Source organism: Crinia signifera, chromosome 1 (assembly GCF_055691185.1).
Source record: "Crinia signifera chromosome 1, ASM5569118v1, whole genome shotgun sequence".
NCBI lineage: Eukaryota > Metazoa > Chordata > Amphibia > Anura > Myobatrachidae > Crinia > Crinia signifera.
The window spans coordinates 128,342,646-128,588,049 of NC_139217.1; the positions used below are offsets into that span (position 1 = coordinate 128,342,646).

Consider the following 245,404-nt stretch of genomic DNA (forward strand, 5'->3'; position numbering starts at 1 on the left):
ATAGAGGTCTGATACCTGTTTGATACCCAATTTAGACCACGCTTTAAATTGGTTAGGTGCACATCCCGGTGGGAACTCTGGGTTGTCCCAGAGGGGGGTGATGTGGGAGGGGGAGGAAGAGAGGCTAAATTTGGGGAAGGAGTAGTTCCAGAGATTGATGCAGAATCTAAGGGAAGGGTGCAGGCACCTGATGGGCTGTCTTGAGGTTTTTGATAGGCCCCAGATGGAGGCAAGGGAGCGGATCCCCAATACTGAGGATTCAAGGTCTAACCATGCTAGTGTACCCGTTGGCGCGAATGAAGCAGCTATTTGGCTTAAGTGGCTTGCTAAGTAGTATGATTTGACATCCGGTAGCCCTCGCCCACCTGCTGCTCTGGGAAGTTTAAGAGTGTTGAAAGCCAATCTAGGGGGTTTATCGTTCCAAATAAATCTGGATAAGGATGCTTGAATTTCCCGTAATACTTTCTCTGGGACTTTTACTGGGAGTGTCTGAAATAGGTAGAGAAGTTGGGGGAGGATAGTCATTTTTGTAGTAATAATCCTACCTAGCCATGAGATAATATAGGTTCTCCAGAGTGCAAGATCCTTATAAAGTTTATTTAAGAGACGTGGATAGTTTTCAGCATATAGAAATTCGTAGCGTGAGGTTATAAAGACTCCCAGGTATTTAATTTTACGAGGTTGCCATTTAAATTGGAATGTAGAGGCAAGGGAGATTTTTAAACCTTGGGGGATATGTAGAGACAGAGCTTCGGATTGGATTGAGCATTTTTCAATACCGATTCCCGGGATTGAAAAAATGCCCTGGGATTGGCATCCCTAGCTGCAATGCGCGTGCATGGGAGTTGTGGAAAAACTCGCACCATCACATGTACAAGTTCACAATTTTCAGAAAATCAAACATTCGTCCCAGTGCAAGTCTTCTCGAAGGCTGGTAACACCAACCCCAGTGGTCCATTGTATTTTGTTAACCAGCTCCAGGCTCCAACAGTCAGTAGGGTAATGCCACAGCCGGAGGACACTTACTAGTCAAGTCTTATTAAAGGAGGTTAAGTGTGTGGTCTGACCACAATGACAAACACAGACCTAATCACCCATTGTGGTTTAGCGAAACAGCAAAATTCCCAGATACTTTACTATGGTGAAATCATCCCTATAGAAAAGAAGAGTGAGCTCTCCTTTGACTGACAGGTTAGAAGAGCTCAGCCAAACTGATCAGCTGCCAAGTCCTGCAAGTGACAGAAGTCACCCAGGGACCTGGAAGTCGGTCTCATGTGGATACAGGTGTTTCTTTCTGTTCATGTGGTTCAAGGTTTTTGCAGGGGTTTTTCTCCCTGATACCAACATGGACCGCAGAGGACAGATCTGCATTGGATTTTAGGTAAGTATTTTTTTTTTTTTACAGGTACCCTAAAGGATTTATTTGTGGATAGGGTGACCGATCTACATGGGAATATAGGTAAGTATATGTATGTTTACTGCATCTTGTATGGCTGCTAACCAACAGTTAGCCCAAAGGCTATTAGAAGCGCTGGTGATATGTATCTAAGATCCCTTGTTGCTATACACTTTTGCAGCCCCTTGTTAGAGGTTGTGTACCTCAAGCAGAACAAGGAAAGGTAAAGCTCACGTAGTTTGCACTAACATGGGCTTCCAAGAGGCGCAGTTGTGTTAGCACAATAATAGACAATGATTTCAATAAAAATAGATTTTTTATTTTAAAAAGGAAATAACAATATCCAAATGCGAAGTGCACTTCAATGATAAAACAAGACAATACAAGACATACAACATATAACAAACAGAGGCTAATTCAATTAATTAGAGATATCTGGTATGAGGCTTAAATTAATCAGGCATCCATCAATTGGTTTTGATAAACAGGCATCTGCAGCATATATATATATAGTTACCAGTCCCGCATATGTATTCGAAAAAACTGCTGTCTTGGGAACTCTGGGCTCCTGTGATGGACAGTCCAACCTCTAATTCAATGGAGGTGCTCCCCTGATGTATAGGGGGAGGGAGACGGTTCCTCTGATTTATCAATGGCCGTTTTCTGCTGGGTGGCTTTTTCCGGCAATCTTTACAGCAATCACTGGGTGCAGGTACTGTGGCACATCAAAGTCAGCGGCTTCCTCAGTTGTGCTGTCACCTTCAACAGACTGCCTTTTTATAATAGTCCCGTTCGCGGGGTTTCATTCCACCGCGCTTCCGGGTTTGCGCTTCAAGCCTCGTTTTGGATAGCTCTTATTTATACATTTCCGCGGCCATCTTTATTTTGCGTTTCAAGCCTCGTTTTCGACATTATGGGCTGATAATCTCTTGCGGCCATTTTTAAATGTGTTCCAAGCCTCGGTCTCATGGCTGGTATTTCACAGTCTTTCACAGCCATGAGCATTCCAAGCCTCCGTTTCCGTTTTACATATATTTATATCCATAAACCTCAGCCATGTTTTTTCCAAATGAGGCTTGGAGATTGGAAAAAACATGGCCGCTGAGGTCTATGGATATAACTGACTTTGATCCAGGCAGAGAAATGCGTTTTGTTGCTGTGCCCCAGTACCTGCACCCAGTGATTGCTGTAAAGATTGCCGGAAAAAGCCACCCAGCAGAAAACGGCCATTGATAAATCTGAGGAACCGTCTCCCTCCCCCTATACATCAGGGGAGCACCTCCATTGAATTAGAGGTTGGACTGTCCATCACAGGAGCCCAGAGTTCCCAAGACAGCAGTTTTTTCGAATACATATGCGGGACTGGTAACTATATATATGCTGCAGATGCCTGTATATCAAAACCAATTGATGGATGCCTGATTAATTTAAGCCTCATACCAGATATTTCAAATTAATTGAATTAGCCTCTGTTTGTTATATGTTGTATGTCTTGTATTGTCTTGTTTTATCATTGAAGTGCACTTCGTATTTGGATATTGTTATTTCCTTTTTAAAATAAAAAATCTATTTTTATTGAAATCATTGTCTATTATTGTGCTAACACAACTGCGCCCCTTGGAAGCCCATGTTAGTGCAAACTACGTGAGCTTTACCTTTCCTTGTATGGCTGGTGGTGCAGGAGGGTGGGATAGGAACATGGTGAGGAGCAGAAGGGATGGTGCAGGAGAGATGCAGGTGGGATAGCACTGTGGTGAGGAGCAGAAGGAATGGTGCCGGAGATATGCGGGTGGGATAGCACTGTGGTGAGGAGCAGAAGGGATGGTGCAGGAGAGGTACGGGTGGGATAGCACTGTGGTGAGGAGCAGGAGGGATGGCGCATGAGAGATGCGGGTGGGATACCGCTGTTGTGAGAAGCAGGAGGGATGGGGCAGGAGAGATGCGGGTGGGATAGCATAGGTGAGAAACAGGAGGTTTCACATTTAATTTGTATTGCATTTATTATACTACTGTATATGTCACATATACTGTAGAGCAGGGGTGTCCAAACTTTTTGCGATGAGGGCCAGATTTGGTGAAGTGTAAATGTGTGGGGGCCGACCATTCAGCCTGACATTCTTTGAATCATTAATCACATCAGAATGGTCCCCCACTCTGCCCCCATTCACTCTATGTCCCCCAGCCTGCCCCTTCACTGTATTTCCCCCAGCCTGCCCCCATTCACTGTATGTCCCCCGGCCTGCCCCTCCTTCACTGTATGTCCCCCATTCACTATATGTTCCCCACTCTGCACCCATTCACTCTGTCCCCCTTCTCTTATTTCCATCAGTGCCTCCATTCATTGTATGTCCTCAAGCCTGATCCTTCTTCACTGTATGACTCCCATTCACTGTGTGACCCCTATTCACTATGTACCCCACTCTGCTCCCATTCACTGTATGTCCCCCAGCCTGCCCCTGCTCCCCCTTCTCTGAATGGCCATCACTGCCTCCATTGACTGTATGTCCCCCAACCTGACCCTCCTTCACTGTATGTCCCCCACCCTGCCCCCTCCCTTGTATGTTTCCCAGCCCCTTGTGTGAGCCAGAGGAAGGAGAGACAAAGCAGGAACTGCAAGGACAGGATATGCTTGGGCTCCCGCTGCTGCCCTCCTCCACTCTGCATGTTACGGGAGCAAGCTTTCCCCTTGATGCCCCCCTCCCCAAACACTGCTGTCACTGTGATTGTGGAGTAGGGTGATATACAAGTGCAGCAGCAGGGGTAGGACCCCAAACACATCTGACTGTGGTGGCTGGCACCTCCTCACTGCAGCAGACAGCAAGGTAAAGGCGCGCTCGCCCACCTTTACTGTCCTGTGCTGTGCTTCCCACATCTGATGCTCTGCCCGCTTCCAGCTGGAGGCTGCGGGCCACTTGAAATGACAGGACGGGCCGCAATTGGCCCCCGGGCCTGACTTTGGGCATGCCTGCTGTAGAGTATACTGCATAAGAAATGGGCAATTATTACATAACAGAGCGATAATCAGCAGACTACGCAAGTACTGTGGTCGCAATGTGCAAGTGCAGAGGTCCTGCTGCGATCCTGCTCCCAAAGTACATTTCATGGAAGGTGATTGACAGGAAGTGACCATTTGGAGGTGTTAACTGGGCGATTGTGGAGGATGGTAGGAAAATGCAATGTCACAGATCTGGTCATACAGAGGATGGGCGGAGGAACCAGACTGCTATATCTACAAGGTTAAGTGTCAGTCAGTGACAGTGCTCAAGCCAATATGGTCATTTGATGGTAGGATTTGCCATCTAGCAGAAACCATATCACGTACAATCAGATTGTGATTACAACAGGCAATAGGTGTATATCCCCATACACAACTAAAGTAACGAGATTGTAGAAGCAATGGCCAGCTTATCATGCAGAAAGGTCCATTCAATCAGAAATATTTGTTTCATAGGTAAAACTGTAAAATCAGAGAAATGGATATATTTATCTAAAGGAACAATATGGACAGATAATAAGAATCATAATATTCCATATACAGAATACTCTGTATGATGTATAGTAAAATCATATGTGTGACTGTACAGGTGTCATACCACCACACATAGCTATATTGTAGGTCTTGAAAATGAATGCACATGCAGAAAGATGTTAGGTCTGGGAAAGCAAATCGAACCCTCTGAATTACCCAAGATTAGAAGGGTTATTAAAATGGAGATCTGGCTGCTGTAGTCATCTTATTATGGAACTTTTGACAGTAGTTCAGAAAACAAGGTGTTTTCCTTCAAGTTATCAGTATTTGCACATTTAAAAGAGTGATCTCTGTACTGGGTAGATTACTGATTAACAAATTGTTTTTTGGCCTATGTGCCCATCACACACCCCTGCACTGCATCCAGCAGAAAGACAGCGCACTTGTCTGGTGGCGCAGATCAGCAACTCATTGGAGAAAACACACCAGCCTCTGGTGTCATTGGCTGCAGAAGACGAGCCTCTGTTGACAGCAGCTGAGTCACAGAACAGTTGTCAGAACATTGGCCTGTGTGAACTATGTGTTAAGAGAGAACAGTGCAGGAAATGTTGGTTAGATAAGTACAGAAGTGTGCACTATATACACCATTAATAGCACTTTATACATCTAATGGCATTAGATAAAGACAATCACTGTAGATCCGGTGCAATAAATAGAGAGCTGTATGAAAACAGGTCAGAAAATAGGGACAAGTAATGCAGGAAGGGGGTACAAGTTACTGATACTCTGCTATCCACAATGGGTTCCCAAGTGGCAGTATGTCATTAAAAATCACAAGAGGTTTGCAATTGCATACGTGATAATAATCAGGGGTTCTGAAAAACAGACTTTTTTGGAATCCAAATCAGATCATAAAGATCTTAAAGGACTAACAGGCCCCATTAAGCCCTAACAAGAGATAAATGCGAGGGTGATAAACATCCAGCCAATCACCTGCTAACTGCCATGTTACAGGCTGTGTTTGAAAATAGTCAGTAAGGCGTTGGTTGGCTGGACATTTATCTCTCTATCACCCTTGCATTTATATCTTGTTAAGGCTTAATACATCTGCCCCTAAAGAACCTGCCACTTCTTGGACACAATAAGCAATGTATTACTTGAAATAGGACTGGTTTTAGAGGGGTCATACATAGTTCATAATCCAATAATGCCAGTGATAACACAGCACACAGACAACAGAAAACAACATATTAAAGAAGCCTAATCAGCACACAATCTTGCTATTGTTACCCTAGATCTATAAGGTCACAGGTGGTGAGTTGGTATGAAAAGATCTTTAATTGCCTGTTGTAATTTTGGAGGTAATTCAGACCTGATGGCATCCTGCTATAGTGAACTTCTGCGTATTCTTGTGCATGCTGTGCGCGTGGATGCGTACGCCTTTCAGAGACATCACAGACAAGTGAATATGTTCCAACCCCTTTGTTACAGGCTCACTATCAAATGATTTTTCCAGACCCTCCCACAAAATGCTTGTGCACGCCTGCGTTTTTCTTGGCACTCCCATGAAACGTCCGGTTACCACCCACAGATGCCTACTTCCTGTCAATCACCTTGCGAATGGCTTACTAATGGAAAAAGAAGAAGGATTTCACTGCAGGACGGCCTTGCGCTTGCGTACTACAGGAAGTGCGCATGCAAAGTCTATTGATAATCATACGCGGTGTGAACTCTCATCTGTAAGAACAAGTCTGAATCGGCCCGTTTCTCTGCCACGTAAGATTTGCTATACTGTGCATGCAAACACGTAACTAGGGAGCGAGCAATACTTCACAGTCCTCATAGCTGCCCAACGGTCCCTGCATTTTGCAAGCAAGATGCCTAGATTAGCATCCTGCACCTGCAGCCAGCATCTCTGCAGCAACACTGGGCAGAATGCCTTTTAGATGTTCCATAAAGGCATCCTACAGTGTATACAGTCCTCAGGATGCGGGCTATTCTAGACCCCCCAGCACCATTGGCCATGCCTACACAATATCATAGGGTCAGGTCAGGAGAGTGGCTTGCACAGGGTGCTGAGCAGCCCTGTTATGGCACTATGTGTGTACAACTAGTGGCAGTATTGTTTTGCGTGTTTGAACTCTAGCGGCCTTCTGCACTACAACAGATAGATATGGGGAATTTATGCAAAAGCGCAGGACAGAGGGGGGGATGTTCTATAATCCACACCCCAGCTTCGCCCCTCATCGCCTACATAATTATCGCATATGCACTAACATATGCAATAATTATGGCAAAGGACAGCTCTTGCGTTAAGAGCTGTCCTTTGCGGTGGGAGACAGGGGGTCCCACAGGGACCTGGCGGCTCCCCCCTCCCTCCCTTACCAGGCGCTGCTGCTGGGCTCTCCTCCCTGCCTCCGGAAGTGGATCATAGTACAGGGAGGAGGAGGTCACAGCTCTGGGTACTCTTTACCTAGCACGGCGCCCACGATGTCCATCGCGGTCATCGGGGGTAAAAAATCGCGGGCATCGCGGCCATCGCATGCACTAAAAAAACGGGTGCGACGCGATGCCCGCGAATTCCCATAGGGATCAATGTTAAAAGTGTGATTGGATGCGATTTTACTGTTCAATGCCTCAATGCCCGCGATTTTGCCATAGGAAACAATGTTAAATGGGCCACAGAGCCCTAATAGTCCCCCTGAAGTCTGAAATGGCCCCCACAATTGTTAACGCCACCCCACGATCAACGTGAACCCGAAGCGTGGCGAGCGCAGCGAGCCCGCGAGGGGCGGCGGTACGCGTCCTCCGACCTTTTCATACCCCCACTATCCATGTCCGCGTGGAGTTGAGAATAGAATAGTGTGGCGAGCGCAGCGAGCCCGAAGCGTGGCGAGCGCAGCGAGCCCCGCGAGGGGACGCGGATACCTGTGAAGCCCGCGAAGGGACGCGTTTACCTGTGAAGGTATCCGCGTCCCCTCGCGGGGCTCGCCACACTATTCTATTCTCAACTCCACGCCGACGTGGATAGTGGGGGTATGAAAAGGTCGGAGGACGCGTACCGCTGCGCTCGCCACGCTTCGGGTTCACGTTGATCGTGGGGTGGCGTTAACAATTGTGGGGGCCATTTCAGACTTCAGGGGGACTATTTGGACTCTGTGGCCCATTTAACATTGTTTCCTATGGGAAAATCGCGGACATTGAGGCATTGAACAGTAAAATCGCGTCCAATCACACTTTTAACATTGTTCCCTATGGGAAATCGCGGGCATCGCGTCGCACCCGTTTTTTAGTGCATTTGATGGCCGCGATGGGCGCCGTGCTAGGTAAAGAGTACCCAGCTCTGTGCTGCCCGGACACAGGTGAGGGGGGGTTGGTGCGGGGGTCGGGGCGGGGCGGCGGGGGATCGCGTTAGAAGCCCATAGGCTTCTATGGGGCATCACCAGATGTTTCTGGTGATGCCCCCTGCCGCGGTAACCAGGCGGTGGATGCTTAGAGCATCCCAAAATGTAGTAAAAACCCAGATAACAGGGTTTTTACCGCATTTTTAGTTTAGAGAATCTCCCCCAGTCTCCTACAGCCCAGACTACTGAATTTTTTAATGTTACTCAAGATAGTAAGACCTTTGCTTTCCAATGGTTCAGAAAGATATCTCTGAAAGTATTCCAAAATATGGAAATAAAATCCAATGATCAAAAATACCTCTGGTCCCAAGCATTTAGATATAGTGGAGGAGATTCTCTAAACTAAAAATGCGGTAAAGCATCCCCCGTCTGGTTAACGCGGCGGGGAGCATCGCCAGAAAAATCTGGCGATGCCCCATAGAAGCCTATGGGCTTCTAACGCGACCCACCGCCACCCCGCACCAACCCCCCCTCACCTGTGTCTGGGCAGCACAGAGCTGTGCTGCCTGGACCTGTGACCTCCTCCTCATTGTACTATGATCCTCTTCCGGGTGCAGGGAGGAGGAGAGCCCGGTGCAGCAGCAGGAGTGCCGGGAAAGGGAGGGAGGGGGGAGCCGCCGGGTCCCTGTGGGACCCGTTGTCTCCCACCGCAAAGGACAGCTCTTAATGCAAGAGCTGTCCTTTGCCATAATTATCGCATATGTTAGTGCATATGCGATAATTATGTAGGCGATGGGGGCGAAGGGGGGTGGGGCTGGGGTGCGGATGTTAGAACATCCCCCCAGTATGTAGAAAGAGAATGGAGCTGCAATGAAACACATTTCCACCCAGAGCTGTATACATTTTTAGCGTTATACTGTACATAAGGCAAAATTGTGTTTTGCACACAATGGATGCATGGTCTATACTTGATACAAAACCCTGCCATTATGTCTCTGTATTTACTGTAGAGCAATTTTAGATTCTGACCTCATTTATTGTGCTAATTGTAGCAAGAATAATGTGGTTATGGCATAGGAATAATACTGAATTAAAAACATCTCCATTTAGTGCAACTGCAGAAATATAGAATTATATCACAGAACTCACTCATATACTCCCCCTACTGATGGTCTATTATATTGCTGACTAGTCTTAAGCCCCATCCAACAGACGGCTGAAAGTTGATGCTTATGCAATTCTCAAAAAGTTTTGTAAAGTGAAAATGATTTTCATTTAATGGACCCTCAAAGGCCTTCAACCCCTTTGGTTGTATGAGCTGGCAGAGCTGTGCTGCGGGATTGGGCACTCCCAAGAAATTTTGATGCATTCCACTGTAAAGGCCTCAGTGATGCCTTCAGCGGTGAACCACTGGCACATCACCACCCCCCCCCCCCTGTCGCCCGCGCCCCCCCCCCCAGCAGCAAAAATATGACAAAGTGTAATACTTCAATGTTCACATAACAACAACCTTTTTTGATACCACTTTTACTGTAGTTTACAGTAGATCACATACAAAATTTATGCAACACTGAACTGTTAAAAAAAAAAAGTCAAGCTAATCAACTGCCTACTAGTTGTCACTTAAAGAATGAAATGTTGTAGATTCACGTTTGCTTTCCACTGTGCTGTGTTGTACATAATGTGCTATGCTGTACATAATACATAATCCTTTCTCAGAATATTGCTATGTTCTGGAGGGCGGGGCCAGGATAAGGGGCAGGTGCACTCTGCACCTCTCACAGGTAAAACCTCCTTCTGAGCATCTCACCTAGATATGACATCATCGCTGGGTAACTATATAAAACAAGTGCTTGTGAATGGATATCACAGAGAGATCTCCCAGCAACAGCAGACTTTCTTACCAAACTGTAAGTACAGTACCAAATCCCCCATAGCTTATTATATGCAAAATGCATTATCATTTAAACCATTACAAACTTGTCAAACTAACATATTTAATATTCAAGAGCTGCCAATGTGTGGTTTTGTTAATAAAGCAAGTTATATTACAATTATGTGGTGGTTTAATACACATGAATACACAATTGTCTCAATAAATACCTCTAGTTAAATAATTTGTAACATTTATGTAACATGGAATGCAAAGTGTTTTCTGTATTTATTAGCACTCTGTCATATGTGTTTGAACATGAGATTTAGAACACTGCTGAATATTGTATATTTGTATTTCTGTTTACAGAAAGGTTCAAATTAATAAAAAAAATGGTGGGACTGAGACCTTCCGACATCCCCCCTACACCAGCTGTCAAGTTTATTGGTGCTGGAACCGCTGCTTGCATTGCAGATCTCTGTACATTCCCCCTGGACACAGCAAAAGTCAGACTGCAGGTACGAGAATCACACATTTTGGGAATAGGATCATTGCTTGGGTTCTCAAAGAATCCTGGATCTAAGAGCACCCGTGGCAAGGATTATAACATTGATTCCATACTTCTTAGCTATCACATGTTCCAATGTACTGTGGGGGGTAAAGTTCTTAAGGTGACTGCCGGATGGCTGTGCCGATGTAACTTACTGATGGAACCATCAATTTATGTACAGATGGAGCAGCTCTCATTTGATTATATCGCCAATCACCACCACTCGTGCGCCCCGTTCTGTCGGAGGCTGTAGCAGCCCTCCACTCAGCTCTGCCCCCAGCTCCCCCCGATCCCCTGCCCGCCTCCCTGAAGCATAGACGGGCAGAGAAGCCGATCCCTGCTGACTTGCTCGCGTGTCCCCATGATGGAGCTGCTGTCTGCCAGCCTGCGCCAGCACAGCAGATCTGGCGATGGCTGCTCCATCTGTACATTGTGCTGTGACAGCTGGTTAGGCTAATGCCAAAGTCTCCTTCACATGCCACAACCATTAGATGATGATCTTACATGCTAGTTGTATAACCTTTGTTACATGCACATGGGCAGTATGACTGGCGAGTCACTGAGTGACCATAGAGGGGTATTTAGTAGCATTACAAGGGGAGCTACATGTGTGTTAGGCTAGAGCACCTAGAACATTTAATCAGACCTTGCATATACAGTAGGAGTGCCATAGAAAATATGTGCCCATAAAAACACTGGGCATTCCCCTGGAAACACGGGCGTGCCCGATGCCTGCAGGGAATGCTCGCCCCATCTTTGTCCTAGCGCTCGCTAATAAAAGTTCAGACTGACTTATTTGCGAAGGCAGAAGTAATTTGAATAATTTCTTCTGTTATCGGCTGGATGTGAGCAGGGGGGGGACGACGGACGACGGACACACAACTTGGGGTCGTTCGGCCAGCGTTAAGCTGCATGCTAAGCAGTGTGTACAATAAGGGAAGGGAAGTGGCCATATTTGTAGTTTCTATCTGAGAGAGAAACCCATCATTTTGAGTGTGTTCTTTTTACATTTCAGATTCAAGGAGAGTCAGCAGTGGTTGGGGCTGTGAATGGAATACGATATAAGGGTGTGTTTGGAACCATAAGCACTATTATAAAGACAGAGGGACCAAAGAGCCTGTATAATGGATTAGTGGCAGGACTGCAGAGACAAATGAGTTTTGCCTCCATTAGAATTGGGCTATACGATACAGTCAAACTCTTCTACACCAATGGAAACGAGAGTGAGTGTACCTACATGTGTAAATATTTCTGCATTATGAATCTTAAGAGATCTGAGATCATTGTAAATTGTATTGTTTTCAGAAGCCGGGATCGGTAGCAGAATACTTGCTGGATGTACAACGGGTGCGCTGGCAGTCACAGTGGCTCAGCCCACTGATGTGGTAAAAGTCAGATTTCAAGCACAGGTCAATCTTCGTGGGGTGAAGAAGAGATACAGTGGTACATTGGCTGCTTACAAGACCATTGCCAAGGAAGAAGGGATGAAAGGACTTTGGAAAGGTACATAGAAAGTACAGAAGCAGTAATACCCATTTGGGGTAGTAACCAGACATTTTCTGTGCACATCAGGGAAAACGCAGGTATACCCAGGCATTTGCAAGAAAGGCATGTGATGTCAGCTCCAGCCCCAATTAGCCTGTTTCTATTGCACGATTTTCAGTGATATGCAAATGGTTTTTGCATATCAGCGATATTCGCAGATCAGCGATATTTTCGGAAGCCATACACGGCCTTGCACAGGGCAGGATTTCACTCTGAAAGGGTTGTGGCTATCTCATCGCAAGGCTATGCAATTTCAAAGAATAGAGATCAGATCTGAATAACCCCCAAAGATCCATGTATACTAAGAAGTCTAGTTTATCAGATTCATTGTGTTCTTTTGATGCATTACTCTAGCGAGCACAGGTTATTGGTATTATTGTGTATTTGTATCACCATATTATACAGAAAATTATAGAGTAATCATTGAACATTCATCCCCATCAGGGGAAGGGGGGGAGCGGGAAGACTTACCTGGTGTGGCTGACCTTAATAGGGATGTATTGACTCATGGGAGGGGGTGTGACCTTATGGCCTGAACCCGTTTCCTGTACTCTGGTGGTCTGGGAGATGATGGTCTGCACCTAGGGAACAGTCATTTTGCAGTGCTGCATTGTGACACTTTCCGGGTGCTGCATATATAATGACAGTGCCACACCGGACTCCTGTCACTGAGCAGGACCCCACCCCCCATTGGGGCTTACAGTATATATTTCCATCTACACACACATATACTAGTGCCCATTAACTACATCAGCAGCAAATTAGCCTGCCAGTATGTAGGCATAATGTCTACCACCCAGATAAAACCCATGCAAACATGGGACACCTACAAAACCCATAGCGCCAGTGCTGTGCGCAGACTAAGCTTACCACAGTGCCAGTGTAACACAGTAATACATTAAAGGTACAGTATAGAATATCAGGAATAAAGAAACATTTGATGGGAACATTCAGCATGTAACACATGAATGCACTTTTTGGATTACAGGAACATTTCCAAATGTAACAAGAAATGCAATTGTCAACTGTACTGAACTGGTAACCTATGACCTAATAAAGGAAGCTCTACTGCAGTACAAACTGCTGACAGGTAACTACTGCAATAAAAAAAACATATACCAGGAATACAATATTGTACTGCATCGTCTTTAAATACAGAATAGCATTGTTGCATAATTATTGTGTAAGACAAACTGTACATGTCGTGTAGGCACAATAGAGGCTTGTGTGCTGAACCAGTATATAAGAGTGTGGTTCTCAAACTAACAGTATGTGCCGCAATTCAAAAAGGTTTGGGAACCACTGATATAGCCTATCAATTCATACAGACTTAAAGCATAAATGTTACACATTACTGCTATTCAGGGCTTAAAGTGCTCCCGGATAGGTGGTGGAACTCCGTTCCCCTAACACCGACCCCCCCCCCCCCCATTAGGCAGAGCCTAGACCAGTGCCAGGGAGTTTGTGCCCTACCACCCATAAAGGGATAATGGTCCCACAATACATATTAGCACAATTGTAGTGCCCTTAATTCATATTAAATCACACAGTGATGCCTCTTATACACATAATGTCCACAATTGTTTATCTTTACTTTACATTACATATGCCAAGTCAAAAGAAGAAACCGCTGGGACAGGCTTTCTGTTGGAATTACTGTTTAGGACTGCGGTAGAGGTGGAACTCAGTTCCCCCTACCATTAGAGGTGGTGGAACTCAGTTCCCCCCAGTTCCACCTCACTTTAACCCCTGCTGCTATTTGGGCAGATGTATTAAGCTTAAACAAGAGATAAATGCAAGTGTCATAAGGAGAGATAAATGTCCAATCACCTCCTAACTGCCATGTTACAGGCTGTGTTTGAAAAAAGTCAGTAAGGAGCTGATTGGTTGGACATTTATCTCTCCTTATCACACTTGAATTTCTCTCTTGTTAAGGCTTAATACATCTGCCCCATTAACACTTGGTTGGGGATGAATTGGGGACATGCATTTGTTAAAACCTTTAGGATAGCAAAGAGGGTGTAAATCGTATGCTAAGTGTTATATAATGTTGCATACCATTTATCCTACGTATTTCTACGTTTTCTTTACGTTGAACCAAAGTTTTAATTGATAGCCCCACCTTAGGGGTGGGTTGTATATGAATATGCATGTTTTTTTGTACTAAGCACTCCTTTATGGGAGTAAAGGAACAGTATCTTTATGGTATAAAAAGGCAACGAGCTGATAATAAAACATCTTCTTCTTCTTGAACTTCTGTCTGACGGTCAGCGTAACTGTGTCGTCTGATGTCCAAGTACTGAAACTCTCCAGGGGCTCAAATTACAAGCCATCATAAGGTGTACTCTAATACCTAGAATATCATAACCCAGGCCTGGCCAACCTGTGGCTCACCAGCTGCTGTGAAACTACAAGTCCCACCATGCCCTGCCACAATTTTGCTATTAGGGAATGCTAAAACTCAGGCAGAGCATGCTGGGATGTGTATTTTAATTTTTACAACACAAAGAACCACAGGTTGGCCAGGCTGGACATACACATAAAAAAGGCGGCATTTTTAGCAGATACCCTTCTTTGATAGCCTTTCTAGTGCTTAGATGGGAAACATTTATTATGTCACTTATGTAGTTATCGCTTTTTATTTCATTTCATCTGTGGCCTCCTCTGGTGAGGCTTATAGTTGAGATTGTAATTTGTCTCATTTAATTCAGGGCCCACCATATTACGTATGAATAATGAAAGCTTGTTAGATCAGTAATAATTTTAAACTTCTAGTTTTGTAATCCCTGTGTTTTTGGTATTTACACTTTTTGCAGCATTGCTTTATATTTTCATTACTAATCTCTTGCAGATAACCTTCCATGCCATTTTGTGTCTGCATTTGGGGCTGGCTTTTGCACCACTGTTATTGCTTCCCCTGTGGATGTGGTAAAAACCCGATACATGAACTCGCCTCCTGGCCAGTACAAGTCAGCTATTAACTGTGCATGGACTATGCTCACTAAGGAGGGACCAACAGCCTTTTACAAAGGGTAAGTTAAAAATGTATATTTAAAATCCATTCTTACTAGGACGATATGATACAAATGCAGTTTTAAGCAGAATTGAAATGGCTTATTCATTATTGGGACACAATGACCCCAACTCTCTATATGCTGCCGTGTTGAATACCAATGCATTAGGAGTAATTCAATATTGCCTGATGCACTCTACCAAATTTTGCTACAACCAGAAAAATTGGACAGATAATCTTATAATGTATAGGGACAAATTGACCATTTGCTCCCAAACACTAGAAAACAGACAAAAATAGTAATTCAGACAAATCCAATTAATTTAACAAAGTTATCCGATCAACCATTTTCTGTCTGCTTTTGGGAGCAAACAGTTGATTGTCATTTGCTCCCATACATTACCAGATTTCTATTCCAGCCAGAAAGATTGGACAATCTAAATCCCTGTACACACGGGGCAACTGGGCCCTGTGCTTAAGCACAGATCTCTCACCACACATCACTGGCACCTATGCCATGCACCATCTATGTGTGCTCAGCAATCTGTGGCGACCAGTGTTCCTTTTATGCAGTCAAAATCTAGTCAGATGATATCGACGTGCGGGACCGCGTATCGCCATCGCTGGGGGGTACACACAAAGCAATGTGTGCTTAATTTCTAAGCGATCTAGTCAGATATCTTCAAAAATCACCCCATGTGTACGGGCCTTTAGTGTATATCCAGTTTGAGTCCTGGGGAGCTGCTCTGAAATGCAGCTGCTCCGCAACTACTACCACTTTCACCACTAGTGTTTTACGCATGTATCATGTGCCCATTTCACGGAGATATTTCCTTATAGAAAATATTTACAATACATTAGACAGTCATGCTTCAATATTGGTCTGACACTATAGGAGGCTGATCCCCGAGATTCTAGACAAACTTATCAAAATGTTTATAAATGCAGAAGACCACTATCATCCTTATAGGCTGGCCTTACTGTCAAACTGCTATAGGCCTCGCTGCTATAACTGGCCATCAGGATCATACGTTACTGTGCCAGCTTTAGCCTGTCATTGGCAATGCTTTCAGAAGCTGGACCAATCAAGAGAAGAATGTCAGTATGAATTATTTCATGAATTAAACATTCTGAAAAAAAATATATATATATATTTTTTTATTAAAATGTACAATTCATTTATTTATTCACATTTCAATGAAATTTACACAATTCACAATAGTGTAAAAATTCATTTAGTCTCACTTATGATTTTTTTTTCCTACAGGTTTGTTCCTTCTTTCTTGCGGTTGGGATCATGGAACGTTGTAATGTTTGTGTCCTATGAACAACTGAAAAGGGCTATGATGATGTCCAGGCAAAGATCGGAGTATGCGTGATACCTCACAACTGAAATGTATTATTTACCATGAAAAACCCAGATCACTTTATGCACTGGGATGAGGGTTCACTCACAGATGTCCATTGTACTCACATATATGTATAATGGAGAAGCAGTTTCTAATCAGCAGATCAATTTGTTGTCCGAGGGGAAAAACATAAAAGCCTTGCACTAAAATGGTTAGGAACAACAGTACTCACCCATTGTGTAGATGCCATCACAAAGCACTCCATGGGGCTGGTGCAGTTACACACAAGCATGTTTTGTGGACGGAGCTGATGATTTTATGCACTGCGCAAGTTCTAGATCCAACCATCTACAGGCAATACAGAATCGTAAGCAGAGACCTGCCTGAATTCAGATGCACCTCCTGCACAAAGTATAGGGCTGGCGGAAGTGCGGTCATATAAGTGCGTACAACAATGCGCACAGGGAAATATCCGCATTATAATAAGTGTATGCGATCACAGACAACACTGAATAATCACTATTTTAGCCAGCTGGTTCTCTTTATTGCAAATATCTTGTGATGATAGAACACTGTATAAGAGGTCAGAACATTATTTATTCATTTATGTGTATCATTTATTTTATTTATGTTTAGCATATATAAATTTGCTAAATATTATGTATTTATTATTCCTTTACAGCATATTCAATTTTAGTTATCACACTAGTGCAGATAATATCCTATAGGCAAACTGCAGTCTGCAAAAGATACTCGGGTCACAAAACCCGGTACTTGTTTCCTAGCAGGGCGCCCAGTTTCACTACGTACGGTTATCGTAGTGAAATCGCATCGCCCCGCCACCATGCGATTGTATAGGGTGCGATGCCATTTACTTTACTATACAGTTGTATGAGATGCAATGAGATTGAGCCCCCCCAGTATAAACGCCACCCCGATGCGTGGCGAGCGCAGCGAGTGGCGGCGGAACGCGTCCTCCCAACCTTTTCATACCCCCACTATCCATGTCGGCGTGGAGTTGATTTTATATAGTGTGTCGAGCGCAGCGAGCCACCATGCCCGAAGCGTGGCGAGAGGACACGGAACACATGTAAAGTAATCAGCGTCTGCTCGCCACACTTCGGGGGGGGGGGGGGGGGTGATCGCACCGCCCGGGAGGAAAAAATAGCAGTGAATACATTACATAGGAAAATCGCATTGCACGCAAAAACGGCATGCGATGCAATTGTCTTACGCAGAATCGCCTGCTAAGCTATTTGCTTAGTGGGCGCCCTGCTAGGAAACAAGTACACAAAACCCTTTGACCCTTTTGCAGCTTTGGATATGGTTATATGAATGATTTTGCTAAATTTTTATGCCTACAAATTCCAGGTTTTCACTGCTTGAAATATAAATTCAACATGTTCAAATATAAATGATGAAATCTGGATTGGGGGAAAAATGTACAGAATAATAAAAAATATATATATAAATAAAATCATTGTTATGTAGCTTTTTCCAGCATCTCTCACGACTGTTGTGAACAAAAACAAATAACAACCCCCACAGGTAGTACCAAATGCATTGGGCTCCATAATGTCATACATACAATAAAAACATGTTAAAGTAAAACAAACACACAAATGAATACAGCAGTTTAACCAGAGTAGAGTTTACTGGATGTATAAATGTATTTTGGTAGTGAAGAAAAACAGTCTCATGCACTTATGTGAGCAAAAAGACCAATAAATAGTAGAAACTACAACAGAATAAAAGCTGTAACAAATCCAGAGTTAACAAAAACAACATTTCTTTACATAGAATTACATGTGTTCTTTGCACATACAGATTCATTTAGTGCACCTGATCGGAGGGACCAAGTAACCATGTACTACTGCCCCTAATGCAGCCATATACCAGGGCACACAGTGGGGCAGATGTATTAAGCCTGGAGAAGAGATAATCTGGAGATAAAGTGACAGGAGATAAAAGCACCAGCCAATGAACTGTGCTTGAAAATGACAGATGGGAGTTGATTGGCTGGTGCTTTATCTCTTCTCCAGGTCTAATACATCTGCCCCAGTACCAGGACATTTTCAGCGATAGTTTATAGTTTTATTTCCTTATTGGTTATACACAGAGGGTAGAAGGTCATTAGGTAGACACATATTACGTCGACATGCATTGGGTTGACCACTGAAGGTCAATGCGAGGGGATGCGTTTCACTTTGATGGTGTCCATGTCGACATTCGGGGCAAAAAAAAGAAAATAATGAAAAACCCACGTAGATCTTTTGGACTGTTGTCCTAATGCTTGTGTCGACCTTCCAAACCTGTCGACTTATTTCATGTGTTGACCTAAGCCGTGTCAACCTCCTGTGGTCGACCCTATGGCCCATACCCATACCACACATATACACATACCACACATATACACTGACACCTTCATCTCTATGACATCCAGATGTAATACATGGCGCAGTGTACATATGTGGTAGTAACTGGTTTTCATTTACTGTAGTACTGGTATACTGTATATTTCAGTATGTGCACATGTACATAATGTACAGTATGCTCATACAATAACGACTAAGGAGGATATATAAAATCTTACAGTTAAGGAAAGGTCTTTAAAGTCTAAATTAGGATCATAGTCCACAGTTTACATTGCCTCCTGGAAATCTAGTGCAGAAAAACATAGTATGTGTTATTGTATGATATAATGCTAAGTCACCCTAAACCCCTTGGTAATCACAGTCTGTAAAAGTCCAACTATCACTTAAATCGCCTGGTTCATGAGGAACTGGCAAATGCTGCATTATTATAAAGCTTAGTTTAGCCCAGAAAATAACTGTCACCATTGTATGCAGAAAGCAGCAGTAAAATGAACCATAGAAGAGAGAAAATGGGCCACAGAATGATGCAGTATGATGTATTCAAAATACTTATATATTTAAAAATAAAAAGTAAATAATGTTTTGCATAAAAGTGAAAACTATGAAATTATTAGTGGAAATGGTACTTATAGGTTAGTTGGGCGCCCCCTATAGTTACTACGCTCATGCCCCCACTATCCATGTCGGCATGGAGTTGAATTTATATAGTGTGCCTGAAGCGTGGCGAGCCACCGAGCCTGAAGCGTGGCGAGCGTAGTGAGCCCCGCGAGAGGACGCGTAAAACTAAGCAAATAGCTTAGTGGGCCCCCAACTAACATATAAGTACCGTGGAAACTATACAGGTGCTTGACATTTCGTGGTTACAAAAGGTCAGCAAGAATCCTCAATGGGATGTATTAAAGAAGGCCTCAAACCAATGACTACATCTTTCTACTGCAGATTGTAACAACTAAGGATGGGGTTAGTAAAAGTGGAGCAGCGGAATGTAATTATATAATATGATAGACCTTTATAATCGATTTCTCTTTGCTTGGTAATCATTTGCCAGAAACCCGTCTGTACAGTATTCCTACAATTAGCAGCAAATAAAAAACAGAGAACCTGTTCTGTTAACAAATCAACAAATTGAGAATAGGAGGCACAGTATTGATTTACCAGGAATCCTGGAAGTGACTGGCATGAATATATTCATGGAAAAGTCGCATAAATTTCTGAATTTGTTGCTAACGTTAAAAAAGCAGCAAACCTAACCAAAAACATAGATCAACCCTGGGATATCAGTTTCTGCGTTTCAGCTGAGGAAAAAGAGCAAATTGGTGAAATAGGAATAGCGTACATCATATTTGTCATCATAGTCTGCAGGAGACTCCCTGAAATAGCAGCAATCTCCCTCTCTCTCTAGTCTAGTAATCTCCCTCATTTCACTTAACTCACATTGGGGCAGATGTATTAAGCCTTAACAAGAGATAAATCCAAGGGTGATAAGGAGAGATAAACGTCCAACCAATCACCTGCTAACTGACATGTCACAGGCTGTGTTTGAAAAAAAGTCAGAAAGGAGCTGATTGGTTGGACATTTAGGTTTCTTTATCACCCTTGAATTTATCTCTTGTTAAAGCTTAATACATCTGCCCCATTATGTAGCTGCTACATTACAATTGTGCAGGAAAAAAAAAGGAATGAGATAGATACATTTACATTGAATCATCTGCTCCATTTCCCAGCTTTGGTGATAAAACACAATGGGGCAGATGTATTGAGCCTTAATAAAAGAGATAAATTCAAGAGTGATAAAGAGAGATAAACGTCCAGCCAATCAGCTCCTTACTGACTTTTTTCAAACACAGCCTGTAACATGGCAGTTAGCAGTATATTGGCTGGACGTTTATCTCTCTAACTGCCATGTCACAGGCTGTGTTTGAAAAAAAGTCAGTAAGGAGCTGATTGGTTGGACGTTTAGGTTTCTTTATCACCCTTGAATTTATCTCTTGTTAAGGCTTAATACATCTGCCCCAATGATCTCTATGTAGCCACATGCATGTCTTGTGGCCATTTATATGGAATCACACGTAAAACACAATAGATGAATAATCCCTGATGCGTATCAGTAACTTTTCTTTAGCACGTATAGTAGCTCTTACTAACTGCTTTGGGACTCATCTACATTTGGATACAGTGGCGTAAGTTCTTCCCATTTGCCCGGAGGCAAAATACATATTGGTGCCCCCTAAACACACACAGCACCTTATATAAATATATGAATGCATGTGTGTGTGTGTTTGCATGTATGTATATTATGTTTAAAATAAAGTGAGAGTGTAACGTCTATGGAGGGAGAGTCAGCCACAAAAGCGTCATCAACGACTTTCAATTAACTGATTTAAACTTGCAGGGGAGGAGAGGTGCCCCCTTGGGAGCAGTAGCCCGGTGGCAGGTGAGTCCATTGCCTCCCAAAGTTTTGCCATTGTTAGGATAAGCCATTTTAAAAGATTCCTCTCAGATGAAGCAGTACACACCTACGCTTCTAGGTGCCACGTTCACAATCTCTCCATATATGGAATTAGACACGCCCTTTGGGTGGAGCATAACACGCCCCCTGAAAGGGGCACTGTGCAAAATTCTACTACCAACTATAATCTCCTTGAATCTAGTTTTCAAAAGTCGGCAAGTATGACTTACCGTATTTTTCGACCATAAGACGCACTTTTTCTCCCCCCCAAAAAAGTGTGGGGAAAAGTGTGTGCGTCTTATGGAGCGAATACGAGAGTGAGCCCCTCCTACCTGGGCAAGGCAGGGAAGTGATCTGGCTGGGCAGCAGGGTCAGGTCAGCAGTGGGTCCCTGCTGTGCATGTGATATTAGTGGCGGGGTCCCATCATCAATGGGCAATAATGCGACTTCCACATAACTCCCAGGACAGCTGTGAGAGAGACCCCCCTGTGAATGTTAGCTATGAGACGAGAACCCTGTGCCCAGATAAGGGCTCCCAGCTGTCACTTACATGCACTGCCTTTGCATAATCTGATTGCAGGGCTGCTGGAGAAACCATCTGACAAAGCTTACACTTCCACAGGACGCACCACGATTTGGGGTGCAGGCATCCATTACCCCCCAGCACCACCTCCCTCCTAGTACATACTATTACTGCATTCCTAAAAAGCGGGAGAGTTGGGTGATCCTAAGACAGAAATACAGTTCCAAATACAAAAGGGGGGGGGGGGGGGTGGAGGGTTTATAGACAGGTTAAGTGCTGTGTTGTTACACAGGAACAGCCTCCCTGCTGGCTGGTAACAGTCCTGTGATTACTGTTACCACAGAGTGTAACTGTTCTCCCAGCACCCATGACAGAGGCTCTAGTGAGCGGAATGTGGGGGAATCACATGAATTGCTGGCTCTATGCCGTTTGGTTCAGAATATTTTTTTTCCTGTTTTCCTCCGCTAAAAACTAGGTGCGTCTTATGGAGTGAAAAATACGGTGCATGCAATCGGGACAACAGAATCCCTGCCATTTAAATATAAGCAATCATAAACCTCCAACTAAGAAACGGACAGCTCGGAAACATCATATTTAGTGTACAGGTTGTTGAAGTTTGTTTAAGTAAATACAACTCACGGCTTGCAATGAAATGCAACAGACAACAATAAACTACACAACCAGCACAAGAGGTTGGAAATATGCATAAACAGCGGAAGTTTCTGAATCCATTGCCAGCAGTGGATGTCACTCAAAAAAAATATATATATTAAATCCCACAGCAAAAAAACAGGACAATACATCTTTTAACTTAAACTAAAGACATAAACCAATGTCTTACAAACACATTAAAGACTTTTAATATATGATTAACATTTATAAGTGCTTACAAAAAAAATAAACGATGGTCTCTGCTTTAGCAGCTTCAGAACGATTGCAAGGAACTACATTTTAGTGCCCATGAAGTGATACATTGTGCACCATAATTTTCTCCAGCGCTTTGAAAATACTTTACAAAACTACTTTGTTCATTAAAATATTGCCAACTCCAAGAGTAGGCCTAGATTACACCAGCACATAGAGGACTGTGGCACACATGGATATTGCCATAGTACACAATAGGGGAAATTTACTAAGATGTGTATCCTACTTCACATGTGATGTTACGATGGGCACCCAATCAGATCCTGTCTACTATCTTCTAGAGCAGTGGTAGCCAACCCTAGACCTTGAGAGCTACCAACAGTGCACATTTTCCAGACAACCTAACTGCTGCACAGCTGCAATCTTTAATCACTGACACATTTTAAAAGATCCACAGATGGAGCTAATTAGCTCACTTGTGATTCTGTGAGGAGACCTGCAAAACATGCACTGTTGGTAGCTCTCGAGGACTAGGGTTGGCTACCCCAGTTCTATAGGGTGCTAAATAAATAAGAAGTAGATTCCGATTGGTTGCCCATAGCAATATCACATGTGAAGTAGAATACACATCTTAGTCAATTTCCCCCACTGTATGCAGTTTGCAGTACAGTGGTACACAGAGATAGAGCAGAGTTTATTGTAGTAAATTGTACACTGACTGTATACACTACACAATTATCTGGGAGACCATTTGATGCAATCTGGCTGGTTGGAGTGAAAAACTGGTTAAATATGGGAGGAAATGACAGTCATTGGAAAATGGACAAAAATGGGAATTCAGACAAACTGGTTAAATTATAGATTTAGCCAATTTGTCTGGGTGTCCATCTTTGGCTGTTTTCCATTAATTGGGAGCACATGTTACTGTTATTCCCTCCCACACATTACCAGTTTGCACCAATGGTCTGGCAGATAATTGTATAGTGTATGCCCAGCTCAAGGACTTCATGAAGAACCAATGCCATGTGATACATTGCCAATGATCAAAAGTATGAAAAGCCCGAGGTACTGTATAACATGTAACTGGAAAACATATAACTGGAAAACAAGTGTGCAGTTCGTTCAGTAAGCTCTACTCTATCTACAAAAAACATGTAAATATTATGCCACAGATGCAAAAGGTTATACTGGAATTTATGGAGAACATTCTCTTATATCATATGGGCTAAATGAGAGCTCACACATTGGTCAATATGGAAATGGTGAGCAAATTTATTCAGATGACTAACCTAGGCCTTTTTCTTCTGTACAAATCTACACAAAATTTGATTGTCCATTAGCTTTTGTAAAACAACAACATTTAACAAAACAATACATAAAAGATGTTGTGGGGTTAACAGGGCGTTTGTCTTATTAAAAAAAAAAAATGTACCCGTTGCGTAGTATGCATAACTTATGGACGGTTCAATATTGTTAAAGGGTGAGTACAACATCAGGATCACTGAGCAGATGCTTGATTTGATCGTGAAACTTTTCTCTATATTGGTTGAAATGCATTATACTCTCTGGTTCTTCTTTAAACCAAAACTTGTCAAATTCATAGAGAAGATAACCTGCAACAGAATTTGGCAGACAAATTAGACTTACTCTCTTAAAAAGACAATTAATAAGACAATTTTGTTCATCCGCAGTGTAAGCGTCACTCCCTGAAATACTTACAGAAAAACTGATGGAAGCTCTTAATTTCGGGTAACCGGGGAGCCATGTTATAGAAATTAGACTTCAGAGCACCGCTTTTGAGTAAACTGTAAGCCATTTCTGTCAAATTGATCCCAACTATAGCATATGAATACCTGGAAAATGGTTAAATGGATGAGACCATATTGTTCACTTCATTTTTTGACAGTTTAGAAGACATTTTGGAGGTAAATGTTACTACAGCAAAATTGCATTGGCACATTTATTTAAAAAGGTGATTTGATTACCCAATTTAGGGGGTCGATCCTATTAATTGCGGAGGGTGCAAGGTGCTGTTGCTGTGGTATTTAAGCGCCGGCAACAACACCCTTTGCAGGATTGTATCAGTCTGAATTCCAGCAGCAAGCAGTTTTCTGCGAATTCCAGCCACAATTTTGATGATTTGCACTAATAGGATCAAGCCCTTAATGTTAACATTAAATAACCCCAAAACTGTCACATGTCCAAGTACATAATTGTTAAATTAACAAAAAAAAAAGAGAATGGATTCCATTGGCGAGCCTTTACCTCAATAAGAATGTGTGCCCAATTATTGACCAAGTTTTCAGAGGTTTGAGAACCTCAAAAAAAGTGAGCAGCATGGCCCTTGTTCCGAGATAGCCGAAATAGGCTGCACAGTCTATTTCTACATTCCATTCCGATGCCACGGGGCCACGCATTGGGATCGAATGAGATGCTGCAAAACGTGATGCCCTATGTACTATGTGATTTTGACTATATTGTCAAAACCGATAGCGCAAATCGCACTGTGTGTGTGCACAGCATTAGTTGATTTGTACTCACTCAGTTACATAAAAAGCCATTACATTTGATCAGAATGATCACATAATACAGTGGCCTAGTTACAACATCAAAATATCACACTGCATGGACATGCTGAATGATCCAACATATCCAATCGATACTTTTGGATTGGTCACATGCATACACTGGACATTTATCTGGGTTATCTGCCGATATTGGGTGGAACGCTTATATGAAATTGTATATTGTATGTCCAGCATTAGTTAAGTACAAAACTAGAAATGCTAGAAGATGACAAAGGATAAAAGACAAGGAAATTATTATTTTAAAGAGAAATGTACTGAATAATAGCACATCATTAGTATGACTTTCAGGAGAAAAGTGGCAACTTTTTGACACTTTTTGTCACTGCGTATATAAAAGGTGCAATGCATGGCAGTGGCCCCGGGCAAACTGTTTCCTTATCTGCTATAAAGAGCGAAAACATACATTTCTGTGCTTCATTCATTTGAGCTTTACATTTTTTGGGGTATTTGTAGATAAACTGAGCAGTATATTAAGTTAAACATTAAAATCGGGAGACATCAAGCTGCTTGATCATACTGTACATCCCTTTTGTGCATTTCACTGGATTAAATGACACTGATTAAATATGCTCACTGCTGTGTAAACAGTACCGGGAAGTTGGAAAAGACCGCCACTGAAAGAAAAGGCCTGGACTCCACCATGTTATTATACAAAGGCAAAAATAAAAGTTACAGCACGTCATAATATTCAGGAGGCACGGGTCCTCCGTGAATGGATATTCATGAGAATTCAGCCCAGATAATAGCTTCAGCCAGTACAGTTGCACTTTAGGAAACAATTTCCTGTAACAAGTGGCACAGTCTTACCCAATTTTTGGATGATTGGAATGAGACAGAATTAAGCGAGATTCTTCTGTATAATGTCTACTAAAATACCTAAAAGAAAAGAAATATTAGTGCATTAGTAATGTTGAGAAAAACTACTACATTGGACTTCTATTAGAATAGAATAAAACACCAGTGTTACAGTGAACAAGAGGCAAGTACATACTAGGCTATAAATTGCCATTATGGATAGGGTTATGGCTACCAAAACTTCCTCACAGCGCTAAGGTCTTGAGTTTAATTCCCAATACAGCCCTAACAGTGCAGTGTTTGTATATACTCCCAGTGCATTGTGTATATGTGTATTATACGAATAACTTAATAAATGTAGGCATGTTCTTGCTACTCAGAAGCTGCATTTCCATCGACATAAGAGCAGTGACTTCCTACAGCCCAGCTAGTACATGGTAGTGTTCATTCTAACACCCGCTATTTTTGAAACCCATGCAGTTCCTCTTCCCTGCCTGGGGTGTCGCTGTCTGCTGTAGAGCTTTTAGCAAAGTGTGATCTGTATATAAATAGTAAGCAAATAATTAAAAGAGAACATAGGCGCATTGACCGATATCAATGGTAAAAGTTTTACGGAGGATAAGGGAAAGCAGAACTGTTAAACGTGTTCTTCACATCAGTGTTTATTAGGGGAGAGCAGACAGTGGAACGCACAGGTACCACAAATGGGACAGACAAGCCGGATCTCTATATTGCTTTCACGACTGATGAGATAATATTACGGATCTGCAAAATCAAAACAAACAAATCACCAGGGCCAGATGGGATTCATCCTAGGGTACTAATGTAATTAAGGGAGGAACTAGCGACCCCTTTATATTACATTTTTGATAATTCACTATCATTGGGTAAGGTACCAAAAAAACGGGAAAATAGCAGAGGTAGGGCCAATATTAAAAAAAGGTAAAAGGGACGACCCAGCTAATTACAGACCTGTGAGCTTAACATCAATAGTGGGTAAAATATTTGAAGGATTTTTAAGGGATGGTATCCAGGAATATTTAGACCTTCATAGTTTACTTAGTATGAACCAGCATGGGCTCGTAAAAAATCGTTCATGCCAAACAAATTTACTAGGCTTCTATGAGGATGTTAGCAAAAACCTTGATAATAGAAACGCTGTAGATGTGATCTTCCTAGATTTTGCTAAAGCTTTTGATACAGTGCCACACAAGAGGTTGATAAATAAAATGGAGGACCTGGGGTTAGGGGCAAGAATCTGTAGATGGGTAGGGATCTGGCTGTGTAATAGAGAACAAAGAGTGGTTGTGAACAGTGCCGTATCAAATATGATACCAGTACTAAGTGGAGTGCCTCAGGGTTAGGTACTAGGGCCTATTTTATTTAACATATTTATTAATGATATTGGGCTGGGAATGCTCAGAAATGTATCCATCTTTGCTGATGAAACTTAACTGAGTAGAGTTATTAAATCGACCGAGGATGTGTCCGCGCTTCAACATAATCTTAACATTCTAGATGAGTGGGCAAAAAAGTGGAAGATGAGGTTCAATGTGGATAAATGCAAGGTTATGCACCTTGGGAGACATAACCAGTGTGCTAGTTATAACCTTAGTGGGAGGCATTAGGCAATTCAGTACTTGAAAAGTAACATAAAAAAAGCCAACTGAATTCTAGCATGTATTAAAAGGGGCATGGAAACTATGGACTCAAAAGTAATTATGGGGCAGATGTATTAAGCCTGGAGAAGAGATAAACTGGAGTTAAAGTGGAGATAACATGGAAGAGATAACGCACCAGCCAATCAGCTGTGTTTGAAATATGACAGTTGGGATCTGATTGGCTGGTGCGTTATCTCCTTCCACTTTATCTCCAGTTTATCTCTTCACCAGGCTTAATACATCTGCCCCAATGCCACTGTACAAAGCATTAGTTAGACCTCACCTTGAATATGGAGTACAATTCTGGACCCCACACTATAAAAAAGAACATCATAGAACTAGAAAAAAACCAAAGAAGAGCAATAAAGCTAATTAGGGGAATGGAGAATTTAAGCTACGAAGGTAGATTAAGCAAACTGGGACTATATACACTAGAGAAGAGACATTTAAGGGGGACATGCTCAACATGTACAAATAGATCAAGGGCCAATATAAGGAACTGTCAAGCACCCCTAGATTAGAAGAAAGAAGATTTTGTTCCCTTAGAAGGAAAAATTTCTTTACGGTCAGAGCAGTCAAACTGTGGAACTCTCTTCCTGTTGGAGGTGGTGTCGGCAGACACATTAAACACGTTTAAAATAAGGTTGGACAAACATTTATTGGTTAAAAACATCCAAGGGCACAAATAATCTGTATTTAACAATACCAGAATATACTATATAACAAGGGATAAGCTATTTAAACCTAGGTTGAACCCGATGGATGCAAGTCTTTATTCCGCCTTATCTACTATGTAACTACTGTACAGTATGTAACTTATATGCAAACCAGACCTGTGCTAGAATCACCACAGCAGACAGCAACAACCTAGGCAGGGAACAGAAACTGCATGGGTTTTCAAAGATAGCGGGTGCTAGAATGAACACTACATGCATTACCTGTTGAGTTTGCTCTAAAGCTTAATTTACAAATGTCAAGTGTTTTTGAACCATGCTATGATCAACATACTCTGAGAGACTTAAACATACACTGTATGGGCAAGAGTATTTGGCCACACCTGTTAAATATTAAATGCAGGTGTTTCAATCAGACTGGTTGCCACAGGTGTATAAAAACAAGCACTTAAGGTGCCCATACACGTGCCGATATGTGTGCTGTGCGTTTTGCACTTCAACTGTGCGATTTTGGCACTTGTTAGGGATGTGATGCAATCTACAATACTGTGCGGGTGCGATGCGATTTTAGCCTCTTTATTTTTTTTTGTTTTTTTTAGTCTATAGTTACCTAATGGACATCGCATGTACTACAAAACTGATGCAATGTAGCACAAAAAGTACTGCCTGCAGATACTGTTTGTGCTATACAATATTGTACCCGCTGGGATGCGCATCGCAGGTACACGGTGCGATTTTAACCGATGCGATGCATTTTGAACTTTAAAAGTTCAAATCGCATGTTAAAATGGGCACCTTAAGTCATGCAGTCTGCATTTGCAAACATTTGTGGTAAAAAATGGGTCATTCTGGGATAGGATGCCACTTTTACAAAAAGATTGGAAGTGTTTATGAACAGCAACTCTGCCACGATCTAGAAGTAAAAATCACATTTTAACCAATGTTATGCTTTCAACTTGAAGCAACAATTAGGGGAAGGGGGCATTTTTCCATTCCAACATGACTGTGGCCCTGTGCACACAACAAGGACTATAAGGAGTTTGGTGTAAAAGAACTTGCCTGGCTCGCACAGAGCCCTGACATCAAACCCATCGAGCACCTTTGGGATGAACTACAATGGAGAGAATGCAAGCCAGGCCTTCTCATCTACTCCGTTGCTGAACTCATACAGATGTAGCCCCTCTCGTTCAGTGCCGGTGCCCGCCAGCACCTCCCCTCTGGGGAGCGCCGGCGGAGAGGGACTCCATTAAAACTGGGACGCGCACGTGTCCCAGTCTCTAACGGCGGCACAGTGCATTAGGGGTTGGGTGGGGGCGGCGGAGACCCGGGGGAAAGCTCCGTTGCCGCAGAGCGCACTAGCGTCTCATGTCACCAGCTCCTGCCAGGATGACAGGGGCTCCATCTGTACATTCTCTACAGAACGAATGGGCACAAATTCCCTCAGAAACACTCCTTTATCTTGAGGAAAGTCCTCCAAGAAGAGTGGAAGCAAAAGGAGGACCAACTCCATATTCAAGTATATGTATTTGAAAACAAGATCATTACAGTCTCTGTTGGTGTAATGGTCAGGCCTTTGAGTATTTTTTCCAGAAACAGTGTATAAAAGTGCATATTAAAAAAGCTGCATATTTGTAACATGTATGTTTACACTGTTTTGTATTATTGTGTCTGGTAATGTGCATACGAAACCAAGCACATTTATAGTCCTTTTTTTGGTTGCTAAGAACTACTAACTTTTCCTTTATCAATGTACTAGTGAACAGCCAGTCACATGACGGAACAGTAACGTCAGCACTAACAGCTGTGCCTGTGAACAGAGCAACACTTGAATGGCTCCATCGGACACCATCTAGTGGCTGTGGACATGCAAAATGTATAAATGTCCTCCATAATAATGGCCCAACTTTTTGAGTTTGTATATTCTCCCTGTGCTTGCGTGGGTTTACTCCGGTTGCTCCGGTTTCCTCCCACAATCCAAAAATATACAGGTAGGTTAATTGGCTTCCAACAAAATTAACCCTAGAATGTCTGTGTGTGCATGTACATGTGGTAGGGAATATAGATTTTAAGCTCCACTGGGGCCAGCACTGATGTGAACGGTCAAATATTCTCTGTAAAGCGCTGCAGAATATGTGTGCGCTATATAATTAATAATAATAATAATAATAATAATAATATAATAAGCCAAAATCAGATTTGTATGGCATTGCCCATAGCAGGGAAGGAAATAAAATTATTGAACATGGCGTCCTGCTGTGGAAATTCGTCCACCCTGGGGAAAATCCCAACAGCCGAAAAATGCTCAGCGTGTATGCACTAAGCATTTTTCAGCCCAGCAATTTTCCATCATTTCCCATAAAAGCTGGGCAAAACCAACCAGTCTGTATGGACCTTAATAAATACAGTTATCCTTTACGTAATTTGGGCAGATATGGTAAACTATGGTGAGCTATTATTTATAAATAGTTATATTGTAATTTGTATATTTGTTTCACTATTATAACTGCATTAATGCAGTAACAGAATTATTACACACCATTTATATTGACATACCCAGCAATTAGCATTATGATGAACTTACAGTAAATTTGCCAGTCCAAGAAAACCCATGCCACGGAAATCTGTTTTAGGATCATCACCTTGAAAGCCAATATCCCCCCACTGCTTAGTGACTCTACATTTCAGCTTCTCATGTGGCATAAGCAAGTCCCAAAGCTGAAAATAAGCAAACCATACAGATGAATAAGCTTTATAATAAAATGTTAGGAAATGTTACAAATTATTACTCTAGCTATTACATCTGGTCAAACTGCCATTACTTACAAGTCACCACAAATGTAAAATGTAGTTGCAACTACCCCCATCATCCGGAGTATCTGCATCAGCTCTAGAAGAGCTGCATTAAAATACATCATCTAATACTGGGCTAGCTAACTCCAGTCATCGAGAGCTATCAACAGTGCATGTTTTCCAGGTCTCCTCACAGAATCACAAGTGAAGTAATTAGCTCCACCTGTGGATCTTTTAAAATGTGTCAGTGAGTAATGAATGCACATTTTCAGCAACTAGGATGTCTGGAAAATGTTAACTGTTGGTAGCTCTCGAGGACTGGAGTTGGCTACCACTGATCTAACAGGTGTATATGCATATTTCTGCAGGTCTGCATGAGCCACATTTACAACAGCATGGCTTTCCTGTACTCAGCCTAGGTTAGAGCAACCCTTGCATTTCCATAATGCCTCTCTTGGCACAAAAGAGTCCAAGTAGCAGAAACTCACAAGCCTCTACATCAGACATGCCCAAAGTCCAGCCCGGGGGCCAATTGAGGCCTGTGCTGTCATTTCAAGCGGCCCGCATCCTCCAAACAGAAGCGGGTGGAGCATCAGAAGCGGGACACACAGCACTAGGTGGGCCCCGGCGAGCGTGCCTTTACCTCGCTGTCTGCAGCAGTGAGGAGGTGCCGGCTGCCATAGTGAGATGTGTTTGGCGTCTTTCGGGTGAGTATGCATCCAAGCCCTGCAGCTGCAATCGTATATCACCCTTCTCCGCAATAACAGTGACAGCAGTGTGTGGGGAGGGGGTGCAGCAAGGGGGAAGCTAGCTCCCGTAACATGCAGAGTGGAGGTGGGCGGCAGCGGGAGCCCAAGAATTTCCTGTCCTTGCAGTTCCTGCTTTGACTCTATGTCCTCTGGCTCACACAAGGGGCTGGGCAGGCAGGGGGACATACAGTCAATGGGGGAATAGTGGGGGACATACAGTGAAGGAGGGTCAGGCTGGGGGACATACAGTGAATGGAGGCAGTGATGGACATTCAGAGGAGGGTGGGGCATAGTGAATGGGAGTCATACAGTGAATGGGGGCAGATTGGGGGACATACAGAGAAGGAGGGTCAGGCTTTGGGACATACAGTGAATGGAGGCAGTGATGGACATTCAGAGAAGGGGGGGCAGGCTGTGGGACATAGTGAATGGGTGCAGAGTGGGGAACATACAGTGAAGGAGGAGCAGGCTGGGGGACATACAGAGAAAGATGGTCAGACAGGGCAATATACAGAGAAGGGGGGCAATCTAGGGAATATACAGTGAAGGGGCAGGCTGGGGGACATAAAGTGAATGGGGGCAGAGTGGGGGACCATTCTGATGAGATTAATGATTCAAAGAATGTCAGGCCCCCCACATTTTTACCTCACCAAAACTTGCCCTTGTCAAAAAAGTTTGGACACCCCTGCTCTACATAGTTGCATATGTGTATGTGCCACTCAGCATCAGCCTCTATATGATTATCTCATGTTCCAGAAAAGGCAGTTATTAGCATTATTTTTTATTCATATGGCACCACAAGGGATCCGCAGCGCTCAATTCCAGAGTAAATAAACAATTATGCAAATCAAGAAGATAGTGAATTACAATTCAAAGACAATCAAAGGACAAGTACAAGGTATATTAACATAGCTCCATCAGCAGACGACCCTAAAATAAGTATAGCAGAGGCAGAAAACTGCAGGTATTGGTGCTATCAAAAGGAGTATAGAGTAGAAGATGGTTTAACTAAGAGAAGGAAAAGCACAAGGGCCCTGCTCGTGAGAGCTTACATTCTGAAGGGGAGGGGCAGGCAAACAGGGGTGACACAGATGGGGGAGACGAGACAGTGTGAGTGAAACAAGGGGTTACAATCAGAGTTGGCTGGGTTTGGTGATGAAGTGGGTCTTGAGAGCCAATTTAAAGGTCTAGTAGAGAGATGGATAGTTTGATGTAAAGAGGTAGAGAAAAAAAAATTTGGAGGCAGGAGTGGGAGGAAATAATTAGTAGGCAGGATAAGTGGTATGCATGCACAGAACAGGTGGAGGTGTAAAGGCTTATAAAGGCCAGAGATGTAAATGGGTAAGGAGTGGGTGAGGGCTTTGTAAGAAAGAAGAACAGCCAGTAAAGTGCTTGTCAGAAAGGGGAGGTAGACTTAGCATATTTGGTGAGGAAGAGCTTCAGTATTAAGGATAGATTGGAGTGGAGAGGGTCATTTGCCAAAGAAGCCATAAAGGAGGAGATTACAGTAGTAATAGTAACCAGTGGATAAGGATTTTAGTAGCATCCTTGGTGAGAGAGTCTAATCCTGGAAATATATATATATATTACAGTATACTGTATCCTGGAATAATTTTTTTTTTTATGGAAAACAGCAGGTTTGTGAGATGAGCTGAATGTGTGGTTGGAAGAAAAGGGAGGAGTCAACAATTACCCCACTTGGCAGTTAAAGGAGATAGTAATGTCATCAATAGATAATTCAATTGTGGCAGGTAAGATTGCACACCTAATGTGTGTGTGTGTGTGTGTGTGTGTGTGTGTGTGAGGGGGGCTTTGAGTCACAAGAGGAGACAAATGAATGGTCAGTGAGGTAGGGTGACAGCTAGGGGAGTACAAGATCGCACAGAGCAAGGGAGTGAAGGATTTGCAGGAGAGGGTGGGTCCATGGTGTCAAATGTAGCAGAGAAGTCAAGCAAAATAAGCAGTGTAGTGGCCCTTGGATTTAGTAGCATGGAGGTCATTGCAGACGTACGTGAGGGCAGTTTCAGTGGCGTGTAGTCATCCTGGAATGGGTCAAGCAGTGACAGATCGGAAAGAAAGGCAGTAAGGTGATTGTAAACCTTGGCCCTTATTCTGCTTGGTGCGGCCGGAGCCGCATATGCGGCTCCGACCGTGCAGGCAAATCCCCGCCTTCCATACGGATCGCCACGACCGTCCGTACGCGGACATGTGGCGGTCCGCATGAAAATGGCGGGGGATACGCCTCCACCATCTTGGAGCAGCCCCCTGCATTCGATGGTCGCCGACCATCGAAGGCAGGGCCGCACGCTCCACCAGCTCCCGCAACCATAGACCTCACGGACACTTGTCCGTGTGAAAGCATGTATGGGGGCGGGCAGCTGACATCCGGCGATGTCAGATGCCCGCCCCCAACACATGCGTCACAGCCTCCTTACCATGCGTACGCCCCGCGTTTGCATGGGAACGCCCATGAAACGCGGGGCGTATGCATAGGGAAATGAGGCTAAGTAGCCCCTCACGCCCCTATCCACCCCCTTTGCGGCGGTAAAAAAAATTGTGCGGCGATTTCGCCTGCACATGCGCAGAGTGCCCTCTGCACATGCGCAGAGCGAAAACATCGGCGGAACGGCCGCAAGCGGCCGTTACCGCTTAGATCGGAATAAGGGCCAATATGTTCAAGGAGTTTGTAGGGGAGGAAAGAATTGGAGAGGGTTTAGCTTGCTGCTAATACTCCATTGTAGGTTTGGATAATAGATGATCGAAGTGTTAGTGCAGTGCTTAGTACAAAGAATGGTGAGAGCCCGGAATGATACTTGCTGAGCATAGCAGAGAGCTTGCAAAAGGCCAGCTAACAGGAGGAGTTAACACACTGGCTTGTGATCTATGACTGTGATTTCCACATGTGAAGCAGTCTGTAAAGCTGGGTACACACCTAAAGATTTATCTGTCCAATATGCTCATATACATTTTTCCAGATTTTTATTTTTACGAGACATAATACAATTTTTTGAAAAATCTAAATGTTGAAAAACAGACAAAAACAATTGCTTGGATAAATCTGTTAAATCAAATTGATTTAATAATTTTACCTGACCAACCATTGTCTGTTTTCCCAGTGTTGGGGGAGGTTTTTCAATTGTCATTTTGCTCCCATACATTTCCAGGTTGTTGTTCCCATCAGATAGATTGGACAGATAAATCATTTGTTGTGTTCCCAGCTTTAGAAGCAGGACTGGGGAACTCAAACATTGCAGACACGAGGTAAAGTGCAGGGCGTGCTATTAGAATAAACAGGTTCAGGACAATAGCTTTACCAAGGTTTGAAAAATGGGATATAGAATAAAATATAAAATAGTGTGCCCGAAGCATGGCGAGCAGCTGCGGTTGACTTCCAACTGTGCCCATGTCGACATTCGGGTAAAAAAAAACCATGTCGACCTCGCGATCTGTCGACCTAACGCATTTGTAGTTCTAAACCCATGTCGACCTAGACACCTGTCGACCTAGAACCCTAGAATGACTGGCGACCTAACTCGGGGCGACAATACGATCAACACCCTGAAAAATGTACCAACTCTAGATTCTTTGTTTAGGGAAGCCTCTACCCAGTTTAATAGAGGATGTGAGGAAGTCAGGGAAGCAAAACGGTTAGGGGGAATATAAAGGGAACACCAGGGGAATGGTGAAATTAAAAATACTATAATGTAATATATGTTTCACAAGGAAAAGAAGATGTACAGTAGCCTGGGTCTATCCTAAGCAATAATGCAATAAAAACAATTAACACAATGAAGGGGTTAAAGAATGCATCTGACACATACCCACAGCATAAACAGAATGTAATCAGCCCTCCCAGAAGTCACAGATACAGTGACAATGAGGCGAGATCTATTATTGGCATTCCTCTCTGCCCACATATCTTTGACAAAAGCAATTCTTTCCTGAATAATACACTTGTACTGTATGCGGACATTGGGGAGAGGAGTGCTTGCTTGTAAAGAAAGCTTTTCATTTAATATGGTTATTTTTCGGGTACCGGACAGTTTCCCGAGAGTCGGGATCCCAAGAGTCATTACCCCGACGTCGGGATCCCGACACTGAGTCCTGATGGCCACCGGCTATCCTCTCTCGTGGGGGTCCACAACGGCCATGAGGGAGAATAGAATAGACGGCGAGCGTAGCAAGCCACCGTGCCAGTCGGGATCCCGACGTCGGGCTAATGACTGTTGGGACCATATACCACACCCGAGTCTTTTACATTATAAAAAATAAACAGGTTTGTAAAAGTCTGTTATTAGGTGGTAAAAGTTGGTATTAGCGATTATAGCCCATAGCACAAAGAATTGTTCCTCACCTCTAGTAGCTGCTGCTCATGCTGAGGGTTGTCAGAGTCATACGGTTGTTTTCTTACATCCTCAACCTCCAAATACAGCCTTTTATAACCAGAGATCTGTAACAGGCATGTCCTCAGGTTTGTCTGAAAACTGAAAGAGTTCAGTATGTTTTATTATCTACCAAATCCTTTTTCCATAAACTGTATTTTCCAAAGAATTTAAATATATTATTTAGAGCATGGGTATTCAACCTGTGGCCCTCTAGATGTTGTGAAACTACGTGTTCCAACATGCATTGCCACATTTTTTCCTATAAGTGCATGCCAAAATGGTCAGGGCATGCTGGGACATGTAGTTCCACAACATCTGGGAGGGCCACAGGTTGAAGACCTGTGATTTAGAGTGAACAAAGTATAAGCGAAGCTTTGATGTATGTCAAATGAAATTACTAAAATAAGTAATTTAAATACAATATGGGCCAGCTGCATCCATCAAATGATTAAGCACATGTTTCATTGACTAAAGCTGCGTACACATTGGGGCACTGGCCTCTGTGCTGAGCAACTTGCTAAGCACAGATTGCTCAGCACATCTCATGGCACTAGAAATACACACCGCCGTGCTGTGTGCTGAGCGGAGTTTTGTGTATTTTCTATAGGCAAAGCTCTGCTATCTAGCAGGAAAGATAGTGCAAGCACTGTTTCCCTGCAGGCAATAGCGATGCGTGGGACTGTACATTGCTATAGGACATACATGGAGAGATTAATGCTCAATTTGTAAGTGATGTACTCAGATCCCTAAAGGCCCCCATACATTAGTCCGACTTGTCCTAAGGACAAGTCGGACCTGATTCCCCCCTGCAGCTCCCCGGGAGGGGGACACACGATTTGGCACTTGATGTGCCAAGTTTTGCAAATGATACATCGCATGCGATGTATCATTTGCAACTCCAGGGGAGCTGCAATGTGAAGGGGGCAGGGGGCAGGGGGACAGACGCTGCGGGGGACACAGCTGCGGCAATTACTTACAGCTGAGCCGGGCAGGGGGAGCCGGGAGCTGTCTGTACCGAAGGGAAAAAAAAGCCCATACAATGAATGGGCAGCCTGTGATTGGCTGCTGAGCGCTCTCTCAGCCAATTGCTGACTGGCTGAGAGAGCGCTCAGCCAATCACAGGCTGCCCATTCATTGTATGGGCTTTTTTTTTTTCCTTCCGTACTGACAGCTCCCGCCGGCTCCCCCTGCCCGGCTCTATGCCGCCTGTGTCCCCCGCAGCGTCCCCAGCCCCCCCTGCTCCCTTTACCGCCGCGCCACCCCACTAGGTCCCAAGTCGGGTGGTCGGACGTGCAGCAGGTCCGACCACCCGACGCAGATCCGATGCGCACGGGACCGCGCATCGGATCTGAGGGGACATCAAAACTAGCCGATTTTGGTCCGATTTCGGCCAGATCCGACTGATCTGGCTGAAGTCTGACCAAAATCGGCTAGTGTATGGGGGCCTTTAGAAAAGGTGCTGAAATCACCCAGTGTGTAAAACAAGATTTAGAAAGACATGCATCATAATAAGGGTTAAAATACACACACCAAAGGGTTAAATTAATGTGTGTATGTATATTATATACATATACACACACACACATATTTACACATACTAATGAGCCTGCTCGAAGCAAATGCTAGTTTATGAAGGTTCACTCGCTGTCAACAGATGGCAGTGATTCGGAGCTGCATGGACACTAGACACACACATATACATACATACATACAGATGATAGAGATATATCTATATATATCTATATATATATATATATATATATATATATATATACACACGCAGGGATGAGAGCGGCACTCGCAGCAAAATAACTTCAAAGGTACACAAGGTTTGTTTGAGCGACGTTTCAACGTCCTTTAATCGGACATTTTCTTCAGGCTAATGAATGCAACATCTTACCATACTTTTATACACCACCGTGCTCAGAACGTCTCCCGCCGTTACGCTGGTAGGCGCATCCGGAGTGACGTCATCAAAGTGCTACCATCACCAAGGTTACACATACAACAATAGATGCAATCCGTAACATACAGACAGGCACCTAAGACAAAACAGATAAATGAATACTGATTCAATAATGGGCAAAACAATAGCACAATAATCAATGTATACAAACACTGTAAGATATGCACGCTACGTCACATCGATCGGGGCAAATTTGCATCAACAGAGAATGGCATACACATTACCATCACGCCAATAAATGACGTGTATGCAAATAGCAGACATATATCAAATGGGCCATATTTCATGTATAAAACATTAAAATCACATGGTATCACTATTTCCTATTAAGGCAACTAATACCAGACAATTCATTGAGACCACGGGGTGACAAAGTGTCCAGACGATGTATCCACCGTGTCTCACATTTTAAAAGTTGTAACCCACGATTGCCACCCCTCAGATTAAGTGGAATGTGGTCGATCATGCGGTATCTTAAGGAAGGAAGTGTGTGTTGACGATTCACAAAGTGCTTCGGTACTGGAAGATCACACTTCCCACCTGCAAGCGCTGCTCGGATGGTGGAGCGGTGGGTAGTAATTCTCTCTTTAAAGCTTCGCTCGGTCTTGCCAATATATGACAAGCCGCACGGGCATATAAGTTGGTACACAACGAATTTACTTTGACAGGATAAAGTATGCCTGATGTTATATTTAGTCCCCCGATGTGGGTGATAGAAGGTGTTGCCCGGTATCATGTATGCGCATACGGTGCATGTGCACCTAATGCAACCCCGGGGGGGTGGTTTGTCAGGTAGAGTAAAGCCTGTGATATCTGTCTTCACTAAGACATCCCGTAAATTGGGGCCCCTCTGATAGCAAGCCATCAATCTACTGTCAGAGATGTTAATTTCTCGATCTGTTCTTACAATGGGCCAAAGTTTTTTTGATATTTTGTTAATTACAGGACTTTCTTTAGTGAATGTAGTAACCCAGGGTATAATGCTAGGTGGCTGTGAGTCACTCTTGGGAGCAAGCAGTTCCTCTCTGGATAATAATTGGACCCTGTTCTTTGCCATGATTAGATCTCGAGACTTGTACCCACGTACTAGAAATTTCTGGATTAAATCCTCAATCTGTCTGTCAGCCTCAATGGGATCTGAGATGATACGCTTGACGCGCACCATCTGAGAATACGGGAGGCCTTTAATGAGACTAGCAGGGTGACAGCTTGACCCATGAAGGAGGTTGTTCCTATCTGTCTCCTTTTGAAAAAGTGAGGTCGCAATATGCCCCTTATCCAGAGTGAGTAATACATCGAGAAAACTTATATGTTTGTGATGGTGAGTCATAGTTAATTGAACGGGACTACCACTAGCATTATGCGCATCGATATGAAGCTGTAGGTCCGCTATAGGACCAGACCATATGACCAAGAGGTCATCGATGAATCTCCGATAGAGGAGAATTCTACTTGCAATCGAAGGAACTTGAAAAAATAATAACTGCTCAATGTGGAACATATATATGTTGGCATACGCCGGAGCGGCGTTAGAACCCATTGAGCAGCCATTAAGTTGTAACCAAAACTTGCCGTCATGAATAAAATAATTTTTAGTTAACACAAACATTAATAATGATATTAAAAATTCAATGTCTGGTCCTGAATAATCACGCTGAAGTGCCAAGAACGTCCGAACAGCCTCCACACCAGCAACATGGGGTATGATGGTGTAGAGGCTCTTCACGTCCAATGTCACCAACCACACTTTACCCTCCAAGGTGGGTAACTCACCTAAAGCCAAAAGCAATGAGGTAGTATCAAGTAAATAATATGGCTGGCGGACAATATATGGTTGTAACACAGCATCAATAAACACAGATGTAAACTGCGATAACGATTGCCGGGCCGCAATGATTGGGCGCCCGGGAGGATTAATTAAAGATTTGTGTATCTTAGGGATACTGTATATTACCGGCACGACAGGATACTCAGGAACTAGCGCCGTCATCAAAGTCTGATCAATAATTTGGTGGTCGACAGCCCGTTTAAGTAACGACACCAGTTCTTTACGATAATCCAATGTGGGATCATAAGGTAATTTCCTGTATGTGGCTGTGTCAGAAAGTTGCTGATCCAATTCTGCTTTATAATTTTTATAATCCAAAATGACAAGGGCGCCACCCTTATCAGCAGGACGAAATATAAGTTCCTTGTTATTGGACAAATCTTTCAAGATTTTGCGATCCTTTGTCGACATATTAGAATGTTGGATTGGAGACCTAGTCAGTGATTCTTCGACTTGTGTGCCAAGAAGCCGCATGAATGTTTTTATTGAAGGGTTGTTAGATTGGGGATCAAAAGTTGACCTCGGCTGTAGTCGGGCCAACTGTGGGGGAATGACATCACTTGTAGACCGACTTGTATTAGGACTGGAGGCGAAATGTTCCTTGAGCTTTAGTGAGCGGCACAGGGAGTATTTCTCAGCCTGCCAATCAAGAGTGTCCATTTTCAGCGACGGTACAAATGATAAGCCCTTGGATAATATGGCATTCTCAGCTTCTGACAGGGGGTAGGAGGATAAGTTGACCACTATATTCTTGTTGGTATCGGGGTTTTTTTGCCAGATTGCTTTCCGCTGCCACTGGCGGCCCCTCCTTGTATATCGCCTGCGCCGTCGACATTTCTCTGGCGCGTCGTCACGGCTAAAGGGCCAGTTGGTTGGCGTCTACCTCTGCCCCTGCCTCTTCTAGGAGCTGATTCAGATTCACTGTTAGAAGACAAATTCTCAGATGAATGGTCAGTAGTGACATATCCTCTATAACGGTTCTGCCGGAAAAAGGGGCGGCGTTCATTACGGTTAGATGCCGTCCAGGTGTAGACAGTATTGCCTTCATAATCCTGGTCCACCTTTTCCCTTTTCTCTTTCTTAAACCGTGACAATTCGCGTTTATATGCAGTGATCTGTCCAGATAATTTGTCATACCATTTAGTGTCAGGATCTGCAATCAATGTCGGCTTGTGGATTGTTTCAAATTGGTCAATCTTATTTTTTAAAGCAGCAGCTTCCTTGGAAGTAAAGTCGATAATCAGCAACATAAGGTCAAACGAGCACTTGTTTAACGTCGCCACCCATTTGCGGCAGAAGAGTGGATCCTTTCTGCCCAATGTGGGGGCGTTTTTGATCCTTAGACCCCTCGGGATTTTTTTAGCCCGGTGATAATCACTAAGGGTCATAGCATGAAATAATAGATCAATTTCTTTCTTTTTGTGCTTAAGTAGATCATGATACAGGGTATCGATAGACGGGGGTTCAAACAAGTCGGCCATATCAGGGTCACGTAAGATAGATTCTGCATCCGCACGTCATTTATTGGCGTGATGGTAATGTGTATGCCATTCTCTGTTGATGCAAATTTGCCCCGATCGATGTGACGTAGCGTGCATATCTTACAGTGTTTGTATACATTGATTATTGTGCTATTGTTTTGCCCATTATTGAATCAGTATTCATTTATCTGTTTTGTCTTAGGTGCCTGTCTGTATGTTACGGATTGCATCTATTGTTGTATGTGTAACCTTGGTGATGGTAGCACTTTGATGACGTCACTCCGGATGCGCCTACCAGCGTAACGGCGGGAGACGTTCTGAGCACGGTGGTGTATAAAAGTATGGTAAGATGTTGCATTCATTAGCCTGAAGAAAATGTCCGATTAAAGGACGTTGAAACGTCGCTCAAACAAACCTTGTGTACCTTTGAAGTTATTTTGCTGCGAGTGCCGCTCTCATCCCTGCGTGTGTCTATTCTCCGGTGCAGGCACCCAGCCTCATTATTCAGCATTTTGCCGTGGATTGTGCCGGTCTATTGGACTGATATACAATTGGAGACTTGGACTGGTTACCCTCTTCTCTGACAAGGCACCCACAGATTTATCCTGATTTATGCCCCCCTGTGCTGCTACAGGTGAAGTGAGCATTACTCGTTTGTATTGTGGACAGCTATTGATTACTGATTTGGTGCATGCTTATAAATCTGACTGCACGCTATTAGCCATCTCGATATGGAGGGTGAACTGGCGTCCGGAGGCTACGTACATACCAATTACCCTTTGGGTGATATAAACAGCTATTCAGCTGCGGATGCAGAATCTATCTTACGTGACCCTGATATGGCCGACTTGTTTGAACCCCCGTCTATCGATACCCTGTATCATGATCTACTTAAGCACAAAAAGAAAGAAATTGATCTATTATTTCATGCTATGACCCTTAGTGATTATCACCGGGCTAAAAAAATCCCGAGGGGTCTAAGGATCAAAAACGCCCCCACATTGGGCAGAAAGGATCCATTCTTCTGCCGCAAATGGGTGGCGACGTTAAACAAGTGCTCGTTTGACCTTATGTTGCTGATTATCGACTTTACTTCCAAGGAAGCTGCTGCTTTAAAAAATAAGATTGACCAATTTGAAACAATCCACAAGCCGACATTGATTGCAGATCCTGACACTAAATGGTATGACAAATTATCTGGACAGATCACTGCATATAAACGCGAATTGTCACGGTTTAAGAAAGAGAAAAGGGAAAAGGTGGACCAGGATTATGAAGGCAATACTGTCTACACCTGGACGGCATCTAACCGTAATGAACGCCGCCCCTTTTTCCGGCAGAACCGTTATAGAGGATATGTCACTACTGACCATTCATCTGAGAATTTGTCTTCTAACAGTGAATCTGAATCAGCTCCTAGAAGAGGCAGAGGTAGACGCCAACCAACTGGCCCTTTAGCCGTGACGACGCACCAGAGAAATGTCGACGGTGCAGGCGATATACAAGGAGGGGCCGCCAGTGGCAGCGGAAAGCAATCTGGCAAAAAACCCCCGATACCAACAAGAATATAGTGGTCAACTTATCCTCCTACCCCCTGTCAGAAGCTGAGAATGCCATATTATCCAAGGGCTTATCATTTGTACCGTCGCTGAAAATGGACACTCTTGATTGGCAGGCTGAGAAATACTCCCTGTGCCGCTCACTAAAGCTCAAGGAACATTTCGCCTCCAGTCCTAATACAAGTCGGTCTACAAGTGATGTCATTCCCCCACAGTTGGCCCGACTACAGCCGAGGTCAACTTTTGATCCCCAATCTAACAACCCTTCAATAAAAACATTCATGCGGCTTCTTGGCACACAAGTCGAAGAATCACTGACTAGGTCTCCAATCCAACATTCTAATATGTCGACAAAGGATCGCAAAATCTTAAAAGATTTGTCCAATAACAAGGAACTTATATTTCGTCCTGCTGATAAGGGTGGCGCCCTTGTCATTTTGGATTATAAAAATTATAAAGCAGAATTGGATCAGCAACTTTCTGACACAGCCACATACAGGAAATTACCTTATGATCCCACATTGGATTATCGTAAAGAACTGGTGTCGTTACTTAAACGGGCTGTCGACCACCAAATTATTGATCAGACTTTGATGACGGCGCTAGTTCCTGAGTATCCTGTCGTGCCGGTAATATACAGTATCCCTAAGATACGCAAATCTTTAATTAATCCTCCCGGGCGCCCAATCATTGCGGCCCGGCAATCGTTATCGCAGTTTACATCTGTGTTTATTGATGCTGTGTTACAACCATATATTGTCCGCCAGCCATATTATTTACTTGATACTACCTCATTGCTTTTGGCTTTAGGTGAGTTACCCACCTTGGAGGGTGAAGTGTGGTTGGTGACATTGGACGTGAAGAGCCTCTACACCATCATACCCCATGTTGCTGGTGTGGAGGCTGTTCGGACGTTCTTGGCACTTCAGCGTGATTATTCAGGACCAGACATTGAATTTTTAATATCATTATTAATGTTTGTGTTAACTAAAAATTATTTTATTCATGACGGCAAGTTTTGGTTACAACTTAATGGCTGCTCAATGGGTTCTAACGCCGCTCCGGCGTATGCCAACATATATATGTTCCACATTGAGCAGTTATTATTTTTTCAAGTTCCTTCGATTGCAAGTAGAATTCTCCTCTATCGGAGATTCATCGATGACCTCTTGGTCATATGGTCTGGTCCTATAGCGGACCTACAGCTTCATATCGATGCGCATAATGCTAGTGGTAGTCCCGTTCAATTAACTATGACTCACCATCACAAACATATAAGTTTTCTCGATGTATTACTCACTCTGGATAAGGGGCATATTGCGACCTCACTTTTTCAAAAGGAGACAGATAGGAACAACCTCCTTCATGGGTCAAGCTGTCACCCTGCTAGTCTCATTAAAGGCCTCCCGTATTCTCAGATGGTGCGCGTCAAGCGTATCATCTCAGATCCCATTGAGGCTGACAGACAGATTGAGGATTTAATCCAGAAATTTCTAGTACGTGGGTACAAGTCTCGAGATCTAATCATGGCAAAGAACAGGGTCCAATTATTATCCAGAGAGGAACTGCTTGCTCCCAAGAGTGACTCACAGCCACCTAGCATTATACCCTGGGTTACTACATTCACTAAAGAAAGTCCTGTAATTAACAAAATATCAAAAAAACTTTGGCCCATTGTAAGAACAGATCGAGAAATTAACATCTCTGACAGTAGATTGATGGCTTGCTATCAGAGGGGCCCCAACTTACGGGATGTCTTAGTGAAGACAGATATCACAGGCTTTACTCTACCTGACAAACCACCCCCCCGGGGTTGCATTAGGTGCACATGCACCGTATGCGCATACATGATACCGAGCAACACCTTCTATCACCCACATCGGGGGACTAAATATAACATCAGGCATACTTTATCCTGTCAAAGTAAATTCGTTGTGTACCAACTTATATGCCCGTGCGGCTTGTCATATATTGGCAAGACCGAGCGAAGCTTTAAAGAGAGAATTACTACCCACCGCTCCACCATCCGAGCAGCGCTTGCAGGTGGGAAGTGTGATCTTCCAGTACCGAAGCACTTTGTGAATCGTCAACACACACTTCCTTCCTTAAGATACCGCATGATCGACCACATTCCACTTAATCTGAGGGGTGGCAATCGTGGGTTACAACTTTTAAAATGTGAGACACGGTGGATACATCGTCTGGACACTTTGTCACCCCGTGGTCTCAATGAATTGTCTGGTATTAGTTGCCTTAATAGGAAATAGTGATACCATGTGATTTTAATGTTTTATACATGAAATATGGCCCATTTGATATATGTCTGCTATTTGCATACACGTCATTTATTGGCGTGATGGTAATGTGTATGCCATTCTCTGTTGATGCAAATTTGCCCCGATCGATGTGACGTAGCGTGCATATCTTACAGTGTTTGTATACATTGATTATTGTGCTATTGTTTTGCCCATTATTGAATCAGTATTCATTTATCTGTTTTGTCTTAGGTGCCTGTCTGTATGTTACGGATTGCATCTATTGTTGTATGTGTAACCTTGGTGATGGTAGCACTTTGATGACGTCACTCCGGATGCGCCTACCAGCGTAACGGCGGGAGACGTTCTGAGCACGGTGGTGTATAAAAGTATGGTAAGATGTTGCATTCATTAGCCTGAAGAAAATGTCCGATTAAAGGACGTTGAAACGTCGCTCAAACAAACCTTGTGTACCTTTGAAGTTATTTTGCTGCGAGGAGTGCCGCTCTCATCCCTGCGTGTGTCTATTCTCCGGTGCAGGCACCCAGCCTCATTATTCAGCATTTTGCCGTGGATTGTGCCGGTCTATTGGACTGATATATATATATATATATATATATATATATATATATATATATTGTAGGTATTTATAGTTGTGTGGAATTAGAGGTACAGTGCAACCCCCCTTCACAAGCTAAAAACTTGCCTTGCCAAAACATACTGTACAACATTAAACACACAATATTTAAGCTTTATACAAACCTTTTATATTTTTCCACTTTTATATTCTTTTGTCGTATGATATCAGACACATATTTGTCAATTTCATCTTCAGAAATATTTATTGCAGATTGCAGGACCTGTTAAAATGTACACATCAACTTCCTAAATTAGTGCAGCATGAATTATAATTCTACAGTAACTCAGACTGTAGGAGACATTGGTGTACCTTTATTACGATGTTTTAATTCAGTCTGTGTTTCTTTTAAATAATGTTTTATTAAGACATTTCAAATGGGTACAATACAATTACAATATCAAATAAGGAGTGATGGTAAATAAAAGTAGAGGCAGAGTAGTAAATGTAAACAGTCATATAATGGAGCGCCATGTTTGATGTGTAATGGATGGGGAGGTGGGGGGTGCTACAAAAAAAAAAAAAAACAGAAAGAGGAGAGGGGGTGGAAAGGACAAGATAAAATGAGAAGTCACAAACTAACAAGAGTACATGTCTTTATCAAGGGCGGAAACATGATAAAATATCTACAATTAGACAAGGATGGTTCCAATAGTAAGACTTCAACCAGGTATATACGGAGACCATATAAGTTCGATGTAAGGGATGGCTACCATCGGTGTGCTTTCCATCAATGGCAATATGGCAATCTATGGTTACCAATTATGAAATGGATTTCCATTGATTGTTTCACTAACCAATGGTTATCCCTGTTTGTTAACCAACTGACTCATGGGCCAATCAATACATGGGGGTGTGGCTTCACAAGTGTTGGGGCAGGGCCATGCTCCCTGTCAGATATAATTGGTTATGATATGCAAACAATGGAAAGAAACCATCTGGTTCTTCCCTATCAATGGCAAAAGCATTCAACACAGAACGTCAATGATATTGAAACTGTTGCCTGCTTCTGGCTTGTCCCTCAGCACCCAGGTGTAGACCTCCAGCATGCAGAGATGGCACCCCTTGCACCCAAAACACACCCCTTTTCCAATGCCAAATCTATTGTGGAATCCTAAATTTGTCATGTACGCACTAGAACGTTAACTACGCGCTCTCCTGCAGGTCGTTACTAATGTCCTCTATCATCGGTGTACTGTATGTGGACAGTCAAAGATCCGTGGGAAGGTGCAGCAGAATGCGGCCACTGTGTACCCAGCTTAATATTATACTAGTACAAAGTAATTATTCCAAAAACATGTCTGAGTTCAGAATGTAGCAATAATTGTTAAAATAACACACAAACTTTACGTGTCCCACTGAACATTATTTAAATATAAATGCATTATTATGGATGACAATGTTTTCCACAAACAAGTAAACTAAATGGATATGTCCCTCACCTTAGATTTTGAGTGTTCCAAAGAGTATTCTAGAGTAATGAGAAGAACAAATAATAATTGGATGCATTCCCACATAATATTAGTGCATTTGTAAAAGTATTTTCTGTAAAATGGATTGTGACAAATACAGTTAAATGTAAAAAGTAAGTGTAGCAATGGCTTCACTGGCAGGTATTCAATGCTTCCTGCTCGCTATCACCACTCACCCTGACGGTATTCAATGCAGCCCCCTCATACGCCAATTCCCTCGCTCCATTTTTTGAGTGAGGGGGAATTGGCGTATGCGGCTCCTGAACCAGCGAGACTCGCGGCTAAATACAGCGAGTTTCCTGCATTAGCCGCGGCTCTCGCTGTTTTGGGGAATTCTCGCCGTCCTATGACGGCGAGGATTTCCCCAGAACATTGAATAGAGCGAGCGGCCGGCGCGGGGGTTAAACAGCAAGGATCGCTGGTTTTCTGCAATCCTCGCTGTTTAACCCCCTCGCTGGCCGCTCGCCGCGGCATTGAATACACCCCACTATGTTAAACAATTTAACAGATTATACCTATTTTACATGTCCTGCGAGCTCCATCCTTGGATCCATCGCAAATCCGCTGCAACTCACACTTGCCGTCTATCTGTCTTAGAAACCACTTCAACCAAAATCTAAAGTAGTTGCTGTAGAGATACTGCCAGATGTAACTAAGCATCCTACAACAGGAGAAGAAAATGTAATTCCTTAGAAGAGCTTGCAGGCACACATTTATAGAGGCCTAAACATTAAGTGCAAAAGGCCTAGTATAGGATACGCTCCAAGTTGTCCAACATTAATTCAATTCATTGCAGCCAATGATGAATATACAGTGACCAATTGTCTTCAAAAGACTAGCAGCAGGCTAGACACACATGCGCACACACAAAGGCATGTATTCATTGCGGCCAGCGAGGGTTTTTTTATGGCGAGGATGGCTTGTTTTCAGTAAAAAAAAATAAGCCATCTTTGTCATTTAACCCCCTCGTCCTATTCTATGTTCCAGGGGATTCCTCACCATCAGAGGACAGTGAGGATTTCCGAAACACCGTGGTTTGTGGCTAATGCAGTGAGCCCGCTGCATATAGCCGCCAGCCCCACATGCTGTTTCCCCCTCACTTTTTAGAAATAGTGAGGTGGCAAAGGCGAGTGCAGGGGGTCAGTTGAATACTGAGGGTGGGCTAGGACAGCGAGCAATAGGCACTGCTCACTGTCATAGCTCACCTGATTTGCATTGAATATACCCCAAAGACACACATGCAGAACCACAGCCATGTAACATACGTGTTACCTGTAGAAGTGAGAGTGTGTGTTCTAAAACAAAGATATAATAATGAATGGAATAAACTCAAAAATAACACCACCATCCCCTAATAAAAGCATTATTGGAATAATCTATTCGGCTATTGATATTTTAATTGCTGCTGAAAGAACATGCCGTTTCCAGGTCGTAACCATAGCGGAGTGTCTGGAAAAACACTGACACGTTGGAGGCGAGCTGCAGACCGGCATGTCTGCCAAGGAAACATCCAAATATGTGCCCATAAGGACATGTGCTATGTATTCACGTAGCCAACCTCTCACCTTATCGCGGGGCACAAGTTCCAACACGCGCCGTGTAACTTTCACTACAGTAATAGCACCACTAATACAATAAATACAACTAGATCGTACACACACGAAAGCTGTCAGATACGTCACTGGCCGTAAAGCGACGGTTCAGCATTGACATAACTGTACATGGAACAACTTCAGGATCCATATTGCCTGAGTCGCGTCCAGTGCGCTCATGTGCATCCTGGTCTCCGACAAAATGGCCACTGCATTAACTTTCCGACAGCTCATTGGAGACAGCAGCCTTATGGAAAGAGGGTGCTCTGGATCTGCTTGACGTCTGTTATAAGCGTCTCACTGGCATGTATCTGCTCTGCATTATTATGTATCGACGTGGAGACCTATTGCGTCATTACTAGTGTCTGTCAGCAGCAGGTAAAAGTAGAGATTTGGTATGGCCATTGTTGCGATCGACATCGATGGGTTTCATCATTGGTAGCACACTATATGGAAGGCTATCGATAGTCATCACTTTTCATCAGAACCTGGGGGCGGGATTTCATGGATGTCAGGGTGGAGCTATGCTCTGTACCCCAGCACCTTTGGATTATTGCATCGATGGAAAAGAACCATCGGGTTCTCCCCCATCGATGACAAAACTATTCTACCTCGGCCATAAACCATCGATGGTCGTCGCTAGTAGAGACGGCAAGGTCCCTGAGGGGAATCGGTACATCTGTCAGACCAGACTTAGGTCTACAGTCATTAGGTCGACCCCGGAAGGTCGACTGTCCCCAAGGTCGACAGGGTTAAAGGTTGACATGGGTCAAGGTCGACATTGGCCATGGTCGACATGGGTTTAGGTCGACAGTCATTAGGTCGACATGAGTTTTTCACTGTTTTTTTGGTACTGCTTTCCTAGCACGGCGCCCGTCTCACTGATTGTATGCCTTACTGAAGGCATACAATCAATACAATTGAAACGATTTTTTAATCGTATGGATCTCATCTTATGCATCTCATGGATCTTATGCATATATAAGATGCATGAGATCCATGAGATAAAAATTTGTGAGCCCCCAATAACCATTGTTAACGCCACCAGCACTATCAACGCCAACCCGAAGCATGGCGAGCGCAGCGAGCCCGCAAGGGGCGGCTGTACGCATCCTCCGACGTTTTCATACCCCCACTATCCACGTCGGCGTGGAGTTGATTTTATATAGTGTGGCGAGCGCAGCGAGGGGACGCGGACTACTTCACATGTATTACGCGGCCCCTCGCGGGGCTCGCTACGCTCGCCACGCTTCGGGCTCGGTGGCTCGCTGCGCTCGCCACACTATATAAAATCATCTCCACGCTGACATGGATAGTGGGGGTATGAAAAGGTCGGAGGACGCGTACCGCCGCCCCTCGCGGGCTCGCTGCGCTCGCCACGCTTTGGGTTGGCGTCAATACTGGGGTGGCGTTAACAATGGGGGGGCCATTTCACCCATGAGGGGGTTAGCAATTAAAATTGGGGTTTGGGGGGCTTTTTACATTGGAATAAATGTAACATTGGGTCTCAGGGACCATTTCACATTGATTCCAATCTAAAAATCTTGCGTCGATTGCATCATCTCATGCATCTTAGGCCGCACAAACACATAAGATGCATAAGATGCTTGCAATGTAAAAATCTTGTCTATCTCGTCCATCGCGTCGATTGTATCATCTCATGCATCTTATGCCGCACAAACACATAAGATGCATGAGATGCTTGAGATATCAGCCCCACACATACAATCTAGATCGTGGGCGCCGTGCTAGGAAAGCAGTACCGTTTTTTTTACCCGAATGTCGACATGGACACATTTGGAGTTGAACCGCAGCCCTAGTGGATGGTAGGGCATGAAATACCGCCTGTCGGCACATGTCGGCTCAAAAAACAGTGAAAAACTCATGTCGACCTAATGACTGTCGACCTAAACCCGTGTCGACCTTGGCCCATGTCGACCTTGACCCATGTCGACCTTGGGGCCAGTCGACCTTCCGGGGTCGACCTAATGACTGTCCACCTAAGTGTGGTCTGACAGATGACTGTTTCCCCCCTGGGGGTATTTATTCAGTCATAGGGGGAAATTTACTCAAGGAAATTTGTAAAAAATAGGTGTATTTGTATCCAGAAATACACTTATTTTTTACATTTACTATCCCGAAAATACTGCAATTCGTATTCGTATCGATGTGCTATCAATACGAATATGAATTGCCGTATTTTCGGGATAGTAAATGTCAAAAATAAGTGTATTTCTGGATACAAATACACCTATTTTTTTACAAATTTCCTTTAGTAAATTTCCCCCATAGTGTCTTTGTGCCTGTATCTCCCAATATAATGTACCCGATTTATTTATATAAATAAGGTCCTATGGCAAAGGTCCCATCAAATTTGGTCTCACAGTCCTAACAGTCCCGGTTTTAAGGATAACCAAACTTGGGCACAGGTGTCTTAAATAGTATCTCCATCAGGTTAAAGTTCAGAACTTGGGACCCCTTGGGTTAGCATAACTGAACTGCTTCAGAACATCATTTAATTTGTTTAGAACATTAACATGTGTACCCTTGCAGGCTCTTTTTGCTTGCCACAGGTTACTAGTCTTAACAGATGTCAGGTAGATATTGTTTTGAAGCAGTTTAGTTATGATATCCTAGGGGGTCCCTTGTCCTGAACTTGAGCCCCTCCATCATTTTGATTATTCCATTTGTTCTAGCCTTGGATATCCACTCCCATGGATGGAATTTAAGCAAGAAACATCAAGTGGGCAAATTATGCTGCAATACATTGATTATATTTGCATCAAGGGTAAATACTCTCTGCATGTACATGTAGCAAACATCTTCGGAGCCCAGCGATCAGGTACAATCGTCCCGCCACAGTTCCCACCCCTGTGCACAGCTGCGAATACGTTGGCAGCCATGTGCACGGGGGGGGGGGGGGGGGGGGGGGGAGAACCATTTTTCAATCATTCACCATCAAATAGTTTTCCCCCTGACTCTGCGATGGCCGTGGGGAGAAGGTTGTCAGCAACCCTCCCTCCCAATGGCCGGGTAACACCTGCATTTTTTTGGGCACAGACAGCTCGCACATGTGCAATGCGGACCGTACGCATGCGCAGTCATCTGATAATTGCCAGGGCTGCGAATTCACAGCCCTGTACGTAATATAATACAGAAACTGTAGTACCTAAGTCATTTTATGAAAAATAGACTTCATAATATGTCCCATACTAAAAAGGGAGCTGTGTTTTGGTAAATAAGACTTATTTGCTTTATCACAGTGTAGTGTCACTATTTATGTTCTGACAACCACAATGTAGTATAATGGCCTTATTTCATATATCACAACCATCCCAGTTTTAGGGCATTGTCCCACCCACATGCATATTGCATCTATTCACAGGAGAGGAGGACTGAGGGCATAACCAACACCTCCCGGAATGCTGGGCATGCCTTAGCACTTTATGCACATGGAATTAAAGAGAATTAGTTATGTTCTTATCTACATAAAATAATGTCCCTCTCTGGCCCCCGTGGCCCCGCGGCATTGGGATTGAAAGCAGGAATAGACTAAGCAGGCAAGTCTATTTCTGCTTGGAACGGAGGGCCTTGCAGCATGGACTCCGCTACCCCCCCCCCCCCCCCCCCCATACGCCATCCCTCCCTCCCTCCCTCACTGTTGGGTCCTGGCAGCCGCTGACACCATGTGCACACGCCTTAATTTTTTTTATTATTATTAGATTGGATCTAATTTTTTTTCTATTTTCTATTTTGCTACTGATTAGTCGGTTAAAACAATCTATGCAGCCTACTTTTAAATAAGTAGCAATAAAAGGTGGACTTTTTTTTTTTTGCAATTACAGATGTAATGACATACATAATGTATGAGTCCTGTATGACTGCAGTGCCGCACATCTTTTCTGTTAAGATGTATGGTATTCGCAAAATTATGGGTATAGGACATACTGCCAGCTTCTGCTGATTTAAAATGATAGGTGGCATGCCTATATTCTGTGTATGAGTGTGGCTATATCTGCAGCCAAAATGCTGGGTGTGGGGTATGGGGCTCTGACAGTCAGGAACCAAACAGTCATTAGCCCGACGTTGGGATCCCGACTGCCCGTACTCAGACAGCATGGCGGGCTCGCCACGCTGCGGGAACGGTGGCTCGCTGCGCTCGCCACCTATTCTATTCTCCCTCTGTGTGGGTCGTGGACCATCACGAGGGAAAATTGCAGGTGGCCGTCGGGCACCCGGCTGTTGGCGTTTTGACAGTCATGATTCCGACGTCGGGTAAATGACTGTCGGGAACGCGTCCGGCATCCCAAAATGCTACATTACAAACACTGTAACTTAGCATTTTGTATGCAGATAAAACCATGGTTGCACAAAGAAAATAACTAAATAGAAAATAATTCTTACTTAGGTGACAAAATTTGATTTAAAACCCACTATTTTTATTTTGGTAACCATTCTAATGATCCCGACGCCGGAATCCCGACAGCCGAAATGCCGACAAGGGGGGGACGTGGATCGCCCCCCCTTGCGGGCTCGCTGCGCTCGCCACGCAGCGGGCCCGGTGCCTCGCTACGCTCGGCACGCTATTTTATTCTCCCTCCAGGGGTGTCGTGGACACCCCAGGAGGGAGAAAGTGTCGGCATTTCGGCGGTCGGGATTCCGGCGTCGGGATTCTGAACGCCGGGATCCCGACCGCCGGGATCTTAACTGCATCCCGTTTTTTTGACCCGCAGTTTCTTAGTATGTTTTTACATTTGAGAATCATTTGTTTCTTTTTTGGCTTGAAGTCACCCAAATCCTTAAATGGTTCTATTAAATGATTAATGGAATCTAGTTCCTCATTTAGGGCCTTATTTTGGTTCATTCTTTCTGACAAAATCCTTCTTAGATGGACAAAACCATGTGCACTGCAGGGGGGGGGGGCAGATGTAACATGTGCAGAGAGAATTAGATTTGGGTAAGTAATTTTGTTTCTGTGCAGGGAAAATACTGGCTGCTTTATTTTTACACTGCAATATAGATCTCACTTTGAAGTAAAACCCCACCCAAATCTAATTCTCTCTGCACAAGTAACACCTGCCCCAGCTGCAGTGCACATGGTTTTGCCCATCTAAGAAGGATTTTGTCAGAAAGAATGAACCAAAATAAGGCCCTTAAATCCTTTTCCATTATAGCAGTGGTTTTCAAACTCGGTCCTCGGGAGCCCACACAATTCATGTTTTCCTGGTCACACGGCTGGTGCACAGGTGCACTCATTACTGACACATTTTAAAAGATTAGTAAGTAAGTATGTTGTATTTATATAGCGCACTTTCTCCAGGACTCAAGGCGCTTTACAGAAAAGATCCTCAGGTGGAGCTAATTCTTTCACTTGATTTTGTGAGACCTGCAAAACATGCACTGTGTGGGACCAACTTTGAGAACCTGTGCATTATAGGATCATTATTCCAGTTGTAAAGAACTTCTAGTGTTTGGTACCTTTATCAATTTAAGACCTTATAGTCACACTGGGAAGGACACCAGCACCATCTAGTGAAATGTGGAACAAATTGCACTATGTACAATTAAAAAAACAAACTTATCTCTGTCATTGAGAAAAACATAATTTACTAGAGAGTTCGCAGACCAGCAATCATTCATGGCTTAACTATATACTCAGGAAAAGCACAACAGTCCTTACAGTGGACACAGAAAGGCACATTTACTAAAGCTTCTAAAAGTAAAAAGTGGGGATATTGTTCACAGCAAGCAATCCGCAGTCATTTATTGCACTATATATAAGCTGTATAGTGTGAAAACTTTTACTTTGTAATACAGAGGACAGAATTTAAAAAAAAAAATGGAAAAATCATGTCTGCATTTTTTTAAGCCGAGAGACGTTGGATCTATATTAATGGAAATAGTGGCAACATTTCTTAGCATGTTTATTCTAAACATTGCTTGAGCCAAGGATATTTTGACAACAAATGTACTTCAGGTAATAAACTATTTGGGGGTTTGATATTATGGGGTGTATTCAACGCAGGGAGTGAGCCCCTGATGGCGAGCTATATGGCGAGCAGTCCCGATAGCTCGCCATCAGAGTATTCAACGGCCTCCCCTTCACTCGCCGTTTCCACCTCGCCTGATCCCTGAGGCGAGGTGAAAACAGCAAAAGTGACCATCAAAGCGGCAGGCTCGACAGAAAATGCAGCGGGCTCGGTGCATTTGTGGTGAGACTCGCCATTTAAGGGAGAATATTTGCAAAACTTTGAATACAGCCAGGGGGGTTGGATGGCAAGGAGGGCTTTTCCTCACAAAAAAAAAGCCATCCTTGCTGTACAAACCCCCCTCACTGCGTGCATTGAATACACCTCTGTAACTTTTACAATGATTTTCTGGTTATAACATTTGTAAAAAAAAAATTGTCTTTCAAAAAAAAAATCAGTCAATTCAGTTCCTTCACTTTGGTGTTTATTTTAACCAGATTCAGACAGAATAGCCACCTCTACTTTTAAATAATCCCAATGCCAATCATCAATGTGATGATCTGAAGAGTGGTGTTTATTACACAATAGAGGAAACAGGATTCAGTTGTATTACTGGCAGTTGGGATGCCGTCTGACAGATTGGAGAATAAAATACAAATGCATCACTAACCACAATTCCTCATTCTGCATTCGCAATTCCTGGAACATCGAAGAGTCTTTGCCATCTGTGCAAATTTATTTATTATTTTATTTATTTATTAACAGTTTCTTATATAGTGCAGCATATTCTGTTGCGCTTTACAAAGGAGACAGTGATACAACAAAACAGGGTATTTACAGACAGTCAAAATGTAGGAGGGCCCTGCTCGCAAGCTTACAATCTATAGGGAAAATGTGAATAAATCTGAGACTGCCACTAATCTGCAACTGAGACAGGCTGGATGTGGCCAGCACTGATGTCACAGACCCACCTTAAAAACACAAGAAAAGGGCAGGTTTCCACAACCAAATGTGAGTCAATATGCATTGAGATCAAAAAACATTGAGATCTGTCTACTTTTCAGTTGCCATAATCCCCTAATGCACGTGCAAAGAAAATGGTACACATGTCGTTCGAAATTCACTCAAATTACAAATTCTCTATTTAGCGATCCATCCTGAATAACCCCATTAGACCGGAACTTCACTGAGAGTCCATATATTATCTGAATGCCCTTCCGGTAAGTATGTAATGTCTCCAAGTATAACAATTTCATATGAGCAGCAATCCTAGGATTTTCAATTAATTATTCTTCAGATGGCATTTAGTGGATGGGATGCTGGTGGTCAGAATACTGACACTAACATGCCGATATAGGGAATTGCAGCAGGGGTTCTGTATGTACAGTATACTTGCCTTCACTCAGAGGAGGAACCCAGATATCTTGTAATCATACACTGTGAGACGTCTCACAGTATATGGCCATGATATCAGAGGCATGTGAGGTTGTTCGATAAAGTGTTTGTTGCTGTGACAGGCATTTTATCTAACCATGTATGTTGACCTTTAGAGTTTGGTTTGTTCGTCATTACTCGTCTACAACCAGTTTTTGATGTCCCAAATATCAGGAGTTAGACAAATATAGTACACGGTGTAAAGTTGGCAGAACCATAGTATGCAGGGACAAGGACAGGTGCATGTAGTTTAAAATCACAAGAAAATCTACTAAGTTGGGGTCACAAGCCACAACCATGGTTGCTAAGCAGTTTGGCATCAGTCAAAGATCCAACTCCAAATACACCTAGGATACAGCATAAGAAACTGTTGGTACAGTAAGTATGTCTGACTTTTTTGAGATTCAAAACGGAGCCACTGGGGCTGATGTAGAGTAAAATGTGAGTCCATTAACAGAACGTATCTTGCATGAATTCACACTGCACATTCTCACTCAGTGGGCCTTAAGCAACCCATACACGCTGCGATGCGGGCTGTGTGTTCTGTGCTTTGAGGTGCGCGCTCCCGCGGCACCTCATCGCACAGTACAAAAAGTATATGCTTGCACATACTTTTTGTACTTTGTTTTCATCGCATTGCATGCACAACGCATGCACAGGCAATGCAATGCAATGTGATCCGTGCTTGTTAAACACGGAACGCACGCCCGTATCGGGGCGTGTATGGGCAGCATCATTCAGATCTGAGCTCAGTACAAATTTGTTTGGAAAATGGGCAAAACCATGTGCACTGCAGGTGGGGCAGATGTAACATGTGCAAAGAGAGTTACATTTGTGTGAGTTATTTTGTTTCTGTGCAGGGTAAATACTGGCTGCATTATTTTTACACTGCAATTTAGGTTTCAGCACACCCCACCCAAATTGAACTCTCTCTGCACATGTTTCATCTGCCCCACCTGCAGTGCACATGGTTTTGCCCATTTTCCAAACAAATTTGTACTGAGCTCAGATTTGTAAGGCCCAGTGGGTGCACACAAGTACAGACAATTCAGTATTACAGGCTTCAATTGCATCTGCATTTATAACTGAAATGGTGGAACTGTGTTGTTATGGGGCAAAACTGTCCTGTGCACACCTGGACATACGTAGAAATATGCCAGTGTGTGCCTAGTGCATGTTGGTGAGTAGCAAACCATACCTATGATAGCTGTAGAGGCATATGGATAGACAGGTGTACACTAATTCCAATTTACCTCCAACTCTGCATTAGGCCCACTGCACTGTACAGCAATTATCCCTTCTTTCCCCATGTGCTCTGGTGGACAGCCTCATCTTTTTTGCATGTAGACCAGGCATGTCCAAACTATGACCCTCCAACTGTTGTGAAACTACAAGTCCCATCATGCCTTGCCCCAGTTTTGCTATTAGGGAATGCTAAAACTATGGCAAGGCATGCTGGGATGTGTAGTTTCACAACAGCTGGAGGGCCACAGTTTGGACATACCTGATGTAGACACAATAATGTTTTTTGAACTGTTAACATCATTATTAAAGGCTTCACATACCGTTACTCAACCTGTAAATATTGTGGAGGGGTTCTGTATAGATCATTCAATCCTAAATGCCTATTATACATTATGGAATTTTTACCCAATGGTACACCAAGGCATTTATGCCAACATAGAGGAAAACAGGGGCACACGTTTGAAGCCAAAACATGACGGCTTTGCTGAACTTGCCGTCAGTTGGGATTTGTCTTTTTCAATGGTCCAAAGAGATGGAAATCACTCTGTGGCAGGTTGTCAGTTGTGATGGACGTGCCTGACTGGCCAGATCGTTGCCCAGCTTGTTTGTCCTGAAGTTTTCAGATGCAGTTTGCCAAACCTGTTTCCTTGGCATGACGTTATATCAATGTACACCTAGATAAGCTGGTGATGAATTTCAGCTGCTGATGTGTCCTTTAGACACAGAAATGTGTGATTAATGTTTGATCATGTTACTGCCAGCTCCACCATCTTAACAGTATCACTGATATCAGGCCCAGTTTAATGGCTGTGAGGGGAAGCAGTGGTATTATTACCTTAATTTTTTAAACATTCTCTTATATTCATTTACCAGACAACTTTAACTAAGCCACAATGAAGGTCCACCTCAAATGTTGTAAAGTAATAAATGCAGGGTTGCCTACCCTCCCGGAAATGGCTGGGAGGCTCCTGAAAATCGAACTCACCTCCCAGCCCCCCAGAAAGGTGGGCAACCCTCTCGGATTCTGAGGGACCCCCGCTCCGCCCCCGATTGTGTCATTTAAATACTGCAACTCATGGGAGGGGGCAAGGCTAACATGTCATAATGTCATAATCATGTAATTTAGCCCTGCCCCCTCCATGAAGATCTGCAAATTGGGTTATTTGCCATCCTGGGGTCGGAGCTTGATGATCTCACGCTCCAGCCCCGCCCCCTAAGTGCTGCAAAAAGTCTACTCTCCAGTCTTCTCCCGGAGAGGACACTAGAAAAGTTGGCACCCCTGAATAATTGTCTTCTTCTACCATATTATGTTAGTGTTCACACGGAGTTGATCCCTATGCCTGCAAAAGATTCTGATGTAAGAGGTCTGATGTAAGATTTTTTAAATAGTGTATAAACAGGAAACCACACTTGTTATGACTACAGTAATCAGGTTATCTTACTGATGAGTTAACAGAGGCAAAGCATTTCCTGTGATGTACAAGTATACTATGTAATAAAAGGCTACAGGTCGACCTAATACCCTGTATAGATGGTGCATAGATGGAAGAAGGTGCAGCACTTGGAGTCTTACATACATACAGTACATCCTAGGATGATGGCTTGACACAAATATTTTATTTAATTAAATAGCATGTTGTAGGCCTGTGACAGACAATGCCAATGCTAGTGCAACTATTCAATGTTTTTTTTTTACTGTGCATGCATCACTAAAAAGTGACACAGCACATGCATCTTGCAGTGTGCACACACAGGGATACATTTACTAAAGCTACTCTACATGAAAACGGGTTGTTTCCTATAGCAGCCAATCAGATTCTGTCTATTCAGCCTAATGTAAACCATACTTGCCTACTTTTGAAAACTAGTTACAGGGAGATTATAGTTGGTAGTAGAATTTTGCACAGTGCCCCATTGATGGGACATGTCATTCTCCACCCAAAGGGCGTGTCTAGTTCCATACCTGGAGAGATTGTGAACGTGGCACCTAGAAGCATCGGTGTGTATTGCTACATCTGAGAGGAATCTTTTAAAATGACTTAGATCCAAATGTAGATGAGCCCCAAAGCAGTTAGTAAGAGCTACTATACTTGGTAAAGTGCTGGGAAATGGTGCTGATGATTTAATGAAACTGTATCTGTCGTTCATTCCTTTTTCCCCCCCAAAAATGTAACATTGTAATGTGGGATAGGTGAAATGAGGGAGATTGATAGACTAATGAGGGAGAGAGGGAGATTGCTGTTATTTCAGGGAGTCTCCTGTAGAATGCAGAGGGTAGGCAGCTATTATGTAAACAGATCATACTCGTTGATGTCGCATACTGGCAATGGTCTTCTGGCCGCAAGGTGACAGCACCAGTATTCTCACTGCCTGCATCTCGTCTGCCAGGATCATCATCGAATCCCAGGTCCCTGCATTGTATTGGAATGGTTCCTGCATTGTTTATTCGTTGCTACAATGCAGTGGCAAACGCAGGATTTTCAGAAGGGGGTTTCCAGAGGGGCGGAGCAAAGCACGGAGATGGACACTTAGGTGACCCAGTATATGCCGGGTCAGTTAAAGTATTATAGATAGACCAAATGTATATTAATAATAATAATAATAATATATATATATATATATATATATATATATATATATATATATATATATATATATATATATATATATATATATATACATACAACCCAATAGTGTTATTTAGGCGCCCTTCAGTGATTAGACAATATAATATGTTATGTCTTTCCAATCAATGTAAAAAAATTATTATTATCCAAGACTTCTCATTAAGTATAAAACATTTATTTATAAAACACATAAAATGCAAGTGCTCTTGGAAAAGGAGTATTCTCTTTGAATCAGGATCATACCAAGTACCCGACGCGTTTCGTCTCTTTATGAGACTTCATCAGGGGATTGATACTTATAGTATGAATCTATAAAAATAGAGCATGATTGTAAATACATAAAATAGGAAAGACATTAGTAATACTTTACAATCTTTTTTTGATTAAACAACAATGGAAAAGACAGAGATGGCGAACAGAAGGGAATCAGAACAAGAGGATGAGCGAAGAAGAAATGACTAGGAGTCTGTTGGCATTGACAATTATTAAATCATTGAGATTTTCAATAAGAACTTTGTCAGGAATGCAAATTATGAATAAATAAATACTTTGGCATACCTTAATTGAATTAAAGTTGTTTTTAGCTTGTAGAGTAGTAGGGATAATTTTTATTCACACTGTATTTTCAAAGTGTACTGAAAGTAGTTACTGCAAATAAAGTGCATTAATTACTATATCGCATATATATTGTTAATTTACAAGCTATTCTGTGATCAATTAATTATTTAGGGGATAAGAGTACCTGTTTTTTGATCCTTAATTAAAGAACTTTTTCTTATTTTCTTTCTTTTTAAAATAGAACTGGACCTAGAGATTATATATGTATACAGGTATATAAGTAAAGGTGGACAGTTTAGCTTTTTAAATGTGACCGTAAAGATTATACCATTAGTTATACATACCAATTATGAAAAAAGTGGTCCCATACACTACTGGATATTCATGGGGACATGATGCTCAAAGGCCAGTGAATGAAAATTAGGTAGACAAGGATGGCCAATAAAGGCAGAATCTTCAATTTAAACCTAAAGGTAGATACTTTAATCAATTTCCCACTTAATTGTCAGTCAATTAACCAAGATGTAAATTAGTCGATCAATTAAGATGTACGATGTTATGGTGGGTACATACCTTCAATGTGTGATCCCTTAGTTTACTCCCAGGTTTCAATTGGGGAAGTAAATAAGCTGGTATATGGTTTTAATTTTCGGCCTATAGTTAAACATGTATATTAATTATCAATTAGTGTCAATTGGAAAAAATAAATCAATTGGTATAATTATTTTTTATAAAAAAATAAATATATGGCAATGAGTACATACCTCCAAAAAGGTGATAAATAATCACTTCCTAATTTTGGGGTGGAGAAAGAATTCCCCTAATCAAAAAATAATAATAATAGTAAATTATATAATTAAGGCAAGTAAATTAAATTCCTATTAATGGGAGAGTGGATCCCAAAGTCCTCTTACCTTAGTGTAGCCTGAACCTGTGTACTCTCCAACATCCAAAGAGCAAGTGATGTATGTGAGCTCAAGTGTGGGTATATATAGGGAAATGTTCATGACATCACTTCCTGTGGTGTGTTTCTAATTTAGTTTATATAGATTTTATAATGTGTGAAAAGAATAACAGTGTGTAAAATTTTTTTTTTTTTTTTTTTTATTATTAATTAATACCTTTTTTATTTTTAAGGTTTTTTATTATTTTTTATTTGATATATTAATTTTATTTATTTATTTTATTTATTTATTTATTTTATTTATTTATTTTAAAAAAATTTTTTTTTTATATTATAATGTGAAGGAGGATTCTAGTAATCCATCAATTAGTGATGTAGTTAATTCTAGTGGATAAGAGCCTTTTAAGTGAACATTGGTGCAAAAAAACTTTTTAAATAGTTAAAATAAGAGCTAATTGCTTGGTTTGCATTCCACCTGTCCGCTGGTGGAACACACGGCCATTTTCCCGGAAGTTCCTATAGTTTTATATATATGGAAGTTCTAATTTATAAAGGTCCCTGTAAACGAAGTGTGAATTCAATAAATCGTAATGTGGTCAATATCCACAATAGACAATTACTTTTCAGGTCCAATGTGGCGGCTTAAGACTCCCAATGAGGGATTTTCTTAAGTGGTTATACGGCCTGCATTCTGCCTGTCAGTCGGTGGAACGCACGGCCATTTTTAGGGATGGTCTTAAATCAAAAAGCAGGCTTGCATTCCACCCGGCTGCTGGTGGAACGCACGGCCATCTTAGAGGCCGGATACGATGATCCCCGATAATCAAGTATAATACGGGATCCCCTCCCTCATAGGGAGAGAGTGGTGGGTAGTGTGCGGTCCTCCTGAATACCGGTTGGACCGCACGGCCATCTTTGCTGTAGATGGCTGATATATTACTAAAATCCCATGGACCGCACCGCCATATTGGGGGGTTAATACAATTAATTTTAATTAAATAAATAAAATTAATATATCAAATAAAAAATAATAAAAAACCTTAAAAATAAAAAAGGTATTAATTAATAATAAAAAAAAAAAAAAAACACACATTTTACACACTGTTATTCTTTTCACACATTATAAAATCTATATAAACTAAATTAGAAACACACCACAGGAAGTGATGTCATGAACATTTCCCTATATATACCCACACTTGAGCTCACATACATCACTTGCTCTTTGGATGTTGGAGAGTACACAGGTTCAGGCTACACTAAGGTAAGAGGACTTTGGGATCCACTCTCCCATTAATAGGAATTTAATTTACTTGCCTTAATTATATAATTTACTATTATTATTATTTTTTGATTAGGGGAATTCTTTCTCCACCCCAAAAATTAGGAAGTGATTATTTATCACCTTTTTGGAGGTATGTACTCATTGCCATATATTTTTTTTTTTATAAAAAATAATTATACCAATTGATTTATTTTTTCCAATTGACACTAATTGATAATTAATATACATGTTTAACTATAGGCCGAAAATTAAAACCATATACCAGCTTATTTACTTCCCCAATTGAAACCTGGGAGTAAACTAAGGGATCACACATTGAAGGTATGTACCCACCATAACATCGTACATCTTAATTGATCGACTAATTTACATCTTGGTTAATTGACTGACAATTAAGTGGGAAATTGATTAAAGTATCTACCTTTAGGTTTAAATTGAAGATTCTGCCTTTATTGGCCATCCTTGTCTACCTAATTTTCATTCACTGGCCTTTGAGCATCATGTCCCCATGAATATCCAGTAGTATATGGGACCACTTTTTTCATAATTGGTATGTATAACTAATGGTATAATCTTTACGGTCACATTTAAAAAGCTAAACTGTCCACCTTTACTTATATACCTGTATACATATATAATCTCTAGGTCCAGTTCTATTTTAAAAAGAAAGAAAATAAGAAAAAGTTCTTTAATTAAGGATCAAAAAACAGGTACTCTTATCCCCTAAATAATTAATTGATCACAGAATAGCTTATAAATTAACAATATATATGCGATATAGTAATTAATGCACTTTATTTGCAGTAACTACTTTCAGTACACTTTGAAAATACAGTGTGAATAAAAATTATCCCTACTACTCTACAAGCTAAAAACAACTTTAATTCAATTAAGGTATGCCAAAGTATTTATTTATTCATAATTTGCATTCCTGACAAAGTTCTTATTGAAAATCTCAATGATTTAATAATTGTCAATGCCAACAGACTCCTAGTCATTTCTTCTTCGCTCATCCTCTTGTTCTGATTCCCTTCTGTTCGCCATCTCTGTCTTTTCCACTGTTGTTTAATCAAAAAAAGATTGTAAAGTATTACTAATGTCTTTCCTATTTTATGTATTTACAATCATGCTCTATTTTTATAGATTCATACTATAAGTATCAATCCCCTGATGAAGTCTCACAAAGAGACGAAACGCGTCGGGTACTTGGTATGATCCTGATTCAAAGAGAATACTCCTTTTCCAAGAGCACTTGCATTTTATGTGTTTTATAAATAAATGTTTTATACTTAATGAGAAGTCTTGGATAATAATAATTTTTTTACATTGATTGGAAAGACATAACATATTATATTGTCTAATCACTGAAGGGCGCCTAAATAACACTATTGGGTTGTGTATTGGATTGTATAGGATCCCTCTAGTAGGGGGTCTAGTGTTATTGGCGACCGCCTGTAGTCTAGCGCAAATTGTTAGTGATATTGTTTGGATATATATATATATATATATATATATATATATATATAGCGTGGGAATGAGGGCGGCACTCGTCAGACTTGATTAGATGCAAGTAAAAAAGCCTTTATTATCCGACGGCGTTTCGGGCTGGCGCCCGTTTTCAAGGATATACAAAGATACACTAAAGCACAATTACATTTATAACAAAAGCAGAACCCGCCCCCACATTAATCAGCGCACAGCTGAACTTACCCGGTCCTCCGGCGTGCAGGCGCCATGTCCGGATTGCGGTGGTGTGTTCCTCCTTAATGCCTCCCCCCCGGCAACAGAGACCATTCAAAACAGTCCCGTCCACCCGGAAGTAGCACGTGTAGGCAGTAAAACGTCCCCGCATTGCCGGCATATGCACAGCCTTCACCCAAGTCCCGGGACTTACACTGTGTTGCATAGCAACCACCTCACATTTAAAAACACTGTAAAAAAGCAAGAAAAACATGTATTTAAACATCACATTTAAAAATTACTGCAAATCAAAACGAACATTGCGTAATATTAAAATTCTCTTAAAGCTATACAATATAGTGGAGAGCTAAAGTATTTATATTAATGCACAAATGCTTATTTTGTATATCCAATATACCATATTTTAACATTATCATGGCTTAAAGATGCCAAGGCTGATATTACTAGAGAAGTTATGCTGGTATCAAATTGACTACAAATATTAGCAGGTCAATTAGTGTTATTAACAAATTATTATTTATTCATAAGCTTTTTTTTACCGAAAGATTGGAGGAGCTAACAAGGAGGATTTACAAAAAACATTGTAGGCCCAGATTTTCGTTTAGGCCTTTGGGGGCGATGGTCTGCAAGAAGAAAATCCACCTACTTTCCTTTTGTAGCAACTTTTTGTTGCGGTTACCCCCTCTTAAAGATGGGGGCACTTGGTCAATTATCATGGACCTCATACTCGCCACACTGTGCCCAAATTTGATACAATGGCGGGCAACAGGCTGGTCACTGTGGCCACTGCTTAAACCCTGATGAATTCCTGACCTATGTAGGGCCATCCGCTCCTTAAAGGTGCGTTGGGTTTTCCCCACATAGGTCAGTCCACAGGGACACGTCAGAGTGTAGATGACGTAGGCAGAGTGACAGGATAGGGGGAATTTTATAAATATCTTTTTCCCAGATTGTGGATGACTGAAGGATGCCCCTACTGCCATGGATCGACAAGTAGTGCAACCCAGGCAGCGGTAGCAGCCATTTTTTCTTCCCAAAAAAGTAGGGGTAGGTTTGATTTTATCCCATCCCGAGATGTCATATTTCACTACTAGATCTTTTATGTTTTTACCTCTTGTGTAGCTGGGTAACAACTGGGTATTAAGGAGTAATGGCAGCTCTCTGTCTGTAGATACTGCAGGCCAAAATTGTTTGGCTCTAGTTGTATTAGTTTTACTCGAAGTGTTAAATCTATTAACCCAGGGGATTTTATGTTTTGTTTTATCCTCTTGCTCTCTCCCACTATTCAGCAAAGTTGACCGTGGCATTTTTGATACTTTATCCTTAAGCATATTAACCCCTTCCCGACATTTGACGTACATTTACGTCATGGCCGGGATGTACTTCCCGACACATGGCATAAATGTACGTCATGGCTTTAAACTGTCCCCGCGTCTATAGACGCGGTGACAGTTTAAACATGTCTGCTGTCCCTGACAGCAGACATGTCCCTGCATGCCCAGGGGGGGCTGCGATGCCGCCCCCCCGTCGGCGATCGCTGTGATTGGCTGTTCAGTGTGAACAGCCATTCACAGCGTTTTCCTGTGTACCGGCGAATAACGTTCGCCGGTGACACAGGGATCGGTGGTGATTGGTGCTGTAAAGTACAGCACCAATCACCACGGGGTGTAAGGGTGACACTGGTGTCACCCCACCTCACCCCACCCGCCCCCAAAGGCCGTGATTGGTTCGTCGGACCGACGAACCAATCACAGCCATGGAGGGTGATTTAAACTAACGGTGACTGCACTGCAGACGCCATTCCGGTCTGGAATTGCGTGCAGTGCGGTCACCGTGCCTATCTGCCGCGATATACTGACCTGATCCTTGCAAATACTTACCTGATCACTGCTTGTAGCGTTCCTGGATCTTGTTACTTCTTGTGACTTCCTGTGTTGTGCTGTGCTGTGTTGTGCTGCTGCAGTGTGATAGATTTATAGATAGAGAGATAGAGAGAGAGAGAGATAGAGAGAGATAGAGAGAGCTAGTGACAGAGAGTGCTATATTTTGTGCTGCTGCAGTGTGATAGAGTTATAGATAGAGAGATAGAGAGAGATAGAGAGATAGTGACAGATTGTGCTATATATTTTTTATATATATACAGCTGTCCTGCGTGTGCAACTGACTGCTGCCCCCCCCTTTTGTGCTGATCAGTATAAATTAACTGATCAGCAACTTTTTGGGGGCGCAGGGTTTTTTTTTATATATATACCTGTCAGTGCTGCTGCTGCAGTGTCATAGAGTGATAGATAGTGAGAGATAGAGAGATAGTAATAGAAAGTGCTATATTTTGTGTCTGCTGCCCCCCTTTTGTGCACCCCCAGCAACTTTTTGGGGGTGCAGGGGTTATTTTTTATATATATAACTGTCAGTGCTGCTGCTGCAGTGTCATAGAGTGATAGATAGAGAGAGATAGAGAGAGATAGAGAGAGATAGTGACAGAGAGTGATAGAGAGTGCTATATTTTGTGTCGGCTGCCCCCCTTTTGTGCACCCCCAGCAACTTTTTGGGGGTGCAGGGGTTATTTTTTATATATATAACTGTCAGTGCTGCTGCTGCAGTGTCATAGAGTGATAGATAGTGAGAGATAGAGAGAGATAGAAAGAGATAGTGATAGAGAGTGCTATATTTTGTGTCTGCTGCCCCCCCCTTTTGTGCTGATCACTATATCTGAGGTGATCAGCAACTTTTTGGGGGTGCAGAGGTTTTTTTTTTTTATATATACCTGTCAGTTGCTGCCAGTTGCACTGTCAGTTGCACCAAAGGTTGTGCACCTGCTGCCCCTCACTGGTAATCAGTGTCGCATCACTGATCACCTTTTTTTTTTTTTTTTGAGGGGGCTGTGGGGTCTTTTTTTAATTTTTTTTTTTTGATCAAATTCCTGTTGCCTTTGAGCGCTGTTCAGTGACGGACGTTACTGACCAACATCTGTGCTCAATTTTTGGCGCAGGACCTTTTTTTTTTTTTCTGCACTACATACACACTACACACTACATACTACATTGAAATAAAGTTTGTACCCCCCCTACACTATACACGTGTTGAAACATTTCACTACCAGAAACACAAAAATAAAAATGGCATCCCAAATGTCATCCCAGTCATCCAGAAGAATGTATTCAGCGGAGGAGGCATATGCCATGCTTGCCTCTGACTCTGACACCGCCAGTGAGGCAAGCGGGGAATTTGAAGGATTCATCTTAAGCTCCTCTTCCTCCTCTAGTGACCCCCTCAAAGACGCCCCCGTAGAGCAGCTGAGACCCCCCCCCCAATAATTGATCTCGTATGGACCCCACCACCAGACAATTTTGAGCCCCAGGTTCCTGAGTTTTTGGCCATCCCAGGAATCCAATTTGATTCCACAGGTCTCAGAGAAATTGACTTTTTCAAATTATTTTTCTCTGATGATTTTATAAATTTAATGGTGGACCAAACTAATTTATATGCCCAGCAGTTTATTGCTCAAAACCCCACGTCATCATTTGCTAGGTGGACCCCTGTAGATGCAGTAGAGATGATGACGTTCTGGTGTTTCATATGGGCATAGTAAAAAAGCCAGAAATTAGGCATTATTGGAGTACAGATGTTCTGTACAGCACCCCACTTTACCGTATGGCCATGACCCGGACTCGTTTTGAGTTAATCCTTAAATTTTTGCATTACAACGATAATGCACAGTGCCCACCCAGAGATGATCCCACCTTTGACCGGCTATTCAAAGTCAGGCCGGTCATTGATCATTTCAGTGCCAAATTTGAAGAGATGTACATCCCAGATAAATTCATTTGCATAGACGAGTCCCTTATACATTTTAAAGGAAGGGTTAAATTCCGCCAGTACCTTCCCAGTAAGAGGGCAAGGTATGGCATAAAAATGTATAAGCTGTGTGAAAGCACCTCAGGGTACACTCACAGGTTTAGGGTATATGAAGGGAAGGATTCAAGAATTGCCCCCCCTCCCTCGTAGGTGTTAGTGGAAAAATTGTCTGGGATTTAGTGCACCCCTTCCTGGATAAAGGTTATCACCTCTATGTGGATAACTTTTACACTAGCATCCCCCTGTTTAAGGCCCTTGGTTCAAGAGGTACAGCAGCTTGCGGTACTGTGCGCAAGAACCAAAGAGGCCTCCCAAAAACGCACATTGCCCAAGTAATGAGAAGGGGTGAAAGCAGGGGAATATGCACCAAAAATATGTTGTTGGTCAAATATAAGGACAAGAGGGATGTCCTTATACTGACAACAATTCACGGAGACAGTACCACCTCCGTCCCTGTACGAGGTACCAGTACCCACACCTCAAAACCTAATTGTATCCTGGATTACAATAGGTACATGGGCGGAGTGGATCTTTCAGATCAGGTACTGAAGCCGTACAGTGCCCTGCGGAAAACAAAAATCTGGTACAAGAAGCTGGCCGTGTATATCATCCAGATGGCACTGTATAACGCTTACGTGCTATTCCGTTCTACCAGCCAGAGGGGGACATTTATGCACTTTCAAGAGCAAGTCATAAAGGGCCTAATATTTGGGAACCAGCAGGCAGAGGGCCCCAGTACTTCTAGTACTGGCCCCCGTATTGTACCAGGGCAGCATTTTCCTGATGAAATCCCCTCCACTGGAAAAAAGGGCAGGACACAAAAAAGGTGCAAAGTTTGCTATAAAAAGGGAATAAGAAAGCAAACTATTTTCCAGTGTGACACTTGCCCCGACAAACCCGGCCTATGTATAAAGGAGTGTTTTAAAATATACCACACATCTATGGATTATTAGGTTCATAATTTCACCGTGCTTCGGGGGTCTTGCTAATGCCACATAGCACCCACCATTCATTCCACCAGAATCTGAGCCGCAAAATCCAAAAATCACTCCTTCCCTTCTGAGTCCTGCCATGCACCCAACTGGTATTTTTTGGTCACATGTGAGGCATTGCCGTACTCGGGAGAAATTGGGGCACAGATTTTGGGGTGCTTTTTCTCCTTCATACCTTCTGAAAATGAAAAATTTTGAGCCAGAACTGCATTTTTGTGTAAAAAAATGTAATTTTTCATTTTCACTGCCCAGTTGTATCAAAATTGGTGAAACCCCTGGGGGTTTGAAATGTACACTATACCCCTAGATGAATTCCCTGAGGGGTGTAGTTTGCACAATGGGGTCACTTGTGGGGGGGTTCCACTGTATTGGTGCTTTGGGGGTCTTGCTAATGCGACATAGCACCCACCAACATTCCACCAGAATCTGTGCTGCAAAATCCAAATATCACTCCTTCCCTTCTGAGTCCTGCCACTTTTTGGTCACACATGAGGCATTGCCGTACTCGGGAGAAATTGGGGCACAGATTTTGGGGTGCTTTTTCTCCTTCATACCTTCTAAAAATGAAAAATTTTGAGCCAGAACTGCATTTTTGTGTAAAAAATGTAATTTTTCATTTGCACAGCCCAGTTGTACCACAATTGGTGAAACCCCTGGGGGTTTGAAATGTACACTATACCCCTAGATGAATTCCCTGAGGGGTGTAGTTTGCAAAATGGGGTCACTTGTGGGGGGGTTCCACTGTATTGGTGCTTGGGGGGTCTTGCTAATGCGACATAGCACCCACCAACATTCCACCAGAATCTGAGCTGCAAAATCCAAAAATCACTCCTTCCCTTCTGAGTCCTGCCATGCACCCAAATGGTATTTTTTGGTCACATGTGAGGCATTGCCGTACTCGGGAGAAATTGGGGCACAGATTTTGGGGTGCTTTGTCTCCTTCATTCCTTGTGAAAATGAAAAATCTTGAGCCAGAACTGCATTTTTGTGTAAAAAATTTAATTTTTCATTTTCACTGCCCAGTTGTACCACAATTGGTGAAACCCCTGGGGGTTTGAAATGTACACTATACCCCTAGATGAATTCCCTGAGGGGTGTAGTTTGCAAAATGGGGTCACTTGTGGGGGGGTTCCTAAATTTTAGCATCTTATGGGGCCTAGAAACTTACATGGTGCCTAAAAAATAATCTCATAAAAAGGAGGCTCCAAAATCAAGTAGGTGCTCCTTCTATTATGAAGCCTGTGGTTTGGTCAACGTGCACACTAGGGCCACATATAGGATATTTATGAAAACAAAAGAATTGGGGGAATCAATTTTTAGTCACATTTCTCTAGTAAAATCTACTGTGTTCCTTAGAAAAATGTATTAAAATTGCAAATCTGCAAAAAAAATGAAATTTTGAAATTTCACCTACACTTTGTTTTAATTCCTGTGAAACACCTAAAGGGTTAACAAACTTCCAAAATGCTGTTTTGAATACTGTGAGGGGTGCAGTTTTTGAAATGGCATCATTTATGGGGGTGTCTCACATACAAGTCCCTCAAAGTCACATCAGAACTGAACTGGTCCCTAAAAAAATCAGTGTTTGAAATTTTCTTGAAAATTTGAAAATTTGCTATTCATATTGTAAGCCTCCTAGTGTCCAAAAAAATTAAAAGGAAGTTGAAATAATGATGGAAACATAAAGTAGACATATGGTCTATGTTAGTTATTAACTATTTTGAGTGGTATGATTATTTGTCTCACAAGCAGAAAATTTAACATTTAGCAAATTGCTAAATTTTCCATTTTTTTACGACATTTTGGTATTTTTCACAAAAAAACACAGACTGTATCGACGAAAATTTACCACTAACTTGAAGTACAATGTGTCACGAGAAAACAATCTCAAAATCACTGGGATAAGTAAAAGCAAAAAAAAGTTATCCCCACTTAAGTGATACCTGTCAGATTTGAAAAAAAGGGCTCTGTCAGGAAGGCAAAAACTGGCTGCGGCGGGAAGGGGTTAAGTTCCCTCTGTGGGTACCCTCTTTCAGTAAATTTTTGTACCATACTCATTAGAGCTGGTTCCACCTGTTCTTCTTTTGATGTTATTCTCCTCACTCTCAGCATTTGCGAGTATGGGAGTCCCTTGCGTGTAGCAACAGGATGGAAGCTCTCGTTCCTCAGGACGGTATTTCGGTCTGTGGCTTTAACAAAAAGTGAAGTAGAAATCCCTTTATGGTCTAATTCAATTTTTACATCCAAGAAATGGACTGTGGTCTTGTCAAGACAGTATGTGAATTTTACCACACTATCAGAGCTATTATGCTCATTAAGTAGATCATGCAGCCAACTGACTTCACCTTTCCAAAAAATCAGTAAGTCGTCAATATAGCGACGATAAAAGAAAACCTCAGGTGACAATACTCTATTAATGAAAAATAATTTTTGCTCAATATGGTGCATGAAAATATTAGCGTATGCCGGGGCCACAGGGGACCCCATTGCACAGCCAGCTTCCTGCAAAAAGAATTTACTATCAAAAATAAAATAATTGCGGGTCAGGATCAATGTCAGTAGCTGCATAATCAAAGTCACAGGGGGACCCCTATAATCCTCATTAGATAAAATAAATTGATGTACAGCCTCCACACCTGCACCATGTGGGATGCAGGTGTAGAGGCTGGTAACATCAGCAGTACACACACAGTTCACATCAGGCAGAGCAATATGAGTACGCAATTTTTCAAACTCAATTAACAATGATGTGGTATCCTTTAGGTACCCATCCATTTTCTGTACCAGTGGATTGAGTATGCTATCCAAATAAATGGAAATAGGGTGAAAAAGGGAGCCCCGGGCCGAGATTATAGGGCGGCCCGGTGGGTGTTTACTATCTTTGTGTACCTTTGGTAGTACATAAAACAAAGGTACAATTGGGCAATCCACTTTTAATGCACTACACAATTCACTGGTAATAACACCATCACACATTGCAGCATTCAATACTTGATCCAACTCCCTTTTGTAATCCCCTGTTGGATCTCTAGGGAGTCGGCTATAGGTGTCAATGTTATTAAGCTGACGATAACATTCATTTTTATAATCACCTAAATCTTGCACGACCACCGCGCCGCCTTTATCCGCATTACGGATTATAATATCATGTCTCTGCGAAAGTTCTTTCAAGGCGGTTTTTTGTGTGGTCGTGAGGTTCTTATGTTGTAATCCAGCTTTATGGCTCTCAGTCCCCATCTGCTGTAACACTCTAGTAAAAGTTTTGATTGAAGAATTCATGGAGACTGGATCGAATTTAGAAGCCGGCATGATGCTTTTCAATTGTGGTGGTAAATCCTTGGTCTTGTCCGCTGTGTTTAGATTCTGTGTGGTTTTTTGTTTGCCGAAATGTTCTTTAAGCCTTAGGGAACGGTTAAATTTAAATGTGTCAACTCTCCACTGGAAAGGATCCATTTTATTAGTAGGGATGAAAGAGAGTCCTTTGGAGAGAACCTCATTCTCTGCTTCAGTCAGAGGTGATTTAGATAAATTAAAGATTAATGCTTTACCTTGCGGGGCGGACAGTATCTTGTTTTGTCTCTTATTCTGTCCCGACCTCCTCGTCCTCTTCCTGTTGGTAAATTTGGGGGGACTCGGTCGATTACCCCTAAAGGGCCACTTGCTTGCCCTGAGGTTGAAGGTAAAGATTCATTTTCACTCTGTGAGGTGCTGGAATCCTGCATGAAGGCTGGACCTCGGCGATTACGTCGGTAAGAATTGGGTTTGCCTTTATATTGTTGTCCGGCAATCAACCAATTGTATACTTGTTTTTGATCGTAATCTGCTTGTACTTTTCGCATTTTTTCCCTTTTAAATGCGATTAAGTCCCTCCTATATTTATCCATTTGTGTTTGGATTTTCTCCATCCAGTTGCTGCCAGTGTCTTTCAACAGGGTGTCTTTATGTGTTTGTTCAAATTCAGCAATCTTCTGTTCGTATTCTTTATGTTCTCTAGTTGCCTCCTCAATTACTAGGAGGAGCAAATCCATCGAACATTTATTTAAGATGGCTATCCACCGGCGACAAAATGTGACATTATTTCTACCGATTGTAGGTGTGTTCTTCACCCGGAAGCCACGAGGAATTTGCTTCAAGCGATAATAATCGGATAAGGATACACTGTGGTATATGAAGTCACATTCACGTTGTTTCAACTTAATCAATTGTCTGGACAGATTTTCAGGAGTGACCCAAGATACATCATCTTCCAACCGTCTTTTGGACAAGATTGAGTCAGCTTCCACCTCGCTGAAGGTCAGAGTCTCCATCACATCAGCCTGCATTAATTCCAGTGCATCATTCAGAGCCTGGCTAGCTGCCATATTATAAGTCTCTCCCACCGATATAATATAGACCACAGATGTTAGGATGTAGTGGTTTTTAACTGGTATCCCACCAGACTTACCACACAGGTTGTGTGGGGTATTCCTGTAGCAATAGTGTGGTGCCTTGACAGGGCTCTATCCAGGCAAAAAAAGCCACAAGAGACCCAAATATGCGAGTTGTGTGGTCCGGCACTCACTGTGAATCAGAAGATTGTGCTGCGTTGCCTTCCCCAGGATTGATGATCCAAATATGTAGCGTGGGAATGAGGGCGGCACTCGTCAGACTTGATTAGATGCAAGTAAAAAAGCCTTTATTATCCGACGGCGTTTCGGGCTGGCGCCCGTTTTCAAGGATATACAAAGATACACTAAAGCACAATTACATTTATAACAAAAGCAGAACCCGCCCCCACATTAATCAGCGCACAGCTGAACTTACCCGGTCCTCCGGCGTGCAGGCGCCATGTCCGGATTGCGGTGGTGTGTTCCTCCTTAATGCCTCCCCCCCGGCAACAGAGACCATTCAAAACAGTCCCGTCCACCCGGAAGTAGCACGTGTAGGCAGTAAAACGTCCCCGCATTGCCGGCATATGCACAGCCTTCACCCAAGTCCCGGGACTTACACTGTGTTGCATAGCAACCACCTCACATTTAAAAACACTGTAAAAAAGCAAGAAAAACATGTATTTAAACATCACACCCTATTTCCATTTATTTGGATAGCATACTCAATCCACTGGTACAGAAAATGGATGGGTACCTAAAGGATACCACATCATTGTTAATTGAGTTTGAAAAATTGCGTACTCATATTGCTCTGCCTGATGTGAACTGTGTGTGTACTGCTGATGTTACCAGCCTCTACACCTGCATCCCACATGGTGCAGGTGTGGAGGCTGTACATCAATTTATTTTATCTAATGAGGATTATAGGGGTCCCCCTGTGACTTTGATTATGCAGCTACTGACATTGATCCTGACCCGCAATTATTTTATTTTTGATAGTAAATTCTTTTTGCAGGAAGCTGGCTGTGCAATGGGGTCCCCTGTGGCCCCGGCATACGCTAATATTTTCATGCACCATATTGAGCAAAAATTATTTTTCATTAATAGAGTATTGTCACCTGAGGTTTTCTTTTATCGTCGCTATATTGACGACTTACTAATTTTTTGGAAAGGTGAAGTCAGTTGGCTGCATGATCTACTTAATGAGCATAATAGCTCTGATAGTGTGGTAAAATTCACATACTGTCTTGACAAGACCACAGTCCATTTCTTGGATGTAAAAATTGAATTAGACCATAAAGGGATTTCTACTTCACTTTTTGTTAAAGCCACAGACCGAAATACCGTCCTGAGGAACGAGAGCTTATATCCTGTTGCTACACGCAAGGGACTCCCATACTCGCAAATGCTGAGAGTGAGGAGAATAACATCAAAAGAAGAACAGGTGGAACCAGCTCTAATGAGTATGGTACAAAAATTTACTGAAAGAGGGTACCCACAGAGGGAACTTAATATGCTTAAGGATAAAGTATCAAAAATGCCACGGTCAACTTTGCTGAATAGTGGGAGAGAGCAAGAGGATAAAACAAAACATAAAATCCCCTGGGTTAATAGATTTAACACTTCGAGTAAAACTAATACAACTAGAGCCAAACAATTTTGGCCTGCAGTATCTACAGACAGAGAGCTGCCATTACTCCTTAATACCCAGTTGTTACCCAGCTACACAAGAGGTAAAAACATAAAAGATCTAGTAGTGAAATATGACATCTCGGGATGGGATAAAATCAAACCTACCCCTACTTTTTTGGGAAGAAAAAATGGCTGCTACCGCTGCCTGGGTTGCACTACTTGTCGATCCATGGCAGTAGGGGCATCCTTCAGTCATCCACAATCTGGGAAAAAGATATTTATAAAATTCCCCCTATCCTGTCACTCTGCCTACGTCATCTAAACTCTGACGTGTCCCTGTGGACTGACCTATGTGGGGAAAACCCAACGCACCTTTAAGGAGCGGATGGCCCTACATAGGTCAGGAATTCATCAGGGTTTAAGCAGTGGCCACAGTGACCAGCCTGTTGCCCGCCATTGTATCAAATTTGGGCACAGTGTGGCGAGTATGAGGTCCATGATAATTGACCAAGTGCCCCCATCTTTAAGAGGGGGTAACCGCAACAAAAAGTTGCTACAAAAGGAAAGTAGGTGGATTTTCTTCTTGCAGACCATCGCCCCCAAAGGCCTAAACGAAAATCTGGGCCTACAATGTTTTTTGTAAATCCTCCTTGTTAGCTCCTCCAATCTTTCGGTAAAAAAAAGCTTATGAATAAATAATAATTTGTTAATAACACTAATTGACCTGCTAATATTTGTAGTCAATTTGATACCAGCATAACTTCTCTAGTAATATCAGCCTTGGCATCTTTAAGCCATGATAATGTTAAAATATGGTATATTGGATATACAAAATAAGCATTTGTGCATTAATATAAATACTTTAGCTCTCCACTATATTGTATAGCTTTAAGAGAATTTTAATATTACGCAATGTTCGTTTTGATTTGCAGTAATTTTTAAATGTGATGTTTAAATACATGTTTTTCTTGCTTTTTTACAGTGTTTTTAAATGTGAGGTGGTTGCTATGCAACACAGTGTAAGTCCCGGGACTTGGGTGAAGGCTGTGCATATGCCGGCAATGCGGGGACGTTTTACTGCCTACACGTGCTACTTCCGGGTGGACGGGACTGTTTTGAATGGTCTCTGTTGCCGGGGGGGAGGCATTAAGGAGGAACACACCACCGCAATCCGGACATGGCGCCTGCACGCCGGAGGACCGGGTAAGTTCAGCTGTGCGCTGATTAATGTGGGGGCGGGTTCTGCTTTTGTTATAAATGTAATTGTGCTTTAGTGTATCTTTGTATATCCTTGAAAACGGGCGCCAGCCCGAAACGCCGTCGGATAATAAAGGCTTTTTTACTTGCATCTAATCAAGTCTGACGAGTGCCGCCCTCATTCCCACGCTACATATTTGGATCATCAATCCTGGGGAAGGCAACGCAGCACAATCTTCTGATTCACAGTGAGTGCCGGACCACACAACTCGCATATTTGGGTCTCTTGTGGCTTTTTTTGCCTGGATAGAGCCCTGTCAAGGCACCACACTATTGCTACAGGAATACCCCACACAACCTGTGTGGTAAGTCTGGTGGGATACCAGTTAAAAACCACTACATCCTAACATCTGTGGTCTATATTATATCGGTGGGAGAGACTTATAATATGGCAGCTAGCCAGGCTCTGAATGATGCACTGGAATTAATGCAGGCTGATGTGATGGAGACTCTGACCTTCAGCGAGGTGGAAGCTGACTCAATCTTGTCCAAAAGACGGTTGGAAGATGATGTATCTTGGGTCACTCCTGAAAATCTGTCCAGACAATTGATTAAGTTGAAACAACGTGAATGTGACTTCATATACCACAGTGTATCCTTATCCGATTATTATCGCTTGAAGCAAATTCCTCGTGGCTTCCGGGTGAAGAACACACCTACAATCGGTAGAAATAATGTCACATTTTGTCGCCGGTGGATAGCCATCTTAAATAAATGTTCGATGGATTTGCTCCTCCTAGTAATTGAGGAGGCAACTAGAGAACATAAAGAATACGAACAGAAGATTGCTGAATTTGAACAAACACATAAAGACACCCTGTTGAAAGACACTGGCGGCAACTGGATGGAGAAAATCCAAACACAAATGGATAAATATAGGAGGGACTTAATCGCATTTAAAAGGGAAAAAATGCGAAAAGTACAAGCAGATTACGATCAAAAACAAGTATACAATTGGTTGATTGCCGGACAACAATATAAAGGCAAACCCAATTCTTACCGACGTAATCGCCGAGGTCCAGCCTTCATGCAGGATTCCAGCACCTCACAGAGTGAAAATGAATCTTTACCTTCAACCTCAGGGCAAGCAAGTGGCCCTTTAGGGGTAATCGACCGAGTCCCCCCAAATTTACCAACAGGAAGAGGACGAGGAGGTCGGGACAGAATAAGAGACAAAACAAGATACTGTCCGCCCCGCAAGGTAAAGCATTAATCTTTAATTTATCTAAATCACCTCTGACTGAAGCAGAGAATGAGGTTCTCTCCAAAGGACTCTCTTTCATCCCTACTAATAAAATGGATCCTTTCCAGTGGAGAGTTGACACATTTAAATTTAACCGTTCCCTAAGGCTTAAAGAACATTTCGGCAAACAAAAAACCACACAGAATCTAAACACAGCGGACAAGACCAAGGATTTACCACCACAATTGAAAAGCATCATGCCGGCTTCTAAATTCGATCCAGTCTCCATGAATTCTTCAATCAAAACTTTTACTAGAGTGTTACAGCAGATGGGGACTGAGAGCCATAAAGCTGGATTACAACATCAGAACCTCACGACCACACAAAAAACCGCCTTGAAAGAACTTTCGCAGAGACATGATATTATAATCCGTAATGCGGATAAAGGCGGCGCGGTGGTCGTGCAAGATTTAGGTGATTATAAAAATGAATGTTATCGTCAGCTTAATAACATTGACACCTATAGCCGACTCCCTAGAGATCCAACAGGGGATTACAAAAGGGAGTTGGATCAAGTATTGAATGCTGCAATGTGTGATGGTGTTATTACCAGTGAATTGTGTAGTGCATTAAAAGTGGATTGCCCAATTGTACCTTTGTTTTATGTACTACCAAAGGTACACAAAGATAGTAAACACCCACCGGGCCGCCCTATAATCTCGGCCCGGGGCTCCCTTTTTCACCCTATTTCCATTTATTTGGATAGCATACTCAATCCACTGGTACAGAAAATGGATGGGTACCTAAAGGATACCACATCATTGTTAATTGAGTTTGAAAAATTGCGTACTCATATTGCTCTGCCTGATGTGAACTGTGTGTGTACTGCTGATGTTACCAGCCTCTACACCTGCATCCCACATGGTGCAGGTGTGGAGGCTGTACATCAATTTATTTTATCTAATGAGGATTATAGGGGTCCCCCTGTGACTTTGATTATGCAGCTACTGACATTGATCCTGACCCGCAATTATTTTATTTTTGATAGTAAATTCTTTTTGCAGGAAGCTGGCTGTGCAATGGGGTCCCCTGTGGCCCCGGCATACGCTAATATTTTCATGCACCATATTGAGCAAAAATTATTTTTCATTAATAGAGTATTGTCACCTGAGGTTTTCTTTTATCGTCGCTATATTGACGACTTACTGATTTTTTGGAAAGGTGAAGTCAGTTGGCTGCATGATCTACTTAATGAGCATAATAGCTCTGATAGTGTGGTAAAATTCACATACTGTCTTGACAAGACCACAGTCCATTTCTTGGATGTAAAAATTGAATTAGACCATAAAGGGATTTCTACTTCACTTTTTGTTAAAGCCACAGACCGAAATACCGTCCTGAGGAACGAGAGCTTCCATCCTGTTGCTACACGCAAGGGACTCCCATACTCGCAAATGCTGAGAGTGAGGAGAATAACATCAAAAGAAGAACAGGTGGAACCAGCTCTAATGAGTATGGTACAAAAATTTACTGAAAGAGGGTACCCACAGAGGGAACTTAATATGCTTAAGGATAAAGTATCAAAAATGCCACGGTCAACTTTGCTGAATAGTGGGAGAGAGCAAGAGGATAAAACAAAACATAAAATCCCCTGGGTTAATAGATTTAACACTTCGAGTAAAACTAATACAACTAGAGCCAAACAATTTTGGCCTGCAGTATCTACAGACAGAGAGCTGCCATTACTCCTTAATACCCAGTTGTTACCCAGCTACACAAGAGGTAAAAACATAAAAGATCTAGTAGTGAAATATGACATCTCGGGATGGGATAAAATCAAACCTACCCCTACTTTTTTGGGAAGAAAAAATGGCTGCTACCGCTGCCTGGGTTGCACTACTTGTCGATCCATGGCAGTAGGGGCATCCTTCAGTCATCCACAATCTGGGAAAAAGATATTTATAAAATTCCCCCTATCCTGTCACTCTGCCTACGTCATCTACACTCTGACGTGTCCCTGTGGACTGACCTATGTGGGGAAAACCCAACGCACCTTTAAGGAGCGGATGGCCCTACATAGGACAGGAATTCATCAGGGTTTAAGCAGTGGCCACAGTGACCAGCCTGTTGCCCGCCATTGTATCAAATTTGGGCACAGTGTGGCGAGTATGAGGTCCATGATAATTGACCAAGTGCCCCCATCTTTAAGAGGGGGTAACCGCAACAAAAAGTTGCTACAAAAGGAAAGTAGGTGGATTTTCTTCTTGCAGACCATCGCCCCCAAAGGCCTAAACGAAAATCTGGGCCTACAATGTTTTTTGTAAATCCTCCTTGTTAGCTCCTCCAATCTTTCGGTAAAAAAAAGCTTATGAATAAATAATAATTTGTTAATAACACTAATTGACCTGCTAATATTTGTAGTCAATTTGATACCAGCATAACTTCTCTAGTAATATCAGCCTTGGCATCTTTAAGCCATGATAATGTTAAAATATGGTATATTGGATATACAAAATAAGCATTTGTGCATTAATATAAATACTTTAGCTCTCAACTATATTGTATAGCTTTAAGAGAATTTTAATATTACGCAATGTTCGTTTTGATTTGCAGTAATTTTTAAATGTGATGTTTAAATACATGTTTTTCTTGCTTTTTTACAGTGTTTTTAAATGTGAGGTGGTTGCTATGCAACACAGTGTAAGTCCCGGGACTTGGGTGAAGGCTGTGCATATGCCGGCAATGCGGGGACGTTTTACTGCCTACACGTGCTACTTCCGGGTGGACGGGACTGTTTTGAATGGTCTCTGTTGCCGGGGGGGAGGCATTAAGGAGGAACACACCACCGCAATCCGGACATGGCGCCTGCACGCCGGAGGACCGGGTAAGTTCAGCTGTGCGCTGATTAATGTGGGGGCGGGTTCTGCTTTTGTTATAAATGTAATTGTGCTTTAGTGTATCTTTGTATATCCTTGAAAACGGGCGCCAGCCCGAAACGCCGTCGGATAATAAAGGCTTTTTTACTTGCATCTAATCAAGTCTGACGAGTGCCGCCCTCATTCCCACGCTACATATTTGGATCATCAATCCTGGGGAAGGCAACGCAGCACAATCTTCTGATTCACAGTGAGTGCCGGACCACACAACTCGCATATATATATATATATATATATATATATATATATACACATACATATATATATATATATATATATATATATACACACACACATATATACATACAGGGGCGTCAACAGCAGTGTAGACCCCTGGGCATAGCAATGTATTGGGGCACCTACCGATCCTCCAGCGGTAGGGGTGGGGGAAGCTTTGATGTCCGCCCGGGTGGTAGGGGTATTATATCAACCACTCAGCATGTAGGGCCTGGATCAGTAATTTCCACTAATTACACCTTTACTGCACAGATGGTGGGAGATGGTGTGGAAGAAGGGGGCATTGGGCTGAATAAAGGGGCCCTGATACATTTCTTCCAGGGTGGTAGAGGATGTTTAATATGCAGAGGAGGGGTGTATAGTGCAGTGGGCTTATTATTCATAATTTTCTGGTGGGAGGACAGCTTGCTTGACTGCAGATATCTCCAGTTCCCAGAAATAGATTTTTTAGATTTTAGTGGAACTAAAAACTAGAGAATCCCACCTACCAAATGGTATTGGGGACTAGGGGATCAGAGTTCAGGAGGCAGAGCAATCTGCCAACGAGGATATAAAACTACATACCAGGTGTGTGGAGCTGGAGCAGTAACCAGCTGCTGGAAGGCTGATATCTCTAGTTCTGGGAACAGTAGAGACAAGCTACTAGTGTCCATCAAAGGGGGAGAGTCCCAGCTTTTGGAATATACCCTCAGAAAAACTCTAAGTCAGACAGAACCTGAAATATCCGGTGCACACTCCCATTGCGGGCAATATGGTCGCTTAGCGACCATATTGCCCGCGATATTACACAAAATCGCCCAAGTGTGTACGCAGCATAAGTCAGACAGAACCTGAAATATCTGATTGGGAAGAGCAATTAACAGGCTTGGATGGGGACCACTGCTTTGAAGTCAGATATCTCCGGTTCCCAAGGGCCGATTTTTAAAATTCTCGTACCCATGGAAAGAGGGGACCCTCAACCTTAGACTCCTGGGGGGTTTCTGGTTACTCAGAAACCCCACCCTGCGTGCGCTACTGGAGTCACCTTGGATAGTCCCTTTTGCATGATCATAGTGCATGAGAACTTTGGTCCTAATTCATAAATTATCACACACACTCCTGCATTTGTATTGCTAGGGATCGCATATCCTAAGCTGCTGCAATCAGTTTATCATATGCAAGCCTTCCTACTTCCCAAATTATTTGTGCCTTGAAAAGCCTTATCTCTCTAAAGAAATCTGTTAATATATGGGTGTAAATGACAATTGTCATTTGCTCCCAAACAATGGACAATAGTCGTTTAGAAAAATTGGTTAAATCAGCGGTTACCGAACTGGGTGCCTCAGGACACTTGCAGGGGGGCCTCGGGTGGGTGGTCCAGGACCAATTCAAATAATTTATGGTCAATGTAACAGGCAAAACCAGTTCTGGTGGCTGCCAATCATAAAATATGTGTATAAACAGAAGCAAGTTTTGGCCATCACCATATAACTGACCCTAAGGATAACATTTAAACACAATTTACTTTATTTAATATTTGTTTCAGAATTTCTCATACTGTATAGAAATGTTTGGCCTAGTGGTGCCTTGACCAAATGTTCATACTCTAGGGTGCCATGATTAAAAAAGTTTGTGTTAAGTTTGGGTTCAACCCATTTGATTTAACAATTTCACCCAAACAATCAACTTTTTCCATTTTCCAGTGTTGGGAGCAAATGTTTGATTTTCTCCCATACATTAGCAGATTTTATTCTACCAAACAAATTGAACAAATACATAAAAATACAGATTTTTTTTATGTAATCTTTGCTGCAATTAGATATAAACATACCTCCCAACATTAGGGATTTGCAGGCCAGGAAGCACAAAAAGGGCAAGGCCTATGTTTAGAGGGGGCATGGCTTCACGGCAGGGGCGGGCTGGGCCGGGGGGCAGGGTGCCATGTGCCCCCCCGGGCCACTTCATTTATTAGTGCTACGGGCCGACTGTCAGCGGATGCTGGCCGCAGCTAGGCAATGGTGTTGTGCGCTGTCCATACCCCCTTCAGCGGTTAACCCTAAGCGGCAGATGAGGGCCGGCTGTAGGAGGAGTCCAGCAGCGCGGGAGAATGGCGCGGCCGACCTGGCATGGCACATGTGACCAGCGCAGAGTGGGGTGTGAGACTGGCGCAGCTGGAAGCAGGGGGATGGTGCTGTCGGGCACAGGAGATCGGTGCTGGCCGGAGCGGATGACTGGTGCGCAGGGGACCAGCAGCACTTGCCGGAGACTAGGACGGCGATGTCAGGAGCAGATCTACGGCGCAGGGGACCAGCACAGGGGGAGCAATAGACTGGCACCACCAGGAGCTGGGGAGCGGCGCTGGCAGGAGCAGGGGACAACTGCAGCAGGTACATTATAACAGTGTGGCAGCAGGTGTGATCGGGAGTTAGGAGGGGTACAAACTAACATTATGAACAGCAATCGATTGGGCAATTTCCAGATATGAAGATGCAATCTTTAGATGGAAAAATCTGCCGATCACTGAAATAAATCTATAATGTGTGGGCAAAGTCAGATAGATTGTAAAATCCTTTTATCTGGCCAAAAAATCCCTGTATCTGGAAATCCATAAATTGTAATTGCTGATGTATGGGGCCCATTAGTGATGCCTGTCAGCCTTTCAAACTCCTGCTCTCCATCAACTCCTCTTATCTCTCTCACCCCCCCCCCTCCCCCCAATCTTGGCCTCTATTTTGCTCTCTATCCATCACCTCTCTATGTCCTTCCTTTCTCACAGTTTCTACTTCTTTCTCTCTACCTAGCACTGTCTCTCCCTCCCCTGACACCCCTCTCCCTCTCTTTCCTTGACACCCCCTTGTTAGGTCTAAATTGAAGTGGGCTAAGGGACCTCCTGACCTCATAGGGTAGGAGAGGGGATGGAGAGAGGAAGAGCAAGCTCGGAACAAGGGTCCCAAACGGACCCTCGCGGGCTTGCTTTGCTCACCGCGCTTCTTGCTCACCGCGCTTCTTGCTCATCCCCCTCTTCTAAAGTTCTAGTTATGCCCCTGCTGATTGGTGCTTCTACCAGAGGGGTGCACGGTTGGTGAGTGAGTGGGAGCTTTTATACAGTCCTTTGTTAGTGCAATACTTAGGTAATATTAAGCCTGTGGTTTCCAGTTATTACACGGGAGCAGCAGCCCGTGGTGTCCTGTTTTTATACAGGGGAGCAGCCTTTGGTGTCCTGTTATTATACAGGAGGAGGAGCCTGTGGTGTCCTGTTATTATACAGGAGCAGCTGCCTGTGGTGTCCTGTAATTATACAGGAGGAGCAGCCTGTGGTGTCATGTTATACAGGATGGTCCCCATTACAGCTATTCCGGAGTGCATCTCTGGTAAATTCTTGGTGAGACTGACCTGAGGTTAACATACCACACAAACCAGCGCACAATCCATGGAACCAAGTGTACAGGACTGGTAACTATATGAAATACCTCACTGCCTCTAGCTGAATTTGCACAAAGCCTCATATATTGCTACAATTTAAGTGACTGAACTGAACGGCAATCCCAGCTAATTTAGCTTTTAGTATATGTTTAATGTTGTCTGTCTTGTCTGTATGTTATATTGTGCACATAATTCATGAACTGTTATTGGGGGGAAGCTCTTTCCATTTAAATATGTTGTTTTAATAAAATGCTTTATATCTTATACTAAACCTTACGGACATTCAATTACTGAGCAGGATCGCGTTTCTTAAAGTGACAGACACTTTTTAGTGTCTGACACTAATCTTCTATGTTATACAAGAGGAGCAGCCTGTGGTGTCCTGTTATACCTTTAAACGATGCGCTGTTACTTATGGGCCAGTGCTCTGGACTTGCCCCCCAGGCTATAAGTTGCCAGCCAGCCCCTGCTTCACTGGCATGCACGATCACTAACCATGCCTCCTGTTTCCTCATTGTGGCGGCAAGCCAAGCTCCCTGTGAGCTGCTGGCATGCCCCCAGTCTCTTTGGGCACAGAAAACATTCATTACAGCTCTGCTGGGCAGGGCAGAGGGTCTGACCCAGGTTGGAATCATGTCCCGAAAACTTGGTCGGGTTTAGGTTTTTGGTGGAAAAGTGGTATAAGAGTGTCCACAGTGGAGCAGAATAGCTGATTCTTGAGTGCATCACAAATCACCTGCACACTGGTTGAATGGCTGTGGTGGCTATTGAGGGCCAATACCCTGGATGGTCTCAGCTTATTGTATGTGCAGTCTATAGCACCCAGAAATTGTGGCATGGCTGTGATATTATAAAAAGTCATCTTGATAACATGCCACCATGACTCGGCTAAACAAATGCAGCGAGTATTTGAAGTTGCATATAGAAAAGTTCTACCACATGAAAATACCTAATTTCTCTCTCTGCTACCAGCAATTGAGAGACTCCTCCAAATGTAAGTCTTAGGGCGGTATTTAATGTCGAATACTATTTCCAACAGCGGAAATAGCGGCTGCCGCCTATTCAATGCTGCCGTTTCCGATAGCATTGAAGGCGGATTTAGAAAAAACAGATTCGACATTAAAACAAGTTGGATCTGTTTTGTCGGAAACGGCCGTGGATTGTCGAACTCACAGTCATTTGTTGACAATCCACGACTGTTTTCGCTCTTATGCCCACTTTTCGACAGGTCGAACCTTGAATTCTGCCAGTCGAGATGCAGGTGAGCTGACCAAAAATAGCCCGGGATTCTGACTGTTGGGACGTTCCAACAGTCGGAATCCTACATTCAGGGCCGGCGCTACCCACTCAGCAGCTCCTGCAGAGCAGGGAGGCGCCATGGTGAAAAGGCGCTGTCTCCCTCCCTGCTCTGCTAAAGCTGCCTCAGCCCTCAATGTCATTGCCTCCTGCACGCCGCCCGCAGTGCCTGTCTGACATTGGGTGGCAGTAAGGAGAAGCTGAGCAGCTCCCTGCATCGCACACACACTGTCCTCCTCATGCGACCTGCCCCCTCTTCCTACTTGCTACCTACCTCTTCCTACTTGCGCTGAGGCATGTAGCACTGTCTGTGAATGCCTGGATGACATGTCATGTCCGGATCCACCCCCTAACCATTGCTCCCTGCGCCTGTCAGCTGTCAATCAAATCAGCAGCACCACCTCCCCTTCCTTCCCTCTTCTCAGTGGGCTGTGCCAGTGCCACTGCCAATCCTCAACACTCCGCCCCCTCTATCTCCTCCCCTCTTCCATCTCCTCCTTCTCTCCCCTCCTTTCCCCCTCACTCACGAGTGCTGCACATACTTTTTGTACTGCTTTCGGATCGCATCGCACGCACATTGCATGCATGATGTGTGATGCGATGCGATCTAGCCCATAACGTATACGATTCTCGCAGCATGTATGGGCACCTTTAGTGCCTGCAACATTTTGCGGACACAGCACTGAGATGGTGTATGCATAAATGTACATGCACCCGAGATCCTCCATAGCAGTCGTGGCCAACCTGTGGCTCTTGAGCCTCATGCGGCTCTCCCCCTTGTAAAGTGCGGCTCCTGCTCCCACTGCTGCCCGCCGCCCACCGTCTGTCCCAGTCCCCCCTGCTGCCGGTTCCCTGAATCCCTTCTCCTTCTGAGGGGAGGAGACCGCGCATCGCGCATCTCTCCTACCCCTTACTGTGCATCCTTGTGACTGGGCCATCCGCCAATCAGAGCTTGTGGGCCAGCAGCCAATCAGGAGCCGGCCAGTGAGCTTTGATTGGTGGGCAGCCCAGTCACAGGGAAGTGAGGGGGAAGGAGACGCGTGGTGTGATGTGCTCTCCTCCCATCGGTGACATGACAGGAGGACTGCAGGGGGACACCAGACTGCCCTCTCCCCGCCTGGCAGCAGCAGCAACAACGGTGAGTGCTGCTGCTGGGAAATTTGCACTGTGGGTGCATAGCAGTTTGTGGCACTGTGGGGGCATAGCAGTTTGTGGCACTGTGGGGGCATACCAGCTTTTTGGCACTGTGGGGACATACCCGGCACCGTGTGGTGCATACCTGGCACCGTGGGGGGCATATGTGTATCTGGCACTATTGGAGGCATATGTATATATGGCACTGCACTATTGGAGGCATATTTGTATCACACCCACCCAAGGGGTCAAAATAGACTACGCCCCTTTTTTTGGAGCATGCGCCTTCGGCGCGCGCATGATGTCGGCTCTTTAGCTTGACTACCGATATTTTTCGGCTCTTTACCTTGACCGGTTGGCCACCCCTTCTCCATAGGATCGCATGTTGCATACACTCCCACAATCGGTCTGCAGCTAGTTGCAATGGCAATGTGAAAGGGCGCAAAATGTATGGTTTGCAGGAGGGCGCCGGACACCCTAGCACCGGCCCTGCCTACATTGAATACCCCCCTTAATTTGGCTCTAAAGAACACTTTATTATAAAAAAGATGATGATACAATAATGCCGCTTTCCCACTGCAGCTCTTAAATGGTAAATTGCCGTTTTTTCCCATTTACCGTTTAAGGCTGCAGTGGGAAAGCGCCAGAGTTGATTTACCGGTTAAAGTTAACCGGTATTTCAACCCGTTTAAAAAGCAGAGTCCTACACATTTAAATAAATTTTTTTAGGCAGTGGGAATGCCTCTTAAACGGTATTTAAAATCCCACACTACTTCCCCCTCCCCTGGTACCTGCCCTGTGCTCACCATCCCCTGATACTTACCTGCGTGGGGGATCCGGGCAGCGGGGTTCACGCACATTGGGTCCCTCTGCATGCTGAGCAGTGGGGACGCAGCGGGGTCCATCCCGCATGGGCACTGTTCTGTGGGTGCTGGTGGTGCAGCAGGGTCCATTTGGGGTCCATTCAGCGTCGGGGCAGTCCCTGCAGCTGATGGGAGCTAATAGTTCCCACTATGCACATGTCTACTGAGCGCTGTGCATATCAATGAGCCGCTCATTACATATGTGCATATGTAATGAGCAGCTCATTGATATGCACGGCGCTCAGTAGACATGCGCATAGTGGGAACTATTAGTTCCCATCAGCTGCAGGGACTGCCCCGACGCTGAATGGACCCCAAATGGACCATGCTGCACCACCAGCACCGTGCCCATGTGGGATGGACCCCGCAGCATCCCCACTGCCCAGCATCCAGAGGGACCCGAAGTACTGTGCCCATGCCGGACCCGATGCCTCCCCAGCAGTGCGTGAACCCCGCTGCCCGGATCCCCCACGCAGGTAAGTATCAGGGGAGGGTGGGCACAGGGCAGGTACCAGGGGATGGGGGTATATTACTGGTTAATTACCATTTGAAGCTTTCACAAGGGGTTCAATGTGAAAGGTACAAAAACGGTAATTAACCAGTAATATACCGTTTACTACATGCAGTGGGAAAGGGGTTAAACCTGCTTTGACCCGTTTAAGGAACCGTTTAAAAAAAAACGGGTCAAAGCAGGTTTGGCAGTGGGAAAGCAGCATAAATGTGTCAAAATGGATTTATGGTTTGTTTATAGACAGCTACTTATGTTCAATAAAATAATTTTGGTAATGGAATAAACTAATCTGCAATTGATATTGTTGTCGAACTTTAAAAATCGAAAACAAATCTCTAAAAGGTGCCCATACACAGTGTGATTGCACCATGCGATGCAATGCGTGCTCCCACGGGCATCTCATCGCACAGTACAAAATGTATTTGCTGCACATATTTTTTGTACTGCATTCAGATCGCATTGCGCGTAAATTGCATGCGATCCAATGCAATATACTTCACCGTGTATGGACACCTTAAGAAAGAGATGACTTTAGCAGATTTTATTCTAGATTAAATTCCTAATGAGTTTACAAGGTTTTATGATCAAGGTCTACCTTATATTGGCCAGTGGGAAATCTGATTTGAAGGAGAAAACTTTATCTGGATACACAATACTGATGTTACATGGCCTCAAATGTAACCATCACCAACAAAAACAAATACATCATGTTATATAATTTGTGTATTCTGATACAAATTATGAATGTTAGTTGTATCCCTGGATGTTTTTAACCAATAGATGTTTATGTAACTTGATATTTTTTTTAATTCAATCATTTTTATTGAATTTTTTATATAACAAACAATTTATTTTAAGTGCATTTATTGTGTCTACCGACACCACCTCTCCGGGAAGAGAGTTCCACAATTTAACTGCCCTGACTGTAAAAATGTTTTTCCTTCAAAGGGTTTGAAATGTTCTATCCTCTAGTCTAAATGCATGCGCTCATGCTCTAGAGTCCTTCCAGCATGTCTTCCCTTAAATGTCTCTTTCTTGCTTGACTGCAGATATCTCCAGTTCCCGGAAATAGATTTCTAAGGTTTTAATGGATTTAAAAACGAGAGAATCCCACCTACCAAATGGTTTTAGGGACTAGGGGATCAGAGTTCAGGAGGCAGAGCAATCTGCCATCGAGTATATAAAACTACATACCAGGTGTGTGGAGCTGGAGCAGTAACCAGCTGCTGGAAGGCTGATATCTCTGGTTCTGGGCACAGTAGAGCTACTAGTGTCCATCAAAGAGGGACAGTCCCAGCTTTTGTAATATACAGTACCTTCAGAAAAACTCTAAAGCCCCGTACACGGGGGAGATATATTGCTCAGCCATATATTGCTGAGCAATATATTGCTCAGTGTCTCCTTTTCATCAGCGACCAGAGATGGTCGCTGATGAAAAAGAAACTGCCGGGGGGAGCCCGGCAGTCGTAATCAGCTGGTCGCAGGAGCATGTTCCTGCGACCAGCGATCACTACAGGGGTAAAAACGGGAGCGCGCACCCGGCGATATATCGTCGGTGCACACTCCCATCGCGGGCAATATGGTCGCTTAGCGACCATATTGCCCGCGATATTACACAAAATCGCCCCAATGTGTACGCAGCATAAGTCAGACAGAACCTGAAATATCTGATTGGGAAGAGCAATTAACAGGCTTGGATGGGGACCACTGTTTTGAAGTCAGATATCCCCGATTTCCAAGGGCCGAATATTAAAATTATTGTACCCATGGAAAGAGGGGACCCTCAGCTTCCAGGATAGTACCCTTAGACTCCTGGGGGGGGGAGGGGGGGGGGTTCTGGGTACTCAGAAACCTCCCCCCTGCGTGCACCACTGCTCCTCTGGTTATGTGATGTCCTTTATGTAGCGCAGGGCCCAGAATTTTACTTCTTGTTCTAGATGTGCCATGTAAAGTGACATGATTACATTTGAGTCCCTAGCCCAGAAGCCCCTTTTTATACAGGCTAGTAGCCTACAGTAAAAGCCTTATTTGCTGCTACCCGACACTGAGCACTACACCTCAGTTTGTTGTCAATTTGGACTCCTACAGTAGGAGCAAGTTTCATCTTTGCTCCTTTGGCCATGGCTAGCCATGGCTAGCCATCGCTATTCTATTGTTCTCAGCTGCAATACGTATTGTATTGCAGTTGAGAACAATAGATTAGCCATGGCTAGCCATGGCTAGCCCCGCCCAAAGGAGCAAAGATGAAACTTGCTCCTACTGTAGATCCTTTTCCAATTCTGATTTACCCAAATGTTTGGCAGTACTGTAATAAATGTGGATAAACTGTTTAAAGAAGTAGTGCTTGCTAAAGGCCCATACACACTAGGTCGATTTTGAGCTCAAAGTAGCTCACTTTTCCTGTTTTGAGCTACTAGTTGCCTAGTGTGTATGGGCTGGCGTTGAACAGTGAGCACTGGCTCCCGCATCATCACTTGCCGATGCCATCCATCGGTTGGTATTACAACCACTTTCCACAGTCTCGTACGATGGAAAGTGGTTAAACCCACCCCTTCCCAACTCTTCTGTAAATTGCTGGGCTGGGTGAAAATTGCTCAGTGTGTATGCACTGCGTGATTTATTGGCCAGCAATTTTCATAACAACTCCCAGCATCTATTCACTAGTGACAGGGGGACTCCTAACTCCCCCCCTGCCCACAAGTGGGATGACGGACAGTCAAACAAAAATGATCAAGACCCATGTCCCATGTAAATCAGGACAGTTCTGAGGTATGGCATAAGCCCCATGGTCCTCAAATATATCATATTTATGGTTACAGATGTGGGGATCTGGTCAATTCCTTAACAGCAATTAGGTAGACAGTCAATAGGTCGACACATAGAAAAGTTCAGCATTAACAAAAGGCTGACAAGCAAAAAGTCGACATGAAAATGGTCGACACCGGAAACATTCAACATGAGTTTTCATTTTTTTATTTTTTTTACTGACTTGTTCTCACTTCACGATCCAAGAGGGCATAGAGTTAGATTATAATAGTAAGTAAGCGCAGCAAGGCAATGTGCCCATAGCATGGCGAGCACAGAGTGCCATGTGAGGGGACGCGGTACACTTATGTCGACAGTTTTCGACATACTGTATGCACCAAAAAAGCTGAAAAATGTATGTCAAACTTTTTCTGTGTCAATCATTTTCACGTCGCTAGAAAAAGTTTTAGGATAAATCCTATAACCGGTACTTGTGCTAGTGTTGGAGCTGCCCAGGGTCTTAAAATTCATAGTACTGTAGGATAAGTTAAAAGAGGCAAAAATAGACCAGGCACTTGTGAAGAAAGCAGGTCAGGAGGGGGTTAAGTATAGAGTAAAAAATCAGAGTGAGCAAGAAAAAGTAAAAATAGATAAATAAAATAAGTTAATAAAATAAAATTAAAAATAAATTAAAGACAAACACTGTGTAACTTAATTTTAACTGTTTAAGACCTTGGCTACATTCCAACATAAAATAATTCCTCGGGTCTGATCCCACACCCCGGGTCCAAACTCCCCCTCTACCCTCTCATCCCCGCCCCATTCACTTTCTTTAAACTTTCATTCATGTTATTCCTACTTTTCTATTTCTATTCCTTCTCTATTCTCTTCAGCTTTACTTATCTTTTAAACTCAATTTAAATCTAGGGATTTATGTACTACATTCTTTCATTTTTTACACTTTAAAGTTCAAATTATTCTTGTTCCGACTCAAAAAAAATAAAAAAAATAAAAACGGGCCAACAAGATCCACTAATTACATATACAAGTCAAACAACTCAATTGCACATTCCCACTCCACAAAATATGTAAACCTACATTGTTCTCATGTAAACTCTGATATAACGATTAATTGTGTTACCTTAACTTAACATGCAGTATCTACATCACTTGATTGTATGTTCTTTTTTTTACTTAACCCCTTCACGACATTTGACGTATATATACGTCATGGCCGGGAAGTACTTCCCGACCGTTGACGTATATATACGTCATGGCTTAAAACTGTCACTGCGTCTAGAGACGCAGTGACAGAGGGACGATGTCTGCTGTCCCTGACAGCAGACATGTCCGTGCATGCCCAGGGGGGGCGGCGATGCCGCCCCCCCGTCGGCGATCGCTGTGATTGGCTGTTCATTGTGAACAGCCATTCACAGCGTTTTCTGTGTCACCGGCGAATAACGTTCGCCGGTGACACGGGATCGGAGGTGATTGGTGCTGTAAAGTACAGCACCAATCACCGCGGGGTGTAAGGGTGACACTGGTGTCACCCCACCTCACCCCTCCCGCCCCCAAAGGCCGTGATTGGTTCGTTGGACCGACGGACCAATCACAGCCATGGAGGGGGGTTTAAACTAACGGTGACTGCACTGCAGACGCCATTCCGGTCTGGAATAGCGTGCAGTGCGGTCACCGTGCCCAGCTGCCGCCTATACTGACCAGAACCCATCCAAAATACTTACCTGATCATTGATATTGCTTATGCTTGTGACATCTTGTGACATCTTGTGCTGCTGCGATTTATTAGATAGAGAGAGAGTTAGAGAGAGAGAGATAGAGAGAGATAGAGAGAGATAGAGAGGCCTAGTGCTATATTTTGTGCTGCTGCAGTGTGATAGAGCTATAGATAGAGAGATAGAGAGAGATAGAGAGAGATAGAGAGAGAGAGATAGAGAGAGAGATAGTGACAGATTGTGCTATATATTTTTTATATAACTGAAAGAGATAGAGAGAGATAGAGAGGCCTAGTGCTATATTTTGTGCTGCTGCAGTGTGATAGAGCTATAGATAGATAGAGAGAGATAGAGAGAGATAGAGAGAGAGAGATAGAGAGATAGTGACAGATTGTGCTATATATTTTTTATATAACTGACTGCTGCCCCCCCTTTTGTGCTGATCAGTATAAATTAACTGATCAGCAACTTTTTGGGGGCGCAGGTTTTTTTTTATATATAGATATACCTGTCAGTGCTGCTGCTGCAGTGTCATAGAGTGATAGATAGTGAGAGATAGAGAGATAGAGAGAGATAGTGACAGAGAGTGATAGAGAGTGCTAAATTTTGTGTCTGCTGCCCCCGCCTTTTGTGCTGATCACTATATCTGAGGTGATCAGCAACTTTTTGGGGGTACAGAGGTTTTTTTTTTTATATATACCTGTCAGTACCACCAAAGGTTGTGCACCTGCTGCCCCTCACTGGTAATCAGTGTCGCATCACTGATCACCTTTTTTTATTTTTTGTGAGTGCTGTGGGGTCTTTTTTACATTTTTTTTTTTACACACACTGTGATTTTGTGTGTGTCCTGTGGCCACTGTGCGCTGATCAGTGACGTACATCACTGATCAGCTTTTTCGGCACAGGGTTGATCTATTTTTTTTTTTTTTTTGGATCAAATTCCTGTTGCCTTTGAGCGCTGTTCAGTGACGGACGTTACTGACCAACATCTGTGCTCAATTTTTGGCGCAGGACCTTTTTTTTTTTTAACCCCTTCCATTTTTTTTTTTTTTAACCCCTTCCATTTTTTTTTTAACCCCTTCCATTTTTTTTTTAACCCCTTCCATTTTTTTTTTTTTGAACCCTTCAATTTTTTTTTTTTTTGTATTTTTTTTTTTCTGCACTACATACACACTACACACTACATACCCCCCGGGTTGAAATAAAGTTTGTACCCCCCCCTACACTATACACGTGTTGAAACATTTCACTACCAGTAACACAAAAATATAAATGGCATCCCAAATGGCATCCCAAATGTCGTCCCAGTCATCCAGGAGAATGTATTCGGTGGAGGAGGCATATGCCATGCTTGCCTCTGACTCTGACACAGCCAGTGAGGCAAGCGGGGAATTTGAAGGATTTGTCTTAAGCTCCTCTTCCTCCTCTGATGATGAGGGACCCCCTCAAAGACGCCCCCGTAGAGCAGCTGAGACCCCCCCCCCAATAATTGATCTCGTATGGACCCCACCACCAGACAATTTTGAGCCCCAGGTTCCTGAGTTTTTGGCCATCCCAGGAATCCAATTTGATTCAACAGGTCTCAGAGAAATTGACTTTTTCAAATTATTTTTCTCTGATGATTTTATAAATTTAATGGTGGACCAAACTAATTTATATGCCCAGCAGTTTATTGCTCAAAACCCCACGTCATCATTTGCTAGGTGGACCCCTGTAGATGCAGTAGAGATGATGACGTTTTGGGGTCTGGTGTTACATATGGGCATAGTAAAAAAGCCACAAATTAGGCAATATTGGAGTACAGATGTTCTGTACAGCACCCCATTTCACCGTATGGCCATACCCCGGGCTCGTTTTGAGGCAATCCATAAATTTATACATTACACCGATAATGCACAGTGCCCACCCAGAGATGATCCCACCTTTGACAGGCTATTCAAAGTCAGGCCGGTCATTGATCATTTCAGTGCCAAATTTGCAGAGCTATACATCCCTGATAAATGTATTAGTATCGACGAGTCCCTTATACATTTTAAAGGAAGGGTTAAATTCCGCCAGTACCTTCCCAGTAAGAGGGCAAGGTATGGCATAAAAATGTATAAGCTGTGTGAAAGCACCACAGGGTACACCCACAAGTTTAGGGTATATGAAGGGAAGGATTAAAGAATTGAACCACCAGAATGCCCCCCCTCCCTCGTAGGTGTTAGTGGAAAAATTGTCTGGGATTTAATGCACCCCTTCCTGGATAAGGGTTATCACCTCTATGTGGATAACTTTTACACCAGCATCCCCCTGTTTAAGGCCCTTGGTTCAAGAGGTACAGCAGCTTGCGGTACTGTGCGCAAGAACCAAAGAGGCCTCCCCAAAACGCACATTGCCCAAGTAATGAGAAGGGGTGAAAGCAGGGGAATATGCACCGAAAATATGTTGTTGGTCAAATATAAGGACAAGAGGGATGTCCTTATACTGACAACAATTCATGGAGACAGTACCACCTCCATCCCTGTACGAGGTACCAGTACCCACACCTCAAAACCAAATTGTATCCTAGATTACAATAAGTACATGGGCGGAGTGGATCTTTCAGATCAGGTACTGAAGCCGTACAGTGCCCTGCGGAAAACAAATATCTGGTACAAGAAGCTGGCCGTGTATATCATCCAGATGGCACTGTATAACGCTTACGTGCTATTCCGTTCTACCGGCCAGAGGGGGACATTTATGCACTTTCAAGAGGAAGTCATAAAGAGCCTAACATTTGGGAATCAGCAGGCAGAGGGCCCCAGTACTTCTAGTACTGGCCCCCGTATTGTACCAGGGCAGCATTTTCCCAACGAAATCCCCTCCACTGCAAGAAAGGGCAGGACACAAAAAAGGTGCAAAGTTTGCTATAAAAAGGGAATAAGAAAGGAAACTATTTTCCACTGTGAAACTTGCCCCGACAAACCCGGCCTATGTATAAAGGAGTGTTTCAAAATATACCACACATCTATGGATTATTAGGTTCATCATTTCACCGTGCTTCGGGGGTCTTGCTAATGCCACATAGCACCCACCATTCATTCCACCAGAATCTGAGCTGCAAAAACCAAAAATCACTCCTTCCCTTCTGAGTCCTGCCATGCACCCAACTGGTATTTTTTGGTCACATGTGAGGCATTGCCGTACTCTGGAGAAATTGGGGCACAGATTTTGGGGTGCTTTGTCTCCTTCATTCCTTGTGAAAATGAAAAATTTTGAGCCAGAAGTACATTTTTGTGTAAAAAAATGTATTTTTTTCATTTTCACTGCCCAGTTGTACCAAAATTGATGAAACCCCTGGGGGTTTGAAATGTACACTATACCCCTAGATGAATTCCCTGAGGGGTGTAGTTTGCAAAATGGGGTCACTTGTGGGGGGGTTCCACTGTATTGGTAATGCAACATAGCACCCACCATTCATTCCACCAAAATCTGTGCTGCAAAATCCAAAAATCACTCCTTCCCTTCTGAGTCCTGCCATGCACCCAACTGGTATTTTTTGGTCACATGTGAGGCATTGCCGTACTCTGAAGAAATGGGGGCACAGATTTTGGGGTGCTTTGTCTCCTTCATTCCTTGTGAAAATGAAAAATTTTGAGCCAGAAGTACATTTTTGTGTAAAAAAATGTATTTTTTTCATTTTCACTGCCCAGTTGTACCAAAATTGATGAAACCCCTGGGGGTTTGAAATGTACACTATACCCCTAGATGAATTCCCTGAGGGGTGTAGTTTGCAAAATGGGGTCACTTGTGGGGGGGTTCCACTGTATTGGTAATGCAACATAGCACCCACCATTCATTCCACCAAAATCTGTGCTGCAAAATCCAAAAATCACTCCTTCCCTTCTGAGTCCTGCCATGCACCCAACTGGTATTTTTTGGTCACATGTGAGGCATTGCCGTACTCTGGAGAAATGGGGGCACAGATTTTGGGGTGCTTTGTCTCCTTCATTCCTTGTGAAAATGAAAAATTTTGAGCCAGAAGTACATTTTTGTGTAAAAAAATGTATTTTTTTCATTTTCACATCCCAGTTATACCAAAATTGGTGAAACCCCTGGGGGTTTGAAATGTACACTATACCCCTAGATGAATTCCCTGAGGGGTGTAGTTTGCAAAATGGGGTCACTTGTGGGGGGGTTCCACTGTATTGGTAATGCAACATAGCACCCACCATTCATTCCACCAAAATCTGTGCTGCAAAATCCAAAAATCACTCCTTCCCTTCTGAGTCCTGCCATGCACCCAACTGGTATTTTTTGGTCACATGTGAGGCATTGCCGTACTCTGGAGAAATGGGGGCACAGATTTTGGGGTGCTTTGTCTCCTTCATTCCTTGTGAAAATGAAAAATTTTGAGCCAGAAGTACATTTTTGTGTAAAAAAATGTATTTTTTTCATTTTCACATCCCAGTTATACCAAAATTGGTGAAACCCCTGGGGGTTTGAAATGTACACTATACCCCTAGATGAATTCCCTGAGGGGTGTAGTTTGCAAAATGGGGTCACTTGTGGGGGGGTTCCACTGTATTGGTGCTTGGGGGGTCTTGCTAATGCGACATAGCACCCACCAAAATTCCACCAGAATCTGAGCTGCAAAATCCAAAAATCACTCCTTCCCTTCTAAGTCCTGCCATGCACCCAACTGGTATTTTTTGGTCACATGTGAGGCATTGCCGTACTCGGGAGAAATTGGGGCACAGATTTTGGGGTGCTTTGTCTCCTTCATTCCTTGTGAAAATGAAAAATTTTGAGCCAGAACTGCATGTTTGTGTAAAAAAATGTAATTTTCCATTTTCACATCCCAGTTGTACCAAAATTGGTGAAACCCCTGGGGGTTTGAAATGTACACTATACCCCTAGATGAATTTCCTGAGGGGTGTACTTTGCAAAATGGGGTGACTTGTGGGGGGGTTCCACTGTATTGGTGCTTTGGGAGTCTTGCTAATGCAACATGGCACCCACCATTCATTCCACCAAAATCTTTGCTGCAAAATCCAAAAATCACTCCTTCCCTTCTGAGTCCTGCCATGCACCCAACTGGTATTTTTTGGTCACATGTGAGGCATTGCCGTACTCGGGAGAAATTGGGGCACAGATTTTGGGGTGCTTTGTCTCCTTCATTCCTTGTGAAAATGAAAAATTTTGAGCCAGAACTGCATGTTTGTGTAAAAAAATGTAATTTTCCATTTTCACATCCCAGTTGTACCAAAATTGGTGAAACCCCTGGGGGTTTGAAATGTACACTATACCCCTAGATGAATTCCCTGAGGGGTGTACTTTGCAAAATGGGGTGACTTGTGGGGGGGTTCCACTGTATTGGTGCTTTGGGAGTCTTGCTAATGCAACATAGCACCCACCATTCATTCCACCAAAATCTTTGCTGCAAAATCCAAAAATCACTCCTTCCCTTCTGAGTCCTGCCATGCACCCAACTGGTATTTTTTGGTCACATGTGAGGCATTGCCGTACTCGGGAGAAATTGGGGCACAGATTTTGGGGTGCTTTGTCTCCTTCATTCCTTGTGAAAATGAAAAATTTTGAGCCAGAACTGCATGTTTGTGTAAAAAAATGTAATTTTCCATTTTCACATCCCAGTTGTACCAAAATTGGTGAAACCCCTGGGGGTTTGAAATGTACACTATACCCCTAGATGAATTCCCTGAGGGGTGTAGATTGCAAAATGGGGTGACTTGTGGGGGAGGTTCCTAACTTTTAGCACTTATGGTGCCTAGAAACCTACATGGTGCCTAAAAAAAAAATCTCATAAAAAGGAGGCTCCAAAATCAAGTAGGTGCTCCTTCTATTATGAAGCCTGTGGTTTGGTCAACGTGCACACTAGGGCCACATATAGGATATTTTTGAAAACAAAAGAATTGGGGGAATCAATTTTTAGTCACATTTCTCTAGTAAAATCTACTGTATTCGTTAGAAAAATGTATTAAAATTGAAACTCTGCAAAAAAAAAGAAATTTTGAAATTTCACCTACACTTTGTTTTAATTCCTGTGAAACACCTAAAGGGTTAACAAACTTCCAAAATGCTGTTTTGAATACTGTGAGGGGTGCAGTTTTTGAAATGGCATCATTTATGGGGGTGTCTCACATACAAGTCCCTCAAAGTCACATCAGAACTGAACTGGTCCCTAAAAAAATCAGTGTTTGAAATTTTCATGAAAATTTGAGAATTTGCTATTCATATTGTAAGCCTCCTAGTGTCCAAAAAAATTTAAAGGAAGTTGAAATAATGATGGAAACATAAAGTAGACATATGGTCTATGTTAGTTATTAACTATTTTGAGTGGTATGATTATTTGTCTCACAAGCAGAAAATTTAACATTTTGCAAATTGCTAAATTTTCCATTTTTTCACGATATTTTGGTATTTTTCACAAAAAAACACAGACTGTATCGACGAAAATTTACCACTAACTTGAAGTACAATGTGTCACGAGAAAACAATCTCAAAATCACTGGGATAAGTAAAAGCAAAAAAAAGTTATCCCCACTTAAGTGAGACATGTCAGATTTGAAAAAAAGGGCTCTGTCATGAAGGCACAAACTGGCTCTGTCATGAAGGGGTTAAATGCTGTCAATTTGTATAATTAACGTAATCTACAACGTTACTAACGTTAACTTCATTATGTCAAATTTATGTAAAAAAACAAAAAAGAAAGACAAACACTGGTGATAAATGTTTACAGTCCCTTTAGAGTTAATTGGGGAGTAACAGTCCCAGGGAGAAGAAACCTAAATGCTGACTTGCCCTATCTAATCATACCTGGGGTGAAATGTAATAGGATGAGAGATTCAGAAAGTGAGAGATTTGGTAAGAAATCTCCAGGTGTTTTTTAAAGCGGCAATCATTTACTCTGCACAGCCAGTTTGATTTTGAAGTGTAAATGATTACACTTCAAAATCAAACTGGCTGTGCAGAGTAAATGATTGCCGCTTTAAAAAAACCTGGAGATTTCTTACCAAATCTCTCACTTTCTGAATCTCTCATCCTATTACATTTCACCCCTGGGGCGAAATGTAATGGGGTGCGATTTTTGGACGAGTTCCAAACTCGCCAGAAATCGCACCTTTAAAAATCGCATTTTTAGACGCTAATTCGCATATGTAATGAGATGCGAATTAGCGGCAAAAAATGCGATTTGCCGCGATTTAGGTCGATTTTTAGTCATGAAAATGTGCGCATTTTCAGTCCTGAAAATGTGCGCATTTTCATATATGCGATTTTGGTTGTAAAAAAAAAAAAGAAAAAAAACGGCGTGCGGTCCCCCCCCTAAGCATAACCAGCCCCGGGCTCAAAAAGCCGGTGCTGGTATCATAAAATCAAAGGAACAATCAAGTTGGGGTTCCCTGGATTTTATAAAACCAGCACCAGGCTCAAGGTCCGGCGCTGGTTCCCAAATACGGGGGACAAAATGACTAGGGATCCCCCGTATTTTAAGAACCAGCACCGGACACAACCAGCCAGCAGGGTAATGCCACAGCCGGGGGGAGACTTTTTATACAAGTCCCCCCGGCCAAAGCATTAACCCCCTGGCTGGTCAGCATGGGCAGGGGTCCTGGGGAAGTGGGGACCCCCCCAATGAAGGGGTCCCCCCCCTCCAGGACTTACCAGCCCATGCTGATAGTCCGGGGCTGTCCCCGATGCCCCTGGGCGGTGGGCATCGGGCTGATGACTTGTGTAAAAAAAAGGATAAAAACTATTGTTCTTTACTGGCGAACTATGAGTCCCAGCAAGCCTACCCCGCATGCTGGGACTTGGGGAACCACAAGTCCCAGCATGCGGGGCATTAAAGGGCCCGCTGGCACTTGTAGTTCTGCAGTGAAAAAAATAGTGCACAAAATCACACTGACACCCTGTAAAATAAAACTTTAATACACACAAAACACACACACACTGATACTTACCTACCTTGAGCCCGTAGGTCGGTCCCTGGATCCTGGGTCCGGGCTCCGGGGCTCCAGGGCAGAAGAGTCCGGTTCCGGGGCCTTGGTCCTGGTTCCGGGGCTGGTCCTGGGGTTCCGGGGCTCCTGGCGTGAAGAATCCGGGGTCCGGGATCCGTGGTAGTCCAGAGGGGTACCTAAGGAGGCAAATCCTACTCACCTGCTCCCCGGCGGCGACCTCCGGTGACAGCGCTGCTCCCGACTGGTACCCGGCTTCAAGGACTTTGCCCGGCGCTGAGATGTTTCCTCTTCGCCGTCTGTGAACAGAATGATTTCTCGGCCAATCAGGAGCCGAGAAACTCGGCTCCTGATTGGCCAGAAATCATTCTGAATACAGACGCCGACGGAGTAACATCTCAGCGCATCCAGAGCAGAGATGTTACTCCGTCGGCGTCTATATTCAGAATGATTTCTGGCCAATCAGGAGCCGAGTTTCTCGGCTCCTGATTGGCCGAGAAATCATTCTGTTCACAGACGGCGAAGAGGAAACATCTCAGCGCCGGGCAAAGTCCTTGAAGCCGGGTACCAGTCGGGAGCAGCGCTGTCACCGGAGGTCGCCGCCGGGGAGTAGGTGAGTAGGATTTGCCTCCTTAGGTACCCCTCTGGACTACCACGGATCCCGGACCCCGGATTCTTCACGCCAGGAGCCCCGGAACCCCAGGACCAGCCCCGGAACCAGGACCAAGGCCCCGGAACCGGACTCTTCTGCCCTGGAGCCCCGGAGCCCGGACCCAGGATCCAGGGACCGACCTACGGGCTCAAGGTAGGTAAGTATCAGTGTGTGTGTGTTTTGTGTGTATTAAAGTTTTATTTTACAGGGTGTCAGTGTGATTTTGTGCACTATTTTTTTCACTGCAGAACTACAAGTGCCAGCGGGCCCTTTAATGCCCCGCATGCTGGGACTTGTGGTTCCCCAAGTCCCAGCATGCGGGGTAGGCTTGCTGGGACTCATAGTTCGCCAGTAAAGAACAATAGTTTTTATCCTTTTTTTTACACAAGTCATCAGCCCGATGCCCACCGCCCAGGGGCATCGGGGACAGCCCCGGACTATCAGCATGGGCTGGTAAGTCCTGGAGGGGGGGGACCCCTTCATTGGGGGGGTCCCCACTTCCCCAGGACCCCTGCCCATGCTGACCAGCCAGGGGGTTAATGCTTTGGCCGGGGGGACTTATATAAAAAGTCTCCCCCCGGCTGTGGCATTACCCTGCTGGCTGGTTGTGTCCGGTGCTGGTTCTTAAAATACGGGGGACCCCTAGTCATTTTGTCCCCCGTATTTTGGGAACCAGCGCCGGACCTTGAGCCTGGTGCTGGTTTTATAAAATCCAGGGAACCCCAACTTGATTGTTCCTTTGATTTTATGATACCAGCACCGGCTTTTTGAGCCCGGGGCTGGTTATGCTTAGGGGGGGGACCCCACGCCGTTTTTTTTCTTTTTTTTTGTTTTAACTAATTTTTTACAACAGAACCATGCACAGATCTCAATGACCTGTGCATGTTTCTGATAAAAGCGCCAGGCAGAACCTGGTCTATTTTTTTTGCGATTTTTAGTAAGCTTTACTAAAAATCGCAACCCATTAAATATGCGACTTCTATCCTTTTTAATGGGAAAACATCTGGATGCGATTTTTAGTCTAACTAAAAATCGCACCTTTAAAAAATGCGATTTTTCCCGCAAATCGCACCCTATAAAATATGCGATTTTCGGAAAATGGCCGAAAACGGCATATTTTGTGGGAAAAATCGCAAAAAAAAAAAAAAACGCACCCTATTACATTTCGCCCCTGGAGTCCGTTCTGTGGGCACTCCAAACGGTAGTTAGGCGGCAATTGCTTCAGCGCGAACATGTTGGCGGAAGTCTATTGGATGACGTCACCGCTGGTTCGGCTGTACGGGGCAGCAGTCAGCAGGCTCTGGCTTCACTTCTGGGGTCTTTCTTTAATCTACCCAACACGTTTCACATCGCTGGGATGCTTTTTCATGTAGCCCTTTTGCTTGTGTTGAGATTTTGGCAATGTTAACCTAAAGCTGTCAACTTTTTTGTGTGTCGACCTACTGCCCTTCAACCAATAGTGGTGGACCTATAGAGTGTCGACTTAATTACTGTAAACCTAATGGTCCACATCCCAGATGTGACAGATCCCCATTGATGATAATGAAAACTGTGACGTGTTGCATTCAGCTGTTAAGTGGAAACTGCAGTTTTTTTATAAAAATACCTCAGTAAATGTTCCCCACGGTACTATTTACCTAGCTTTAATTCATACTGTACCTACTCTTTTAAATCTCAATTGGTCGCATGCTTCTGCCTTACCCAGCACTGTAATTAATAAGGGTGTGAAAGTGGAGCTGTAGCACAGGGTTTGTATTGTGCCTAGCATGGTCAGTAAAGCTGTCCAGAGCAGTGAACTATACTAAAGTTCTAGATTGACATTGTTTTTGACCTTGTAATACAATGCATGATGTTACTATTTGTCAAATTCTCTCATTGTAATGCCCAGAAGCATGGGAAAGAGAAGAAGGTAACTTTGAATACATACAAATTATTCTGTAGAATACTGTTAGCCTTACATTAAAGAAAAAGGTATACAGCGCTTGGGTTAGTCTGAATGATGACCAAAACACAAATGTGATAATAAAGTACAAATACATGTATTTCATTATACAATAAAAAAAATTCTCTATATGAAAAACATAAATAAAAAATTGCGCAATGGATAAAAAAAAGAACGGGGGAAAAGATTAAAAAACAGTCAATGCATGCACACGGCTCCAGGGGGAAAGAAAAGGCAGTTGGCAGTTCATTGGGCCAATTGGTTTGATATAATTACCACCAATGATGGTCAGACGTCAGGGCCTCATATGGTGACCAAAGGGTAATTCCGGTTTAATTCCCAGCATGTGGATCCAAATCGCCTCAGATGGAATTGAGCAGGAATGGTTAGTGGAGTGATGGATATACCACCGCCAAGAGTCACTGCAATGGAGGTATGGACCTGTGAAGGCACAAGTAGGTGGAGGCTGGTCCGGAATGAAGTTCACCGTGAAGGAGCCTAGGTGCAAGATGGTATATTGGCTCTTGATTGGGGCCAGGTAAATGGTGGGACTCAAAGCATTTCGACGTGCTAACATGTCTTCATCAGGAGCAGCAACGTCTTCATTAGGACCGTTACTGCTCCTGATGAAGATGTGTTAGTACCTCAAAACGAGTGGAGCCCCACCATTTACCTGGCCCCAATCAAGAGCCAATATACCATCTTGCACCTAGGCTCCTTCACGGTGAACTCGATTCTGGACCTGCCTCCACCTACTTGTGCCTTCACAGGTCCATACCTCCATTGCAGTGACTCTTGGCGGTGGTATATCCATCACTGCACCAACCATTCCTGCTCAATTCCATCTGAGGCGATTTGGATCCACATGCTGGGAATTAAACCGAGAATTACCCTTTGGTCACCATTTCAGGCCCTGACGTCTGACCATCATTGGTGGTAATTATATCAAACCAATTGGCCCAATGAACTGCCTTTTCTTTCCCCCTGGAGCCGCGTGCATGCATTGACTGTTTTTTCATCTTTTCCCCCGTTCTTTTTTTATCCATTGCGCAATTTTTTATTTATGTTTTTCATATAGAGAATTCTCTTACCGGTAATTGTTGTGTAATGAAATAAATGTATTTGTACTTTATTATAACATTTGTGTTTTGGTCATCGTTCAGACTAACCCAAGCGCTGTATACCTTTTTCTTTTGCCTATCCATTTAACAGGGAGCTTTACACACTCCCACATACAGCAGCTTTCGAGGTTCACCTTTTTCTTACATTAAAGATGAATTCAGATAAACTGTCAACACCTTTTAATCATTGCACATTTACATTTGTCTTGGTTGAATAAAATATATTGCTCTAGGATTTTTGGCATTATCCTTATTTTGGAATGTTGTTTAGAATGGCTTTTCTTATTTTTGGTACAGAGCCATTCAGTTTTATCATACATATTGATTATTCCTTCTGAAATTACTGCATATTGTGTATTTTTATTTTCCAGATTACTGCTTTCTCCCATAGCTTGAAATACAAGTTGCCCTACATCTATCTACATTGATCAGCCTAAAATATTAAAACCTCTTAGCTGGTATTGTGTAGACCCCCCCTCATTCTGACAAAGCAGCTCTGATTCCTTAAAGCAAGGACTTCACAAGATGTTGGGCGCTATTCAATGCCTCTGGCGAGGATGGTTTGTTTCTCGGCGAGTATCGCTGAAAATAAACCATCCTCGACGTTTTCAACATTCCGGAGGACTCCTAACCGTCAAAGGATAACAAGGATTTCCCCAGAACTGTGAGGTCCGCCTATAATGCAGCGCGCCCGTTGCATTTAGCTGGGAGCCTTGCTGTTTTGACGGCCGCACTTGCCGCTTCCACCTCGCTGGACCCAGAGGGGTGGAAATGGCAAGTGAAGGGGGGTCAGTTGAATACTGCCCCGCGAACTGTGACGGTGAGCTATCGACAAAGCTCGCCAAAGACAATTGAATATACCCCTTTTGTCTACCAACTGACTGCATACCTCTGACAGGGTATGCAGTCAGTGGATAGACAATGTCTAGGTCGACAGTCATTAGGCCGCCCACTAATGGTCTACAGTGACTAGGTGAACACCTAAAAAGGGTCGACATACCTTAGGGTCGACATAGGCAAGGTGGATAGTCAAAAGGTCAACATGACTTTTTAGTGAGTTTTTTCCCAAAAAGATGGTTTTTCATACTTTACTATCCATGTTGGCATATAGTGGGAATATAATAGTGCCATACATATATATGATGTCCATGTCGAATACAGAGACCAAAAAAGTAATGAAAAATGTCAACCTTTTGAATGTTGACCTTGCCGATGATGACCATAATCTGGTGTCAACCTTTTTGGCAGTGTCAACCTAAGGTGTGTTGACCCTTTTTTAGGTGTCGACCTAGATATTGTTTATCATCTATACCGTAACCCTCTGACAGTGTCTTGTGGGGTTTCCTTGCCGCTGCTCCTGCCGCCATTCAAAGCAGTGACCAGGGTGGCTTAACTCCCGAACAACCCCAAACTTTCCTGAGCAGGGCCTATCGCCTGCTCACTGCTGCGAATGGTGGCGGGGGCATCGGCAGAGGAACTGGGGTGGGAAGTCAGGACTGGCTGGCGGCGGCGAGCAACAGGGGGGGGGGAGCGACAGGCGGGGTGTCAGGACTGGCTGGAGCTGAGCACCTGGGGGGTGCCTATGGAGGCACCGCTATTAATCAGTGGCATGCCCGCAAGTTTCTTGGGCAAGCCGGCGTCTTCAGTGCAGCTCAGCCTAAAAAAAAAGGCTCTTAGCGCTGGACTACCTGCTCTACTAAAATCTAATGTTATATATTGTCATCAGGCATAACTCTGCTGCTACCTCTGTTCAATCACTGCTTATTGAATAATATAAAGCAGTGGTTGCCAACGCATCGCTCGCGAGTTACCGGTAGCTCATCTGAGCAAAACGGGTGGCTCGCCCACTGTTGCCCACCTGCGCCTCTCATCTGGCCGCCCGTGTGTCTGGCAACCGATCGTCTGTAGCTTCCCCTGGTGGGTGGCATGCAGCGGCATATGGCAGCGCAGGGGGCAGCCAGTGATACCCGACCCTGAGTTGCTATACCTCGCTGCATGCCATCCACCAGAGGGCAGGGGGTCCCTGCAGTGGATGGGAACTACTAGTTCCCATCTGCTGCAAGGACCCTGCCGCTGACTTCACATATGCCGCAGGAAACTCCTGCCCGCCAGGGCTACCGACCTGCCCATACTGACCGGTTCCCTTCCCTGCGCTGCCCAGGAAGGGGGGGTCCCTGCGGTGCCCGCAGACCTTAATCAGGCCCAGCGGAGGGGTGTGGGGGAAGATGCAGGCAGTGACCCCTTGGCAAGAGCCCATGGCAATGGACATTAACCCATTGGCAACAGACATTAACCCAACTTGGCAACAAGCAATAACCCCTGGGAATGCATATTAACCCCTTGGCAACGAGCAAGAGCCCCTGGCAACGGACATTAACCCTTCAGGAAAAAAAGATGTAAGGGGTCTGTGCGCACTATTTTCCTGATCCTAGTATAGCAGCCTCCTGGTGGCCAAAAAAGAGTACACACCCACTCTTTAAATACGTGCAAGAAGAAAAAATGGTGGTCACCCTGAGTGGCGCTTATACTGGATCAGTGGATAAACATTTTTTCTGGATCCAAATCAGGGAATTTTTTTGGTACTTATGTAATATCTGTGCTCCCGTTTTTCTTATGAGACTGTGTCCCCTCGCGACGGTGGCTCGCTGCGCTCGCCACACTATATAAAATCAACTCCATGTGTAGTTGGATAGTAGGGGTATGAAAAAATGGGGTGCATTTAACATGGGAGCCCAGATAATACATAAGTACCATTTTTTTTAGTAAACCAGAAAATAATTTATTTAACACTTAAAACATATAGACATAAAAAATTTTACACATAAAGACAAAAGCTTTTCAATAAAGTGCAAATGCAATAGGTTGTTACAATAATGTAATGTCATACAACCATAAAATGACGGGGGCAATCAAGGCTCAATCTCACCATTCCAAGGTGGTGCGGTGGGCTGTGGTGCTATAGATGGTAAGTCCCGGGATATGGCATGAAGGTGTGCACCACCGCACAGGCTTAGATGGAAACCGAGATCTGATCAAATGTTCTCCCGTCAGCGTGTTGGCATCCTAATAACATGTTTCGGAACAATGGTCCTTCTTCAGATGTGAATAATAATCCCTGGCAATGCATATTAGCCCCTTGGCAACAAGCAAGAAACCCTGGCAATGGACATTAACCCCCCATTGGCAACAAGCAATAATCCCTGGCAATGAGCAAGAGCCCCTGGAAATGGACATTAACCACCTTTGGCAACGAGCAATAACCCCTGGCAATGCATATTAACCCCTTGGCAACAAGCAAGAACCCCTGGCAACGGACATTAAACCCCCTTGGCAATGGACATTAACCCCTTGGCAAGGAGTATTGACCCCTGGCAATAAGCAGGTAGTTTACAATTTATTAGAAGCCTTACTGTGGGGGGGCAATGTAGTGTGGCATAGTGTGTCGGGCTTTGCGGTGTGGCATAATGCATTCCTCCCAACTGTATCGATTTTTGCGTGACATCCCATTTTTTGGGGGACGGTCCTGCAGGGATTAGACACTGTGCATACATGTAACCAGGCAGGCAGGCAGAGGGGCTGGGGGCATTGCCAGCAGTTCACACAGTACTGGCCATGCCCTCACATCGACAAAACTGTGCCCAAAAAATTGCCTGCAGCACGAGCATATATTGCTTTATCCACTGCCAAAGTTGGGAGGTATGCATTAGGTGTGAGGGGCATTGCAATGTGTGGCATAATGTGTCAGGGGCATTACAGTGTGCAGCATAGTAAAATAAGCATTTCGGTGTGCGGCATTATGTGTCAGAGAAATTGAAGTGTGTGGCATAATGTGTCGGGCATTATAGCGTGCAGCATATTGCGCAGGGGCATTACGGTGTGCGGCATAGTATCAGGGGCATTGGTCAAATTTTAGTAGCTCTCCAGGAGGTTTTTTTGTCGCGAGTAGCTCTCAGGGAGTTTTTTTTTGTAGCAAGTAGCTCTCGCTCAATTAAGGTTGGAGAACACTGATATAAAGAGTTCAAGAAAAAGGCCAAAAAGGCAGCGCAGAGATCTGTCTGCTGGATGAGTGTTTTTATTTTGAAATTTACAGTCAGTTTATGACCATAAATTCAAAAATAAAAACATTTATATGCTGTAAAAACATAAACATGTCCTTTTTATTGTATAATTAATAAGGAACACTCATCCAGCAGACAGATCTCTGCGCTGCCCTTTTGTCCAGCACATCCTACAGATGCTGAATCAGACTAAAACCCCGTACACACTAGGTGATATCTAATGAAAACAGGTAATGTGTATGGGGCTTGCAATCTAAATTTCAACAAATTTATATATAACACCTTCAACAAATGTTTCTCAAACCATACATGAGCAGTTTCTACAGTGTGTCACGGCACATAATTCTGTTGAAAGGGGCTACTACTATCGGGGAATACCAGTGCCATAAAGGAGTGCACTTGGCCTGAAACAGTGTTTAGGTAACATTGACATCAATGCCATGACATATAAGAACATTTCCCGGAGCATCACTCCACCTCCACCATCCTGATGTTATCTCTTCCCCAGGTATAAGGTGCACATGTACACAGCCATAATGTAAAAGAAAATGTGATTCATTAGACCAGGTCACCTTCTTACATGGGGCCTGATGCAGACCCGCTTGGTGTGATTATCAAATGAACACGCATGTACATGGTACGCAGTGCGCATGTGTGAGCCATCCGACCAAAGGCAGTGAGCTAAGGATAGCCTTCACTCGCTGCTCGCAAGGTGATTGACACCCTGGGTGTGTTTGGAGGTGTGCCACCAGTGTTTTCTAGGCGTCCCCTAGCCATTGGGAAGGAGGGCCGCTGACGTCATCAACGGCCTCCTTCTCCCCGCTGCCTTCACAGCACCGAGTGAGGCTAGACTTACTAGGTGCTGCTAGCAAGGGAAAAATCATTCGATGGTGAACACATTCGCAGCCGTTCACAGGGGTGAGGGGCATGCATTGGGCAGGGTGGCATTTACCTGCCGCCCTGCCCAATGCAAGGTGAACAGGTGTCAGCATGGACACTATCACCAGTCTGCAGATACACAGCCCTATGTATTCTGACACCTATCATATACAGATTTAACCTTTTTAAGAATACTTGTAGCTCTCTTATACGATAGATCCTGAAGGACTAGCTTGTGCTCCCCACATGCATCTTGGGTGCGCATGACCTTGTAACCGGTTTTCCATCCTTTATAGGCAAACGCAGGGGGGCTTTCTGGTTGCCCGGAAACCTTCCCTTCTCATTACAAGTGCCTTAAATTAGGGAAAACAATAGCACTGGTATCTAATATGATCAATAGAGCTGCCATTACACCATGCAGTGTAAGGGACAGAAAAGGGCTAGTGCACATACCTAGTGTACCAGCTTCTTCTACCACATTTACTTTTTGTTTGGATCTCAACCCTCAAACATTGCATTGGACCAGAGAGTAGCTGCCAAGAGGAAGAGACAGGAGCCTTATCATGAAGTGGGAGATTGTGAGCTTAGAAAGTGCAGTAATGGTTCTATTAAGTTTGTGGATTTATTTATTATATGTTTAAACATTTCCTGACCACTTTAATTGTTTGAAAAAGCCTATACTATAGACCATCTGTACTGTTAAATATTATTACTGTACACCGTACTGTATCCAGTGTATAAATTTGGTCTTTTACCATTCCCCCAGGCTCCCGTACTTACTCCAATGTGCTGTAGAGTGGGAGATTGAGGATTACATTTGTAAACCCCCCTCTAAAAATCCTGCGTTTGCCACTGTCCTTGGTCCAATTTTGGTAAATCATAACCACTGCATACTGGGAACACAAGACCTGCCATTTTGAAGAAACTGTGACCCTGTTGTCTAGCCATCAAAATGCTGCACTTGTCAGAGTCACTTAGATCACTATGCTTGCCATTATTTCTGCTTCCAACACATCAACATAAAGAATTAAGTGTTCACTTGCAGCCTAATATATTCCACCACGTCACCGATGCCATTGTAACAAGATGATATTCACTTCACCTAGGTAGGATAAAAAAAAAATGATGGCAGCAAATACACAGACTTTGCTCAGAGGTAAAACAAGAAAAAAAAAATTGAAAACTGTTTTTTTTTTCTTTGAGGAAGGAGGTCACACAGTAATTGCAACCAATTTATTAAAATTAAATAAAAAAATACATTAAAAACACATTTAGAATGAATGAATGCAACACATGATGCACCTTAATTGTGCTTAGGTTGGCCTATAAATGGTGCAAGCCTTGAAATTCTCCCCTTAGATTGAGTGGGGATATTGAGGGAAAGCACCCCAATGGTCCTTTAAATGCAGATCCTGTACCTATTGGACTCCAAGGGCCTTATTCTAGTTCACTCTTGGGGCAGTATTCAATGTGAAAGTTCTCCGTGCATGGAGAGCGTTTCATTTCGCTCTCCATGCACTCTACGTGTTTTAGCGGAGATTCTCCATGTTCCGGAGCCTCCTGCTCCCACTATTCAATGTGGCTGATGCTCGCCGCCACTCGCGGCGAGTCTTAACCCCTGCAGCGGACGAGCGTCCGCGGCAGGGAGCCGGGGGATGGAAGCAGCCAGAGAGATTAAAGTCTCCCTGGCTGCTCCAGAGGAATGTGGAGGGGAGGTGGACTCCCCTGGACCCAGGCAGCACAGGCTGCCCTCCTCCCTATAGCCAGCGGGGGACCCAGTATTCACTGCACCCGATCGTGCATATTAACGATCGGGTGCAGTGAATATATGAATATCTAATGTGCGGCTCGAGCGCTCCGGCCCCCTGCTGGCTGCACTGTGTAAAAAAAAAAAAAAAAAATTAAAAAAATTTTTTTTTTTTAAATTAAATATATATTCATGCGCTATAAGCACATAAATAAAAATAACAACATGCCCCTTCACAGAAAAAAAACCTGATTTTTTGACACCAAAATAAAAAAAAAAAACCTTTTAGTTTAAAAGTTCACATTCCAGATCTCCATCAAAAGATGGAGAATTGCTACACGGAGAGAGACGGAAAAAATCACTTAGAAAGACGGAGAATATTTCACATTGAATAGGGTTGCTCGCTTTTGGAGAGCAAAATGCTCCGTCCAAGGCGAACAAAGCACAAATTCTCCATAAAACACGGAGAACTTTTCTCATTGAATACTGCCCTTAGAGGTAAATTCCTTCTTAGATGGACACAACCATGTGCACTTCAGGGCGGCAGATGTTACTAGTGCAGAGAGAATTAGATTTGGGTGGGGTTTTACATCAAAGTGAGATCTATATTGCAGTGTAAAAATAAAGCAGACAGTATTTACCCTGCACAGAAACAAAATAACTCACCCAAATCTAATTCTCTCTGCACATTTTACATCTGCCCCCCTGCAGTGCACATGGTTTTGTCCATCTAAGAAGGATTTTGTCAGAAAGAGTAAACTAGAATAAGGCCCCAAATGGGCAAAGATTATTTAGGGAGGGACAGATGATGAACTCACATATCCGGGATGACTGCCACTGCTCCGTGCTGTATTTGAAAGTGGTCCCCGTGAGAAAAAAATGCACTGTCCTTGCTTGTATTGTTTGTGAATCCTAAACAGGTAACAAAGTCCACTTTTTGGGTCCTGGTTCAGGTATCCATGTGGAAGAATCGACTTTATTACACGTCCACACTAGGAAGGAGAAGGTAGGGTTTCTGTAGGCTAACGCGTTTCGCTGGGTATTCCCCAGCTTTTTAAAAGGGCTCAGCGGTAAATTAGTTAGTTTATGATTAGTGGTGTTATTTGCCTAAATTTAACTCTGGGACTTACATATCCTTTAAGTTGTGAAACTTCTGAACCTTTTGGCTTAAAACCGTTCCACATGCCAGGAGCTGCTGACTGTTCTTATGTACAGTGTCAGCCCTAGGCATAGGCATACTGTATCAGGCAATTGCCTAGGGTGGCAGCCTATGCCTAGGGGCGCAGTGGTGGGCTGGGCCAGGTGCCATGTGCCCCCGGGCCACTTTATCGATTTGTGTGCAGTGGACCGGGCCACCTTAAATACCTGGTGGTCCAGTGACTATTGTGTCTCTGACTCAGTGGCGGAACTCCCGGAGGAAATGGAGTAATCTGCCGCCGGGCGTCAGCCTTAAAGGTGGCACTGGATCCATTGCCTCCTGATATTCCATTTAGTCCACACCTGCATTACAATAGAATGCATTAGAATAGCTGCCTGGCAGTACCCTCTCCCCCTCCTCTCTGTCACATGGCTGGCTACGCCTGCCGCTGTACTCAGTACTCGGAGCCAGCAGAGAGTGATGAGGAGTCGGGCGGGAGAAGTAGCAACCAGTGCGGGTGAGAGGGAGCAGTGAGCACGTCCCCTGCCGGCCCATCACCGTCTCCCAAAAGGCAGCTGCGGCAGGCAAAGTGCACAAAAAGCGGGGTCCGGTCTCCGTCCCTCCATCCCCCAGCCCCCTCCCGGCAGACAGCAGTCACAGCGTCTGGATGACAGCGCGTGTCCTCGTGGTGTCAGCTGGCTGCCTGCACTGCACAGCCACAGTCACACAGTGACAGCACTGCAGCACAGGCAGGGGACAGCTAGCACGTGAGCTGCTGTCTGGCCTGCATATGGAGAAGTCCCTGGACCCCATCCTCCAGCAGCAGTGAAACAGCGGGGCGAGCCGTGCGGTGCCCCTGCCTGTAAGTGACCACCTTCTTAAAATTCCAATATAGGGGTGATGGGTTGGTTGACTTTCATGTGGCTCTAAATATATATATATATATATATATATATATATATATATATATACACCAACATGTAACTTGCCTCCGAGCAACTGGTATGAACTTACGCCACTGCTCTGACTGCCGGGCTATAAAAACTTGGCCGCCGGCCTCCTGCACTGAGGACATGTCTAGTGCAAGAAGCCACGGCGGAGTTTGTGGGCCGGATGTAGGAGCCGGGTAGCGTAATGTGTCCCATTCTGAATGCATGGCAAGCAGCCACTGGACCTCGCATTACACCCACATCCAAACATGAGATTACGTCAGGTTTGCCTACCTTACCCTCTCCTTCAGGGAGAAAATGCTCTGTTCCTGGACTTCCCTGGTTACCTGTGAAGTTATGCGCGTCCACTCGCTACGCTTCTGGTTCGGTGGCTCGCTGCGCTCGCCACACTTTATAAAATCAACTCCACTCCGACGTGGATAGTGGGGGTATGAAAAGGTCGGAGGAAACGTACCGCTGTGCTCGCCATGATTCGGGTTGGCGTTCATCGTGGGGTGGCGTTAACAATGGGGGGCCATTTCACCCATGAGGGTGCAATTAAAATTGGGGTTTCAGGGGCTTTTTACATTGGGCCCAATGTCAAATTGGGTCTCAGGGACCATTTTACATTGATTCCAATGTAAAAATCGCGTTGATCGCAATTTTTTACGTCCCGATGCTTGAGATAAAAATCGTTGGCGTCGTGCTAGGAAACAAGTACCATATGACTTAGCGTTAGTATCTGAAAAGGAGAAACACTGGGTGATTTTGGCTAACCTTCTAGGATATTTTGACTTGAGAGCTACATCGGTATCTTTATGGGCAGTATTCAATGAGAAATCTCGCCGTGTGCAGCGAATCCTGTTTAGGATTGCCTGAACAATCCTCTGCCACTCGCTCTCTCTGTATTCAATGTTGGAGGGGCGAGTAGCCCCTTTGCGCGAATCTTAACCCCTGCAGCGGACAAGCGTCCGCGGCAGGGAGCCGTGGGATGGTGGCAGGCAGGGAGATTGAAGTCTCCCTGCCTGCCCCAGAACGTATGTGGGGGGGAGGTGGGCTCCCCGGGACCCAGGCAGCACAAGCTGCCCCCCCCCCAGAGCTAGCAGGGGACCGGGTATATTCACTGCACCCGATCATGCATATGTAATGATCGGGTGCAGTGAATATATGAATATCTAATGAGCGGCTCGGCTCCCGGCCCCTTGCTGGCAGCTCTGTGTAAAAAAAAAAATATATATATATATATTTTTAAAATTAAAATATATATTCATATGCTATAAGCACATGAATAAAAAAAGCATGCCCCTTCACAGAATAAAATTCCTGATTTTTTTTTTACACCAAAATTAAAACAAAAAACCTTTAATTTAAAAAGTTCACATTCCACTTCTCCATGAAAAGATGGAGAATTGCTACACGGAGAGATATGGCGAAAATCACTCAGAAAGACGGCGAGAAGTGCACGTTGAATAGGGTTGCTCGCTTTTTGAGAGCAAAAGTCTCCATCCAACGCGAGAAAAGCACAAACTCGCCATAAAACATGGCAATTTTTTCTCATTGCTCGGGCCAGATGTATCAAGCTTCAAAAAGTGCTAAAATGGAGAGTGATAAACAGCTAGCCAATCAGCTCCTACCTGCCATGTTACATACTGGGTTTGAAAAATGACAGGTAGGAGCTGATTGGCTGGCTGTTTATCACTCTCCACTTTATCACTTTTTGAAGCTTGATACATCTGGCCCTACTGCCCTATGAATAGACCCCTAGGTGAGGGGTGTATTGTGCTTCTTGACTCCAGAATACCCTGCCATACAAACTGCTCTGAGCATTCATTTCAGCTCAATACTTAACTTACATTTATGTTTTAAATCATAAAGATAGCTAGAAGCGGAGTTGCGGCTTGGTGTAGCGCCTGGCTATGCGGGCTGGCGGCTGTGCACGGTGCGGCGTGCGGGCTCACCTGCTGCTGGGTAGGTGAGAGAGAGGCGCAACCTGCAGGCGTAATTACCTCCTCAGCTCTGTCAAGTGAGAGCCAGACAGAGAGGAAGTCAGGGAGGGGCCGGCAGCCACTTTCTATGGGCGATGAGTAAACCACCTAAGTGAGCACAGACACCTCGGTTGTGCAGGACGGGCGGCGGGTGAGAGAGCGCCCGGGCTACACGCTGCTCATCCCGCTTATTGCGGGTACGGAGAGAGCGAGAACCAGCTGCGGGGGGCGCGACAAGACAAACTCGCTGCCTGCATGAATCGTTTGGGAAAATAGCTGTGCGGCGGCTCACATACTGTACATACACAGCACACACAGACTATCCTTGGGCAGGAGCCCGCCCGGCACCTCTCCAATCACTGCCGGCCGGGGCCTGTACACACGGGAGCTGTGAGGGGCGCAGGCTGCTATGTGAGATGAGGTGCAGGAATGGCAGTGTGGTGACAATATTCTGCCTGACTTCCTTCTTCTCCCTGTCCTGGTATACAGCATGGTACAGAGATAAAGGTAAGCACACCTGCGGCAGCACTGTAGTGTATTACAGTATCTATGTGTGTGTAGAACATGTCACATTTTCCACACTGCAAGGCAGGTGCACTGTGTGGAAATGTTTGGGCTCGTGAGGATTGGGACCAGGTGTGAGAAGTTGGGGACTATGTAAAAACCGGACCCGGACTATACCCCGGACCGGAAATCAATCTCTGCAGTCCGGAGCTTGTAGAGTCCGGTTCGGGGGTTTATCCTGGTCCGGGTTTTACCCATACCCGAGAAGTTATACCACTGTGCTGGGGGGATACGCAGGGTTTTGGTGAGGGATGTTCCCGTATACAGTAAATGGGAGATCTTCATTATTTGTAAGTGCTGCTTTATTACTTGCTATACTGTCACTTACATTGGCATTGCTTTAATTTAATATGTCTTAAGCTTCAGAGTCTTATCCTGCACTGCAAAATTCCATTCATAAAGAGAAAAATATATAATAACATTTAAGAGTCACAATACAGTTGTTGGCTGCAGCAAGGGATCTTCATTAATACATACAGAAAAAGAACAAGGGGACACTTGGATAGCTATATGGAATTCTATCCTAATGTTGTTCGGATCCAGATGATAGATATGCACTAACTATATGGTTGACATGGTAAAATGGTAGACACATGAGAAGGTCAAAATGTGTATAAATAAGGTATTTATATTATAAAAAATATATATATTTTTAAAATTCCTTATTTTTTTAAAAATTTTTTACTTTTCCATACATTGCCAACCAAGTACTTGTGTAGTTTCACGGCGCAAGTACCAAAATAACTCATGTAAACCTCATGTTTCAGCCATTTTCACATCAACTCTTTTATTGTGACCTTTTGATTATGTCATACCGGTTGACCTAGTAACTGGCAACCCTATGATCAATAACTATTTAAAGATGTCCTCAGATTTGTTAAATAGAAATCAGAAATATTCCTGTATCGTCAAACAGTGTCGGTCATAATGCAGGGATGGTATAAGTCCAACAAATGTTCCTTCAACCATATGGATTTTGGACTGATTTTAAGATCAGTAGACTCTTTGGTAGAGGTAGTTTCTTATACAGATTTCATATAAGGATGTGTTTTAACTTCACTGACGATAGTATGTATTCCAGTTATTATCCCACTTTGACACAACAGCTGCGAGCTCTTGATGGTGATTATCCACCACACTGGAAAAACCTGATTACTGGTGCCTTCAATGCTTTTTATCTTAAGGTGCGTACACTTGGGGCGATTTTGTATAATATCGCGGGAAATATGGTCGCTAAGCGACCATATTGCCCACGATGGGAGTGTGCATCGGCGATATATCGCCGGGTGCGCGCTCCCGTTTTGACCCCTGTAGTGATCGCTGGTCGCAGGAACATGCTCCTGCGACCAGCTGATTACCACTGCCGGGCTCCCCCCGGCAGTTTCTTTTTCATCTCCGGTCGCTGATGAAAAGGAGAAAACTGAGCTCAGCAATATATGCTCAGATATATTGCTGAGCAATATATCTCCCCCGTGTGTACGGGGCTTTACTGAGGCCTCTTCAGGGATGGATCGGTGAGAGGGTGAGGTGTGTTAATTGTGGAGAGAGAAAAAGTACCAGCTATTATGCTCCTAACTGCCAAGAAATTGCCATGGGATGGATTCGCCTGACAGGGGACATTTTGATGTACTCAAAATCTACCTTGGGTGGTACCTGAACCAGCAGTTGTACCTTGGGTGGTAAATTGCCTCTGTAGTGTAGAGTTTTATATAAATATGCATGTGTGACTGTGCTAACCGGTGAACTTTATCATTTTGTTGTAAGTCGCACTTTATCTGACTGATCTATCTGGTGGGAACAAAAACCTGGAAATGTATGGGAGCATATGACAATCAAATTTCCACCCAAATGCAGGAAAACTGAAAAAATATATGCTTTGATAAATTTGTTATATCAGAATGATTTAACCCCTTCCCGACATATGACGTACATTTACGTCATATGTCGGTTGCGGGGGAATCAAGCCAGCTCACGGAGTGAGCTGGCTTGAAAGAGAGCAGGTAATGGCTGTATATTACAGCCAGGCACCTGCTCTCACGGTCACGAGCGGCGAGTTCGCCGATCGTGGCCGTTTAACCCTTTAAGCACCGCGGGCAAAGCGCCCGCAGTGCTTAAATAGCTGATCGGAGGGGGGGCGCCCCCCTCCGGCGCCGATCGCGGCCCCCCGCGGCGAGATCGGAGGGTGCCGATCGGTTGCCATGGTAGCCAGGGGTCTAATGTAGACCCCTGTGCTGCCCGTGTCAGCATTCCTATTACATCCTGCCTGAGGCAGGATGTAATAGAAAGTGCTGAAAATCACTATGTTCAGCCATAGAGCTCTATGGCTGAACCTAGTACAGGCGATCGCGCCCCCTAGTGGTCAAGTACACTAGGGGGCCTTGTAGTAAAAGTAAAAAAAAAAAAAAAAATAAAGTTTAAAAAAAAAAAAAAAAAAATATTAAAAGTTCAAATCACCCCCCTTTCCCCATTTCACAAATAAAAAAAATAAAAAAAATAAAATAAACATATTTGGTATCGCCGCGTTCCTAAAAGTCCGATCTATTAAAATATAACATTAGTTATCCCGCACGGTTAAAGGCGTAAACGGAAAATAATTCCCAACGCCAAAACTACGTTTTTTGGTCGCATCGCCTACCCAAAAAAAAATAACTAAAAGAGATCAGAAAGTCGCCCATATCCCATAATGGTATTAATTAAAAAGTACACTTCAGCCCGCAAAAAATGAGCCCTCACCCAGGTCCGTAGGTGGAAAAATAAAAAAGTTATAAGCCGCAGAACATGGCGACGCGACGCAAATTAGAAAAACCGTAAAAGTTGCTATTTTTTTTTTAGTGGTAAAACATAACGAAAACTATATAAGTTTGGTATCACCAGAATCGTAACGACCCATAGAATAAAGATAACCCATCATTTTAAACGAACTATGAACTCCAAAAAAAGCGTAACCAGCGCAAAATTGTGGAATGGCGTTTTTTTTTTTTTTTCCCCACATTGAATTATTTCCTGATTCCCCAGAATATTATACGGTATAGTAAATGGTACCATTACAAAGTACAACTTGTCCCGCAAAAAAAAAGCCCTCATGTGTCTATATAGCCGGAAAATTAAAAAAGTTACGCTTATTTGAACGCAAGGAGGAAAAAAAAAAAAAATTAACAAAAAAGGCAATGTCGGGAAGGGGTTAAACAATTTGACTGATCACTGTCTGTTTTCAAGCGTTTGGGAACAATTTTTGATTTTTGTCATTTGCTCCCATACATTTCCAGGTTTTTGTTCCCACCAGATAGATCAGACCGAAAAATCTGTACGTGGGTACGCACCTTTAGTGCTATGTCAAAATGAATTGCAACATGCTTAACTGATCTGATTAATGGTCATCTGCATCTGGCAAAGTATTGGCTGCCAAGCCATTTCCCCTGTCTGTAGAAGCAGTTGGCATCATTTGTGACCCAGCAAAATAGATAGCAATATCGTGTTGTCTGTGGCTTCGTCTCATTGGATGTGCAGAACATCTAATGGAACCTCGCAACACCTAATTCATCAAATGATGAATTGGGTGGATTTGAGGGAACACCCCATACAATACCTATACTTATATGTGCCTCCCGCTAGAGAAGTGATGTCAAACTCATGGCCCTCCAGCTGTTGTGGAACTACACATCCCAGCATGCCCTGCCACAGATGTTATATAATTATTTCTAAAACGGTGGCAGGGCATGCAGGGATGTGTAGTTCCACAACAGCTGGAGGGCCATGAGTTTGACGCCAATGCACTAGAGCATAACTTTTATCTTTGGCACCAAATCCTGTGGTGTACTGTCATTTATCAATACATAAAAGGCTTTGTTGTTTATTGTTGGCTGATGTGTAGTGTTAATTATATGTGGCAAAGGGAACCAAGAGAGACTTCACTTGACCTCTCCTAGTAAATTACTGTTCACATGCACAAATGATAGCAATGGTTATGCTCATCAGTATAACCCATCCCTTATGGGGTTAGGCTTCCAGTGTAGATGCATCATAATGTTTGATCATGCAAATTAAATTGAAATTACATTTCACCAGGACTTGACTCAAGATTTTTTGGGCAGCTTGTAAAAAAAAAAAAAAAAAAAAATCATTTTGTGGCAACATGCAGTATATTGATGTTTACACAAAGTTAAGTCTATTAATTATTTATGACTCAAAGCATAATGAATATTAATATGTAGGCATTATAAATCTTGAATAAGATTTTATTACACAACTGCTTCTTGATTGTGTAATCAGCAGGTGCACGTGTCACTTCAGTACATGGTTTTTATAATACTTTTCTATGTTCTTATTATACATCTCTCTCAGGCAGATCTGAACGAATCAGGTGCCAGGAAGACAGTTTTACAGAATTACTGGTGCCTTAGTTTTTAAAAGAATTTCTGTCTCAAAGGCATCTTGGCACCTTAACAAATCACCTGCCATCCTAATATATTTTGTTATTTTGTCCAGCCTTGCACTAAAGACCCCCCATACACTATGCGATTTTGTCACGCTTTCACCCGATGCCAAGAAATTGGGTGAAATCGGCCCAAATCGCATATGTATATGACACGTGTGCATTGGTTCAGATCCGGACCTGCTGCCCGTCCGACCTCTGACTCTGCCCCCCTACCAGCGGTGGGGATCTATTGCATGTGAAAGGACCGCTTGCAATTCTGCTTCCCGGGCGGCTCAAGATGAATCGGATGGCCATGTACCGTCAGACATAGGAGAAATGTATGGCCGCCTTAAGCTAGTTATTTTCTATAATAAAAGCCTAACGCTGCTCCTCACCTCTGTGGTGTACTGGCGGCAGATAGAGCTCCATTTGGGCGTGCCCACACCCCTACACCTACACCTCTGAGCATGACAGAGCCCTGGGTTCTAGCAACACCTTAATTTTGATGGCTAGTGTGTATGTAAATCAGATCCTTGGATTAGTTTAATTATTACATTTTAAAGCAATCGTCAAATGTTGTGTGGGTATCAGTATATTAGATCCAATCAGATGTTAATTTCTAAATTAATTGTTAATAGGATCAGGAACCTCAGAACTTTATATTATTCTTTAAACTAAATGGGGTAAATTTACTAAAACTTCTAAAAGAGGCAATCTAATTGGTTGCTGTGGGCAACATCACATTTTTGAAGCTTTATTAAATTTCACCCCTGTTTATTGTTATCATGGGTGTGGTATAACACACACAAAGACAGTCGGGATTCTGACAGTCATTATCCCAACGTTGGAATCCCGACTGCAGGGACTCAAACAGCGGGGGGAGCGCAACGAAGCCCCTTGCGGGCTTGCTGCACTCGCCACGCTGCGGGCACAGTGGCTCGACACCTATTTTATTCTCTCTCTATGGGGGTCTGACAGACTTTTAGCAGTCGGGGGGTCATCCGGCACCCGTCATCGTCCTATATATTTACAACTCTTTCTCACACATGCACAGAAGGTAGCAGACTAGCTTTCGAAGCTTTTGCTTCGAGCAGGCTTACTAGTGTTCTAATATTTGAAGCAGTTCCTCAGTGGGCATACATGTGGGGTGATTTTCGGTTGTTTTCTGTCTAGATCGCTTTGAAATTAAGCACAAATCACTCCGTGTGTATTACGGCAAAGCACGGTTCCACGTATCACAACCGCTGGTTCACTTTTCAACTTTAGCACAAGTAGTAGTCAAGATCTAGATACAGTAGATCTGCTGCATAGAAAGCACTGGCTCAGCACACATCGCTGTGTATACGGGTGGTCTAGCCAGCCATGTGTGCTGGGCGATCTGTGCTAGATCACTCAGAAGCACAGGTTGCCCTGTCTGTACGGTGCTTTATTCTGATCTATTTTCTTAAATGAGAAAATCACATGTAGGTTGCACCTTCCTATTCTTGTATAAAGCTCTTTGTTCTCTCTCTCTCTTTTTTTTTTTTTGGGGGGGGGGGGGGGGGGGGGGGGGGGGGGTCTATGATGGGCCTATGGCAGTGTTTCCCAAACTTTTTTGAATCACGGCACCCTAGAGCATCAAAATATTTTCAAGGCCAAATGCTTCTTATCGAGAAATTTAGAAAAATATATTAAATTAAGTGCATTGTGTTTATATGTCACAGTTATGTGGTGAGGGACAGGATTTCCTTCTGTTTGTCCACATATATTATGATTGGCAGCCACAAGCTCTGGTTTTGCCTGGTAAATTGGCCATAAATAATATGAATTGATCTTGGTCTACCAACCCAAGGCACCCCTGCAAGTGACCTGAGGCACCCCAGGGTGCCTAGGCACACAGTTTGGGAACCACTGGCCTATGGTGTCAAACAATAATAGGATGTTATAGTAACAAAGCAATATGACATGTTGTGCCAGTGTGTTGTTTGATCCTGTGTTTCCCCATCTGGAAATGACCTCTGAAGAAACACTTTCACGGAAACATGGAGTTCCTGTCTATTACTTAAAATCTAGATCTGACTGAGGGTATTTCTCCTTACCGACAATGCTGTGAACTTGATGCAAGTTCCAATTCATTCTTGTAAAAGCCTTGCGTACAGTATATGTATTTTAGAGATCTGCAGTGTTTCTGGATCTTAGCCATGCGCAGTCACTAATGTATAAATACAGCCCCATATACTGTACATGGTCAGGAGTGCATAACCTTGTTTTTTAATCTGACAGCCACATTGGGGAAGATTACTCTGTTATAACAGCTGCACTAAAAGTTAACCAATTTGTTATTTAAAAAAAATATGTATAATTTTATTATTTTATTTACAGTTTCTTATATAGCGCAGCATATTCCGTTGCACTTTACAATTTATTGTAGTTTTGCACTGATGCCATACCTCTCAATGGACAAATTCAATTGTCTTTATCGCTGCCACCAATAGAGAGTGCACAGCGGCAGCAATTCTATTTGGGTGCAACATCATACCCTCCAACTATACCGATTTAGCCAGTACAGTACCATTTTTTAACTGTCCTGGCAAAATCAAAGTGTACCGAATGCATCGTTTTTTAGATAACCGGCTCCTCCAACTCTGGCTTCCTGCAAACTGCATATGACATATGCATATGTAGTTTCTTTCACAGCCGGCTCTCTTCGGGGAGGGTGAGGGTGAGTGGCGGGCTTAGGGTGCCAGTGGCATATCTGATGTACTCTAATATTATCTTATCTTTCCTATATGGATCTTTTTAAGAAAAAATCTTTCTCTATTACTATTTAAAAACAACAACATTTTTTAACATTGTATTTATGTATTTTAGCAAGTACTAATTGATTTTATGCATATATTTGTATGCTGCTAATATAAGGACATTCTTATTCTATGATGTCATATATATTTGTGCACAATCCTCTATTCTTGGTAAATTGATATTCCAATAGAGGAATGGAGATGATGTATATAATGTGGGAGACTCGGTGGGAGGTGGGCACTGTGACCATTAAACACCAACCAGAGTAGAGCCTACATGATACAGCGTCTGCAATGTACTTGTACAGCTTTTTTGAATATCTTAAGAGGGTTAGTACCAGGGTGCAACTATTTTATATATTCATCCTAATTAACCAACATTGGATACACTAATACAGGAAGTATGCGTTCCAAATGCGGTCCAAGCACGTAAGCAGAAATACCGTAAGTGTTAGCATAGTATATGTGCGGTCCAGTGCGTTTCAAGCACTCTGAGTTAATCCCGCCCAGGGAGATGATCTAGACGGGGGAGTGATTACTTTACCGCTACACTGCGTGCACACAGGAAACGGGCGCTAGATGCGGTCCAAAGCCCAGAAGTAGATATTACTCCACTATATGTATACCGGAAACGGATGCTGGGTGCGTTCCAAACCCCGGAAATGGCATCTAATTGATTGGCATTATTGCTATAATTTAGATGGGTATATATACAGCCCCATGTCAGCTATTTTTTTTACCTCTTGAAGAAGTCCAGAAGGGCAGCAGAGGATGAAACGCGTTGAGGATATCACACTAATGCCAGGATGTTGGGCATTTTTCAGATGAGCTTGAAATGCTTTCAAACATTGTACGGGAACACAGTGTAATTTGTGTCATAATAAATTGTTTGCACAGTATCGCACTATGTTGTCTTCCTCTTCTTTCATACATGCTACATGGAGCCCTTTATGAAAAAGCTTTGATCTCATCGTGGACACCGTTGACATCCCTTGTGGAAATTCTTATGCTGGGATATCTCCAAATTATTTTGGGTCAAATCCATAAGCGCATAAAGAGTGGTCGGAGAACCACCTCTCACGGTACTTTCACACCCATTACGGTGTTAGTTCACTGGTGTCGGGTTGAAACCTCATTATAAGGGTAATGCACTAGGAGGCGCCTTTACTTATGCTTTATTACAGATTAATTTTCTGAGGGACTTTGAGACATCACCTCATTTGAAGAGAAGGCAGCTACCCCAGATAGGAAGAGGGAGTGCATAAACCGGGACACTGTTGTCACTAAATACTCTTTAGCCTTTATAGGGAATAGCGCTATTACCACTACTTCTTTTACCAGTAACTCCCCCCGGTTACTGTTAACAGTTCATATGGAGTGTTTATTTGCAGTGATAGGTCTCTTCATAAAAATGACAGTGTCCGGTTGCAGGTGTATTAGCATGCAAAATGGAATTTTGGCTTTCCCAATCTCTATAACACAATTTGCCCTCTCGCTTATTCAAAACCTTAACCCACATCCTTCTCTAACATATTTCAGCTGTTGCACTCAGCACCAGCTCACTGGGGAGGGTTTGAAAGATCCCTCCTTTAGCTGGCCTGTTTCAATACGTCAGAGTGTACTGAAGCATCATCAGACATCACTACCTGTCCCTTTTCAAGCTCAAAAAACTTTTGCTGTTCGTATATATTGATTAATCACACTGCTCCAATATACCCATGCATTGCATTGTGTTGTATTGTTCAGGTATCTCTGCAGATATCTCCTGCATCAGGCACGTTCGTTAAACAAATGGCAGTTTTTTTTTGTTTTTTTTTTTTACCCCCATGGCACAGTATCAGTCCTAATTATTGGCTAAGCATGGTCATCCCCTTAAGTATGGCACAACTCATATCTTAGTAAATTTACTCCTCAGAGTTTTATTGCTCTACAACAGTGATGGCTAACCTTGACACTCCAGCTGTTGTTGAACTACACATCCCAGCATGCCCTGCTACAGTTTTACTATTTGGCCATGCTAAAACTGCTGCAGGGCATGCTGGGATGTGTTGTTCAACAACAGCTGGAGTGTCAAGGTTAGCCATCACTGCTCTACAATCATGTTCCTGCATATCCAGGTGTTTGTGACACCTTCCAAAACTCGGGCATGTCTCCAGATAAACCTCCTTCATCCTTGTACTCAAGAGACAATTATTTATCTAAGAAAAAAAGACAGCCTGGAGCACATCTGGTGCTATTGGTGGAGGTGGCTGTGTATTGCTATATTTAAACTGCTCCAATATGCCCCAAAGATGAGCCAGGTGACAGTAGTACTTTGTATATATACAGTGTGTCGGTAATGAGGTATGGTCCCCTGTATACAGTAAATAATGCATAATGTGTGTGGGTATTGTGTCATCACAGTAATAAGCAATGTGTCTATATATACAGTAAATAAAATAATATGTACCATGTGTTGAGTTAGTTTGTGTCTTTGCAGTAACGACATGTTGTATGTATACATTAAATAATATCGTTTGTAGGGATAAATCTGTCAGTAATGAGGTATGGTCTTCTATAAATAATGCATACTGTGTCAGAGTAATCTCTGTCCAATTAGTTATGGTGTGTGTGTATACAGTAAATTTAGTGTTCATTCTAGCACCCGCCATCTTTGAAAACCCATGCAGTTCCTCTTCCCTGCCTGGGGTGTCATTGTCTGCTATAGTGCTTCTAGCACAGTGTGGTCTGTATATCAGCACTGATATGCAAACCAGACCTGTGCTAGAAACACCACAGCTCACAGCGACACTTCAGGCAGGGAAGAGGAACTGCATGGGTTTTCAAAGATGGCGGGTGCTAGAATGAACACTACATTTTCCCCCCTAAAAACCTGGATTTTGGTGTGAGTACCCAGGGTTTAGCTTCAGGGGCGTTATAAGAGAGGGGGAAGCCCATGTGCAGCCTCCTATGTCTGACTCCCTCCTCTGCCATGATTGTAGGGTCTAGAGTGCTCAGACCTTACTGCGCAGGAGCAGATTTTTTTGTTTTTAGTGAATGCACACTTGTTCTAGATAAAGGAGGCAAAACACAGAAACGTTGGTCACAGTACAGGGGAAGGGTGCCCCGAAACATTCCCTTGCTTTGGGCACCATGGAACCTAGCTAAATCTCTAGTGGTGTGTAGGAAGTTTTAAAGTACATGGTACAGTTTTCTTGTGACAGATGGGAAGGTCAGGGAGGACAGAAACCTCCGGTGGAGTTGAAGGGCACAAATGGGTGTGTGACTGTCTTGGAGCAATTGGGAAGACTTTGGGTTATGGATGGAATGTTTAAGCAGTTGAGGAATATTGTGGAAGCATTTATATAAGTTCTATGATAAGGAAAGTCCTCCTGGAGCTGATTTTTCTTTATGAAAATTGAGGATAATGAGGGTTAGAGGCATTCATATGCATACTCGTATTGAAAAATCTAGTGTATCATTATACAGCTACTATTTGATCACATGTATCTGTGTGTCTTGGAGTAGAACCAAACATGCCCATGAAACATATGACGTTGCCAGGACATTTGCCTATGTTATGCCTAGAAGGCATTTCTGTTGTACAGCTTGCCATGATAACATGGAAAGGGATTTTGTGTAATGGAAACTCTATTGTGTTCTGTCACAAAGGAGTTATTTGTGAACGAGAATTAGAAAAGATCTTATGGAACTATATTCCGATACGGAAACTATTGCTGTAATCCGCACCTGATTCTGCAGCTTTGTTTGGAACATGATTGCACATTATTTTTTGTATCCTATGCACTTCAATGCTGTTTCTAAATCCGTTATTCTGAATCCAAGTCTCATGCATGCTGTGCTCGGGTTGCCTGTGGCTCTCCTGCTGTTGTGAAATTACAAGTCCAGGCCTTACCACAGTTTTGCTATTAGGCAGTGCTAAAATTGTGGCATTGCATGCTGGTACTTGTAGTTTCACAACAGTTTTACACCTTTCCTATCGCACTGGCATAAATTACTGACCAGCACACACAGTAGAACTGATTGTTTCCCTTGTAGTTCTATGAGGAAAGATGGAAAGTTATGAAACATAGTTTGACGGCAGATAATAACCATTTTGGCCCACCTTTTTAAACATGTTACCTCAAACCATATTTGATCCTTATAGCTTTGTAAGGATATCAATATGCCTATCCCAAGCATGTTTAAATTGTTCTACCGTGTTTGCCTCTACCACCTCTGATGGTAGGCTATTCCACTTATCCACTACCCTTTCTGTGACGTAATTTTTCCTCACATTTCCCCTGAATCTTCCTCCCTCTAGTGTCAGTGCAGGTCCTCGTGTTCTGTTGCTCCTCTTCCTGTGAAGAATGTCTCCCACCTGTACCTTGTTAAAGTCCTGATATATTTGAAAGTTTATATCATGTCCCCCCTTTCCCTTCTCTGCTCTAAACTATACATATTAAGATTTTTTAGTCTTTCCTGGTACGTTTTGTGATGTAGGCCATGCACCATTTTAGTTGCCCTTCTTTGTACAGTCTCTAATGTATTTATATCCTTCTGAAGATCTGACCTCCAGTCCAGACTTGAACAACTGCCATTATTTTTAATAAAATGTAAATCATTTTTTGTATCACTGCTATACTGTATACCTAATGCAGGAATGCATTTCAGTGAAATCTCTTGCAAACAGCTACAGTAGCTATCGCTGCAGAGTGCAGTCCCCATTATTATCAATCGGTACTCTAATCTGACCCCCTAATGCATAAAACTCCTCCGATGATGTATACTGCTGTATGCTTCTGGAGTCATTCTCACAGGAGGGGAATCTTATGATCCCTCTCCCATAGCTTCTGTAATTAACTTGTGTGCTTTCAAGGATGTGAAAGCCTTCTGAGATGTAGGCAGGGATGTAATGCACAGGGACAGCGGTTATCGCTGCTGATGAGTTGGACAGGGCAGCCATCAGGGGGGCTGCAGGGACTCCAGGCTCAGACAGAAAGGGGGCACAGGACTAGATTTTATAAAGTATAATTATCATAAACATAGTTCACATTTCCCTTGAAGCAATGTAGAGTTTGAGTAGCGCGGCCAGTGCTTCGGACACAGGTCTCCCCAGGCATTCCAGGCTTTCAAGAAAGAGAGGGGGTCCTGCATATATTGTCAGTTCTGAGCCTCACAATTTCTGATGGCAGCCCTGAGCCTAGAAGTTGTTGTTTTTTTATACAAAATTATCATTCTCACTGCGATGTACAGTAAAAAATACTGATATGTCTGAAGACTCGTATTTTGGGAGAGCTTTTGAAACAGTAGGCCACCTCCCAGATTCTGTTTCCCTCTTGTAAAGTGGGTGTATTGCTGAAGATCCAGTTTTTGAAATGAGATGCTGAGCGATGATGTCATTCTCATCATTGCTTCAATTTTTATAAGGTGATGCGTTATCATGACTCTGGCACTTGTCATTTTGACCTCCAAATGTAGCACCTATATAATGACAATTTCAGTAGTGGCTCCAGAGGTGGCACTGCAGCACAGTCCAAAATTCAAATCGTGAAGCCTGACCAACTGTCAGTGAGAGCCGTCAGTGATGATTGGCTGTGTTTGGAATGGCAGTAGGTGTGACTATGATATTAGAATTTTGAGCTGTGCTGCAGCCCCACCTCTGAAGCTGCAGCTGGACAATTGTATTGACGTGTCAAGTTTAAAAGTGAATTCTGGGATTAAAATAAGACAAGGGAATAAAACGGCCCAGAACAACAAGTTGCTACAGATAAGTTATTTTTTTGTTTATTTTTTTTAATTACAAAGTTTTACTGATAAGATACCTATTTTATACACTGATTTTGATTTCATGATTTTCAGTTTTCATTTTTTAAACCCCCATATGTTTAGACCAGTGGTTCTCAATCTCTGTCTGCAAGGCACACTAAAGGTACACAATGGGCATTTTTGCCCAGCATGTATGGACAGCGATGTAGTGAAAATCGCTGGCTGAAAAATCGATCAGAGCATATACACTAAGTGGTTTTCACAGGGGATGGACAGCTTTCCATAGCAGGATGATATGGAAAGCCGTCCACTCGACTGAGAAAACCAGCCGATGGCAGACGATGATGCGGGACATATACACTGGGCTGTTTTGAATTGAGAGCAGCTCAAAACGCCAAAATTAGCTGCTTTCGGTTCTAAATCACTAAAAGCCCATTCACACGACGACTTTAAAGTAAAAGCCATTCCGTTTTCTCATCTGAGCGGCTTTCAGCATGAAAGCTGACCAGTGTGTACAGGGCAGCAATGAGCGCTGCTGCGCTCTCCTGCATCATCGTTGCTGGCCGCGGCTCATATGCAGGTATTTGCCCTATGGAAAGCCATCTGCCCCCCCCCCCCCCCCTAGCGATGATAGCGATCATCGCTGTCCATACACGCTAGGCAAAATCGCCCAGTGTGTATGGACCTTTAGTGTCTATGGCCCTTAACAGTCCAGGTTTTGCATGGCTCAGTACAGATGGTTAAAGCAAATTGATTGATGTACTGATTAAGTTACTTGTAGCCAAGCATGTATATACTTACACCTGTGCTATTTGAGGATCAAGTTCAGGAATCTCTGGTCTCCCCCAAAAACCGCTGTTTTTTTGGACCGGTGATTTTTTTGAGCACCAGGGCAATTAACCAAAGCGTTACCGCAGCAAAAATCTTGTGAAATTAGCCCTATGGTGGTTTGCATTAAACTGATTTTAGGTTACCATATATGTTATAACAATATCAATAATGATTTTCGTGCATATCGCCTAATGTGTACGTGCTCAGTGTTGGTTGATTTGGTTGTCATTTTTTTTTTTTTTGGCCTAGGGGTGCTATTAAAAACTTCTGATACTCTATGGCGCTGTAAAAAGTTTGGAAACCACTGCTTTATGCACATAGGTTGACTGTAAGCTCTCCATTATCTTTGGCTAGTAGTTTGTACCAAACTTCTCTTTCTCTACTGTAGTTCTTTTTTGAGTGTCACTGTTTTTTATGGTTCTGATTTTGAGCATTTGTAATCTTATAAAGATTGTGTCCTGCAGCGCTCATTGTATTTTTATAGATTGCATATTGTATGTTATTACCATGGTTATAACATGATGACAAATCCTCACTCAACCCTCCTGGATCCAAGCAGTGGCAACTGTAAGCAGGATTTGTAGGTGAATTTATCCTGATGTAAACCCTGAAGTGATTGTAACAACTCCTTAGCAACCACTGGGTTAGAGGAAATAATAAAAAAGCACTTATAATAGCACTGATTACAGTTCTACAGACTGGTTCTTTATTAAATAAATGAAGGGGTGGGTTGGGTGGGTGTTAAGCTTGATTTGAAAAACACTGGAATACATTGTAGTACTTTTGGTTTCAGCTTCTATGTCCAAGTTGTCTTTTTATTACGTTTTTTTTTTGTGTGTGTGTGTTTGTTTTTTGGAAGATTGAGACTCATTTTTGGAAACCAAACCTTTTTTGTTGCATAAAGCAATTTTTGTCCTCGTCTGTTGCTCTATCTGCCCAGGATGGAGTAGATTGCAGTGGGAGATAGAGATTTGTCACAGGAGAGTACAGACTTCAGAGAATTCAGCTGTAGACCCTTATCTGCGGAATCTTTTCCTTTATTTCGAATGGAAGCTCATGTAACCTAAGGCAGCCTTCTACAATGCAAATCCTCCTTATATGTTACTGTATCCCCATAGGAACCTTTTATCTGACTCAGATTGTTCTCTTTTAAGAATGAATAATTAAAATGTTTGTCATTTGAAAACAGGTTTATTTTCCCTTTAGTGACTATTTCTTAGGTGACCTCGCAAAGTGTGCACAGTTTGTACAAAAGCAATGTGCAACGCTTTCTTTGCTAGATGTTTAGGAACATTCACTCACAACAGTGCTGCTTTGGAAGGTAGATGACTTCTGATCTCCTTCTCATGAAGATAGACTTGTTTCCACAGAAAGTCGAATAGGTTTAATTTTTGGGACAAGTTCAGCTTTTAATTCATACCTCACTTGAACTGAATGATTTAGTCAAGCTTTACGTGTTGACAAAGCAGAATACATTAGTTTGAATACGTCATGTACTGTATATAAATCAAATCCTCTTCTAACAGACAAAGCATTCATAACATTGATAACTTTTATATACACTGCTCAAAAAAATAAAGGGAACACTAACCGAACACACCCTAGATCTGAATGAATGAAATATTCTTATTAAATACTTTGTTCTTTACATAGTTGAATGTGCTGACAACAAAATCACACAAAAATGATCAATAGGAATCAAATGTATTAACCCATGGAGGTCTGCATTTGGAGTCACACTCAAAATTAAAGTGGAAAAACACACTACAGGCTGATCCAACTTTTGATGTAATGTCCTTAAAACAGACTACACAGCAGACTGGTTGGGTCGTTAGGTTGACAGTTAAAATGTCTACCACTATTTGTCGACAGTCAAAAGGTCAACACATAAAAAGGTTGACGGGAGTTTTTCAAGGTTTTTTTTTTTGTTGTCTAGGTCGACATGGACACTGCATTCTCCATTCTTTTTTTTTTCCATCAATAAATTTTTATTGGTACAGAAATTTTATATGGGGTACAAAAAGAAAGAAGGGACACTTAGGGATGGGGAGGGGGGGGGGAAACATGGACATCAAATATAATCAAGGTTCAAAATAACATAAATAATCAAGGTACAGATTGGCATATAACCAGTCGCTACATAGAGCGAGCAACACAAAGGGCTTTGGAGGGGCATAGTGAAGCATGATAAAAATACAACAGTTCTCAAACCCAACCAACGGGAAGAAGCTACCATTTAAAGAGGTAGGTAGCGGAAACATTAGGTTACGGTCCTAAGGCGAGGAGGCATCTGGGGGTTCATTGAGGCTGAACTGCGACAGCTGGGTGGAGGCCGCGGGGTGGAAGAATTTGGCCCCTTCTCCTTCTGTGACATATATGCGCCAGGGTAACCAACGGTAGTGGGAGGAGGAGGGCTTGGATGAGATGGGGAGGAAATTGGTTTCCATGAGGTAATGGTGGTTTGTTTTCAGCACAACCTGGAGAAAGGATGGGGGGGAGGGTTGTTTCCATTGCTGGGCCAGATTTGCTCGTGCAGCAATGAGTATGTGTCCAAGGACGTACGTTTTCTCTAGTGGGACCACCTGGGGGTACACATGGAATAAGGCGATAACTGGGGTGGGTGTGAGGGCAATCTGGAGGGTCGTGGAGATTAGCTTGAAGACCTCCGCCCAGTACTCCCGGAGTTTGGGGAAGGACCAGAAAATATGGTATATGTTACCTACACAGCCACACTGCCTCCAACACTGATTAGAGCAGGTCGGCCAAAAGGTATGGAGGCGGTCAGGGGTTAGATATAGTCTATTGATGAGCTTGATGTGCATCTCAGTGTGGTTTAGGCAGCGGGACATTGCGTAAGAGGATAGAAAGATCTGTCGCCACTGAGAGGGCGTGAAAGTTTCGCCTAGGTCTGTCTCCCATTTCCTGTGAGCAGAGGTCTTTGAGAACTCAGAGAGGGTTATCAAGGTTTTGGGTGTGGTATGGGACTCCGACAGTCGGGATCTCGACAGTCATTATCCCGACGTTGGGATCCCGACTGCCCGGAGTCAGACAGCATGGCGAGTGCAAAAAAGCCCCTTGCGGGCTCGCTGCACTCGCCACGCTGCGGGCACGGTGGCTCGCTACGCGAGCCACCTATTCTATTCTCCCTCTATGGGGGTCGTGGACCCCCACGAGGGAAAATAGCGGGTGGCCGTCGGGCACCCGGCTGTCGGCGTTTTGACAGTCGGGATCCCGACGTCGGGTAAATGATTGTCGGGATCCCGACTGTCGGGAACCCGTCCGGCACCCCAAGGTTTTATACCAGAAGGAAATATCCCCTTTGGAGTAAATCAGGGAGGGTCTGGAGAGAACTGTCTGGGAAAGAGCATCTGGGGGGGAGTAGTTTTGGAAATGGGCTTTCCACCAGTGAGCAAGCTGTAAATAGTGAAAGTTTTCCGATGTGGGAAGTGAGAACTGGCGTTGAAGGGAGGCGAAGGGGAGCATAAACTGGACGTCCAAAACGTCGCTAAGGGAGCCAATCCCACAGCCTTTCCAGACGGTTAGCCAAAGGTTGGGTATTAGTTTCGCTACGCTAGAGATGGGTAAAGTGACAATGAGGGCGGACGGGGCCGGAAGAGTGGCAGTCAATTGGTCCCATGTATACAGAGTAGCTTTGGTGGATGGGAGTAGATTCGGGAGGGCTGGTCTGACGTGTTTTGGGATTTTAAATAGGTCAAGTAGTGGGATGTGGGAGGAATGGGATTGTTCGATGCTTACCCAAGCTCTGGGGGATGCAAGGTCAGTGTAGTGTTTGATCGGGGCTAGGAGGCATGCTGACTGATAGCAAAATAGGTCTGGGAGATCGAGTCCTCCATAGGCTCTGGGGATCGACATCTTAGAGCGGGCCATTGCGGGGGGTTTAGTTGACCAAACATATTTCGTAAAGGATGGAGGTGGCAAGTTGTACTGATTTCTTGGGAAAAACGTAGGGGATGGTGCGGAATAGGTACATTAGTTTAGGGAGTAATGACATCTTGAATGCCGCCATGCGTCCCATCCAGGAAACTTCAAATGAGGACCAGAACTTGGACAAGGCAGCAAGGGAGATAAGGAGCGGTGAGAGGTTGGCATCGAAAACCGATGCCATGTGGGGAGGAATGTGTACGCCTAAGTATTTTATTGAATCAGCCTGCCAATTTTATTTGTAGGAGGACTTCAAAAGGGGTAGAGAGTTAGCAAGGCTTATTGGTAGAGCATCGGTTTTAGTTGTATTAAGCTTGTAGTAGGAGGCTGCGCTATAGGAATCAAGTGTTGCGTGGAGAGATGGTAGAGTCCTAACGGGGTCGGTTACAAACAGGAGTACGTCGTCTGCGAAGAGACTTAGTTTGTGGTTGAAAGGTCCAGTGGGTATACCAGGGAAGTTGGGGTCACTACGAATGGATATGGCCAGAGGTTCTATGGAGAGGACAAAAATCAGAGGGGAGAGAGGACAGCCCTGTCTGGTGCCATTAGAGATCTTAAAGGAGTCCGATAGGAAGCTGTTACTGAACACCCGGGCCGACGGGGAGCCATACAACGTCAGGATCGATGTAAGTATCCGAACTCTGAAGCCGAAACGGGACAGCACCTCCCTCATATATTGCCAGTTCAATCTATCAAATGCTTTTTCAGCATCTAAGGATAGAAGGAGGAGGCCCTGCTCTGCAGATAGGGAATCAATCACGTTGAATACTCTTCTAGTGTTATCGGAGGCCAGCCGCCCCGGCACGAACGCCGTCTGGTCCGGGTGCACCAGCAAGGGCAGGAATTGATTGATACGCAGCGCCATCAACTTGGCAAACAGTTTGATGTCACTATTCAATAGTGCAATGGGGCGATAGTTTTGGCAAAAGGCTGGGTTTTTACCTGGTTTTGGTATGGTCACTATGCGGGCTTCTAGCAGTTCTGGAGGGGAGTAGCCTGAGGAGGATAGGTCATTAAAGAGGGCTGTTAGGTACGGGGACAGAAGGTCACTAAAAGTGGTATAAAAGTCAGTGATAAATCCATCAGGCCCCGGGGCTTATTTCGGGGGAGGGTCTTGATGGCCAATTGAATCTCTACCTGCGTCCATGGGGCGTTTAAGGAATCTAATTGTTCCGGGGTAAGAGAAGGGAGCCTGTAAGCTGTCTAAGAAGGCAGAGATGGTGTCGGAAGTGGGTGCATTCTCCATTCTCCGGGCACGGTGCTTCATTGCCCTTAGCACACTATTTTATTCTCCATCTATGCCCACTGGGATGAAAAAATCATGAAAAACTCGTTGACCTTTTGCATGTGTCGGCCTCTTGACCATGTTGTCATAATGCATGTCAACCTTTTTACTGTGGACCAACAGTGGTCGATATTTTGACTGACCAAATGACCACATCCACTCATCTGGAGGCTGGGAACAAAATGTAAAGCATTCTTCCTGGTTTTTTGCCTGTATCATAACTACTGTATTTCTGGCATTATTAGCAAGGGAATTCATAAGTGAAAAATTCTTGACATAACAATAGTAATAATGATGATAGTGTAATCTGCAAAGATTTATAATAATGTTTAGAATGTGAATCATATGCTAACAAATCCTTGGCAAGGTGTAATTGACGGCATTTGTTACATGCAGTGTTTTATGAAGCATAATCTAGTTTAAATCTTGCAGTGCTACAGTACATTTCACTGCAAAATATTCCTGTACCACATAGATCGGTGATAGACGAGTTTTAAAAGGGGCCTCTCCTGGATGAGGTTTACTTTTATTTTATAACTTATATTATCATAGCTACATAGACTTATAGAACGTGCAAAGTCTGGCAGGTGGTGTCCTGGAAATAAGTGCCTGGGAAATAGCCACAGTCCTTGTACCATACTTTGGTAGGGCAGTTCAGATTTGAAGTGACTGACCTTTTATTTTTCTTTCTTTTCTTTTCCTTCTTTCTTTTATTTTTCTTTTTTTTCTTTTTCTTCTTTTCTTTCTTTTTTTTTCTTTTCTTTCCTTTCTTTCTCTTTCTCTCTGTCTCTGTCCCTCTCTCTCTGTCTCTGTCTCTGGGCGGTATTCAATGAGGCTGATTCGCCATGTTTTTATGGCGATTTTGTGCTGTAAGGCGAATTTCTGACTAAAACGGTGAATCCCCCTATTCAATGACCAGATGGCGAATACATTTCAAGGTTTTTTCGCCATGATTCACCGAGTAGCAATCGCTATCTATTTATGGTGAATTGAAATGTGAACTTTTAAACTAAAGTGTTTTGGTTTTTACATTTGGTGTCAAAAAATCAGGAATTTTATTCTGAGGAGGGGCATGCTATTTTTATTCATGTGCTGTAAGCACATGAATATATATTTAACTTAAAAATATATTTTTTTTTCTTTTTTTTTACACAGACCAGCCAGCAGGGGGCCGGAGCTGAGCCGCTCATTACGTATTCATATATTCACTTCACCCGATCATTACATATGCATGATCGGGTGTAGTGAATATACCCGGTCCCCTGCTGGCACCCCCGGGGGGCTGCCTGGCACCCGGGGAGCCCACCTCCCCCCCACAAACGTTCTGGGGCAGGCAGGGAGACTTCCATCTCCCTGCCTGCCGCCGTCCTCAGGCTCCCTGCGGCGTCCGCCGCAGGAGGTCAAATTCGCCGGTCAGGGGCAGCGAGCCCCTGACTAGTTGAATACGAACATTTTAAGCAGTCATAGGAATAAATACGGTCCTCTTCCCACCTCTGTTTTGGTGCTAACAGGCACCTTAGTCATGTGCTGCTAACCAAGTGTGAGGGCTGCTGTATTTATACAAGTAGGTAACCAGTTATTGCCTCCAAACTGGGCGCACATGTGAAAAGCGCGGCAAATCCTGTATCGGGAGTGCCCTAACGCACATCTACCTGGAAGTCCTCCTGCGCTCACTTTTGCCAGACATGCAGCTCTCCATAGGCGGAAGTGCAGCCACGGTGACGATATACAACCAGCCAATTTGTCTATAAACATTACCAGTGTATTACCAAAGCGGCCATTTTTGAAAATGTATTATACTAATATCCATGGTAACTCATAACAATGTGGCGATATCCGCTGTAAATACCAAAGTGGGAATTTTGGAAAGTGTACGATACTGATAGCCATGGTAACACATAAGCTTAGCAAATTACAATGTTAAACCCTGACACAGATGGTCCTCTGTTACCAGGGCAAAGATGTATAAATATTGCAAGAGGGGCCTGTATCACTGGAGTTCTACATGTATAACACAGCAGAGGAATGTGTACAATAAAGAGCACTAAAGGACAAAAAAATAAAAAAAAATAAGTGGAAAAATAGCAATAAAGTATTACAGTCATGGCTTCAGTATATATGGTTGGAACCTAATTTTGAACCAAATGCAGAGTATATGTAATAGGGGTACCACCATTAGAATCACCTAGATGAAACCATTGAGTGATTGGTCCTCATTTAAGTCAAAAGGAGAAATTGTATGTAGTCTGTGTTTCCAAGTACACTCTCTTTGGTAATAACTCACACAAATGTAACGCCCTCTGCACATGTTACATCTGCCCCACCTGCAGTGCACATGGTTTTGCACATTTTGGGAACAAATTTGTACTGCGATCAGATCTGAATAAGGACCACAGTGTACATATATGAGCCACATTTGAAGAATGTTTATGGCAGGGGCTTGTAGAAGCTTTGGGTTCTATGAATACTCATTTGTGTTATTTATTCACTTTTTTTTTTATTCAAAATTTTTTGCATATTTTCTGTACAGTGAAATGGAAGTTTGCACTGAAGGTGCATCTCTGTTCATGGTCATATTTAAGCGCTGTACTTAGGGGCAGATTTAACAGGGAGTGATATTCTAGGTATAAGTTTTAAATGGTGCTCCAACCAATCAGCTCCTATCATGTGAAAAACTACAGGATCTGATTTGTTGGGATTCAGTATTGAATCCCGGCGGTCGGGATCCCGGCGTTCAGAATCCCGACGCCGGAATCCCGACAGCCGAAATGCCGACAAGGGGGGGACGTGGATCGCCCCCCCTTGCGGGCTCGCTGCGCTTGCCACGCAGCGGGCCCGGTGCCTCGCTACGCTCGGCACGCTATTTTATTCTCCCTCCAGGGGTGTCGTGGACACCCCAGGAGGGAGAAAGTGTCGGCATTTCGGCGGTCGGGATTCCGGCGTCGGGATTCTGAACGCCGGGATCCCGACCGCCGGGATCTTAACTGCATCCCGATTTGTTGGAGCACCATTTAAGATTAGTAACCGGTAATATCAAAAATATATCTGTATATGCCATCCGTGGCAAAAATAGACACTCTTATCCCAAATTGTCTTATTTTTAACCCTGTGTAAAGGGTTTTTGTATAGAGCATGTATACTAAGGTTCTGCAATGTGGCCTAAACACAAATGTTGAAGAAGTCAACATGAAATCCCCACTGTAGTCAAATGCCTTTTTGGTTTTTAGATCTTTTTCACACAAGCAAATGCCAGAGGTCCGTTAGTATAAATCATGCTTTCTGAGTAATTGTTTCTGTTTTTAAACTTTTATAAACAAAAAAAGAAAAGCCTTTATAATGTGCATAATCTGACCTATAATCATAACTTGCAAGTGATTTTTGGATTGGGTACAATGTCTACAGTTATAACATCTTCTTTCCTCAGTTCATCATGGTCATAATGTCATTTTTGATATGTTGATATTCATCATATACAGCAGTGTTTTTTAACCACTGGGCCATGGCACACTAGTGTTCCTTGAGCTGTTCTCAAGTGTGCCCTCAAATCTAGAGATGCCCAAAACCAGTTTACAGCCACCACCAGTTCAACTGTTATTTACTGGTCTCTTCTTTTCATGTAAAGGGCCAATGTATTTTATTTTTGTTACCTGTGGGGACCAGTGTGATTGATTGTTTTTTATATGGGGGCCAAGAGGTTTGTTTTTGTTTTACTGTGGGGGATAATTTGTTTTGCCCTGCGGGGATCTCCTGGTGTGCCTTGGCACTTTTTAAAATCTTATTTAGTGTGTCTCAAGGAAACAAGGTTGAAAATCACCAACCCCCACCCCCGTGGCTTCACGGCTTGCACTACCCTCATCCTCTGAGGGTAACACCAAAATGCGACTTCTCCATAACAGGAGCCGGCTGCAGCACTGTGACATTGGGGTGTGGTATAGGGTTCCGACAGTCGGGATCCCGACAGTCATTAGCTTGATGTCTGGATCCCGACTGGCCGGACTCAGACAGCTGTGCTCGCCACCTATTCCACTCTTCCTCTATGGGGGTCGTGGACCCCCACGAGGGAGTATAGCCGCTGGCCGCCGGCAATCCGTCTGTCAGTGTTTTAACAGTCGGGATCCCGACGTCGGGTAAATGACTGTCGGGATCCTGACAGTGGGGACCCCGTCCGACACCCGTGACATTGCAGGCAGCACTTACCCCCTGTCACAGTGTAGAATCTAGCATTGCAGCCAGGCAAGTCTCCAGGGCAGCCCAGCATCTCCTAGAATGCTACGTACAACCCTAGAGTGATGAAAATGGGATTGTGTTGTGAAGCCATGACCTCTTCCCATGATACTACACCTTTTTTGGTCATTGGGGGTTTCTTGGAACTTTGGGTGTTATTGACCCTCAGTGACACCTCTGCACCATAATGTTCACAGTTCAGCTGTAGACATCATAACTGTCCATATTGTGATGTCAATCTTATGAATGTTGACTTTGTTATTATTTATGTCTACATCCCTTAATTTCTGGTATAAAATATTATTGTCATGCTGATATTCCCATGGTGAACAGCATGTTAACATGCTACAATACTGTGAACAATCTTTTTGTTTTTTTCCTTGCACTAATACCAGAACTAGAAGAATGATGTTTGCAGCACTTTTCAATAGTCCCTGGAGTTTTGTGTACATTTATCTGAAAAGCATTAGTTGGTCATTAGTAATCTTCTGTGTCACTGAGGAATACACTGAAACAATCTTGTTTGTGGATTGCGTAATAGGAAGCTTAAAAGCACTTAAGCTTCCATCGTTTTTATTTCATTTGCAGTTGCTGGGCTCCCTTAAAATATGCCCAAAATAACATATCTCCTGCTGTTAACATATCTCCTGCTGTTAGAACCCATCTTGAAATGTTTATAAATGGGAGGAAACTGGGTCGAGAGCTTATAAAACCATACCACTTATAAATGCAAATTGTCTATTAAAAAATAAAATTGTGACGAAATTTGTATTTAAAAAGCATATACTATATAAGAACCTGGGATATTTTGTATAATGGCTTTGTCACAAATACCCCTTTCACATTGCACCTCTGACCCGGGTTGGGGATGTATGGATCCGAGTCGAGGTGTGGTGTGAAAGCACCACAACTTATAACCTGGGTCGACCAACCTGGCATTTCCACCCAGGTTATACAGCCCCCTTTTATAATTGTAGGATCCAGGTTTAATGTGAAAGCGCCAGACCCAGGATCGCGATGTGAAAGGGTTAAGAGGGTGTTCTTTTTCACATTACATTCATTTTCAGTGGTCCTACTGTCAGTTTCTCTGCCATAGAGTCATTTATACTATCTGCAACAGTTGTGGTTACTTTCAGCCCCAGCTCCTTCCTGTCTTGTCCTATTTGTGTGTTTTAAAAGGTTTGGCGTCGAGGTGTTACAGTAGGTGTCTTTTTATTTCTTATATTTATTAATATAACTTCTCAAATTGCCTATTACCAAGGTAGAATGTTGCAGTGAGAATTTAACGCAATAAGGATGTTAGTTTATTGCAAATTCACTGTAACCGTTAATGCTTGTATTTGCACTGTCAGACTTGAAAATGCCCAGCTGTTCCTCGAGTCTAATGCCTCCACCTGTCCTGCACTTCCACTGTCTTGGATGATCCAGCGCTTTTTTAGACTTAAAATGTCTAGGACTGAACTTATCATCTTCCCACCCTCCCGCATAAAATCCAATTATCTTTCATCCTAACAGTCTATTTATGCTCACTGCTACCCCTTCTTTGTCACTCCTGTCTGTCTTACCCTTCCCTCTAGAATGTAAGCTCTCACGAGCAGGACCCTCTCCACTCTTCCCTCCTGTTCTCACAGCACTCTTCTTGTATTTCAACTACAGCTCTCTTATACCCCTTTTACACCAAAAACCCTGGTCTTTGAACGCTGGAGTTTCCAGGGTCTGACCCTGCTTTATACCCCATTTACACAGAACTTCGACCGGGGTCAGACCTGGGTCTGCACCATTTATACTGAACCTGGGTCAGCCCTGCCTTTCCTTGTGGATGTCATAAAAAATGCTTGCTCATTGCCAAGGGGGCACACACACACACACACACACACACACACACACACACACACAAAAATTCTGAAGGGGTTGAGGGGGGAAGCTGTCCCCGGGTGCTGGGAGAAGGGGGGTTTCTGCAGCTGCTGAGGGGAGGTGGGGGTACCTGGCTGTCAGCCTGAGGTCAGAGCCGTAGAGGATGATGTGCGTGGCTGCTGCTGAATCAGGCCCAATAGCATACAACTGCGGGCTGCGTGGGATGATGGTCGGAGCCTGAGGTCGGAGCCAGAGGGGATGATGTGCGCCGCTGCTGCTGTACCTCCCCCCGCAGCCGCGAAGTTCCTGCGGCGAATGGACAGTCAGTGGCGGGGGTCCCTCCGGTGCATAGGAACTAGTACTAGTTCCAATGCACCGGAGGGACCCCCGATGCTGACTGTCCATTCGCCACAGGAACTTCGCGGACCATCATCCCCCGCAGCCCGCAGTTGTATGCTATTGGGCCTGATTCACCAGCAGCAGCGGTGGCGGCGCACATCATCCCCTCCGGCTCCGACCTCAGGCTGACAGGTACCCCCACCTCCCCTCAGCTTCTCCCAGCACCTGGGGACAGCTTCCACAGTGCTGCACGCTGTGGACCTGCACCGGGACCATTTACACCGGCCTTTACACGGGTCCTATCCGGGTTCTACCCAGGTCAGGACCTGGGTAGAGGACCCGTGTAAATGGACACGGATATACCCCATTTACACCGCCGATGATCCGGGTCTGACCCGCTGCTGACCCGGATTTTTCGGCGGTGTAAAAGGGGTATAACTCACCTACAATCTATACCTGCATCTATTCTGATTCACTTCCTTATATCTCATCTGTATTGTGTAACTAAGAATTGTGCTTTCTCTTTCAATGGTCCTGGTGACACAGCTTCACATTGGGATGTAGGAGGGTCCGCAGGAGCCAGGCACCTATCCTAAAGCTTTTGGAGGGTAGGCTCCTCCCCTACTGCATCCCAGATTCCTCAGTTCGTGTTAGGTGCCCACTGGAGTGGGTGCTATTCTAAAGGGCTGCTGGAGCAGCCGAAGGAGTAGAGTTAGTTAGGGTTTTTATTATTTTATTAACTTCTACACTAGCTAGGTAGGCACAGTGTGAGGATTCTCATTAGTGAATCCTCACACTGCTAGCGCAGCAGGAGCTGACAGAAACGAGTCCTGTCAGCTAACTGTGCACGAGGGAGACGCTGTCTGGCCTCCCTGTGCAGCGCTTACAGCTTCTTTTAAGAAGCTGCCTGGGCTCCGGAGCGCTCTGAAACCGGCTTCACGCTAGGTGGGGATCATGGGGGACAGGCGCTCCGTGATGGCGGCGGCCATTTTCTGCGGAGCTTACACACTGAGCTCCTGATATGAGAGGACAGCAGTGTTGTTACAGGCATGTTCCGAGTGGTCCCCAGCTGAGGGGGAGATACTGGAACGAGGAGATCCTACAATGGGAGCGGCTGTCTGGGGGTAGTTGGCGCCAAAAGTCACAGACCCCGCAGCAGCAGGGACTTGGTCCCTTCCCTCACTCTGTTTTGGCGCCATTCAGAACGCTTGCAGCGGAGCTGAGCTGGCTTACAGATCCTGACAGAGTGATTGGATTTCCTGGGCTTCGCTTTCCCCATTCTGAAGACTACAGAAAGCTAAGTGACTGAGTACACTGTATATAATGTATGTACATTTAATGCTGTGACTGTGTTATTGAGAACATCATGTCTGAGCAACAGTCTGTGGTTTTAGGGGAGGGAGCCTTTAATGCATTGAGCGCTTGCAGTGGTTGTACACTGAAATTTGTCCCTAAGGGGGGCTTATGTATTTGTTGCGCTGCTGTGAAACCCATGGGGAGTGAACCCCAGAGGGTAGTGCATCGGACCTTGCGAGGGCTAAGTCCCTGAGACAGGTCGGAAAATGCTTTGTTGCATTACTGGACAGGCAAGAGTGATGGCTGGTAATTTCCCTAGACCATGGCCATTCTCTCAGCAGTCCGTCCAGCTCTTTGCCTCGGACCCAGACAGATCCTGACTTCTACAAGTCATGCAGGATACTGCTATGGGAATCAGCAGGTTTAAATTACTTGTTTGACAAGCTTTATGGTTATTCTGGGGGGACCCCTAAAAGGTCTTATTCAGTGCCATTATTAGCTGCTGATGAGGAGGGAGAGTACACAGACATACCCTGGGTTCAGGGTGATGTTTCTGAAGAGTCCTCACCCTCAGGGGTGGAGGATTTGATTACTGCTGTAAACAGGCATTGAATTTGTCTGTGAAGAAAAAACTCCTGCTAAGGTTGTTTTTAAGAGACAGCGTGAGGGAAATGATATCTCTCTGCAGACAAGGGTTTACAAGATTTATTGGAAAACCCCTGACAAAAGGCTTTAGATGCCTAATAGATGGTTAAGCCTGTATCCTATGCCTGAGGATCATGCAGACCTCTGGGAAAATGTTCCAGTGGTAGAGGCTTCTGTGGTATACTTGTCAAAAGCCACTGTGCTACCAGTGCAAGCCTTCAAGCAAGCAAGTCTTCTGATTGGCTTCAGTCTGGGTCTCTAAGGCCAGGATTGGTGGGTCAGTGACCTGTGCTCTAGTTGACATACTGTTTTTTGTGTGTTGTTACTATGCAGAGAAGTCTAATGCTGCTGCAGAAATGTGATTCAGGCTGAGCAGGAAGCTCTCAAAATGGCTGCCAGAGTTTCCTCAGTGTCTGGAGTGCCAGGAGAGTGCTCTGGCTTATAGCTTGGAAGGCAGATAACAAGTCTAAAAAGGCTTAGAGGCATTAGCTTTTAAAGGAAAGCTGTTATTGGTTTACAACTGAAAGAGATCAATAAGCAGGCCACAGGTGGAAAAAAAGCACTTTCCTGCCTACCCCTGCAGCCAAGCAGACATCAGGCCATCCTTTCGGCCCTCCCCTAGAGGAGGTGCGTCCTTTTGAGAACAGTCTTTTAAGGGATAGTCTCAGTCCTCCAGGGGCAAGGCCCCATAGTCAAAAATTGGGTTCTTTTTATAAGAAACCAAAGGAGAGGAAAAATCCTCCGCATACTGCCAGGGGTTTTGCCTGGCGGTGTTTAAGGAGGGGGGACGTCTGTCACTGTTCAAAGACGCAGGGGCACTGTTAGACCGGAACGCTTGGGTTTGAAATATAACCCAGGGTTAAAAGATTCCCTTCAAAGTTCTTCCACCGAGAAGGTTCATTCCTACACCACTACCAAAGGAGGCTCGACTCCGTACAGCTCTCTTGGGAGCGGCTCATTCTCTTTTAGAGAAGGGTGTGGTAGTCCCGGTCCCCAGAGCGGAGGGAAAAAAGGCTTTTATTTCACTCTGTTTTTGGTGCCCAAACCAGACGGGTCTTTCAGCTGATCCTAAACTTAAAGGCATTAATAGCCATTTGTGGGTAGACCATTTCAAAATAGAGTCTCTACGGTCTGTGCTGCTAAGCCGGGACCAGGGAGAATTTTTAGCGTCCATGAAGGTCCAGGACGCATACTTGCAGGTTCCTATTCACTCGGAACATCAGGCACTATTGGAGTGTGCAATTGGAGACCTTCTCCTGTAATAACAGGCGTTGCCTTTCGGTCTGGCCACAGCGTCAAGGGTATTCACCAAATAATGTCAGAAATGGCGGATGTGCTTCGACTTAGGGAAACCATGGTTATTCCATTTTTGGAATCAGCAGACAAGTGAAGAGTCACTTGGCAGAAACCATCAGGTTTTGCAGATTCACGGCTGGCTTTTAAATTTACAAAAATCTCAATCGGTGCCGTCACAGAGACTCCAATTCTTGGGGATTGGTCTGGATACCCAGTTGCATTGGGTGTTTCTACCAGAGGCATAGGCCAGGGATCTGGCTGCCTTGGTACAGGAGATCCTAGGGTCTCAGAGCACAGCAGTATGGAGGTGCCTCAAACTGCTGGGGAAGATGATGGCGTTTTTCGAGACGTTACAGTTCGCCAGGTTCCACTCTAGAGTGTCCCAGTGGACAGGGAACACTCAGACCATGAGGTCAGAACAAATGGTGTTGTTTTCAGAAACTCGATCCTTCCTAAAATGGTGGATGGAGGTGGATTCCCTTCGGGGGAGTCGGTCCCTGCAGTCCTGGAGCTGGTTGGTAGTCACTACCGACGCCAGTCTCAGAGGCTGAGGGGCAGTAGTCGTGGACCTGCGTCTGCAGGGCTTGTGGACTTTAGAGCAGAAAGACTGATACTTTACAGTCTGCCTTACTGATCAACATCTTGGAACTGAGGGCTGTGTGGAAGAGGTTTTCTCTGGCGGGAGAAAAGATTACAAGAGCTCCCTTTTAGGCATTCAGACCGACAACGTCACAGCTGTGGCGTATCTGAATCACCAGGGAGGCACACACAGCAATCTGGCCATGTGGGAGGTGTCCCGAATATTCTTGTGGGCGGAACAGAATGTTCTAGCATTATCAGCAATCTTCATACCAGGAGTGGAGAATATAGAGGCCGACTTCCTGAGCAGGGAGAAACTGATGGAAGGAAAATGGAGGCTGAATCCACAAGTATTCCACTAGATTACAATAAGGGGGAAACCCCGGATAGGGACCTGAAGGCATACAGGTTCATCCATCAGGTACCCAGGTTGTATGACAGGATGTGGGATCCACTGGCAGAAGCAGTGGATGCCATGACTATCCCCTGGGAGGGGAATCTTCTTTATGATTTTCCGCCAGTTCCAATGCTGGCAAGAGAGTTGAAAACAATACAGGCCCAGACAATTCCAGTAATTTTAGTGGCCCCAGATTGGCCAGGGAGATCCTGGTACTCGAGGCTTCAGAGATTCTCTGTGGACTCGTGGCGTCTACCTCTGAGGTCAGACCTTCTAAAACAAGGACCGTTCAACCAGCTGGATTCAGCTCGATTAATTTTGACGGTCTGGCTGTTGAAAACGCCATTTTGAGGAATATAGGATTCTCAGAGGCGGTGGTTAACGCAATGAGGAAAGCCAGAAAGTCAGTGTCTTCTGTAAATTATTTTGGGGCCTGGAAGACCTATATTTGGTGGTGTGTAAGACAGAGGTCACGCACATCGAGATTTAAAATGGCTAAATTGTTGGAGTTTTTTACAGGAGGGCCTTTCCTCTGGGTTAGGCCTTCAGTCACTCAGAGTACATATCTCGACCGTGTCAATTTTTCTTTCCAAAGAAGGATTGCGTTAGAACCAGAAGTACAGACCTTCCTGCAGGGGGTTTATCTATTGAAACCTCCCTACAACCAACCAGTAGCACCAGGGGAATTATCTCTGGCTCTGGAGTACCTTAAAGAGGCGCCTTTTGAGCCGTTAAGGTCGGTTGACCTTAGTTTCTTTTCAGGGAAGCTGGTATTTTTGTTGGCGGTGGCGTCAGAAGAAAAAAAAAAAAAAAAAAAAATATCGGAGTTGATTGCTTTGTTCTACAAGTCTTCCTCCCTTATATGTCATGATGATAGGGCTGCCTTTCGGACAGTACCCCTAGATTTTTACCAAAAGTAGTCTCTGCTTTTCTTCTAAATCAGGAGATTGTTCTGCCTGTGTTTCAACCCCCAGAGGGTTGTTAGGAAAAGGGACAAATTGAGGAATTTGGATGTTGTGCGCGTCTTGCGCGTTTATGTGGACAGAGTTAAGAGTGTCAGAAAGACTGATACTTTACTGGTTTTGTATGACATACACAAACTTAGTTGGCCTGCTTCTAAGCAGACCATTGCTAGGTGGTTGCGCTCTGTTATTGCGTTTGCATATACTAAAGTTGGTAGGCCTTTACCGGCCAGGATTAATGCGCATACCACCAGGTCGGTTGCCACCTCTTGGGCGGTTCGACATGGGGCAACAGCTGAGCAGGTTTGCAGCGCTGCCACTTGATCATCTGTTCATAATTTTGCCAAATTCGATAGGTTCCATGAGTTCGCGTCGGTGGACGCATCATTCGGGCGAGCAGTGATGAATACTGCAGACCTGAGCGTACCCACCCAAAAGGACCGGCTCTGGAACGTCCCAATGTGAAGCTGTGTCACCAGGACCATTGAAAGAGAAAAAGGGATTTTTGTAAGAACTTACCGTTCGAATCCCTTTCTCTGATATGGTCCTGGTGACACAGCGATCCCTCCCTTACGCTCAGTAAGTATGCCAGTGTTCATGATGTTTCATGTTATAATTGGTTGAAAAGTTAAATTTAAAATTGTGCATATAATATGTGCAGTTGTTTGTACTGAGTTAATGTATTCCAGTGGCTTTGAAAGATTGAACTGAGGAATCTGGGATGCAGTAGGGGAGGAGCCTACCCTCCAAAAGCTTTAGGATAGGTGCCTGGCTCCTGCGGACCCTCCTACATCCCAATGTGAAGCTGTGTCACCAGGACCATATCAGAGAAAGGGATTCGAACGGTAAGTTCTTACAAAAATCCCTTTTTAATTGTGTTATGTCTAGTTCTGTGTACTTTGTACTGTTCTAATGTGTTCTACATGTACGGTGCTGGCTGGTGCAATCACCATGTGGCGTTGCTGAATGGCTGCCTGGGTACTGCACAGCTCAGTAAATATGTTCCCCATGTCCGTGTCCCTTATTAGAATGCGTCTTATGCATATCTGTACGTGTGATTTATATGTGTGATTTATATCTGTACTGCCATTGTTGCCTGTTCCTTGTACTGATAACCCTTTGTATTACAGTATGTGCATTGTTATTTTTAATGTCTGTAAAGCGCCTTGTGTCCTGTTGGAGAAAGTGCGCTATATAAATAAAACTTACTTACAAATGACACCTCTTACTTTGCAGACTATGGAATGGACACATATGAAAGGCAGTTTTTAGAACTACAACAAAGACTGTTCCATGCAGAGAAAGAGAATCAGAAGAGGTCCCGAGATCTAAGCACTGTTCTAGATGAAATTAAAAGGGCAGTTGCCGAGAAGAGAAACGCGTTTGAGAATCATACAGGTATTACTTGTTTCTTGTATGACATTAGACATCTTTCACCATAAAAAAAGTGCTTTTTGCGATTGTGCTTTTTGATATTTCTCTATATCAAAAAGAAAAATAGACTGTGTAGACATGGAAATATCAAATTAAATCCAGTAAATTAAATGTGTACACTGTGCCTTGAATGAACATCGAAATCGATATCGAATACAAAAGTGCATATCAAATGTAAACGCGAATGGAAAGCAAAGGCCAAATTGAAAGGGGGTGGAATGGGGGAAATCTAAAGCAAATCAAATTGAAAGTAAATAGATGCGTGTGTACACACCATAAGAGAGGGGTACACACTGTGAGATTTCCACTTTTTTTTTTTTCTATTCGATTTTGCTTATAGATGCAAAATCAAATTGAAATCTAATAGTCTTGCCAGGCATAACTACTGTATATCATAGAAATCGAATGCGAGATCGAATCGAATGGCATATTTAATCTAAATTGATTTGAATTCCTCATCTAACCGTGTGTACGCACTATAATTGCCTACACTGCACATTTTTTTTTCTTTTTTTAATGGCCAATAACTTTTTTTTTCCTGAACATGGGTAAAATAAAAAAATTATTATAAAACACTTTACACTTGTACCAGTCAATATGTACATTATTAGATAGGATTCCCATGTAGTTTGCTTTATATAGGCAAAACTGTACAACAATATAGGCAACTGGGTGTTGTAGAGTGTTTGGGGTTCGCGGTTTGGGGTGCCTGGATTCCAGGGGGCTGGGGTGTTGACCCGATTTGTTGGACCCTCCGGACTCAGAATTAATTCAGCCAAGTTGCATTGATGGTGTCTATTGAGTGAATACTATTTTTAATAAAGTGCAGTACCTCAACATCCAATTTTTCTCAGCTATAACTAGCAGTGGTGGGTGAGAGTGCCTCACCTCATAGCTAGTTGCCATAAAAATGTCATCTTGTTTAGGAAGAAACAGTTGTATCAAACCTTAAATGATTGTATTCGTATTTTGTTGCTGCACCATGGCTATAAATATTGATTTCTTATATTTCTACAGTTGAGGAGATAAAATGGAAGGTTCTGAATATGACCAGCAAACTTCCTATGCAGTTTTCCAACATGTACATGTTCCTGCCTCATCTGTTGGGACATGAAGATAGTCTACAACCAAATGTGCTTTATGGCCATGGAAGAACAGGAGGTGAGCAAATACGAATATTGGTTTTTGGTTTTATCTATTCAGTTCTGTATCAACAGGGTCATTTATTTATTTTGTGATTGTACAGTTTATTAATCGTGCATTTACAGGAACACCGTAAATGCAGATTATAGGAGTAAAGTAGAGTTTATACTTTTACATGCCAATAACTAGACAACCAGAACAAGAAAAACAAAACAATGCAACAGATCTGGTTTTGTTTTTTTGTAGTTCTATTCTCAACTGTGTAGCTATGTACCGAAGCAGAATGTCATCCTTGTATTGACTGTGAGGAATGAGCAAAGAGACTTGGGCATGAGAGAGCACATTCAAAACCTCTCCTGATGCAGGGGAATGGTGTCCTGGCCATACTGATGTGTCCTCCTACATCTTTGCTGCAGTCTCACCAAACAGCCTTTAGACCAGGGCTGGGCAACACCGGCCCTCCAGATGTTGATGAACTACACATCCCAGCATGCCTTGCATCAGTTTCAGCATGGCCACATAGCAAAACTAATACAAAGCGTCTTGGGATGTGTAGTTCATTAACATCTGGAGGGCCGGTGTTGCCCAGCCCTGCTTTAGACTCTACTAGAGCTGAGTGTATTTTTTTACATTGTATTTGAAATTGCATAGTCGCATTCTATTTGGTTTTTCTTAAAAATGGACCATTTTTAGCCACATTCGATGCTGATTCGAACCCGATGAGCGCTCCTGTTTACTCTATATTGAATAGAAAATAGACTGCAGGCAGTATTCATTGGCAGGGCGTCATCAAACCTCCTTCGCTGTTTTCATAGTTCAGTTCAATGTTTTAAGGAAATCCGTGAGAGGCCGGCGAGGTTTGCCTTAAACGGCGAGATTTGCCGCAAATTCCGCGAGTCTGTCGCATTTTGTGGTGAGCCTTGCGGCCGAAATCGATGTTTCCACCTCATCTCAGGGAACAGGCAAGGGTGGAAACTGGCAAGTGAACCTCGCTGCAGGGGAGAGTTGAATACCCTGACGGCGAGTTATTGGCACTGCTCACCGTCCTAACACGCCGTCAGGGCTTTGAATACTGCCCTATATAGTACAGATCTGTACTATATAGATCTAGTACACAAGGGTATTTATCCTCCCCCATGCCCACTGGGATGGTAAAGTATGAACAAGTCAGTTTAAAAAAAAAAAAAAAAAACACGAAAACCCGTGTCGATCCTTTTTCACGACTTTTGACTTGTCGCCCTTTTGACCATGTCTACCTAATGCATGCCGATCCTATTCATGTGTCAATCTTTTGACTGACAACCTAATGATCGCATCCCCATGAATATACCCACAATATCAAGCCATTACATCAGATCAATCGAAAATTGTATTATTGGCCAAGTTAACACATGTGCTAAACCTATTAGTGTGTGAGCCCTTACTTACAGTATGTTTGGTGTCCCTCATTTACTTGGGTGTTTCCACACTAGTTACTACCTGCAACTGTATTAGCTACAGTGATTTTTCTTACAGCCCATGTTTGGTCGTTCATTATCTGTGCATATTTGAGTAGCTAAGAAAAGTGCAGCAAGGGATCAGAGTGCAGGCAATCTACTGACTGTGTGATGACATAATCCCTGTTATGTGGTTCTGTCTCTATACACAAATGGCATAGATCTAGTTATCTCCTGGAAGCATGCAGTAAATATTTCTTATCCTGTGGTTCACAAGGGTCGGTTATTGTAAAGATAGCTTGGGGATAGTGATGATCTAGGTCATCAAATTTTTCCTTCTTGGTTTTTAATGGCATTAACAAATCAGCGCAAAATAAATAAACATATGTTATAGAAACAAAATTAAATTTGCAGTGAAAAAATCTTCTAAAGTTTTGTGGCATTACCTTGGTAAAAGTAAATATATTTATGGAAGTCAACGGCATTGCCCTGCAAATCAGCAGGGCACGACAGCGCTGTGTGTGTGTATTAATAAAGCTTTTATTTTTCTTCAAATAACATTTATGTGCTATTGATACCAGCAGTCACCTAATTTGAAATAATCTGAAAAACATTTTATTTAAACAAATTTAACATGCGAAGCGTAATATGTACCCACATGTGAAAAATAGTGCTAAACCCATAATTGCCTACTTTTGAAAACTAGTTTCAGGGAGATTTTAGCTGCTAAAAGAATGCGCGTGCCCCGCTGAGAGGGTGTCGAGCTCTGTCCAGAGGGCGTGTCTAACTTCACCTATGGGCGTGCCTATTGCCATTAAGGGGTGTGTCCTGCAGTGGCAGAAGAAAACTCTGATATGGAATGAGCCGAAATTAACATTCTGACACAGGGAATGAGTTTAAATTCACATTCTGACACGGAATGAGCTCGAAATTCATATTGTGACACAGGGAATGTGCCCAAAATTCACATTCTGGGACAGGGAATTCTGTTATGTGGGGGTGTCTTCACAAGTGTAAGTTCATCCCAGATACTGCCTGCGATGGAGATTTGTGTACCCTTAAAAAAAAAAAAAATATATATATATATATATATATATAGAGTATACACACCCACACCCTTTTAGGGGGAAGAAAACATGGCAGCAACTTACAATTGTGAAGAGACCCCCTCCCCCCTCCAACCACATAAAAGTATATACAAAAATCCCCTGTGGACTGTATAGCCCCCAGGGTCCTCAGTTGCAGGCGATGTCATGACGTGACCCACGCACTGCATCACTGGGAACGCTGAGGCTTTAGCAGATATTTACATTGGAGATAATGGCACTTGATTGTGATCTACCAGCAGGAGCTATACGATCGACCGGTAGATTGTGATCAACCTTTTGGCGAGTTGTGCAGTATACACAAGACTATGATACATTACACACAGCCCCCCCACCACCACATTACACACATTGCCCCATATTACATTCAGTACTCACACCATTTTATATTAAATTATACTCATCCCATATTATATACAGCCCCCCACCCCCCCATCCCCGCACTAGATACACCCCCCAGTATACACAGCAAACAGCACTCACCTGGCTGTGTTGCTCCATCCTGGGAGGTGCTGGGACCCAGCATTGTGGTGTATGTGCCTGTGTTACTTCTGGAGAGAACTGTAGTATATGCACCTGGGTTACTTCTGGAGAGAGCAGTAGTATATGCGCCTGGATTACTTCTGGAGTGAACAGTAGTGTGTACACCTGGATCACTGCAGGATAGAACAGTGGCATAGGTGCCTAATACCCCATTCATACTGCAAATGCCAGGATCGCACCCGGAATTAGGACACTGATCCATTCCGGGAGGCATTCCGGCTTTTGTGGCATGACATAGCGTATTGCCAAGTGTGAGACAACGTATTGCCAAGTCGGTGACGTCATATGCGTTACCCATTCACACCACACCATACCCCAGGAAGATCCTGGGAGCAACCCTGGTAGCTAGCAGGGTTGTTATGCCTGGGCATTGCTCCCGGGATTTTGGCCTGGGACCCATTCACACCAGCACTACACCTGGGTTGTTCCCGGGGCCAATCCTGGGAAAAAGGCTGGTGTAAATGGGGTATTAGTTATTCCTAGAAAGATGAGGGGGCAAACAGAGTCCCTGCATTAGACTATTTCCACAAATAGAATTAAAGAAAATAGTTGAAAACAATCAGCTACCACTAATGGTGTTGAAAAGAGATAGTGTTCTCTTGTCTCATATCTCAGGAATTGCTGGAGCTCCTCAGAGTCCAGGGCCGGGAGGGGGACCCATTTTTCGGGCAGCTCCCAGACATTTCGTGAGGGCAGGTAACCCTGGGTTAGGTTTGCTCAGGCATGTTAAACTATAACTTGTATTGGTAAAATTTGCATTAAAATGGCAGTTCTATGTGTCAATAAATCACAAGATTGTAGCATCAATACATTTCTTAGGTTTTATAGCATTCCAAAATATCATACTGCATACAAAGTGTTCCTATTCAGGCAAGTAGATAGTATTGTCTTAATTTACAGCCATGGGCAAAAGTTTTGGGAATTTCCCAAGTATAGGGGTTTTTGCTGCTTCAGGGTGTGTCTCCATTAAATGAACATGTCACAGTCCCATGCATGACATTCTTTTACATTTTTTTTTTTTCATGGTGCATGTTGACCATATGGTGTCATCCTGTTGACTGTCTACCTAAACACTGTCTGTAGTGCAGATACCATCTGGAAATGCCTTGCTGCCAGTCCTATGGATTTATGTATTGGTTGGCTCAGAACGGAAGCCGTTATTTGATCTGTTTTCCGTTTTGTCCACAGTGTCTATAGTTATCGGTATTCCAACTGTGAAGAGAGACAAACAGAGCTACTTGCTAGATACTTTGAGGTCCCTCTTCTCAGAGATGTCTGCAAAGGAAAAAGAAGATTGTGTTGTTATTGTTTTCATAGCTGAGGTAAGGAATGACTGGATATTGCATGCTATGCAGATGGGCATTGCTGTTATGGTGATAAAAAAATGTTGTGTAAAAAAGATTATATCCTATATGAGGTAAACATTACAGGTCATTATGATGAATAAAAATGTTTGCTTGGCAATGGGGATGAGATGAATGATTTCTGGGAGCAGTCCGGAAAATGCAGGCATGTCCGGCAAGTTTCTGGGAGGGCCACGGCAGCTGCGTGACATTACGCGCAGATGCTGCAATCCAAAACATGGCCGGCCTGCACATGGCTTCACAGCTTGCCTTGCCCTGTGCTTGGTGCCCCCACCCCCAGACTACCATCGGAGGTTGCAGTGTTGCGAAATTTCGCAAATCAGCAATTAGCTCTAAATCATATCACCAGTCACTTGCAGGTATAGAGGTTTACATGATTTTGCAATACACTGCTGGGCTTCTGTTGCAGTCCCAAACACTCTATCGGCATGTATTCCTTAGCCCTGTCACTTGGTTCCACCTCAGCATCATTGCTTACCCTTCTTAGCTGCGGTACCTATCTCTGGCACTACCATAAAGTAGTTCAGGGTTGGCCAAACGGGTCCATGAGAACCTACCAACAGTTCATGGTTTCCAGGCCAGATGTGGATCTGTAGAATGTGCCAGTTAAGAATAAATGCAGCACATGTTTGAAAATATTGCCGTTGGTAATAACTACACCTGTGCATCAGCTAGGTCAGGCATGTCCAAACTATGGCCCTCCAGCTGTTGTGAAACTACACATCCCAGCATGCCTTGCAATAGTTTTATCATTCCCTAATAGCAAAACTGTAACAAGGCATGATGGGAATTATAGTTTCACAACAGCTGGAGGGCCATAGTTTGGACATGCCTGAGCTAGGTTGTCTGGTGAACATGGGCCGTTGGTAAATCTTGATGACCGGTTTGCTGCATCGGCTGTCCACATTTCCATGCTTTGCATGCCACTCCGTATCAGGCATTAGACCTCTATAGTGGCTAAAGCACATATATGAAAGGATCATACATATCATATGTGGTTATTTTTGAAATTGTTCAAGTAAACGGTCTTGTTGGAAAACAGTGAAACGTACTAATGAGGAATTGATTGAATGTTTTAAGGGTATAGCCTATCCAAACAACACAACACTCTCCAAGCAACTGTTCCAAAGAGTTGACTTGATTCAAATCTATTGTGTCCTATAGTAGATGGATATACTGTGATAGAATTATGCATTATATTAAACCATTTCTTAAGAGATTGAATAACGAACAATACTACTTATGTGGAGGGATTTGTACATATACACTTATTTCTTTATTATTTTAATTCTTAATAAAAAATTTGCAGAACCACGATAACGGATGATATTTTCCGAATCTGATTTGTTTTAATAACATTTTAAGGTAATGCTTCTTGTACTGCTTAGACTAAGTGTTTTGTGTGTGTATAGGTAATTATGTGAAACCTATTACAAACAAGTCATTCAGTCACTGACATTCTTTTCTTTTCTTTTTCAGCTGAGTGCCCAGTATGTGAAGGATCTAGCTAACGTAATAAAAGAAAGGTCAGTGGTCTTTTACTTTTTGGATGACTTTAGCCAAGAGAAGAATTATTACCATAAAGCGAACGGTCCCTATTATTATCTATTAGTTTGTTTGTGTGTGTGTATTGGCAGGGTTGGTCTGGCCCTCAACAGTAATATTTTGTTGTCCCCTCTGCCCGAGGGCTCCACCTAATGTCAGACTGGGGCACAAAGGGGCCACCGGGGGAATGCAATGGTTGGGGCTCATTCTCCATTGGTGTTGTGGCCAGCCACCACTTTGGTTTGGCTTTATTGCCTGTGTTCCTTAATAAATATATAGTTAATAACGGTCACATCTCCTTCCTATGGATTACTTCCTCACACTCCTTTTTTATTTGCATGTGATGCTCCTTTTCTCTGGAATTCTATACCGAATCAGACTCATGTATATTGTTCATCAAACCCAGCCACCTCTCATCCTAACCCTCTGTTCCGTGCTTACAGTATCCCCCCATCTGTGTCACCCCTGCCTGTCTGCCCCACCCCTTTTAAAATGTAAGATCATGTGTTTTTCCTACTAGTTTTTTTTTAACTATCTTCTACTCCAGACTACTTTTAAATAGCATCAAATGTCTCCGTTTTCTGCCACCCTGATACTACTTTCAGTGTTTGCTGATGCAGCTCAATTTATATACCATTTGTCTTGAGCTGTAAGTCTCTGTATTCTTGTTATGCATATTTATATACTCTGTAATTGGGTGCTGTGGATAATAGTAATAACCATAGGGCATGCATTATAGTGTGCCAGATTAGTAATCGCAATACACTGTACAAGATACACCATAGTCCTATGGAGGACTAAGGTAACCTATGTATAAAATATAATTTGCACAGTCTGGAAGTTGAACCCTAGAGGAGGAGATGGTCCTCCAGGCAGTGGGGCCCACTGGGGGTTTTCTCTGTGGACCAGTCATACCCTGGCTTTACCCCATTCTCTAGGGATCAGGTTTCAGACTGTGCAGTCCATTTCTGTGTTTGCTTGCCACATGCCCTTGGGAACATTTTTCCAGAGGGCCCTCCTTGCCCAGTCCAGCACTGTATATTGTTTATACTGCACTTAACTGTACTGTAACCTCTTCTGTTCTAGATAGGGTCCTAGAGTACCAGGGGGTAGTATCTAGTATCTAGCACTCTAAGCTACCTCCTACTGAACACAATGTAATGGATCCAAGTGTAGGCACTAATTAGAGTGTAAATCATGTATTTCTGGCTCCTCCACATGTTACGATTTAGGCCACAGCGTGATGCTGAAATGATTATTTATTGCTATATTGCAATTATAAAGATTATCTACTGTGCATATTTTGTGCTATAGAATAGTGGAACGCTGCCCTTGGTTGTAAACAAAGGCTAGTAGATATGGGTTGTGATTGTACATTCTATATTCTGCAAGAATTTTTTTACATTACTGCATCTTTTAGTGGGGGATCATGACCAGCTTCTCGGGGAGGCAGCTATATCGGACCATTTTGCTAAATGTGTTTATTATAGCAATTTTACAGCTACACTGGTGTTAACATACTGTACATGTGTTCTGTTGATTCTTTGCTTACACATTAAACTGGACTGGAAACACTAGCAAAGGAACACGTCTACCTAGGAATGTGCTAATGTTCTAACAAATCCCTGTGAAATATTAGTCATGAGGTGCTTTTGTCATCCTGGTAATATATATTTTTATGTCCTCCTAACAGTTTTCCTCATGAAATACAGTCTGGGGTCCTTGAGATAATATCTCCATCACCATTATATTATCCAGATTTCTCCAATATTAAAGAGACCTTTGGTGATTCCAAAGAGCGAGTAAGGTACAGCACTATAATTAGCCGAATGTTTAAAAAACACATTCATTTTAAGTGTATAGATATTGTGTGTCGGTAAAAGTTAGCACTGATATATAGTAGCTGCGGCTGGTTTCCCTGTTCTCGTTATTTACACTCAGGCTAATGTACAGTGAAGCAGATTCAGACATGATTGCAACTTTTTGCAGTCCTGCGATTGGTTAGCCCCCTTCCCACTTTACAGGAAGGCCGCCCCTGTTCCCAGTTGGTTTGCAGCCACGCAAAAAAGGGGAAAATCCACTCACCATCGTTTTGGATTTCCCCAGAATCCCACCCCATGTGCAGCACCGTTTAAGTCAATATTTACTCTATGCTGCAATGGCCTTGGGGAGATTGGGGCTGCTGGTTACGTCTGCCGCCCTCTCTACCAACGGCAGGGTCCATCTGCATTTTTGTGCGGCCCTCAGAGAAAACGCTGGGGGTGCCATCCACAAACAACAGGCGGCTGTCATTCAGCCAGTGTACGGCCTGCAATTACAGGCCATTGATTAGAGCTTAATTGAGCCCAGCATACGTGTTGTACATTAGCCTAGTGAGGCTACACAATCTATATTTAGTATACAATAACATAAGAACTGTCTGTCACCCTGTAAAAGACTTGATACAGTAGTTCTCAGATATTTTTAGTAATTTTGTGGTTTAAACATATTTTGTGTACATTAAACCATCAGAAAAAAAGATGTCACGATCTCAGTTAAGCTGAAAAAGCTTTTAGAATTTTGGGTATGTGAGCCTGAACCTGTAATAAAGTTTTACAAAGAGTTTATTCACGTCTTAGGGCAGAATGAGAGAAGGCACTTGCCATACTTGTATACTTGCACACAGAGAAGCTTAACCTAATTGTTTTTTTTAAAGGAATATTTTATGGTACTGTGATGATCCGGTATTGCAATGAAACACTAAAGGAGGAAACCCATCTCCTCCTAAATTTCCTGCTGTTTCATTAATGTGTAAATAAAACTACAGAGCCAGCTACTCAAGCTGGAAGTGGAAACTTGTTGACCTAATATTTCTCTTCCTTAGGTGGAGGACAAAGCAAAACTTAGACTACAGCTTCCTTATGCTTTATGCACAGCCAAAGGGAACATATTACTTACAGGTATATTGGATTTTGTTTTTTATTTATATAGAAGTTGAATGAAACTAAAATGAAAATATATAAAAGCTCCTATTATATATTTGTGTACCTCCTATTTGTGTACCTATTGAATGATATTGCTCAGTGGTTCCAAAATTGGTCCTCAAGTACCCATAACAGTGCACGTTTTCCAGGTCACCAGGTGTACTTATTACTCCCTGACACGCACATTGAAAGATCCACAGCTGGAGCTAATTATTTCATTTGGGATTCTGGGATGAGACCTGGAAAATTAGGAGTTATGGTAGACCTACCTTCAGTTAACTCCTTTTCCTCTAGGTTCCTGGGACCACAGGGATGACATTGGGGTTGTCTGTATATCCAGAGGTTTAGGCACCAATATCTAAAGCTTTGGAAGTTCCCAGCATGCCTAACTGCTCCCCCTTATAACGCTGCCTCCATGTACAGGACATCAGTTTAGTAACAAGTCCAGCAGGAAGCAGAGATGGAAAGAAGAGAGAGATTATGGACACTGTATCACACTCACTCATACAGACAGGAAAAGGGACCAGTGACCTAGTCTCAGACGTTTCCACCATCACCCCAGGCATATCAGGGTGGGCGCCCTGTGGTCCCAGCAACTTCGAGAAAATGGAGTTAACCGAAGGTAGGTGTACCATAACTCATAATTTCCTCTTCAGGGTTCCTGGTCCCACAGGGATGACAGCGATGTCTAAAAGCAGTATTATTTAGGGTGGGATGATGCCTTTGAGATCAGAAGTACCTGGCGACCAAAAGCAGCATCCTGGGAAGCAAATGTGTCAAAGGCCTAGAACTTCAGAAACGTGTGGACCACGTTGCTGCCTTGCACAACTGCTCAGCAGAAACACCACAATGTGCAGCCCTCGAGTGTCCCACTGACCTAGTGGAATATGCTTAAAGAGAATTAGGATCTGGTCAACTCGCTTTTTCGTAAGCATGGTTAATGACCAGTTTGATCCAGCAAACTAACGTCTGTTTGTGCGCAGGCAATCCTCTTTTATGAAAACCATATGAGACGAACAGAGAATCTGAGCGTCTGATAGATTCGGTGCGGGCAACATAGGTTTGAAGAGCTCGCAATACATTAAGAGATTTTTCTTTCAAAGATAAAGATGAAGCATTTAAAGCAGGAACCGCAATTTCTTGGTTAATGTGGAGTTTGGACACTACCTTTGGTAGATGGGAAGGTCTTGTTAGTAGAACTGCTCTTTCATGGTGGAAAACCAAGAATGGAGAACAACAAGATAATGCTTGTAAATCTGAAATTCTCCTGGCAGAGGCAATTGCCAGGAGAAAGACCACTTTACCTGTGAGACATTTCAAGTCCACTGATGCTAAAGGCTCAAAGGGAGGCTCAGAAAGAGCCTTAAGCTACCAAGGAGCAATTGGAGGCAAATATGGTGGCTGAATTCTAAGTACCCCTTGAAAGAAGGTACGCACATCTGGCAAAGATGAGTTTGTCTCTGAAACTATATTGATAATGCATAGATCTGAACTCTAAGGGATGCCAAAAGCAATCCCAAATCCAGACCATGTTGTAGGAAAGCCAAAAGTCTAGCTGTATTAAAGACTTTAGTGTTGTAACATCTGGAGTTACACCAGGAAAAGTAAGTGTGCCAAACCCAATAGTAAATCCTAGCTGATGCTACTTTATGAGCCTGTAGCATAGTTTTGGCCACCTTGACGGAAAAAAAACTTTATCTCTTAGGATGGTTGTCACAAGAGCCAGGCCATCAAAAACAGCCGACCCAGATCCGGATGCAGAAAAGGGCCCTGGCTGATTAAATCTTGGAGTAGTGGCAGAAGAAACTGAGCCTCCATCGACAGTCGCAGAAGATCTGCAAACCAATGTCTCCTGGGGCAATTAGGACAAGGTTTCCTCCTTCCTGCTTTAGTTTTCTGAAAACCCAATGAAGAAGAGCAACCAGAGGAAGATGGAAGTTCCACGGTATGGACAGAGCGTCTGTGAATGCCGCTTAAGAGTCCCGGAACCTGGCCCCGAACAATGGTAACTTGTGGTTTTGGTGGGATGCCATGAGGTCTACATCTGGTTTGCCCTAGTTCTGGACAATTAGGTAAAACACCTAGGGATGAAGAGACCACTCTGGGTGTATATCCTGTTGACTTAAGAAATCCGCTTCCCAATTTAATACTCCCTTGAGAAACACTGCCGAGATGGCTGGTACATGGCTTTCGGCCCACAGAAGGATCTTGGATACTTCGTTTAATGCGCTTACACTTTTTTGGTACCGCCCTGGCGATTGATATACGCCACTGTTGTTGCATTGTCTGAGTGGACTTGGACAGGTCTGCCTTGTAGTAGACACTGAGCCATCTGTGGAGGATTGTAAACTGCTCTCAGCTCCAGGACATTGATGGATAGGCTGGACTTTGCATGAGTCCATATTCTCTGAAAGGACTAGGATTCGACTATGGTGCCCAATCCCCGCAGACTGGCTCTATGGTCAGAAGTACCCACTGTGGGATCCAAAAGGGACGTCCCACAGTGAGATGAGTCTCATCCAACCACCATGCTAGAGAAGCTCTTACCACTGGGGTAAGAGACAGAGTCTGAGATCGGAGATGTGGAGGGTGACCGTTGGATCCCTGTAAGATTAATTTTTGCAAAGGACGAGCGTGGTGACACCATGAGCCCTAGAATCTGCATGGCATGATGAATATTGACCCTGTGTGGTTGCAGAAACTGACTAATATTTTCCTGCAGAATTCAACTCCTGAAGTAGGAAAAGACACTGGGCCTCCGAGTCTAGGAGAGCCCCCAGGTGTATCATCTGGATGGAACCAGAGCATATTTCTTCAGATTGATCAGCCACCTGTGTCTCTGAAGAATAAGCATAGTGATTTTAAGCATAGTGATCTGAAGATGGCTAAGAAGGACATCTTTGGAACTGGCTAGTAATAAGAGGTTGTCCTAGTAGGGTATCACCCTTATGTCCTGATGATGCCATCATAGCCACCATTATCTTTGAAGATTCTGGGAGTTGTGGCTAACCCAAAAGGTAGGGCCTGGAATTTATAGTGGCGTTCCATAATCACGAAGCGGAGAAACTGCTGATGTCCTGCCGCAAAGGGAACATGCAGATAAGCATCTTGAATGTCTAGTGACACCATGTATCCCCCAGCTCCATTAACACAATGGTACGCAATGTGTCCATGTGAAATTTGGGTATCTTCACAAACTTGTTGAGGGACTTGAGGTTTAGAATGGGTCTGTATGTTCCATTTGGTTTGGGTATCAAAAAGAGGATTGAGTAATAACTCTGTCCCTTTTGATGTGGTGGTACTGTAACAATATCTCGCAATAGGAGTAGGGATTCCACTACCTGCTTTAGGCAAGCTGCCTTGTGTGAATGTTTTGGAAGGCACGTAGGAAAAACCAGTTGCGGTGGCAGTTTTTTGAAGGACACCACATATCCATGAGTCACCACCTCTCTTACCCAAGATCGGAAGTGATCCTGAGTAATCCGTGGGCAAAAAAGGGAAAACGACCCCCCAAGGGAGGCCTGTCTAAGGCATGGTTGGATTCCATATCCATCTTCCAGGATCTTAGCCAAAGAATGCACCGGGCTAGGAATGAGGTTGCTGAAGCTTTAGCAGCTAAGAGACCTGCACCCGTAACGACTTCACCTATCTAGGCTGCAGCTTGTTTATTGTTATGAACACAATTTCTGCAGTCCTCCGAAGCTTCCTGAGGTAATTCATCCTCAGGAACCTTAACTCAGGCCTCAATTGCCCTTGATGCCCAGGAGGCAGCAATGGTAATCCGGTTAACTGTGCCAGTGAGACTAAAAATGGATTTTAGAGTCTGTTCTAGACATCTACAGTATCAGTTACATCCTTAAGACAGGCACTGGATGTTACTGGTGAAACAGTGTTCATTTCAGCGCATGTGCAAACCCCAACAGCGAATGGCTGCGGTGAGTTACACACGAGTTGCAAGGGAAATGGGGGCGGGTAATCGGGAGAGCGGCCTCTCTGGCGTTAAGGTGCGTTCTTCGCAGATTACCGAGTCAACCAGAATGAGGCTCTCCATTCCACATGTTACATGACAAATGATTTATCGTTATTTACTCAATGCCATCATAGTATTTATTTATAGAGATGAAGCAATATCAGTACAGTATGATGTACTTTCAATGAGCTTCTTTCAGTAAATCTGCTACACTAGTGTTTCTGTTCAGCCCAGTGCTCTATTATTGTATGAGATTACAGCAGCCTTTTCTGTTACTTTCCTGTCCATAATTTTAGATTTTTAATAAGTTTACAAAAGTCAGTAGCATCACTTTCCCCTGTCTGCCTCGCTTGGCTTCATCAGTACAAGTATAAAAGGATTTAGAGACCGCTGTGTTGGGTTGGAAGCTTTTGGCTCACACAATCCACCAGGTCCCCAGGAGGTTTTGGGCGTCTCTCAGGACTCCAGCCAAACAGATGAATAATGCCAGAGCTGAAAGATGAGCATAAAAGCAAGCCATTTGATCCTCCCTGGGCAGCAGCGAGATGTACATTTAGGCTTAATCTGTCATGGAGATAAGGAAAGGCGGCGTATTGATGCTGCCATGGAATTGAGAGAAGCAGCTTTACACAAGCTAAAGACAAACCATGCAACAGTAGTTGTTGAAGTCTTATCCTGGTATCTCTGCCATGTGTAGAAGACTTTTTAACCCTTTTGGAACTCAAATTTGATTTATATACATATATACCCTCCCCGCCGCCATATTATAAAAACACATCCCCTCGCATGTGCCTGCAGCAGGAGAAATCATTTGATGCTCAGCAACCCATCGAATGACTTCTCCAGGGCTTGCATATATAAGTCAGTGGAGACCGACTTATATTTGCGTGCGTCGGGGAGAGAGAAAGGGCGGGCGGCTGACGTCATCATCAGTCTGGCCCCGACCGCATTTGCATGGGAACGCCCAGCATTATCATTCAGACGCCCATGAAACGTTGAGCATGCCTATGAAACGCTGGGAATTCCCATGTCCCATCGCCGCTTCCCTCCCTCCCCACTGGGAACGGCACGGCGACCGTGTAAATCGCCAAGGCCGTTCGTTGTCAGGGTTTACACATGTGCGCAAATGCACATGCGCAAACCCGGACCATCAATTAATTGTGAATGAACCCAAATCTGCCCCTAAATGCAGAAATAGGCATACGTATAATACTGTTGATATTCTTGAGGTGTCTCGTTCATCCCTCAGGATATTTCTGCCCTGAAATGGTCTTCGGCGTTTACTCTTTAACATTGGCCTTCAGCATACTGCAAGTTCCATTAGGCCAGAACTTCATTATCTCCTCACCAGGCAGTACTTGCAGGAGACTCCTGTCACATGCTGCCTTATGTAAACATTTGCACGTCTTTCAAATCCAGTCACCTGCTGTATGTATAGGGCAGTAACTGATAAGTGGTTAATCATCTGTTTGTACATGCACACTAAACTCTCATTTTATATGCTATATAATAATAGACTTCAGGACACAACTATGACAGTAGATTATATTGAAACTGAGATAAACATTGCAATTGGAATTATGTAGTCACAGTATTGGAAATCTCAATCAAATGAATACCGCGTTCATAAAATGTACACCTTCTTTCTGCACACTTATACGGAGTTAGCTTTTGCTAGGTTACTTCTGGTTAAAAACAAAATCATTCACAATTCTTGTATTTAAATTATTTCTTGTGAGACTGCAGGTAATGACCAGTGCAAGAAAAATTAGTACAGTACAGACATCCGCATGTGCATATGATTATTTGTATCCAGAGCTAGTTCTAGATCAAGGGGCATATATACTAATCAGTCATCTCCAAACTGTTATTTTTCAAACACGCAGATTTATTAAACTTGGTGAAGTGATAAAGTGTCAGGTTTTTATCACCGGCCAATCAGCTCCTACCTGTCATTTTTCAAACCAAGCCTGTAACTTCAGAGTTAGGAGCTGATTGGCTGGTGATAAAAAACAATCAGCGCCTAACTTTGAAGTTACAGGCTTGGTTTGAAAAATGACAGGTAGGAGCTGATTGGCCGGTGATAAAAAGCAGACACTTTATCTAGTCATTTTGGTGCGCTGTGCCAGGAAGTGAATACCTTCCCCAGCCCCCTCTAACCCTCTCTTCCTACAGCCTTAACCTAACCTTCCCTTCCCCCGCAGTCTAATCCTAACCCTCCCTATTAGTGCCTAACCCTAACCTACCAAAGCTGGTATACATACCTTCCCCAGCCCATACTAACCCTCTCTTCCTACAGCCGTAACCTAACCTCCCTTCCCCCCTACTCCCACATTCTAACCCTAACCCTCCCTACTAGTCCCTAGCCTATCTAAAGTTTTGGCCCACATCCTAACCCTACCCCCCCCCCCCCCCCTTTTAAATGCCCAAGCTTTCTCCCTGCAGCCTAACCTTCCACACCACACACCCTAACCATAAATGCCACCATACACTTGTCCGACTTTTCCCAAGACACAATTTCCCCTGAGCTCCACATGCAACTCCCTGGTAGGGCTCACACCCGAAATGTTGCAGAAACATTATTCAGGTTAAATTAGTAACTAATTGGCCACCAGTTATGTCTGTACTGTTTAGTCATTTTTACTTTGGTTATTGCATTTGCTTGGGACAATGGGACAGAATGGCTACTTTTTTTTTCTTTTGCAATCTTACGCCAGTCCTAGCAGTGGTACATCGCCACTGGTCTCAGACACTTCTGAAAACTAAAAGTGCATCAAGATTTGAGGGAAAGTGGTAAAAATGTAACCAGTTTATTTTGCAAAGGTCAAATGTTACATCGGGTCCAATCTTCCATTACTTAAATGCACCACTTTTATAAAAATATGCTTTTTTTTCCTGTTTTCTACCTATATAACGGCATCCTCATTTATTGCTGCCATTTATCATAAATGTTAGGAGATAACTGGAATTCCTTTCCCAAGCATATTTAAATACCCTACTGCAGTGGTTCCCAAAGTTTGCCATTGCATTCCAGATTATAAGGATATCCATGCTTTAGAACAAGTGACTTAATTAGTACATTAATCCCAAGCATGAGTAGCCTTAAATATTTGTATTGTCATTTCAGATTTTGGGAAACTCTCGTACTGTACTGATTCCACTGCTTTTGCTGGGTTGATAATTCCACCTATTTGTTAACCTTTATGTGCAGTTATTATTTCTTACACATACAGGCCAGCTATAGATAATAGGGGGCTGTGCAGCATTCTCCTTGACATTAGGGGGTTATTCAGAGTTGATCGCTGTTGTGTGAATTCGCAAGCCTATCAATTATTGAATGACTGTGCATGTGTAAGGATTGTAGAGCGCATGTGTGAGGCCAAACAGCAACAAAAATCTGCATTTCCTTAATGGCAATCCTCCCGCAGTTTGACTCACAGGAAGCTGCCGTTTGTGGGGTGGTAAGCGGACAGTGTCAGAAAAAAAGCAGGCATGCCCAAGCGGTTTCAGGGAGGGGGTGTGACATCCATTCCGGCCTTGATTAGCCTATATCTGTCGCAGTCTTGTGGAAGGGTCAAAGTTACGTACACTTGCCCAGACTGGGAAAATTATTCGATGGTGAGTGAGTTGCGGATTGGTTTTGCAGATGGTGTGCGATGCATGGGGCGGGATTTCACTGTCTGGGCAACAGCTATCTGATCGTAGTAATTTGCAAAGTAGCGATCAGGCCTGAAGTTGGTCCATTGTGTGAAGATCTACTGCAGTACAAATTACAGCTGACATGTGGCAGCGCACCATCAATAAGGCGTTCTCTTTTTTGCTTACAGCAATATGTTTGTACTGCTTACAGCTGAGGTGGCTTATAGGTGACTATACTGATCCTTGGCCTACCAACAGTTCATATTTTCCAGACCACCTGTGGACAATGTGTAGGTTAGGAATGATTGCACCACGTGTTTGAAAATGTTAGCATGGGGCTACAGCGGTGGACCAGCTAGGTTGTCTAGAAACCGGTAACTGTTGGTACTGTAAATCTTTAAGACCGGTTTGGCCAGCCCTGGCATTATAAAAATAGGTACAGAGCAAATCACACCCCTAAATACCATGATTTGCAAGAACTTTCAAATTAATCTGATCAGAGATGTTAAAAATAAATTATTTTGTTGTATGAGCAAATAAAACTAAGGTGAAATATGAAATAAATAACATTGCTGAAGAAAGAGGCTACATTCACATTTGGATCAATTATTGTTGCAGAGTGATCAGAACCTCAAAGCCCTAGAAGTTTTCTCACCTTAGGGACCTATTTGAGACATCAGGAGGGCATCATAGACGCTCCAGGATAATCAATTATTGGGTAGACCTTGTAACCACTCTGTGGTAAACTTACTGAAATGGGAGTTCTATTGAAGATGGATCGTTACCCGTAGCAACCAGATTCTACGTATTTATTTAGCACTTTCTAGAAGATAATAGATATAATCTAATTGGCTGCTATGAGCAACATCCCATCTTCAGTAGAACTCCGATTTTATTAAATGTACCCCTTTCTATCTATGACAAGTTACACTAGCACAGCACGTAGTCTAAGTCCAGCATCGTCAACACTGCTAGCTCTTTCCATAATGATCTGTCACCATGTCCTCAGAGTTGCTGGGCAGGTTCCATGTTTAGTCTGTAATATATTCTCTCTGATCTCTAGTCTCTAATCAAATTTTGAGAATGGCATATGTCCTTTTGGGACATGGTAAGATGTGGACAAATATTCAGACCAATAACATACAGAACCAGTGACAAGAAAAAAGTTGAATTTTCGCTTATTTTCTCCCTCACCCTACTTTGACTGATGCAACATTATTTTAAGGCACTTGCAGTAGTGAGTACTGTAGTCACTACTGCTTTTTGAGAGTGCGTGAGTTAAACAAAATTGCCATTAAGCTGTTGTACTTAATGGATGTCCTTTGGCTACTAGCTTTGTGTAGCATCTATAAAAAATGTATTTGTAGAATGCTATTGTGAAAAGGAGATGAAGAGACACAGAGGGCTCATTTTTAAGGTCAGCCCTTGCTGTACAGAAAGAGGCAAAGAAGTTTGTGCTTTACTACAAGTCTCAAAAAAATAAATCAAACAAATGGCTCACTTCAACAACAAAAAATAAAAATCAGAAGGTAAATACAACTAAATTGAGTCCCCATGAGTGTGTCTGCCGAGTGTGTCTGCCTCCTACCTACTCATGTGTACATATTATCCACTCTCCCTCCATATTTACTACTGCCTCACTAAGCATGCCACTCCCTCTGTCCTGGCCCATGCCTCTGTACCACCTTCCCCATAAGTGCTTCTGCCTCCTACCTCCCCATTTGTGTCTATAATTTTGCCTCTCCATATACTGTATGCCTCTAATCTCCACCAAACATAGCTCTGACCTCCCTCTCCATATACTCCTCTGCCCCCCTCTCCCTGTGTGTTCCTGTGACTTCCTCTCCCTATCTGTAACTCTGCCTGGACCACCATCCATGCTGATCCTTTAAACCCCACCTCCCTCCAAGGCTGGTGGCTACTGATAAGAAATAGAGTTGGAGCCACCTTCGTTCATCCCGTCATTCACCGAGAATGGGACGTGTGTGTGATTGAGATGCTTGTGCACCCCATTTGCGGCAATGGGACGTACGAGTGTCACTGGAAGCCTTATGCCCACACATTGTCCCTGTGGGTTGGCATATGTGGACATGACGACAAGAAAATTTAGAGAGAGGATGGCTAACCATCGCTTCGCATTGTGAACAGCCATTGAAACTAAGAAGGCCGAACAGCCAGTACCACGGCACTTTCTGCAAGCAGGACACCAGACGTCAACACTTAGGTGTCTATTAATAGATTGGATCCCCCCACCGGTCCGAGGTGGATATCGGGCTCTTCAGCTGATGAAATGCGAGAGCAGATGGATATATCGACTCGACACCTTGGTTTCCCGAGGGATAAATGACTAACAACAACATGCTTCTAATAGACCAACCTGGACTTTGCTAGATCACGTGATCCCCATAAACATTCTATGACTTTTTCTAAGGATGTCTCATCTCGTTATCTACATTTGTTTTTTTGTAACTTTTTCCAATTTTTCCCATTTTTTCTGATTTTTTTTTTTCCAGATTCCCAATATTTTTATATTATATAGTAAATAAAAAATTTTTTGTCCAACACAGCAGTTTCTGGGGCTTAAAGTACAGAATAAAAGCGGAGAGGACAGGCATAGAGACAAGAATAATAAAAAGTCCAGTAGCAGATATGATTGGGGATTCTGGGTAATGGTGTGCGGGCAAATTTGCCCAAAAAAGACATGGTGCGTCCAGTGTGCTAATAACTGTGGTCCAGTTAGCTCTACCAGTTTCAAGAAATGCAATTTACTTTGAAGAAATAAATCAACTGTATGCATGTCATGGAGGAACAGCCTGAAATAGAATAGATATTATACAGCGCTGGGTTTGTACTGAATAGAGGGTCTAACACAATTTAACCATATATAAACATTTATTAAACATGATTTAAAACATGAAATAGACATTTTTAGAGAATTCTCTATATCACCAACCCCCATTGGTGATATAGAGAATTCTCTAAAAATGTCTATTTTTTAATGTTTTAAATCATGTTTAATAAATGTTTATATATGGTTAAATTGTGTTAGACCCTCTATTCGGTACAAACCCAGCGCTGTATAATCTCTATTCTTTTTTATCCATTACAGGGAGCTTTACACACTCCCATATACAGCTGCTTTAACTACACTTGCGGTCCATATTTCTTTATATTTATAACAGCCTGAAATATTCTGGGATCTCTATATTTGTCTAGGTGTGTCAAATGTGTGAGTCAAACCAGTTTAGACAACACCATATATAATTAGACCATGACCGGATTTAGCTGATTTGGGTGAATGATTGTCAATACCTGGTTGTTTCTTGTCATGTGGTTAAGCTTTCAGCAAAACATGTAGGATAGTAATATGTCAAGAGGACAGCCAGTATACTAGGAAGAAAGGGTTGCCAGATTTAAGTCACTGTTTCTTTACGGTTAGATTTACAGTATGAAAGAAAATAACTGTAGTAGAACGCAAATAACCAGGCAGACCATTGGCCATTACATTTCTTTAAGCTACCTTTTGACTTGAGTGGTGTGTGTATATGTGTATATATATATATATATATATATATATATATATATATATATATATATATATATATATATATATATATATATATATATATATATATATATATATATATATATATTTATTTTTTTCAATTCATATTAAAAATAAATTCATGGTGGGGAAAAAAAGATGTATATTGTTTTACAGTATCGTAAACCAAGTCCATTCCTGACAGAATTATTGTTTCTTTCAATACAATAATATCTTACTAGTCCAAATAGTAGATGTGTTTGCTGCATGGTAAATTGCTTCCTGTTACATAATGTCGCTACAGTAACCTGCTGATTTCTCACACTTGCAGCTGGAAGATGATGTTGTTGCCAAGCCACAATTTTTTCAACCATTGAAGGACTTTGCTACACAGCAGGTCAATGATGAATGGCTGATACTGGAGTTCTCACAGCTAGGATTTATTGGTAAGCTTTTGCTGTTTGTACTAAGAAGACCTTTATTTGGCACCCACACATCAAAGGATAATAAGACTGTAGCACACAATAAATGTACATTTTCCACAGTCTTTAGCTTAACGTGTTCTTTGAATGTTTGCAGTTTTTAATGATTGATTATGAGCATTGGACAAATATTTGATGGTTTGACAAAACAGATTGTTGTACTCCAGTTTGATTTTCCTAAATATGTATGTGTACTTTTGCTTTATGGCACAACAGAAGGCAAATACAAGTTCATGAATCATAATGTATGACACAAGGAAACATTTAGCATTATTTTTGGTTGCGAAGTAGAACACAGGAAAAAGGTCAAGGACCAATTAAACATCTAGTCGGAAAGCAGATAAGGGAATGGTTTGGTGGGAAAGCAGACTAGAAGACTATGGTATCGTCAAAAACAGACTAGAGAGCAATGGTATGTTCACCTAGCAGAGTAGGAGGCAATGGTGTCCTGAGAAAGCAGACTGGAGAGCTATGGTACAGTAAGAAAGCAGGCTGGAGAGTAATGGTACTGGGGTTCCAAAGTATAAATAGATGGTGTGTAAGTAGACAGTAGGTTTACACCCAAATTACCTATATGCGTTAGGTCAACATGTAAAAGGTAAGGCTTAAGGTTGATAGGTTGAAAACACACATTGCTGAAACACTGGAGGGTTTTCCAACTTTTGAATAATTTACTGTCCACTTGGACTGTGCTTGCGATTAGTAACTGAAGCATGGATATTGTACACGTTACATTGGTAGTCCCATATGATGAAACATACAAAATGACAACCCCAATTTTTTTTTTTTGTCGACATTTTGTATATGTAGACCTTTTCCACTGTCTACCTTTTACATGTTGACCTTTTGACCCTCTTGAATATATGGGGTTGACATAATGACTGTCTTTCTAATAACCGTAGCTTCTCTATACCACATTCTGGTACGTTGAAAAGCAGATTAGGAGGCCATTGTGCGGCCATAAAGCAGACAAGAAGGCAATGATACAGTTAGAAATCAGATGAGGCAATGGTAAGGCCAGAAAGCAGATTCAGAGGCAATGGTACATTCGTATTGCAGACTGGGAGGCAGTGGTCCGGCAGGAAGTGCAGACTGGGAGGCAGTGGTCCGGCAGGAAGTGCAGACTGGGAGGCAGTGGTCCGGCAGGAAGTGCAGACTGGGAGGCAGTGGTCCGGCAGGAAGTGCAGACTGGGAGGCAGTGGTCCGGCAGGAAGTGCAGACTGGGAGGCAGTGGTCCGGCAGGAAGTGCAGACTGGGAGGCAGTGGTCCGGCAGTAAGTGCAGACTGGGGGGCAGTGGTCCGGCAGGAAGTGCAGACTGGGGGGCAGTGGTCCGTCAGGAAGTGCAGACTGGGGGGCAGTGGTCCGGCAGGAAGTGCAGACTGGGGGGCAGTGGTCCGGCAGGAAGTGCAGACTGGGGGGCAGTGGTCCGGCAGGAAGTGCAGACTGGGGGGCAGTGGTCCGGCAGGAAGTGCAGACTGGGGGGCAGTGGTCCGGCAGGAAGTGCAGACTGGGGGGCAGTGGTCCGGCAGGAAGTGCAGACTGGGGGGCAGTGGTCCGGCAGGAAGTGCAGACTGGGGGGCAGTGGTCCGGCAGGAAGTGCAGACTGGGAGGCAGTGGTCCGGCAGGAAGTGCAGACTGGGAGGCAGTGGTCCGGCAGGAAGTGCAGACTGGGAGGCAGTGGTCCGGCAGGAAGTGCAGACTGGGAGGCAGTGGTCCGGCAGGAAGTGCAGACTGGGAGGCAGTGGTCCGGCAGGAAGTGCAGACTGGGAGGCAGTGGTCCGGCAGGAAGTGCAGACTGGGAGGCAGTGGTCCGGCAGGAAGTGCAGACTGGGAGGCAGTGGTCCGGCAGGAAGTGCAGACTGGGAGGCAGACCCGCGGGACCGCGCATTGGATCGGTATCGGTCCACACCAGGTCAGAAAAGGGCCCAATCAGCACACAATCTACATCCAATTGATCGGAATTGGATCTAGATTGTGGGGATCGGGCCCTAGTCGTCCTGGTGTGTACCCAGCATAAAACTTGTTTAGCATACTGATAGAAGGTACACTGGAGAGAATAATTCCATGAACATAGGAAGTAAGAAATAAATGTTTCCTTGTGTATTAAGTTTGAACTCTAATTTTAGTAAATGCTTAAATAATCAGACAATATTTGCCTAATGGTTTTGATGTAATTAGATTATTATGGTTTTATAGGGATATTTAACATGTTTTTTAAATCTAAAAATAATCCGTTATGATTCTCTCTAGATCAGGCATGTCCAAACTATGGCCCTCCAGCTGTTGTGAAACTACACATCCCAACATGCCTTGCAATAGTTTCAGCATTAACTAATAGCAATACTGTGGCAAGGCATGATGGGACTTGTAGTTTCACAACAGCTGGAGGGCCATAGTTTGGACATGCCTGCTCTAGATGGTCAAAAAGAATAAAGGTTGGTAACCACAAATGTAGCTATTCTGCCAAGTGCAGTGCGGCTGTCCTTTTTACCAGTATAAGCATAACATTTAGCTACATGCTCTGTGATAGCTTGCAAAGATCAAAACGGAATACAGGTTGAGAATCCCTTATCCAAATATCCGTTCTTCAAATTATTCAGAAAACCATACATTCCAGAAAGTGTAAACTTTTTTTTTTTTTTTTTGCTATAAGCACTACTGAGGACATGATATGTAACTGGCACTAAATATGCGCAATAAAATGATTGCTTGGCATTTAAATTCAGTACCTGAGATAGTACACAAACTTTGTTTCTTGTTTGGAAACCTTGATTTATGCAAAAATAAAATATATTTGTGTGTATTTCATGTGTTTGATGTGTTTATACAACATAAATGCAAGATACATCATTGAAATATAAAAATATTCTGAAATATGGAATAAGCCATTATCCATATTCTTCTGGTTCCGAGTTTTTAGGATAGGGGATACTCAACCTGTACTACAACATTTAAAAAAGATCAGAAACCGAGTCTTCTAGAAATTGAATTCCTTTTTGTGCCAGTTTTGCCATTTTAACATGTCTCTAAAAGTTAATACATCCTAGTCATCAGCAGGCAAAAGCAAAGCCGTACCCTCCCAAGGTTGAGCACATCGGTTACACTGCACTGTTTACGGGATCTGGCTCCTCTTATTTCAGACTAGCTAGCTTTATCGACAACAGGACATAAACAACAAGACCACGTCTCATTAATGACACCACACTAGTCGAAATATTGCTTGACCTTGAAGTGCTTCTGAAAACAACTTTTATAAAACCTGCCAAACTGCATCATCGAAGCCATCCGAATGTAATCATTTTATTTATTGATCAAGGAAGGCTCAACATTAAAGTTTTAAATCCATCTACTTGATGCATCCATTTGTGGTTTGCTGTAATGTAACTCTTTATGTTGGCAATCAGGACATGATTCACTGTCTGTATTTGGTCATTATGTTTTTTCAATGGATAAAGAAACTGAAGCTCTGGCCAAACCGCATGTGTCAAATTAGTCAACAGAAGCAAATTAGCCAGCATTGTGAATGTCAGTGACTTTATGGAAAATCCCACACAAACGTCAAGCACAAATCTGCAACATTCCCTTTGTTTTTGGTGCAGAATTACCCTCCTCCATTTCACCGTCTGGCCACCACTACCATCCTAACTTATATTATCATAGCAAGCATTAACCAATGTTATGCTCTAGGCCTGGGGTAGCCAACCCTAGTCCTCGAGAGCTACCAACAGTGCATGTTTTGCAGGTCTCCTCACAGAATCACAAGTGAGCTAATTAGCTCCATCTGTGTATCTTTTAAAATGTGTCAGTGATTAATGAGTGCAGCTGTGCAGCAGCTAGGTTGTCTGGAAAATGTGAACTGTTGGTAGCTCTTGAGGGATAGGGTTGGCTCCCCCTGCTCTAGGCAAGATTTTGGCTGGTGCCTTCTAGCACAGCTGATAGTTCTGTGTTTGACCCAGCACCCTTCACCCAGCAGCAGGGCGTCACACAGATCACCCCTTGCCCATAGCAATCCTCATCCACAGAGCCGTAACAAGACCCTTCCAGTCTTGCTGGAAAGGGGAGTGGGACTCACAGTAGTAGTAACCCCATATCAAATTACACCACACAGTAGTTATGTCACACAGTAGTGTTCCTACTGGGATGAAAGCAGGTTTGCAATGTGAAAGCAGCAATAGTTTATCAGATGCTTATCCTGGATATACTCAAACCACTAATTGAGCATACTTTGCTACCGTTAATGGCTTACAGCTCCATTGACATTGTTGGTAACAATCGATGGCACTGGCAACCATAGCCATTTGTATTGCGTAGTAACACGCATCCAAGCAGCAGCACAATGTTGTCTTCTTCCATTGGACACCTTTACCTTCTCCTCCGCACTGCAGCTGGGGCAGCGCGAGATACAGAATCACCTCTAACACACTGAATGGAACATTTTGACATTTCGTCTTTAGGATGCCGTGGCACAAAGCCCGATTCCGATATGTTGCAAAGAAATCCAGGACCCTAACTATTCCGGGGATATGTAGTCTTTACAGCTCCTGCACTTGCCTCCGGCCACCTGTATATAGGGACTTATTTCTTTTTCGTCCACTAGGGGGCACAGGAGTTCACGCTGGGTATGAGAGGTGAGGTAGCAGAGCGTGCACCAAAGGGTTACAAAAATGTACCCAGTATGCTCCCTGCCTCCCTTCTCCCTCATAACCCGCCCCCTGACCCTGGGTCACCAGTTTTTTCTTTGGTGCCAAGGAGAGAGCAGCACCATTATCGCGGCTGTTAGAACAGCCATGGGTTAGAGCTGCTGCGGCGGGTGCTCTTTTAGTGAATCACCGGCAGCGCAGCTCCATCACTCGGCGGCGGCGACGGCAGCGCTGGCGACTGGGCTGGGGACTTCCGTCGCGGGACCCTCTCTCGGAGGCTCCCGCATGCTGCATTCCGTCCCCGGGCAGGTAAGCGGCGGTTCCCTGCTTGCAGGGAGCCGCGTCTAGCAGCGATCCCCCCCGTTTGTATGGGAGTCAGCGGGGGGGCAGGCAGTGGGGGTCTGGACTGCTCCACCTTTCCACTAGATCACCAGGGACAATTAGTCAGGCTATGTCCCGGGGGTTGATGCCTGAGGGGGAGGTTAGACAGCCCGGGAACCTACAGCCATACACATTGGAAATGTTGTATATTGGGCCTGGTTAGTACTTGAGTGGGAGACCACATAGGAACACCAGGTGCTGTAGGTTAGTCCCTCCCCCACCCCTGGGGAAGTGCTGAGGCTTGCTCTCTGATTGCCCCAGGTGTCCCAGCTCCTCGTTAAGGTCCTAATCAGCAGCCATTCTGGCACTTGCTGGGTTTAGAGACGGAGGCTGCTGGGATTCTCCCCCACACCCTGCTCCTGGAAGCCTGGTGTGTGTGTAGTATTTCTCTTCTCCTGCTGCTGGCTGGATTGTTGAGCTCTGCTGATGTCTTCTTTCCAATATCATTGGAAGCTTGAAGACAGCCTGGGATCTACAGCTAATGCTGTATATTGGGCCTGGTTAGTACTTGAGTGGGTGACCACATAGGAACACCAGGTGATGTAGGATTGCCCCAGGTGTCCCAGCTCCTCATTAAGGTCCTAATCAGCAGCCATTCTGGCACTTGCTGGGTTTAGAGACGGAGGCTGCTGGGATTCTCCCCCACACCCTGCTCCTGGAGCCTGGTGTGTGTGTGTGGTATTTCTCCTCTCCTGCTGCTGGCTGGATTGTTGAGCTCTGCTGATGTCTTCTTTCCAATATCATTGGAAGCTTGAAGACAGCCTGGGATCTACAGCTAATGCTGTGTATTGGGCCTGGTTAGTACTTGAGTGGGTGACCACATAGGAACACCAGGTGCTGTAGGAGTACGGAGGGTGTAATGGTTAGCATTACTGCCTCACAGCACTGAGGTCCTGGGTTTGATTCCCACCATGGCCCTAACTGTGCGGAGTTTGTATATTCTCCCCGTACTTGAGTGGGTTTCCTCCGGGTACTCCAAAAAAATAAATAAAAAAAAATATATATATATTTTGGCCCCAGGTGTCCCAGCTCCTCATTAAGGTCCTAATCAGCAGCCATTCTGGCACTTGCTGGGTTTAGAGATGGAGGCTGCTGGGATTCTCCCCCACACCCTGCTTCTGGAGCCTGGTGTTTGTGGTATTTATCCTCTCCTGCGGCTGGCTGGATTGTTGGGCTCTGCTGCTGTCTTCCTTCCAATATCATTGGAAGAGATGAAAGTTTGAAACACTGTCACCATTCATAGTATTGGCTTTGCATATACGGTGTCTCCTTTTCAGCTTGCTGAATTGTTGAGTTTATCTGCCCATACCAAATGGCTTTGCTAAAGCTTTGTGGGTAAGGCTGCAAGTGTGTTGCTTGGGTGTCAGTGTTGTAACTGCTGGTGTTTTTTGTCTTGTATCATGGACAGTATGCCTAAGGCGAAACCTGCCAAGGAGACTCCATCTCCGATGCAGCGTACCTGTAGGGTATGTGTGGACATACTCTCTCGGCAGGAGGAGGATATCTGTTCCAGGTGTTTGGCCCTTGAAGCAGATCTTCTGCCGCCTTCACTGCAGGAACCGGCCTGGGCTTCGACCTTGACTCAGGTATTGACATATTGACCGCTTGTCAACTCCTTACCTCCTGCGCCCCTGCCCCCTGTGCCCATGCCCCCTGTGGCAGTGGCCAGCACCAGTGTTGTGGCAGCTCCTGCTTATGTAGAGCCCCCTTGGTGGCAATCCTTTGCACAATCTGTGCAGGGGTTGACGGCTACTCGGGCGGGCAGGGATTCCAGGAGGCAGTGTAGGCAGCAGAGTCCCGATGCGGGTTCTCCACGTTCCGATTCGGATTCCAGCTCAGAGGGGAGTTCTTACTCTTCAGTGGCGGAATCCGCAGGGGCCGATGACACTTTGTCCTCAGCGGAGGTAGAGTCTCTGATGCAGGAGGTTAAGGCAGTCCTCCAGAGGGAGGATGAGGCTCCTGCCCCTAAAAGTAAAGACCTGCTTTTTAAGCGTCTTAAGAAAGTATCGGCCCAGCTCCCGCCTTCGGCCCTCATGGAGGATTTAATGGAGACTGCGTGGTCTCAACCGTTTAGAAGGTTCCAGCTTTCCAAGTGACTTAATACTTTTTAACCTGTTCCTCCCACAGAGAGGGCTAAGTGGGAAAATCCTCCCCTGGCGGATGATCATGTTGCGCGATTAGCTCGCGCTTCAGTACTGCCCATTTCAGATTCTTCATCTTTGAAGGACCCCTCTGAGAATTTCCTCAGGACTGCTTTTTCACAGGCAGGGGCCATTAGGTGTACCACGCTTGCCGCGTCATGGGTGGCCAAGGCAGTGTCTGAGTGGGCGGGCAAGGTGGAGAGAGATTTGTCCGACGGCACTAGTCCTTCCTCTAGATTTTCCTCATCCACTAAGGGAGCCAAGCCCTGGGCTACCAGACGTCCAGTGGCTAAACAGGTCAGGGAGGTGGTATCCAGGGGCTATGCCTTGACATTCCGGTTCCCCCCTCCTCAGTGTTATTTTTGCACGGGTCTTCCAAAGGACCCAGCGAAACGACAAGTGCTACAGCTTTCCATCTGCTCTCTTTTGGACTCGAACGTCATTGTTCCAGTTCCTCAGGAGCAGAGGGGTCAGGGGTTCTTCTCCACCCTATTCTTGATTCACAAACTGGATGGTTCTCATCATCCTATCCTGAATCTGAAGTCGCTCAATATTTTTCTGCGAGTGCTGAAGTTTCGCATGGAGTCCCTGCGTTCGATCATTCTCTCACTGGAGCCAGGGGACTTCATGGCCTCGCTAGATATACTTCACATCCCCATCCGACAGGAACATCAGCACTTTGAGGTTCGCCCTTCGGGTCGAACACTTCCAGTTCAGGGCGCTACCTTTTGGTCTATCTACGGCTCCCAGGGTGTTCACCAAGGTGATGGCGGTCAGGGCTGCACACCTGCACCGGCTGGGGGTTCAGATGATTCCATACCTGGACGGCCCACTGATTTTGGAAAGTCCCCAGACCTACTACGGAGTCATTTGCAGGTCGTGATTTCACTTCTGTTATCTCACGGTTGGAGGATAACCTGGAAGAAATCTTTTCTTACTCCTTCCCAAAGGACACTTCACTTGGGAGCTTGGCTGGGCACTCGGTTGTAGAGAGTATATCTTCCAGAGGATAAGATCCACTCCCTTCAGAGGAAGATTCATTCCCTTTATAGGTCACAGAAGGGTCTCAGTACAGTGTATGGTGGTGTCTTCGACATGGTAGAGTATACACACAGTTTCACTCGCGCCCACTTCGGCTTTACACTCTCAGCCAGTGGACAGGAGATCATACTCGTCTAAGGAGTCAATTGATCACACTGCCCCCGAAGGTTCGCCTGTCTCTCACATGGTGGTTAAAGACAGACAACTTGTCTCAGGGCCGCCCGTTTTGGATTCCAACCTGAGTCTTGCTTACCACGGATGCCAGCCTACGGGGCTGGGGAGCGGTTTGCAATTCTCAATCTTTTCAGGGTCGCTGGACGGCTCAGGAGAGTCGCCTTCCAATCAATCTCCTGGAATTGAGAGCAATCCTTCTGGCTCTTCAGAGGTTGGGGTCCCTCATCCAAGGGGGTGCCCTGCAAAGATCCGGTCCGACAGCACCACGCCTGTGGCCTTTATCAACAGGCAGGGCGGGACATGCAGCAAAGGAGCGATAAAAGAAGTCTCCAAGATATTCAGGTGGGCGGAGAAGCAGATTTCTGCAATCTCTGCAGTCTTCATCCCAGGGGTTCTCAATTTTGAGGCAGACTTTTTAAGTCGGCAAGATAGTGTACGCATTCCCCCTGTTTCAACTCCTACTTCGCCTTCTGTGGAAGTTCAGGAAGGAGGGAGGAATGATGATCCTAGTGGCCCAGATTGGCCCCGTCGAGGTTGGTACGCGGATCTATGGAACCTGTTGGTAGCCTCTCCTCTGAGTCTACCTCTGCGTCCAGACCTAATTTCACAGGGGCCATTCCGACACCCGGACTTGAGTCGCCTGGCTTTGACGGACTGGCTGTTGAGGTGTCCCTCTTTAGAGGTTTTCCGGGCACTTCAATCGTCTCCTTTCGAGCCTCTGGAGGAGGTGGATCTGAAATGGCTATCCTGGAAGGTGGCTTCTTGTTGGCTATTTCCTCAGCACGAAGGGGGTCTGACATGAGTGCATTATCATGGAAACCGTCTTTTCTGGTATTTCACCCGGACAGGGCGGTTCTCTGTACCAAACTGGATTTTCTTCCAAAGGTGGTGTCTGAGTTTCACCTTAACCAGGAAATAGGGGTGCCTTCTTTTCCAGGTTCTTCTGAAGCTGAAGCTTCTCTTGATGTAGTCCGTGCGTTGCAGATTTATCTTCGCAGGACTAAGTCAACTTGTAAGTCGGGTTCACTGTTTGTGCTTTATGGGGCCAATAAGAGGGGCTGGCCCGCTTCCAAACAGTCCTTGGCGAGATGGCTCAGATCAGTGGTTCGCCAAGCGTATCTTTCCGCCCTGATTACTCCCCCAGAGGGGATTACTGCACATTCTACCAGGTCTGTGGGTACATCCTGGGCCGCTAATCGAGGCGCCTCGGCTGAACAGCTCTGTAAGGCGGCTACTTGGTCCTCTTCCCAGACCTTTATCAAGTTTTATGCATTTGATACCTTTGCATCGGCTAATGCACAGTTTGGTAGACATGTGCTTTCCGCAGTCCAGGAGCGTCCCCCACCCGTGAGGGGACAGCTTTAGGACGTCCCAGCGTGAACTCCTGTGCCCCCTAGTGGACGAAAAAGAAAATAGGATTTATGGTCTTACCTTGATAAATCCCTTTCTTTGAGTCCATAGGGGGCACAGGACGCCCTCCCAGACGCACCTGGTAGCGGGGCTTCCTATGTAGGAAAGTTCCATGGCTTTAGGGCCTGTATGCTATGTGGGTGTGCGTTTGCTCTTCCTTCTTCTCTGGCTCTGCTCCTACCTTGGGCTTGCTATCGAAACTGGTGACCCAGGGTCAGGGGGCGGGTTATGAGGGAGAAGGGAGGCAGGGAGCATGCTGGGTACATTTTTGTAACCCTTTGGTGCACGCTCTGCTACCTCACCTCTCATACCCAGCGTGAACTCCTGTGCCCCCTATGGACTCAAAGAAAGGGATTTATCAAGGTAAGACCATAAATCCTATTCTTTCATCTCGCCTTCTTTTTACAAGTATGCAAAGAGAGATATTTATCTGCTGTTATATGTACTTTCTTACGTACTGGTTTTTATTGCCTCTTTATATGTAACCATTCATATTTTTTATAGCAAAATCCCATCATGTTCTATTGTGTTAGAAGCTTAGCTACTGAGCTAAGTGAGGAAACAGTGTAGAAATGATACAATAGAATAAACACTTTCCCAAATATAGGTATTGTATAACTGCTACCGTTTTTTGTGTTGGATCTGAAGTGTGCATCTTTAAAAAAAAAAATAAAAAAAAGTTAAAACTTGGTGAGTTGCATAAACCAGGGTTGTGTGGTACACTATATGGACAATTATCCTTTCAGCATGGTCCAAATGGTGACACTGCTGAAATTTTATCATGGTAAAATGTCAGCAGACTGTCCCTGGTGGCCAGGCATGGTCATTATGGCTGTGTTGTGGTCAGTACAGTCTCCCTAACCCCAATCCCTTCCTCTACCTCAAACTCCTGTCCTGTCTTTTTTCCATTTCATCAAAAATGTTTTTCTGGGGGCTGTAATTATCCTTTAAGAAAACCTGTTTATGATTGTTATTTACTGTAAAACTTTCCTCCATATATAAGAGGATAAGATTCTTACTTTTCTGATAGCTATGTTATATTGACCTATATATTCAAATTAGCAATACAATTCTAAAACTCAAATAGCATTAACTGTACAGTCAGTGCCTATTACTTAATTGTGCAATTCCATTCAGTTATTGCAGTGTTGTGATTCTGTGTCAGACATTGATTGTGGCATTATGCGATACTGACATCCATGCCTTTCAGACTGGTTTGTTTGGTAATAGTACACCTTATGTATAAATGTATGCTGTATCTGTTTATGCTATGTTCCACAGTGGCATTCTGTGGAGCAGAGAAGGGAAAGGGGGGACATGATAGAAACTTTCAAATATATCAAGGGTTTTAACAAGGTACAGGTGGGAGACATTCTTCAAAGGAAGAGGAGCAACAGAACACGAGGACATGCACTGAAACTAGAGGGAGGAAGATTCAGGGGAAATGTAAGGAAGAATTACTTCACAGAAAGAGTAGTAGATAAGTGGAATAGCTTACCATCAGAGGTGGTAGCCGCAAATACAGTACAGGTTGAGTATCCCGTATCCAAAATGCTCGGGACCAGGAGAATTTTGGATAACGGATTATTCCGTATTTCGGAATATTTTAATATTTCAATGATGTATTTTGAAGTATCTTGCATTTATGCTGCATAAACACATAATATACACACAAATATATTTTATTACCACATAAAATACACACAAACATATTTTAATTGTTCAAAAAACAAGGTTTCAAAACGTGAAACAAAATGTTTGTACTATCTCAGCACTGAATTTGAATGCCAAGCAATCATTGTCTTGCACATATATAGTGCCAGTTACATATCATGTCCCCAGTAGTGATGTTACAAATGTCCCCAGTGAGTTTTTGGCAAAAAAAATAATTTTTTTCATTTTCTGGAATGTCCGTATTTCGGAATAATTCGGATAACGGATATTCGGATACGGGATACTCGACCTGTAGTACAATTTAAACATGCTTGGGATAAGCATATTTATATCCTTACAAAAAAATAAGGATCAAATATGGTTTGAGGTAACATGTTTAAAAAAAGGGGCAGACTAGATGGGCCAAGTGGTTCTTATCTGCCGTCAAATTCTATGTTTCTATGTTTCTGTTCATATGTAATGTGGGCCATACATCAGAACGATATCATTAAAACCAGCCAACTAATCTGACAATGGGTAGGAGCAAACAATAATTGTTTATTTGTTCCCAAATGCTAAAAAATGGTTGGTCTAGCTACTGATGTTGGGAAAAAGCAAACCGGTTCAAACTGAATTTTGAGGTAATATCTTATGTTTTAATAATAATAAAAAAAAAATTTCAATAACCGAATCAACTTTATTGTTGTACACTTTAATTGATCATGTCATTGAGAGACAGATATTTATGGTTGATAAATTGCCTTATTTCCATTATATTAATCCTGATATTGAGATGATATGTGATATCTAATCAAAGACCTATTTTCCGTGCTTATATGCAAAACCCAGCCAATGATATTTAATTCAGTGAACACTGATAGTTTTAAAGAGAGATCAAACTCAAATTTATTTTTACGCCCTTTGGCCACATACCAGTGTTTGGTTTAAGTTTTAGACTCTCTGTCCATAAAATACTAGTTTTATTAATGGTCATACAGGTCAAATATGTGAATACATTGCCATCCAGTTATGTTATACAGGATGTTTGAATTTACCGTACTAATGCTATGTAGAGAAACTTCTTAAAGTCAGAATTATATTAAGGTGTCCTATAATGGGGTACCGAAGACGGAAGTTCCTTACGGTCTAATATTAAGAGTTGGTTTGGTTTCATTTGAAAACTGATAACAATTGCCAACATTTTGGACTGTAAAAATAAAGCATTTACCAATAATTGGCTTTGGTCGTCATCAGTAATCTACCACTGATGTCATTCCAGTTTTTAAAGTACTGCACAGATCAATATGAACACTTTAAAATGAAAGAAATTTTTTATTTAATATATCATATTGATTTTATTTTGAATGCATATTTACTATGTTCAAAACATATTACATACAATTTAAATTGTCTGTATAGGCTGATCACCTAGAATGAGTTGGTATTCAAGCCATTTTCTGCAGCTTCCAACACTAAATTGACAGTTCGATTGAAATGTCTGTATGACCGCGGATCGGTGAAAATGCCCGTGGATTGTCAGGAAACTGCCGCAGATTCATCAATCCACGGCCGTTTCTGACCAAATAGATTAGCCTTTTAACAAAAGTCAAAACTTGCAGCTTTATATCGAAATATCGGCACAGATTGAATACCCCCCATAATTTGGCCAAACCACTTGCTAATATTTTCAAGTTACAACATCCGCTTTATCAGCGCTTAATGCAGGCATGGGGCCCTGCAACTGTTATACTACACATCCCAGCATGCCCTGCTACAAAGGTTCCCCATACTTTAAAGCATCGATAATGTAATTATTAAAAAAATGTTTAACTGGAAGTAGGTCCTCTATACTTCTGTCTAGGGTATGACTCATATGCCGGCGTTCACTATAAACACCCCGGCATCCCAACTACCACCGTAAGACCTTTGCTGGAATACCAACATCAATTAAGATGCTTTTTTTGGAGTGCTGGGAGGCCAAATGTAAGTATGCCAGGGTTGTTAGGTTTAAGCACTAGGGCGGACTTTTGGCTTTAGACTGCGGGGACCAGAAGATTAGCATTGGGCTGCAGTGAGGGTTAGGGTGTGGGGCAGTGGGGTTAGGTTTAGCGGCACACTATAGTAAGACACTAGCAGTGAGGGTTAGGATGGACGGAGGGGAAGGTAAGTATACTTACATGACCCATGTCGGAATTCCCTCCTCTGGCATCGGTATTCTGGCTGCTGGAAACCTGACCGACGGTCATCCGTATGTATCCCCTGTCTAGAATAGCTGCCTCTCTGAATGAGGATGCTGGTTAATTTTGCTTCTGGATCCCTGGCCCTAGCCTCCTGGCGATTGATTACTGAAATCATTGGGAGACTGTGGGATTGCTGCAGTCCTGCATCCACTATGTAAAATCATCCACTGGTCTAGATACACCATTTCTTTGTGGGTCAGATCACAAGTGTACAAAAATCTATGCTACCAAATATATACTGTTAGAATTCTGCCAGTCAGTATCCTGGTGGTCATTAAATTTCATTGAGCTTTGGGAATGTTAAACTTTTATTTGGGGTGATCTATGAGATTAGAAACAGTACTTTATGTAGTACATTGCTTTCAGGTCATGCTTAGCTGCAATCACATGGTATAGTGATGTCATTTTTAGAATTCCTGTCTCTCCGTTGATGATTTTAATTCAACCATGGACACCTCCTTGTATTTTCTCACATAGACTCACTGTCTTGCCTTTCTTGCGTTAACATGGTACAGGCAACTCAGTGAGGTAAAGAAGTGTGCCAAAGTGCACCTGGCCCACCAGTCCTCAAATCATGGATGATAGCCTTGACTGGCGCACCACGGTCTTTGAGGCTTAGCTGTGTGATATATATATTTTTTTACAATTTGCACCTAAATCTTATACTTTATGCCAATTATTTTGCAAAGTACCTAGTACAAGTATGCTATCCTAGATACTGTAATAAAAGACTAATGCTGCTCTGTACCTCCTATGGGGGGGGGGGGTTGGGGGGGGATTCCAGTTTCATGTGCACAAGTATTACTCCATTTGGGCACACAGGGCTGCTAGCACTGACCTAACTTTTATGTTTCCTCATTTTGACAGACAGAAAATTAGTTATAGAATAAAGATGCAAAATTCAGGAAAAAGTCATGAAAATAGTTAAAAATAAAAGGAAAGACAGTGATCTTATGCAAGTGTCTTGTGCCACACTATATTACACTTAATCTGCTACTTTATACCAATTAATTTACTGTAAAACTTCTAAGGGACAGATGTATCAAGCTTCCAAAAGTGTGAGAGAGTGATAAACATCCAGCTTACTGTCATTTTTCAAATGCAGCCTGTGATTTGGAAGTTGGGAGATGATTGGCTGGTTATTTATCACACTCCATTTTATCACTTTTTGAACCTTGATACATCTCGCCCAAAGTGTTTAATACACTATTAGCGGATTAAGAAGCACGGAATCACTAGCTGACAAACGTTATCCTTTGTTCCTTCATTGGATTTATATTTTATGGAATTTAGGTGGTAGATTACAACTTTCCAATAGACATGCCAACTCATTGTTTTTTTACAACTTGATGGCCATTAAGAGTATGATGCATCCATAATCATATCTATCTGTATCTTATCTTTTTATCTATCTACTGTATCTCTTCAAGCCAGTGCAACATGCCCAGCAAGGGTATGCAGTGCAGGCTAAAAAGATCACCACCCCCTGCTACCCTTCTGTTGCTGCCACTCTACCTATCACAACGTATGACAAGCAGTGGTGCAAGCAGCAGGAAACACAACTCTGTCAGCCCGCTCTCTGGCTGCCGCCTCCTCCTCCTCTTTCCTCCGTGCTGCATCGGTCAAGCTCTATGACTGGTACCGGCACTGGCAGCTTAAAGCAGATTTTTGTGTGAGTACTGCATACTCTCACCTCTCTCCCCTTCTGTGGACATGTGTAAGGGCCACTACTTTTATGGACATTGTGTGGCACTACTATGGGCATTATATATAAGGGGCACTACTACTGTAAGCGTTATATGCAAGAGGCACTACTGTGTAGCATAACATGTATAGGAGGCACTACTCTGTAGCTTAACATGACTAAGGGGAACTATTGTGTGATATAATGTAAATGAGGGGCACTACTGTGTATAGTAATGTGAATGAGTTACACTACTATGCATTTTCAGTTACGTTTAATGTGAATAAGATGGGTTTTACTGTGTGGGGTAATTTGAATTGCGGGTAATATGGTGTGACCACACCCTTTTTGTTGCTCACTCTCTCCCTTTATTCCATATGGGAGTGAGGGCATACATTTATAGTTTGAAGGGGGGCTCCAAACTTATCTGCTCTATCTCTCTATCGCTGCTCAATCTCCCTCCAATGAAAGAGAGCTTTGTTTCAAAACTGAGGGCCTTATTCTAATCCACTCTTTCTGACAAATTCCTTCTTAGGTGGGCAAAACCATGTGCACTGCAGGTGGGGCAGATGTTACTTTTGCAGAGATAATTAGATTTGGGTGGGGTTTTACTTCAAAGTGAGATCTATATTGCAGTGTAAAAATAAAGCAGTCAGTATTTACCAGGCACAGAAACAAAAGAACTCACCCAAATCTAATTCTCTCTGCACATGTTACATCTGCCCCCCCTGCAGTGCACATGGTTTTGTCCGTCTAAGAAGGATTTTGTCAGAAAGAGTGGATTAGAATAACCCCCTATATCTCCACTTACTCCCATGTCCTTTTTACCTCTTCTATAGCATCGTTTGTGAACTGCTGTACTCAAGTACTACCAATTGGTCGTGTTTTTATAGATTTCTGCAATCTTGTGCAATTGTATTATTCTACATTGCTGGGTCAGTAATTATCTCACACACAAATCCTCAAAATATGACCTGTTGGGCAAACTTAAGAGGTTAATGTTGAGAACCAATGTTCTAGTATCTATATTAAAAACCTTGATTAAGCTAAGAGGAGTACCATCCAACAACCAACTCTAAACTTTTTAAAACTGCTCTGAACGTAGTTGCTGGTGCTAGGCTAGCTGACAATTGGCTGTTTTCTAATATGCTACAGGTTGAGTATCCCCTATCCGAAATGCTCGGGACCACGAGCATTCCGGATAGGGGAATATTGCGGTTTTCAGAATATTTTTTGGTACTTGTTTCCTATCTGGGCGCCCACTAAGTTAATTGAGCACCATGCTATTCTCCGTAGTGAAATCTGATCGCATCGCATCGTACACATACACGATATTGAACGATGCGATGCGATGCGATGCGATCCGATTCGATTTCCCATAGGAAACAATGTTAAATGGCTCAATTTAGCCAAATTATCATAGGAACAATAGTAAATGGGCCAAAAACACCCCTGAACATTGAAATGTCCCCCCAAAAGTAGTTGACGCCACCCCGCCATCAACGTGAACCCGAAGCGTGGCGAGCGCAGCGAGCCCGCGAGGGGCGGCGGTACGCGTCCTCCGACCTTTTCATGCCCTACTATCCACTAGGGCGTGGAGTGAGAATAGAATAGTGTGGCGAGCGCAGCGAGCCACCGAGCCCGAAGCGTGGCGAGCGCAGCGAGCCCCGCGAGGGGACGCGGATACCTTCACAGGTAAACGCGTCCCTTTGCGGGCTTCCCAGGTGTCCGCGTCGCCATGGACACCTGGGAAGCCCGCGAGGGGACGCGTATAACTGTGAAGGTATCCGCGTCCCCTCGCGGGGCTCGCTGCGCTCGCCACGCTTCGGGCTCGGTGGCTCGCTGCGCTCGCCACACTATTCTATTCTCACTCCACGCCCTAGTGGATAGTAGGGCATGAAAAGGTCGGAGGACGCGTACCGCCGCCCCTCGCGGGCTCGCTGCGCTCGCCACGCTTCGGGTTCACGTTGATGGCGGGGTGGCGTCAACTACTTTTGGGGGGACATTTCAATGTTCAGGGGTGTTTTTGGCCCATTTACTATTGTTCCTATGATAATTTGGCTAAATTGAGCCATTTAACATTGTTTCCTATGGGAAATCGCATCGCATCGCATCGCATCGCATCGTTCAATATCGTGTATGTGTACGATGCGATGCGATCCGATTTCAGTACGGTGCCGTACGTAGAAAACCTGGGCGCCCAGATAGGAAACAAGTACCTATTTTTTTTTTAAAGCATACTTACCTGTCCCCTGATGGTGTCCGGTGGTCCCTCGGCGTCCACGCAGTCCCTGGGCGTCCACAGCAGGCCTTCGGCATCTTCTCCAGGGTCTCCAGCGGTCCCAGGAATGCATTGCGCGAGTGTGCGCGTGCACCGGTGACGTCACCGGCGCGCGCGCACACTCGCGCAATGCATTCCTGGGACCGCTGGAGACCCTGGAGAAGATGCCGGAGGCCTGCTGTGGACGCCCGGGGACTTGGTAAGTATGAAAAGAGGGTTGGGGGGGTTAAAAAAAAAAAATTCGAATGATTCCAAAAAACACGGTTTTTGGAATAATTCGGATAAGGGATGTCCGGATAGCGGATACTCAACCTGTATTTCATATTTTAGACTACAAATCAGCTTTACATATTTGAAATCAATAGTTCCTTAATAGACTTCCTTATAGACCATATACGAAAACAAAAAGTTGAAGATAATTTTGAGCTCAAAGTATTGAAAGCTCATCAAATAATGTAAGCATCATTTCATTATCACCTTCTTGAGAAGATAACCAGTCCATATATGAGACTTTGTATTACACACCCATGGAAACACACATTTGCTTTTATGTAAAGATAAATACACTCACATAGAAACTCAAAAACTGGTCACAGTACAAAAGTTTTTCTAGGCAATAGAATGCACTGACTTCAAGCTGTCATTTGATCCTTACAGCAGTGTTTGAAATTACCAGTATTCACTTTGTGACTTCCAGAAGTTGATTATTAACCAATATATTGACCTTTTTTTTTTTTTTTTTATTAATTACATGACATGTTGTTTGTGTGGAGCCTTATATCAGTGCAGTGGTCTAATAAAACATATCTGTTTATGTGGGAATAGAAATGCTCAAACTGAACAAAAATTGATTATTCAACTAGTCTGATTAATTGTTTAACTTTGTGGAAATATAAAAAAAAAATTGGTTGATTATAAAATAAGTGTTGATTTAAAATAAAAGATTTAAAATAAAGTGCTCACTGCCACTATGGGGCAGCGAGAACCCTGCTGCCGTAAAGTGTTGCGGTGTGAGGTAGATTGCCTTAACCCTCCTAGCACCTATCTAAATCCCCCACCCCTCCATGTACACAGCAGGCACCATTTTGCAGTTCTTAGGTCCTGTTAGAGACAAAAGTTCTTGGTTTCAGTCTTGCATTATATACAATGAACTGGTCATTGCTGTCTGCTATTAACCCTTATTAACCCCTTCCCGACATTGCCTTTTATGCTAATTTTTTTTTTTTTTTCCTCCTTGCGTTCAAATAAGCGTAACTTTTTTAATTTTCCGGCTATATAGACACGAGGGCTTTTTTTTTGCGGGACAAGTTGTACTTTGTAATGGTACCATTTACTATACCGTATAATATTCTGGGGAATCAGGAAATAATTCAATGTGGGGTAAAAAAAAAAAAAAACGCCATTCCACAATTTTGCGCTGGTTACGGTTTTTTTGGAGTTCATAGTTCGTTTAAAATGATGGGTTATCTTTATTCTATGGGTCGTTACGATTCCGGTGATACCAAACTTATATAGTTTTCGTTATGTTTTACCACTAAAAAAAAAAATCGCAACTTTTACGGTTTTTCTAATTTGCGTTGCGTCGCCATGTTCTGCGGCTTATAACTTTTTTATTTTTCCACCTACGGACCTGGGTGAGGGCTCATTTTTTGCGGGCTGAAGTGTACTTTTTAATTAATTTAATTATGGGATATGGGCGACTTTCTGATCTCTTTTAGTTATTTTTTTTTGGGTACGCGATGCGACCAAAAAACGTAGTTTTGGCGTTTGGAATTATTTTCCGTTTACGCCTTTAACCGTGAGGGATAACTAATGTTATATTTTAATAGATCGGACTTTTAGGAACGCGGCGATACCAAATATGTTTTTTTTTTTTATTTTTTATTTATTTTTATTTGTGAAATGGGGAAAGGGGGGTGATTTGAACTTTTAATATTTTTTTATTTTTTTTTTTATTTTTAAACTTTATTTTTTTTTTTTTTTTACTTTTACTACAAGGCCCCCTAGTGTACTTGACCACTAGGGGGCGCGATCGCCTGTACTAGGTTCAGCCATAGAGCTCTATGGCTGAACGTAGTGATTTTATGCACTTCCTATTACATCCTGCCTGAGGCAGGATGTAATAGGTATGCATACACGGCCAGCACAGGGGTCTACATTAGACCCCTGGCTACCATGGCAACCGATCGGCACCCTCCGATCTCGCTGCGGGGGGCCCCGATCGGCGCCGGAGGGGGGCGCCCCCCCTCCGATCAGCTATTTAAGCACTGCGGTCGCTTTGCCCGCGGTGCTTAAAGGGTTAAACGGCCACGATCGGCGAACTCGCCGCTCGTGGCCGTGAGAGCAGGGACCTGGCTGTAATATACAGCCATTACCTGCTCTCTGTCAAGCCAGCTCACTCCGTGAGCTGGCTTGATTCCCCCGCACCCGACATATGACGTAAATGTACGTCATATGTCGGGAAGGGGTTAATATATGCCAGTCACTGGCTAGTACGTAATAACAACATATGTCCAATACACAAAGGGGTAAGTTTACTAAGATGGGAATCTACTGATGATGGAATGTTGTCCATAGCAACCAATCAGCTTCTACATCTTATTTATTACTACCTTCTAGATATAGGGCCTGATTCTGGTTTATTCGCAAAGCTCATTTGGTTACTTTTACATGTATTCCGCATCCCCTTGGGGGGCTCGCTGCACTCGCCACGCTTCGGGCTCGCTGCGCTCGCCACATTATCTAAAATCATCTCCACGCCGACGTGGATAGTGGGGGTATGAACAGGTTGGAGGAGGCGTTCCACCGCCGCTCCCCACGCTTCAGGGTGGCGTGGATACTGGAGTTGATGTTAAACAATGATGCAGGTGCTTACAATTGTAAGCACCCATCACATCACATACTATGCACACATCACATAACATCACATTTCACATTAGGTCCTTTAAATCACCTTCTCTCTTTATCATTTTACCTATTGATTTTAGGGGGTTTTATATGCTTCAGGGTATATTCACCACTTGCTCTCTCTCACCTCAACCTTTTCAGAAGGATGAGTTTGGATCTCTGTTCTCTCATAGATCTCTATATAAGGCCAGTTTTTACCTGCTTTACTTTTGTATCTTACGTACTCCATTTTAAAGCAATAATTTACCTTGCGAATAACCATCTGAATACTTGGGATAGTCTCCTACCTCCATAATTGGGCCAGGCAGGTTTTAGCAGCCATTAATATATGTAAGATTATACATTTCTGTGGAGATCTAGCTGAAATAGGTTAAGCAGAGTCAACTGTGGAGTAAGCTTAACTCTGATCCACACACCTGATATATCAGGGCTTCCACTTCATCCCAAAAGGGGTGCAATTTTTTGACAAGACCAAAACATGTGGGTCATGTCTCCCACCTCTTCCCTACATCTCCAACACGTATCAATTGAGTTTGGCCAGGCTCTGTGCATCTTAGCTGGGGTCCAATACATATGTTGGTAAATTTTAGTGGGTCTTTCTATGTATGTGGAGGATCTGAAGGTTTTATCTGTCAAATCAAACATCTGTGCCCATCCTTCCCTGTCCATTGAGAAATCCAGGTCCATTTCCCTTTTTATTTTGCCATTTGGTCTTTTCTGAGCTTTTTATGTTTCTATTTTCTTTTATATAGTAATGAGATACCTCATTTTTTCCCCCAATGCATTAAGGTGATTGAAGATTTTCTCTGGTAGAGTCCTTAATGCCAGGGGTCTTTGGGGAAGGACTCTATCCAGTGACGGATTTTGAGGAATTTATAGAAATCAAACTTCGAGATCTAAAATTTCTCGCACAATTGGGAGATGGATATGAATTCCTGATCAACATATAGATCTTTTAAGGATTTAATATCACTTTTTTTTTATTTATTTTTGTTTCTGCCCAGGGTAAATACTGTCTGCTTTATATTTACACTGCAATATAGATATCAGTTTGTTAGATTTGGGTGGGGTGTGTACTTCACTCTGTGCACATGTTCCATCTGCCCCACCTGCAGGTCACATGATTTTGTCCATAATTTTAGCAAACCAAATGTGGGGCACTAGGAATGAACCTGAATCACCCCCATAATCTTCAATAGAACTCCCATCTTTGTAAATTTACCCCAAAATATCTCATGCTATGTCATCCGTTTCTAGACCCCTTTGTCTAGAATTAACCCATAAAAACCCATTAACCCATGCAAGGCTTACATTGGTCAGCCTTCAATATGACTGTACTTTCTCACATCATATAAGGCCTATTATTATTCCTTAGATGCTCACTATTGCAAATTACAAGTTCTAGTTTGTCTTCTCAATTTATGTTGTCTGACCTTAAAGGATACAGCCGTTCTCAGTATGATTACAATCTTCTTAGGCCACCATGCAACCCAAACTGGTATCAAAATGCACATGCTACTGTATGTTGAAAAAAGGAATTCACACCAATTGTTGAAAAAATAAAATAAAATATGCATCCACACACAAAGGACAAAAATTAGAATAAAACAAGACTGCGTTGAAAGCACCTCAAATGGACAAATGCACAGAACGAGAAACATAACAAAATATTAAAATAAAACTCCACACAATTAGTTTATAGCTTTCTCCTTCTACCTTTTCTTGCAACTTCCTTCATTCCCACTTAAACATTTAACAATCTCACAAAGTAAAATTAACCTGCTGTCTGTTTCTATGATTTCAGAAGAACGATGTGTCTGCGAAAGTACTATTAAGTGACTATGAATAGCATAGCTTCCAATGTGCAGTGGTCTCTTCCTACAGTAATATGTCAATTGAATGGGGCTTTCGCTAACAATTATTGTAGTGCAAGTAAATGAATTTGAATCTAACAGCTTCTATGCCAGAGTGGTCTATTTCTGTGATGTCAACGGAATGTTGTTTTTTATAAAAGCTTTCTGAAATTAATATGAATAGCTTACTGTAGCTTCTAGTCTGAAGTGCTACCAATGCTAAATAGAACACACCACATGTGATTGTTATTTAGAATCCACAGGGGAACAACTGCTGTTTCAGTTTAGACATCACACCTGGTGCTTAATAAATACTCCCAATAGGTGTTTCCAAAGTAACCCCAAATCACTATAACTTGCTCTTACAATTGATGACTGGGACTACTTCTGTTTAGATATTATTAATATTCAATATAAAAATGATTTTTGTCTTTGTACCTATTACTGTAACTCTAACAAAAGTACCTTCTATGTATCGCTTTCAAGTTACACATTTTCTTTTAAAATGATTTTGTTTGCATAGATTGAGTATTACTTAACCAAATTGCTCGGGACTAGAAGAATTTTTCTGAAATGTATATCAAACTTTTTTCCATACAGGAAAGCTTTTCAAGTGTAAAGACCTATCCTATCTTGCAGAATTTTTCTTGATGTTCTACAAGGATAAACCTATAGACTGGCTCCTTGATCATTATCTGTGGGTGAAAGTATGTAATCCTGAAAAAGATGCAGTAAGTGACCTTGATAAATAACAAAACATCTACTGGTTTCTGATAATGATAGTTAACTGCCATGTTTTCTTTGCATGCTACTAAAGCATAAGCCTAGCTATTCCCACTAAACTAAATTCTTATGATATGATGATTTATGCCCCTTGGCCGCATTTAGGGTTCCAGCCACCCTAGGCTAATAAAGAAGTGGCCGCCTACATTTTTTTTAACCAGTTCGGGCCTCAGCTCAATTCATATTGCCGCTTATCGCCTTAACATTGCTGGCAACAGTGGCAGTGGCATCAATCACAGCCTTGGCAGCAGAGTTAGCCACAGCTTTCACAGGATCTCCTCTTCCCGGCGTCCCTGCCTTGGTGACACCAGCAATCCAGCAGACACCGGTACTCCCTCAGTTCCTGGGGGAGATCTCCGGAGAGACCTTGCTTTGACCAAATCTCCATCGGCACCAGGAAGGGCCCCAAACTATTCTGCTAGAGCTGTGCCCCCCCAGGATCCAGCACCCCAGGCTGTAGCCTAATCAGCCAATTGGTTAATCAGGCCCTGACTAGGAGTGCTTTAAGAAAGGAGGGGGCCCATGTGCAGACTTTAATTGATCCCTCTCCTCTCCAGGCAGTGCAGTAGACTCTGGCATTGTGCCATATATGTTGACCATTGTATTATTGACTTTTAGCATGTTGACTCTTTGCACCTTTTGACCTAATTCATTTAATCCATATTTGATCCGTAACACAGTCTCTACTCACTGCTAATGTACCAGCCAGTATTGCCAGGAAGATTCACTTCACTTTTTTGTTAATTGGACTGGAAAAAGTTCTTCTATTGCCATGGGTGACAGCATCACATCATTGAAGTGGTTCCCAACCTGGGGTACATGTACCCCTGGGGCAAGCTGCAGACCGGTTGGGGGGACTTTAAAATAATATTGGTAATGGCAGTAGAAGAAGAGGAAGTCTTACGTTGCTGTGGAGATGAATCACGTTGCATCACTTCAATCGTCAGCATCTCCTGCCCTGTGCTGGTGTGGGTGGAGGAAGCAGCGCCTTTAATCTTACAGGCTTTAGCATGAACCCCCAGAAACAGTACACAGCCATGTGCAAGACACAGTGGGACCTGATTCCTGACATCACACTACTTCTCCACTACTCCTTAATATAAAGAACATGCATAAGGATATGCATACTGCTCACTTTCACTCCACTTGTAATTACTGTGGATATTTCAAATTGAGAAGTGAGGGTACACATAAATTAAAAGCTTATTCAAAAGCTTTTAAAAAAAAAAAAGTTTAAAACAAATGCTCTAGCCCCTAAGGATATAAGATTTGTTTGTTATAATGTCCTGTTCCTCTGTAGCATACCAAAAAGGTATGTAGTTATAACAGGTGCACGCTAACTCTCTAAAACATATGTGTTCTATTACATACAAAATGTGCATTACAATTATTAAAACGGATTTCAGTAGATGAAAAAGAATAATTAGTTATTATATTATTTACATTTAATCTTTTTTTTCACCTATTGCTTCCTTTTATATAATATATGTTTTAGAGAGAGTGCACAACTGTTGGGATAGTCATTATGTCGACATGCATTGGTCGACCACTGAAGGATCGACATGGCTTGGGTCGACATAAGGAATATGTCGACATGGCTAAGTTCCACAGGTTTGGAAGGTCAACACAAGCATTAGGTAAAAAAATTATTTGAGCCGGCATGCAGTATTTCATGCCCTACCATCCACTAGGGCTTGGCGGCAGAATAGAATAGTATGCCGAGCGCATTGAGGCGCCATGCCCGAAGCATGGTGAATGCAACGGTACACTTTTACGGTGTCATGTCATCATTCAGGACACAAAAAGGTAAAAACATTTTGGCCTTTTGACTGTTAACCTAATGCTTGTGTCGGCCTTAGCCACGTTAACCTAAGCAATGTCGACCCAATGCATGTTGAACTAATATGGGTTGACCCAATTACCCAGACCCCATCTGTTACACCTAATTTCCTTTTCATGTTGCTAGAATTACCACCAGTTTACTATTTTTTTTTTTCTGATTATCTTTGTCTCTCACTCCATTCTTTTTCTAATATTGTGTTACTCTGTCTGCTACTGCTTGTAATTTTAGCATGAAAAGCAACCCTTGATCGGCTGTGCCAAATACGCAAGACTTAAACTTGTTACTCTTTCTAGAAACACTGTGATCGACAAAAGTCCAACTTGCGAATTCGGTATCGTCCCTCCCTCTTCCAGCACATTGGGACACACTCCTCACTTGTTGGGAAGATACAGAATTTAAAGGTGAGATATACTGTTTGAGTACTTTAAAGTTTTACCTAAAACACATAGGAAAATGTCAATCAGCATCGGCAGAACGGGCCTGACAGCTTCTAAAGTCGGGCCCGTTCTGCCGTGATCCCGCTTCAATGCTGTCGCTAAAGACAGCATTGAATAGGGAGCCGCCGCTATTTTCCCCGTCGGAAATAGCGGCGACACATTGAATACCCCCCCTTGGTGAGTCCAAGGGCCGCTGGAGGATAGACGTCCAAATAAAGGCCGAAGGCAAGGCACAAATAAGTCCTCTCTTTTACACGGGTAGGATTTTCAGATGACATACAATGGTACTCCTTATGTAGATGGTCTGGTCAAGAGAATTAAGCAGGTACAAATTCAAGTTGATATAGGAGGTCCCAGAGTCAGGGGGACAAGCTAATGGGAAAAAAGATGCTTGCCACTTGTTGTGTGCAGGTTTCTCATGCCAAAAGTGATATATATATATATATCTCATGGAAGACTGCACTCAAGTTTTAGTGAAATGCATTTGTGTTTGGCATTCCAAATTCAGTGTTGGTGCACAGTCCCGTAATGATAAGATATTCACACTCATCCTCCTAGTGGAGAAATTTGAAGAACCGGCACTCGCTTTAGAAGTCCAACAAAATTTTATTCAGAGCATTGAAAAAATTGTACAAACCCTGCCCGACAGCCATTTCAACTGCACTACACAGTGTTCACACACACACACACACACACACACATATATATATATATATATATATATATATATATATATATATATATATATATATATATATATATATATATATATATATGTGTGAAAGAAGGTTAGGACCCGGCGACCATAGTAATATACTAGAATCAATATGTTATGAAATATAAACAATTTATTTTTACATAAGTACAGATGGAAATAGGATAAAATAAAAAAATATATATATATATATATATACACGCATGTAAATGGGAATAATAATACACACTTTGAGCAACTACTAAGTATAAAAAATATATATAAAAGATATAAAAAATGTATTAAGATGCTAAAAATATGCACGTGGAATAAAGTGCAATTTACAGCAGATATGAGTACAGTGTATGATAAGGGTAAAAAGTGAAAATGATGGAATAGCTTAACTTGGTGCAGAGAATAGGATTTCAGAAGCTGCCTGACATGTTTCGTCACAAATGACTTCCTCAGTCATTTGTGACAAAACATAGATTATAGATTCGCTGGTAATGTTATTTGTACCTTTCAGTGTTGCTGTAGGTTAAGTAGCAACAGAACTGGGATCTAAAGATATTGGTACTTGTGAGTTATCCGGGCTGCCGATTTTGTCCTTAAGTTTGGTTAACTTAAGGACACCCGACCGACGCGATGCCCGCGATTTAGCCCCAAATCGGGGGCATCGCGTCGGTCGTGGCCGATATAAGGGGCCGCGACGCGATGCCCACGATTTCCCATAGACAGTAATGTTAAAAGACACGATGGACCCGATTTCCCATAGACAGTAATGTTAAAAGACGCGATGGACCCGATTTCCCATAGACAGCAATGTTAAAATAAAATGACCATGTGAAATTGGCCAATATGTTTTTAAAAAAAATGTTTCATGGCCCCCCACCACCGTTAACGCCACTCCGCTATTGACGCCAACCCGAAGCGTGGCGAGCGCAGCGGTACGCGTCCTCCGACCTTTTCATGCCCTACTATCCACTAGGGCGTGGAGTGAGAATAGAATAGTGTGGCGAGCGCAGCGAGCCCCGCGAGGGGACGCGGACACCTGTGAAGCCCGCAAGGGCACGCGGATACCTGTGAAGGTGTCCGCGTCCCCTCGCGGGGCTCGCTACGCTCGCCACGCTTCGGGCTCGGTGGCTCGCTGCGCTCGCCACACTATTCTATTCTCACTCCACGCCCTAGTGGATAGTAGGGCATGAAAAGGTCGGAGGACGCGTACCGCCGCCCCTCGCGGGCTCGCTGCGCTCGCCACGCTTCGGGTTGGCGTCAATAGCGGGGTGGCGTTAACGGTGGTGGGGGGCCATGAAACCTTTTTTTTTAAAACATATCCAATGTGAAATGGCCATATTGGCCAATTTCACATGGTCATTTTATTTTAACATTGCTGTCTATGGGAAATCGGGTCCATCGCGTCTTTTAACATTACTGTCTATGGGAAATCGTGTCGGAAATCGGGTCCATCGTGTCTTTTATCATTACTGTCTATGGGAAATCATGGGCATCGCGTCGCGGCTCCTTATAACGGCCACGACCGACGCGATGCCCACGATTTCGGGCGCGATGAAAAAATCGGCAGCCCGGATAACTCACAAGTACCAAGATATTTGTTTAACTTCAGCTGGCTACATACCTACAAATTTGTACAGTATGTCCAATCTCTGGTGGGAAAAAAAATGGTATAGGAGTATATGACAATCAACCATTCGCTCCCAAATGCAAAAAAGCAATTGTTCAGATAAATTGGATAAAGCAAATAGATTTAACAATTTTTCAGAATAACCATTGAGTGTTACCAGATTTAGGGATCAAATGTTCAATTCTGATATGCTCCCATACATTACCAGGTATTTGTTTCCACCAGACAGGTTGGACAGATAAATATTTAGGTCTGTATGCAGCTTTAGTGACTACTTTGCAAAGGAATTCGCTGAGGCAGAAATTGTAATGGGAACTGGCGCAGGTGTGAGTGTTTATGCCATGTATATTCCTTATTACAAACTATTTTCCATATCAATTCAAGCACCTGCAGTTTCCTGCAAGGTTCTGCTTCGCTATGACAATCAACAGGTCACAGGTTCAAACGTTCAGGGGTGCAGTTGTAGGTCTCAAGACCACCTGCTTCTCCCATGGGCAGCTTTACATGGCATGGGCATGTGCTAGTAGCCCCCAGCATCTTTTTTTTTTTTTTGTTAGTACCCGAAGGAAGAACTGTAATATTGTTTACAAAGACATTGTGATAAATGTCTACAATCTAAAATATACATCATAATATTAGATGCCACTACTGTCTTTAAAAATCCACGTGTGCGAAGCCGCGGGCAAACAATAGTACAGCGATAAAACCAGACATTTTGGTGCCACATGCCAGCAAGGGAATTAATACTTCCCCAATACTGAAAATAGGGACACTTCGCACCACTAATTTAGGGGTTTTGCTTCATGGGGAAGTAGCGGGCCACAATAGTACCAATGCACATTACACCACAAAGTAGTGCCACTTGCACACATTGCGACAGCTAGAGCCCCTAGTCGGACAGGTCTGACCGATATTCCCTTGAGCTCCCCGGAAGGCCCACTTGTGATTTATTGCATATAATAACCCCAGGGAGTTAGATTTGGGTGAGTTATCATGTTTCTGTGCAGGGTAAATACTTGCTGCTATATTTTTACACTGCAATATTGATATTAGTTGAAGGTACACATCCCACCCAAATCTAATGTTGGCCACACATCAGACCAACTTTCCTCCGACCATCCAATTAGTTGGTTGGATGGAATAAAAACCTGGTATTGGATATGAGCAAATGTAATTTGTAATTAAGTCATCTGTTTCCCAAATCTGAAAATGGACAATAACCGTCACTGAGACAATGTACTGTAGTTGGACCTATTGGATTTAAACAATTTCACTGAATGTTTTTGTCCATTCTCCTGAGTGTGTGAGCAAATTTATACCCAGCATGTTTGCAATAGAAATTGTAGGGTAGATCTAAAAGTGTATGTTGACATTCGAAACCTGTGGACTTTTTTTGCTGTTGACATTTTGTCTGTCACCATTGTGTACCTATTAACCTTATGGTGTCCTTTGTAATGACTGTTGGCAAAACATACTGTACTTAAAGCTCTCTGGTGCCATTGGTGCAATGTTGTTGTATACTTATCAATCTAGCCAAAAATAGTTACATGCATAAATAAAATGTAGTAGAAGTCCTGATTGCACACAGCTTTATTATTAAACAAAGACTCCACTTCAAATAAATTTTTCCCGCAAAAATACTTTGTTACACATCGTTCGCTCTGATCTTGAAGCCATTGTTTGGATATGAATCATTGTACAAAGCTTGCATAATTGGCCAGTAAAGAGTGTATTCCTGTATAGTGCACATTAGCCAACGGTTATTGCTTAGACCTAAAGCTAATATTTTTTTGCTCCTTAGGATAAAGACTTTGATAAGAAAGTTTTATACAAACCTCATAATAACCCTGCAGCAAAGCTGAGCACCAGTCTCAAGGTGTATCAGCAATACAACTTGCAGAAGGCCTACCTGGGTGAAGAGTGCTTTTGGTCCTTCTCTCCTGTGGCTGGAGACTACATACTCTTTGACTTCGACAATGCTTTACAGCTGAATGGGTAAGTTTATCGTGTGTGTGTGTGTGTGTCTCCCTTGTCTGGCTGGATTAAAATACCTGCTTGCTAAATCATTGTTGTATTCTCCCATCTCTCTGTTACTTTGTTATGGAATACAGTACATTAAGTTATATCTGGTGAGAAATGGATTACAAAAGGAAGCAAGAGCCAGGGCTGTGAAGGGGAGCCAGTTTTGGGTTGAGTAGGTGTCTGTACAAATATTCAGCATCAAAACAGTTTTGAATAGGATATACTGTACATATTAGTATTCGCACAAGTACAGACATGTTGGTAGTTGTACATGGAATAGGCTCTAGTGATGGCCCTGAAAGTCTGTACAATTTTATATATTCTTTCGTTTTAAGGAATATCTTAAGGTATATAACCTGACAAAAATGCCACTTTAAAGGGCACTGAAACATTGCCCATCCCATGCCATTGTAAGGGTTGTTTATTCAGTCGCCTGGAGTGCTGCATCCATTTTGCTTGTTTGTTGTATCCCTTTTACGCAGGCACCTGGTGCAGTTTGCAGATCCAATAGGGAGAGCCAGACACTTCTGGGTGGTATATGTACAGCTTGGGAGCAGGACCACTACTTGAGTTTATTTAGTGCACGAAATAGCAATATTTCGGGTCTTCTCAGGATCTTTTATTAAGCTACACAATCAGTGTGTATGCATATATGTGTGTGTATGTGTATCATAGATGTATAATATCTATCTATATAGATATATATATATATATATATATATATATATATATATATATATATATATATATATATATATATATATATATATATATAGAGAGAGAGAGAGATACAATAAGTGGCACTCCACAGACAAAATTTCAAAGGTAAAACTTGGTCATTTATTTGCCCAACGACGTTTTGGGGCTGAGTCCCCGTCTTCAGGGACATGTCTATTGTCGGTACTTATGTATTATCTGGGCTCCCATGTTAAATGCACCCCATTTTTTCATACCCCTACTATCCAACTACGCATGGAGTTGATTGTATATAGTGTGGCGAGCGCAGCGAGCCACCGTGCCCGAAGCGTGGTGAGCGCAGCGAGCCCCGCGAGGGGACGCGGTTTCATAAGAAAAACGGGAGCCCAGATATTACATAAGTACCCTATTGTCTGTGTCACCAAAACACTGCCATCTGTTGGCAGTAAGTGAAACCACATCTTTCTCTCTGAGACAATCACATACAATTAGCTGCCTTACTACCTTTCAAAGCATTTGTATGTATGTATATACATACCGAAGTTTTTTTGCCTTAACCTTGGGGCTCCACAGGGGTATTCAATATATGTATGTAGTGTGGGCCCCCTGGGACTCAAGGCTTGTGTGCACCGCACAAACTGTGCCCATTATAAATACGCCACTGGTGGAGGAACCTGGTGTGGCCAGACAGGCATGTGGAGGAACCTGGTGTGGCCAGACCTCCCACAGCCTAGTTACCCCCCAGCAGCCTAATGTGTCCACATTAAAAGAGGTGTTGGATAATCAGTAATACTAATCATAATACTGAAGAAAATTGCAATGTTTAACTAATGATCCAGGTACAGTAAATGACCATTTTTTTGTGCAAAGCAACTTTTAAAAAAAAATTATTATTTTTTTTATCTCATGCAATGGATGCATTTATGATGATACTAATAAGCTGGGACCTTCAATTTAATTGTATTTTTACCTTGTCATTAGAAATAATACTTTAATGGCAATAATGCTTTGCCTATACTATATCGCAGATAGTAGAAGTCCCCTTAGATTTCTGGGAGCAGCATAAAGCAATGAGCATAGGAGATGTTAAAGGGCAGCACATCTGCATAACAAATTTATTGATTATCCCCTAACTTACTGATGGATGGTAATCATGTCTAGCCTCCATGGCTATTACATGGCTGTTACATCTGGGCCCCTTATGGGAATTAGGGGCACAATGTCCTGTTTTGCTTCATTATTCATTAATGCCTGCTTCTCTGCATCCATATTATATAATGTATCCTTATGGAGCAGTTAACATATTGTATGTCTATGCTAAATGTTTTGCTCAAGCTATTGTAAATCACAAAGGGAATTTTCTGCAGCGCTACAAAATAAACTGTTAATAAATAAAATAAATAAATATATACTGCAGCCAAGTGATACCATTTAGGCTTTTTAGGGACCCCATAGCATCGAAGAGACCCTTGTTCCAAAGCTTTTTGGGTCACATCTCCTCTGCAGCAGTTATTAATTTTATGACCCATAATACTGACCTACTTTATTTTCTGAACAGTAGAAGTGCCCTTGTTGATTTTTTGGGAGCGCTCCCTACTGGGCGAGTTTTTTATGGGGAGCGCTCCCTTAAAAAAACCCACCACTGCCTCCCTGGGTCCAGTCAGCGCCGCTGCACTGTCAATCAGCGGCTGCCCAGACCTGCGCCCCCCGCACCGCGTCCCTGTCCCGACCAGAAGGCTTGTCATAAGCCGGGGACTTCATACAAAACCCGGAGGGGAGGGGGGAGGGGGGAGGAGGAGGGAGCCGAAGCTGCCTGAGTTCAGTGATTGAACTCAGCAGTGCTGCCCGGCTGTAAACAGTGGCAATCCCGAGAATTTTCCGGGCTTGCCAGACTGGGCACTGAGGCACAGCCTTGAAAATTCTCGGGATTGCCACTGAAGGGGTTAATATTATGCCCCATAGTAGTGCCCTAGTTTATTTTATAAGCCATCATAGTTCCCTAGTTTAAATAATATCAGTATACATTGTGCCACACAGTATTCCCCCAATTCACATTGTGACATAGTGTCCCCAGGCCATATTATTTAACATACAGTGCCACTTTTTCATACTGTGCCACATTAAAGTGCTCCCCAGTTCATAGGGTGCCACATTATAGTGGTATCCAGTTAATATTTTGTATTGTACTGGCTTCTAGTTCATATTATGTAACATTAGCTCGCCCTTCACATTACAATGAGCAGATCAGATTATGATATTACAGTGGCCTTCAGATCCTATTGTGCGATATTACAGTGTTCTCCAGTTCAAATTACAGCACGTTACAGTGCTCCCTTACCATTAGAACATCCACTAAACCACCATCATAGTGATCAATGCAATTTTTAATGACACGTTATATATTCTTTATTTATATAGCACCACAAGGGATCCACAGTGCCGAATTATACCTTAACAAATAAGCAAAACAGTGACTAACAGTTGAATGCAATAGAGAACAAGTACAGGTTACATAACCATAGCTGCATTAGCAGACAAAAAAAATAAAAACATAAATAAGTATCAGGTTGGCAGAAAACCACATTAGCCATTGTAAACTTTTTAATGTACATAATTAAAGTCTGTTAAACACACTGATGCAGGTCAAAAGTTAAGCAGATGGAGCAACACACGCACACACAAGAATATATTGTTTGTTTGAATTAATGGAGTGTATGGATAATATTGTACATGGGATAAAATATATACCAGTGATGTAAATCCCAACAATGAAGATGCCTCCACCAAAATACAAAACGTGTTACTATACCTATGTTTAAAATATAGTTACCTGCACAGTATACGTATAAAATCCTTTATTCTACTTCAAGAAAATCAATCAAATAGGACAGACAGACATACTCACCGCAAACATGAAGGATTCAAATCGTATAATCCAATCCTTGCTGTTCCACCATGAAATAGCTTATTAATTATAGATAAAATACATTGTTCAAGTGTAAATTCTGAATAAATATTTAAAAAGTGCATATATATTGGTTTATCGCGCATTCCAGTTGCACAAGTTGTACATATGGTAAATAGTATTCTAGACCCTATTTCCTAGTAAAACATTTTTCTGGTCCTGAGCATTTTGGATAAGGGGTATTCAACCTTTAACGGCTTCTGCTGTCAGCTTAAGGGCCAGATGCTCTAAGCTTCAAAAGTGATAAAATGGAGAGTGATAAACAGCCAGCCAATCAGCTCCTACCTGCCATGTCACAGACTGTGTTTGAAAAATGTCAGACAAGAGATGATTGGTTGTTTTATCACTTTTGAAGCTTAGTGCATCTGTCCCTAAAGGGACATACACATGGAGCGATTTTGTGCTATTTTCTAAGCAATCTGACTAGATTGCTTAGAAAGTAAGCACAGATCTCTTTGTGTGTATGCGCCGAGTGATTATGATGTGCGGTTGAGCATGTCGCTATCGCCTGCTAACGAAGTCAGTGCATGCAGTCAAAATCTAGTCAAATTCTGTAGCATGTGACTGCAAATCTCTGTGTGTGCAGAATGAGAGATAGTGATCGAGATCTCACACTACCCAGCCTTTTTTTATGCTTAAGCATTATTGCTTAGCAAAAATATCTGCATGTGTATGTGCTCCCCATGGGAGATCTGGACACCAGGAAATCTCCTACCCTAAATAACTGAGCAAAATTGCTTAGCACACATCTCTACGTGTGTATGCCCCTTACGTATGTAGCATGGGTCCTACTGTGCCGATGAGAGAGCTGGAATGGATAGATAAGAAGGAAAACTTACTAGGCAAACCCAGTAGTGCAGGGGTGGCCAAACCTATACTCAAGATCTACCAACGGTGCATGTTTTCCAGGCAACCTGTTTATCTATAGTAGGAATGAATGCAGCAAGTTTGAAAATGTGACCGTTAGTATTGACTACAGCTGTGCACCAGCTAGGTGGTCTGGAAAACATGGACCGTTGGTAGATCTCGAGGACCGGTTTTGCCACCCCTGCAGTAGTGGGTCAGTGTGGCATGGCAAAATCCGAGGGACCCCTTGTGCGCACCAACGGGGACCGCAAATGTTCCGACTACCGTTTTGCATAGTTGGGCTTGTTCACCTGAGTGCCTTGAAGTAGCCTAAGCAAGTAGAGTACTTCTTAGCCTAGCCTAAGAAGTAGACATATTTTTGCAAAACTATGTTTTTATGTTCTCTGAGGGCCAAATGTATTAAACTTCAAAAAGTGATAAAGTGAAGAGTGATAACTAACCAGTCAGCTCCTCCTACCTGTCATTTTTTCAAACCCAGCCTGTAACATGGCAGTTATGAGATGATTGGCTGGCTGTTTATCATTCTCTATATTATCACTTTTGAATCTTGATACATCTGGTCCTTAATTACCTACTACCATTTGGTTTTTCAATTCAGATTACTAAATTAATAATTTCTGACATATGTACAAGGCTCAGTGTGAATAACAAAATTAAATAATTGTACGGTTTGTTAGGTATTAGGGTCTAAAATACCATGGGGCAGATCTATTAAGCCTTAAAAAGATCAACGCAAGTGTGATAGAGTGATAAACATCCAGGCAATCAGCTCCCAACTGTCACATTATAGACTGTTTTGAAAAATGCCAGGCGCTGATTTACTGCACATTTATCACCCTCGCCTTTGTCTCTTTTTAAGGCTTAATAAGTCTGCCCCTATGTACCATACATAAAACTTCTGCATATTGGAATGTATGATAACCCAATGTCCAAAAAAAGGCACTTTGCTATGAATATTTTTTTGCTGGCAGAATTTACACTTAAATAGTACATGTTCTATACAATTAATAAGCTATTTCATGGTGGAACAGCAAGGATTTGATTATATCATTTGAATCCTTCACATTACATGTTAACTGTGTGTATATTTATTTATTGTTTAACTTTATTGAAATAGACTAAATTATTTTATACTTATTATACTATGTGAAGTAGTGTCCCAGACAAAAGAGTTTCTTTCCTGTCTAGCTTTTCATTGATGCATAATCTAATGGGCGATGTGTGCAGGGCTACCTAGCTATGCTAGGTCGGGCTGTGCTGCGCCGCTATCGCATAGCACACAGAGCTGACAGCCCACACATAGAGCGAGCTGTCAGCTCTGTGTGCTAAGCGAGCAGACAGCGCCAGTGTTCTCCGGTGGGAGAACCCTGCCGATGCCGAGATTGATGGACACTGTCCATCAATCTCGGCCAGCGATAAAGACGCGCGGGGACGCGCACTGCTGCCGATGTAGCCCCCACACATACACCGATGTGAGGGCATTTGCTAAGCGACTTTGCCAAACTAAGCAAAATCGCTTAGAAAATGCCTTAATATCGGCATGTGTGTAGACCGTATAACTCTATTGGGAGCATCGCCAGCCAGTGATGTACAAATATATATTTCTTTGTATATGACCAATTGGGATGACTCCCATCACCACTGTCTACTGGACTAAATATCCTGGGGTCTTCTGTTTTTGTCTGGCTTGTGCATAGAATCTGAACTTTTTCTCTCTGTGCTAAGGTTAGTATACCTGCAATTTATTATCCAGACAATCAATATACTGTACCGATAGGGTTATCATGTTGACATGTATGAAATCTAAAACAATAGGAGACTGACCTATTTTGATGACACAATCAAAACCTAGACTAATTGCAATAACGATGGTTTAATTACCGACAGAATACCACCTTCAGTATTACCTACACAATCAGAATCAGAACACCCAATATACAGCCATATAAAAATAATGTTACCAATACCGATATTTTATCTTGACAGGTTCCACAGACAGTCATTATAGCGGCACATTAACATCCCAACAGTTAATATACAGACAACAATACACACTACCTTTAAGACAGACAGGGGGGGAGGGGGGGGGGGGGGGGGGGGGGAGAGACTGAGCATGACTGACCTGTAGTCGATGCTTTTTACTATGTCTCATTGGATGCTGCTGCTAAGTATCTGGACTATAGACTTTGTGCCTGTACTATGAATTTCCACCCAATAGAAGTAGCCTACCCTGCACAGTGGTTCCTTTACTGTAAAGCCCTGTACACACGGGGCGATTTCAGCTGTTATCGCCGTGGTCACTGAGAGACCATATCTCTTTGTGTACGGGGCGACTGTTGGCCGGAGCACGCTCCCACGATCGGCCCATGCTCCTGCGACCAGTGGCTTCCCCCAGCAGCGAGTCTCCTTTTATACCAGCAACCATCTCTGGTCGTTGATGAAAACAAGACCCTGAGCAATATATGGCTCAGCGATCATATTGCTTCATGTGTATGGAGCTTTAGAGTTTTAGTATATGTCAGTTGTAAGTATTCTGTGAGAGACTGTTGTGTAGCTTCCTCAGCCCTGATACCCTGAGTCCATTATTTGTATTCTATGCTATATTTCTGTAATATCCACCCTGCATTGGTTGATGTTTGTATGTGTATCTATAGATATTTATCTCCTCACTGTCATTTTCTGGATTAGTAAGCACTGACTGTTTCGTTATGCTATACTGGATTGGTTTGTGCTGCGCTCATTCCCTATGTGTCTGGTCTGTGTACCCAGACCTAGTTATCTGTATACCTATGTATTGCTATACTGACATGTTGTAGGTTGAAAGATTTTACTCAATGATAATAATAAATGTATTACTGCATACACTGATGTACAGTACAAAACTGTATCTGCTGTGATGAACAGTCCTGGTCCTACATATCATATACACCGTGTCCCAAACCACTACTCCCAGCCACTACTACTAGAAGACGAGATTCTAGCTGACCACCTCCCACAAATACCTAAATTAGTATTTAAGAAAGCACCTGACTTGAAACTGAAACTTACAAAAAATCACATTCCGCCAAAGCTTAAAACACAGGCAAAAATAGATCTCCGCTCTCCAAGCAAAGGCTTCTTTTACTGTGGACAGTGTTTAGAATGCAATAATCAGAAACAAAGATCAACGAAACAGACTATGACACTTGAAATCCTCCACTAGCAGTGAAGTGTATAAAATAGGACAAGATATTACATGCAATAGCAAGGGGGGAATATACCTACTAGAATGTGAATGCAAAAAACAATATGTAGGCCGTACTACAAGAAATCTAAAACACTGCATATATGAACAAATATGGAATATAAAGCGAGGATATGAGGATCATAACCTCTCAAGGCATTTTAAACTCAAACATAAGTGACCCACAATCATTGAAATTTGTGGGCATAGAATTAATACACCCGAACTGGTGGTGGTGAGACTATACCCATAAGATCAGTAGAGCTGATCTGAAATGAAATGTATTATTTATTTATTTACAGTTTCGTATATAGTGCAGCAGACTCCGTTGCGCTTTACAATTGTAAACGGCGATAAAACAAACTGGGTAACGACAGACTTGGAGGTAAGAGGGCCCTGCTGCAAGCTTACAATCTATAGGGATATAGGAGGGAAACACAAGGAAAGGCACCAGTAATAGCATAGCTTGTAGGTCCAGCAGAGAAGCTATATAATACATAAGTGCCTCAGAGGGTTATGCATATGGAACTTAAATATGATAGGCTTGCCTGAAGAGGTGAGTTTTCAGTGATCGCTTGAAAGTTTGGAGGCTAGTGGAGAGTCTTATTGTGCGTGGAAGGGCATTCCATAGGGTGGGGACAGCCCGATGAAAGTCCTGTAATAGTGAATGGGAGCTGGTGAACAGTGCAGAAGAGAGGCGCAGATCTTGTGCAGAGGGGAGTGATCAAGATGGGAGATATTTCAAGATAAGTAAAGAGATATAAGCTGGTGCAGTATGGTTAATAGCTTTATACTAGCAGAAGGGGTTTATATTGAATATGGGAAAACACAGGTAACCAATGGAGGGACTGGCAGAGCAGATCAGCAGACGATGAGCGTCTTGCAAGGAAAATCAGCCTAGTAGCAGCATTTACAGTGGATTGCAATGGTGAGAGTCTGTTCTTGGGAAGACAAGTTAGGAGACTATTGCAGTAATCACTGCGGGATATAATAAGTGCATGGATAAGATATTTAGTAGTGTCTTGTGTGAGATAGGGTTGTATTTTGGATACGTTTTTTAGATACATGTAAGATGATTTGGTGACTGAACTGTCCTTTGTTGCCCACATTCAATCTGAGTTGAGGATGACCCCTAGGCAACGAGCTTGTGGAGTAGGGTAGATTGTCTAGTTGTCAGCAGTGATGGAGATATCAGGATGGTAACTGTTCTTAGTTGGTGGAAATATAAGTAATTCCGTTTTGGAAATATTGAGTTTGAGGTGGCATGAAGACATCCAAGATGACATGGCAGAGAGTCTGCCCAAAACCACTCGTGACAACTCTGGGGTTGATAGATTTGAGTATCATCCGCATATAAATGATGCTGAAATCCGAACGAGCTGATGAATTTGCCAAGAGATAAGGTATAGATTGAGAAAAGCAGAGGACCCATGACTGAGCCTTGCGCAACTCTGACTGACAGAGGTAGTGAAGAGGAGGTAGAGTCAGAGAAGCAAACACTGAAAGAGCGATCAGATAGGTAAGATGTGAACCAGGAAAGGGCTCTATTATTAAGACCTAGGGAGTGCAGTGTTTGTATGAGAAGAGTATGATCAACAGTGTCAAACCCAGCAGAATGATCTGGAACAGGACAGGCCAACCTGTGGCTCTCCAGATGTTGTGAAACTACAAATCCTAGCATGCCTTGCCACAGTTTTAACACTCCCTTATAGCAAAACTGTGGCATGGCGTGATGGGATTTGTAGTTTGACAACATCTGGAGAGCCACAGGTTGGCCAGGCCTGATCTAGAAGAATAAGTAGAGAGTAATGGCCTTTAGACTTGGCAGTTACCAGATCATTCACCACTTTAGTCAGTGCTGTCTTAGTTGAGTGTTGGGAAAGAAAACCTGACTGAAGCGGGTCTAATAGGACGTGAGAGTTAAGAAAGTGTGTGAGGTGAGAGTAGACAAGTCTCTTGAGTAGCTTGGAGAGGCATGGGAGCTGAGAGATGAGACAATAATTAAGGCCCCCATACATTAGGCCGACTTGTCCGAAGGACAAGTCGGACCTAATCTACTGACAACTCCCCTGGGGGGGGGGGGGGGGGTCACATACGATTTGGCACTTGATGTGCCAGGTTTTGCATGTGATAAATTGCATGCGATTTATCACATGCAGTCCCCCCGGGAGCTGCTGTCAGCGGGAGCAGGGAGCTGAGCAGGGCATGGGGGCTGCAAGCAGGCAGCGGATGCAGCCTGTAGTACCTGCGGGGGGAGGGAGCCAGATGCCGAGCGGGGGACTGCAAGCAGGGAGCCAGGCAGGGGAGGCAGTGGGCGCACTGGTCCAGGCGGTGAACTCCGCGAGGGGACCAGAGAGCAGAGACCGGGTAGCGTAGGGGAAGCCGGGCAGCAGCGGGCGGACATAGAAATGAATTAACAGTCAGTGATTGCCTGAGAGCTCTCTGTCAGAGAGCTCTCAGCCAATTACTGGCTGTCAATTCATTTCTATGTGCCCGGCTTCCCCTACGCTACCCGGTCTCTGTCTCTGATCCCCTCGCGGAGTTCACCGCCTGGAAGTATCTATTTGCGGCATTCCCCCCCCCCCCCCCCCGCACCGGATAGTGCGCCCACTGCCTCTCTAGCCCGGCTCCCTGCTTACAGTCCCCCGCTCGGCTCCCTCCACCGCACGTACTATACGCTGCGTCCCATGCCCGCCTTGGGCTGCACATAAGATTTAACAAATCTTATGTGCAGCCCGTCTGACCTCCCGAATCCGACCCGATGCGCACGGGACCGCGCATCGGGTCGGATGGGATGTCTGCACATGCGATTTGGCCCGATTTCACGGCCCGATTCCTCCAAATTGGGTCAAATCGGGCCCAAATCGCATAGTGTATGGCGGCCTTTAGAGAGCGCGTTAAGGGCAGAATTGTGTTTTTTTTTTTCACAATGGGAGTAATCACTGCAATGTTTGAGCAAAGAAGGAAAAGTACCAGTAACAAGAGAGAGATTGCAGATTTTAGTTAAGGTTGGGACAAGCACAGGAGACAGAGTTTTAATGACTTGTGAAGGTATAGGATCAACGGGAGAGGTAGAAGAGTAGGAGGATAAGAAGAGTGTGGAAACTTCCTTTTAATTTGTGAGCTCAAATGAAGAGAAAGTGACAGAGGGTTCAGGTGGGGAAGAAAGAGGGTTAGAGGTTGTGGAAGAGCATACCATTTCATCTTGGATGTTATCAATCTTGTCCTTAAAGTAGAAGGCAACTTCTTGTGCACTGATGGTAGCCAGAGGGGGAGGAGAGGGTGGGTATAGAAGAGACTTAAATGTGTTAAAAAGTCGCTTAGGGTTGGTGGCATGAGAAGAGATGAGAGATTGGAAGTACGTTTGTTTGGCAGTGTCCAAAGCATTGCAGTAGGTGTGGTAGACAGACTTATATGTGAGGAAATCAGTCAGATTACACGATTTACGCCATCAGCGTTCTACTTTACGTGACTGAGTTCGTAGTTGTCTTGTAATTTTGGTGTGCCATGGCTGGCATCTAAGCCTGCGGAGGTGTAATGGGTAGCTGGAGCCACTTCATCAAGGGCTGTTTCAAGAGTCTGGTAGAGGTGGGAAACCGCAGAGTCAGGAAAGGTAAGTGTAGGAATTCGAGAGAGCTGTTGTTGCAGAGAGGTGGAAAGTTGTAGAAAATGAATAGCATTAGTATTTCTATGGGTTAGAGTGGGCATGCATGATATCTGTGTCAGTGAGCTTGGGGTAATGGAGGAGAGCGAGAGGGTAATGAGAGCACAGCCTGGTGAAAACAAGGTCAAGGCAGTGGCCTTCCTCATAAGTAGAGGAGTCGGACCACTGGGAGAGGCTGAGAGGAGTTTGGAAGCCTGCAGTGATTGTGGACTGTCAATAGCAATATTGAAGTCACCCATTATGATGTCAGAGGATAAGAAGTTTGGGAGCCAGGCAGAGAAATCTTCCAGAATTGAGATTTGAGAAACCCAGGTGGGTGATAGATAGCAGCAACACTCAGCGAGAAAGGTGAAAAAATCCTAATAGAGTGAACTTCAAATGCTGTGAATGTGAGTGAAGGAAGAGTAATTGAAGGATTGTGACAGTAATGTACTTACCCCACCTCCTTTGCAGTTACCAGGTCTGGAGGTGTGAGTGAAGTGGAAACTACCATGTGACAGTGCTGCAGGCGAGGCAGTGTCTGATTGTGTGAGCCAGGTTTCTGTAATGGCCAAGAGGGTGAAGTTGTGAGAGATGAAGAGGTTGTGGATGGATGTTAAAAGAGATGGATGTTAAAACAGAGCGCGCAGTCAATAGGGCACATTTAAGTTGCTTGGTGTGTGGTGGGAGGCATGTGATATTTATGAGGTTAACTGAGTTTCTAAAAGGCTTGGAACCTGTTAAATCTGAGTGGGACAGGTGGTTGGTGCCTGGGTTTGGTGATATGTCAGAGATGCGGTCATTTGGTCTACAGCATGATGGTCAACAGTCATTAGGTCGACATGGGTCTAGGTCGACATGGGAAAAGGTCGATATGGTGTTAGTTTGACAATGTCTAGGTTTTTCACTGTTTTTTGAGCAGACATGAGGCGGTATTTCATGCTCTACCATCCACTAGGGCATGGTGGGAGAATAAAATAGAAGAGAGGCAGGAGGTATCCCAGGCAGTTTGGGGGACACGGCGCACACGCCAACAGTGTTGGCCGGTGTGATGTGCTTCAACTTCTGTGAGTTGCAGCCGCCAGAGGTGAGCCGGGGTCGCAGTGCGCTGTTTCTCCACACACTTGCGGCACCCAGAGGACAGCAGACACTGGCATACCTAAACTGCACCGTCCACCCCCTCCTCCAAAAACCCACATGTCACCACCGGCATGTGGGTATCTGAAGACCAGCATATGTATATCTGACTAGCGGGATGCCGCATTCAGATACAGTTAGACTGTGCAAAGGACATATTCCCATTTGGGAAGCTATTGGACATATTTAACAGATCAGAGACCAGTGTGCCCTAATTTGCAACACAGGCTGGGACCCTGGTGCACAATTTGGGACACGGTGTATATGATCTCCAGGGCTGTTCATCACTGCAGATACCGTTTTGTACTGTACAATAGTGTATGCAGTAATACTTTTATTATTATCATAGTATCATTATCAACATGTTAGTATAGCAATACATAGGTATACAGATAACTAGGTCTGGGTACACAGACCAGACACATAGGGAATGAGCGCAGCACAAACCAATCCAGTATATGTTACCTATCTAAACAGTACTAGTCAGAACGTGTCAGTGTTTGCAGCTAGTCCAAATCAATTTCACGCAGTGCGCAGGTACACAACTCTGTCTTGTTATGCTGTTAAGAAGCTGGGTGCACATTTAAAATGTATAAATAAACACAATTTAAAAAAATAAATAAAACATTACATTTTACAATATAAAGCAAACGATTCTAAGCATAATAACTACAGAACATAATCAACAAGTAAAAAATATCTGTAATCTGTTCCCATATCATATATCAAATATATCAAAGAGAGGGAAAGATAAAGACTAATCGGAACAGAGCTATGCACATACTTGAGAGGCGTGACACACAGGACGAATGCCAAAGTTGGGTGGAATATAAGCAGCTACCTAGAATGAAGCTCAAGGTTGTTATATTTACAGTTGAACAGTACTGTTGCATAATATTAGATGGGATATAGTACAGGGTTTATCAGTACAGAATGCCTAAGATCATAACATTAAGCTCTGCAATTATCCTTATCCAGTCTGCCCAGGTATCGTGTGTGTAAGCCAGCTGGCATCGCCGCCTGCCCTCTGAGGCCTAACATAATGATTTTGATTGTATGTTGCCTATGTCCCCAGGATATACTGTATTTATATGGTAACTTAACTCTTTACTGATTTACTTCTAAAGAAGCACTGTATCCATTTCTTTCTGAAACAAATACTGTATATGTTTATTGTAGGAAGGCACCACCAATTATTTTCCCACTGTATGTGCCACATTTTATGTATATGTACTACATCCTAACAAACCTTATTGGTACTTATGTAATATCTGGGCTCCCGTTTTTCTTATGAGACCGCTTCCCCTCGCGGGGCTCTCCACACTTCGGGCACGGTGGCTCGCTGCGCTCGCCATACTATATAAAATCAACTCCATGCGTAGTTGGATAGTAGGGGTATGAAAAAATGGGGTGCATTTAACATGGGAGCCCAGATAATACATAAGTACCACCTTATTTAATAGTTATTTTTATCTCTAAATATAAATCCCCTATGTATTTTCCAGATGGCTACATTTATTAAATCTACTGTCTGTAACCACTGGTATAGAATAATTGGTAGCGTCTCACCTGTTACCTGCAAGTACAAGCCTCTATTGTAATTATTTCTATATTATTTATCCCTTCTCTGACCTATTTGGTCTAAGGAAGCTTTTTGTATTGAGTTGAATTGCTACATTGATGGTTAGTAAAAAAAAAAAAAAAGTTGTGCTATGCATTAATGGGCTTATTATTATTGTCAGTTACCTATTCAGAAGCGGGAACATTGAGCATCCTGGTGACAAGCTGTTTAACGCTACAGTACAAATTTTACCACTAGAGGTTAGTAGTGTTTTTTTTTCAAGCAGAACAATGTCCAATTATATACTGATGCATGAACTAAATTACTGTATACATCAATATGTGTTTACTGTTTGTTCTTTTTTTGTTTTTTATTTTATTCCTTCCAGAAGGATATCATTGTGCCACAGGAAAGCCAAAAAGACCAAGATGGATTCATACAAATAGGTAGTGTTTTTAATATGCTACCCTTTTTTATTATAGAATGATTTTCATCTGCATTCTTTGCCTCTCATCTTTTCCTCATAATATCATCTTACTGTGTAAGCCTATATTTACATTTATGCTGCATTATGTCCAAATATAAGGACTGAACAGCTCCGTAATACTGCTGGGTGGATGTTCTTCTAGCAACCCAAGAAGCATTTATAAAACAAAATACAGGATGCAGGGAATGGTTGAAAAAAGTCAGCATTCATAATGCTGACATCGATGGGGTATCACACAGTTATTTTGTATAGACTAATCTTTACTAGTGCCCAACCCTAAAATCTGAAGAAACCTGTCATTATGAGTGCAACACTGTCCATGTTGACGTTCTGCATTTTAACATTTAGACCACAGCGAGCTTCTGACTATTGAGATGATGCATGCAGGGACGGATTAAGGTCTGTGGGGGCCCTGGACAACAAACTTGTCCGGGCCCCTAGTGCCATTAACAAGCAGTGCACAAGGGACACACTGGGTATTAGGCAGCACAGGATGAATGGCATGTGCCAGCTGGGCATAGGGCAGTGTGACCTGCTGGTTACCTGATGATGGCTGTAGTTGTTTGTCTGCTGGAGGAAGGCTGCAGCCTGATGATGGTGCTGAGGGTTCAGCTGGGGACTGACCGGGGACCTGCAGCTCTGCTGGGTGATTCTGATCTGATTCTGGGTGATTCTGATCTGAGCTGATAAAGGGCTGCTGAATCCGGGCAAGTTCAAGCCATGGCCAGGGCATGCGTTGGCAGAGACCGGGGAGAAGCTGGGTTGATGGAGGAGAGGATGCCGGGGTAGTACTAGTAGCGGTCATGCTCCGGCCTGTGCACGGCGTTGAGGTTATGGCCGGCAGCGTGGGGCGCTGCGGAGGGGATGAGGTCTGCACAGACCAGGGGGTGCCAAATCCCGACAGTGAGGGAGAGGAGCCGGGCGCCCCTGGGCTCTGGCTGCTGCCAGGCAGCTCTGGGGATCCGGTGAAGGGGCTCTGCCTCTCATTGAAATGGCACAGAACGCACAGCCTACGGCATCCTAGGCTGGCTCCTGGGATATCTTGTGAGAGCCAGGGCAGGCGCAGGGCTGCGCGCCGCGGTGTGTGCTGCGTACCTTCAGCTTTCACTGCGTCGGTGTCCCACTGTCGGAGACACAGCGCAGGTCTATCATGCTTGCTGTGCTCTGATTTAATAGGTAGCGCCGCGCATTGCAGCAGTGAGCAGCAGCTGTGTACTGCAATGTGGGGGCCCCTGATGTGTGGGGGCCCCAAAGCGACCACCCCTATCGCCCCGTGCTGAATCCACCACTGGATGCATGTGTATCCAGAAGGTTGCCTGTGGAGATGCTTTTCACATGACTTCCAGCTCCAGTAGTCATACACCTCCAATACTGAATGTCTGTGTTGGAGCTTAAAGGCCTAATTACAGTACAGTAGTTCTAGAAGAGCATGATTCTAATACAGGCAGGAAACCTGGCTCCTCTCACTGCATTTAATGAATATAAATCTGTTTGGACTGGCAAATGATAAATATTACTGAACTGTATTTCAAGCAATATTCAAATTTTTACAGAAAATTGTCTGCAGAAGATACCTTTTATAAACAGATCAAACTTGTTTTAAACTCCCCCCACCCCACCCCACCCTACACACACACATAGCTTACATTCACTTATTACAAATAAGTCCCTTAGAAATGTCACTGCTTCCTATTTACCTAACAGTGCGCCTTATGACTAATATTTTTTCAGTCCACATACAGTAATAGGTGCAGTCTCTGTGTATATGAAACATACAGTGCAAAACGTGCCAATATGCAGGGAAATTATGCTGCCTACATCTGTGAATCTTATAAAATATTGATTAGAAGAAAACTTAACAGTAGTATATTAGTTTGGGCAACATAATCTGTTTTAATTGAATTTCAAACATTTTCATTTTACATCTTGAATGTACAGTAATTACAAAATAATTGTTCTTTACCATTCAGACAGATTAAATCTAACATGTGATGCCAGAAAGTGAGAGATTTTGGGAGAGTTTTCCCCTTTTTTTTTTTAAAGCCGCAATCAATTACACTGCAAAACCAGGTTGATCTTGCCATGTAATTGATTGCTGCTTTAAAAAACATGGGAAAACTCTCCCAAAATCTCTCACTTTCTGAAACTCTCTCCCTATTACATTTGGCCCCAAATATGTTTTAAAATAGGCATGCAAACTCACACCCTCAATAGCAGGAAGTAATAAAACTAACAGATTGTGTTTGATTGGACAGATGCCATAGCCAGCCAATCAGGCGACTGTGGCAACCTGACACAGTTCTGTCACCTTTACAAATTGTGCAGGCACCAGTTCAAAGGGAACGCAACATTCTGAGGATTGCGGAAAGGGACACCTGTTTGTTAAAATGCATCAGTTAATATAAAATATCTATCGATCACCAATATCGTAATTTTTTTGGTTAAGCTATATTTTTGATCTGTTCTTTAAAATTATAGTCAAGTAAATTGAATTTATGTAAGTGCATTACAAGCATGAAGCCTTCATCTAGGAAAGCATATTGGGAGTTGCGGTGCAATATCATTCATACATATTGTGTATGTTACTCCTGGTATAGTCGTGAAGTGGAAGGCTGTATGGAGACAGGTAATCACCATACAGGGGGATATGTGGGGACATCAGCAGTCCAGATCCTGGGCAGGCTGGTTGCTGAGTGTGCAGTATACCTGGGATAGAAGGACACTGATAGAAGAGGGAACCAATGAGACATGATCTCCCCCCTGCCCCCAACACCTGACTGATATGTGCACTTTATAACATCTTAGTCATATTCACCATCATTTCTTGTGTGTAACAAGTATTACTTGCTGTCTAGTAACCACTTTATGTCTTAAATTAATGTCACACCTTTTGTCTAGTGTCTTGTACCTTATTTACCACTGCAACATTCTCATGTTTTATTGCCTCCCAGGCAAGTTTATAAATGGCATTGCTGAAGGAGAAATCGCTAGTTCTTATGGGAAGATCAAAGCCATCCGTATAAAGATTCTTGCGGAGTCCCCTGTCTGGGCACTGCTGAGTGAGGTGAGATCTTAGTCCTCCATGCTTTAGAACACTGCTGTCCATTTTGCACACAGCATAAGATACGGTAGTTAAAATACGTAACCCTTTGAGTGACAACGTTGCTGTGAGAGATGTGCAAACTATCCGCTAAAAATGCCAGGGCCGTAGTCGACGAATATTCTCTTTGTGCAACGCTGGCAGTTTTAGCGGATATTTGGCACATCTCCCACAGCAACGTTGGCACTCAAAGGGTTAATCATTTTAAACAAAAAAAAAATTAAGAATATTGTAGATCATACTTGGCAAGTGCCAACTGCGGTTTTAAAATATAATGTAGCGTTTATTATGAGTATTCTGTATGTTCATAATCAATATGGGAAAGTTAGGTATTTTTAAACATTTCAAGAATTAAGCTTGCAGCATACAGTATTTGTCCTTTTAGTCACCAGGTTCTTGCACAGTGCCATACAAACAATTCTGGTGCTGGCAGGGGTGGGACTTCTTTAGCAAACGGTCATAAACCCAGTCTTGTATCTTAAGGCTCCCATCGACTAGTCAGATTTGGCCTGTTTTCGTCTGATTCAGATGGATCTGACAGACCGATGTGATGAAAAAAGGCAAAATCTGAGCTCCCTCAGATCAGATGTGCGGCTGAGTGTGAGCTCCATCTGATGAAAAAATCCTTGGCGCTGCACCAAAGATCCATCTGATCTGAAGCTGTCAGGGGTTTATCGTAGGTTTGACCAAATGTATCTGAAGTGATTAGAGTGAAAAATTAGCTCAGACTCGCCCTCAGGGCGGAGCATCGGCAGTAGGGATTCCGATGTCGGGATACAGATCAACGGGATCCCGATTGTCGGACCACCATACCACACCCCCACAATTCACCCTCTTGATTAATTTGAGACCTAACTGGAGACATTTTAGACTAATGACTGGAGCGATTTTGGAGCGTAAATATTGTATGTTAAACATTCTATTTCCAACATGTGCAGTTGCAGATTGATTTTACAGGGGTGTTTTTAAGCAAAGAAAAGCAGGCATAAACTGTGAAGTGCGATTGGAGGATATTTATGCATGCTTTCTAAAGCAGTGTGGGTCCAATTTATGTATTTGTTGTTTGTAAATGAGCTTTACATCCTTCCATGACAACTGGAAATACTGAGCTAAAAAATTATTTACAATTGCTGATTTAAAAAAAAAAAAGTTTTCATTTTTTGTACTGGTGTTACATGTGTACAATAAGAGTAGCCACTTGGGTTACTTGAGCACAGTAAAAAAATGGAAAGGACCTCAAAAGGCCTATAGCAATGGCATGCTATAGGCCAAGGGTGCTCAAACTATTTTGCTCTGGGACCCCATCAGACAATAAAAATTATTACAGGACCCCAGCAAGTAACTACTGAATGGCCACCACATGTGTGGTCAGTGAAGTGACCGTTTTTGTGACAGGGAGGCAATGGGTAATGGGGGGGGGGGGGGGGATTGAAAAGGGTGACGGGGATGGAAGAGGGAAGCAATGGGTGTTACTTAATGAATTACTGTATACCCTGACCCCCCACCACAGACACATTTGCCTGATGTTCAGCAACATAGAGTCATGACCCCATGCTCTGAGACACTTATGTATTATATAGCTTTTCTTCTGGACTTGCAACTTGGTGGGACTGCTATGCTGTTACTGGTGCCTGTCCTTGTGTTTCCCTCCTATGTCCTTATAGAGTGTAAGCTTGCAGCAGGGCCCTCTTACCTCCCAAGTCTGTCAAATTGTTACCCAGTTTGACCTATCACTGTCTACAATTGTAAAGCGCAAACAGAATCTGCTGCGCTATAAAAGAAACTGTAAAATAAATAAATAAGAATAGACTGTCCACAATAATCTGGCTTGTTCCAGAAAATGTACACAGGTTTATACAAGTTTATCATTGTGATAACACAGTTTAATAAAGTTGTCTCGGACACTTTTTTTGTAGCAGGGACCCTGGACAATACACTCCCTTTTAATTATGTGGGTTGTGAATACACTTTATTAGTACAGTATTAGTAGAAGACCAATTTATTCTCACATCATTTTCTTGTTCAAATTCTGTTTACAGAAATAAGAGGAACAGTGCTAGATCTCAGTGGATTTGTATTTGAAATCAAACATAACATCAAATAAATGTGTTTATTTTTGTCTTTGTTTGATCACTTTTGCCTGTTTTTTGTTTTTATTTTAGATATTTATCAAACAGAAGAAATAAGTCTATTTTAAACTGAAGCCTTAAATACTTGGAATATGCTGCCCTCTTCTGGTGCAATACAAGACTACTTTGAAGAATATATTGCATCACTGAAATAATGAAGGAAACTATATAAATGTTCTATTTTTATGGTGAAAATAATTGTTATTTATATTTGTTTTTTTCTACAAAAGATTTTTTTTTTTTAATCATTCCCTTTTTTTTTTTTTTTCAATAAATATTAGCAGTTGGTGACTGGAAACTATGCACTCACATAATGCAAGCAACAGAGCGATAAAGCTGAACTTATTTATAGGTACCTTTGTTTTTTTTAATGGTACAGGACTCTCCATCATTTCAGGAGGGGGGGGGGGTAGGGTAGGGTAGGGTATGTGATGTTTTTTAGCATGCGTCTGGCTAAGAAATGTGTCCCATTAAAGCAAGACCCTATCATATTAAAATGGTTGATTAACCCTTTGAGCGCCAGAGTTGCTGTGAGAGATCCTCAAAATAGCCAATAGCCGCTAAAAATCCCAGCGTCACTCAGACTGTTCTTTTAGTATAAATAAATACAAATACAGCCAAGTCAATTAATTGAAGTTTAGTTAAATAGTGCACCCAAAAAAAGAACAGTCGCTGTGAGCGACGCTGGCATCTTTTTATAAATATTTTGAGGATCTCTCACAGCAACGTTGGCACTCAGAGTTAAAGCCCTGTATTTCTCTGGAATGATGTTATGTCTGGGGCGAACAACGGTACTTACTGCAGCAATTAGTGCCAGACTTTTGGTTTTTATATAATTTGTTCACGACATGAACAGTAAGGATGGAAGATATATGCAAATCACAAAAATGATATTCAGACATAAAGCGGAACATAGTTAAATATATTGTAGAATGTTAAGTAAAATATAAAATGTTGTATTTAAATTGAACAGAACAGATCTCTGATAATCTACCCCCTTAGTCTGCATTTACATGCAAGATTCCAATTTCGCTCTCATGGGAAGGATCAATGCTCACTATGACAAATGCACAATCATTTGCACACCGGAACATACTATGCTGTTGGTAGCATCTATGTTGAATTGTGGGCTCAGGTGTGTCCGATTTTTATTTGTAGATGTAGTTTTAAAGCAGTTTTGCCACAGTACATACTTTCCAGACAGTACTGTAGCTATTAACTGATCTTGTTTCTGTGCTAGATGTCAGCATGACCAAGTAATGGGGTGCACATATAGATGCATCCACTTACATCTAGCCTTAATACACCGTGCAGTGTGAGAAGCCTGATGCGAGTGAGCTGCCAGGTCCCCTGTTTGGTGTGACGTATGAGGGCACATCTGTAGAATTGGTCATTATTGGGTTGTTGCCAAGCTCACTTTGGGGGCGCATACTGCTTTGTATGCTTAACTCTTAACTAAGAAAGTCAACATTCTGAAAATGATAAATGTACCACTAAAACCATAGAACTATTAAAGTGATCAATTTATATAAGATGTATTCAAGATATATTTTGAAAATTGTTTTGCTTAACCGCACAATGGAGAGTTAGGAAGCGGCTGTATGCTTGTAAAGGTAGATCAGCAGCTGGCACTGCAGCGCCCGTATAATAGGCATACAATGTACTTGGAACGGTTACAACTGTTGATTTGTAAGTTCCTGATTGCCTTAACTGTGTATGCCAAGTATGTCTTTCTCAGCTGCGCTGACTTTTACAGGGTTAAATTTAATTGTGGTAGGAATCAGTAGAAATGCTGATTTTAAAATTGTGCTTGTGTCTTCCACAAGTGTTTTACAAAAGAGATGTTTACACAAATGGTTTGACTTTTTAATGTATTTTTTTATTGTGAATAATATTTAGGTTTATTATCTTTTGCCACTCCAGTAGAATTCAGACCAATAGGGCCCATGTCTGGATAACGTATTATAAAACTGTGAACAATCTCTTGTTTACCACTCCGTTCACTTTATCATTACAATATATAAGGGTGATTTATAAAATACCACATGAAATAGCAATACGTATCTTCTGTACATTGCCTACTTGCAGAATTCGTTTTCTTACTCTTTTGAAACTTTGATTATATACTTCTGTTTCTTTATAGCTAATTAAGTTTAAAACCAAAAGTAGAACATTAATTCATTTTCTAATGTCTTCCCAAAGATTGTCGAATGTCTTTCATTTTGGCCTCCTTTCAAGTGATTAATATATATACATTTCAAGCAATGCTTCTACTTTTCTAAAATTAGAATGCACATTATTTTGCACAATGATATTACCTAAATATTATAAAAACTTGTTTTATTTATTTACCACGACTTGTGGTCATTCCTTATCCTGTGATATCTTTTCTTCTAAAGTGTCCGTTGTTCCATTCATATTTTATTGCACTTTACTCCAAAATTAATTTCCCTGTGATTATGATTACATCTCTTGCTCAAAGTAAGCCCAATAAGCCTTAAATAAAAAGTATGGAGTACTTATTGGGACTTTGTCATTTTTTTGTTACTTGAATTGAATAATGCAATGTTTAAACTGTAGACATATCTCCTGAAAATATTTTATCTTTGAATGTTTGTCATAATTCGCTTTTTTTTTTTTGTTAAATGTTATGCTTATTATTATTATTTTATAACAACAACAACAACTGACAAATCAAAACATGGCAGTATATAAAATCAGCAATTTGAAAGCATACAATATCCACTGGGGTAGAGACAATAACATCCAAAACCCAGTAGAATCTTAACTAAAAATTCAAAAATAACAAGACCGTGTAAGAAAAGAAATGAGAACACATTTATTAACAAAAAACAACACAGAAATACAAAGGAAAGGGGGCGGGGAAGTGTTATACCTGTGTCCTTATATCAAGTTAAAGCTGATAAGCAGCAGAAGATTTAATGTGGTCAGGGGAACCATGTGGTACTGAAATCATTGTGTTTCTTGACTCTGAGACTGTAGACATCTATAGCCATATAATGGCCTATTGTAGTAAACCATTCCTTCAATGAAGGTGGGCTACTGACTTCCAGTGAACAGGTACTGTGTATTTGATTCGCTGTGCTGATGAGAAATTTAAGCAAATACTTTTTTAGAAAAGAATATCAGTCCAGGGTACACATTTAGAAGCCAAAAAAAAAAATGGATCTGAGGGAACTACACATTGTAAAACTAATGAAAATAGGGAACTTTCTCCCTAAAGGAGTGTAGCGGTACACATTACCACCAAATATGCAGTGGTGAACCTACAGCTGAATTCTAATGCCAGTAGCAGTGAGACACAGCAGGACACATTTTAGATAATCTTTGTGGGCATCTATACCAGCTTGAGATCACTTTATAATGGGTCTCAATAACCGAGTAACTGACTGACCTCGCAAAGTAAATATCAAAAATCTTAAGCCAGTCCTGAGGAGTAATGGTATCTTCAGGTCACGTTCCCAGTCACTTAGAAATTTGGGCGGTTCAATGTAGGAATTCTCAATCAACAGTCTATAGCATATTGAGAGAATATGTGGAGGGCACCTAACTGCCAAACACATTATCAAATGTGGTCAGTGGTCTACTGTAGGCCAAGAGCACATATCTACGTTATACAGTGTTTGAGCTGAAGATACCACCAAATATCTGTGGCTGGTAGAGCCCATCTGGTATAAAGGGGATCATAAGGCAACATCTTTCCAGACACTACCAACTGCCCAACTCTGGTGATCTTGCTTTATCCAATTATGGACTATAGCACTAGAAGTACCTGGGGGAAACACACAAAGAAAAGAGCAGTGGCATAACTATAGTCCCGCAGCCCCCGCGGTGGCGGGGAGGCTCTAAGAAGGTGTGGGCGCCGGGGGGTCTGCGGGGCTATAGTTAACTGCTGCTGTCCGCCGGCGCTTCTGGGTGCGGGGAGCCGGGCGGCTGGCTACTCCTGTGCCGGGTTTTCCGGCAAGCTGTCAGTGACAGTGTGGCCGGGCCGCTCCCCCTGCTGCTGCCGGCCGCTGAGTAGGTGAGACGCGGCTACTAGTTGGCCCGCTGGTACCTCATGCCGCTGGCGCTTCTGTCGGGTCCTGGGCCGGCTCCAGCTGCTAACAGAAAGTGACACACGGAAAATGGCTGCCCTCATACCTCAAAAGCTGTCTGCAGTATGGGGGCAGCCATTTTCCGAATGTCACTTTTTATTAGGAGCCGGAGCCGGTGACCCGTCAGAAGCGTTAGGAGGTACCGGCCGCAGGGGAGGAGAGCTTGTTAACTCTCCGTGTGTGTGGGGGGGGGGGCTGCCAAATTTGTGTCGGGGCGAAAAATTTATAGTTACGCCACGGGAAAAGAGGGGTTTGTGGAGTCTGCACACAACTATATTGAAACCCTACAGTGTGACGGGTAAAGAGGAGCCACGGGGGTGCTATCCTAGCCAACTTAGATATATGGACACAAAAGGAAAAAAAGTTATAGGACGGATGCACGCCTTGTATAATTGGTTTCTTGGAGATTGTGAAATGGGAATAAATGTCCCTGTATTAAAAATTTGGGATTCTTATAATCTTTATTGGTAGGTAATGATAGGGAAATTCCCACTATTGGATCCGTATTAGGAGAATTCAAATCAGGACATGTACATCACATATAACATAGTGAATGAATGGCACAAAAGGAGTAATAAACAGGTTACAAAAATTTTAAATATAAACAAGTGGGGCTGTCTACTGTAATATTCAGTATTAGGGATTGTCCCATTCAAGATGTAAGATCAGGTATTTTGTTTATTGCTCCAAAGATTTATGCATACAGTACAGTAGGACCATAAATGATCCCCTGTTCGCATCATGCAAAGTTACCATTATTATTCTGTGGGTGCATCAATATGAATTATTCTAATTCTTTACAGTGGCCAGGAGTGAATCTGATTTTTATTTTGCTACATCAGATGCTAAATCACCCACAGAGTTCTGGATAAATGCTTTAATGAACCTCATATATATCTTTGTATCAGTTTATATTTTTAGCTCGCTGCCCGAACTGAAATTGAAACAAATGTAACAGTCTGTGTTGGATGATTCACAGTATTACAGACCTTAACATGTGCACTCTTATTTTAGTGCAATGCTGCCATCCTGTGGCGCGTTCTGATATTATCAGTATATGAGGTTACGATTTAACAAGAACAATTTTTTTTATGTTTGGCACATTAGCCACAGTGGGTATAGGGCACTCCTATGGTGTGAAATTTAATAGGATGAGAGATTCAAAAAGTAAGGGATTTGGTAAGAAATTGCCAGTTTTTTTAAAGCGGCAATCATTTATACTTCAAACTGAAACTGGTTTTGAAGTGTAAATGATTGCCGCTTTAAAAAAAAACCTGGAGATTTCTTACAAAATCTCTCACATTCTGAATCGCTCATCCTAATACATTTACCCCATGGAGTCTGTGGGCTAGACCAAATTTGATCTACAGTATTCACTTAATGGTCACAATCATAGGTATCTTACAACTTCATATTATTAGTACAAATACAAGGACAAAGTATCTCCCTGATCACTATATAGACACGCCCCCTTAGCTACACGTGTTTCACATTGCTTCCTCAGGCTTAGCCAGGATTTAAATCCCAGGATTGGAGTCTCCAATCCCGGGATTTCGCATTAGACTGTGCATGTGCAGTCTAATTCTGGGAAGCATCTGAGCATGTGCTGAAATGCTTCCTGGCTGTTTGTGATCCAGTGTGCAGCTCTGTGCAATGTGATGTTAGAGGTCACACTGCACAGGCCTCACTCCTGCACCACCTGTCCCTCTACCTCCACTGGCCTGGCCACTCAATGGGACACACCCATGGGGTGGGAGTATTTTTTAACATCAGGGATGCCTATACCGGGAATTCTGGGATTGAGCATTTTTCAATCCCAAATCCCGGGATTGGCATCTCTAGTCTCTAAGGAACAAAGCTTCTGCAAGAGAGCAAGTATCTGAGCCATCTTCTCCTTCAGCATCAAAGACAGTTGGAGTAATCAGCCGCAGATTACATATTTACATTGCACTTTGTCTCTCTCTCACTCTAATCATTTTCCTTAAGTCCAGTGTATGTATAGTTCAGTTTATTTTTGATCAAGATTCCTGAATACTGAATTTATCAGCTATACACAAATTCCAGCGGGATCAGATTCATACGATACTCAATGACTAATATATGCATAATTAATTAATATGCCAATTAATTAAACGTCATATTAACGGAGTCTGGATCAGTCCAATTGTGGACCTTTCTCTTCCTATTTTGTAGGTTTAGAATTGGCTCTATTATAGTGCCTCACAGTATCACTTAATTAGTGACTTTGATGCATACACTCATTGTGTATTTTTGTACAATAGATTAACACCACCAATATTATTGTTCAATTTTAGATAAACACTAGCGGCACGTACTTCACTATGTTAATTATTGTGCATTCTTGAGCTACTATATTTTATAACAAATTGAAATTAAAAGTTAAGTTTTAATCAAATCATCAAACTAACTACTGTATCAAGTGTGCCTCCTACAAAGAAATCCCTTTGTTGAACGGACTGCCTGTCTCCTACAGCCACCTGTTTATCTTGTATGAGTATATGATTATTCGATTTCTGGGGGGCACCTCCAACACCAGATTAATTACCTCACATGTTAAGGATTAAAATAGTTTAGATGGTTGGTTTATTTAATTAAGATAAATAATTTTTTCTATCCTGTGCGGGATACTATCCCTCTCTCTTCATATTTATGGGCTTCCCAGACCGTCACAGTTGAGACCTTGTGCATTTCATTAGTGGTGTAATACTCATGAAGAGATTTAAGAGGATTAGATAGCAGTTGTTCGATCCGACAACATAGACACCAAAACCAGGGAAGCCCTGATTGGGAGCATAAATATTAATAAGTGGCCATACAGAGAGCACCTAACCAGAGCACGCTACCTTCTATCAACCATACCTCCCAACAGCTGGGAAAATGGTGGCGGGACAGGATGCGCGCCGAAGACGTGCCAAATTTTTTGGAGGCGTGGCCTGCCTGAAAGGGGCTAAAGTTTGCACTCTCATATTTACTGCCATCGTACAAGGTTAAAAATTATAGGTAAGCATGATAGAGGAAGAGCACAATAGGAAAGAAGGGAAGAGGCAAAAAGAGTAAGGATATTTAAGAGTCGAAAGTAGATAAAAAAGAAGGAAACTACCTATCAGAGGAAATGGAAAACAAACAGTATACTGTCGCCACCTGGGAGCTCAGATGTGAACGTCACGACAAAGAAAAAATTGTGTGGGGATGGGGTTCAGTGACAAAAGCAGCCTTAATTACAATTCATTTTTTAAATGTGATTCGATAATACTGATTTATTGTGAATTGCGTTGTTTACAGTATTATCACAGGCATGTATCAACATTTAGGTGCCGAGACAGAGTGTGAAAGAAAGCTCTACCCAGAGCGGTGTCTCGGCAAGTGAAAGCCTCATGTGCATTGATGAATTTGGCACATGCCCAGTACGGCACTCCAGAGTGTAAAGATGAAGCATGCAGCCGATGTCTGATAGAATATAAGGAAAATGGATGTTTATAATGGAAAAAGATTTATCAAATTAAGTTTGTTAACTCTGGGCCAATCTAATTTGCTATCAGAGATATGGTATGGTAAATGTGATCAGCATGCTGGATTCCCATAAAGCAAGGTGAGAATAGCCCCTTTGTAATAACTTGTTGGTCATAAGATCCAATTGTGCAGTGGGGCAGGGTGGTAACTGTAGGCAATAAGCCAGACATTTCCATTAAACTTTATCTATGAAGCTAAGTGGGTTTGTGAAGACCAAATCCTTCTCCAAGCTGTACATAAAGCTGTTGGTGTACATAAACTGGGTGTGACATATGTCCCCATTGCTTATACTCTTAGCTGTAGGAAAAAGCAACCAAAATAATTAAAACACAAGACCAGTTCCACCAGCTGTACAAAAAAGGGACTTGGGGTTTTTCATGATGCCAGAATGGCCTGGGCAGTTGATGAAGCAATCCATTATGTATTTATACACCTTTACACTACATTTCAGATTATTTCCTCCCGGGTCGCTGTGCCATGTATATGCTGTGCAATGGACTCTTGTGCAGCCTAAGAACAGGTTGAGTATTCCTTATCCAAATATCAGTTATCCAAATTATTCTGAAAACCATACATTCCAGAAAGTGAAGAAAAAAAATGTCTTACCAAAAGCACTACTGGGGACATCTGTAACCGCATTACTGGGGATATGTACAGTATGTAAGAAAATGTGGAACTTGTGTAGTTTCACGGCGCTAGCGTGCGCCAGTTCTAGCTTTGACTCCTGGCAGCTTGCCAAATGACCGTCATGTACACTAGTTTGATGCAGGAGGCCTGCACTGTTGATCTGCTATCGCAGCCTCACCAGCGCATTGGTGGCCCAGGCACCATGCTGGAGGTGGACGAGAGCCTCTACGTCCAGCGAAAAGGCCACGTTGGCCGCATGCTGCCCCAGCAGTGGGTCTTCGGGGGCATCTCGAGGGAGACGGGCCAGTGTTTTATCACGTCAGTGGAAAGGTGTGATGCCAGCACGCTAATGGCTGCCATTGAGACCCACATGGAACCAGGTACCACTATCTACAGCGACTGCTGGAGGACGTATAACACGCAGCAGTTGGAGCAGGCTGGGTACCGGCACGCCAGGGTGAACCACCGGTACCACTTTGTGGATCCGGACACCGGGGTTCACACCCAAAATATTGAAAGACTGTGGTGATCGTGAAAATGGCGCAATAAACGCCATGACCGTGAGTCATCACCTGGACTCGTATCTCCAGGAGTTCATCTGGAGGAAGAACGTAGGTGCAGAGGACCCTTTCAAGCGCATCCTACACGCGTTGACCCTGCTCCCCCAAGTAGACAAGGTCGACGCTGCAGAGCCATAGTCGGTTAAAGTGCTGATGATGGCACTGCAGTTCCTTGATAATGACTTCTTTCTGGATTTTCTTCTTTTTTTATGTCTTTTATTGTTCTTTAAAATTAATTGTATTGTTATTTAATATTTTTTTCCTCATTCATCTTCTATATTATTCACTAAAAAACCGTTAAAAGTTAATACATGTCGTCATTACTGTCTCAGGTGTATGATTTTGCAGGTGTGAATGTGTTCCTGAAACACCCCCTCCATGCACACCATCTCGAAGCGTGGCGAGCACAGCGAGCCCCGCAAGGGGACGCGGTACACATCCTCCCGACCTTTTCATACCCCCACTATCCACGTCGGCGTGGAGTTGATTTTATAAAGTGTGGCGAGTCCGAAGCGTGACGAGTGCACGTGGAACACATGGGCAGTAATCCGCGACTGAATATCGTGGGCGCCGTGCTAGGAAACAAGTACTCAAAAAGTATGTGCAGGCAGCAATTTTAGTACTAGATTGCATCACATTTAGTTCAAATCTCACGCTGTTTTAGCATATCTCATGGGATTTTAACTAAATGTGATGCAACGGATTCAGTATTAAATCCCGGCGGTCGGGATCCCGGCGTTCAAAATCCCGGCGTTCAAAATCCCGACGCCGGATTCCCACCAGTGTCGGGATTTCGGCGTCGGGATTTTGAACACCGGGATCCCGACCGCCGGGATTTACACTGCATCTTGATGCAACCTAATACAGAATGCACACAGCACTAATAGCTCCGTGTGTGGGCACTTACCGTATATTCACAGTTGTTAAGAATCTGTTACGTGATCTTGATGAAATGTCAGTAAATTTAAGGATAGATGATATCCCTTTAAAGATTTGATAAAAAAAGAGAAAAGGTCTGTACACCAATAAAGAAAGCTTGTAAGACATCTGCAGTTGCAAACACCATGACATGGGTCAATAGCGAGTGGCTGCATCCTCTGAATGCGGTACCGGCTCTATCGATCATTATACTGCCTTCCACCTAGCGGAAGTAGCAGCTCTTCTTCCACAGCTACAGTACACACTATCTGTGAGTATGAAATGCAGGTACCAGACTCTTGCTCGGCAGAGGGCTGGAAGTGGCTTGTTATTGCACATGGTTGGTGGGCATACAGGAATTAGTCATTTTGACTTTACAGCCATGGTGGTGGTTTGACCAGCAGCAATTACAATAATATTTTTTTAAATGCCCAAATATGACCAGGGCATGTACCTTGGTGCCCCCTGGATCTGCACATAGTTATGGGTGTTGCTGGCTGCTGTGTTGTATGGTGAAGAGTACTAAGCTAGGATAGTGATGATTGGTCCTACGTAAAATTACGTGCTGTTTAGTAAATAAACACTTTGGGGTCCTTTTATTATAGGATCGCATATGCTACAATATGCAACCTGGGTGGGATCTACTGCCATCAATAGCATTGTAATATGCAATCCTTTTGGCAGGATTTACCTTCCTGCACTTGCAGGGACAGGGCAAAAGGAGCACATCTCTGCGATGCGCTCAGCTACAGTATGTGCCTGCGTATGCGTGGTCAGCCGCAAGTGCGGTCTGTAGCCCATAGACTACAATGGGCTACCATCATCTCAGAATGGCAGTAGCCACATACCCAATGCAATGCTGCCAGAGGTTGATACAACAGAGATTGGGATTCCTGCTGCAGTCCCTCCTTCATACAGGTGATATTACCCATTCTGACCAGAAGCTTACCGGCTTTTATAATAGAAACAGACACACCATTCAGCGTGATGATCTTTGAGAAAGCCACCGAGGCACAGAGGCGGCGAAATGCATCTATCTAAAATAATTTTGGTTCACGAATCTACTGCTGGCCGGCATCCGTATTAACGGACTATGATCTTAGCTTGATAGGGTGCCTCCAGTGTCTGTGAAAACATCTAGGACACTGTCCGGAATTACAGAGAGCTAAGGTCACTTGCGAATAGGACCACTGAATACTGGTCCAGTGAAAGGGTATTGATACCTTGAGTGTTACCTGAGTGGTAACTGCAGTATTCAATGCCGCCGGCTAGGGGGTTTGTGTGGAAAGGGTGGCTTGTTTTCGACTTGAGAGGATAGCCGAAAACAACCCATGCTCTCCATCTAACCCCATCACCAGCTGCTCGCCGTATTCTTTGTTTCAGGGAAATTCTTAGTTACATAGTTACATAGGGCCTTATTCTGGTACACTCCTTCTGGCAAATTCCTTCTTAGATGTACAAAACCATGTGCATTGCAGGGGGGCAGATGTAAAATGTGCAGAGAGAATTAGATTTTGGTGAGTTATTTTGTTTCTGTGCAGGGAAAATACTGTCTGCTTTATTTTTACACTGCAATATAGATCTCACTTTGAAGTAAAACCCCACTCAAATCTTATCTCTCTCTGTACAAGTAACATCTACCCCACCTGCAGTGAACATGGTTTTGTCCATCAAACAAGTAATTTGCCAGAAGGAGTGAACTAGAATAAGGTCCATAGTTACATAGAAGATAAGGCTGAATAAAGACTTGCGTCCATCGAGTTCAACCTAGGTTTTAATAGCTTATCCCTTGTAAAAGACAGAATATAATTCTTATTAGTACCCTTGGATGTTTTTATCCAATAAATGTTTATCCAACCTTATTTTGAACGTATTTATTGTGTCTGCCGACACCACTTCTCCAGGAAGAGCGTTCCATAGTTTGACTGCTCTGACCGTAAATATTTTTTTTCTTTTGAGGGAATGAAATCAGTACTGGTTTCCTAGCACGGCGCCCATCTCGTTGATTGTATGCCTTAACTTTAAGGCACTTAAGGCATACAATCAACGCCATGAACCCGATTTTGTGTCAATCACCAGCTAATTTGCAGGTGAAAGACAAAATCGGGTTGATCGCGGCCCCTAATAAGGGGCCGCGATGCGACCGACGCGATCAACGCGATTTTCCCATAGGGAACAATGTAAAATTATTTTTAAAGTGAAAATCGGTTTGATCGCGGGCCATTATAATGGCCCACGATGCGATCAACCCGATTTTACATAGGTGACAATGTGAAATGGGCCAATATGGCCCATTTCACATTGAATATGGTTAAAAAGTATATTTAATGCCCCCCCCATTGTTAAAGCCACCCCACTATTGACGCCAACCCTAAGCGTGGCGAGCGCAGCGGTACGCGTCCTCCGACCTTTTCATACCCCTACTATCCACGTCGGCGTGGAGTTGTTTTTATATAGTGTGGCGAGCGCAGCGAGCCACCGAGCCCGAAGCGTGGCGTGGGGACGCGGATACCTGTGAAGCCTGCGAGGTATCCGCGGGGCTCGCTGCGCTCGCCACGCTTCGGGCTCGGTGGCTCGCTGCGCTCGCCACACTTTATAAAGTCAACTTGACACCGACGTGGATAGTAGGGGTATGAAAAGGTCGGAGGACGCGTACCGCCACGCTTCGGGTTGGCGTCAATAGTGGGGTGGCGTTAACAATGGGGGGGGGGGGCATTTGAAACATGAGGGGGGGTTGGTATTAAAATGGGGGGTTTGGGGTTTTTTCACATCGAAATCAATGTAAAATCGGGTCTCAGGGACCATTTTACATTGATTCCAATGTAAAAAATCGGGTCGATCGCATCGCATGCGATTTGGTTGGCATGCGATGCGATGGACACGATTTTTCCGACCCGATGGATACAATCAAAATCGGTGGCGCCGTGCTAGGAAACAAGTACCACAAAATCTTCTTTCTTCTAATCTAAACTCGTGCCCTCGTGTCCTAGATTCCTTTCTTGCAGCAAAAAAGGTGCTTGACAGTTCCTTATATTGGCCCCTGATATATTTGTACATGTTGAGCATGTCCCCCCTTAATCGTCTCTTCTCTAGTGTAAATAGTCCCAAAGTGCTCAATCTCTCCTCGTACTTTAAATTCTCCATTACCCTAATAAGCTTAGTTGCTCTTCTTTGTGTTTTTCCCAATTCTATGATGTCCTTTTTGTAGTGCGGGGCCCAGAATTGTACTCCATATTCAAGGTGAGGTCTAACCAATGCCTTGTACAGTGGCATAATCACTTTTGAGTCCCTAGTTTCCATGCCCCTTTTAATACATGCTAGAATTCTATTTACCTTTTTTGTTGCTATGTGACATTGAGCACTACACCCCAGTTTTTTATCTATTTGGATTCCTACATCCTTTTCAAGTGCTGAAGTACAAATTACTCTGCATCCCCAAATCCTTCCTCCCCCCTAGAGGGGGTGGTAAATGAAGAGACTAGGGTTTTATAGGAGTAGAGGAGAAGAGGGGGTGGTATTTAGGTCGTCGCCTCCTCTAGCATCCTTAAAGTGACATTTTAACAGGTGGAGTGCCGGGACTGCAGACATGAAGCTCTGCTGGTCCCCGCGGGCGGCATCAACAGATTTGGCAGCGGCCATAGCAATAGCTTCTGCAGAGGGGGGGGATGCATGTTGAGAGGGGATATGCAGGTGAGAGAGAGGACGCAGAGTGAGAGAGAATGCAGGATGAGGGGAATGTACAGGGTGGGAGGAGAAACGCATGGTGAGAGGGGGACACAGGAAAGGAGTAAACACAAGGTGAAAGGGGGGGAAGCAGGGTGAGAGCTACCATCACCCCCTGTGTCTATATATATATATATTTATTTATTTGCAGTTTCTTATATAGCGCAGCAGATTCCGTTGCGCTTTACAATAGTAAATATATAAAGAAAGGATAGTGGCCCCTGTAATGCGCTTAGAAGAGCAGCACCTCTATAGTACCCTGCTGTCAGTGAAGGTACGGGGGGGGAAAGAAATAGAAAGAGAAATAGGGGTGCGCTTGATGTACCACTTAGTGGCTATACATATAATGAATAAAAACCGTATTTTTCATAAAAGCAGAACAGCATTTATTAACCCCTTCCTGACAGAGCCAGTTTTTGCGTTCCTGACAGAGCCCTTTTTTTCAAATCTGACATGTCTCACTTAAGTGGGGATAACTTTTTTTTGCTTTTACTTATCCCAGTGATTTTGAGATTGTTTTTTCGTGACACATTGTACTTCAAATTAGTGGTAAATTTGGGTCGATACAGTCTGTGGTTTTTTGTGCAAAATACCAAAATGTCGTAAAAAAATGGAAAATTTAGCAATTTGCAAAATGTTAAATTTTCTGCTTGTGAGACAAATAATCATACCACTCAAAATAGTTAATAACTAACATAGACCATATGTCTACTTTATGTTTCCATCATTATTTCAACTTCCTTTTAATTTTTTTGGACACTAGGAGGCTTACAATATGAATAGCAAATTCTCAAATTTTCAAGAAAATTTCAAACACTGATTTTTTTAGGGACCAGTTCAGTTCTGATGTGACTTTGAGGGACTTGTATGTGAGACACCCCCATAAATGATGCCATTTCAAAAACTGCACCCCTCACAGTATTCAAAACAGCATTTTGGAAGTTTGTTAACCCTTTAGGTGTTTCACAGGAATTAAAACAAAGTGTAGGTGAAATTTCAAAATTTCTTTTTTTTTGCAGATTTGCAATTTTAATACATTTTTCTAAGGAACACAGTACATTTTACTAGAGAAATGTGACTAAAAATTGATTCCCCCAATTCTTTTGTTTTCATAAATATCCTATATGTGGCCCTAGTGTGCACGTTGACCAAACCACAGGCTTCATAATAGAAGGAGCAACTACTTGATTTTGGAGCCTCCTTTTTATGAGATTATTTTTTAGGCACCATGTAGGTTTCTAGGCACCATAAGATGCTAAAAGTTAGGAACCCCCCCACAAGTGACCCCATTTTGCAAACTACACCCCTCAGGGAATTCATCTAGGGGTATAGTGTACATTTCAAACCCCCAGGGGTTTCACCAATTGTGGTACAACTGGGCAGTGAAAATGAAAAATTATTTTTTTTACACAAAAATGCAGTTCTGGCTCCAAATTTGTCATTTTCAGAAGGTATGAAGGAGACAAAGCACCCCAAAATCTGTGCCCCAATTTCTCCCGAGTACGGCAATGCCTCACATGTGACCAAAAAATACCATTTGGGTGCATGGCAGGACTCAGAAGGGAAGGAGTGATTTTTGGATTTTGCAGCTCAGATTCTGGTGGAATTTTGGTGGGTGCTATGTCGCATTAGCAAGACCCCCGAAGCACCAATACAGTGGAACCCCCCCACAAGTCAACCCATTTTGCAAACTACACCCCTCAGGGAATTCATCTAGGGGTATAGTGTACATTTCAAACCCCCAGGGGTTTCACCAATTTCGATACAAGTGGGCAGTGAAAATGAAAAATTACATTTTTTTACACAAAAATGCAGTTCTGGCTCAAAATTTTTCATTTTCAGAAGGTATGAAGGAGAAAAAGCACCCCAAAATATGTGCCCCAATTTCTCCCGAGTACGGCAATGCCTCACATGTGACCAAAAAATACCAGTTGGGTGCATGGCAGGACTCAGAAGGGAAGGAGTGATTTTTGGATTTTGCAGCACAGATTTTGGTGGAATGAATGGTGGGTGCTATGTTGCACCAATACAGTGGAACCCCCCCACAAGTCACCCCATTTTGCAAAGTACACCCCTCAGGGAATTCATCTAGGGGTATAGTGTACATTTCAAACCCCCAGGGGTTTCACCAATTTTGATACAAGTGGGCAGTGAAAATGAAAAATTACATTTTTTACACAAAAATGCAGTTCTGGCTCAAAATTTTTCATTTTCAGAAGGTATGAAGGAGAAAAAGCACCCCAAAATCTGTGCCCCAATTTCTCCCGAGTACGGCAATGCCTCACATGTGACCAAAAAATACCATTTGGGTGCATGGCAGGACTCAGAAGGGAAGGAGTGATTTTTGGATTTTGCAGCTCAGATTCTGGTGGAATGATGGTGGGTGCTATGTCGCATTAGCAAGACCCCCCAAGCACCAATACAGTGGAACCCCCCCACAAGTGACCCCATTTTGCAAACTACACCCCTCAGGGAATTCATCTAGGGGTATAGTGTACATTTCAAACCCCCAGGGGTTTCACCAATTTTGATACAAGTGGGCAGTGAAAATGAAAAATTACATTTTTTTACACAAAAATGCAGTTCTGGCTCAAAATTTTTCATTTTCAGAAGGTATGAAGGAGAAAAAGCACCCCAAAATCTGTGCCCCAATTTCTCCCGAGTACGGCAATGCCTCACATGTGACCAAAAAATACCAGTTGGGTGCATGGCAGGACTCAGAAGGGAAGGAGTGATTTTTGGATTTTGCAGCACAGATTTTGGTGGAATGAATGGTGGGTGCTATGTTGCACCAATACAGTGGAACCCCCCCACAAGTCACCCCATTTTGCAAAGTACACCCCTCAGGGAATTCATCTAGGGGTATAGTGTACATTTCCAACCCCCAGGGGTTTCACCAATTTTGATACAAGTGGGCAGTGAAAATTAAAAATTAAATTTTTTTACACAAAAATGCAGTTCTGGCTCAAAATTTTTCATTTTCAGAAGGTATGAAGGAGAAAAAGCACCCCAAAATATGTGCCCCAATTTCTCCCGAGTACGGCAATGCCTCACATGTGACCAAAAAATACCAGTTGGGTGCATGGCAGGACTCAGAAGGGAAGGAGTGATTTTTGGATTTTGCAGCTCAGATTCTGGTGGAATTTTGGTGGGTGCTATGTCGCATTAGCAAGACCCCCCAAGCACCAATACAGTGGAACCCCCCCACAAGTGACCCCATTTTGCAAACTACACCCCTCAGGGAATTCATCTAGGGGTATAGTGTACATTTCAAACCCCCAGGGGTTTCACCAATTTTGATACAAGTGGGCAGTGAAAATGAAAAATTACATTTTTTTACACAAAAATGCAGTTCTGGCTCAAAATTTTTCATTTTCAGAAGGTATGAAGGAGAAAAAGCACCCCAACATCTGTGCCCCAATTTCTCCTGAGTACGGCAATGCCTCACATGTGACCAAAAAATACCATTTGGGTGCATGGCAGGACTCAGAAGGGAAGGAGTGATTTTTGGATTTTGCAGCTCAGATTCTGGTGGAATGATGGTGGGTGCTATGTCGCATTAGCAAGACCCCCCAAGCACCAATACAGTGGAACCCCCCCACAAGTGACCCCATTTTGCAAACTACACCCCTCAGGGAATTCATCTAGGGGTATAGTGTACATTTCAAACCCCCAGGGGTTTCACCAATTTTGATACAAGTGGGCAGTGAAAATGAAAAATTACATTTTTTTACACAAAAATGCAGTTCTGGCTCAAAATTTTTCATTTTCAGAAGGTATGAAGGAGAAAAAGCACCCCAAAATCTGTGCCCCAATTTCTCCCGAGTACGGCAATGCCTCACATGTGACCAAAAAATACCAGTTGGGTGCATGGCAGGACTCAGAAGGGAAGGAGTGATTTTTGGATTTTGCAGCACAGATTTTGGTGGAATGAATGGTGGGTGCTATGTTGCACCAATACAGTGGAACCCCCCCACAAGTCACCCCATTTTGCAAACTACACCCCTCAGGGAATTGATCTAGGGGTATAGTGTACATTTCAAACCCCCAGGGGTTTCACCAATTTTGATACAAGTGGGCAGTGAAAATGAAAAATTACATTTTTTTACACAAAAATGCAGTTCTGGCTCAAAATTTTTCATTTTCAGAAGGTATGAAGGAGAAAAAGCACCCCAAAATCTGTGCCCCAATTTCTCCCGAGTACGGCAATGCCTCACATGTGACCAAAAAATACCAGTTGGGTGCATGGCAGGACTCAGAAGGGAAGGAGTGATTTTTGGATTTTGCAGCACAGATTTTGGTGGAATGAATGGTGGGTGCTATGTTGCACCAATACAGTGGAACCCCCCCACAAGTCACCCCATTTTGCAAACTAAACCCCTCAGGGAATTGATCTAGGGGTATAGTGTACATTTCAAACCCCCAGGGGTTTCACCAATTTTGATACAAGTGGGCAGTGAAAATGAAAAATTACATTTTTTTACACAAAAATGCAGTTCTGGCTCAAAATTTTTCATTTTCAGAAGGAATGAAGGAGACAAAGCACCCCAAAATGTGCCCCAATTTCTCCCGAGTACGGCAATGCCTCATGTGTGACCAAAAAGTGGCAGGACTCAGAAGGGAAGGAGTGATATTTGGATTTTGCAGCACAAATTCTGGTGGAATGATGGTGGGTGCTATGTCGCATTAGCAAGACCCCCAAAGCACCAATACAGTGGAACCCCCCCACAAGTGACCCCATTTTGCAAACTACACCCCTCAGGGAATTCATCTAGGGGTATAGTGTACATTTCAAACCCCCAGGGGTTTCACCAATTTTGATACAAGTGGGCAGTGAAAATGAAAAATTACATTTTTTTACACAAAAATGCCGTTCTGGCTCAAAATTTTTCATTTTCAGAAGGTATGAAGGAGAAAAAGCACCCCAAAATCTGTGCCCCAATTTCTTCCGAGTACGGCAATGCCTCACATGTGACCAAAAAATACCAGTTGGGTGCATGGCAGGACTCAGAAGGGAAGGAGTGATTTTTGGATTTTGCAGCACAGATTTTGGTGGAATGAATGGTGGGTGCTATGTTGCACCAATACAGTGGAACCCCCCCACAAGTCACCCCATTTTGCAAACTACACCCCTCAGGGAATTGATCTAGGGGTATAGTGTACATTTCAAACCCCCAGGGGTTTCACCAATTTTGATACAAGTGGGCAGTGAAAATGAAAAATTACATTTTTTTACACAAAAATGCAGTTCTGGCTCAAAATTTTTCATTTTCAGAAGGAATGAAGGAGACAAAGCACCCCAAAATGTGCCCCAATTTCTCCCGAGTATGGCAATGCCTCATATGTGACCAAAAAATACCAGTTGGGTGCATGGCAGGACTCAGAAGGGAAGGAGTGATTTTTGGATTTTGCAGCTCAGATTCTGGTGGAATGTTGGTGGGTGCTATGTGGCATTAGCAAGACCCCCGAAGCACGGTGAAATGATGAACCTAATAATCCATAGATGTGTGGTATATTTTAAAACACTCCTTTATACATAGGCCGGGTTTGTCGGGGCAAGTTTCACAGTGGAAAATAGTTTCCTTTCTTATTCCCTTTTTATAGCAAACTTTGCACCTTTTTTGTGTCCTGCCCTTTCTTGCAGTGGAGGGGATTTCGTTCGGAAAATGCTGCCCTGGTACAATACGGGGGCCAGTACTAGAAGTACTGGGGCCCTCTGCCTGCTGGTTCCCAAATACTAGGCCCTTTATGACTTCCTCTTGAAAGTGCATAAATGTCCCCCTCTGGCCGGTAGAACGGAATAGCACGTAAGCGTTATACAGTGCCATCTGGATGATATACACGGCCAGCTTCTTGTACCAGATTTTTGTTTTCCGCAGGGCACTGTACGGCTTCAGTACCTGATCTGAAAGATCCACTCCGCCCATGTACCTATTGTAATCCAGGATACAATTAGGTTTTTTAGGTGTGGGTACTGGTACCTCGTACAGGGACGGAGGTGGTACTGTCTCCGTGAATTGTTGTCAGTATAAGGACATCCCTCTTGTCCTTATATTTGACCAACAACATATTTTCGGTGCATATTCCCCTGCTTTCACCCCTTCTCATTACTTGGGCAATGTGCGTTTTTGGGAGGCCTCTTTGGTTCTTGCGCACAGTACCGCAAGCTGCTGTACCTCTTGAACCAAGGGCCTTAAACAGGGGGATGCTGGTGTAAAAGTTATCCACATAGAGGTGATAACCTTTATCCAGGAAGGGGTGCACTAAATCCCAGACAATTTTTCCACTAACACCTACGAGGGAGGGGGGGCATTCTGGCGGTTCAATTCTTGAATCCTTCCCTTCATATACCCTAAACCTGTGAGTGTACCCTGAGGTGCTTTCACACAGCTTATACATTTTTATGCCATACCTTGCCCTCTTACTGGGAAGGTACTGGCGGAATTTAACCCTTCCTTTAAAATGTATAAATGAATTTATCTGGGATGTACATGTCTTCAAATTTGGCACTGAAATGATCAATGACCGGCCTGACTTTGAATAGCCGGTCAAAGGTGGGATCATCTCTGGGTGGGCACTGTGCATTATCGTTGTAATGCAAAAATTTAAGGATCGTCTCAAATCGAGCCCGGGGCATGGCCATACGGTAAAATGGGGTGCTGTACAGAACATCTGTACTCCAATATTGCCTAATTTCTGGCTTTTTTGCTATGCCCATATGAAACACCAGACCCCAAAACGTCATCATCTCTACTGCATCTACAGGGGTCCACCTAGCAAATGATGATGTGGGGTTTTGAGCAATAAACTGCTGGGCATATAAATTAGTTTGGTCCACCATTAAATTTATAAAATCATCAGAGAAAAATAATTTGAAAAAGTCAATTTCTCTGAGACCTGTGGAATCAAATTGGATTCCTGGCATGGCCAAAAACTCAGGAACCTAGGGCTCAAAATTGTCTGGTGGTGGGGTCCATACGAGATCAATTATTGGGGGGGGGGGGTCTCAGCTGCTCTACGGGGGCGTCTTTGAGGGGGTCCCTCATCACCAGAGGAGGAAGAGGAGCTTAAGGCGAATCCTTCAAATTCCCCGCTTGCATCACTGGCTGTGTCAGAGTCAGAAGCAAGCATGGCATATGCCTCCTCCACTGAATACATTCTTCTGGATGACTGGGATGACATTTGGGATGACATTTGGGATGACATTTGGGATGACATTTTTATTTTTGTGTTACTGGTAGTGAAATGTTTCAACACGTGTATAGTGTAGGGGGGGGGGGGTACAAACTTTATTTCAACCAGGGGGGTATGTAGTGTGTAGTGTGTATGTAGTGCAGAAAAAAAAAAATACTTTATACAAAAAAAAAAAAATGAAGGGGTTAAAAAAAAAAAAAAAAATTGAAGGGGTTAAAAAAAAAAAAATTGAAGGGGTTAAAAAAAAAAAAAAAAAAAAGGTCCTGCGCCAAAAATTGAGCACAGATGTTGGTCAGTAACGTCCGTCACTGAACAGCGCTCAAAGGCAACAGGAATTTGATCAAAAAAAAAAAAAAAATAGATCAACCCTGTGCCGAAAAAGATGATCAGTGATGTACGTCACTGATCAGCGCACAGCGGCCACAGGACACCCCCAAAATCACAGTGTGTGTAAAAAAAAAATTAAAAAAAGACCCCACAGCACACACAAAAAAAAAAAAAGGTGATCAGTGATGCGACACTGATTACCAGTGAGGGGCAGCAGGTGCACAACCTTTGGTGCAACTGACAGTGCAACTGGCAGGTATATATATAAAAAAAAACCTCTGCACCCCCAAAAAGTTGCTGATCACCTCAGATATAGTGATCAGCACAAAAGGCGGGGGCAGCAGACACAAAATTTAGCACTCTCTATCACTCTCTGTCACTATCTCTCTCTATCTCTCTATCTCTCACTATCTAACACTCTATGACACTGCAGCAGCAGCAGTGACAGGTATGTATATATATATATATATAAAAAAAAACCTGCGTCCCCAAAAAGTTGCTGATCAGTTAATTTATACTGATCAGCACAAAAGGGGGGGCAGCAGTCAGTTATATAAAAAATATATAGCACGATCTGTCACTATCTCTCTATCTCTCTCTATCTCTCTCTCTCTATCTCTCTCTATCTATAACTCTATTACACTGCAGCAGCACAAAATATAGCACTCTCTGTCACTAGGCCTCTCTATCTCTCTCTCTCTATCTCTCTCTCTCTCTAACTCGATGACACTGCAGCAGCACAACACAGCACAACACAGCACAGGATGTCACAAGATGAAGCAAGATCCCAAGCAGTGATCAGGTAAGTATTGAGCAAGGTTCAGGTCAGTAAATGGCGACAGCTGGGCACGGTGACCGCACTGCACGCTATTCCAGACCGGAATGGCGTCTGCAGTGTAGTCCCCGTTAGTTTAAACCCCCCTCCATGGCTGTGATTGGTCCGTCGGTCCGACGGACCAATCACGGCCTTTGGGGGCGGGCGGGGTGAGGTGGGGTGACACCAGTGTCACCCTTACACCCCGCGGTGATTGGTGCTGTATTTTACAGCACCAATCACCTCCGATCCCGTGTCACCGGCGAACGTTATTCGCCGGTGACACAGAAAACGCTGTAATTGGCTGTTCACACTGAACAGCCAATCACAGCGATCGCCGACGGGGGGGCTGCATCGCAGCCCCCCCTGGGCATGCAGGGACATGTCTGCTGTCAGGGACAGCAGACATCGTCCCTCTGTCACTGCGTCTCTAGACGCAGTGACAGTTAGAAGTCATGACGTATATATACGTCATGTGTCGGGAAGTACTTCCCGGCCATGACGTATATATACGTCAAATGTCGGGAAGGGGTTAAAGGTTCATCCAACAGTAAAAGAATCTTTCATTTGTTCAGAGTTTTTCAGACGTGTGCCACACACACTGTAAATCCGCGGCCCTATATATATATCCATATACTGTGTATATATATATATATATATATCTCCCTCTCCCTCCTGTATCCCACAGGTGGGAGAGGGAGAGATATATAGATATATATATATATATATAAAGTATATGGATATATATATATATATATATATATATATATAGACACAGGGGGGTGATGGTAGCTCCGAGGAGATAAATCACCAACGTGGCACTCCAGGTCTTGAAGAAAGCAAATTTATTGTGCAACAGTTTCGGGGAAAATACTCCCCTTCCTCAGGCAGATAGCAATACAAAAGTACAAACATAGGGTCCTACCTTATAAGAGTGTGTGTAATTGTAAGGCACCTCCTTCCGCTGTACGTGGCCGGTGGACTGGCTCAGAGCGGGAGGCGCCGCTCGCCGGATGCAAAGCGGACGCTACTTCCGGGTTCTGATGTCTCGCTGACACGCTAGAGCCCGTTGCCATGCAAACAGGATTGCGTGGATGTATACAAGCCGTAACTAGGTTACCTGGCTCTGCGTAACGGCGGTCATAGGGGATGGTGCAGTAGTGGAATCAAACGGTGTTGTGTGAAAACAAAGGTACATACGGCTGGTGGAAGGGATAAACAAAACTATATATATATATATATATATATATATATATTGCAGAACATTGAAAAAAAAAAGCCTTACTTTTGCTGTTTTAAACAGTAGAGCGATAGCTTCCACGTTCCTCTCTCCTCCTGTTAGCACCTCCACCCAGAATGCTGGTCTGGGAATCCCACCTCTCTTCCTTCCTGCAGCCTTTGCTCCAGCCAATCATGGAGCCGCAGGCTGCAGATTATGATGTCACTGTGTCCTTACCTGTGCCTTTATGGCTGTCAGTATAGGGAGTGCACTGGTAGAGATGGGCAAAACGGGTCACTAAGTCGAGCCGGGATCCAGCGGATCACTCCGTGAAAAGATCCAGATCTTTTAGACGGGTCCTCGGCTCGCATTGAAAAAAGGGCTAATTTGATAATAACGAAGCATAATTTGTTTTACAATCATTTATTGCCATTTTTTTTTTACTTTTTTTTTTTTAAAACAGTCAGCTAAAAAAATAAGAACATACATGAGTAAAACACTGATCGATGGCTGGGTGCAGAATCGCCATCGATGGCGTCTGCACCGATGGCCATCCCTAGCAGCTGCCTTGTTATTCTTTCTTTTACTTGCAGTTGCAGCACTGTACTCAGTCTCCAGAGTTAGTACATCTCAGCTGCCACAGGTGTCAGTGCTGAGATCAGGCAAATGCATTGTAATGAAAACTGAAAGTAAAAGAACGATGGTTCACCTTTTTGGGATCGGCGACTCATTCTTTTCTGGGATCCATCCAAAAGATCTGCTTCGTTCACAAATGGCCCATCTTTAGAGCGCAGATCGGTAGTAGAGACCTGATCCCCGGTGGGTAGTGGCGGGGGGAGCCCTTACAGAGCGGGGGGAACAGGGCTTACTGAGCCCCTTTTAAAACGGCTCTGCCGTGGGGATGCGGGTGTGATTATGGCTCTGTTGGTGTCACCCCAGCCGCAGCCCGCACCCCCTAGTGACGCCACTGAGCTCCCGGCTCCTTTGCACAAGGCATGTGTCTTCGTGCACAGGCAGAGGACAGCGTGTGGCAGGACATCTGCCATGAGCCGCATCCAGCCGCGACACTGCTGCTGATGATACACGGCCCAGGGGAGGGGACGGCCCAGCCGGGGAATAAATGACTGACAGTCAGAGTCAGTATATAATTTACTGTATTTCGGCCTCACTGATGTCGGCCACCCGAGAAACTTCCCGGTGGATATAATGGCCAATCCGCCCCTTGCCGGGACTGCATGTCATCCCCCAGGACCCAGCACTCCAGGCTGCAGCCTGATCAGCCTATTGGTTGCTCAGACTCTGATTAAATTAGTAAAAAAGAGTCTCAATTTGTAGCCAGGCAATGGAAAGGAGAGACACGATTTCCATGTAGTCTGATAAAGCTGGAATCTTCCTGGTCCAAAAATCCTATGAGAAGTCTGATCCTATTTGCATTAGGAGCAATAAAGACGCATACCATTCATTATTGCTTCTAAAGCTGCCATAGCTTACTTCCCCCATGTAAACTAATTACAGCTAAACTTAGTCACAGTTTATCTATGGAAACATTGATTTCCATACTCACCTTTTCAAAGTAGTCCAGATGGCAGGAGTTTCCCACTAAGATTCTACATCTGTCAGATCAGACTTAGGTCGACAGTCATTAGGTCGACCCCGGAAGGTCAACTGGCCCCAAGGTCGACAGGGTTAAATGTCGACATGGGTCAAGGTCGACATGACTTAAGGTCAAAATGGGTCAAGGTCGACATGGGTTTAGGTCGACAGTCATTAGGTCGACATGAGTTTTTCACAGTTTTTTGAGCCGACATGTGCCGACAGGCGGTATTTCATGCCCTACCATCCACTAGGGCATGGTGGGAGAATAAAATAGTGTGCCGAGCATAGCGAGGGGCTGCGGTTCATTGCGAGCGAAGCGAGGGGCTGCGGTTCAACTCCAACTGTGTCCATGTCGACTGTGTCGACATTCGGGTCAAAAAACAGTAAAAAATTCATGTCGATCTAATGACTGTCGATCTAAACCCATGTCGACCTTGGCCCATGTCGACCTTAAGTCATGTTAACCTTGACCCATGTCGACCTTTAACCCTGTCGACCTTGGGGCCAGTCGACCTTCCGGGGTCGACCTAATGACTGTAGACCTAAGTCTGTTCTGACAGATGTACCGCTTCCCTTCCTACGTAACTGTATTTTGAATTTTATATTCACTGGATTGCCATTTTCCTGTAGTATGGCCATGCAATTTGTTACCTTTTTTAATGCATATTTAAATCATTCTATTTCTGTTTTTACCCTATGTCCCCGTCCCCCCCATTTCTTTTTTCTGTGCCACCATTTTTGTTGACCAATCAAAATGTAATCTTTAAAAACAAAAACGCACATTATTGCATTGGCGAAGCTCTAGAAAAAAAAGGACATTGTAAATTCCGACTTTGAGCAACTTTTTTTTTGCAAGGCACTAATTTGGCTCCCATTACATCCAGGCCACCTTTTTCATTATGATCAGCCATGATTCTGGATTGATGCTAATAATGTGGAGTATTTTTATCATCTTTTATCATTTTCACATATTACAAACGACCTTCCAATAGTCAAAGTATTTCCTCACATATATGGCTCAAGAGCAAAGTCCAAACTATAACTGTAACGATTAGATCAGGTGATCGATCAAATTAACGTATGCCTCCTGTTATGATTATCTGTTCGATCAATGTATGTCTGATATTGTTGTAAAGTTATGTCTCCTGTGAGTATTGGAATCAGGACATGTCTTTTATTATGTGGGTAAACTGTAGGTGACCCTGGTTTGAGGCCTTTATTCCCTCTGTTTGACATCTGTGGACTCCTCTGGAGTTAGGATGTAAGATAAGATCTGAGACCCCTCATAAACCATGGTCCAGAAGAGGAGGTTAGAAATTGTCCCCTTCCTTCAGATCTCTTATCAGTGAAGCCTGTCTGCTATACATCTCACTGGATAAGGAAG

At 43.3% G+C, this 245,404-nt stretch overlaps 3 protein-coding genes and 2 long non-coding RNA genes across 7 annotated transcripts; 3 read left to right on the forward strand and 2 right to left on the reverse strand.

The window, feature by feature from the left end:
• The first annotated feature begins 10,027 nt into the window (after positions 1–10,027).
• Positions 10,028–18,008, forward strand: UCP1 (uncoupling protein 1). Its single transcript, XM_083173335.1, has 7 exons — positions 10,028–10,119; positions 10,452–10,600; positions 11,648–11,855; positions 11,938–12,135; positions 13,166–13,267; positions 15,029–15,209; positions 16,458–18,008. Exons 2-7 carry the CDS (start codon positions 10,475–10,477, stop codon positions 16,567–16,569), a joined length of 927 nt encoding a protein of 308 aa, XP_083029461.1. The 5' UTR covers positions 10,028–10,119; positions 10,452–10,474; the 3' UTR covers positions 16,570–18,008.
• A 4,128-nt stretch (positions 18,009–22,136) lies between these two features.
• Positions 22,137–49,323, reverse strand: ELMOD2 (ELMO domain containing 2). Its single transcript, XM_083173347.1, has 9 exons — positions 49,156–49,323; positions 48,106–48,251; positions 47,561–47,589; positions 46,244–46,341; positions 36,362–36,491; positions 31,050–31,183; positions 26,146–26,214; positions 24,470–24,603; positions 22,137–24,363 (listed from the first exon to the last, which is right to left on the reverse strand). Exons 2-9 carry the CDS (start codon positions 48,248–48,250, stop codon positions 24,224–24,226), a joined length of 879 nt encoding a protein of 292 aa, XP_083029473.1. The 5' UTR covers position 48,251; positions 49,156–49,323; the 3' UTR covers positions 22,137–24,223.
• Positions 49,324–49,527: 204 nt separating this feature from the next.
• On the forward strand, positions 49,528–221,906 carry MGAT4D (MGAT4 family member D). 2 transcript variants are annotated; one of them, XM_083173323.1, is made up of 15 exons: positions 49,528–49,560; positions 147,829–147,990; positions 149,044–149,187; positions 153,443–153,576; positions 155,098–155,144; positions 156,857–156,970; positions 158,027–158,102; positions 169,611–169,725; positions 192,768–192,898; positions 195,087–195,194; positions 199,368–199,561; positions 213,862–213,940; positions 214,069–214,126; positions 217,119–217,231; positions 219,430–221,906. In XM_083173323.1, the coding sequence occupies exons 2-15, from the start codon at positions 147,837–147,839 to the stop codon at positions 219,451–219,453; spliced, it is 1,491 nt and encodes a 496-aa protein (XP_083029449.1). In that variant the 5' UTR covers positions 49,528–49,560; positions 147,829–147,836; the 3' UTR covers positions 219,454–221,906. The 2 variants fall into 2 exon arrangements, with proteins under 2 accessions (XP_083029449.1, XP_083029441.1); XM_083173315.1 differs by lacking the exon at positions 49,528–49,560 and adding an exon at positions 115,390–115,943.
• On the reverse strand, positions 60,611–61,697 carry LOC146026490 (uncharacterized). Of its 2 annotated transcripts, none has more exons than XR_014454469.1 (3): positions 61,589–61,697; positions 61,360–61,482; positions 60,611–60,766 (listed from the first exon to the last, which is right to left on the reverse strand). It is a non-coding gene; the product is annotated as an uncharacterized LOC146026490 (long non-coding RNA). The 2 variants fall into 2 exon arrangements; XR_014454468.1 differs by lacking the exon at positions 60,611–60,766 and adding an exon at positions 61,213–61,264.
• On the forward strand, positions 63,284–63,724 carry LOC146026496 (uncharacterized). Its single transcript, XR_014454471.1, has 3 exons — positions 63,284–63,334; positions 63,445–63,525; positions 63,632–63,724. It is a non-coding gene; the product is annotated as an uncharacterized LOC146026496 (long non-coding RNA).
• Positions 221,907–245,404: the final 23,498 nt, after the last annotated feature.

Bases quoted from the DNA above. Each gene is read 5' to 3' on its own strand.
- ELMOD2 (XM_083173347.1), bottom strand. From the start codon at position 48,250: ATGCTTAGTTACATCTGGCAGTATCTCTACAGCAACTACTTTAGATTT. The intron at 36,492-46,243 runs GTTTGTATAAAG...GAACTCTTTCAG, and splicing joins AAAGTGGAAAAATATAAAAG to TTTTCAGACAAACCTGAGGA. The intron at 31,184-36,361 runs GTGAGGAACAAT...GCTTATTTTCAG, and splicing joins ATGAGCAGCAGCTACTAGAG to CTTTGGGACTTGCTTATGCC.
- MGAT4D (XM_083173315.1), top strand. From the start codon at position 115,853: ATGAGGTGCAGGAATGGCAGTGTGGTGACAATATTCTGCCTGACTTCC. The intron at 192,899-195,086 runs GTAAGTGACCTT...TACTCTTTCTAG, and splicing joins GTAATCCTGAAAAAGATGCA to AAACACTGTGATCGACAAAA. The intron at 217,232-219,429 runs GTGAGATCTTAG...TTTTTATTTTAG, and splicing joins TCTGGGCACTGCTGAGTGAG to ATATTTATCAAACAGAAGAA.
- UCP1 (XM_083173335.1), top strand. From the start codon at position 10,475: ATGGTGGGACTGAGACCTTCCGACATCCCCCCTACACCAGCTGTCAAG. The intron at 11,856-11,937 runs GTGAGTGTACCT...TATTGTTTTCAG, and splicing joins CTACACCAATGGAAACGAGA to AAGCCGGGATCGGTAGCAGA. The intron at 15,210-16,457 runs GTAAGTTAAAAA...TTTTTCCTACAG, and splicing joins CCAACAGCCTTTTACAAAGG to GTTTGTTCCTTCTTTCTTGC.